The following is a 288,358-nucleotide window of genomic DNA, read 5'->3' on the forward strand; positions in this document are numbered from 1 at the left end:
GCCCGTGCCACAGATCGGATTTAAAGAGGTGACCATCAAAATCGGTAGAGTCGAACTGGCAGCACAGGGACTGATCATTGTAGATATTGACAAACATGAGAGTCACCCAAAAATAACTCTAGGAACTAATGTAATTGAAAATTGTCTTGCAGAGGTGATTTTCCTTTTACAGCAGGTTGCCAAAAACGCCAGCTCCGGCGAGCAGCGGGTGCTCCAGAAAGAGATCCGGGCACTGATGCGACGGCAACAGGTGGAACTCTCCGGCGGTGAGATTGGTAGCGTAAGAATGTGTGACCCTTTTCCTATTGCCATGACCCCAAAAAGTGAAATGATGATTTGGTGCCGGGCAGCTATTGGTCTGAGAGGTAGAGATTACCAGGCAATGGTAGAACCAGTTTACTCAGACAGTAGGCCCACCATCTTGACAGCACGGGGGGTGGTTAATGTACGCCATGGGAGGGTGACCGTTCGCATAATCAATATCGGGAAGAGGGAAGTGTACCTGCCCCGGTATGCCACGCTAGCCAAATTATATACCATTAACCAAAATGCTATACAATCTGTGGAACCCTTGCCTCCATCTCACCCGGAAGAAGGTAACGGCTCTAAGAAAACAATGGAGGACTGGTGTCAGCAACTACATTTGGGTACTGACTCCACTCCCTCACATCAGAAACAGGGAGTCTATCGGGTGGTTCAAGAGTACGAGAGAGTGTTTAGTAAACACCCGTTAGACTTCGGGCGGGTCAAGGGGGTAGAACACCACATCCCCATGGGAGACCATCCTCCCATAAAAGAGAGGTATCGACCCGTACCCCCTGCACACTACCAACACGCCAAGGGGATGCTTAGAGACATGAAGGAGGCTGGGGTGATCAGGGATAGCTGTAGCCCCTGGGCAGCTCCACTAGTCTTAGTCAGAAAAAAAGACAACACCATGAGGATGTGTGTAGATTACCGGAAAATCAACCGTATCACACACAAGGATGCGTACCCCTTACCAAGGATAGAGGAGTCATTGGCTGCTTTAAGATCTGCTAACTTCTTCTCTACCTTGGATCTCACTAGCGGGTACTGGCAGGTTCCTGTAGCAGAGGCGGACCGGGAGAAGACCGCATTCACCACCCCGATGGGACTTAGCGAGTTCACCTGCATGCCGTTCGGACTCTGCAACGCACCAGGAACCTTCCAACGACTAATGGAGTGTTGTCTGGGCCACAGAAACTTCGAGACGGTCCTGTTGTACCTGGACGATGTCATCGTATATTCCAAGACGTATGAGGACCACCTGAAACACCTGGCGGAAGTGTTCGAAGCTCTGGCGAGTTACGGCCTAAAGGTGAAACCCTCCAAGTGTCACCTCCTGAAACCAAAGGTGCAGTACCTGGGACACGTGGTGAGCGCTGACGGAGTGGCTCCCGACCCTGATAAGATCACCGCAATTAAGGAATGGCCAAGCCCCTCCAGCGTAAAAGAAGTGCGGCAGTTCCTCGGGTTGGTAGGCTACTACCGAAGGTTTACTCCCGGTTTCACCAAAAAGGCAGCACCTATGCAGGACCTCCTGATAGGCCAGTCCCGGAAGGCCAAGAACCAGAAGCCGCCCTTCAAATGGGAGGAGCTGGAAGAAGAGTCCTTCCGCCAGCTGAAGATGGCCCTCACGGGGGACGAAATCCTGGCGTACCCGGATTATAGCCAGCCCTTTATCCTCTACACCGACGCCAGTAACATCGGGCTAGGAGCCGTACTGTCCCAGATCCAGCAGGGGAAGGAACGAGTAATCGCCTACGCCAGCCGAAAGCTGCGACCCACCGAAAGGAACCCCGAGAATTACAGCTCATTTAAGCTAGAGTTCCTGGCCGTAGTATGGGCAGTCACCGAGCGCTTTAAGCATTACCTCGCTTCTTCCCGGTTCACCGTGTACACGGATAACAACCCGTTGACACACCTGGACACGGCAAGACTCGGTGCCCTGGAGCAGAGGTGGATGGCCCGTCTGTCCAACTACGAGTTCACAATCAAATACCGGGCCGGACGCTCCAATACCAACGCGGACGCCCTGTCCAGGATGCCCAACCTGCCGGACGAAGGAGAAGATCCGGAGGGACTGGAAGAAGTTGAACTCCCTGCGTTCCACCGTCATGGGACTATCCAGTACTCCCACCGGGTAAGGAGTAAGCAGGCTGCTACGTTGAACCCCTTACCTCACTACAACTGGGCGGAAACGCAAGACAGCGACCCTGCCGTCCGACTGGTGAAGGAGATGCTGACTCGCCCGGAGGCTTGCCTTGAACCAGACGCTCCGGAGGAAGCCAAACAACTATGGGCAGAGAGGAGTCGACTGTTCCTTTACAAGGGGAAGTTGTGCCGCAGAATGGTTAACTCCCGGACGCATGAACTACTCTGGCAAGTAGTGGTGCCACGAAGAGACGCAGCCATGGTGATGGAGGCATACCACGACGGAGCTGGACACTTCGGGTGGAAGAAGCTGGAGTTCCTGCTGCGCGAGCGATTCCACTGGGTAGGCATGAGGGGAACCATTGAGAAGTGGTGCAGAGACTGTGGCCCGTGCAACCTAAGAAGGAAGGACCGTGCCAGCCAGAAGACTCCCCTGCAGTCCATCGTCACCCGGCAGCCGATGGAACTGGTAGCCTTGGATCATGTAAAACTGACCCCAAGCAGAAGTGGCTACGTCTACGCACTAACCATCGTGGATCACTACTCCCGGTTCTTGGTTGTCGTTCCCGTCAAGGACTTAACAGCTCGAACAGCAGCGAGAGCCTTCCAGCAGCATTTCTGCCGTCCACACGGGTACCCGGACCAAGTGTTGACAGACCAGGGACCTGCCTTTGAAGCGGAGGTCTTCCAAGAATTCTGCACTCTGTATGGCTGCCGGAAGATAAGGACGACACCCTATCATCCGCAAACTAATGGACTTTGTGAGAAAATGAACCAGGTGGTAATGGATCTTCTGAAAACGTTGCCCCTGGAAGAACGCAGTCTGTGGCCTGAGAAGCTGCCCGATCTGGTGGACCTATATAACCACATCCCGGTAGGTTCCACCAACTGTACCCCGGCTTACCTAATGAGGGCAAGACCTGGTAAGTTACCTGTTGACCTGGAAATGGGAGTCCTGACACCCGAGGACACTTCACCAGAAGCAGACTGGGACACAGAGAGGCAGCAGCAGTACCGGAGAGTACAGGAGAGCGTGGAGCGAAGTCTCTGTCAGGCTAGGGAAAGACAAGAGAAAACTTACAACCAGTATGCTCCCGCTGTTCCCCTGGTACCCGGAGAGCAGGTCTTGAAGAGGAAGAGACGGCTCCACAAGTTGGACGACCAGTGGGAGAAGGACCCGTACACCGTACTGCCCTCAAGCCACGAGAACCCGAAGGTTTGTACCATCAGTAAAGACGGAGGGGAAACTACAGCCATTGTATCCCGGGACCACCTGAAGAAGTGTCCCGAACAACTGAGGAACCCTGAAGAGGAACAAGAAGACCATCGACCCGTAGAGGAAAGGGAAGATATGGTTAGTACTGTGCTCGGGGACTTCCCTCGGTCTTGGACTCAAGTCAATGGTGCAGTTGTGGTACCCGTACTCACCTTCCTCCAACCAGCATCCCAAGCACCTACGGAGCAACAGGTAGAGCTGGAAGAACAGCCGGTCCAGGAGGCAGAAGACCCCACACCCGCAGACCAGGAGGATCAACCCTCTGCTTGCAGTGAGCCTGCCATATCCCTAGTGAGCCAAAGAGCCGGTAGACAGCTGCCCAGTTTACCCTTGACAGCTCCTACACCCTGTAGTTCAGGGCTAGACAGTCAGCTTCGTAGGTCCACTAGGGCCACTAGAGGCCAGTTACCCGCACGCTGGAGGATTTAAAGTGTATAAATTGTTTTATTTATGTTTACCTGTGTATTGTTGCTTGTGTATAATTTTGTGTTTCTAGTTATTTTTAGGAATCCTTGGTGGATCTACCGGGAATCCTTGTACAATTAGTTGGAGCGTAACCCAGGATGGACTAGAGACTGTTAAGGACTCGGGGTAGGACAGACCCCTACCTGGTTACGTCTCCCTGTTTTGGTGAAATGGACACCTTTGTTTCTTCAAAGACTGCACCCGGTTGCGGACATGCCGTGACCACCTTTATGTGTTTCTTTATTGTATTGTTATTGTTATATCTTGTTATGTTTTTCTAAAATATGTTTAGTCCCGGAGTACTAAATTTCACTAGGGGGGAATGTGGCACCCCAGGGGTCTGGTTTCCACAGTAACAAGCAATGTTATGTCTGAGAGCAGGTGGGAGGTCTCTTGGCCAGGGATCCTGTGCATGCCACACCTCCTGCCCAGTCTTGGGAGGGGAAGACCTTCCCCTATATAAACCCGGGGCTGAAGCAGGGTTAGTCAGTCAAGGAGAGTAGAGACAAGAAACAGTCACAGGAAGAAACAGCAGAAGCTCAGTGGGAGCAATACTACTACAAGTCAGGGGCTGGCAGCTGCAGAGCTCGCCCTGACTGAGAAGCTTTCTTACCGGACCCGGCGTCCGAGGCTGTGGGGACTAACTCTTACCCAGCAGCAGAAGCCGACCGGCAGGGGATTTCAGGTCCTCAGGCCCAGAAACCCGAAGGCACGGTCACACGCGTGGGACCAGCGCCGCCATCGTGGAGCGGAAGCCATTAGAAGGCCCCGAGTCACCGGCCATACGGGTGAGCACCACACGGTACACTCAGGGACGTGGGCTACTTATATCCGCTTCTAGCAAGGTAGCCAGAAGAGTACAGTCAGTTTGGGAGGCCTACAACTCCGCCTGGCCAGGGGAGATCCCATCTGCTCAAGGACTGACCAGGCCCCGTTCGCTAGCAAGTACTCCGGGAGGGTCTATCGTTGTTACCAGTAAAGACCCTGAATTACACCGCACCGTCTCTGAGTGGTTCCTGCTACCCTCATCTTCCACGTCGGCTGCCCTGAGGCCATACCCCTCCCGTTGGGGGTTATACTATCACGCTGCACAATTCTACACCGGCCTCAGCGGTCTGCCCTGCAGCGGCAGCTCCATAGCTGCAAATCAACGGGTGGCGTAGTCGACACTCAAATAACATCTATCAAGACTGTCACACACTGAGTTGACTCCCTGGGCACGGACCGGGTCCCCGCCACTCGGAGACTACAACCCTCATCTGATCCGGTTCCGGGTAAGCCCCCGTGCGCGAGACGCTGCGCGACACAGCAGGCCCAGGGGCGCGTCAGATGCAACTTTATTAACAATGCACTCGTGTTTCAAGGCCGAACCAACTTCCTCCTCAGGCACATGCATATCAACTAAATAGTACAAGGGGGAAATGTAAACATAAAATAGCACCAAAGACACATAAGAGCTGTAGTTAGACGGGTTGTAAGAACAAGGAATTGTAACATCTAGGAGGCTCCTGAAATAATTAGGAAGACTTAACGGATTTCTGGAAAAGTTGGCGGATTTCCTGGCTGTGCCGAAGCACCCTCAAACTTCCTGGAAATAAGTGCTTCTGGACAGTTTCTTGTGCATGATGCGTAGATGCCCCATTATCAGATGTAACCTTGGTGTCCAATCACACACATAAGGGAAAGGAAACAGGGCATAGAGAATGTGTGACCTATAATTATTGTCATTGCCTCAGAAATCGCCATATATGTCCTCTCTAAAGGGTACTTAGGGTCTGGAGTTGAGGAACATTGCTCCATAACATGCAATATACTCTGAATGGCCACTTAATTATGGACACCTGTCTTTCACAATTGGAGCTTCCCTTTATGAAAACTAAACACCGGTGTGTTACATAAAAAGAAGGGAGTCTGCGTTGTGCCAGAAACGTGTCAGGTTTTATACGGTTTCCTTGGATCCTTGTTTTTAATGGCTTGTGAATAAACTGGATTTTAACGTTGGATGGTTATGCCGGATTCCTTTCTCCCTCCTCCTCCTCATGGCTGTGCCTCACCAGCAAAAGCGGCATCCTCCACGTATATCTCCATCCTGGACTTTGCAGCGTGGTGAGCACCATCCATTTTCTCCTTTTCTCTGATTGTTTCCATAGATCACTTTTTGTGTGAATCTACATTAGAATGGAAAAATCGCGTGATCTGAGTGGCTTTGAATAAGGCATGGTCATCGATGCTTGGCTAGCTGGTGCCTGTAAAGTCATAGATTGGTTCCACACAAGACAGCGAGTTTTCCTTTCTTCCTTGGCGTTAGCATTCTCCTTATCTAAAGGGGTTTTCCAGGTATAATTTTTCGTCTCCATTGACTTCTGTTAGGTTAAAGTTATAAGCTCAGGTGTTACTCAGCCTCCCCAGGTCTAGTGCTGCCTCACTGCCGCTGCTCTGGTCTTTGCTGACAACCTTTCAGTGGTAACATCATAACTACAGCACATTTGCCAGCAACAGTCGATCACTTGGCTCTGTGGTTGGTGACACCTACGTGGGCAGATCCCCTGAGCCCAGTGATTGGCTGCAGTGTTCATATGCACTGTAGTTGTGATGTCACCACTGCAGCCTGTCAGTAATGACCAGGGCAGCGGCAGACAGGCAGGGAAACACCTTTTATAGTTGAGCAACAAGCTTTGCAGGACCCTAGTCCAGTGGCCACGACGGTGGTCCGGAAATGTCGGCAAGTAGGAGGAGGCTTGCAGGGCTCTGTTCAGCAGCGGACTACCAACGTGGCTACTGGGCTATGGTCCTGCAAAGCTTTTCCCAGCTGTAGTGGGTTTATTATTTTAATGTAATGGAAACTCACGGAGATGAAAAACTTCCACCATGAAAAATGCTTCAGTCCTTAGTTGTCCTTATGAGATGGGGTATAAATATCTTTCTTATGGAAACTGAACTTGCAAAATTCTAAATCTCTTTATTTTCAATATATAATTGAGAATTGTAATATCATCTTATGAACATATATGAATTTACTTTAGCTAATAACAATGGTGATAGCAGAGGGGCCGAGCATTCATCAGCGAGGTCTATTGCAATAAGTGAGTGTGACTGCACCTGGGACATTAGCTGCGCCCCGGAACTGAACGCTTGTGCTCCTGCACCTGGGGGAACTTTATCCCGCACGGACGTTGCCGTGGTGACGCGGACACTCACTTCCGGAAGTAGAAAGTATGGTAGGGAAAATAAAACGTGTTCGGCAGAAGCTGCATGTGGCGGCTGTAAGGGTTAATTCTCCTGGAGAAAATGCCCCCATTGCTCCGGACTACAAGACCCCCGATGCCCCGGAGCTGTCTGTGCCGCTGTCCTGGAGCAAACCGGTGGGAGGAAAGGTGAGAAGACACATGGCTGCATGGGACGTGTATGGCTGCAGTGATGCTATTGTTACACCCACCATAGCCTTACATGCACTGCCATGTAAGAGGGCGCACCGAGCACTGCATCCAGCTATCTCCCTAGAGGTGCAGATCCGTAGAAAGAGGCGGCCATCTACTGATCACAGATGGGGACATCTACCCACTGCCATCATCATCTGGTCACTGATGGGAGGGAGGGCATCTACCCACTGCCATCATCATCTGGTCACTGATGGGGGGAGGGTGCATCTACCCACTGCCATCATCATCTGGTCACTGATGGGAGGGAGGGCATCTACCCACTGCCATCATCATCTGGTCAGTGATGGGGGGGGTGCATCTACCCACTGCCATCATCATCTGGTCACTGATGGGGGGAGGGTGCATCTACCCACTGCCATCATCATCTGGTCACTGATGGGAGGGAGGGCATCTACCCACTGCCATCATCATCTGGTCACTGATGGGGGGAGGGTGCATCTACCCACTGCCATCATCATCTGGTCACTGATGGGAGGGAGGGCATCTACCCACTGCCATCATCATCTGGTCAGTGATGGGGGGGTGCATCTACCCACTGCCATCATCATCTGGTCACTGATGGGGGGAGGGTGCATCTACCCACTGCCATCATCATCTGGTCACTGATGGGAGGGAGGGCATCTACCCACTGCCATCATCATCCGGTCACTGATGGGAGGGAGGGCATCTACCCACTGCCATCATCATCCGGTCACTGATGGGGGGAGGGTGCATCTACCCACTGCCATCATCATCCGGTCACTGATGGGGGGAGGGTGCATCTACCCACTGCCATCATCATCCGGTCACTGATGGGGGGAGGGTGCATCTACCCACTGCCATCATCATCCGGTCACTGATGGGGGGAGGGTGCATCTACCCACTGCCATCATCATCTGGTCACTGATGGGGGGGGGGTGCATCTACCCACTGCCATCATCATCTGGTCAGTGATGGGGGGGGGTGCATCTACCCACTGCCATCATCATCTGGTCAGTGATGGGGGGGGGTGCATCTACCCACTGCCATCATCATCTGGTCACTGAGGGGGAGGGCATCTACCCACTGCCATCATCATCTGGTCACTGACGGGGAGGGGGAGGGCATCTACCCACTGCCATCATCATCTGGTCAGTGATGGGGGGGGGGGCGGGGTGCATCTACCCACTGCCATCATCATCTGGTCAGTGATGGGGGGGGGTGCATCTACCCACTGCCATCATCATCTGGTCAGTGATGGGGGGGTGCATCTACCCACTGCCATCATCATCTGGTCAGTGATGGGGGGGTGCATCTACCCACTGCCATCATCATCTGGTCAGTGATGGGGGGGTGCATCTACCCACTGCCATCATCATCTGGTCAGTGATGGGGGGGTGCATCTACCCACTGCCATCATCATCTGGTCACTGATGGGGGGAGGGTGCATCTACCCACTGCCATCATCATCTGGTCACTGATGGGGGGAGGGTGCATCTACCCACTGCCATCATCATCTGGTCAGTGATGGGGGGGGGGTGCATCTACCCACTGCCATCATCATCTGGTCACTGACGGGGAGGGGGAGGGCATCTACCCACTGCCATCATCATCTGGTCACTGACGGGGAGGGGGAGGGCATCTACCCACTGCCATCATCATCTGGTCACTGACGGGGAGGGGGAGGGCATCTACCCACTGCCATCATCATCTGGTCAGTGATGGGGGGGGGGGGCGGGATGCATCTACCCACTGCCATCATCATCTGGTCAGTGATGGGGGGGGGGGGGGTGCATCTACCCACTGCCATCATCATCTGGTCAGTGATGGGGGGGTGCATCTACCCACTGCCATCATCATCTGGTCAGTGATGGGGGGGTGCATCTACCCACTGCCATCATCATCTGGTCAGTGATGGGGGGGTGCATCTACCCACTGCCATCATCATCTGGTCAGTGATGGGGGGGTGCATCTACCCACTGCCATCATCATCTGGTCAGTGATGGGGGGGTGCATCTACCCACTGCCATCATCATCTGGTCAGTGATGGGGGGGTGCATCTACCCACTGCCATCATCATCTGGTCAGTGATGGGGGGGTGCATCTACCCACTGCCATCATCATCTGGTCAGTGATTGGGGGGTGCATCTACCCACTGCCATCATCATCTGGTCAGTGATGGGGGGGTGCATCTACCCACTGCCATCATCATCTGGTCACTGACGGGGAGGGGGAGGGCATCTACCCACTGCCATCATGATCTGGTCACTGACGGGGGGGGGATGCATCTACCGACTGCCATCATCATCTGGTCACTGATGGGGGGGGGGGGATGCATCTACCCACTGCCATCATCATCTGGTCACTGATGGGGCGGGTGCATCTACCCACTGCCATCATCATCTGGTCAGTGATGGGGCGGGTGCATCTACCCACTGCCATCATGATCTGGTCACTGATGGGGAGGGGGAGGGCATCTACCCACTGCCATCATGATCTGGTCACTGATGGGGTGGGGGGGGGATGCATCTACCCACTGCCATCATGATCTGGTCACTGATGGGGTGGGGGGGGATGCATCTACCCACTGCCATCATGATCTGGTCACTGATGGGGGGGGGATGCATCTACCCACTGCCATCATGATCTGGTCACTGATGGGGGGGGTGCATCTACCCACTGCCATCATGATCTGGTCACTGATGGGGGGGATGCATCTACCCACTGCCATCATGATCTGGTCACTGATGGGGGGGGGGGGGGGGATGCATCTACCCACTGCCATCATCATCTGGTCACTGACGGGGGGGGGGGGGGATGCATCTACCCACTGCCATCATCATCTGGTCACTGACGGGGGGGGGGGGATGCATCTACCCACTGCCATCATCATCTGGTCACTGACGGGGGGGAGGGCATCTACCCACTGCCATCATGATCTGGTCACTGACGGGGGGGAGGGCATCTACCCACTGCCATCATGATCTGGTCACTGACGGGGGGGAGGGCATCTACCCACTGCCATCATGATCTGGTCACTGACGGGGGGGAGGGCATCTACCCACTGCCATCATGATCTGGTCACTGACGGGGGGGAGGGCATCTACCCACTGCCATCATGATCTGGTCACTGACGGGGGGGAGGGCATCTACCCACTGCCATCATGATCTGGTCACTGACGGGGGGGAGGGCATCTACCCACTGCCATCATGATCTGGTCACTGACGGGGGGGAGGGCATCTACCCACTGCCATCATGATCTGGTCACTGACGGGGGGGAGGGCATCTACCCACTGCCATCATGATCTGGTCACTGACGGGGGGGGATGGCATCTACCCACTGCCATCATGATCTGGTCACTGACGGGGGAGGGGTGGGAGGAAAGGTGAGAAGACACATGGCTGCATGGGACGTGTATGGCTGCAGTGATGCTATTGTTACACCCACCATAGCCTTACATGCGCTGCCATGTAAGAGGGCGCACCGAGCACTGCACCCAGCTATCTCCCTACAGGTGCAGATCCGTAGAAAGACGCGGCCATCTACTGATCACAGATGGGGGCATCTACCCACTGCCATCATCATCTGGCCACTGATGGGGGGAGGGTGCATCTACCCACTGCCATCATCATCTGGTCACTGACGGGGAGGGGGAAGGCATCTACCCACTGCCATCATGATCTGGTCACTGATGGGGGGGGGGGGGGGGGGGGATGCATCTACCCACTGCCATCATCATCTGGTCACTGATGGGGGGGGGGGGGGGGAGGGATGCATCTACCCACTGCCATCATCATGTGGTCAGTGATGGGGGGGTGCATCTACCCACTGCCATCATCATCTGGCCACTGATGGGGGGAGGGTGCATCTACCCACTGCCATCATGATCTGGTCAGTGACGGGAGGGGGGGGGGGATGCATCTACCCACTGCCATCATCATCTGGCCACTGATGGGGGGAGGGTGCATCTACCCACTGCCATCATCATCTGGTCACTGATGGGGGGGGGTGCATCTACCCACTGCCATCATCATCTGGTCACTGATGGGGGGGGGGGGGGTGCATCTACCCACTGCCATCATCATCTGGTCAGTGATGGGGGGGGGGGGCATCTACCCACTGCCATCATGATCTGGTCACTGACAGGGGGGGGGGGGCATCTACCCACTGCCATCTTCTCATCACAGATGGAGGAGATTGCAGTGGGTAGAGGCCCACGTCTGGGATTGGGAGATGGCAGCGGGCAGAGGCCCTCTGTTGTCGTCTGATCACTTGTCGGCATGGCTGCCATTAATGTCAGTTTGATCTCTAAACAATCACAGCATGCAGCACTGATCTTACCATGAAGCCATGTTGACACGTTTAACATTTGCTCAGTACTTTACCTCAGTATTTGTAATACAAACCCAGGAGTGGAACAATCAGAGGAAAAGTATAATAGAAACAAGTCACCACTTCTGGATTTATCACCCACTCCTGGTTTTAGCTTACAAATACTGATATAAAATTCTGACCAAATACTGAACATGTGAACATGGCCTTAAATTGATGAAAAACGTAAAGGACCCTGGTATAAGGGATTAATCAGTCAATAGATTGGGAATATATTTCATAAGTGCTGGTCACCCAAGTCCCAGCAATTACTTTTTTTTTTTTTTATTGCTGTTGCTGCAAAATAATGTGTCTTCAAGAACTATTTTATGCCGTATGATCTTCATCAGCCAATCGCTGGCCAGCGTGGTGACGTTATCTTAGAGGTAAAATTAGGTATGTTGTGAAGTTTATTTTGATTTCCTCTACCAATTGCCTTGTGTTTGACTTATGCTGACAGTGCTGATATTGAAATCAATAGTGACTGTGTGGTGTGAGAGGGTGCCAGGATCCAAGCTTACAGAATGCATCTCTTGTTATATTCCTATATAATCACATTAAAATTTCAAAAGATTTGTTGTCTCATCTTCATTAATGGGTAAAATTATAAAGTGCTTGCAAAAACAAGCAACTCTGCAATATACTTCTTATTAAAAATCCTCTTTTCTCGAAGAATTTTTAATTCTATTGATTACAGCTCATTGTCAAGGTTACAGGCCACCCTCCAGTATCAGAGTGGCCGGTTACCTAGGCGAGGATTGCACACTGCTTGCAGGCTCTAATGGTGTGAAGCTGGTCTGATCCCGCCATCTGCTGTGCCACTGTGCTTCTCCCATTCTGCAGATGCAAAACTGCCTTTGCTAGCAGCATGGGTGAGTATGAGTTTGTCATCTGATCACTGATGGGGGGCATCTACTCACTGCCATCATCAATCATTTGATCACTGATGGGGGGCATCTACCCACTGCCATCATCAGTCATCTGATCACTGATGTGGGGCATCTACCCACTGCCATCATCAGTCATCTGATCACTGATGTGGGGCATCTACCCACTGCCATCATCAGTCATCTGATCACTGATGTGGGGCATCTACCCACTGCCATCATCAGTCATCTGATCACTGATGTGGGGCATCTACCCACTGCCATCATCAGTCATCTGATCACTGATGTGGGGCATCTACCCACTGCCATCATCAGTCATCTGATCACTGATGGGGGGCATATACCCACTGCCATCATCAGTCATCTGATCACTGATGGGGGGCATCTACCCATTGCCATCATCAGTCATCTGATCACTGATGGGGGGCATCTACCCATTGCCATCATCAGTCATCTGATCACTGATGGGGGGGGGGGGATGCATCTACCCACTGCCATCATGATCTGGTCACTGATGGGGGGGGGGGGGGGGGGCATCTACCCACTGCCATCATCAGTCATCTGATCACTGATGGGGGGCATATACCCACTGCCATCATCAGTCATCTGATCACTGATGGGGGGCATCTACCCATTGCCATCATCAGTCATCTGATCACTGATGGGGGGCATCTACCCACTGCCATCATCAGTCATCTGATCACTGATGGGGGGGCATCTACCCACTGCCATCATCAGTCATCTGATCACTGATGGGGGGGCATCTACCCACTGCCATCATCAGTCATCTGATCACTGATGGGGGGGCATCTACCCACTGCCATCATCAGTCATCTGATCACTGATGCGGGGGGGGGGGGCATCTACCCACTGCCATCATCAGTCATCTGATCACTGATGGGGGACAATCAGCACCATCATACTGATGGTCTGAACTATTGATCTTTAGGAGCACACTGCCCCCCTAAGAAACCCAGAAGCAGAGGAGTGGTGTCTTCTGTGTGTTGGATGAGACTCGTCCATTCAACTCTGAGTGCATAAAAAAAATTGGATTCTATACGGAGCCACCCTTTAAACATCAGATTTTTACGGATACATTGCAGTTTTTAACATAGGAAACTGCATTTGATCTAGCTAAGTTTTAAACTGCTCATAAATAAAAATGTCATACAGAGAAAAGGATAGAAAAATGTTTCTGGATGAAAGTCGTATGATTTTATTATATGGACATGTGATCCTAAAGTCACCTGCAGAAATGCGCTAACAATATAAAGCCTGAAACAGATTTAACCACATCTTGCAGAGAGGCTGCTACGTGTGACCGTTTCCTCACTGCTGATAATATCTGTTTCATTTGTTACCTAATTGACAAGAACAATTCAAGAAATAGTAAAAAAAAACTTTTAAAAACTTTTCTTTTTTTTAGGACTGGGCATTATTGTCCCCGAATATCTTTGCATCAACTACAATTGAGCCTGAAAATTTAACTCAGAAGTTAGAAGTGGAAACAAAAAGTTTGGTGTCTGCCGAAAAAGGTATTTCATAATCTGATATGTTTAACACTTCATTCTCATAGGATGTATTGATAACTTTGCTCTTCCACAGTGATGGTTATATTATGGCTGAAGGGCAGGCTTATAAGGAACCAATAAGACACTTTTCACAGCAGTCTGGAAGTGTCATTTCTTGCATCCCATCCATTCATTCTGAATGCTTTCATTATGGGCAGTTGTGTCATGTAATGCCTGTCTGACCACCAGTGTAGTAAATGTTCTTCCTGTGAACTGCACGATGACATCCACATGGCGGCTCTCAGACCCTCCGTCTTTGCCAAGTTTTCCCCTCCTTGTTCATCTGTTTGTCCCTAATGCAGATTGTCATTTGTTTCCTTGTTAGAGAGCGATGATACAGTAATTTGCTTCAAAGTTATAAAACTCTGATTCCCATTGACTAATTATATTTGTACTGTATGCTGGTTCTCTATTGTATCAAATTCACAGCCTGTATAGGATTATAGGTACAGAAATCAGTCAGTATGCACCGCAAAACATGTACCATAAAAAGTAACTTTTATTATTAATATTTAAAATACATGATTATCTAACCAATCTTAGACATAAAATACTACCACCAAAATAAACCACATACCAAGGGGTCAATTAGGTCAGGGAAGAAGTTATATAAAATCACCCTATTATGTAGCTATCATGCCTTGCCTTGCCACGGAGGTTGGCACTCTAAATGCGCAATTGGCGCCATGGTTCACCAATGCCTGACCTTGATAAACCCTACTGGGTCCTAGCCAACCAAAATACCATTTACCAAATACCAATGTTACATGAAGATATTAATAAGCGACATAAATACATCAAACAATTAATGGTATAAAGTGCCAAGTGCACAGTACAAATTTGATCACCGACCTAGTACCAACATCAGTCAGATTACCAATAATAATAAACGTCATTGAAATCATAACCCACTTTGCCATTGATAGTATAAAGCTAAATATATGCCCCAGATTCTAAATATATGCCCCAGATTCTAATGGTGCAATGTATGGTATCAAGGTGGCTGATGCCTGTAGAAAATATCTATGCAGGTACTTGTGAAAGGAAATAGACAACATTACTTACAGTATAAGTCCGAGGATATACCCAACACTAATTATAGTGTTCAACTCAATATAAACGGAGGGATATATCCTATATTAATTCCAGTGTTAACTGGAGGCGTTTCCCCTATCAAAAGTTTCCTCAGGAGTGCTGAACTGGATAATGCGATATAAAAATATAAATGTAGCGATACTTAGCTGACTTTTGCTGTCATCGTTTCAGAAAAAATGATGCCAAACAATGAAGATTCATAGGACACACAGGGCATAGTACCCATAGATGGGATAGGAAGATCAGGCAAACAACCCAGCAATCGGATATTAACTAATACATGTATACTCAAGGCATATGCTACAGCCTCTACATTATTCTCTAATAATTTCCTAAAAGAAAGGTTGCTGGAGAGTGTAAATACAAAGATATACTGTACTTGCATGGACACTTGTATTTGTAGATTAGTCTATGTGGGGTCAGGACTCGGGCTCAGCTTTTGAAGAACCTCATGCACTCTGCAGATGAGCATTATTTCTGTTTTGATTGCTCAGTTGTCGCTCCCCCAATCACTATGGTCATATGCAGATTCCTTTCTTATTAAATGTGTACAGGAATGGCAGCTGCTGCTTTTGGTATGTTATTTCAGTGTCAACCGCTTATGTAAGACCTGCTGGATCAGCACCTGATACTTAATGCTGTCATCTGGCTGCAATATTATATCTACACTTAGAGTAATGATAAAACAGAGCTCATCCATCTAAAAAGTCTTACTTGTAATACTAAAAGGGTTCTAGACTAATGTTAATAAGTATCTGCCGATCAAGGTCTAATGCTTGTCTGAAAAATCATATAGCAGGGATCTGTTGTAAATGACTTCCATCATCAGCTCCTTGCTCCCTTTCTAACAGGTGGGTGAGGATGCCTTTGGGTTGAATTGCATGCAGTATTAGCTCTGATTTGGAGCTTTGGCTTCCAGCATTCATAGATTGCACAATAAGGTTATGTGCACACTTTGAGTATTTGCAGCAGATTTTTCTTCTGCAAAAAACAGTGTTGGCAGGAAAATGCTGCTTAAAATATTCACGTTTTTGCATACTTTTTTTGTGTTTTTTACTTGTTCCCGTCCCACCGATTTTCATTTGAAAGGATGAAAAATGCTGCAAAAACCGCTGAAAGACTTGTCATGCTGCAGATTTAAAAAACAAAACAAAAAACTTTGTAGGTTCAAATCTGCAAGGAAAAAATAAGTAAGCTTGTGCATGACATTTCAGAAATCTCATTCACTTTGCTGGTACTAGAAAAGACTGTTTTTTGTTTTTTTTTCTCTGCGGGAAAAAGAACGCAACAAATATGCTATGGATAGGCCATCAATGTAAAAGTAGTGGACAACCTCTTTAAGGGCTCTTTCACACGTCTGTATCTCCGGTACGAGTGCTGACCGTTTCCACACGTACCGTAAATGAAGTACCTTTTGAGCAAATACTTTTTTTATTCAGGCATCATTGACTGGCTATGAGTTTTATTATGCATGAAACATTGACCAAGAGCTTTCATATGGCAACGAAAATCCTGCCTTCCTCTTGCAGACATGTGGCGCACTATGCACATTTGCTAAAAGAGTGCTGCTGCCCATTTTGTCTGCCAAAGTAGAGTGCTGCTCTGGATGGAGCTGTGTGATCTAGAGTGCTATCCCCTCCTGCCTGTGATTTTTTTTTTTAACCTTTCAGAGTGCCATCCACTGCTGCCACCTTTCCATAGTGCCACCCACAGCCACTACTGCTTCCAGTGGTCCACCTTCCTGAGTACCTTCATGTCGCCTATGGATTGGTATTTCAGGATTCCACTCACACTCCTACTGCCTGCCTATGGTTTCGCCTTGCAGAGTGCCATCCACTCTTGCTGCCTGCTTATGGTTTTGCCTTGCAGAGTGCCACCAGCTGTTGCTGTTTTGAAGGTTTTTTTTATTATTTTTCTATCTTCAGGAGTGTACTGCTCTTCTGCCTCCCAGCTTTATGCTTGCTGGGGTAGTGCACTCCTGAAGATTGACACTTCGGGTTGGCGGCATGGCTGAGCACAAATTGTATACTTTCCCATCACTGCCATTCCCATGGGAGATGCGTCAGGACACTTAGGCTGGTCAACTCCAGCAATCCTGCCTGATTCAAAGCAGCAGTTGCAAGCTGTTTAATAAAGAGCTTGCAATGTGCGCTACTTGCCCAAGAAATTGGCCACATCCTAAGATAGTTGGGAACGTGAATTAAAAATCCCTCTGTTCTTGAGAATGAAGCAAATATTTCATAGGACGTAAATTGCAATGTTGCTTGTTTTTACTAGCACTTTTACAATGTCACCCATTCAGTACAAGATGAGGTAAACCATTTAATTTTTGATGCTTTCCACCATGCAGTCTTCAGTTATGGTTTCTGAGTGCAGTTTTCTTGTTTCAAGAAAAGTACGGTTTCATTTCACTTTTGATGTTGCCACAATTCTTTTCTTTTAAAGTCATCCTCCATAAATGGCAAGCTCCTAAAATTGTGTATGTATTACATATTTTTCATTTCTGCAAATTATGTATTTCTACTTACAGTGGTGTGAAAGTGTTTGCCCCCTTCCTGATTTCTTATTCTTTTGCATGTTTGTCACACTTAAAGAACACAAAACAAATTTAAATATTAGACAAAAATAACACAAGTAAGTACAAATTGCAGTTTTTAAATGAAGGTCTTTATTATTAAGGGAAAAAGAAATCCAAACCTACAGGGCCCTGTGTGAAAAAGTGATTGCCCCCTAAACCTAGTAACTGTTTGGGTCACCCTTAGCAGCAACAACTGCAATCAAGCGTTTGTGATAACTGGCAATGAGTATTTTACAACTTTCTGGAAAAATTTTGACCCATTCATATTTGCAAAATTGTTATAATTGTGCCACATTGGAGGGTTTCCAAGCATGAACCGCCTTTTTAAGGTCATGCCACAGCATCTCAATTGGATTAAGGTCAGGACTTTGACTAGGCCACTCCAGTGTCTTAATTTTGTTTTTTCTTAAGCCATTCAGAGGTGGACTTGCTGGTGTGTTTTGGATCATTGTCCTGCTGCATAACCCTAGTGCTCTTCAGCTTGAGATCACGAACAGATGGCCGGACTTTCGCCTTCAGGATTTTTTGATGGACAGCAGAATCCATGGTTCCATTTACCACAGCAAGTCTTCCAGGTCCTGAAGCAGCAAAACAGCCCCAGACCATCACACTACCACCACCATGTTTTACTGTTTGTATGATGTTCCTTTTCTGAAATGCTGTGTTACTTCTATGCCAGATGTAATGGGACATACACCTTCCAAAAAGTTCAACTTTTGTCTCGTCAGTTCACAGAGTATTCTCCCAAAAGTCTTGGCGATCATCAAGATGTTTTCTGGCAAAACTGAGACTAGCCGTTTATGTTCTTTTTGCTCACTAGTGGTTTTCGTCTTGGAACTCTGCCATGCATACCATTTTTGCCCAGTCTCATTCTTATGGTGAAGTCATGAACACCTTAACTGAGGCAAGTGAGGCCCGCAGTTCTTTTGATGTTATTGGAGGGGTCTTTTGTGACTCTTGGATGAGTCGTCGCTGTGCCCTTGTGGTAATTTTGGTCGGCCGGACATTCCTGGGAAGGTTCACCACTGTTCCATGTTTGCACCATTTGTGGATAATGGCTCTCACTGTGGTTCGCTGGGAGTCCCAAAGCTTTAGAAATGGCTTTATAACCTTTTCCAGACTGATCAACCTCAATTACTTTGTTTCTGATTTGTTTCTGAATTTCTTTGGATTGCAGCATGATATCTAGCTTTTGAGGATCTTTTGGTCTACTTCACTTTGTCAGGCAGTGATTTCTTGATTGAGAACATGTGTGGCTAGGGAAATTGAACTCAGCTTCCCAAAGATGTGATGAATTAAATGTGGTGTGGTAAGACTACTCTATCGGCTGTTTTCAGAAGTAGGCTCAGGAAGCTATTTCCTCTGCCGGTTTATTGTAACTGCATAAAGCACTGCAGGTGCATCAAAATAAACTCAGCCTTTCTGGCATAATGGCAAAACAAAAGATAAACAATAGCACAGTCCATATATGTGTGTGGGGTTTTGCCCGCACAAGTTATAGCACACCCTTCAGCTCCTCCTGAGCTATGACTTTCCAGTCTGTAGACCTTGCCTCCCCAAACACACAACCACAGAAAAAAAATAGTGACTGAGCATTTAACCTTGCTCGGCCAAACCCTGAGGTGGAGATATGGGAGGGAAGTCATTCACACAAAACCACTCCCTTTAGGTGATTTAACCCCCCCCAACATATAACCTGCTGGAGAAAATGTGTAGGTTCAGTTTGCTAAGGCGAGAAGCCATAGCGAAACATACCTCTTCTTACATATACCACCAGTGACTCTGTCACAGTGCTTTTTGTTTTAAGGAGGATGGGGATCACTTTTTCACACCTGACCCTGTAGGTTTGGATTTCTTTTTCCCTTAATAATAAAGACCTTCATTTAAAAACTGCATTTTGTGGTTACTTGTGTTATTTTTGTCTAATATTTAAATTTGTTTTGTGATCTGAAACATTTAAGTGTGACAAACATGCAAAAGAAAAAGAAATCATGAAGGGGGAAAACACTTTTTCACACCACTGTAGATAAAAATACACTTGTATAATTGCTTAAGGGAGTATTTTTACCCTGCTGTAAAATGTGTAGCGGGATCTCTTGCTGCAGCGATTGCTTTATGACTACAGTGTATGTGACTGCTGCAGCCAATCACTGGGCTCAGCAGTGATGCCGATGTAGTGCTGAGCTCCACTTTTCAAAAATGCTGTCACCTTGCACAATGCTTTGGACCAGAACATGGTCACTAATAAAGAAACATGTGGTCAAGCCTGTACAGCAGCGCATTGAAAAAGCATGCAGATGGCATTAGAAACTAGTGCATGCACATATTTATTCAATGGCCGTGTGCACAGACTTTTTGCAGAGGGTTTTTTTTAGAGGAAACAGCAGAAACTCAAAGTTTTTGAGAAGTTTGAGATCTGCAGGTGGATTTGGAGAGTTTCCTCTCAGTATCCACTTGAAAAGCCCTATGTGAACATAGCCAATGGAGGAGGCTACTGGACAGGTCTGGTCACATAGCCCCATGATCTGGAGCCGCTGAGCTCTGTATTATAAGATGATTAATCCGGGGCAGATTCCCAGTGGCTTTTCCCTGCCCTGCTCCTGTAGAGTGGCAGGTATCTCCGTGTCTGTGTGTGTGTGTGTGTTTGTGTCAGTCTAGGGGAGTGGGGCAGTTGGGGACCAGCCTCTTGGACTAGTCCCCAGCCGGGTTTTCAAAATTGTTTTTTTTTTTTTTAAATCCCGCTGTGTTTCAGAGATAAACAAACACGGCTGCAATAACTCAGCTGATAACTGTTCCCCTTTAAGAATATGTATACATGCAAAAAATATGAAGCACTGTCTATATAAAGCTACTTAACCTTTTCTTTACATGCAAAATATTGTTCCCGGGCGATTGTGCGGTTTCAGTGTTAAATGCGTTGCTGTTAAAAATAAATGTGAGTGTGCGCTTCCTGAATTGGTGTCTCTTCCCCTACTTGTGACAGCTCCGTTCTTTCTGCAGCAGAAGCAGTTGATGCCCGGCCTAAGTCTATAAGGATCTGATAACTGGAGGCTTTCTATATAAAGTCGCAGCTTTTGTACCTTTTCTCTTTATATAGCCGTGCAGATGGGCCGCTTGTACTAACATATCATTTCATCTTCAGTAGTATGCTGGGGAAAAAAAAGTTACCATCCAATCATTCTGGCAGGGCGGCTTCTCCCTGCCATTTAGTAGGACGTAATTATACACAATATTGTAAAGTCAACTTTCTAAGCTAAGTAATGATGTATATGGCCTCTTCTATAGTCAACGGTCTTATTTTGGTTCTCTCGACTCAACTTTGCATTGATTGAAGTATGTCTAATTATACCATCCTCTGGAACTGGAATCTCTTGGTGCCAAGAATCGGTCATTGATATATTTGCTTCCAGCAGGTTACAGCTGTGAATTATCCCTAGTATGGGGAGGTATACATTTAATGCTGCAGGCTAGCTGCCGTTTTTCATCTGATAGTATATAAGCATCTACGATGGGTAGGAACGGTCTTCTTCCTAACACAGTACCCTTCCTTTCTATGGGCTTTGCCTGGTATTTCTGGTAAGCTCATTCAAGTAGGTCACTCTCTTGAATAAAGCGATGTTGCAGTGTCTGATAAATCCCATGGACATGTATAAACAATGCAGCAGTGCTTTGTGTGTTTAAATAATCTTGTGTACCACAAAAGATAGCCTTACCTGATGATCAGACAATTGGATAATCAACATTGTGTGTTGTTTTTTATTTATTTTTCAATTTCCATGGGGTGTTCAATGAATTTTTAAAGAAAACTCAACAATGCAGGATGCTTAGTACATGCACACACGCCTCTTCTGTACATGCACACACGCCTCTTCTGTACATGCACACACGCCTCTTCTGTACATGCACACACGCCTCTTCTGTACATGCACACACGCCTCTGCTGTACATGCACACTCGCCTCTGCTGTACATGCACACTCGCCTCTGCTGTACATGCACACTCGCCTCTGCTGTACATGCACACTCGCCTCTGCTGTACATGCACACTCGCCTCTGCTGTACATGCACACACGCCTCTGCTGTACATGCACACACGCCTCTGCTGTACATGCACACACGCCTCTGCTGTACATGCACACACGCCTCTGCTGTACATGCACACACGCCTCTGCTGTACATGCACACACGCCTCTGCTGTACATGCACACTCGCCTCTGCTGTACATGCACACTCGCCTCTGCTGTACATGCACACTCGCCTCTGCTGTACATGCACACTCGCCTCTGCTGTACATGCACACTCGCCTCTGCTGTACATGCACACACGCCTCTTCTGTACATGCACACACGCCTCTTCTGTACATGCACACACGCCTCTTCTGTACATGCACACACGCCTCTTCTGTACATGCACACACGCCTCTGCTGTACATGCACACTCGCCTCTGCTGTACATGCACACTCGCCTCTGCTGTACATGCACACTCGCCTCTGCTGTACATGCACACTCGCCTCTGCTGTACATGCACACACGCCTCTGCTGTACATGCACACACGCCTCTGCTGTACATGCACACACGCCTCTGCTGTACATGCACACACGCCTCTGCTGTACATGCACACACGCCTCTGCTGTACATGCACACTCGCCTCTGCTGTACATGCACACTCGCCTCTGCTGTACATGCACACTCGCCTCTGCTGTACATGCACACTCGCCTCTGCTGTACATGCACACTCGCCTCTGCTGTACATGCACACTCGCCTCTGCTGTACATGCACACTCGGCTCTTATATAGACAAATACACAGCCCTGTTATATCAACACATACTTACCCACCTTGGTTTGTTGCAGCCTTCACACAACCACATTTAGAAGTTCCTTCCTTATATACAGTGGATATAAAAAATCTGCACACCCCTGTCACCCATAATCTGTACAAATCCATTGAGAAACAAACTGAAATAATTTTGAGGGGGAAGTAAAAACAAAACTAAAATAATGTGGTCGCATAAGTGTGAACAGTCTGTTAGCATTAGGGATGTGGTTGTGTTTAGTATTAGCCAATCACATTTACACTCCTGTAAAATAAGTCAGCACACAGCTGCCATCATTTACAGTGATTCTGATTAATCCCATATAAAGTTAGCTCTACTAGTAAGATTTTTCTTGCCGTCTCCTTAGTTGCCTTTTACAGCAAAAGCCATGGTCCGTAGACAGCTTACAACACAACAAAGGGATCACATTGTTGAAAGTTATCAGTCTGGCGAAGGGTGCACAAAGTTTTCAAAGGCGTTAGATATAGAATGGAAAACTGTAAAGATGGTCATGTGGCTTCAATTTTGCACAACAGTGACTACTTAAATTGGTAATACCTAGATTGGATATCCCTAAAAAATTGATGAAAAGACAAGAAAATGTAGTCCACGAGACTGCCAAGAGGCTTACTACAACATTACAGAAGCTGCAGGAATTTCTGGCAAGTACTGGTTGTATACTGCATATGACCACAATCTCCTCCTGTATTCTTCATATGTCTGGCCTGTGGGGTAGGGTGGCAAGATGGAAGCCTATTCTTGCAAAGAAAAACGTCTAAGCCCAGCTATGTTTTGCCAAAACCTACATCATGTCTGGAAAAATGTGTTATGGTCTGATGAAACTAAGCTTAAACTTTTTGTCCATAGTGCCAAAAGGTATGTTTGGCGCAAAGCCAACTCTATGCATCACCAAAAGAATAGCATGCCCACAGTAAAGCCTAGTGGAGTCAGCATTATGTTTTGATACTCTTTTCTTAGCAGCTGGAACTGGGACTTTAGTCAAAATGGAAGGAATTTTGAACTGTTCCAAATACAAGTCAATTTTATAAAAAAAAAACTTTCAGGCCTCTACTATAAAGCTGAAGATGTGTAGGAAGGTCAAATTCCTCTTCAACAACTACACTAATTTTTATTTAATGGCCTTCAGCTAGATCTCGACCAACGGTGACCTGATGGATTAACACTCTGTAGGAAGCTTGATCTTGTGCAAGCCTAGAGCTAGGTCCACCAGTATCTTCGCCGTGGTTATTTTGATTGTATCAAGCCATCAAGTTACCGGTCTTCCTTTTCGCCTTGTTTCTTCTATTCTTCCAACCATGATGGTTTTTCTCCAGTGATTGCTCTCTTCATATGATGTGTTCAAAGTAGGCAAGTCGTAGCTTGGTGATCCTTGTGTTGCTTGACATGTCTAATTTGATCTGTTCCAATATTGATTTGTATGTTCTTCTTGCCATCTATGTTGTTAATAACAACATCCTTCTCCTGCACCACATTTCAAAGACGTTGATTCTTCTGTCTTGTTTCTTTATTGTTCAGGTTTCGCATCCATATGTTTTTATAGAATGACCAGACTATGTACGAGCCGTGTCTTCGTCGCTAGTAAAAGGTTACTCGATTTAAAGACCTTGTCCAGTGACTTCATGGTTGATCTCTAAATCAACAAAAGAATGGCTTCTCTAGAAGAACATCAAAGTTTTGGAATGGCCTATCCAGGGCCCAGACCTAAATCCAATTGACAGTCTGAGTTAACATGAAGAGGGTGCTGTACACAGGAGATGCCCTTGCAATCCAACAGATTTGGAGCGTAAATGCAAAGAATAGGTTGCCGTCTCTAGATGTACTATGTTGAAAAACTCCTACCCCAAAAGACTGACTGCTGTCATAAATTCAAAGGGTACTTAAACAAAGTATTAGTTTAAGGGTGTGGATATATATGCAACAATGTTATTTTAGTTCTTTATCTTTCTTTTTCCACCTGAAAAGATTTCAGGTTATTTTCCAATTGAATTGTACAGATTGTATAACATTAACCCCTTTCTGATGTGGTCAGTAATAGTATTTTCCTGGGCCTTATGAACCAGGCATTGCGGGCGCGATCACCGCCGGGTGTCATTTGATTCTAACAGCTGACACCCGGCACTGAGTGCCAGGAGTGGTGCCCGCGCTGCTCCTGGCACTTTAACCCCCTAAATGCTGCAATCGCAGCATTTAGCGAGTGAGCAGGGAGACAGATGCCCCCCTGCTCATGACGACATCCGGGTCACCAGACCCCCGCAAGTTACTTTGATCATGGGCAGTGCATGATCAAAGTAACTTGTGTCTGCAGCACTGACAGATTATCATGTATAGCAGTGATCCTGCACTTCTATACATTATAACTTCGATCAGACTGCAGAAAGTCAAAGTCCCATAGTGGGACTTAGTAAATTTGGTATCGCCACTTCCGAAACGACCTGACCTATAAAACTGTCCCACTGGTGCCTTTATCATACCGCCGAACAAAATGTGATCAAAAAGACGAATGTAGATTAAAATGGTAACGGTGAAAATGTCACCTTGTCCCGCAAAAAACAAGCCGCCATACAGCTCCATCAGCTGAAAAATGCATAGCTCTCAGAATAAAGTGATGCAGACATTTTTTTTTTCTTTTAATAACCCCCCATGAAAACACACCGGAGGATGTAACTCCACCCTAATAGGGACAGGAAATATCAAGAGGTTTAAATAGCCTCTCCCACATCCTCCCTCCAGTGCTATTTCCTGTCCCTATCAGGGATGAAGAGGTCATCCCCGTTGTGCTGGGCCGGCGACAGTCACTGGGGAGAAAACTGCAAGCCGGGCAGTGGAGGATCGAGACATTTACCTCTCCTCCTCACATGCGCTGCTCCCTTTTCCTCTGGATTCGGGACCCCATCCTCCAGTCCACACCTTCGGGCAAAATCTTCAGGATGTTCTGGCCGGAGGCCTCTCTGAGCTCTCCGGCCAATCTCCTCCTCTTCCTCTCCCCCGCTGAATGCACGGGCGATGCCGGTCTCCGGGATGTGAAGCGCACACCGCTGCGCCCGAAGTGACGTAGGACACCGGGCGGTGGATGATGACATCACTTCCGGCAGTTATGCGTTCCATGGTGGAACGCGGCAGGCTCAGTGGGGGGGATAAGCGGCGATGCCACTGGTGATCACACCTGTCTTCACCTGGACACCGGGGGAGGAGCTCTCTTATCAGAGGGAGGCGCTAGTCCAGTCTCCCATAAAGGAGCTCTGGACAGGAAGACCTCTGCAGGTAGGCCAAAACCATGTCTGTTGAAGGGTCTTCTCGCTCTGCATCTGTAGAGCCCAGCTATGTTTCATATACACCGTATATACAGTATTAGGGACTTAGTCTTTAGAGGAATGGGAGTGTCCAGAAAAGAGGTTAAATACCTCTACGGAGTTAAAGGATAGGTTTCTTGTAGACAGCGAGACAGCAGAATGCTGGTCCGAAGTCCCAAGAGTGGATATCCAGATTGCACGAGTGGCAAAGAAGACCACATTGCCCTTTGAAGATTCCTCTCAGCTAAATGACCCCTTGGAACGCAAGATGGAGGGACTACTCAGGAATTCCTGGGAGACCTCGGCAGCGCTATTAAGCACCAACGCAGTCTCTACGGGTGTAGCTCGATCAATGGCTCGTTGGATAGATCAACTGGAGGAACACCTAGTCTCGGGCACCCTCAGAGAAGACATCTTAGCAGCCCTACCGCTTCTCCAGAAAGCTACGGGGTTTTTAGCAGATGCTTCTGCAGAATCGGTGAGAATGGCGGCAAGAGCATCTGGGTTATCAAACTCCGTGAGACGAGCCCTGTGGTTAAAATTCTGGAGCGGTGATGTGGCATCAAAGATGAAATTGTGTTCCATCCCCTTTAAAGAGAAATAAATGTTCGGGCCAGCCCTAGATCTTCTCGAGAAAGCTTCAGACAAGAAGGCCCTCCCAGAACCTAGAAATGTAAGGAAAAGACCCTTTCATCCTTCCCAGGAGCAGACCCCTCAATATAGGGGTAAAGGGAAAACAGGTTGATGGAGCTACCCAAAAGGAAGAGGCGGCAAAAATCTTTTTCTCTCCCAAAATCAACATCAGAACAAACAATGACGTCAGGACAGTTGGGGGCCGCATCTCGAACTTTCTCCCTCAGTGGAGAGAAATCTGCTCAGACCCATGGGTCTTGAGGGCAGTAGAGTTTGGAGTAAAAATAAAATTCTCCCCCTATCCTCCACAGAGAGTAAAGTTAACGCGGCTCTCTTCTCAAAGCCTGCAGGCCACCCTGATATCAGGTCTAACAGAACTATTATCATCAGGGGTGATATCGCTGTTCCCTACAGGGGAGATAAGCTGAAGACATTATTCCAATCTCTTCCTATTAAAAAAAAACACTGCATCAGTATATCCACTACCAGAGATTCAAGATGGAGTCCATCAGAACGACGGTCCCTCTAAAAGGACAGGACCATGTCATGGCCACAATCGATCTCCAGGATGCATACTACCACATCTCCATACATCATACTACCACATCCCCATACATCCACTTTACAGGAAGTTCTTAAGATTCGCAGTGGCTCAGGGGGAACAGATAGTCCACTACCAGTTCAATGTTCTCCCATTCGGGATATCATCAGCCCCACGAATATTTACAAAGATCATGGCAGAACTCATGGCTTATATCAGAGGTCAGAATGTTTCGATAGTACCATACCTCGAGGACCTTAATCGGCCCCATAGTACCATTGCTCCAAGAGCATATACAGTTGACCACTCAGATCCTGTCTTCTCTGGGCTGGTTAGTGAACCACAAAAAAATTGGATATGGTTCCCTCCATGACAAAAAACGTTTCTAGGAGTACTATTGCATTCCCACAGCCAGATGTCATTTCTACCCAAACAAAAACAGGTCATGCTGAAAGCCAAGATCAATGTCCTAAGAAGGAGGAGATGGGTATTGAGAAATGCCATGTCGGTCCTTGGATCTATGACATCCTGTATCCAGATGGTGGCCTGGGCTCAGGCATATACCCGAACATTACAGACCCACATCTTTATGAATTGGGACAGATCTCCACGGTCTCTGAACAGGAGAATCCCTATACCACCACGGTTAAAAACCTCTCTATTCTGGTGGCTGAGCATGAAGAATCTAAACAGAGGAGTACCATGGATACAGAATCCTCTAGTAACCATAACAGTGGATGCCAGCGGAAAGGGATGGGGAGCCATAGTCTCCCAGGAGCTATTCCAGGGTATATGGTCCAAGGAGGTGAGCCAGTGCTCATCAAATTTCAGAGAATTAAACGCCGTAGAGGAAGTCCTCAGAGCAGCAGTGCCTCTGGTCCTGAAAACCCACATACAGATATTTTCAGACAATATCACCACAGTAGCCCAACTTCGACATCAGGGGGGCACAAGGCTCGAAAGCTAAAAAGAAGTCTCTGCGAGAATATTTTCCTGGGCCAAAGAACGTCTTCTATCCCTGTCGGCTCTTCATATCAAAGGTTCAGTCAACGTCCAGGCCGATTTCTTAAGCAGAAGCCAGGAGAGTGGAGTCTAAAACCAGATGTCTTCCAGATGTTAGTCGAGAGATGGGGCTATCCAGAGGTAGATCTCGCCGGACACCAGAATGCAAAGGTACCTCAATATTTCCCCCTGGATCTAAACGACCCTTGCATGGGCGTCGACGCATTCGCTTACCAATGGGAATTCAATCTAGCATATGCCCCGCTTCCTATCCTTTCAAAAACTTTGCAAAAGATAAGGACCGAAGGAACCAGAGTAATCCTAGTGGCTCCTCTCTGGCCAAAAAGAAGTTGGTTTGGAACGTTAACCAGTCTGTGTGGAGAGCCCTCTAATCCTTTCTCCCATCAGAGATCTTATTCTCCAGGGACCGATTCACCATCCAGACCCCGAGAGACCTGGCTGCATGGCTTCTGAATTCCTGATATTAAAGACAAGAAGCCTCTCAGATAAAGTCATCGAGACTCTCCAGAAGAGCAGGAAACCTGTAACGAACACCATTTACCATATGATCTGGAAGACCTTCTTAAAGTGGTGTGCGCCCACTCACCCAGACCCTCATAGAGCTGATGTAGCACACATTCTGGATTTCCTACAAGGTCTGGACATAGGCCTCAGACCTAGTACCCTTAAGGTCCAGGTAGCAGCACTAAACTCGTACTTTGATCAAAGCCTAGCTGAACATCAGTGGGTGAAGAGATTTATGACAGCAGCCACTCGCATCTGCCCTAGAGTAACAGACTTGATTCCCCCCTGGGACCTTAACATTGTCCTGAAGGGGTTACCCCTTCCACCCTTTGAGCCTTTATCAGCCATAAGACTTGACAGGCTGGCCTGGAAAACTGCTTTCCTGGTTGTAGTAACTACAGCCAGGAGAGTGTGTGAACTATAGGCCATTTCTGTCAACGAACCCTACCTGAGAATCCTGGAAGATTGCCTAATTTTCCGACTTGACCCTTCATTTTTACCTAAAGTGCTCTCGAATTTCCACAGATCTCAGGAAATAATTCTTCCATCGTTTTGTGAGAACCCAAAAAAATGAGAAAGAAATGGAGTTCCACACTCTGGATGTTCGGAGAATAGTACTGCACTATCTTCAGGAAACAGAAGAAGAAAGGAAAGACAAGAACCTATTTGTCCATACACAAGGTTCAAACAGAGGAAAGAGAGCAGCAAAATCCACAGTAGCCAACTGGATAAAGGGGGCAGTTACGGAGGCTTACCAAATCCCAGATCTGCCTCCTCTGGAAAGGCTCAAGGCCCATTCTACAAGGACGATATCTGTCTCCTGGGCTGAGAAAGCCAGCGCATCCATCGAACAGATTTGCAGAGCTGCTACATGGTCCTCGATTCATACTTCCTCCAAACACTACAGACTAGATCTAATGTCCGTTGGAGATTTAGCCTTCGGAAGGAAGGTCCTTCAGGCTGTTGTCCCTCCCTAGTATATCTTTGGTATACCTCCGGTGTGCTGTCGTGGGGGGTTATTAGAGAAAATAGAATTAGACTTACCGGTAATTCGGTTTCTAATAACCCACCACGACAGCACGGGTAATTCCCTCCCCTTTGCTTATTGTTTCTACAACAGTCGGATCAGTAGAAATAAAAATTAATTTGATGCATCTATACTCTTATGGTCCTTTGTAATAACACTGGAGGGAGGATGTGGCAGGGGCTATTTAATCCTCTTGATATTTCCTGTCCCTATTAGGGTGGAGTTACATCCTCCGGTGTGCTGTCGTGGTGAGTTATTAGAAACCGAATTACCGGTAAGTCTAATTCTATTTTTTTCTATTGTGTAAAAGTGCCAACACCTAAAAAAAACCTGCGTGAATGTAGTATCACTGTAATCGTACTGACCCGAAGAATAACGCTCCCTTATCAATTTTACCACATGCGGAACGGCGTAAACCCTCCCCCAAAAAAACAATTCCTGAATTGTTTGTTTTTATTTATTCTGCCTCCCAAATATCTGAATAGAAAGCGATCAAAAAATGTCAAATGTCCGCAAATGGTACCAATAAAAAACGTCAACTTGTCCCGCAAAAAACAAGCTCTCACATGACTGTCGGCTGAAATATGGAAAAATTATAGTTCTCAAAATATGGCGATGCAAAAAAAAGCGTCTTTTAGTGTGTGACCCAATATAAATCTGGTATCGCATGTCACTTGAGTACCCGATGCAAACTCAAGTAGCGAGCACTTGTGCTCAAGACTAATGACCACTTTTTCAATATGATGACCTAATGTTATCAAATTCTGTGTCGTACTTCTGGGTTCAAAATGTTCACTGTACCCCTTGATAAAATTATTGAGGGGTCTAGTTTCCAAAATCGTTTCACTTGTGGGGGGTTTCCACTGTTTAGGCACATCAGGGGCTCTCCAAACGCGACATCTCATCCGCTAATTAAGCAAATTTTACATTCAAAAAGTCAAATGGCGCTCCTTCCCTTCTGAGCCATGCCGTGCGCCCAAACAGTGGTTTTCCCCCACTTATGGGGTATCTGCATACTCAGGAGAAATTGCACAACAAATTTAGGCATCAATTTTTTCCTTTTACCCTTGCGGAAATTAAAACAAAAAACAAAAAAAATTTGGGGTCTAACTTAATATTTTGTAAAAAAATTTAAATGTTTATTTTTGTCTTCCACATTCCAAAAATTCCTGTGAAGCACGTGAAGGGTTAATAAACTTCTTGAATGTGGTTTTGAGCACCTTGAGGGGTGCAGTTTTTAGAATGGTGTCACTTCTGGGTATTTTCTGCCATAAAGGCCCTTCAAAGTCACTTCAAATGTGATGTGGTCCCTTTAAAAAAAAAAAAAAATAAAAAAAAAAAATGGTTTTGTAAATTTTGTTGGAAAAATGAGAAATCACTGGTCAACTTTTAACCCTTATAGCTTCCTAACAAAAGAACAATTTGGTTCCAAAATTGTGCTGATGTAAAGTAGACATGTGACAAGTGTTATTTATTAACTATTTTGTGTGACATATTTCTCTGATTTTAAGGGCATGAAAATTCAAAGTTGGAAAATTGCAAAATTTTCTCAATTTGTGTTTTTTTTTCACAAATAAATGCCAGTCATATCAAATATACAACTATCATGAAGTACAATATGTCACAAAAAAAAAAACAGTCTCAGAATCAGGGGGATCCGTTGAAGCTTTCCAGAGTAATTACCTCATAAAGTGACAGTGGTCAGAATTGTGAAAATTGGCCTGGTCATTAACGTGCAAACCACCCTCTGGGGTAAAGGAGTTAAAGGAAGAAAATGTACTGAAATGATTCTGCTTTGTGACAATAACTTGGCATTTTAACAGGGGTGTGTAGATTTTTATATCCCCTTGATGTGTATATACACTGGATGTGAATATACAATGGGGAGGATACTGGTGCTTAAATTCTAAGTGCCAATGTTCTTACTGCTTGAGTCTTGTGTAACTGAATGACGATTGAGCACCAGCATTGTTATGTACAGCAGGTGAAATAAGTATTGAGCACGTTACCAATTTTCTAAGTAAATATATTTCTAAAGGTGCTATTGACATGAAATTCACCCCAGATGTCGCTGTGTGTTTGGGATCATTGCAGGCCTGGCTTCAGCACCCAGGCAAGTGCCGGGACCCTGAGCAGGCAGGGGGACCCACTCGCCGTTGGGCACCCCAGCGCGCTATAAGGCCTGTGAGAAGTGAAGTCCGGTGCCAACGCCCATGAGTGCCCCCCCCCCACCCCCGCTTGCTCAGGGCCCCGGCCGGCACAATACTTATCTCTTCCCATTCCCCGCAGCTCTGGCCTCTTCCGCATCTCCTGACTGACGTCTCAGGTCAGAGGGCGCGATGACGTCTTTCCAGCGCGCCATCTGCTCAGCAGTCACATCGCAGAGAGTGGGAATACAGCAACTGAGAGGAGAGGAGAGTACTTTTATGTATGTGAGTGACGTCACTGCTTTCTGGGTCTTCTGTCCTTGGATTACGATATCGGAGAGAATGAGACACAGGACAGGATGTATATGTCAAACAAGCTCTAACTTTATTACAAAGCATAGGGTTTATATACACCCTGAAGGCAGGAAACGGATTTACCATATATGGTCCGATTATACAATTTAGCACACAAAGACTGGTTTCTGTTCTCGTGATGTCTATGCTTGTGTTGACACATTTAATTAGACACATTTAATCAGATACATTCTGATGACTAGCAAGGACACGTTAGTCTCTATTGATACAAGGAAGGAACATTTAGCTGTTGTTTTGACCTAAAGTAACTGTCAGACTTATAGCATAGATGGGGCCTTTAAACTTGAGGGACCTCATCTTCTGCTATAACAGGAGCATGGAGCAATATATGTGGCCCATACAGCCTGCAGCATTATATGAGGTCCATTATTCTGCATGGAGCATTATATGGGGTCCATTCTGTATGGAGCAATATATGGGTCCCATAATACTGTATGGAGGACTATACTGTCCGGTCTGCGCTGTGAGGATTCGCTGGTTTCTGAGATGTTGTAGAATTTACAAAGATATCGCTCATGTAATGTAAGTGAAATCTTTGACCTTGTACTATATATATATATAATATAATATAATATAATATTTCTCTGCCGTATCTGTTCATCATGAATTGTGGTATGTGTTAAAGGGCCCACGAAAACCTGGAGCCGACCCTGGATCATTGTCTTGCTGAAATGTCCACCCTTGTTTTCATCTTCATCATCCTGGTAGATGGCAGCAGGTTTTTTTTCAAGAATGTCTCGGTACATTTGTCTTTTCATCCTTCCTTCAATTATATAAATTTTGCCAGTGTCATATGCTGAAAAACAACCCAACAACCTGATACTCCCACCTCCAAATGTCACTGTTGGTATGGTGTTTTTGGGTAATATGCAGTTGATTTTAGCCTCCAAACATGGTGTGTATTATGGCATCTAAACAGTTCTATTTTGGTCTCATCTGACCAGACTATATTCTCCCAGTGTTTCACAGGCTTGTCTAAAAGTTGGGGAGCAAACTTTAAACGTGCTTGAACATGCTTTTTGTTCAGAAATTGAGTCTTGCGTGGTGAGCATGCACACAGGCCATGGAGGATGAGTGCTTTACTTAGTTTTCTTTGAAACAATTGTACCGGCTGATTACAGGTCTTTCTGTAGATCTACAGGTGGTCCCTGGTTCTTGGACAATTCCTCTGATAATTCTCTTCACTCTTCTGTCTGAAATCTTGATAGAGGGAAAACCTGGTCATGGCTGATTTATGATGATATGATGTTCTTTACACTTCCGGATAATGGCCACAACAGTGCTCACTGGAAGCTTCAGTAGTTTAGAAATTCTCCTGTAACCAATGCCATCATTATGTTTTGCAACAATAAGGTTGTGAAGGACATGAGATGTTTCTTGTGTGGCACTATGGTAATAAGACACATTTTTATAGGCCATCAGTTGTACCAGATGATGATATTATTTTTCACTAATTGGCAGGATTGCTTTCTAAATACTTCTAGATTTTAGATGGTCCCATGACTTTCCATGGCTCTTCGCACTACTTTCTTCATGTGTTCAATACTTTTTTCCCTGTGTCATTTATCATTATTACACATAACTAAATTTATGGTCATCTATGTTTTGATTTCTTTGCCTGTGTGGATTGGATGGGTTGTCACCGACATCTGGTGAGAATTTCAGGTCAGTAGCACCTTTAGAAATCTATTTACTAGTGTTGAGCGAGTATGTTCTATTAACCCTTTCGGCGAGTATGCTCGGGCCGAGCTCCGAGTATTTACAGCTGCTCGGTGATCAGGTTAAATCGCTCCAGTGTGCATGATTTGCAACTGTTTGACAGCTTTATTGCATGTAAGGAATGTCTATTTCTTACACATTCCTCACATGTAATAAAGCTGTCAAACAGTTGCAAATCATGCACACGGGAGCGATTTAACCATATCACCGAGCAGCTATAAATACTCTGAGCTCGGCCCGAGCATACTCGGACAGAACATACTCGCTCAACCCTACTATTTACTTAGAAAATTGGTGACATGTTAAATACTCATTTATCCGGCTGTCTATAATTGCACCCCCACCCCAAGGTCCGACAATTAGTGCAGAACTAAGCTTCGGGAAAGTTAGAGTACTGCCGGTAATCGTTGCTTTCCTATTAATGAGATCTGTTCTATTTTATATCACTACTATACTATGTGAAAATCTTTCCATAGAAGCTTTTTATAATGAGAAAAAAAGATTTTGAAAGATATTTGTTAAGACATCTTTTCAGATCCTATAGAATGTAAGGGTTTGAGAACTGTCTTGGCTGCGTTCACACATCCATGATTGTAACAATCAGAGAGAAAAAGAATGATTTTATTTTCAGGTGTGATCCTCGTTGTCTCCTTTTTTATCACTTAAGTGTGCTTGCTTCCCAGCCAATAAAAAGGTTGTTATTCAAATTGATCACTAAGCAAAGATCCATGCGATCGGTAAGACTTCAGATTTGCTTCTGTGTCTCACAGATTCCCATAGACTTTGTCACGCCAGGTGTGAGAAAGACTTAGTGCAACACAGAGGGAAAGGGGGGGTGGAGACCTACTAGACTGGTCTAGTTTCACCCTGTCTCAACTACCGTCCCTATATTGGCTCTTCACCAATCGCCGCACTCGTGCCTCGCCCTGACTTTCCCTGGCGTATGGCTAGGGAAGGGAGGAGATGAGCACTAGTCGATCTCCACTAAACTCTATAGATAACAAGGGTAGACAAACAGGGGGGAATGCTTAGCTTTAGATGACTCCAGACAAATGCGCACATGGCCTCAAGCTCCATAGAGGATCAAGTACTGCTCTTTCTAAAACCTGACAAGTAGTAATGAATATCGCTGGCACCTCCTTCTCAGACACACCAGGTATTTATACACCCAGGCCAGGGAGCTGATTAGCCAGAGGGAGGTAGCTGATGAGTCCTAGAGACATCCGGCCTCTAAGAAGATGTCTGTAATGCCAACGTAGAGATCTCCTGCAACCAACTGCAGGGCGACTGTCTGTCACCTCTGACACACCCGTGACACTTTAATGGCTGAGTCTGATCCACAAAATCGGATCAGAATAAAATAAGCTCCGAGTGACACGGATCTCCCTCTTGGATCTGTGATTTTAACAGATATGTGAATACATCCTTTCTACTCTGTGTCAAAGTGATTCCGGTAAAAATTTGGACAGAACTCAGAGGTTTAGTATGTGTGAATGCAGACTTAAAGGGGTATTCTCAAGTTGTCTCTTGAGCGGCTAAGAGCAATGCAGTTTCCTTACTTTTTGGTTTCTACCAGGGTGGGCTTTTTTCCTTGAGTTGCAGATATGGTGATGTTTAAAACTATATTATTAGGGTATGTGCAAGTGCGCTGCGTGCAATCCGCAGTGACAAGATGTTACAGCATAGTGGATGGGATTTATACAAATCCCATGCCCACTATGCGTCTGCGGCACACCTGCGGAAACTGACATGCGGCGCGTCTTTCCAGATCGCAGCATGTCAATTTCTCCTGTGGGTCCGGCTGCGGGCTTTCCCCATAGACCTAACCTCTATGGGGAAAGCCCGCTTGTGAGAGGAAAAAAAAACAAACGACCAACACTCATTTGCATAATGAGCGGAAACCTGAGGCTGCTCGGCCGCAGTCAGCTCCGGATCGTGTGGACGTAGCCTAAGTAGAACTATAAAGCTCCGCACATATTCTGCTCCTACATATTCAGCCATCAATGGTTTGTTTTAAGATTAACCTTACACATTGGATGTCTCTCGGTCGTACGATGCTTTGGCCAACAATTTGGCTGTCAACCATCTCATGCGACTCTCCCATACACAGTAGCACTCCTGTGTTCTTTATAAGAAAGCCACTGACTGGCAGGGTGAACAATGCGATCTTCATTCCGAAATCAGACATGCCCAACTGACATCTCTCTCCCGGCCATTAGTAGGCCCGCACCCTATACACACTTGACTGTTGTCTAAAGTTGCTGATATTGGCATGTTCAACCGTCATTAGTCTAATGTGCATGTGGGCCTTAAGTCTACACTTCTATCACTTTGTTCACACATAGGCTGTGTGCCCACGATGCGTTTTTGGTGCGGATTTGCAGCGCGGAAATGCTCCAGAAACGCATTGCATACCTTATCCCATGACTTCCTGACTTCCTATGACATTCTGCAAGTTCTGTGCACATGGTCAGGATTTTTTCTGTGCGGATTTTACTCGCAGAAAAAATCCGGACATGACCAATTCTTGTGCGCTTCTGCATGCGTATTTGCCTATACAATGCATTGGAAAAAACGCATGGCAAATCCGCATGCAAAAAACGGGTCAAAAACGCATGCGTTTTTCTGCCAAGGAGATGCAGAAATGCTCAGGAAAATTTCTGCATCGTGGGCACTAAGCCATAGACAAAAGTGCATTTGAAGAAGCACACAGCTCTAGACAGAGAGCCCTGATTAGACTTGCTCTGAAAGCTATGGTCTGGTGATGTTTCAAGAGGGGATCTGGGAGAGGAGGGAGAGAGGTGATCAGATAACTGCTGCTGTTTAGAAATAAGTGGACTTGAGAGAAATGGCTGGGATGTTAAGAGTTCACCTCTCCTGGAATGTAGCTTCTGCACATACTTGGCCTTGCTCTAGTGGCCAAGCTCTTTGGAAACGAGCTCTGCACTATAAAAGACAATGGCTTTTATTGCAGGAGAATGACTGCAGGTAGAAAAGCAAGACAATTGCATACTTGCTTATTTTCATATTTCCAGGGAGATGCGTTTTTTTAAGCATTTTTACATGTGTTTATGCATGCGTTTTTTTCAAGCGTTTTTCCAAGCAATTTTGAGCATCACTTGGAAAAGGGCTTGACAAGTTGGTCACACAATATAAATCCATGCAACTGGAGGAGCAGACCGAGGAGGAGAGAGGATCGTTGCCTGGAGGAGACCGGGGACCGCCGGAGAGGTGTGTATGAATATTTTTTTTTTTTTTACTTTAAAAATTATTTTTTAACTTGCTGGTACCTCTTCTCCAGACCCGGGTACCATCTGCGCATTGAACCGCATGTATACATGTGGATGTTATGCGGTTCAATGCAAGTCAATGGCAGCGATTTCGCCGCGAAATCGCACAATAATTGGTAGTGCTGCAAACTTTTCCGCAATGATAATCCGCAGCGGAAATTTCTGCAGCATGTACGGCATGCACATGCGGATTATCATTGGGGAACATGGCAGACATCTTAACAAGCGATTTTAATGCGCTTCCGCGGCGGCATTAAATCCGCATCGTGGGCACACAGCCTTAAAGGGAAACTCACCAGTTTTTTACCACATAATCTGAGAGCAGCATAGTGTATATTTAGAGACCCTGTATCCAGTGATGTGTCACTTCCTGGGCTGCTTGTGGGCATTTTGATAATGTCCTGTTGATGAAACAATGATTTTTTTCACTAGAGGACTAGTAAACCTGCTGTCATATAGTACTTTATAGTTATGAGCTCTGTATAATCCTGCCTACACCACTGATTGGCAGCTTTCTTCATATGCACAGTGTATACAGAAAGCAGCCAATCAGTGGAGTGGGCGGGGTTATACAGAGTTTCGTATTCTGAGAACTGGTAGATCTGCAGCAGATAAAACTGATTTTATCAAAACTGCAGGAAGCAGCCCAGTAAGTGATAGATCGCTGGAATCGGGGTCTCTGCCCCTCCGATGGAGTAGCAAATCCTGGTGACGGACTCCCTTAAAGAGTATGTGCAAACTGTGTCTTATCGACTGCCGGCGTTCCCGCATTGTTTTTGCTATAAGAAGACTCTTCAGGAAAACACTAGCTTTCCCAGAAGTGTTTCCTGTGAAGCCATCTGCACCGTTTTTCTCGGCATCATCTTGCTGAACTAGAGAATCATGTCATCTTTACTGTAAAGTGAATGCCTTGAAAATAAAACTTAAACAGTTGCAGAATTGCGGGGGGTGGTTTCACCATTTCATCGCACTTAGAATGTTTTTTTTGTTGCCATTTTCACTTACTCTAAATGGTAAAATGAATGGCTTAATTTAAAAATGACATCTTGTCCTGCAAAACCACAAGCTCTCATGGCTATATCAGTGCAAAAATAAAAAAAATATATAAATATTTCAAAAGGGAGAGGAAAAAATATAAACTGTCTGAGTAAAGGGGTTATTTTGAATATTCTAATTTAAATAAATGTTTGTTTTTGCATTTAACAGTAAATTTTCATCTTTTTTTATAGGATCATCCCATTAATTTACAATTGATTTGGTAAAATAAGCATAAAAAAAAATATCATTTGGATTGTGTATGTAGATAAAGCACGTTCTCAAGAAATTTGACCTGCACAACAAAGGACTTGTCTTTTAAGCCATTAAAATCTCCTTTATTGCTATAATTCAATCTAGGCTGGTAGTCTGGAGATTGGGATATGCTTTCCTCTCCTGGGATTCGCAGGGCAGCAAGGTTGTGTTACGTGTTCTCTGTGTACACAATATAGATATGTGAGATTGCTCTGCTCCTCGGGGAAAGGGAAGCGGAGATCTGTATCTTTCCCTGTGCTGCAATAAGTGTAATTTCTCATTTTCCACCGTAACGCTGCATTCATTGTTCGGCTCACTGTCTGAGGTCTGGTATATTGCATTAACCTGAGCTGGTGTTACTTGTGACTGCAGAATCTGCTTCTTCCATTATGTGCTACTATTCTGTAATTACATAAAGTCTCTTTAACCCTCCTCCTTCCTCCTGGAAATATATAATTTCCTATTGCAGAAATTGGCACCGTGGTATGTTACAGGCAGTCACACTTCTTGAACTAGAACACAAGAGAAAGTGAGTGTGGAAAATGTATTAATGACTATAGATGTCTAAATCGAGCCAGACCATTTCTGCTTGTAACTAGCTGACTAATCAGAATGTATGTAGGGTGCATCCAGACGGGTTGCGCACGCAGTGGATTTTCTGTTTTCCTGGTGGACAAAAGTATTGTGACGCTGACACATTACACCTACAGGAGCTTTTATGCCCTTACATTTTAAATCCATAGGCATTAGTATGCAGTTGGTTCCCCTTTGCAGCTTTAACACCTTCGACTCCTCTGGGAAGGCTTCATACAAGATTTTTGAACCAATGGGAATCTTTAGCATGAATGGCAAAGAGCGTTTTTAAAGTCAGACACTGATGTTGGTCAAGAGAGCTTGCCTGGAAACATTCATTTTAGTTCATCCCAAACATGTTGGATGGGGCCTGTGCCGTTTGTGCGGCCAGTGAAGTTCTTCCCCTCCAAGCTACCCTAAATATGGCTTTGTGGACATTTTGGGGCAGAGTCTTGCTGGAGAAGAAACAGGCCTTTCCCAAACTGCTCCTACAAAGTTGGAAGCATACAATTGTCACATATGTCTTAGTGTTCTAAGGCATTAGGATTTCTCTACAATGGAACTAGGAGTCCTTGGCCATTCCCTGAAACTCATCCCCATAGCATTACTCCTCCAGCACCAACTTTACATGGCATAATACAGCCAGGCAAGTTACGTTTTCCTTGCATTCACCAAATCCAGACTCGTCTACCATAAGGGGACGCGTGATTCATCACTCCACAGAACACGTTCCTACTGCAGCAGAGTCCAGGGGGGTGGCTTTACATCACTTTGACTCTTCACATTGTCCTTGGTGATGTAAGGCTTGCATGACTTCTTCCACAGAAACCCATGCCGTGAAGCTCATCTCACACACCTTTTGTGCTTATGTTCATGCCAGAGGAGGTTTGGACCCTGCAGTTATTGAGTCTGAAAAGCATCATTGACTTTTTTTGTATTATTTTACTCGGCATTTACTAAGCAGGTGACCCCGCTCTGTAACTGCACGTCGTCTGCCACTTTGTGGCTGATTTGCTGCGGTTCCTAGGCGCTCTCATTGATACCCTGGCCCTCACATTGTCATGCTTTCCTGGTCCCCCAATTGTCTTTATTTCCTGGTATTATCTCTACACATTGGTAATATTAGGAAAGGCTCGCTTAGTGCATTACTAGCCATGAATGTGATTACTGCAGCAAGTCCTCTGCCGCAGCAGTAATGTGCTCGGCCTTACTGGTGCCATTGCTGCTGGAAGTACCGTAACTTACTGATGAAATCAAATGTTGGAACTCTTGACCCATTGAGTAAATATTTTTTAATTATTTTAATTGCAAATTGTGTCTTCAGAGAGGAAGAGGACTAGAACTCTAGCGCCACCTACAGGAAGTAGCAATCCTAAAAGTCCATATCGACTCTCTAACGAGCCTTCTCACATGACTTGAGATTCTGGTTCTGGCCTTTATCCTAATTTGCAGACGCTGTGTTTCTGGGTACTGCCCCTCGTCAGTGCAAAGTGTGAGATCTGGGTTGGCTGGGTGAGCGGCATCTGGATCTGTATTCAAAGGGTAACTGCTCTGACTTTTATCCTAAGTCATGTGACTTAGGATAGAGTCTCCTCTTAGAGTCTCGTTAGAGAGTCGATATTGACTTTTAGGATTGCTACTTTCTATAGGTGGCACTAGAGTTCTAGTCCTCTTCCTCTCTGAAGAGGCAATTTGCATATTTCCCAGAGGAGCGTTGTGGCTTAAAAGTCTCCTCACCGTGACATGCTCAACATGTCACTCGCCGCAGGGAGAAATGTTACCCCTTGGATATTCATTATTTTAGCAAATATACAGTCTTTTTTTTTTTTTCATCTGGGAACCCCTTTAAATTAAAATGTCTAACTTTTTTTTTCCACCTAGTCCGTGACTTTATATCATGTGCCTCATGTACATGCTATAGAGATTGATGAGTGCTCCTTACTGACACTATTTGCTTAGTGTCTTAGGCTGCATTGCTTATCCTGGCAGATTTTCTGTCTAGTGAAGTACGTGAAAATGCTTTTATAGTGTGTGTGTATATACCATCTGGATAAAGGAGATGTCTAGATTAATCATTCCTGCTAGGAGTACTGATAGATGCTATACTCTATGTAAGAGGCGGCCACTGAAATCCGCACTTGGGTCCTGCTTTGTAGCCAGTACTAGAACCCCTGGCAAAAATTATGGAATCACCGGGCTCGGAGGATGTTCATTCAGTTGTTTAATGTTGTTGAAAAAAGCAGATCACAGACATGGCACAAAACTGAAGTCATTTCAAATGGCAACTTTAGGGCTTTAAGAAACACTAAAAGAAATCAAGAAAAAAAATGTGGTACTCAGTAAGGGTAATTTTTTTTCAAATTATGGAATCACCCTGTAAATTTTCATTTCCAAAACTAACACCTGCATCAAATTAGATCTGCTCGTTAGTCTGCATCTAAAAAGGAGTGATCACACCTTGGAGAGCTGTTGCACCAAGTGGAGTGACATGAATCATGGCTCCAACACGAGAGATGTCAATTGAAACAAAGGAGAGGATTATCAAGCTCTTAAAAGAAGGTAAATCATCACGCGATGTTGCAAAAGATGTTGGTTGTTCAGTCAGCTATGTCTAAAATCTGGACCAAATACAAACCACATGGGAAGGTTGTTAAAGGCAAACATGCTGGTAGAACAAGGAAGACCTCAAAGCGTCAAGACCGGAAACTTAAAGCAATATGTCTCCAAAACAGGAAATACACAACAAAACAAATGAGGAATGAATGGGAGGAAACTGGAGTCAATGTCTGTGACCAAACTGTAAGAAACCGCCTAAAGGAAATGGGATTTACATACAGAAAAGCTAAACAAAAGCCATCATTAACACCTAAACAGAAAAAAAACAAGGTTACAAGGGGCTAAGGAAAAGCAATCGTGGACTGTGGATGACTGGATGAAAGTCATATTCAGTGATGAATCGCGAATCTGCATTGGGCAAGGTGATGATGCTGGAACTTTTGTTTGGTGCCGTTCCAATGACATTTATAAAGATGACTGCATGAAGAGAACATGCAAATTTCCACAGTCATTGATGATATGGGGCTGCATGTCAGGTATGGGCACTGGGGAGATGGCTGTCATTATATCTTCCATAAATGCCCAAGTTTACGCTGATATTTTGGACAGTTTTCTTATCCCATCAATTGAAAGGATGTTTGGGGATGATGACATCATTTTTCAAGATGATAATGCATCCTGCCATAGAGCAAAAACTGTGAAAACATTCCTTGAAAGAAGACACATAAGGTCAATGTCATGGCCTGCAAATAGTCCGGATCTCAATCCAATTGAAAATCTTTGGTGGAAGTTGAAGAAAATAGTCCATGACAAGGCTCCAACCTGCAAAGCTGATCTGGCAACAGCAATCAGAGAAAGTTGGAGCCAGATTGATGAAGAGTACTGTTTGTCACTCATTAAGTCCATGCCTCAGAGACTGCAAGCTGTTATTAAAGCCAGAGGTGGTGCAACAAAATACTAGTGATGTATTGGTGTGTTCTTTTGTGTGTTTGTTTTTCATGATTCCATAATTTTTTCCCTCTGCTTGGTCTGAAAAAAAATTACCCTTACTGAGTACCACATTTTTTATCTTGATTTCTTTTAGTGTTTCTTAAAGCCCTAAAGTTGCCATTTGAAATGACTTTAGTTTTGTGCCATGTCTGTGATCTGCTTTTTTCAACAACATTAAACAACTGAATGAACATCCTCCAAGCCCGGTGATTCCATAATTTTTGCCAGGGGTTGTATATGGAGAAGTGATTGGATAAATTGATTCTCTCGCCTTCTGCAAAGTACAGATAAATCAGATTGAAGCCAGGCAGCTTTCTAATATACTGTCAAGCCTGCACCATTTCAAAATGTCTGCTTTCCTCGTTAATGGGGTTGCCTAACCTGAAAAAATACTTATTTAAAGTTTTATAATTTTTTTTAACTTGGTACCATACTTTTATAATCAGCCCCGGTGTCCTGTTATTACTGCATGTGGGGATGCACTTCTTGTTGATTTCCACACGTAAAGGGATTATCCCCTCCCTGTGTGTCGAAACGTGACTAGTGATGGGTGTGTAAGTGTCTGACCGTCCAGTTCATTTTATTTGCTAAGTCAACCTCAGTCTCCACCTTGGCAGGTAAAGAGACAGAGAAGGGGGCAGGGCTTGGCTTTTGATATGAACAGTCAGCCAGTCCCCTTCATATACTTTATAAGCCACAAACTAACACAGAATATTGGGGTAAGCTTCATTTGTGTTACAGTGACTCTTGAAGTGCAGTGTGACCGGCCCTGAAATTGGGAAACTTGGACTGAAGTCATTATAAAAATAGCAAATTGTGGTGTTTTAGGTCAGCAGTTTCAACAGATCTTATTTTTATTTGACTGTAAAGCCCCCTTTAGAAGTAGGGGTCTGAAAATATGCTGTCCACATTTGTCTGAGCTTCACCAAAGTGAGAATCTGTGCTGTCAGCTTTCTGATCTGCCCATAAAGGAGGATTCCTAGCAGGGGTCTCCCTTCCATGACATCCATGTACACTGTGGTAAATCAACCCACTCAGCTGCACATAGAGGTAGACACAGGTACGCTCTCTTTAAAATTTCTGGTTGGTTTATTAAAACACTGAGTCCAATAAAGAAAGCACAGCCTGTTGGGCAAAACAGGAGAACAAAGCAAAATGGTAACACAAAAGCACAGTCTTTGTGGTAGCAGGGATCCACCTGCTGAGAGTTCAGCAACTCCACATGGTTCAGGAAAAACAAACACAAGCTCCTCTCTGGAGCTAGTTTCTCCAGACACTGAGCACTCAATGCCTCAGCTGGCCAAAAATGTCACCTCCCTCCCTGCCCCCTCCCAGACCACACCCTGGGGTGGAGATATGGAGAACAACCTCCCGCCCGCTGTATGGTTGTTCTTATAAAAAACACTCCCTTTACAAATGGAGACTAAAACCCTCCTTGCACATAACATGCTGGAGGAAACTTAACAGTTTTAATTCACTGAAGCTAATAGCCTCATGGAAACATATCTCCCCTCCAGCACTTTACCAGTGACTTGGTGTTGTGACAAAGTGTAACTTGTGCACTAAATGGGAACCTGTCAGCTGATCCATGCTGCCCGAACCAGGGGCAATGAGAGACCATTTCTTTGCATTATAAACATCTATGTTTTACACTGAAACTCTGCTGAGCAAATAGTGCAGCCAGGGACAAGATGACTAGACCAAGACACAGGCCTTGCTGGCCTCTCTGCGCTTTTTCAAGTAGATTGACTGACAGGTTCCTCCCCATGTGTCTAGCTGATCAGATGTGGTCTTTGCCCTAGTTTTTGCTATGCTTTTCTCTGAAGCCCCACAGAGTAAATCCTAGATGTTTAGAATACAAGAGCTGGTGTCTAATTTGCATCATCCTTGGTTCGGGAAGCCGGAATCGACTGACGTCTTCCCATTAATGCCCAAAAAAATCTGACATTCCTCATCACAATTTATTGTTCTCTTAAAAATTGCCAAGCTCCTGATCTTACCTGAATACAACGATGTAGGAATATCTAATATATGTGACCCCCTGATTTCTATTGCTCATGTTGTCTCTATATACTTTTCTCTATGTTGTCAAAGTGCTGAATTGTTCTTTCACTGCAGAATCAGATTGTTCTTTGCTGAAGAACCTCCAAGAAAGACTTGTGCTGTAACTACAGGAAAGTCGTTACTTGATCCTTGTATTTCCTTTATAGCTTGCAGAATACTCTATTAGCTTGTACGGTGGTAAATCTAAATGATAGAAATCGGATCCTTATTCTGAATTTGATACCTTTTTAAAGAAAACAATCAATGTTTGAAGGTCAATCGCTGCGACGAAAAGTCAACCTTCCATGATTTGGAATCAATGCTATAAATTACATTAGGTTAATGGGGCAAAACCATTTATTAATTATTCATGTGCTCTGCAGCTCATATTTTCACATGGGAAGTTCAGAATGACGGGTCAGGTATGTGAGGGTTAAAGAATTTCTTCATGTATAGTAATGACTAACGTAAGATATGTTAAAGGGAAATTGGTATGGCGTGGCTTCTCTATATGTGATGAGTAGTAGTCTCCACGCAATCCGTCATCTGGGATATTGGTCAATGCTCGATTTTAAGCTGGCCATGAGCTAGCTGACTCTTCGCGGTCTGGCATTTCATCAGCTTTGGGTTTTATGTTTTCATTTGACCATAGGTGAGGGTGGTCAGGTGAGATGAGAAGAAGCAAGCCTCACTGGAGACTGCTTACAAATTGATCTTACATAGAGTATAATCTGAGTTCTCAATATATTTAGTCTATTGACAAATTGTTTTCAGACTTACTGGATAGTTGTTTCTTTTCTTTTTTTTTTTTTTTTTTCTGTAATTTTTGAGTTTAAATCGGTAAAGTCAAAAAATTACAAAAAAAAGTAACAGTATAAAAAATGAGTCATTTAGGCAAACGATGAAACAATAAAAGGTGATAGACAAGTACACCTAAACAGCCAATGTAACATCTTAGATGAACTAAGGGGTGTTGTGCCAGTATGGCTTAATTAGTTAACCTTTAATTAGTCACGTGGGGTCCAATCAAGTTGGTTTTCGTCATTTTTCTGCCGGTATGGAAGTTGGGTAATTTTCCGTTTTGGTAGCTTCCTAGCTTGTGCATCCTAGTTCGTTCATACAGTTCAACACAGGCCAGCAGGACATTTTTTTTCTAACCATACATTTTCTAAGCTTTTTCTGGGGTCACTTTTACGCCTGCGTCTGTGTAATGAAGTTTTCCCTGGAGCTTCACAGGCGGCCTTATCCTCACACGCTGTCCCATTTGGCTTTTGTTCTCTGTTCCAGTGCTGGGTTTTTAAATACATATATATATATATATATTTTTTTTTTTTTCTGGATGTCATTAACGGCAAAATCAATATGGAATTGATTTATTTAGCCCCTGGCAGCATTAGACAAAAAATATTGTAGCTTCCCATTTAAGCATGTCCTCTCATGACCCCCCATGTGTCCTGTACACCAGAAGTATTTGAATATTCATACACATACTAAGTCTAACAAGCCTGGTGGCCAGCGTGCCTTGAAATTGGCAGTCTCTTTATTTTGAAGCAACATTGACCACTCATATCCTCTTCGGGCGGTCTTTGCTGATTCGTCCGAACGATTAGTGCTTCGTTCATCAGTATTCTTCCCGTAAAGTGAAGGAAAACACATGGGCAAGTGGTAGACCCTGTTATAATCCAGTCGGGGGCTGTCTGACACTAATTCCAAAAACCACAACTGTACGGGACCAAAGGATAAAAGCCATAGTGGCAATTTTCTGTGCGGATGTGCAAGTGTTAAGTCTATAGCTAAAAATCCCCTATAGACGTTGTGGGCATTTTCCACAATTGAACCATGGCATAATCTGTGGATGCCAATTATTTCTGCAGATTTTCATTGCTGTGGATTTTACCTATTAGAAAAGATGCAAAGTGCTGCAGCGCTTCAGAGAGAAACATGGTAGTAAGCGTTGCCGATGATGAGATGACTAGCCCAAGAGGCATAATGTAAGGAGAGACCTATGTTTTCCTCTGCTCGCTTCAGAGTGTGTGTGTGTGTGTGTGTATATGTGTATGTATATGTGTGTGTGTGTATATATATATATATATATATATATATATATATATATATATATATATATATATATATATTACAGACCAAAAGTTTGGATACACCTTCTCATTTAAAGATTTTTCTGTATTTTCATGACTATGAAAATTGTACATTCACACTGAAGGCATCAAGGCTATGAATTAACACATGTTTAATTATATACTTAGCAAAAAAGTGTGAAACAACTGAAAATATGTCTTATATTCTAGGTTCTTCAAAGTAGCCACCTTTTGCTTTGATGACTGCTTTGCACACTCTTGGCATTCTCTTGATGAGCTTCAAGAGGTAGTCACCGGAAATGGTTTTCACTTCACAGGTGTGCCCTGTCAGGTTTAATAAGTGGGATTTCTTGCCTTATAAATGGTGTTGGGACCATCAGTTGTGTTGTGCAGAAGTCTGGTGCATACACAGCTGATAGTCCTACTGAATAGACTGTTAGAATTTGTATTATGGCAAGAAAAAAGCAGCTAAGTAAAGAAAAACGAGTGGCCATCATTACTTTAAGAAATGAAGGTCAGTCAGTCTGAAAAATTGGGAAAACTTTGAAAGTGTCCCCAAGTGCGGTTGCAAAAACCATCAAACGCTACAAAGAAACTGGCTCACATGAGGACCGCCCCAGGAAAGGAAGACCAAGAGTCACCTCTGCTTCTGAGGATAAGTTTATCCGAGTCACCAGCCTCAGAAATCGCAGGTTAACAGCAGCTCAGATTAGAGACCAGGTGAATGCCACACAGAGTTCTAGCCGCAGACACATCTCTAGAACAACTGTTAAGAGGAGACTTTGTGCAGCAGGCCTTCATGGTAAAATAGCTGCTAGGAAACCACTGCTAACAAAAGGGAACAAGCAGAGGAGACTTGTTTGGGCTAGAGAACACAAGGAATGGACATTAGACCAGTGGAAATCTGTGCTTTGGTCTGATGAGTCCAAATTTGAGATCTTTGGTTCCAACCACCGTGTCTTTGTGCGACACAGAAAAGGTGAACGGATGGACTCTACATGCCTGGTTCCCACCGTGAAGCATGGAGGAGGAGGTGTGATGGTGTGGGGGTGCTTTGCTGGTGACACTGTTGGGGATTTATTCAAAATTGAAGGCATACTGAACCAGCATGGCTACCACAGCATCTTGCAGCGGCATGCTATTCCATCCGGTTTGCGTTTAGTTGGACCATCATTTATTTTTCAACAGGACAATGACCCCAAACACACCTCCAGGCTGTGTAAGGGCTATTTGACCAAGCAGGAGAGTGATGGGGTGCTACGCCAGATGACCTGGCCTCCACAGTCACCAGACCTGAACCCAATCGAGATGGTTTGGGGTGAGCTGGACCGCAGAGTGAAGGCAAAAGGGCCAACAAGTGCTATGCATCTCTGGGAACTCCTTCAAGATTGTTGGAAGACCATTTCCGGTGACTACCTCTTGAAACTCATCAAGAGAATGCCAAGAGTGTGCAAAGCAGTCATCAAAGCAAAAGGTGGCTACTTTGAAGAACCTAGAATATAAGACATATTTTCAGTTGTTTCACACTTTTTTGTTAAGTATATAATTCCACATGTGTTAATTCATAGTTTTGATGCCTTCAGTGTGAATGTGCAATTTTCAGAGTCATGAAAATACAGAAAAACTTTAAATGAGAAGGTGTGTCCAAACTTTTGGTCTGTACTGTGTATGTGTATGTATGTATATATGTATATATATATATATATATATATATATATATATATATATATATATATATATATATATATATATATATATATATATATATATATTGTAATGCAGCGACTTGCTGGCATTACGGTAATGGTCCAGGATGTGTTTTACCTGACCATGTACCTGCCCCCTCAGGTGACTGGTCACATGACTGTGACATAGTACAGGTCCTGCGCGCACAGAATGTCTGTCTGATCACATGACTGTGACATCAGCAAGGTCCTGTCAGAGTGTGTGTATGTGTGTGCACGGGATGCATATATAAACCCTGCTTGATGGGGGACAGGTGTGTTCTGAGAGAGGCGTAACGCCTGTTCCCCGTGTGTGTGGGACACCGACCGTGTGAGGCCTAGTGAGGCCGAGTGAAGCCTGGCAACCTGAAAGGTTGAGACTGGATCCTGTGAGTGGATGCTAGTGGCCTTGGAAGGCAGAGGCTTGATGAAGAGTCCTGAAAGGCAAAGCCTGGATCCTGTGTGGATGTCAGTGGCCTTTGAGGGAACGACTGGCTGGAGACCCCTACCTGGGAAGCCGCAAAGCCACAGTGGTGGCAAGCCTAATGGACTGCAGCAGCTAAACCCGGCAAAGGTAATACACTTTGTTATATGGACATTGCTATTTTATTACCTTGCTGAAGGCTGTAACTTGGGCCAATTGGGCCTGTCTGCTACTTGAGAGAGACTCCCGGATGTTAAGTGTGTAAACATGCCCGTGATAAACTAAGAAGGACTGTGTGATAGGCTGTTTATGATAATATAATAAACTGATATATTGAGAAAATACCGGAAGGGCATTGCACGTGTGCTTAATTTACCTGTTGCAGCGAGTATTCCCCATTATGATCACTAGTGCTGTCTTACTATATGTATGTATGTATGTATGTATGTATGTATGTATGTATGTATATATATTTATATATATATATGTGTATATATATATATGTATGTATATATATATATATATATATATGTATGTATGTATGTATGTATGTATATGTATATAATTATGAGATTTATGAGCTAACATTCTAATGACGGGTGATATACTTTTCTTGTATGTAAAACCTATAAGAATAGGTATTGCAACTATATATATATATATTAATATTCAAAAGGAGAATCGTATCTCAAATTTTACAAAAATATAAAAGAACAATAAAGTGTGAACCAGGCATCTTAGAGACTATTGGTAGATCTGCACCTACCTATGGTTTGGTTCCTTTTCTTTTTTGGACATTTGTAGAGGAGCCATTTTTGATGTGTATTTCCTCTTTGATAGATGTTTCTATCCTTTTTGAAGAAATCGTTACGCAACTGTACTCCAGATACAACATTCTGTGCCTTTCATCAGATTTGTCTTTCTCCTACGCAAACAAATATAGAATGTATTGATGAGTAGACAAGCTACTTGGAGGAACTTATGATTCAGAGTCTTACTGATGTGTTGATATAAAAGTCATGCTATGAGTAATTAAAGGTCTCTTTTCTTCAAGGTTTTGGTTGTTCCTGTATTTAGAATTTCCATTACATAAATACTCAACTGTATGTCCACATGCATCAGAATATTTTTCACTGCAAATCTACAGCAAAATCAAGTGTTACCTGCAGATTTTGCCATGGATTATGCTGCAAAGTTGTCATGGATTTCACCACTGATATATTTAAATTGACTAATAGTCCCTTTACACTTGACGGCGGCACTAAACATCCGCTGATCTACTTTTTACTGATCGGTGGTCCTCTTAGTATAGCAAGCTCAGGCAAATCACTGCTGTCAATCACCACTGAGGGAGGCAGGAACATGCAGAACAGTGCACCAAGCGTCCTAGCCAGACAGAAGGAGCACCGAGCACACTAATAAGCGTATCTGAGTAAACTTCTAATCACGGTCTCTGTTCTACAGAAACTGAATTGGAGATGGTGTTAATCGATTTGCAGGACCCGGTCCAGCAGCCACATTATTAGTCTGCGAACCCCCTCCTACATGACAGTATCCCCCGCTCTTCTTTTGATTCGCTGACCTAGAGCGACATCATGGCTGCAGTGTGACATACATGTGACATTGTGCCAGGCCAGTTAATCTAAAGAAGAGCTATGGATGCTGGTAGGTAGGCGGCAGTTGGCATGGCTCCCGTGCGATCACCATCGATTACTGACATGGCCGTTGGACTGGGTACTTCAAATCAATTCACACCATTTTAATTAGGACACTAAAGGTGTGATTTTTCATTCACTTATTTAATGTTTGTATATACAGGTGCATCTCACTAAATTAGAATGTTATCAAAAAGTTAATTTATTTCAGTTCTTCAATACAAAAAGTGAAACTCATATATTATATAGAGTCATTACAAACAGAGTGATCTATTTCAAGTGTTTATTTCTGGTAATGTTGATGATTATGGCTTACAGCCAATGAAAACACAAACGTCATTATCTCAGTAAATTAGAATACTTTATAACAGTTTGAAAAATGATTTTAAAATGTGACATGTTGTCCTACTGAAATGTATGTTCAGTAAATGCACTCAGTACTTGGTCGGGGCTTCTTTTGCATCAATGCGACGTAGCATGGAGGCGATCAGCCTGTGGCACTGCTGAGGTGTTATGGAAGCCCAGGTTGCTTTGATAGCAGCCTTCAGCTCGTCTGCATTGTTGGGTCTGGTGTCTCTCATCTTCCTCTTGACAATACCCCATAGATTCTCTATGGGATTTAGGACAGGCGAGTTTGCTGGCCAATCAAGCACAGTGATACTGTTGTTTGTAAACCAGGTATTGGTACTTTTGGCAGTGTGGACAGGTGCCAAGTCCTGCTGGAGAATGACATTTCCATCTCCAAAAAGCTTGTCGGCAGAGGGAAGCATGAAGTGCTCTAAAATTTCCTGGTAGACGGCTGCGCTGACTTTGGTCTTGATAAAACACAGTGGACCTACACTAGCAGATGACATGGCTCCCCAAACCATCACTGATTGTGGAAACTTCACACTAGACCTCAAGCAGCTTGGATTGTGGCCTCTCCACTCTTCCTCCGGACTCTGGGATCTTGATTTCCAAATGAAAATTGGATCTCTGAGACCTTGTGGAGTGTGTCAGTGACTGCCTTCTGGACATCTGTCAAGTCAGCAGTCTTCCCCATGATTGTGGAGCCTACTAAAACAGACTAAGGGACCTTTTTAAACGCTTAGGAAGCCTTTGCAGATTTTTTTTTTGTTAATTATTCTAATTTACTGAGATAATGTGTTTTCATTGGCTGTAAGCCATAATCATCAACATTCACAGAAATAAACACTTGAAATAGATCACTGTTTGTAATGACTCTATCAGGGGTCCTCAAACTTTTTAAACAGGGGGCCAGTTCACGGTCCCTCAGACCATTGGAGGGCCGGAATATAGTTTTTTAAAAAAAACTATTAACAAATTCCTATGCACACTGCACATATCTTATTTTGAAGTAAAAAAAAACAATACAGGAACAAATACAATATTTAAAATGAAGAACAAGTAAAGTTAAATCAACCGGTATTTCAATAGGTAGGTAACTGTACCCAATAGGCAGCATAGGTCCCCAATAGGCAGGTAAATGTCCCTAATAGGCAGCATAGGTCCTCAATGGGCAGGTAAATGTTCTCAATAGATAGGCTGTTTCCCCCTTATAATGCCACTAGATGATGGCCCGATTCTAATGCATCGGGTATTCTAGAATAGGTATGCGGCCGACGGGGCGCAATTAGCAAAGCGGTGTTTAAATTTGGCAGCAATATTGGTGATTGGTCGCGGGCGGCAGCCGCGACCAATCAGGGAACAGTGTTAGTGAGGACTGGAGAGCGTGTTTAAATTTGGCGCCAATACTGCTGACTGGTCGAGGCCGCCGGCCGCGACCAATCAGCGATTTTGGCGCAAAATTTAAACAACGCTCTGCTGATTGGTCGCGGTTGTCAGCCGCGACTAATCAGCGACTTTGGGGCCAAATTTAAACCCCGCTCTGCATCGCTCTGCTGATTGGTCGCGGCCGGCGATTGCGACCAATCAGCAGAGCGGTGTTTAAATTTGGCGCCAAAATCGCTGATTAGTCGTGGCCAGCGACCGCGACCAATCAGCAGAGTGGGGTTTAAATTTGGCGCCAATCTCGCTGATTGGACGCGTCTGGCGTCCGCGACCAATGAGCAGAGCGTTGTTTAAATTAGGCACCAAGCTCGCTGATTGGTCGCGGCTGGCGTCCGCGACCAATTAGCACAGCAGTGTTTAAATGTCGCGGCAAGATCGGTGATTGGTTGCGGCCGCTATTTAAATGTGGCGCCCAAATCGGTGATTGGTCACGGTCAGCGTCCGTGACCGATCAGCACAGCAGTGTTTAAATGTGGCGCTAAGATCTGTGATTGGTCGCGGCCGCTTTTTAAATGTGGCGCCCAAATCGATGATTGGTCGCGGCCGCTGCCCGCGACCAATCAGCAGAGCGGTGTTTAACTTTAGCGCCAAGATCACTGATTGGTCGCGCTCTCCGCACGAGACCAATCAGCGAATCGTATTGGTGAGGAGCGGGGAGTGGAATCGTATTACTGAGGACCGGGGAGCGCCGCTGCCTGTGCGGATACTTCCACTCCGAGAAGCCGGGAGATGAGCGACTGCTCGCAGCAGATGTATCCCGACCCGCAGCGCCGCTCCCCGGTCCTCCCTTCACACCCTAGCCGCTGATGTCTCCACAGTATCCGCATAGTGTTACAAAGGTCCGGACATTTGTGTGAAAAATCGCTGATTGCTGCCCGCGACCAATCACCGATTTGGGTGCCAAATTTAAATATCGGCCGTGACCAATCACCGATCTTGGCTCCACATTTAAACACCGCTGTGCTCATTGGTCGCGGCCGATATTTAAATTTGGCGCCTAAATAGGTGATTGGTCGCGGGCAGCGCCAGCGACCAATCAGCGATTTTTAACACAAATGTCCGGACCTTTGTAACACCATGCGGATACTGTGGGGACATCAGCGGCTAGGGTGTCAAGGGAGGACCGGGGAGCGGCGCTGCGGGTCGGGATACTTCTGCTGCGAGCTCCCGCTCATGTACCTGGTTCTTGCAGCGGAAGTATCCGGACAGGCAGCGGCGCTGACATCCAATTGGTCGCGGACGCTATTTAAAATTGCCGCACAAATCGGTGATTGGTCGCTGTCTTGGCCCGCGACCAATGACTGATCTTGGCGCCAAAGTTAAACACTATTGTGCTGATTGGTCGCAGACGCTGACCGCGACCAATCACCGATTTGGGCGCCAAATTAAAATATCGGCCGCGACCAATCACCGATCTTGGCTCCACATTTAAACACCGCTGTGGTGATTGGTCGCGGCCGATAATTAAATTTAGTGCCCAAATCGGTGATTGGTCGCGGGCAGCGTCGGCGACCAATCAGCACAATAGTGTTTAAGTTTTGCGCTAAGATCAGTGATTGGTCTGGTCGCGGTCTTCGGACCCATCATCGAATCGTCTTGGTGAGGACCGGGGAGCGGCGCTGCCTGTGCGGATACTTCCGCTGCGAGAACCCGGGACATAGCGGGCGCTCGCAGCAGAAGTATCCCGACCCGCAGCACCGCTCCCCGGTCCTCCCTTCCGCATGGAGGTCAGCTGCGCCGGCGGTCCTTCCGCTGCGAGAACTCGGGACATAGCGGGCTCTCGCAGCAGAAGTATCCCGACCCGCAGCGCCGCTCCCCGGTTCTCCCTTCCGCATGGAGGTCAGCGGCGCTGGCGGTCCTTCCGCTGCTACCGGCCGGGAGATGAGCGCCTCGCGCCGCTCATCTCCCGGCTGCATCTCCGTCCCGCAGATGGGTCCGGCGGTCGGGTTCCTTCTGCTGTTGCCGGCCGGGAGATGAGCGCCTCGCGCCGGTCATCTCCCAGCTGCATCGCCGCTCAGCTCCGTCCCGCAGATGAGCCGCTAACAGCCGCCATATTTTTTTTAGAAATCCCCCGGCGCTGATTGGCCGCTGCCGGACCAATGAGCGACGCGGGATTTCCTGGACAGACAGACAGACGGGATAAGACGATTATATATAGATATGCAGGCTGTTCCCCCCCCCCCCCTTATAATGCCCCATGCAGGCTGTTCCCCCCCCCCCCCTTATAATGCCCCATGCAGCATGTCACCCCCCCCATATAATGCAACATGTCACCCCCCCATATAATGCCCCATGCAGGATGTCACCCCCCCATATAATGCCCCATGCAGGATGTCACCCCCCCCATATAATGCCCCATGCAGCATGTCACCCCCCATATAATGCCCCATGCAGGATGTCACCCCCCCCCATATAATGCCACATGCAGCGTGTCACCCCCCCATATAATGCCACATGCAGCATGTCACCCCCCCATATAATGCCACATGCAGCATGTCACCCTCCCATATAATGCCACATGCAGCATGTCACCCCCCATATAATGGCACATGCAGCATGTCACCCCCCATATAATGCCCCATGCAGCATGTCACCCGCCCATATAATGCCCCATGCAGCATGTCACCCCCCATATAATGCCCCATGCAGCATGTCACCCCCCCATATAATGCCCCATGCAGCATGTCACCCCCCCCATATAATGCAGCATGTCACCCCCCCCATATAATGCAGCATGTCACCCCCCATATAATGCCCCATGCAGAATGTCACCCCCCCTTATAATGCCCCATGCAGGATGTCACCCCCCTTATAGTGCCCCATGCAGGATGTCACCCCCCATATAATGCCCCATGCAGCATGTCACCCCCCTGTCTTTATAATGCGCCATGCAGCATGTCACCCCCCCATATAATGCCACATGCAGGATGTCACCCCCCATATAATGCCCCATGCAGCATGTCACCCCCCCATATAATGCCCCATGCAGGATGTCACCCCCCCATATAATGCCCCATGTAGGATGTCACCCCCCATATAATGCCCCATGCAGGATGTCACCCCTCCCATATAATGCCCCATGCAGGATGTCACCCCTCCCATATAATGCCCCATGCAGCATGTCACCCCCCATATAATGCCCCATGCAGCATGTCACCCCCCATATAATGCCCCATGCAGCATGTCACCCCGCCATATAATGCCCCATGCAGCATGTCACCCCGCCATATAATGCCCCATGCAGCATGTCACCCCGCCATATAATGCCCCATGCAGCATGTCACCCCGCCATATAATGCCCCATGCAGCATGTCCCCCCCCCCCCATATAATGCCCCATGCAGCATGTCACCCCCCCATATAATGCCACATGCAGGATGTCACCCCCCATATAATGCCCCATGCAGCATGTCACCCCCCCATATAATGCCCCATGCAGGATGTCACCCCCCCATATAATGCCCCATGTAGGATGTCACCCCCCATATAATGCCCCATGCAGGATGTCACCCCTCCCATATAATGCCCCATGCAGGATGTCACCCCTCCCATATAATGCCCCATGCAGCATGTCACCCCTCCCATATAATGCCCCATGCAGCATGTCACCCCCCATATAATGCCCCATGCAGCATGTCACCCCCCATATAATGCCCCATGCAGCATGTCACCCCGCCATATAATGCCCCATGCAGCATGTCACCCCGCCATATAATGCCCCATGCAGCATGTCACCCCGCCATATAATGCCCCATGCAGCATGTCACCCCGCCATATAATGCCCCATGCAGCATGTCCCCCCCCCCCCCATATAATGCCCCATGCAGCATGTCACCCCCCCATATAATGCCCCATGCAGCATGTCACCCCCTCCCATATAATGCCCCATGCAGCATGTCACCCCCCCCATATAATGCCCCATGCAGCATGTCACCCCCCCATATAATGCCCCATGCAGCATGTCACCCCCCCCCCATATAATGCCCCATTCAGCATGTCACCCCCCCATATAATTCCTGATCTAAGGGTCTAGACTTTTAGCGGAGATGAATCTGTGCTACAGTAAATTTATCACTTAATTTATCACGCACGCACGCACACACACACACACACACACACACACACACACTACCGAGTTGTGTAGGCACTAGTGATGAGCGAGTATGTTTTGTTAACCCTTTCGCCGAGTATGCTCGGGCGAGCACCGAGTATTTACAGCTGCTCGGTGATGTGTTTGAATCACCCCCGTGTGCATGATTTGTGACTGTTTGACAGCTTTATTACATGTGAGGAATGTGTAAGAAATAGACATTCCTCACATGTATTAAAGCTGTCAAACAGTCGCAAATCATGCACACGGGAGTGATTCAAACATAACACCGAGCAGCTGTAACTACTCGATGCTCGCCTGAGCATACTCGGCGAAAGGGTTAACAAAACAAACTCGCTCATCACTAGTAGGCACGACTCCTGTGTAAGCTCAGTAATGATTGCTGCTGCCTGTGGCTGGGGATAAGCTCCACCAGGGTTCTTGAAGGTAAAGACAATTCATGGTTTGGGCTGCGCTAACCGAAACAAAGATCCTTGATCCACGCCGTACTAGCATCTTAAGTGTAAAAACCAACTGCACAGTGCACAAAGTAGCAAGAGGGGTCAAACCAGCCTGGAATGGCTGCCATATAGAGAAAAAACTAAAGAAGCACCCACAAAGGATTTGAAATTGTTGGAGGGGGAAGGTCTGGTCAAAGGGAGGGGAGAAGTTCAAGAATAATAAATATAGGTGTGGTGAGAGTTGTAGTCAAAAAGTATAAAGGCAAGTATAGAAAACTTCAGTTATGTGAAATGATGAATAAGTGGTTAAATCAGGAGAGAAAAGAAAATCCCAAGATACAAGTGGGGCTAAAACACTGTTGTAGAAATGAAGGAGAAGACCAGGAAAGTGTTGTATCCCATGTGTATGGGGGTGAAATCCTGCTAAAAGGCTATTGTCAGAACTTTGGCCGATGCTTTGCATAGCTCATGGTAACTACACGTTGTAATTCCTGCCCCAGACATCGGACACCATAAACAGAAGGACGATATCACTACTAAGAAGGACGTGTGAAATCTCAGTATGTGTAGCTGCTCTCCCATGATATAGCAAAATCATGATGTTCCCAACGACCATGATTTTCTGCAGCGTCTCTTCTAACAGCATTTTGTAACTGGAGAAAATGCTGCAACCAGAAAAAGAGATTTTTCTCCACTATTGTTGATCCCATTTGGTAAGCTCCTGCTGCACTGCTCCAAAGGCATTAAATTGACAAACTGACCTGTCTGAAAGGTCTCATCCATTGCCTGTCTTGTATTAAAATTCTCTGACTGATATCTGCAAATCTTCAGAATCCCTCTGCTGGGTGTCACAAGTATATTAATCAAGGACAGTAGTCAGTTCTCAGATGCTGTAAGGTTTTATTTCAGATTATCTTTATTAGGCCTAGTGCAAAATAAACTGCATGTATGGCGTCTCACAGATTCTCTACATGTGTTCTCAATAGATCTGATGGAATATGGTATATGGGCTTACCAACAAACGTACTTCAAAGTTGGTCTCCCTATATCAAGACAATTCACAGTTTGGGCTGCGCTAATCGAAATGAAGATCTACCTGAATATGAAAACAGCATATTTTGAGATAATGTAACTTACTACTTTTCAATGTAATCTCTCTTGACTTTGACACACTTATTCCACTTTGTTTCCCGCAGGGCTGTGGAGTCGGTAAGCAAAACCTCCAACTCCTCAATTTCCTTGACTCCCGACTCCACAGCCCGGCCTCACTACTGAGCGGGTACATAAGGTGCAGCACAGATTCATCTCAACTAAAAGCCGAGATCCTTAGATCAGGAACAGAACTGACATTTATAGGACATTTCATAACTTTCCCAAATTCTTCTGAAGAAATTTACAGCACCTCCTGCATTGTACTACTGTACTCAATGTATTATATATTTTGGGAGTCTCCATCTCCACCATAATGGACTCCAACTCCACAGTTCTGGTTTCCAGTGATCGGATGCCCTCAGTATAGAAGACTTCTTGCTGCTGTTTGTACCCTGGTACTGCCTCTGATTGCATTATCAGATAATCATTGCCCACGCAAAAAAATTCTTTGGGTTCCAAATTAAAAAGTAATCACTGGGAGCCAGGTCTGGACTATAGGGTGAATGTTAAGCACCATGAAGCTGGATTCCCTGATAGGTTGTGATTTCTGAGACTTGTGAGCTGGCGCATTGTCATGAAGTAGCAACTCACCTGCTAACATCTTCCCACGGCGTTTCTTTTTGATTGCCTCACGTAATACCTTCATCGTTGAAGCATAGCGGTCTCCAGTAATTGTCTTTTGTGGCATGAATTCTAGTAAGAAAACACCTTCTGTATCCCAAAACACTGTTGCCTTTTTTATATTTCCAGCTGACTTCTGGACATGAAACTTTTTTTGGAGTGGGTGATCCTTTGTGTTTCCATTGCATGGACTCTTGTTTGGTCAGGATCATGGTGGTGGACCCATGATTCATCACCCTTAATAGTTGGAGAATAGAAGTCTTCTGAATTCTCTAAGCACCCGCAAAATTATTTGTATGCACATGTAACTCTTTCAAAGCCATGTCCAGCAATACCTTTACATGGCCAGTCCATTCCTTTTGATATTGATAAATCAACATTTGAATTGATATGCAAAATGAGGCTGAAGAGCTATTTGTTTATCAGAAGTCTTGGCAAAGGGGAGTGTCCCAATACAGTCAGTCCTGATTGGAGAGTGACCTTGTGTCCCTGCACTGACTGGCAACACCTAGTTGTCAATTTTTTTTTATAACCATATAGTAGGATTAACAGAGGAATCGTGAAATACAGATGTGTAAAAACCTCCAGAATTTATATGTATTGAGTCTCCTTATTTTCTGAAGCAGTCCTGTCTGAAAAGTGTGCAGGTCTGGTTTAATGTGTGTATTTGCTGACTATCTTAGCGTGGTGGTCAGCAGGATAATCATAGATTGTGCGTAGAGTCACGGTGCCCGGAGAGTGTTTTGAAGCTTATCTGCATAGACAGGAATGCACACGGCTGGGGCAACACGACCTACTAATCAAAAGACCTTTGTGAGGGTGCAACCTACTGGAAGAGATTCGTTGTTTCACTTTTTATATCATACAGATGTGAGTTTGTACTTATCTGCACTTGGTATCCAGGATGTGAAACATTTTGGAGCATCAGACCCTATAAAATGAGTTAGGGTATCTATCCAGCATTTTTGTGGAACCATTTTGATAATTAGAAATTGCTAAACTCAAAGCTCCCCTACAAAATGTTATTGAGGGAATGACTTTCTTTATAAGGATAAATTTTACACTTCCTACCATTTGCTTTGTAGAGCCGTCAGTGGAGAAAAAAAAAACTTTAATATGGAAGTATCGGATATATTTTACCGGGAAACTAAGAAGTTGTCATGTGCTATAATAACTGATAATAATCTGATGATGAGATCAAATGGCCATTCTCCATTATGTATTAATCACTGTGCATATTGTCACTTATAATTGTTTCTCAAGCCGGTTACTTAATGCTACCTATCTTTACACAAAGCAAAAAACTTGGAAAACACCTGTCATGCAGGTACGAGGGGTGTTCAAGAAGTTATCTACCCCACCATGTTTTGTCAGTGTTATAGAGCTGAGCTTTTCTGTGCATGTTGCAATAGAATGAGGAATCTGGTGATTCAAAACCCGCCCTGCCAAGTAACCAAAGTACGATCATAGACAGAGATGTGGTATGATTGCAGTTTATTGCGTCAACACGTTCCAAGGTTTACAGACCTTTTCACCAGGACAAAATCACAGTCAACACTTGATTTGCTATATACAGGAGTTGTGCCCAGGCTGTGGAATCGGAGTCGGTGTCCATTTTGGTGGAGTCGGAGTTGGAATCTGAGTCGGTATAAAATGGACTGACTCCAACTCCTAAAATATATAGTAAATTGGGTACAGTAGTTCAATGCAGTTTGTGGGGAATATTTTTTCATAAGATTTTGGAAAGTTATGAAATGTCCTATAAATGTCTGTCCTATTCTTGATCCAAGCGTCTAGACTTTTAGCTGAGATCAATCTGTGCTACAGTAAATTTATCACTTAAACATGAGCCATGTATGAGGGAGTCTGAGTTGGAGTCATGGAAATTGAGGAGTCGGAGGTTTGGCTTACCGACTCAACAGCCCTGGTTGTGACTGTCATAACCCTATCAGGTGAGCGGATTTCTTGGCATCCTACATCCTTTTTCCGCCAGATAAGGCCCTATCTTGCGGTTTTTATTTTCTGTTCATGTTGAGATATGTCTGGACTTGCAGCAGACATTGATGTTCAGTCTGAAGAAAGCACTTGAAGTGAGAGGATGGCAAGTATAGTACAGTCCAGCCCTACAAAGAAAGTGAGGGATTAGGAGATTTGTTCTGTGATTAAATTCCTTACAAAGGAAGAAAAGAAGCCTAAAGAAATCCATGTAAGAATAATTGCTGTACATGGTGATGATGCATCTTCCTACTTACCTCATAGAGTTTTGGGCCAAGCAGATTGAATGGTGTAGAATCAACTGAAGTTGACCCCCCGTTCAGGGCGCCCTTTCAAAGCATCTTCAGAAGAATTTTGACGAAAAGTGGAGACCATGATTTTGAAGATCGTCGGGTCAAAGTCACTGTTATAAGCTCATGTATTGGACTTTTTAGTTGGCACGGTTTCCAGTATCAGTCATAAGGTTCTTATTTGGTGCCACAAATGTTGACACCTGAGCAAAAAGCATGTTGCCAGCAATTTGGCCATGAGAATTTTAGACATGCGTAGAGAAAATTCAGGAGACTTCTATTCTCAAATAATTACTGGTGATGAAACATGGGTCCACCACCATGATCCTGAGACCAAACAGGAGTCCAAGCAATGGAAGCACAAGGGGTCACCAACTCCACAGAAGGTTCATGCCCAACAGTCAGTTGGAAATATAAAGGCAACAGCTTTATTTATTTTATTTTGGCTACAGAGGTGTTTTGTTACTAGAGCTCATGCCACACAAGACAACAATTACTGGAGACCACTATGCTATAATAATGAAGGCGTTACTTGAGGCAATTAAAGAGAAATGCAGTGGGAAGTTGTCAGCAGGTGAGTTGCTGCTTCATGACAATTTGCCAGCTGACAGGTCTCACACGTCACAAGCTGCTATCAGGGAATTCAGCTTCATGGAGCTTAACATTCACCCTACAGTCCAGACCTGGCTCCCCGTGATTTACTTTCTATTTTGGTACCCGAAGAAATGTTTTGCATGGGCAATGATTTCCTGATAATGCAATCAAAGAGGCAGCAGCAAGAAGTCTTCTATTCTGAGGGCATCCAATCAATGGGAACAAAGTGGAATAAGTGTGTTGAAGTCGAGAGATTACATTGAAAAGTAGTTAACTAAATTTTCTGAAAAAAAATTTAACTTTCATATTCAGGTAGATAAATTATTGAACACCCCTCTTATAACATGTCTGCCAGAAACGGGGCCTGCAGGTCGGCAGATGAGTATTTGATTGTCCAGATAACTCATGTCTGTAATGACATGAGATTATGGTATTCTTTTTTCAGTCCATTTGGGGTATGTACCCAGGGAGTTATTTTCAGGCGGATTCTACTATGAAAATGCCTGAAAAAGCATTAATTGAATGCTCAAAAGAACATAAAGCAGGTGAAATAAGTATTGAAATCGTCACAAATTTTCTAAGTAAATATATTTCTAAATGAGCTATTGACATGAAATTCTCACCAGATGTTGCCAACAACCCATCCAATCCACACAGGCAAAGAAATCAAACAATAGATGTACATAAATTATGTGTAATAATGAGAAATGATACAGGGAAAAAGTATTGAACACATGAAGATAGGTGCAAAAGCAGTAATTAGAAAGCAATCCTGCCAGTTAGTGAAAAATATCAACTGGTTCAACTGATGGCCCATAAAAAGGTGTCTCCTTACACAAGAAACATCTTATGATGGGTGAAATAAGTGGGTAAAACTAGTCTCAACACCTTTGCAACCTTATTGTTGCTAAACATACTGATTGCATTTGTGAGCATTCATACAAATCACTTGGTGACACAGATTGCCTTTAACCGCTTAAGGTTTAATAAAGATGCCAAGCAGTTAAAAGTGAACAGACCATTCTTCTGATATTTTCTATGCTGAAAATGCTCTATACTTTATAAAGAAATCCAGTGGGAAGGCTCAAAAGTCAACCGGTTGTCCTTTTGAGCGTTTTCTCAGCCATTTTGCTTGAAAAACAGCTAGCTATTTCTTCATTGCTAAATGAAGTTTAAGAGAAAAAAAAAAACCTGCCAGTGGTTAAAAAAAAAAAAAAAAAAAAAAAAGTTGAAATGACAAAAAAATACTAAAAAAGACACTTCAGGAAGTGTTTTGAAAAACTTGTGGGTTCGCCTGCCTGAAAAAGACATTGTGTGCACATACCCCTTATGTGGGTCCTGATTGTTCTAAAACATGCAGAGATTTAACATGTTGCTGTGGCGCCCCTGAGGGTTCAGTCGCCACAGGGGTACTGCACCTCAGACCGAGGTGTGGTATCCCCTCTCCGAGGTAAGGAAGGAGCACCTCTCAGGGCTCAGCCATCCATCCAACACTACACCTCTCCCACCTGAGGGGGGCTTATATGCACCAGGGTGCTGCCCCAGCCGTGATAGAGGAGATGGGAGGGAACCAAAAGATAGGGGGAACCATGTAGTGGGTGAGGGTGAAGGACGCACTTTAGGTTACACCACAAAATTCATATTTAATAAACGGCCATCTTGGGCTTATGGTCTTTGATTGTGATATTCATCACTGAACGTGGCTTTCTGTGTGAACCTGCAGCTGATTGAAGATACACGGTCCTCGTCCTCTGGCCTTGAGGCAAGGAGCGGGCTAGAGTTAACGGCTGTCTCTACCCGGTCAAGGTCCCTACCTAAGAAGGCCTGGAGGGGAGCAGAGGAGACAAGCTACGCAGGCAAAAGGATCCCAGGGGGATGCAGATGGAGCGGCATACGCCACCTGTCCTCACTATTCTGGCCTAGTCAGAGGGATTCCTGCTGCAAAAGGGGTACTGGCCCCCGATATCTGGCTTTGCTACTTCATGTCCGGAGGCTCGGAGGATTCTATCGGGTAATGGACGGAGCAGAGTCGCCACCCGTACCCTTGTTCTGTGTATAGCCAGAGGGAGACCCAGCCTTGTAAGACTTACCACATACAGACAGGAGAGGACCTAGTGGGAAAGTCTAGGAACACTCTGGTGCAGGGGTCCTGATTGATGCACCCGAACTACCCGGAGTGTGCTGAACCCCTTCCTGGTGGCCGCAGCGCGCCGTGAGGAGCAAGGAGAAGCCTTGCAGCTGGCACCTAACAACGTGAGTAAAGCTTGGAAGACTGCATCCATTGCCTCCGGTCCCTTATTTCAGCGCGACACCACACCGCACCACCCACTACAACTCCCCTGGTCCGTCTTCTCTGCCCTGAGGCCCTGCTCCGCCTGTGGGGAGTAGTACCATCTTCTGCTGCCACGGCATCCCGCCTCAGAGGACTGCCGCAGCGCTGGTGGCGAATCACCAGGCACCACAGGTGGCGTAGTCATTTAATCCACTCGATTACCACCGTCCCTCCTGGCCCTTATTTTTACTGTGACGACCCTAGGCACGAGCCGGACCTAGGCCACGACTGCATCCACCGAATACCAAGAGGCCCGATTCCGAGTACCTCCATCTCTCAGGGTAGGGCCAGCGAGCGGGAGCGAGGCGTCACACTGCTTATTTGGGGTCCTGACAAAAATAACTCTTGATGAGCAAATAAACTTTAGTCCCATGTACATTAATGTAAGGAAGTCACAGATGGTGCCATTCCTAATTTACCCTTGTGAGTTCTTCTCATCAGTCCCTGCTGGTTCTGAACTGTATCTGATTTTTGCACAGATACAGCAGGCCGCTGTATTGCCTGTATATGTGCATGCACTGGTTAATATTCAACATCGGCAATGAAGCAGATTGCAGCTAGGGCCTGCAAGAATAAAGCATGCACTCTGATACATTACATGACTTATGCCATTTTATGTCCTATGTGTTGGAGTATGCAACAGCTGCAGGCTTATGCCACAGGGACTGTGTTGAGCAGACAGCACAGTCTTAATTGTTAATGTTTAATACTGTACTGTGTGACCTCTTTGGTTTATGTCAGTTTTCCTGTAATGTTGTGATGAATCCGTTATTGGTTGCTGTATGTCCCTGCTATAATGTCTCATACTTCCACAATGTCTGTGATGAATGATTCTGCTGAAAGCTGAAATCTACAACACTACACTGTGTGCAGAATTATTAGGCAAATGAGTATTTTGATCACTTTGATACTTGTTATACATGTTGTCCTACTCCAAGCTGCATAGGCTTGAGAGCCAACTACCAATTAAGTCAATCTGGTGATGTGCATCTCTGTAATGAGCAGGGGTGTTGACTAATGACATCAACACCCTATATAAGGTGTGCTTAATTATTAGGCAACTTCCTTTCCTTTGGCAAAATGGGTCAGAAAAGAGATTTGACGGGCTCTGAAACGTCCAAAATTGTGAGATGTCTTGCAGAGGGATGCAGCAGTCTTGAAATTTCCAAACTTTTGAAGCGTGATCACCGAACAATCAAGCGTTTCATGGCAAATAGCCAACAGGGTCGCAAGAAGCATGTTGGCCAAAAAAGGCGCAAAATAACTGCCCATGAATTGAGGAAAATCAAGCGTGAAGCTGCCAGGATGCCATTCGCCACCAGTTTTGCCATATTTCAGAGCTGCAACGTTACTGGAGTCTCAAAAAGCACAAGGTGAGCGATACTCAGGGACATGGCCAAGGTAAGGAAGTCTAAAAAACGACCACCTTTGATCAAGAAACAAAAGATAAAATGTCAAGAATGGGCCAAGAAATATCTTAAGACTGATTTTTCAAAGGTTTTATGGACTGATGAAATGAGAGTGACTCTTGATGGGAGAGATGGATGGGCCAGAGGCTGGATCAGTAAAGGGCAGAGAGCTCCACTCCGACTCAGACGCCAGCAAGGTGGAGGTGGGGTACTGGTATGGGCTGGTATCATCAAAGATGAACTTGTGGGACCTTTTCGGGTTGAGGATGGAGTGAAGCTCAACTCCCAGACCTACTGCCAGTTTCTGGAAGACCACTTCTTCAAGCAGTGGTACTGGAAGAAGTCGGTATCGTTCAAGAAAAAGATGATTTTCATGCTGGACAATGCTCCATCACATGCATCCAACTACTCCACAGCGTGGCTGGCCAGTAAAGGTCTAAAAGAAGAAAAAATAATGACATGGCCCCCTTGTTCACCTGATCTGAACCCCATAGAGAACTTGTGGTCCATCATAAAATGTGAGATGTACAGGGAGGGAAAACAGTACACCTCTCGGAACAGTGTCTGGAAGTCTGTGGTGGCTGCTGCACGCAATGTTGATCGAAAACAGATCAAGCAACTGACAGAATCTATGGATGGAAGGCTGTTGAGTGTCATCATAAAGAAAGGTGGCTATATTGATCACTAATTTTTTTGTTTTTGCATGTCAGAAATGTTTATTTCTAAATTTTGTGCACTGATATTGGTTTACCTGGTGAAAATAAACAAGTGAGATGGGATTATATTTGGTTTTTATTAAGTTGCCTAATAATTCTGCACAGTAATAGTTACCTGCATAAACAGATATCATCCTCCTAAGATAGCCAAATCTAAAAAAAAAACACTCCAACTTCCAAAAATATTAAGCTTGGATATTTGAGTCTTTTGGGTTGATTGAGAACATAGTTGTTGGTCAATAATAAAAATAATCCTCTAAAATACAACTTGCCTAATAATTCTGCACACAGTGTATGTCTATGGAGACCGCCACTCTCTGTTTACATGGCTCGTACATGGGCAGAGGAGGCCTTGACCTGAACAGCGGATTTATGTGCCACAACTTTGCCTTAATATTTCCTAAAAGGCCATAGACTGTGAATTTCCAGCCCCTCTAAAAAAAATTACAGATGTTATGCAAACTGTATGTGATGGTGACCTGATGGACCCTGTTGGAGTCAGTGGGATTTGTGGGGCACGGTTTGTGTCTGTCATTACCGATCTGTTCCTGGATGATTTCTATTTTTCCTTGCCTGTAAAGAAACTGAAAACAGGAGTTCCTAAAGCAGATGTGATTATACCCTGTAAACTAAAACTAGAGCTCAATCCAGAAATGACTGTATTTATGGGATATTTACCCGTCACAGCTCTTCTCTTTCATAAGCTATGCTATATAATCTGTATCTAACATTAAAGACCGCATGTCACTGTAGGATTCCTCGTGGAAGCGTTTCTGCAGTATTTTGCAGGAGTGTGGATGAATTCGGTGACCTTGCCTATCTGCACAATTCCACCTTGAGGGCAGTTTCCCTTTGAGTGATGTCATTGACTGAATGTAGCAATTAGTTATAACTTTCGCCAAATCCCACTGGGACAGAAGTGACAGACTGAATGAGACGAGGGATTTAACAAGATGTTTTGGGCGTTCAAAGGCTCAGGCATGGTTCAGGAGGTATGTAGTGTACTGGGTGTAGTGTAGGAGTGTGACTCGCTGTTCTCTGGGGGGTCTTCGGTTCTCAGGTTTCTATAGCAACCTTTAAATATCATAGGAATGTAGGCTTTCCACACTTTGCTGCTCAGTGGTCCTCACTTCCCACCGCCACATCCTTCTTATTTTATTCCCCCATCTGAAATGAATCTACAGTGCTGCAGACAAATGGCAATCAATTACTGTCCGACAGCTGATCAGCGGCTCTTGGTGAGCGAGCCGGGAAGGGCCGACGTCTGTTTTATATTATACATGTACTGGACACGGCTCCACCATCTGCTATTTCTAAGCATCACTGCAGATGTGAAATATCATTGCTAATCTAAAATAAGTTCCTAGTTATTAACAGACATGTCAGGATATTTTGAAAAAAATAATAAAAGTTTTCTGGCATATGGAATATTCTATGCATGCACAATTCTTCTGTACAACACAATGTCACTTACACAGGGAAAGAGAGAATCCAAGAATGCCCACAACGTACTTATCCTGTCTGGGAAGGAACGCCGTGTGCAGCACCACTTTAACAACCTCCAGGAGGCTAGCTTTTGGTTTTGGGGGGTTTGCACTTTGATAGCAAGTGAAGATAGAAAAAAAACAACCCATGTGCTCTAATGCTATGTGCACACTTTTAGTATTTGCATCAGATTTTTCTGCTGTAAAAAACAGAGCATGGCAGGAAAAATACTGCTTGAAATCCGTGCAGTTTTTGTTCGATTTTTACTTGTTCATTTGAATGGGTGAAAGGCACTGAAAGAATATACATTCTGCAGATTTGATAAAAATGCTTCGAAGGGTCAAATCGGCAAGGAAAAATAAAGCAGCATGTGCTTGAGGTTTCAGCACCTTTGCTGGTAATGTAAAACGCTGCGTTTAAAACGAAACGTGTGAACAAGTCCTAAGATGGTCAATTTCTGCTGATTTTTATCTTTTTTTTTTTCCTTAATGTGGAGTTACCCCATTTGCGATGCAAAAGGTGGAACGTGCTACAGATCAGTGGAGAATTGTGCTGAAGATAAGACCCGTGTATCCAAACCCATAAAATGCTGAAGAACAGAAATTTGTCTGTTGCAATGATTCTGCATCGGTATGGTAATTTGTGATCATTCCACTCATTAAATGGCACAAAGGTAATATAAAATTATAATATTCCATATTTTGTCAACCTCTAGTCTTTTCGCAGATTTTTAAGGTTATCTGTTGGTTGATGGTTGACTATAGTTATGACGTCTAGGCTTACATTCAAATTAATCTACAGCAGACTGAAGGTAACAGTGTTGGTGCAAATCCGGTCACAGGACTCTGTCCCATGGCATATCCGTAATCTTTAGCCTCTGGACAAGAATCCTGAGAACTGCCCCCTACCTGACAGCATCCACGACTATTCTCTTGATTAACCTACCCGGTGCGATATCACATGTACGTCACGACACAACAATGTCACACTAGGCCGACTAATCGAAAGAGGAGCAGCAGGTGCCATCGGGTAAGAGGCGTTTCGCAGACCTACCGTCCTGCGGCCATAGATTACTAATGTGTCCGATGGGTCGGGTCCTGCAAATTCGATTAGCAACAACTCTTCTTAGATGCCTAAAACCTTTTAATTTATTTTCTGTAATTTATATATTGTTTAAGGGGTAACCAGTTACACTGTAACTGGAAAAAATCAAGGTTACCAAAAATAAGGGTATATTTCAACAAGATACAGTACAGACCAAAAGTTTGGACACACCTTCTCATTTAAAGATTTTTCTGTATTTTCATGACTCTGAAAATTGCACATTTCACACTGAAGGCATCAAAACTATGAATTAACACATGTGGAATTATATACTTAACAAAAAAGTGTGAAACAACTGAAAATATGTCTTATATTCTAGGTTCTTCAAAGTAGCCACCTTTTGCTTTGATGACTGCTTTGCACACTCTTGGCATTCTCTTGGTGAGTTTCAAGAGGTAGTCACCGGAAATGGTTTTCACTTCACAGGTGTGCCCTGTCAGGTTTAATAAGTGGGATTTCTTGCTTTATAAATGGGGTTGGGACCATCAGTTGTGTTGTGCAAAAGTCTGGTGGATACACAGCTGATAGTCCTGCTGAATAGACTGTTAGCTGCTTTTTTCTTGCCATAATACAAATTCTAAGTAAAGAAAAACGAGTGGCCATCATTACTTTAAGAAATGAAGGTCAGTCAGTCCGAAAAATTGGGAAAACTTTGAAAGTGTCCCCAAGTGCAGTTCCAAAAACCATCAAGCGCTACAAAGAAGCTGGCTCACATGAGGAATGCCCCAGAAAAGGAAGACCAAGAGTCACCTCTGCTTCTGAGGATAAGTTTATCCGAGTCACCAGCCTCAGAAATCGCAGGTTAACCGCAGCTCAGATTAGAGACCAGGTCAATGCCACACAGAGTTCTAGCAGCAGACACATCTCTACAACAACTGTTAAGAGGAGACTTTGTGCAACAGGCCTTCATGGTAAAATAGCTGCTAGGAAACCACTGCTAAGGACAGGCAACAAGCAGAAGAGACTTGTTTGGGCTAAAGAACACAAGGAATGGACATTAGACCAGTGGAAATCTGTGCTTTGGTCTGATGAGTCCAAATTTGAGATCTTTGGTTCCAACCATCGTGTCTTTGTGCGACACAGAAAAGGTGAACGGATTGACTCTACATGCCTGGTTCCCACCGTGAAGCATGGAGGAGGAGGTGTGATGGTGTGGGGGTGCTTCGCTGGTGACACTGTTGGGAATTTATTCAAAATTGAAGGCATACTGAACCAGCATGGCTACCACAGCATCTTGCAGCGGCATGCTATTCCATCCGGTTTGTGTTTAGTTGGACCATCATTTATTTTTCAACAGGACAATGACCCCAAGCACACCTCCAGGCTGTGTAAGGGCTATCTGACCAAGAAGGAGAGTGATGGGGTGCTACGCCAGATGACCTGGCCTCCACAGTCACCAGACCGGAACCCAATCGAGATGATTTGGGGTGAGCTGGACCGCAGAGTGAAGGCAAAAGGGCCAACAAGTGCTAAGCATCTCTGGGAACTCCTTCAAGATTGTTGGAAGACCATTTCCGGTGACTACCTCTTGAAGCTCATCAAGAGAATGCCAAGAGTGTGCAAAGCAGTCATCAAAGCAAAAGGTGGCTACTTTGAAGAACCTAGAATATAAGACATATTTTCAGTTGTTTCACACTTTTTTATTAAGTATATAATTCCACATGTGTTAATTCATAGTTTTGATGCATTCAGTGTGGATGTACAATTTTCATAGTCATGAAAAAACAGAAAAATCTTTAAATGAGGTGTGTCCAAACTTTTGGTCTGTACTGTATGTCCCAACGTGCGATCAATAGAGAAATCTGTAGAGACAAAAAATGGCATTGCAAAGGATGGAAACCGTAGCATAAATTAATATGGCATGGCATTATTCTGCAGTGTGTGTATACGATGTTGTGAAATCATATTGCCATTGCTGCTATGGTAATAGGCATTCGTGGCGAGCAGTTTTTGCATCGATCTCCGTTGCTCTTTTTTTTGATTGACAGCTCTGGCTTTACAGGAGCTAGAGAGGGTGGAGATTTTGTGGGAAAACTAGTAGGTGGGAGGGAGCACTAAACTGCTTTATAACACTAAAGGTGCACCTTGTGCCTGTGCTTGGTTTGAACAGTCATTGTATTTCTTGAAACTGCACCATGTGATGCAGTCTCTGCTATTGCTGCTGAGCCCTATACAATTGAATGGGGCTGAACTGCTATACCCGGCTCTACTCATTTACAGACTATGGGGGAAAATAAAGCAGACGCTATTCATTTAAAGAGTTTTCAGCAGTATTAACTAATCTGACATCTTGCCATGTGTGCAGGACTTTAATTCATATTTTAAATTCTATAAAGTCCTGTAGACCAATGCCTGATGAAGTGGTTGCCATTGGTCCAGCACTAAGAATTGTTAGATTGGTGTTTAGACTTCCCAGTCTACTTACATGGTTAGAATTCTGCTACTTCCAAGCTGTGATTGGCAGGCATACGCTCACCTAATATGTGTTTCAGTAAAGACAAATCTATAAAAGCACATTCTAGCATCCTTGAATAATCGTTTTCCAGAGGCAGACCGGTGTTACTTAATCTCTGTTTTTCTTTTATAATCAGTGGGATTTGCCTAATAAAGGTATTGCATAACCTCAATCTTTTGGAATGTGTTCTAGTTAGAACAACATAGTGAGGTCAGCCTTGTTTTACTTGTGTAATCTCGCTTGTTCTTTTAGTTGTCCATCCAAGTATGGTGGTAATTGTAAAAGTCTGATAATTGCTCTTAATCACGCAGTCCACAATTTAACCTTCTCAATTTTCCCTCCCCCTGTGCTTACCACGGATTGAAAGAGGCCATTATCACGAAATTGTGCACTCAAGCACTGTTATTCTCAATCTACAGTACTCGGCATCAAAAGTACTCCCCAACAGATTTGTCAAAAACCCCTTAGTTTCTTTTCAGAATCAACATTTTCCATGGGATACCATACTACAAAACTTTTACACAAATGTGAGCCATTGATTGTATACAAGATTTATTATTTTGCACACCCAAAAATGTGATTTTCCTAGCAAATTAGTTCAAGACCGTATTGCAAAAAATAGTACACCCCAATAAGTCTAAAGAGCAAAGCTTTATTTTAGATTACAAAATTCTAATTAATGAGAAATGAACCACAGGCAAGTCTAATTATTCATTAAACAGGTATCCAGCAGACAGTTGATTATAAAAAGGTGCTACATAACAAGGAAAACCCCTTCCCATTTCATGATGACAGTAATGGCACCACATGGAAGAGAAATGTCACAACATCTAAGAAAGAAAATAATTTATTTATACAAGAAAGGTGAAGGCTGCAAGAAAATCAGCATAGTTTTACTTATCAGTCAGAATACTGAAGCAAAAGTGATACAAAAATTTAACAAAGATGGAACTGCAACCAAATAGCATTCAGGAGTATAAAGCTCTAAATAAGAAATGTAAAAAAGAAATCAAGCTAGCAAAGTTAGCTACAGAAAAACAAATTGCCAGCGACATTAAAATAAATCCCAATATTTTTTATAAATATATCAGTGGCAAAAAGAAAAAAAACAGAAGGTATCGGCCCCTGAAAAGACAATAATAACAAGATAATTATAGAGGACAAAGAAAAGGCTGATATATTAAACAGGTACTTTTCATCCATGTTCACTAACGAACCGTCTGTTCTAAGGATCTTTTCAACAAGGCAAAAATAAAAGTTCCTCACCCGAAATAACTAGTTTAATACAAAAAGAAGTACGCCTGCATCTGATCAAATTAAACATTGACAAATCTCCCGGCCCAGATGGCATTCATCCACGGATACTGAGGGAATTGAGCTCAGTAATTGACACAGACCGCTGTATCTCATATTCTTAGACTCTCTGGTAACAGGGGTGGTGCCACAGGATTGGAGGATGGGCTGATGTGGTACTGATATTTAAGAAAGGTAAAAAGGTGGATCCAGGCAACTACCATCCGGTAAGCCTGAGATCAGTAGTGTGCCAAGTTTTTGAGGGCATCATAAGAGATGACCTGCAGAGTTATATAGCAGAGAATAATATAATAAATGATAATCAGCATGGATTCATAAAAGATAAGTCGTGTCTAACCAACATGTTTGGGTTCTATGAGGAGGTAAGTACAAATCTGGATGTTGTAATGCGGCTGATGTGATTTATCTGGACTTTTCAGAGGCATTTGATACTGTGCCACATAGCCGCCTTATACTGAAGCTACAGAAGCAAGGACTTGGGGAAACTATATGCAGATGGGTAAGGAATTGCCTAAATGACAAGAAACAAAGAGTCGCCATAAATGGTACGCTCTCTAAATGGGATATAGTCAGCAGTGGGTCCACAGGGATCTGTGCTAGGACCGATTCTTTTTAACCTCTTTATTAATGACCTTGTGGATGGGATTGAGAGTAAAGTGTCAGCTTTTGCTGACAACACCAAACTATGTAGGATACTAAAATCTGATCTTGACTTTACGATATTGCAAAACAATCTGGATAAGATGTCTGAATGGGCAAACACTTGGCAAATTAGATTTAATGTTGTTAAATGTAGAGTAATGCACCTAGGACTGAGTAATTCTATTGCTGCAAATACATTAAATGGGAGTATACTCGGGACTACAGAAGAGGAAAAGGACTTGGGTATTCTGGTTACAAGTAAGCGGAGCAGCAGTACTCAATGTCAAGCAGCAGCCTCAAAAGCTAACAAGATTTTAGGATGTCTAAAGAGAGAAAGAAAATCCTGCGATCCCATTGTATTGTTACCCCTTTATAAATCACTGGGGAGGCCACATGTAGAATATGGGATCCTGTGTTTGGCCCATATTTTAAAAATGATGTTCAGAAGTTAGAGTCCGTTCAAAGGCGAGCAACTAGATTATTACAAGGGATGGAAGGCCTCTCATATGATCAGAGGTTGGAAAAGTCATCGTGTCCAACTCCCATGCTCAATGTAGGATTCACTAAGCCATCTCAGATGTCTGTCCAGCCTCTGTCTAAAGACTTCCATTGAAGGAGAACTCACCACCTCTCGTGGCAGCGTCTTACCCTCATTAATCACCCTCACTGTCCAAAGTTTTTCTCTAATATCTAATCTGTATCGTCTCCCTTAGTTCCTTTCCATTGCTTCTCGTGTTTCCATGTGCAAATGAGAATAATGATGATTCCTCTACACTGTGACATCCCTTCAGATATTTTTAGACCGCTATTAAGTCTCCTCTTAGCCTTCTTTTTTTTGGAAGCTAAACATTCCCAGATCCTCGTAGGACATAGTTTGCAGTCCGCTCACCATCCTGGTAGCTCTTGTGGAATCTTGCATTTCTCCCTGTTAAATACCATTCTATTAGTCGCTGACCATTGTTCAAGATTATCCAGATCCTTCTGAATCCTTTCTCTGTCCTGCATTAGAAGATGCTATGATTATCTTTTTTTATTCTGTTGCATTTATACGGAATTCCACAGTGAAAGCCTCTGGAAATTGAGCCTTATTATGGCTTATACAAAATCGTGCCTTGTTAGGGCTGTTTGCCTGAGGCCAAAGTCTTTGGTGGAGGTGAGGAGAGCACTTGCTACTTAATACAGTTGTTTTTATGAGTTGAACATTTTGGGCTGATGTTCCTATCTTATCTCTTGATGCTACATCACTTTACCAAAGCATGTAATCTATTGCATACCATCATACAAATCCCCCATTTCCAGGTAGAATATTTGTCTTTAAGACCCTGGCGCCCATTGCCTTTATAGTAAAATCCTGTCTGTCGTCTATATCTGAGACCTGGTTTAATGACATAGCAGAAATTAAGGTTTCAGAAAAGATCCGCTTTCAGTGTTTGCTCATCTGCTTAACGTTACTGACGTGCAGGACCAGTCTGTGTGTTCTTTCCTGTACTGCAGTGGTGGTGCATTTTATATAACGTCCTAGTTTTTGATGTGAACGCACTGATTTTTTGTGATAATTTTTATATATTTGAGCATGATGACTTGAGAGAATTGTAGGCAAGGGCCTATTTCAGAGGCTAGTAGTGACCCACCGCCATTGGCACCATGGTTTTTGCAGCAAAAAAAGCGTCACACTGAGCTGTTTTGCTGCCATCAGCTTTCATATCCCTACAAAGTGACTACAGTATGTATTTTGCGTTGACATCCATGAAAAAAACTTGGTAAACTCTCATTGAATTCTGTGGTTTTACATATCAGGACATATATATATAAATAAATAAATAAATAAAAAAAGGTTTTGCTACAGTGTTATCAAGTTCAAGAAAGATTGATTGTTCTCAATGGGAGAAACAGAATAATAATCTTGTAGGTATGATACCTTTTAATGGCTAACAAAAAGAAATTAAGCATGCAGATGTTACAAAGCAAGCTTTCAAGACTACTACCATGCCTGATGTAGAGACCTAAGTAGTCTCGAAAGCTTGCTTTGTTATATCACTTATTTTATTTTTGTTAGCCATTGAAAGGTTTATTATTATTTTGTTTTTCCCACTGAGAACAATTGGCATAATGAAAGAAGCATCTGGTCCGTAAAAGGTCTTAAAATTAGATGAATACAAGCTCAGATGAACAACACATTCGCACAGTGTCCTTTTTTAATTAACAAAAACTAGGGCAAAATCCTGAAATGGTCTGTGAACAATTAAGTACACCCCATGAGTCAACAGTTGTAGAACCAGTTTTATAGCAGCAATGATTCAAAGTAATCATTTTCTGGTTGACTTTGTCATTGCCTAAGTTCATTGAGGTTTGTGGGCATTTTGTTTATGTACAGCTCTCTTATAGGGAGCCTGCCAGCTTCCTTAGGCCCCCAAACCACCCCCTTGTCTTTATTCAACCCTGAATATACTTTCAAATACGCCCCTGTTGGCCGCTTATTTCTTTGTCTATCACGATGCAATAGTTTTAATAACTTTACCTGTGATTTGTTAATTCGTGTTTGACTAGTCGTGGGAGCATGGCTTTCTCTGACTAATTGTCCCACTAACCATGTTGTTAGGCCCCTGTGGGCGTGAAAGACCTGATTTGCAGTAGCCACGTTACCACCGGCTCCATGCAGATCTCTGTAGACATGTGTACGCACTCATCAGTTCACTGAGCATACTCGGGGATCTTGCCAGCCGTTACTGCAGTCTTCGCAAATCTCGCGGCTGGCTGTGCCCTATGTCACTGATGGTTCCATGACCATGCACAATGCGCTGAGGAAGCCAGGGTGCAATATGCCACCAAAAGGAGCTTTGTTGAAAGTATATTAAGAGTTCTAAAAAAGACCAGTGGGCACTTTAGGGGACCTGAGGAAGCTGACTCCTTGACTTTTTTCTTGTTGAGCCATTCTGGTTAGATTTTCTGGTGCACTTGGGATCATTGTCCAGATGTATGACCCATTTTTGGACATGCTTTAGCTTTCGGATAGATGACATCACTTTTACTCTAGAATACTGTGGTATATCTAAGAGTACATGGTTAATTCAGTGACTGCAAGGTGCCCTACTCCTGTGCCTGCAAAACAAGCCCAAATCATCACCTATCTCAATTGTGTTTGGCAGTGGGTATGAGGTGTTTGCAGTGTTTGGATATCAACTTTGCTTTCGCCTGTCCAAATGACGTTGTTCAGATGACACATTGGAAACTGTACCTGTGCGGTCATCTTCTTTCATAGAAACAAGAGCCTTTCTCCTTACAACCCTTCAAAAGGAAGCCATACTTGTTCAAGTTCATGACACTACAATTAGTGACCTATAGTGTCTGAGCTGTGGCTGTTGCCTTTTTGCAATTTTTCTGACTGTCTGGCTTTGGGATGAATTTGCTCGTATGTTGACTCCTGGGAAGACTGTTACCTAATGTTTTCCACTTGTGAATCGCTTTTTCTCACTGTAGAACACACTTGTCAAACTCTGGCCCTTGGGCCAAATCTGGCCCGCATGGTGATTATATTTGGCCCACGACACCAGAACCGCCACCCCTATGTTGGACCCATTATTCTGCATGGAGGACTATATGTGGGGCTCATTATTCGGCATGGAGGACTATGTTGGGCCCATTATTCTGCATGGAGGACTATATGTGGGGCTCATTATTCGGCATGGAGGACTATGTGGGGCCCATTATCCTGCATGGAGGACTATGTGGGGCCCATTATACTGTATACTGGTTGGCCCACGACTTTGTCAAAGTTTTTCATTTTGGCCCTCTGTGTGTTTGAGTTTGACATCCCTGCTGTAGAATGATGGTCACCGAATTGTTTGGAAATGGCTTTATAATAACCCTTCTCTGCTTCATGGGCAGCAACAATTGCTTCTCTAAAATCATTGCTCAACTCTTGCCTCCTTGGCATTAGGCACACCTAAACTATCCAGACCAGCAAAACTGTCAAAACTTCTGCTTTTATCGATATGGTCACATTTCCTGAAGAATTAATGAAGCATATTTAATCATCAGCACTTGGCTGCTACGTATTCTCTTAATTCCTATGGAAACAGTAAAGATGTATTTTTCACACACTGATTCTGCATTTTATCCTAGTTTTTATTAACAAATTACAGTTTCATTATTTATGTCTTTTTGTTCATTCCAGGCTATATTTACCTCATTTTAAGATCCTCTAAAGACCAAAGAGGATGTACTTAGTTTTTCCCATGACTGTCCAGTCACTGTCCTTGCTGACCTCCTTCTCTGCCACTGTCCTTCCATTCCACTTCAGTCCATCATGGCCAGCGCAGCAGTGCTAAGTCTATACCACATGTACCCTATCTTTCAAATGATGAAGGATGGACACAGCGCCAACGTCATCAGGACATGTCCAGTGCGCCGGCCATGTTGAATTAAAGCTGACTGGAATGCCAGAAGCCGAGGCGGAGAAGAACTGAGGTCAGTAAGGAAAGCAACTACACGTGACCGCATTTTTGATCTCCCAGCTCACACAGCGTCTTCTGTGTAGACCGGAGCTTACTTTCTCAATGGAAGTCTACAAGGCTCAGAACGAGGGAAATTACAAAAAAAGGAAAAACACTAGAGTTGTCTTTTTATGTGAAATGCTTTGTGTTCTGGAATTACCATTACTTCAGGTAACCTAACTGTGATATCATGCTGTCTGATCTGTATAACTCTCCATCTGGGTTTTGTAGATCTTTTACTTCAAAGTACTATCAGGAAGGACTCATGCACGTTAGCCACATTGACTTGAGGCAATCTTTGTGCAGCCCCTAACCGATCATATTGTAAATCCACCGAAGGCTAAGCTTTGTATTCCGCTGCAAATTTTACTGCAATTACAAAACCTAAAATTCCTGCTTATTAACGTTAATTTGACATTGCATACAAAGTCTAAATGTTCCAATTTATTTGCTACCTAATATCCACAAGGACGCCCTCAACCCAACGGGGCGTCCGATCGTGTCCGTTTTGTGTTTATGTGGACCAATCTGCCAGTACATTGACAGTCACCTTAGACCTCTAGTGGTCACACTACCATCCTATATTAAAGACACGACGGACGTCCTTACACGGATTGATGGCGTCCTTGCGGATAATGATACTCTCATGGTCACGGCTGATGTTAAGAGCCTATATACATGTATCAGCCATGATCTGGGCCTGTCTGTGGTCCGACTCTTCCTCGGGACGTCCAACCTGGACGGCCCCTCGCGTGAATTTATCCTCGAGCTCCTTCGCTTTGCCGTTTCACATAATTATTTTTTGTTTAAGGATGTTGTGTACCTGCAGAGACGCGGCACGGCCATGGAGGAGGCCTGCGCGGCCTCCTACGCCAACCTCTTCCTGGGTGCGTGGGAGAGGGAGGTGTTTGGTGATGGGGGCGTGCGGGGCGCCACGCAGGTCGTGTTGTGGCTCAAGTACAGTAATGATATTTTATTTTTTTGGCATGGGACGGTGAGGGAGCTTGAGGAATTTATGCTGCAGCTCAATTCTAACACCTGGGGCATTAAACTGTCATATGTGTACCATCATAGACGTATTGAGTTTCTGGACGTCGTGTTGGAGGTAGACTCATCTTTGTCTCTCCAGACCGTCGTCTTTAGAAAGCCAACGGCGGTTAATGCCCTTTTACACGCAAAGTCTGCACATAATATTTCCGCGATTCGGGCCGTCCCGGTCGGCCAATTTCTCAGGATGAGGCGCATCTGCTCTACAGAGTCATCTTTTGAGAGACAGGCCACAGATCTGGCTGAACACTTTAGGAATCTGGGCTACAGTAATAGATCCATCAGTCATGGCTATGAGAGAGCGAGGAGGACTCCTCGTGACAGTCTTCTCTATTCCACCTCTCCCAAAGGTAGGGAGAAGCCTGAGAGGGTTCGCTATATATCCACCTTTAATCATCAATGGAGTGAGATGCGAAAATTTTTCTCAAAACATTGGGGATTCTTGGCACGGAACCCTCCCTGCGTGACTCTCTTGGGGATTATCCCCTCATGACGGCTCGACGAGCTAAGAATTTGGGGGATTTGCTGGTGTCCAGTCACTATATCCCCCCTTTGACCAATTTCTTTGGCTCCCGCGGACCCACGGTAGGGTGCTTTCCATGCGGTCACTGTGCTGCCTGCCCGAATGTCCTGTGCTCTGCTTCCTTTTCTTCCTCTGATGGCTCCTGTGAGTTTAAAATCTTGAAATATATTTCATGTAGTTCTACTCACGTTATTTATTATGCTACTTGTGGTTGTCAACTAATTTATGTTGGTTTGACCACTAGGGAGCTCAGGGTGAAAGTTCGGGAGCACGTGCGGGACATTCGTACGGCCAGCACAGTGACTGACCCTCAGGAGCGGAGGACACTGCCGCGTCACTTCCTCAAGGCGCATAATTGTGACCCAAGCTCCTTGAGGGTGCGTGGCATTGATATCCTACATTTGGGCTCTTGGGGAGGTAATGGGAAACAAATTCTGCCCCAGAAAGAGGCCAGATGGATCGTGACCCTTGATACCTTGGCTCCGCGGGGTCTGAATGAGAGTCTGGCCTTTCCATCATTTTTGTAATTGCGTCTGCTTTGAATGCTCCCCCGTATCTTCCGTTCTCCCTTATGGACTATTTGGGATGGTGGGAATTTTTAATTGTTGTTAAATTTTTTTACTTTTCTAAATATTCTGTTTTCCTCTTATATGATTGTATTTAACAGGATTACCTTTTGATGCACCTCATCTTCCATCCACTGCAGTTCTCCTGGGCTCTTCCTATTAAATATCGACATTCGTCTTTTCCTATTGGATGCCATTTAGAATTTTATCGGACTGCTTTGGAAACATGTCTGTTGGATTGTCTTTAGATATAAATATTTATATATATATGTATTATCTTGCGGGTGCGTTACATGTTATGCTTCTACATGGCTTTTTTTGCAATTTTGTGTATTTCATGCACTGTACTACTTACTGTATACACCAGTTGAGGTAGTAGTTGTTGGTGACATATGTTTGATTTTCGGTGATTGCATGCACCATTACGGGCCGATGTGTGCCTGCGCCGCTGCCCCCCGATTTCCGCGCATGGATTTGGCTATCTTTATCCCCTGTGTGTGGTCTCCGGATGCATGACGCTCGTGCTGGGGACTCATACAGGGGGCGTGACGGCCATTATCCATGGGGCTGAACGGGTTTGGTGCTGCCGTGCATGCGCCGCTTGAGGCCTTTCATTGATCCTGAGTTGCATGATGACGCCCAGTATTCATGGGGCGGAGCGGGTTTAAGATCCTCATTTATCTTGTGTTTCAATCACATGACGCACCATGTGACCAATTGTGGGTGTATTTCTAAAGATCCTGTTCACTCTCTTTCACTTACTTGTCTCTTGATAAAGCTTTTTGAAAGCGAAACGTGCGTCGAGACACCTTTGCCACCTGTCCTCTTCGTCCCCCTGGACACCATATACAATTGTGATAAGCATCTGGTGAACCTGGCTTTGGTTTAAACATTTTTATGTGCTCCACTTGGAATATATAGCCTCATTCTGTCCAGTATATCTCTGGAAAGATACCACACTATGTATATGGACTCTATCTTTTTAGCTTGGGTATGATATGCCCTTGCAGGTGGGACTGCGTTTTTCTTCCAGCACATTGCACTTTCTTGTCATGCATCATATTTATATTATGGATATATTAATGTAAGTTATTTACAGATTGACTAAATAAAACTTTACCTTTTTATGTTATTTTGTACTCATGTTTTTTGTGTTCTAAATGCTATATGAGTAGGCTATTCTGGCTGACCCTGGATTTACCGGGGATGCAGCCATTGTTTCTTTAAGATATGTTGGTCGTTGTTTGTACTTTGTATATAAATGTTCCAATAGTAGCATTAACCACAGTGGATAAATCCCGGTGTGTGGGCTTCGCCTCTACAACAAATGAATCTTCACCAGTAAGGAATAAGGTTATTTATTTAAAAAAAAAAAATAAAAAAATACCGTAATAAAACCTTATTCCTTGCTGGCGAAGATTTCTTTGTTCTAGAAGCGCCAGCAACACACCATGATTTACCCACGATGGTTAAGTATCTCCAGGAGGATCTCTGCCGCCCCAGCCAAGCCCTGGAGCAGCGGCAGCTGGCATTGAAGGTTTCATAGGAGTAAGTTGTGCCTCTCACAACAATCTTGGGTGGGCGCAATCAAAATACATGTATATTCTACCCCATAAGGGTATCCTCCTGTTTTTGTGCGGTCCCCTTCTGGTTTACCATTAATAATAATAGCATCGTGTTACCAATGCAAGTATAAGCTATACTACGGGTTGTGGAGCTTTGTACGATGTATGGCGACGACAACTGCTTAGTTAATCTGAAGGTGCGAAATCAGTTTGCTAAATCTCTTTTGTGTTATTTCCTCTGAAATCTATCATGAAAGATCTGGTGTACTTCTGATGTTTCAGTGGCGATGTCAGCAGTCTCTCCGGAGAGTTTGAGCTGAATAGCTGATGATGAGGGTAACCCAATATTTCCAAATATCCATTCAGCAACTAAATGATTTCAAATCAGCAAGTATTTCTAGTGTACTGGCACTTCTGTGCTCACTGTATGTTAATCAGTATTATTATTTTGACGACGTGTGTGTGCGTGAGAGACTTTTTTTTAAATATAGTTTTCTAGAGAAACCATTCACCACATAGACACTAGTCACCAAGGTGGCTCATGTATTTGTGGAATAGTTTGTTTTCTTTGCATATTATTTGGCTATACTAAGAGTATTTAAGGAGAGAAACCCCTATAAATACTTGTTTTTATTGATGACTAAGGCTACATTCCTACAACCAGGCTATAGCAGCGCTTTGGACGGCAGCATATTTTCGCTGCTTTCAAAACGCTGCGTTCTAATTGCGCAGGTAAATCCGCATGTGTTCATTGAACACATGCAGCGTTACCGCACCCTATACATTCTATTGTAAAAATGTATGTTGCGGAGACCAACTAATAGAAGCACAGTGGGCATGGGATTTCTGTAAATCCATCCACTACGCTTCTACTGTACAATGTATTCGTTTATACGAGGGCAGGTGAACTGTGTCCAAAACACTATTTTGGATCATGGGCACATAGCCTTAGGGTACGTGCCCACGATCAGTAATGGCAGAAATCCCATGCCCACTGTGCTTCTATTTGACGCTGTGTAAACTCACTGGCGGTGCGGCTCTACGAGCTGCAGCATTTCAATTTCTGTTGCGGAGACGCTAGTCTCCACAACAGAAATTTCCACAATAGAATGTATAGGGTGCTGTAACTCCGCTTTGTTCAATGAACACATGTGGATTTACCTGCATGATTAGAACACAACACTTTGGACGCAGCAAAAATACACTGCGTCCAAAGTGCTGCTGATTTCTGATCGTTGGAACGTAGCCTAAAGGTTGATGGGATTTGTGTGCACTCAGTTAGGATGTAATGTACTTTAAAACAATCATACTTTTGTAAAAGTAACCAATGGAAATGAATGACTCCTGGCCCAGTGGTCACCTCAGTTTTCCATGGCCACGGGACAGGATCCATATGAACTGCCTCCTACCTGCATCATCCCCCAGCACCTCTTTTTGATAAGTCGACCTGGTGCAATGTCGAGTAACAAATGATGTTGTGCCGGGTCAACAAATCAAACAAGGCGTAGATCTCTGCAGGTAGGAGGCAGTTCATACATGGAATACTGATGTGGCTGCTGGACAAGGAAGGCCCTTCCCGTCTAAGGCTATGTGCCCACAATGCAGAAATGCTCCAGATTTTTTCCTGAGTGTTTCTGCATCTCCCTGGCAGAAAAAACGCATGCGGATTGTACATGCGTTTTTCCTGCCAGGGACAAGCGGAAGTGAAGCGTTCTTCACATGCATTTCCGCATGCGGGTTGACAAGCGCTTTCCAAGCAATTTTAGCATCACTTGGAAAGTGCTTGACAACTTGGTCACACTATATATAAATCCATGCAACCAGCATGGATTTATATAGTGTGACCGTAAAGAATGTTTAAAAATAAAAAAATAAATCTATACTTACCTTCCGATGGCCCCCAGTGTCATGCTTCCCTCCGTTCTCCCTTGTCGGCAGATCGCGGTACACTGAAGGCATGGATTTATATAGTGTGACTGAAAGAATGGTAAAAAATAAAAAAAAAAATATTATACTTACCCTCTGATGGCCCCCGGAGTCCTTGTCTCTGCTTGCCGGCAGCTCGCGGTAGATTTAAGGACCTGCCGACGTCGGCGGTCGCGTGCCCGTCACATGACTAAATGACGTCAGAGCAGGTCCTTTAGTCTACTCCGATCTGCCGGCAAGATGAGATAAGGACACCGGGGGCCATCAGAGGGTAAGTATAATGTATATTTTATCGGTCGACCATGAAAGCACCACGAGAGAGGGAATCCGCCCACCAAGGACAGGAAACCTACAGGCTTAAAAGGGGGCGGCCCTCCCTCTCGCCTCAGTTTGGTTTCCTGTCCTTGATGGAGGAAGCCCATCGCAGGCTTGGAGTACGTGGATGGCGACGGCTGTCGAAGCTGCGCCCCTGTCTGGGGTCGGCAGCTCCAGCATTTGGCCTATGCTCGTGCGCCCCTATATGGGAGAGGCACAGCATCCTAATGCACTGGGGGCTTATCTGCAGAGGTACTGCGCCCCTGTCTTGGGTGGCAGCCCTTTTTTTTCTGCCTCAGCCAGGTGCACCTCCCGTGGGAGTGTGCCCTGGTTAAGACCCAAAGTGCGGTGGGGACTGCGCTCCTGGTGGGGGTGACAGCCCACCATCACCCTACGTGAGTATGGGGAAGGGGGGCACGGGGGCCAAGGTGATTGTGTCCCCTCGCCCCGTCCTGGGAGAATGCAGCGCGGAGTATCGCTAAAGCGCGGCTTACCTGTAGCGCTAACAGCGTGCGTCCTCGCGCGGCGTGTACTTCCGGGTTCCAGAAGTCGCGGCCCGAGGACGTCACCGCGACTCAGCAATCATGTGACCGGAGCCTGGAAAGCGCGGGAAAATTAAAAAAAAAAAAAAAGGGCTGGAAAACGGAGGTGGTGCGCTGCTGAGGGGAAGGGGCCAAAACCTGTTTAACCAGTCAGGTAACATGGCTCAGAGCTTCCCAAAGCTTCATTCTCTAGTTATGGAGTCTGAAGGCGTTCAGTTGCAGCAGCAGCATGTGGAGCAGCCGCCATCTTCACCATCTCAGGGGCTGTTTGGGGAGCCCCAAAAAACGCATCACGCATGTGGTTCTGGTAGCCGGTCCTTGGGAAAATGGAGTTCGGTGTCCAGGTCCGGTCACCACACCTCTGGCAGAACGGACGAATCTGCAGCCTCCAGGGATGATCCCCCGGCTGAGAAGGGTCCTTCCTCCAAACCGGTACCAGCCGTTTTTTCTTCTTGAGCCGCCTGGGTAAGTGATCTTCGAGAAAGTTCACTTAGTAATAACGGTATCCCTTCTCCCCTTCTAAATTTTAACAAGGGAAGAAATGTACCTCCAAGGCAAGGCATATACAGTGTGCGTTATGCAAGTCCCTTCTTCCTGACGGATACCCTAAAAAAGTTATGTCAGTCATGCATAAGCCAGACACTGGCAATAGAGGGCCCTACTCTAACATCAGGTTTAAAACCCCTAGTTAAGACTGAGATTCACAAGATCCTCTCCAAAAGAGCTAAAGGGAGAGCGGACTCGGACTGTGAAATCCCTCTAGTCCCGGATGAACCCCTGAGTCGGATTCGGATGATGCAGTATCTTCCTCTGCCTCCTCCTCAGATAGTGGTGTGGGGCAGAATTGCTTTCCCCTTGGTGAGGTCGACGGGTTAATTAAAATGGTTCAGTCTACTATGGGTATCACAGAGGCCAGACAGGAGAAGTCGGTCCAGGACGTTATGTTCAGGGGGCTGGGACAAAGGAAGAGAAGGAGCTTTCCCTTGAATGAAAAGATTCGGGACTTGATCCATAGTGAGTGGAAGAGACCGGAAAGAAAGGGTACTCTACCTCCATTCTTCGAAAGGAAGTACCCCTTTGATGAATCGGCTTCTTCCTCCTGGGAAAAATCCCCCAGGATAGACGTGGCTATTTCTAAAGCGTCCAAGAGTTCCTCCCTTCCTTTTGACGATATGGGCGCTCTTAAAGACCCCTTGGACAGTAAGGCTGATGCTTTCCTCAGGGGGACCTGGGAGACTTCTGCGGGAGCCTTAAAACCCACGGTGGCAGCTACATGTACCGCCAGGTCCCTAATGATCTGGCTGGACCAGCTTGAAGCCCATCTTAAGAACAATACCCCCAGGAAGGAAATCTTAACTTAACTTGACTTCTTAAGCCGTCATTCTTTAAGACAGGGCGAATGGGAGCTAAAACAAGACATTTTTTCCCTAATAGTCCGAAAGTGGGGTCTCCCTGTGGTGGATCTCTTCGCCACAAAGCGGAATCGGAAGACAAAGGTCTTTTGCTCCCTAGATCTGAGAGAAGGGCCCCTGACAGTGGACACTCTCCAGATCACTTGGAACTTCAGTCTGGCCTACGCCTTCCCACCGTTAAATCTTCTTCCTACCGTTAAATCTTCTTCCTATGGTTCTAAGGAAGATCAGGGAGGACAAAGCGAGGGTCCTCTTGATCGCCCCTTTTTGGCCTAAAAGACCCTGGTTCTCATGCCTGAGGAACATGTCCATCTCAGATCCTTGGGTCCTACCCGAAGTTTCGGATCTCCTCAGCCAGGGTCCGGTACTCCATCCTCAAGCTCCTGGCCTCCACTTGACGGCGTGGAATTTGAGAGGTCCCTGTTAGAACAAAAAGGATTCTCCCAAAGTCTAGTATCTACTCTATTGCGTAGTAGAAAACCTGTCACCACCAGGATTTATGCTAGAATTTGGAAAAAATTTCTATCTTCCTCTTAGTCTACAGTGGGTGAGGGAGCACCAGTTGGGAAAATTTTAGAGTTCTTACAGAAGGGCTTCGAGCTGGGGTTGGCAACAAGCACCCTTAAGGTCCAAATATCGGCGTTAGGCGCTCTCTATAACTGTGACCTGGCAGGAAATTATTGGATTTCTCGCTTTATAAAAGCGGTAGGTAGATCCAGGCCGGTTACCAAAACTAATTTTGTTCCCTGGGACCTAAACCTGGTTCTAAAAGCATTATCTGGGTCACCCTTTGAGCCGATAGATTCAGCGTCCCTTAAATCTATTTCCCTCAAAACAGCGCTTCTAGTAGCCCTAACTTCAGCTAGGAGGATTGGTGATATTCAGGCTCTGTCCACGAGCCCTCCCTTCACTCAGGTCCTGGACGACAGAATAATTCTTAGAGCGGATCCAGCATACCTACCTAAGGTAGCTTCCCGTTTTCACAGACTCCAGGAAGTAACGTTACCCTCATTTTGCCCGAATCCTAGTAATCAAAGAGAAGCAGAGTTCCATACTTTAGATGTGAGAAGATGTATGATTAGGTATCTTTCAGTCACCCAGCCTTTCAGGAGAGATAGTTCCTTGTTCATTTCCTGTCAGGGGGTTAGGAAAGGGCTCAAGGTCTCTAAATCCACCATAGCTAGATGGATTAGGGAGGCCATTACGCTAGCCTATGTATCCAGTGGAGAGGAAGAGCCGCAGGGCTTGAAAGCTCACTCTACCCGGGCGGTGGCAACCTCATGGGCGGAGAAGTCTGGCGTCTCGATGGAGGATATATGTAAGGCAGCTACCTGGTCTTCTCCATCTACCTTCTATAGGCACTATAGATTGGATTTGGGTGCTTCGTCTGACCTCACATTTGGGAGAAGGGTGCTCCAGGCGGTGGTCCATCCCTAGAATCTTCATCTCTGCAATTCTCTCGTGGTGCTGTCATGGTCAACCGATAAAGTCATAAGTTACTTACCGGTAACGGGATTTCTCGGAGACCATGACAGCACCCTTATATTCCCTCCCTTCACCTTTCTGGGAGCACTTCTCATCTATTTATTCTCGCATACCGGTGTTGTAAGAAACTGTATATACTGTTTTTTTCATGATTATGTTGCTATGTCTACTAACCGGGCGGTCCTCTCAATGCTCTGTAATCCAAACTGAGGCGAGGGGGAGGGCCGCCCCCTCTTAAGCCTGTACGTTTCCTGTCCTTGGTGGGCGGATTCCCTGTCTCGTGGTGCTGTCCTGGTCTCCGAGAAATCCCGTTACCGGTAAGTAACTTATGACTTTTTATTTTATTCTTTTTTTTACAGGTACTATTGTACCTGGGTCCGGAGGAGAGTCTCCTCTCCTCCACACCCGGGTACCATCCGCACATTGAAACGCTTGGATTCCGCATGTACAGATGCAGTGATGCGGAATCCATGCGTTCCAATGCAAGTCAATGACGGCGAAAACGCAGCGCTCCCGCAAAATAATTAGTAGTGCTGCGTATTTTTCCGCAATGATAATCCGCAGCAGAAATTTCTGCAGCATGTACCCTGCACATGGGGATTATCATTGGGGAACATAGCAGACCTTCTACCAAGCGTTTTTTAAGCGTTTCTGCAGCGGAATTGCTGCTGTGGAAACACTTAAAAATGCATAGTGAGCACACAGCCTAAGCCAGTTTTGTATTTTACGTTGACACATCCTTGTCACATCCTGAGATATGTAACTGTTTTGTTTTGTTTTATTTTAGGACTTTTCTTTTGCAGTTCAGTCATCTGAGGATGTGTTCTTTATTATTTTCAGGATGAGTTGTATTTGTCATATTGTGGCACATATAACTTAACAGACTTGTCAACTCTTTTGGGGAGGAATATAAACCAACGCATCTGCCACTGTTTTTTTTTTGTCTTTTCACTTTTACACTCTTTACGGCACAAATAGCAGGGGCAGACCTACCGCCCGTGCAGCCGGGTCATTGAACGGGGGACCCTGAGAGAGAGGGGGCCCCTCCAGCCTCCAGCAGGGCCGCCATCAGGGCATGACTGTCCTGACTCCAGCATGGGGCCCGGCCGGTCGGGGCCCCCTCGGAGCCCCGTTGGGGCCCCCCTCTTGGGCTTCTCCTAATGGGGCCCCCCCGCAGGACCCCCCGCCGTCACATGACCGGAGATGTCCCTGCACTCAGCATGGGCCCCCAGCCCCATGCTGAGCGCAGGGACATCTCCGGTCATGTGACGGCATCGGCACAATACTTACCCCTCCCCGTGCCTCCGCAGCGTCTTCCGCGTCCTCTAACTGTGACGTCTAAGGTCAGAGGGCGGTGATGTCTTTACTCTGCGCGCGATCTCTCCTGAGCGGTCACAGCACAGAGAGGGAAGACGCGGGCGATGCTGGAGTCCGGATCAGCATTAGGTGAGAAGTGAGGTGAGTATTTGATTTTTTTTTTTTTATGTATGGGGCCATGGGGCATTATATGGGGGGGGGGTGACATCCTGCATGGGGCATTATATGGGGGAGGGGGGGGTGGTGTGACATCCTGCATGGGGCATTATATGGGGGGGTGACATCCTGCATGGGGCATTATACAGTGGTGGCCAAAAGTATTGGCACCCCTGCAATTCTGTCAAATAATACTCAGTTTCTTCCTGAAAATGATTGCAATCACAAATTCTTTGGTATTATTACCTTCATTTAATTTGCTTGCAAGGAAAAAACACAAAAGAGAATGAAGCAAAAATCAATTCATTGATCATTTCACACAAAACTCCAAAAATGGGCCAGACAAAAGTATTGGCACCCTCAGCCTAATACTTGGTTGCACAACCTTTAGCCAAAATAACTGCGAACAACCGCTTCCGGTAACCATCAATGAGTTTCTTACAATGCTCTGCTGGAATTGTAGACCATTCTTCTTTGGCAAACTGCTCCAGGTCCCTGATATTTGAAGGGTGCCTTCTCCAAACTGCCATTTTGAGATCTCTCCACAGGTGTTCTATGGGATTCAGGTCTGGACTCATTGCTGGCCACCTTAGAAGTCTCCAGTGCTTTCTCTCAAACCATTTTATAGTGCTTTTGGAAGTGCGTTTTGGGTCATTGTCCTGCTGGAAGACCCATGACCTCTGAGGGAGACCCAGCTTTCTCACACTGGGCCCTACATTATGCTGCAAAATTTGTTGGTAGTCTTCAGATTTCATAATGCCATGCACACGGTCAAGCAGTCCAGTGCCAGAGGCAGCAAAACAACCCCAAAACATCAGGAACCTCCGCCATGTTTGACTGTAGGGACCGTGTTCTTTTCTTTGAATGCCTCTTTTTTTTCCTGTACATTCTATGTTGATGCTTTTTCCCAAAAAGCTCTACTTTTGTCTCATCTGACCAGAGAACATTCTTCCAAAATGTTTTAGGCTTTCTCAGGTAAGTTTTGGCAAACTCCAGCCTGGCCTTTTTTATGTCTCGGGGTAAGAAGTGGGGTCTTCCTGGGTATCCTACCATACAGTCCCTTTTCATTCATACGCCGACGGATAGTACGGGTTGACACTGTTGCACCCTCAGACTGCAGGGCAGCTTGAACTTGTTTGGATGTTAGTCGAGGTTCTTTATCCACCATCCGCACAATCTTGCGTTGAAATCTCTCGTCAATTTTTCTTTTCCATCCACATCTAGGGAGGTTAGCCACAGTGCCATGGGCTTTAAACTTCTTGATGACACTGCGCACGGAAGACACAGGAACATTCAGGTCTTTGGAGATGGACTTGTAGCCTTGAGATTGCTCATGCTTCCTCACAATTTGGTTTCTAAAGTCCTCAGACAGTTCTTTGGTCTTCTTTCTTTTCTCCATGCTCAATGTGGTACACACAAGGACACAGGACAGAGGTTGAGTCAACTTTAATCCATGTTAACTGGCTGCAAGTGTGATTTAGTTATTGCCAACACCTGTTAGGTGCCACAGGTAAGTTACAGGTGCTGTTAATTACACGAATTAGAGAAGCATCGCATGATTTTTCAAACAGTGCCAATACTTTTGTCCACCCCCTTTTTTAGGTTTGGTGTGGAATTATATCCAATTTGGCTTTAGGACAATTCTTTTTGTGTTTTTTCATTGAAGACAAATTAAATGAAGATAATAATACCAAAGAATTTGTGATTGCAATCATTTTCAGGAAGAAACTGAGTATTATCTGACAGAATTGCAGGGGTGCCAATACTTTTGGCCACCACTGTATGGGGGGAGAGGTGACATCCTGCATGGGGCATTATAAGGGGGGGGGGGTGACATCCTGCATGGGACATTATATGGGAGGGGGGTGACATACTGCATGGGGCATTATATGGGAGGGGGGTGACATACTGCATGGGGCATTATATGGGAGGGGGGTGACATACTGCATGGGGCATTATATGGGGGGTGTGTGACATACTGCATGGGGCATTATAAGAGGGGAAGGGAGGAAGTGACTTCCTGCATGGGGCATTATAAGGGAGGGGGTGTGACATCCTGCATGGGGCATTATAAGGAGGGTGGGTGTGTGACATACTGCATGGGACATTATAAGGGGGGGGTGACCTCCTGCATGGGGCATTATAAGGGGGGGGGGTGACCTCCTGCATGGGGAAGAGACATCCTGCAAGGGGCATTATATGGGGGGGAGAGGTGACATCCTGCATGGGGCATTTTATGGGGGGTAGAGGTGACATCCTGCATAGGGTATTAAAAGGGGGGTGTCATCCTACATGGGGCATTATAAGGGGGGAACAGCCAGCATGGAGCGTTACATGGGGGCCAATATTCTGTATGGAGTGTTATATGGGGGTCAGTATTCTGTATGGAGCGTTATATGGGGGACAGTATTCTGTATGGAGTGTTATATGGGGGTCAGTATTTTGTATGGAGCATTTTATGGGGGCCAGTATTCTGTATGCAGTGTTATATGGGGACCAGTATCCTGTATGGAGCGTTATATGGGGACCAGTATCCTGTATGGAGCATTATAAGGGGGTCAGTATCCTGTATGGAGCATTATATGGTGCCCATAATACTGTATGGAGGACTATACTGTCTGGTCTGCACTGTGTGCTGTGAGGATTCGCCAGTTTCTGAGCTATTGTAGAATTTACAATAGATATCGCTCGTGTAATGGGGCATTATAAGGGGGGAACAGCCTGCATGGAGCGTTATGTGGGAGCCAATATTCTGTATGGAGCGTTATATGGGGGTCAGCATTCTGTATGGAGCGTTATATGGGGGACAGTATTCTGTATGGAGTGTTATATGGGGGTCAGTATTCTGTATGGAGCGTTATATGGGGGACAGTATTCTGTATGGAGTGTTATATGGGGGTCAGTATTTTGTATGGAGCATTTTATGGGGGCCAGTATTCTGTATGCAGTGTTATATGGGGACCAGTATCCTGTATGGAGCGTTATATGGGGACCAGTATCCTGTATGGAGCATTATAAGGGGGTCAGTATCCTGTATGGAGCATTATATGGTGCCCATAATACTGTATGGAGGACTATACTGTCTGGTCTGCACTGTGTGCTGTGAGGATTCGCCAGTTTCTGAGCTATTGTAGAATTTACAATAGATATCGCTCGTGTAATGGGGCATTATAAGGGGGGAACAGCCTGCATGGAGCGTTATGTGGGAGCCAATATTCTGTATGGAGCGTTATATGGGGGTCAGCATTCTGTATGGAGCGTTATATGGGGGACAGTATTCTGTATGGAGCGTTATATGGGGGACAGTATCCTTTATGGAGCGTTATATGGGGCCCAGTATCCTGTATGGAGCATTATAAGGGGGTCAGTATCCTGTATGGAGCATTATATGGTGCCCATAATACTGTATCGAGGACTATACTGTCAGGTCTAAAATGATAACTTTTTACTCCCCCCAGGACACGCACTGTGTGCTGTGAGGATTCGCCGGTTTCTGAGCTATTGTAGAATTTACAATAGATATCACTCATGTAATGTAGTAAGTGAAATCCTTGGCCTTGTACTATATATATATATATATATTTCTTTGCTGTATCTGTGCATCATGAATCGTAGTATGTATTAAAGGGGCCCACTGAGACTGTCGCCCAGGGCCAAACAAAAACCTGGAGCCAACCCTGGGGGTAAGTATAACAAGTTTTATTTTTTTTAAATACAATTAATTAACTAGGAGTGGGGGGAATCAGAGATGCACGGGGGGATGAGAGATGCACAGGGGGGGTGGGGGCCTTCATGCCCCCTATGAAGGGCGGGGGGGGCCCCAAAAAAATTGTTGCACAGGGGCCCACTACAGTCTGTGTCTGCCCCTGACAAATAGTGTTAACTCCATTCTGTAGATCTGTACAATTATATAAATTTTCCTCTGTCCTAAGTCTTCCCATACTGCTGACCCTATTGGCTACTGATGTGAGGGTGTGAGGGGTTATGGTGCTGGGATAGGAGCGAGCTTTGGTCCCAGCACATGTAGCAGGAGCTTGGGTATAAATGACAGCCGCTCCCGCAGTGGATGCCACCAACATGACTTGTTACGTAATTCTACATCTTTTATTCCATATGATACGGCCATCATTGGATGTACAGTCTTGCATACCTTCTATAGGCAGTTCTCTTGTCTTTCATCCATCTCTAGAAGATGCAATGGTATCTTCTCTTTCCGTCCCTGTACTTGTACATCTTACTGCTGTAAAATACTTGCCATCTGAATGTACAGTTACATCCTTTTTCAGGAAGCGGTTAAAGATTAATATCTACCTAAAACGTAAAAATGGCCATTTTTAGTAGTTAGAGAGGATTATCTGTCACAGGGAAAGGACCCTAATGAGTCAATAGCCGATCTAGAATGTCATATCTACATGTGCAACTGAACTGTATAGGGTCTGTACTAAACAGATTTCAGACCTGATGAGGATGGTGTACTTACTTTGAAAATTCATGATAGAATGGCTGCGTAATCCTGATCTTTAATGAGCATTTCAGGAGCCTGAGCTGCACTCATAACATGCCCTTTTTAATATTAGGAAGGGAGATGGGGCACTGAAACTCCATGTAATAGTGGCTGAATAACCTGCTATTGATGCAAGATTAAAATATTTTTGCATATTGTGTTTCCACTATATATTTTTTTCATTGAAAATGTTTGTTTCTTATCCGTTTTTTTTCTATCTATCTTTCTTTTTTTTTTTTTCTTCCTGTAAAGAATTTCTAAAAGGACGAAGGCGTTGTTTTCAGATCTGCTGTCGGGGTGCCAAGCTGCATACACAATGGGGTTTGAAGCAAGGTGCTGAGCAGGTCTCCTCAGTTTTGACAGCAGGAAGTATGGTAAATGAAGCGAAAGGAGGCATTTCTCAAGCAGAGCGAGTCCTTCCCTGTCCTTCACTCGTTTTAGCTGCTTGGGCCCGACCCAGCTGCTGCGGCTAGCTATTCTCACTCAAGGTGCCCTGAATGTCAATTATAATTCAGAGCTAAAGCTACTACACGTCTCTCTATTAGGGCTTGATTTTAGCTGTGATTGCCATTATGGCTGAACTGCTGATCAACATTCCTAAAAAGAAAAATAGCATAGCATCTTAAAGGGATACAGCCCCAATATTATTATTAATTGGACTTCACAATGGTGTATTTTACTTTTAGACTAAGATAAAGTTGCTACAAGCTGATCCATTTATGCCAATTTATTTTTGGCTTCTTTGCGCACAACAAACTATACAATGGCTTGCGAGAATATCCACCCTTCTTGGCTTTTTACCTATTTTATTACATTACCTGTGTTTTAAATATTTTTGTAATCCAATTTGTGTGTGGTGCATCAGCACTAAATAGTCTAATTTTTGCCTATATTTTTCTCACTCCACTTCACCAATTTAAATCTATGAGATAAATAAAAATTGACATGTGCATATGTATTCACCACTTTTGCTATGAAGCCCCTAAAAAATTTTTACGCAAGCAATTACGGTCATAAGTCACATGCTTAGTAAAAGGAAGTCCCCCTGTGTGCAATCTAAGTGTCACATGGTTTGTCAGTATACAGTATAATCTTTACCTTTTCTGAAATGCCACAGAGGCTGCAACACCATTAAGTAAGAGTCACCACTAACCAAACACCATGAAGACCAAGGAGATCTCCAAACAAGTCAGGGACAAAGTTGTTGAGCAGTACAGGGTGGGGATTTAAAAATATATATATATCTCTGATGATCCCCTGGAGCACCATCAAATCCATTATCAAATGGAAAGAACAGGATACCACAACAAACCTGCAAAGAGAGGGCCGCCCACCAAAACTCTCAGCATGGGCAAGGTGGGTATTAATCAGAGAGGCAGCACAGAGACCAAACCCTGAAGAAGCTGCAGAGATCCCAAGCAGAGACTAGACTATCTGTCTGTATGACCAAAAAAAGCTGTACACTCCATCACCCCAAGAAAACCGTCCCCACAGTGAAACATGGTGGTGGTAGCATCATGCTCTGGGAATGTTTTATGGCACTAGGGGCATGGAAAATTGTCTGAGTCTAGGGGAAGATGGATGGTGCGAAATACAGGGATATTCTTGAGCAAAACCTGTGTCAGTCTGAGACTGGGTCGGAGGTTCACCTTCCAACAAGACAATGACACAAAGCATACTCCTAAACAACACTCGAGTGATTTAATGGGAAATGTGTAAATGTTTTTGAGTGACCTAGTCAAAGCTCAGACCTTAATCCAATTGAGAATCTGTGGTCAGACTTGAAGATTGCTGTCCACAAGAGGAAACCATCTAGCTTGAAGGAGCTGGAGCAGTTTAGCATTGAGGAATGGGCAATAATCCAAGTGCCAAGATGTGGAAAGCTCAGACACTTATCCAAAGAGATTTGCAGCTGTAATTGCTGCAAAATGAGGCTCTACAAAGTACTGACTTTAGGGGGGGTGCATAATTATGCACACTGAAGTTTTCAGTTATTTTGTCCTATTTGTTGTTTCCTTCACAGTAAAAAGAAAACCAAATGTTCACAGTTGTAGGCATGTTCTTTACATGAACTGATGCAAACCCTCAAAAAAAAGACACTGAAATTCCAGGTTGTGATGTAGCCAAACATGAAAAATGCCAAGGGGGATTTCGCAAGCCACTGTGTGTGTGTGTGTGTGTGTGTGTGTGTGTGTGTGTGTGTGTGTGTATAGTGCATGGACCAATTTTAGCCTATATATCCGTGTACATGGGTGATTTTCAGCACAGACTTCAGATCCGAGTGGAACAAAAATCACAGCCTGCTCAAGTGTGATCTGATTTATGGACCAGACTAGTGGATGTTAATCGTAGGCACCTTCTGCACCATGTGAGAACACTGAGCTGTACACAGAGCCAGTCTCGTCTCCATTTTAACGCCGCAGTAAGCAGGCTTTGATTAGTAGCCATAACTAGGGGTGTATCAAAAGACAGAAAAAGAGCAAATCTTTTCATTATACTTATTCTCTGTTTATACTCCACTTTAGCTTCCAAATTCTCATGCAAAATACTCTGTGGAGTGGCCTAAATGACACATCGGTGGAATTGGGCTCTCGGCCCCTACATCATGTTGCTCTCCGATTACATTGCATAAATCTGCGGACAGTTTCTCTTTAATAAAGCACTATTCTACCGTATCCAAACCATGCTGGGAGCTTCGTTTTCGGTGCCTCACAAGCTTGATTCTCTATATATAATCCCTTTTTGTGGTATTTGGGCATATTTATACCTAAGTGCATTCACTGACTGCAGCTGCTGGCAATGATGCAGCTTGTACTATAAAGTCTACTAAATATTGATTTTTATTCTTGTGCTGCCTAACAACTATTTTAGTGCAATTTATTTCTACCTGTTTTGCTGACAATGAAATGAACAGTGACCTTGGAGCAAAACGTCGACCTGAAATAAGAATCTGGGCACGCAAGCAAATAGATGCATACAATCCCTGAAAACACTGCCCGAGGCCCCGTTAATTAAATTTAGTGTGTTAGCGGTTCTATTTGGAGGTCTACAGGGCAAGATGCCTGTGTAAATCCCTCCTGATGAGGACCATCTAATCTCCTGAGTTTCTTATTTCTGCATTATCTGAACTATGTTTGAGTGTTATTATTCATCTTTCATTATTAAGGATTTTCCCCTGTAGGTTATTTTTGATCGATAGCTGTGACTATCCGTGGTAGGGCTTATTTCTGGGTTTAATCAGCGCCATCACAACGGACAAATTTCATGGAAAGAAAAGAACAGCCTGTAACATGTAAAACTAAATGTTTGATTCCCAGTACATCGCGTGTCTGGCACCAGGCGCATAGGTCTTCCATGAAAACGGAGACGATCGGCATCAATAGCAGCTGTCCGACGAGATTGCGAGCCAGTGTGAGAAGAGACGAGGGAGACGGTTATAAATTATGCAGAGCTGTCTGTCTCCTTCTGCTAATGTCCAGTCTACTTAACGTTGACAAGCATTGTATGTTATCAGGATGCCTGGAACCTGCGCCCGGTGTTATCTGTAGCACCAATGAGCTGATGGCTTGGGCTTTGTTAGTGTATTGGACATTATATATTTATAGACGTATACATTACTTGGTCATTTCTTACCTTTACATATGAGCAACATTTTGAGGGTCTCCTATTGACAAAACCATAATTTCTGTTCCGTTTTTGATAAACGGGGTGATTTAAAAAGGATGCTACAAAATTATAGCCTCGGTATTCATAACCGAGAGAACATGACACACATTTATTAACCCAAAAAGACACTATCCAAATGTTATCTTTATACTATAAATGTTCATAATGATCTCCATTGGTGGCAGAGGTTTATGTGTTAGTCTAGTTCTGTGCCAGCGTATCCTCGGATATGGACTCCACCGTTTCAGTGATGCATTGTCTCTGGTCGTTCAGATCCTGCGGCTGGGGGCAGATACACAGAGTGTCTGGTGTAGTCCCACAGAAAAAAGCCGCAGGGTGTTAGATCTGGCGATTGTGAAGGCCAGAGCACCATTTGTGAATGAACCTTAGACAATGCTTCACTGGGTCCTGTGACAGAGTCATTAGTGTTATCTATGAGGGGAGGTACGTGTCACTCCGGCTGTTAGCCTGTCTGAACTGAAACCTACAAACTTTCTGCCAGCATGTTATATGCTGGGGGTTAACTCTTAAAGGGTGTGTTTTTTTGTGAATGGCAAAGACTGTGGGAAGCCATTCACACTACCTCCCCTCAGGGTGTGGCTGAGCAAGTTTAAATGCTCGGTCACTTTTTTTTTTTTTGTAGTGTGTGGTCTGGAGAGAAGTCTCTAGGGTGTGTTTAGTGAAGCCAGAGAGCAACACCGGAGGGCTGGTGTTGGTGAGACTTGACTGGGTTACCTGGAGCTGGCAAAGCCTCGCTTCCTAATGTACTCTGTTATACTTTATCTTTTGTTTTTCCGTTAACCCGAGAGGGCCTGTTTATTTCTATGGGACTCTGCTGGAGTTTATGCCACACCATAAACCAGCAGGAAGTTAACCCAAACCGTGTGTCCTGTGTCTGCCTCTGGAGACCTGAGCAAGTCTCTTTACCACAGTCTATATTCAAGCATATGCTGGAACTCACCTGGACAGTTCTAGACTATCTCCTAGACCTCTGCTGAGTCACCAGTGGAAATCACTTTAAACATTTGTAGTGTATAGTGTGGGGGATTCACGCTGTCAGGTAGGCATTAGGTAGCATTCACACAGGCAATGCATTTTGGTCCAAATGTGCAGATTCCAAAACCAAAACAGCCTCTTCTAAGCACAACGGTATAACCTCAAATAAACCGTTCATTCAGCAGGCACATATGTCAGTGCAGGCTCACCCAAACAGATTGCAGTCCTTTCTTGCAAACTTTATACACAGAAGAGGTACGGTCCTACCAGTCACGATACCCTCGTCAGCCTGAGCTCCAGCAGCCTCCAGCGCCAAACAGAAGTATTCATCTCCGTACACAGTTCACACAGAACAGGCTGCATCTTCCATACGTTACTCTACAGCTCCAACACAGACTGCTCAACTTTCCTAGCTGACCCGTGCAGTCTCCATTCAGAGAGAGAGAGAGCCTGGCTTGTCTCTCTCCCAGATACAAGTCCCATTTTGGCTGGTCACTCACCAGCTTCAACATACCTGAGTTTGGTCAACTAGCAGGCTGACACAAGGTTAACCCATTTCCTGGTTCTTAGTCAAAGGTAGTCAGGGGCGTCTAGTTAAGACCGGCAGTGCTAGGATTTAACACAGTCCTACCTGGCTTTGCTACAATAGATAAAACTTGCATTACATAGTCTGTCTTCTCATGGCAATATATTTGTGTAATGTTCTGGCGAGGATGAATACTGAGGCTATACATTTTGCACCATCTTTTTTTAATTACATTGTATATTTCAATAAACAGAATTCCACAAGGACAAATAAAACCCTTTCTAAGGATGCAAGGACTAAATCTGAGATGAAATGAAAAGAAAATACATTGAAACCTCCCATCTCATCATAAAATGCCAGTGTGACAATATCAGATGTATTTCTTAAAGATGACCTCGGGGTCAAAAGTGGCCAGTTGTTGCTCTTATTTTATTCCCACTGCTGTCCTGAGTATTTGTCTATTTTTTTGTTTTTTTTAAATCTAGCATACGGTTCCAGAGATGGTTCTAAATTCAAGTAATAATGCAGAGCAGCCTAAAGACAATCCCATCCCTCCCCCAGAGAATCCTGCAAGACAAGCCCCCTTGTAATGTCCATGAAAAAAAAAAAACTCCGGGGGGGGGAGATAAGAGCTAAAACTGGCCACTTTCCACTTGGTGATAGGGCCTCTCAACATTTTCTGCATGAGTTACAGCACTGCCCTGCTTTATGGCTTTCCGCTTGCTGGGGGCCTGTGCCTTACTCCATATTTGACAATTAAAGGGGTTGTCCAGTCTAAAATGAAAAGTCTGCAGCCCCTCTGTGTGACTGCAGACTTTTGAATCCCCCTAGCGCAGGCACTGTGCTCTGCAAGGATTCTCTGGTTTCTGTGCAGGGAACTTCAGTGATATATGCGTTATACGTACTCCCTGGCAGAAGACTTCTAGTGGGCGTGGCCTCACTCCATACAAGTATATTGATCAGGCTTTTCATTTTAGACTGGACAACCCCTTTAAGATCAACAGCATCATGGCCTGAAATGTGCACTCTCCAATGCTGATGTGTTAACTTTGACTTTGCAACATTGGAGGAGTGCAATGTAACTGAAACTGGTTAGATCCAGCGATCCATCCCGCTTCAGAGCAGTGCTTACAAGCTTTATAGCAAAGAGCTTGGAAGCGCTGCACTTTCTGCCTAGGAGCCCGGCCACTGCTCATAGACTGTAGTGGTCGCCAGGAACCTAGTCGATCTATAAATAATAAGATTAAAAATCCTTCTATTCTTGAGAATGGAGAGAATATTTAATAGCCAGTAAATTTGCAAAGTTGCTTGTTAATTAGAAGTACTTTGCAATTTTAATTATGAGGACAAAACCCCTTCAACGGTCTTTCTTTTTTTTACCCCACTGCTCAAAACTTGTCTTGTATGCCTAGGGAAATAGAGCTGGTGCCTTTAAAAAAATGAGAACAAATAACTTGGCAATGTCAAGGTAAGGTATATATCTTGTGCCAGGAGTCACAGTTAAAATTAGTTTACTTTTCTGCCAAGTCATTGAGATATGGGTTCTTCAGGAGACACTATACTGTTTGCAGCAATAAAATGAATATTAGGGGATGATTAGATTTGTGTGTCAACTGACATTTTGGAACATTAAATGGCAATATAATCAGTTATTTAAAAACATTTTTCCTATAAATGAAGACCTTAAGGACCCAGTTTATTGTTTGCACTTTTTTTTTGTCACTTTATATTTTTGTTTTGTGGTTTTTGTTGATGTTTTCACACCCAATTCTTCAAAATAGTGCACACGATTTATGAATTTTGCGCAAAATAAACCAAATGTTTTTTATTTTAGCTTTTTGCCTTTCTTTTGTGCTTTTAGAGCAAAAAGTCTGTGAGATAGAGGATAACTTGCTGATCGTTCAGACTCCCAGCGATCTCTGGATCAGGGCTGTAAAATCCCGAGAACCAGGCTCTGTACCCCCCCCCATCCTGAATGGACTGGAGTTGTGCATGCGTCCGTTCTCCTTTCCATTTATTTGCCGAGTGCTGCGCTGTTTGTATATTCTAGAGCCAGGAGAGGTAGCTGTCATTAGACTGACATCTATCCAAAGTGTATGAACACCATAATTGACTTCGAGGGAGTCTTGTCAGCCCATACTGACAGTATATATTAATGGGTTTATCCAATACCTGTACAACCCTTTTTAAATGAAGTAGTCCACTTTGTAACATATTTACACCATATACCCACCGGCACTGGTGCTGCTCCAGCAGTGTCCGCTCCGGTGCTCATGTGACATTGTTATGCCAAGTGAGCCCTGCAGCCAGTCAGTAACCGCTATTGGACTGCTGTTCTCTTACTGCTTTCACCTGTCTGAGGTTCGCTCAAAGGCGTGAACCTCAGACAAATGGAAAAAGTGAGAGCGCAGCAGCCAAATTGCGGTCTTTGATTGGCTGCAGGCCTCACTTGGCATAACAATGTCATGGGACACCTGAAGACTACATAGCTGAAGCAGTGCCAGTGCAGGAGGTGAGTGTATTATTTTTTTTTAACAAGGGGACTACGTAATGTATAAAAGGGTTGTCCAGTTAGTAGACAGCCCCCTTTAAGCTCATAGCTCCTCTTTGGTGTGGCCAAGAGACTCTGTTCACAATTTTGCCCACCGATTTTGCTTGCTTCCACCTCCCTCTCTGCTTGATTGATTGGTGCTGGTTTGCTTGAGCTTTTTTTTTATACAAAAGGTAAACTAACTAACCAATAGAGGAATGAAACCATTCACATATATTGCTGGAGGCAAAAAAAGATCTATTCAAGGACTGTTTAATAAAACTTAACTCTTAATTTACTCTATTAATATTCAGAAGTCATTACTATTTAAAATTGCAAGTGCAGTTTTTGCTCTCAAACATGTTTCTCATTACTGGTGTCATCAGGGGGTGGGGTGATTATAGCCTCCATCCCCTGATGACACTGGTTAGGTGAAACATGTTGGAGAGGCTATGGGCTATTGGTTTTAACAGCAAATGTGGTTGTGTGATATATTATCTGCATATATGTTGTTACATCAGATATCTTGTCACGGATTGCAGCTGTCGCAATGTTCTCAATATGAGCAATATACCTACAGTGGTGGCCAAAAGTATTGGCACCCCTGCAATTCTGTCAGATAATACTCAGTTTCTTCCTGAAAATGATTGCAATCACAAATTCTTTGGTATTATTATCTTCATTTAATTTGCTTGCAAGGAAAAAACACAAGAGAGAATGAAGCAAAAGTCAAATCATTGATCATTTCACACAAAACTCCAAAAATGGGCCAGACAAAAGTATTGGCACCCTCAGCCTAATACTTGGTTGCACAACCTTTAGCCAAAATAACCGCGAACAACCGCTTCCGGTAACCATCAATGAGTTTCTTACAATGCTCTGCTGGAATTGTAGACCATTCTTCTTTGGCAAACTGCTCCAGGTCCCTGATATTTGAAGGGTGCCTTCTCCAAACTGCCATTTTGAGATCTCTCCACAGGTGTTCTATGGGATTCAGGTCTGGACTTATTGCTGGCCACCTTAGAAGTCTCCAGTGCTTACTCTCAAACCATTTTCTAGTGCTTTTGGAAGTGTGTTTTGGGTCATTTTCCTGCTGGAAGACCCATGACCTCTGAGGGAGACCCAGCTTTCTCACACTGGGCCCTACATTATGCTGCAAAATTTGTTGGTAGTCTTCAGACTTCATAATGCCATGCACACGGTCAAGCAGTCCAGTGCCAGAGGCAGCAAAGCAACCCCAAAACATCAGGGAACCTCCGCCATGTTTGACTGTAGGGACCGTGTTCTTTTCTTTGAATGCCTCTTTTTTTTTTTCCTGTACACTCTGTTGATGCTTTTTCCCAAAAAGCTCTACTTTTGTCTCATCTGACCAGACAACATTCTTCCAAAATGTTTTAGGCTTTCTCAGGTAAGTTTTGGCAAACTCCAGCCTGGCTTTTTTATGTCTAGGGGTAAGAAGTGGGGTCTTCCTGGGTATCCTACCATACAGTCCCTTTTCATTCAGACACCGACGGATAGTACGGGTTGACACTGTTGTACCCTCGGACTGCAGGGCAGCTTGAACTTGTTTGGATGTTAGTCGAGGTTCTTTATCCACCATCTGCACAATCTTGCGTTGAATTCTCTTGTCAATTTTTCTTTTCCGTCCACATTTAGGGAGGTTAGCCACAGGGCCATGGGCTTTAAACTTCTTGATGACACTGCGCACGGAAGACACAGGAACATTCAGGTCTTTGGAGATGGACTTGTAGCCTTGAGATTGCTCATGCTTCCTCACAATTTGGTTTCTAAAGTCCTCAGACAGTTCTTTGGTCTTCTTTCTTTTCTCCATGCTCAATGTGGTACACACAAGGACACAGGACAGAGGTTGAGTCAACTTTAATCCATGTTAACTGGCTGCAAGTGTGATTTAGTTATTGCCAACACCTGTTAGGTGCCACAGGTAAGTTACAGGTGCTGTTAATTACACGAATTAGAGAAGCATCACATGATTTTTCAAACAGTGCCAATACTTTTGTCCACCCCCTTTTTTAGGTTTGGTGTGGAATTGCATCCAAGTTGGCTTTAGGACAATTCTTTTTGTGTTTTTTTCATTGAAGACAAATTAAATGAAGATAATAATACCAAAGAATTTGTGATTGTAATCATTTTCAGGAAGAAACTGCGTATTATCTGACAGAATTGCAGGGGTGCCAATACTTTTGGCCACCACTGTACACTTGCAAATACTGTATATAGCTAGTTTATCAATAGATCTTTAGGAAGTTACCTTTATTCTAGTGTAGTTTAGGATCAGAAATTGTACCTGCGATTTTAAATAGTTCTCTACAGACAATGCTCACTCTAGGCAAGCCAGCTGTGTCAATGACAAGTGAGGGCGGAGGGGGCATGCAAAAACAGCTTGTGAAATAGTTTACTAAGACTCATTCTGCACATGTTCGCTCTGTCTGCACTATTGTAGTCTATGGTGCTGTCGGTGCTTGTGCCCAAATCGCTTTTTGCAAGAGGGGTGGAGGGGGTTTCGGATGCAAGCCCTGACTGGGCCAATGAACGGGTGCCTGAATGCAATGTGAAGCCACCCTTTAACCTTGTTTTGCAACTGTTTAGCTTAAAAAGTCACACATTTTGGACAAATGACTCCAAAAATGAGCAAAAAAATTCTGGAATCTATAAAATCACTCCAGTCCATAGTGACAGAAAAAATACTGCACTCACCAATCTCTTAAAAAGTTTTTTTTTTTTGAAAAAAGTGCAAAGTGTCTGAACGTAGTTGCCTCTTTTATCTTTTCATGCACACCTACCCGCTCCATTGAATATGCACTTTATTTTACTATGGACTTTTGCTTTCCTTATATTTAATTACTGAGCATCACCCTAAGGGCTTGCACTCATCTGCATTTAAAACCTCGTTCCGATGTTGATGCAGAAAAGTAGGATGAGTGTCATGTGAGTACAATGCGATTTTTCTCACGTTGCATCCGTATGACATGCATACACAATGCGTTTTTTTTTTCTCTGCAACTATTATTCTACAATCATTTACAGGATCATTTACAGTGTCCTATGCTACAGAATGGTAATGTATCCATAAAAATCGGACGGCATACAGATGGTCCGTGTGCTGTCCGTTTTTTTTTCTCGCACCCATTGACTTGCATTCTTGAGTCTCGTCCGATATACGCAGTCACTCACAGCATGCTGCAATTTTTTTTTATTCTCATCCAGATGCCAGCTGAGAAAAAAAAATCACAGATGAGCACTAAATCAGTGAATAACATTAGTCAGAGTGCAATATGATTATTTTATCGGATTTCCCTCATCCGATATATCCATAGGATAGGGCATCAATGTATGATCAGCCAGGGTCCCACTCGCGGCACCCCCCGCCGATCAGCTGTCATCGGCGGCCGCCGGCCCGTAGTGCTCACCTGCGGGGCTCCGCCGTCAAGTGGTAGTGGCTGCCGCGGTGTACTGCACATCCGCCTCCTATTCAATTGAATGGGAGGCGGATGTGCAGTACACCGCGGTGGCCACTACCCACTTGACGGCGGAGCCCCGCAGGTGAGCACTTCCGGCCGGGGGGTGCTGCATGCGGGACCCCGGCCGATCATACATTGATGTCCTACCCTACGGATAGGGCATCAATGTGAAAGAAGTGGACAACGTCTTTAAGAGAAAAATTAGGCGCGAATGATAAAAGGCAAACAGCACTATCAGTTTAATTGAACACAGCTGGACTCCAATGAAGGAGTAGAACCATCTTAAGGAGGATCACAAGGAAATGGACAGCATGTGACTTAAATATGAGTGTCTGAGCAAAGGGTCTGGATACTTATGACCATGTGATATTTCAGCTTTTCTTTTTTAATAAATTTGCAAAAATTTCTACATTTCTGGGGGGTTTTTTCAGTCAAGATGGGGTGCAGAGTGTACTTTAATGAGAAAAAAATGACCTTTTTAGAATTTACCAAATGGCTGCAATGAAACAAAGAGTGAAAAATTTAAAGGGGCCTGAATACTTTCCGTACCCAGTGTATGTGTGTATGTAGATTTCTGTTAGAGGCGCAGATCACACGATTCCTAATTAAGTGGTGTGCACTTTTTCATGAATTAGGAGCATCTTACTCCAGTGGCCACGCTCATTAGGACTGACCTGCACAATCCAAGTCTTAATGAATCAGGGCCATTGTTCTCGTTAGCACATCGCCCGGTGTAAACAGAAGCGCTGCCGATAACATGATATGTATGGGGACAGAATGATCTATTAGTGATTGTTCTAACCCCATCGTTCTTCGTCACCATATGTAAAGAGTAGATTGTTGTACATAGAAAAAGGAAACATTTCTCAAGAAATTCATGATAGAATTCAGGGTTTGGAGAGTTTATGATGATGTTCCAGAATGTGATGACCTGATTATACTTGAATAAATGTTGATTTTTTTTTTTTTTTGTGAAAGAATAAATGTGGATTATTGTTCATGGGGGAAAAAAAATAAGCCCTAACCCATTTTTAGGAGCAAAAAATAATATAAGACCCTGTCTCTTATTTTTGGAGAAACACGGTAGCTAGCAGTTAATGCATATGCTCGCCTTTCAACAGTTTATGTACAGGATATCTAAATATTACATGTTAATAAAGTTGTATGTGTTTTTATTGTATGCATGTAATGTCTCACCTGGTGAGAGAGCCCTTGCACCAGTTGAGCAATTGCAATGCAGCACAGTAAGATAATGTTGATGCAGCAAGGCCGTCCAATTGTATCAATGGAGTATACAGAGACTAGGAGCTAACTGGCGGAGCGGAGTTGTAATCCCCTAGGAAATCAGAGATTCAGTGTAGGGAGAACGTTGCGTCAGAGTAGATTTAGTGATGAGGCAGAGTATGTCTTGGAGTCCATTGCGAAACTATAGTATTGCTGAGTTTCTTAGGTTAGGAGAATCACTGTGTCAGTACAGCAGTATCGAGTTTGTAACTGGGTTCTGTATAGCATAGATGGGCCAGCGGTACAGTAGGGTACACAGCAGTATAGCAGAGCTGAGTTTGTCAAGTGGCCAATATAGAGCCAGCGCAGGGATATCAGTCCACAGCAGTGGCATGGACGCCAGCTACCTGAATACTCAGGCGGCGATCTGCTGCCTGAGCCCCAGCCTGTTATGCCACAGAGGATGATGTCAGTAGTGTGACCCATCAAAGAGCAGAAAGGGGGAAGCAGCGCGCCGCACTCACCCCGGGGGATGGGGGCTGAGTGACAATATCATGCGCCGTTCCTGATTCCTTTTATACTCCAATACATTCCAAATTATCCTTATTACTATTGTAAATGGTTGATAATTTAAAAAAACAAAAAAACGTCCACCAAAATAGTTCACACACCCCAAAATATAAAGAATTTTTTTAAATATGTAAATAGACTTTATTTTACACATACATAAATTGTGACATGCAGTTGAAACTAATTAAAAGTAGAAATGACACCCAGCAGCACCTGACTAGAGCCGTGCGAACGTCCTCCTACCTGCCATCAGTCCTGCCTGGTGCAACGTCATGATTGCGTCACTCCGCAACATTAACAGCGCTATGAAATTAATGCCGCTAAATATAAGGAGTAAAATAAATTACATTACAATAAATATATGCTTTGTATATTATCAGAGCTTTTCAGTTTCAATATAGAACAACTGGAGCAAGAATACCGAAGATTGTGTAATGAATATTCTTCAGCAAACCCCTCGCTTTAGTTACAGCATCTAATGAACTGAAGGTAGCCCAAAGCCATCCCCCTCCTAAAAGCCATGGCTGTCTGCATCAGATAATTGCCTGTGATCACGGCTATAGCCTGAATAAATGAACAAATCCCATTATTATTTTCTTTAATTAACTGTATGTTTTAATATTTCCCGTTCTGTATCCGAATGTTTTGTATTTTTTTTTCTGTCCGATAACAGCTCTGAATCTTACAAGATTGGACTTGTAAATTCTGCTATATAAAGATACTGTAAAAATAATTTCATAGCAATTATAACATCCCTGTTTACTGGCATGTTTTAGTCTTCTCTTTCTATAAGTAGTTATAAAACATTACAATTGTCCTACGTTATCCTGGATATATTGATGTGAAATGGAACCGGTCAGTGACATAGCAGTGACACCTGCAGGTGACAAAATGGTGACTATAACAGATGAAAATAAAAAAACAAGGGGAATCTACTCTGCTCAATTTTACTTAAACATCTCATTCACCCAAGCATGAGCCTATCTCTAGTTATTTAGATTGAAACACAATTGAGCACTCTAAGTAGCATTAGCCCATTCTGTGTCATCAACTTTTAAATGCTAAATGTAGTACGCAGTGGCGTAGGTGGAATCCGTTAGGCACCAGGGCAAGATTTGGACCGGAATTCCACCTTCCAATCCTATATACCGTGGTATGAAAAAGTGTTTGCCCCCTTCCTGATTTTCTTATTCTTTTGCATGTTTGTCAGACTTAAATGTTTCAGATCACAAAACAAATTAAAATATTAGACAAAGATAATTACTAGTAAACACAAAATGTAGTTTATAAATGAAGGTCTTTATTATTAAGGGAAAAAGAAAGCCAAACCTACAGGGCCCTGTGTGAAAAAGTGATTGCCGCCCCCCCCCCCCCATCCACCCTTAATTTATGTTTTAATTGCGGTTTATCACATCTTTGGGAAGCTGAGTTCAATTTCCCTAGCCACACAGAAGCCTGATTACTGCTACACCTGTTCTCAATCAAGAAATCACTTAAATAGGACCTGCCTGACAAAGTGAAGCAAATAAAAAAAAAAATACCTCAAAAGCTAGATGACATGCTGTGATCCAAAGAAATTCAGGAACAAATCATAAACAAAGTAATTGAGATCTATCAGTCTGGAAAAGGTTATAAAGCCATTTATAAAGCTTTGGGACTCCAGCGAACCACAGTGAGAGCCATGATCCACAAATGGTGAAAACATGGGACAGTGGTGAACCTGGCCGACCAAAATTACCCCAAAAGCACGGAGACGACTCATCCAAGATGTCACAAAAGACCCCATAACAACATAAAAAGAACTGCAGGCCTCACTTGCCTCAGTTAAGGTCTGTGTTCATGACTCCACCATAAGAAAGAGACTGGGCAAAAATGGCATGCATGGCAGAGTTCCAAGACGAACACCACTGCTAAGATAAAAGAACATAAAGGCTTGTCTCAGTTTTGCCAGAAAACATCTTGAGGATCGCTAAGACTTTTGGGAGAATACTCTGCAGACTGACAAAACATAAGTTTAACTATTTGGAAAGGTGTATGGTCCATTACAACTGGAGTAGAAGTAACACAGCATTTCAGAAAAGGAACATCATACCAACAGTAAAATGTGGTGGTAGTGTGATGGTCTGGGCTGTTTTGCTGCTTCAGGACCTGGAAGACTTGCTGTGGTAAACGGAACCATGAATTCTGCTGTCTACCAAAAAATCCTGAAGGAGAATGTCTGGCCATATAAGAAATCAGGAAGGGGGCAAACACTTTCTCAAACCACTGTATATGTCCCTCATCCTGGTCTATATGTTCCTTATCCTGGTTATATGTCCCTCTTCCTGGGCCACATCCTAATATTTATATCCCCCATCCTGGTAATTTGTTCCTTATCCTGGGCCCTATCCTGGTATATATATACCCCATCCTGGTGTATGTCCTCCGTTCTGCCGATGTCCTTTAATGCATAGAAAAAAATAAACAATTATACTCCCCTTCCATCTGCTCCCCCCCCGCCGCGTGGCATCCTCTTCTGAAGCCAGCAGCTGACTTCAGTCACTGCCATGCGCCCCCAGTCATGTGCACGACGACGTCATCTGCTGGCCACTGATTGGCCAGCAGATTGTATTGCGGTGCACGGGCCCAACAGGTCTGTGCTCTGCAATACACTTTAGCTGGATGAAGTTTCTGCTGGCATTGGCGGACTACTCACCTGCACAAGCCCAGTCGCAGTCGTGACCTCTGCATTACGCCCCTGGTAGTACGTCCACCCAAGAAACTACCATTCACAATATGATAATAAATATTTAACAATACTCAACAGGGTCATGTTGAGTCCTCCAGAACAGAATGTGCACTTTTGTAGCATTTCTCAAATCTGGCAAATGGGGAAAAGGTTCCCAAGTGCAGGACGATATTGACATTCATGTGTTTTTTTGAGAATTATGAGCTAGGATTCAGTACCATTCATCATAGCCATAATTCCTGACTAGAATGGCTCTTGGGTGCTCACTGGAGCTCAGGATTATACATAGTCCATTTTGAAATTCTAATTACCCCATATAACTATTTTGTCCATAAATACCCATGACAGGGGTGGTGTTTTGGTGACGCTACCCGTACTACCTAATCCACCAGGTGCCCCCTCATATTTATATCGTTCTTTCTCGTTCTCGCACGCTCTGTCTCGCTCTACCTCTCACCCCATCTGCCTCTACACTTCTCTCTCTCCTCTATCCCTCTCACACCTCTTTTTCTCTCTCACCAACTTTTTCTTTCTACCTTTCTCCCCTTCTCTCTACCTCTGTCTCCCATTTTCTCTTACTCACCCTTACTTTGCCTCACCCCTACTTTGCCTCACCTCTACTTTGCCTCACCCCTACTTTGCCTCACCCCTACTTTGCCTCGCCCTTACTTTGCCTCGCCCTTACTTTGCCTCGCCCTTACTTTGCCTCGCCCTTACTTTGCCTCGCCCTTACTTTGCCTCGCCCTTACTTTGCCTCGCCCTTACTTTGCCTCGCCCTTACTTTGCCTCGCCCTTACTTTGCCTCGCCCTTACTTTGCCTCGCCCCTACTTTGTCTCGCCCCCCTCCACTTTGTCTCGCCCCCCTCCACTTTGTCTCGCCCCCCTCCACTTTGTCTCGCCCCCCTCCACTTTGTCTCGCCCCCCTCCACTTTGTCTCGCCCCCCTCCACTTTGTCTCGCCCCCCTCCACTTTGTCTCGCCCCCTCCACTTTGTCTCGCCCCCCTCCACTTTGTCTCGCCCCCCTCCACTTTGTCTCGCCCCCCTCCACTTTGTCTCGCCCCCCTCCACTCACTCGCTCTTACATCTCTCACCCCGCCCCCACTTTCACGCTCTCGCTTACATCTCTCACCCCTCCCTCTCACCCTTTTTCTCTGCCCCCTCTCACTCCCCCTCCACTTTCTCTCACTCCCCCTCCACTTTCTCTCACTCCCCCTCCACTTTCTCTCACCCCCCCACTTTCTCTCACTCCCCCCCACTTTCTCTCACTCCCCCCCACTTTCTCTCACTCCCCCCCCACTTTCTCTCACTCCCCCCCCACTTTCTCTCACTCCCCCCCACTTTCTCTCACTCCCCCCCCCACTTTCTCTCACTCCCCCTCCACTTTCTCTCACTCCCCCTCCACTTTCTCTCACTCCCCCTCCACTTTCTCTCACTCCCCCTCCACTTTCTCTCACTCCCCCCCACTTTCTCTCACTCCCCCCCACTTTCTCTCACCCCCCCCACTTTCTCTCACCCCCCCCACTTTCTCTCACCCCCCCCACTTTCTCTCACCCCCCACTTTCTCTCACCCCCCCCCACTTTCTCTCACCCCCCCACTTTCTCTCACCCCCCCCACTTTCTCTCACCCCTCCCCCACTCTCTCACCCCTCCCCCACTCTCTCACCCCTCCCCCACTTTCTCTCACCCCTCCCCCACTTTCTCTCACCCCCCACTTTCTCTCACCCCCCCACTCTCGCTCTTACATCTCTCACCCCGCCCCCACTTTCACTCAACCCCCCACTCTCTCGCTCTCGCTTACATCTCTCACCCCTCCCTCTCTCACCCTTTTTCTCTGCCCCCTCTCACTCCCCCTCCATTTTCTCTCACTCCCCCCCACTTTCTCTCACTCCCCCCCACTTTCTCTCACCCCACCCCCCCACTTTCTCTCACTCCCCTCCACTTTCTCTCACCCCCCCACTTTCTCTCACCCCCCCACTTTCTCTCACCCCCCCACTTTCTCTCACCCCACCACTTTCTCTCACCCCACCACTTTCTCTCACCCCACCACTTTCTCTCACCCCACCCCCCCACTTTCTCTCACCCCCCCTCTTTCTCTCACCCCCCCACTTTCTCTCACTCCCCCTCCACTTTCTCTCACTCCCCCTCCACTTTCTCTCACTCCCCCTCCACTTTCTCTCACTCCCCCCACTTTCTCTCACTCCCCCTCCACTTTCTCTCACTCCCCTCCACTTTCTCTCGCTCTCTCTTACATGTCTCACCCCTCCCTCTCTCACCCTTTTTCTCTGCCCCCTCTCACTCACACTCTTGACCACTCTCTCCTGTCTTTATCTCTCCTTATCTCTCTCATTTCTTTATTACACTGCATCCAGTGCAGATGAGATGGAGCCACTTGAAGCATTTCTACTGCTCATGAAGCACACAGCTTTTTCCAGCTCCTGGGTTATCTTGTGGTTTTCCTCCCTTCCATAGTTATTTACCCGTGCAGCTCAGCCGCCTCTGCCAGCAGTCTACATCTCTGCTCGGCTTTGCCAAATTTCCTCTTCATATTTCACAGCTTATATGAACTGTGTGCTTTTCATTAACCCGGCATCGGAGGTTTTTCCTATCTCTTCCGGCACAGGCTGCAGCTGCTGGGGCTGGACCATCTGAACCGCGCACAATCATTGCTGAAAGATCCCAGATGCCTGCGGTTTCCCTTGGGTCACCATATGTTTTGAGCAATGCTGGTGATATATCCCATATATTACGGTATCAGCAGGTGACTCGGTGGATTCCAGCTCTTTGATAAATTATGCTACTGAAATAAATAGTGCAAACAGACTATGGGTCATTTTCCATCTTGCTTTAGTCATTCGCTGTTACAAAGTCTTAACTGAGAAGACTGATTAAAGGAAACTTCTTAAGAAATATTTCTGCATTCATATTGGTGAAATTGGCCATAACTTCTGCTTTCCTACAATTTTATCTTTGTCAATTGAGAGGAAATGAGAGACGTGGGGTTTTTTTGGGTTTTTTTTTATTGGTGTTTAGTTAATATTTTACCTATTTTTTTTACTCGGGTTCCCTCTGTTTTGAAAATAATTCACAAATGAGTATTAAAAGTTAAATCGTTTATGCCATGGAAATGAACTCTTTATGCTCTGGCATCCCAAAGGACTTGTGCATATACAGAACATCATATGAGAATAAGCAAGGCTGCAGTGTAAAACATGGTGGAAGAATAGAGCCGCAGACTGAATCAGAAATGCGATGTGCAGTGTGTTTCACAGTTGGTTCACTCGTTTCGTCTATGTTGCATTTTTTTCGCAGCAGGTTTGAAAAACTGGAGACTGTACAGCAGGGTGTATGGGGTTTATGGCAGTGAATGGGCAACAATCCTTTCATGAAAAGATAATATTGGTGTAAACTGTGCACTTGCATTATTAAAGGAAATCTGTCCCCAAGACTTTTGCTATGTAATCTGAGAGCGGCATGATGCAAAGACTGAGACCCTGATTCCAGTGATGTTACTTGTCTGCGTGCTGTCATTTGGATACAATCCCTGTTTTCTTTGCTGCAGATCTAGCAGTGCTCAGAATGCTGAGCCCTGTATAACCCCGCCCACAGCAGTGATTAGCAGCTTTCTGTCAATATACCGTGTACACAAAAAGCTGCTAATCAGTGATGGGGACGGGGTTACATAGAGCAGTTGACTAGTAGGCACAAGACACCTAGTCCTGTAGTGATCATCTCCTACTGATAAAACACTGATGTTATTGAACCTGCAAAACGCAACCTATTAAGTGATACATTTCTATAATCAGACTCTTGGCCCCTACATTATGCTGCTCTCATATTACATAACAAAACCTGCTGACATATTCCCTTTGAGAGGATGATGGGAGTTGTACTTCACGCAAGACTACGATGTAAGACACAGATGAAGTTATTCTTCCCTTATCTGGACATTTGGACTGACGCCCAGAAACTAGATTGTAACTTGTTTTTAGCTGTCTCAGCAACCTTCTACTAATTATCACTTTTCTGTTTATGAAACTTTCTTATCAACATTCCACTGTTATGAATCATCACTTCACTGCTTGTGAAACAAAGGCATTTTACTGCGCATGTCTGACAAAAAAAAAAAAAAAAAAAATGAATGAAATGATTATTAATATAAATAAAGGGACTGCACCTATAGAGGCAGACGCGCTCAGGGGCTTCCCAGTACTTGATTATACACTACGTGTCTGTGTATTTCTTGTTACGGGGATACCCCGACTCCAACAAGGACCCTCCATGGCTGAATGATCCTAACAATTCCTGGCGCCCGAAACAGGGACCCGAGGTCTGCGTATTCCTTCAAGTTCATCGACCGGCACGAGTAACCGCTGAGATTGGGACATCGGAACAGCAGATGACAAACCTGGCCAGGTAAGAGACACTGTTAGTTCTCTTACATCTGCTCTGCGATAGTCCGTAAATTTCATGCATATCTTGTGTTGGGATTGAGGAACTAGTAGAGAAGGATACCTATAGCTCGGGTCATTCATGTATATACTGTAGGATCTGCCGAAGGAGAGGTCAGAGAAGGTTATGAAACGGATGGTATGAAAGAGATGTGGATGTCGGGAATAGCCTCATAAGCCGCACTAAGGTAGATGACATAAGTATTACGGAGATTGCCTAACTGAGTCATAAGGTTGTGTCCTTTCGGGGAAACCTTCGCTCACGCTTAACTCCCGAACCTTTGTCCTCCTTTTTGACGGATAAGAGATTGACAGAATGAGCCCATGGAAGTAATGATAATACTCCAGGGACACGATATATAATGGAGACTGTATGGTTCATTTTATGTATTGTTGGTCTTGCCCTTGTTGCCATATATATGTGTGTTAGAATTACTCTACACTTCAGACAAAACGGTCCAGAGAAACCGTTTCAGATACTGGCTCCTTAGGACAGAATAGGTAACGAGGAAAGGTAGAATATAGAATATATTTTATCTAACCCAAAAAGCCTCCTAAGGTAGGAATAGTCAGGAAAAATGGGCAACAAGATACTGGCTCCTTAGGACAGAATAGGTAATGAGGAAAGGTAAAATATAGAATATATTTTATCTAACCCAAAAAGCCTCCTAAGGTAAGAATAGTCAGGAAAAATGGGCAACAAACAGACTAAGACCACAAATGATGAACAAGATGTCTATACAATCGTGAAAGAAAGGTGTGGTGTAGAAGCAACTAAGAATTTAGGGAAAGTTTGCAAAACTTTTCAGGTAGCAAGGCATGACAGGTTTAACAGGAAACTATGGGAGGACATTCGGGCTAGAAAAGCAGGAGTGGTAAGAGACAAAGGATGGTAGAGTCCAAATTTTGGTGCCTGATGACCAAGAGTCTCTAGAAAACATTGTAAAAGTCCAAGCCTTAGAGGATGAGAAAGATCCTGCCCCTACCCAAATTATTTTAGATCTTTCTGAGGTACCAGAAAAATTATGGGCACAACATGACACCGATGTAGGACTAATGCCAATAGCTCCTGTAAAAGTCACTCCTGTTCCAGGTGTGACACTACCCCAATTGAGACAGTATCCTATTAGTGCCCAACAAGAACACGCCATAGGAGAACAGATAAAAGATTATCTAAAAACTGGAGTACTGATAGAAGTAAAGTCACCAGCCAATACACCGTTGTACCCCGTAAAAAAAGAAATCTACTGAGGGGTCAGCTGCTAGATACCGGATGGTACATGATTTAAGAGAGATAAATAAAATTTTGGAACCTATTACTCCTGTTGTGCCAAATCCACACACGTTGCTATCACAGATCCCAGCAACAGCACGAGTATTTTCTGTCATAGACTTATCAAATGCATTTTTTTCAGTACCATTACACCCAGACTGTTACAAACTGTTTGCATTTACATTTAAGAATAGACAATTAGCATGGACAAGATTACCGCAGGGTATGATACATTCACCTACCTTGTACTCAGAAGCTATGAGATCAGTTCTTCAAAATTTCAAACCTACGGATGAGGTTGTAATTCTTCAATATGTTGATGACCTATTGTTATGTGCCCCTGCTCAAGAGTCCGCAAACAGCAACACAATAAGGTTGTTAATATTTCTAGCAGACATGGGCTGTAAAGTTAACAAGAAAAAAGTACAACTTTGTATGACTACGGTAGTATTTCTAGGACACTGCATTTCACAAGGTATTCGGCACCTCACCGCCGACAGACTAAAAATCATTAGAGATCTTGTTCCTCCCAAGAACTACAAAACATTAAGAGCATTTTTGGGAATAGTATCACACTGCAGACAATGGGTTATACATGCTAGTCAGCTTATGCAACCTCTATATGATTGTTTAAAAATCGAGCCTTTTCAGTTAACTGAATCAGCGCTCATAGCCTTTCAAGACCTCAAGAAAGGTCTCATGTCAGCCCCGGCCTTGGGAATCCCAGACTACGCCAAACCATTCCAATTAATGGCTGCGGAAATGTCTAATCATGCTACAGGAGTACTAACACAGAAACATGAAAATAAACAAAGACCTGTCGCATACTATTCTGCTCAATTAGATAATGTTACCAAAGCTGCACCATCATGTGTCAGAGTAGTAGCAGCTGTCTCTCTTTTGGTAGAAAAAGCCTCAGAAATAGTACTAGACCATGCCCTAATAGTACAAACTACACATGATGTACATGGCATACTGAATCAGGTATTGCCAAAACACATTTCAATGGCTAGACATCTTAGATTACAATGCTCCTTACTAATGCCACCAAACCTCACTTTTCGCCGCATATTGTCTCTAAATTTAGCCACTCTGTTACCACTAGAGACAAAGGGGGGAGTGGAAGGAGGTCAGGAAGACGAAGATGAAAATTTTTTACAATACCACGAACAAGACAATATAATACATGATTGCTTACAGTGTATAGAACAAGAAACACAAGGGCTACCTAATGTACAGGACACCCCTCTTGACAATCCAGACCTACATATGTATATAGATGGTAGTAGGTATGCAGATGAAACTGGTAACTTTCACACAGGTTATGCCATTGTATCAGATCATGATGTTATTGAAGCTGAGCCAATGCAGGCCAGCTGTTCAGCCCAGGAAGCTGAACTATTAGCTCTAATACGAGCATTACAGTTAGCAAAAGAAAAAAACGCTAATATTTTTACTGATATGCATATGGTATTGTACATGATTTTGGATGTATATGGAGAGCTAGAGGTTACATGACAGCTTCAGGTCAACCAGTAAAACATGGACAAATGATTAGACAAATCCTAGAATCAGCTGCCTCAACCAAACAAGTAGCAGTAATAAAAGTACCTGCACATGTAAGACTCAACACCGAGATAGCTAGGGGTAATGACCGAGCCGACAAGGCTGCTAAGCGAGCTGCAGTAAAACCTCTGACAACTGACCACACTATTAGTGCAGTATCAGAATTTGACTTAATTACACGGCTCAAAGAAGCCCACCAGCAGGTGAGTAGAGAAGAAAAAGAAGAGTGGCAGAAACAGGGGGCAGAAGAAAAAGAAGGACTATGGAAAAAAGGAGATGAGCTTTGTCTCCCCCGAGCGTGGTACCCTGTTGTGGTCAGTGAAGCCCACGGACCTACACATGTGTCTGCAAACGGTATGATACAGAGGGTCAGACAGAAGTGGTTAGCCCCAGGGTTCGGCCAGGTAGCTCGAGCAAAATGTGGTTCTTGTGAAATCTGTTTAGCCCACAATCCAGGACAGACTGTTAAGACCCCCCAGAAGCACCATGTAAGACCACTATATCCGTTCCAGAGACTTCAGATCGATTACATCCAGATGCCTAAGCATGGACACTATGAGTATGTACTGGTATGTGTGGACATGTTTTCGGGGTGGCCAGAGGCTTATCCAGTTCATACAGCCACGGCTAAAGTCACTGCAGTAAAAATAGCACATGAACTGGTACCCCGTTATGGTATCCCAGAAGTGATCGAGTCGGATAGAGGTACACATTTTACTGGAGAGATCTTTCAGAATGTAATGAAAATGTTGTGTATAAAAAGTGAACTACACACCCCTTACCACCCACAGAGTTCTGGTAAGGTTGAGAGAATGAATGGAACACTTAAGTTAAAAATACAGAAAGCCATGGCAGAAACACAGAAACCATGGACTGAGTGTCTCCCAATAGCATTGTATTCAGTCAGAAACACCCCCCAGGGAAAGAGCAAACTCACCCCCCATGAAATATTGTTTGGTAGAGTTGCCAATACAGGATTGTATTTCCCACAGACTTTAATGTTAGAAACTGAAAGCTTAACTGCTTATGTACAAAATTTATGTAAGCATGTGTCTAAAATACACTCTTTAGTGTTCTCTTCCATTCCAGATCCAGATTCCATTGAGGGAACGCACAAGCTGCAACCAGGAGACGAAGTCTACGTAAAAAGACATAACAGAAGAACGCTAGAACCCAGATTTGAGGGTCCATATCAGGTGTTATTGACAACTCCAACTGCAGTAAAATTGGAAGGAAAATCAGCATGGGTACATGCAAGCCATTGCAAAAAGAAATAGTGGTGATTGTACTTGTGTTAGCTATAACGATAGATCAGGGAGACCTGTGGGATAAACTAAGTTCCCCAAAACCTGCAGGTAATAAATTTATAAAACATCATGAGACATTGGTAAACGGGCTGCTCGATGGCGGACAGAAAATAGCAGACTGTTGGATTTGTACGCATTCTCCAATATCAGCCACGAGCATACCCTTCCTGGCCGTACCCATGACCCCTGAGGAAGTGTTTACATGGACTAATTGCTCAGACAAATTAGCAAATAACCAAACCGTTAATTCTAGATTATGGAACACCACTGTTGCCATCCCAGTTGTGGGGTGGGTGGGATTTCCCTGGTGGCAAGGTAATATGACCGGAAAAATAAACAACTTACAATATTTAGCGTTTAAAGGAGGTGTATGGGTTCCTAGAAATAAGACGGGACTAACAGACTTAGGGTTAATTCCTACAGAAAATATACAACTCAGTTTTAGTAGCACAGTATCTTTTTCTCAACCTTTTAAACCTGATATAGTAGAAAAATACATACACAATAATGGTTGGAAATATTCACAATTATTCCCCGATGGAAACAATGATACATGTTCAAAAATACCAGGTAATATATTATGTAATGAGTCAAGTGCATATGACCCAGGTACACCGACTTGTGAAAATCCAGATGCAGGATACTGTAGTCCATTAGGTCAAAAACCCCCTTGGTGTATACTTCAGAATGTATCTAAATTTTTAGATTTGGTACATAGGTTGGTGCTCCAACACTCTGCAATATGGGATCTGCCTGAAGGAACCTTCTGGATTTGTGGAAATGGAGCATACAAATGGCTCCCAGTAGGAATAAAAGGTGCATGTACTCTAGGACGCTTAACACCGGCCACATTTATAGTTCAGAATCAGCAGGTAGATATGCAAGCAGTACCTAAACACACACTATACAAAAGAGCAGCCGACAACTCGCCTAGACCTTCAGGTAGGCCACATGTGGTCCAAATGGGAATTCCTAATAAAATATTCAGCACTTTCTTTGTGTATCCAATGTTGATGCAGATGTGGGATGAATATGACAGACACAATGACCAAAATAAAGATAGCTGGTGGTCAGACACCTTCTCCTTTCTCAACCCAAAGAACTGGTTTAAGGGTATTGGAGGTTGGGTGGCTGGAATTCTGCAAGGTATATTACAGATTGTGCTAATTATAGTAGTCATATATGTAGTGTTTAAAATAGGATTAAAAATTATTTTAATATGCATAAATAAGCTTTGTAACACGGACTCAAGAATATGAAAGAAAAGAACTCCCGGACCAGGTCTTCTACCAAAAGTCCATAAGGAAGAATCAAAGGGGGGACTGAGAGGATGATGGGAGTTGTACTTCACGCAAGACTACGATGTAAGACACAGATGAAGTTATTCTTCCCTTATCTGGACATTTGGACTGACGCCCAGAAACTAGATTGTAACTTGTTTTTAGCTGTCTCAGCAACCTTCTACTAATTATCACTTTTCTGTTTATGAAACTTTCTTATCAACATTCCACTGTTATGAATCATCACTTCACTGCTTGTGAAACAAAGGCATTTTACTGCGCATGTCTGACAAAAAAAAAAAAAAATGAATGAAATGATTATTAATATAAATAAAGGGACTGCACCTATAGAGGCAGACGCGCTCAGGGGCTTCCCAGTACTTGATTATACACTACGTGTCTGTGTATTTCTTGTTACGGGGATACCCCGACTCCAACAAGGACCCTCCATGGCTGAATGATCCTAACACCTTTAAGTGGATATTCTAATGAAAACCTATTCAGTTTTATGATTCATTGCAACAGACTAATAGTCTGCAGATAGTAATTGAGTAGAACATCTTTCCCAGATAATAGTGATGGAGATTAATCCAGAGCCTTATCTGTTTGTATATTGGTTAATATTGCTGCCCTGTCTTATCTAGGCATTCAACTGTACAATAGAGCTGTTATATAATCCTCTGCTAACCTTGTCCCGGTATACGCTGCAAAGCTGAAAGTGAGCAGTAGGAATCATTAGTATGCGGTGTGTAAGGAGATCATATTGCCAGCCTAATAGTGCAACATACAGTATGTAAGGACAACATATTGCAGGGACAGGACAGTACTTCTAGTAGCCAAGACGGCACATACAATCCTCTGCTTAACCTGTCCCAGTATACACAGCCAAGCCGAAAGTGATGAGTAGGAAACATTAGTGTGCGGTGTGTAAGGAGATCATATTGCCAGACTAATATGTTGCACTATGATTTCTTTTGTCATGAACATGTTATCCGCAGGGATGTCTGTCCTCTAACCACAATGTTTGTTAGACCAAAGGAGACTCCTCAAAGTATTGTACTGTCTGGTCTTCTGCAACTGAAAATTTATAGACCTCCAAGTCTGTAGTCCCAATATGGTTGAAAATGCGTGTGCACGTTTGTGACAGAGTCACTGGTATTATATGCGAGGGGACCTATGTGTTACGCAGGTTGCTGGCATGTGTGGATTGAAACCAACAGATTTTCTGCCAGCATATTATATGCTGGGGGTTACCTCTTTAAAAGGGTGTGGTTTTATGGGAATGGCGTAGAAATGGGAGGGAAGTCATTCCCCATACCCCCCTTTAGGGTGTGGCTGAACAGGGTAGAAGTGTTCAGTCAGTTTGTGTTCCTGGGTGGAGTGTGTGGTCTGGAGATTAAGGTCTCCAGGCTGTGTGTAGCTGACACCAGAGAGCAACACCGGAGGACTGGTGTTGCGGAAACTTCACAGGACTATCTACAGCTTGCAAAGGCCTTGCTGGCTAGAGGACTCTGTTATATTTCATCTTTTGTTTTCCCGTTAACCCCAAGAGGGACTGTTTTTATTTTATTGGGATGCTCCTGGAGTTTATGCCGCACAATAAACCCGCAGGAAGTTTACCCAAACCGCGTGTCCTGTGTCTGCCTCCAGAGAGCCGAGGGAGTCGTCTTGCCACAACATGCAGATAAAATCTTCCAATCCCAATGGGACTGAATGCAGTCTCTTTGGCGTAATAGGAAATCCTGAGCATAGATTTGGAGATCTAAAAATCTTTAGGTCATAAGTTGTGGGAGCACAACACTTTACACTTAAAGGTGAATCTGCTCTTCTAAACACTTCACTAAAGTGATCTCTGTTTAATCAATGAATTAATTAAATGTCACGTTTCCAATGGAGTGCAAGTATTCCGAAAAACAATATTTGAAAAGGCCAAATTAGTAATCCTTCATCATCTTTTGCTAGACAAATGCTTTGACTATTTATTTTACTCACTTATATAGCGCCATTAATTCTGCAGCGCTCTGCAGACCTCATAATCACTGTCCCCATTGGGGCTTATAATCTAAATTCCCTATCAGTATGTCTTTGGAGTGTGGGAGGAAACCTGAGAACCCGGAGGGAACTTGCGCAAAGACTAGGAGAACATGTAAACTCCTTGCAGATGTTGTCCTTGGTGGGATTTAACCCCAGTGATGCAAGGCTGCAGTGCTAACCACTGAGCCACCGTGCCATGCCCTCTTTTGCCCCCTTCTCGCATATACTCACTATTGGCTTGGTGGTGTAGCACCCTGGGCTTGACATTAAGCTTCCCATGTGTAGTCTATCAATTGCTACTTTCAGATTATATAGTTCACGTGATGCGCTGTACACACAGAAAGAGTAGTCTACAGACAAGAACTATCTGTGTTCTTTTCAGCAATTAGCCCCAACAGTTTGGGTCAACATGGAGCTTGGATGGAGTCTCTGTCACTAGGGTTTATTTTATAGTCATGGCAAACTGGATTTAACTAACCTTGGCATAAATTTTTAGATGTGCCTCAACATGTGTTTTAATCATATTGTGTGAGCCCACCTGCCACAAGAAGGCCACCTCATTCAGATGGGTGGTCCAACTCCCCTCTTCAGCTTAGACATACAACATGAACTTGCAATAAGTAGGAACCAGCTTTTTCTATACCATGACCAGTGCATGACGGGGATGAAAGTAGTCCTCACTCGTACATGTACAATGCCCAAAAAAAAACAAAGTCAGCACCTCCTAAAAAAAAAAAAGTCTAGCGGGCAGTTACAAATCTATTGGGACTGCAATGCAAAAGCATGCAGAAACATCTATACTTAACCCACATTTTGGTCAAACTGTTTGGGTCCACCTGCCATGGCAAGGCGTTGTTGAGTTGATTTTGTAGGTTTAGGATTGAGTGAGAAGAAAGCCTTTTGGTTGCTCGGGTGCACTCTTTACACTAGGGACACATCTGAGACTGATCATCTTCTGTTGCGGTGACTTTGTCAGAGTTCAGGGACATAACCCTTCAGCAATGATTATGGGAAGACCCAGTGATCTGCCGATTTGTAAAATTTCAGGAAAAATAACAGTAGAACCGCACAACACAGAAAACAGCCAGGCAATCCCCAGAAAATACCGATTCTGGATGAAGAAGTTAGTAAAACAGACCTGTCAGGAGAAGCCATTCTGCTGTAGGATCCTATACTCCTTTCCAGTAGAATAGGAATTATACACCCAGTAGTAGATGGTCCGCAAACATCCAAACTAGAATTGTCTCGTATTATTACTACACTAAAAGATCTGTCATTGGGAGGATTAAAGGAATTCTAGGAAATGCTAGAGAAAGTGCTCCTGTTCTCAGGGTAAAGACCTTTATCCACCATGTAATACTTCATATTTGACTTTCAGCAGAAAGGTTAAATAAAATCTATCATTAGCACATTGATAAAGCTGAGTGTACCGCTACTCCAATCTCCCAGGAGTTCCCATGAATACATCAGAACCCCCGCCATGGCCTGGGGTGTGAGCCTTGGTCTGAATGTGTGTGATGGTTGCTGATTGATACAGGACATTTTGTTTGTTCGGTGCACATACAGCACAAAGACTTGGAATGCATTGTAAGAGGACTTTGCAGTAACATGTCAGCATGAAGATATGCATGTGAAAGATTGGACTCTTAAGTGTGTTTATAAACCCTACGATTGATGCCGGGCCCAGCTGAGTTAATAAAGTCATTATTTGGCAGGTAACTTCTCTAATAACCTGTATGCATTGGAGTTTGTTTCTAATTTTAAAGCACATTTATTGTCTCTCGGTGAACTGTGCTGAACAGTTTATATAAATCTGGCACCGAACTTGTCTCTTGAAACCATCTACATTCCACTTCCTAACTTAGTTCGCCATTGTCATAGGCTCTTATCTGGACGGCCATTATTCTTTGTTTCTGACATTGGAAGTAGTGCAGTGTATTCCTCTGTACAGGGGTGAAGACTTAGGCTGTGTGTCCACGATGCTTTTTTTAAGCGTTTTTGGAGCTGCAATTCCACTGCAGAAATGCTTAAACGCTTAGTAGAAGGCCTGCCATGTTCCCCAATGATAATCCGCATGTGCTGTGCACATGCTGCGGAAATTTACGCTTTGGATTATCATTGCGGAAAAAAACACAGCATTACCAATTATTTTGCGGAAACGCTGCTTTTTCGCCGCCATTGACTTTCATTGGACCACATGACATCCGCATCACTGCATCTGTACATGCGGAATCCAAGCGTTTCAATGTGCGGATGGTACCCGGGTGTGGAGGACAAGAGACTCTCCTCCAGACTCTGGTACCATAGAACCTGTGAAAAAAAGAATAAAATAAAAAATAAATATTATACTTACCTTCTGATGGCCCCCGGTGTGCTTGTCTCGGCTTGCCAGCAGATCGCGGTGGACTGAAGGACCTGCACTGACGTCATTTAGTCATGTGATGGGTCACGCGACCACTGACGTCGGCAGGTCCTTCAGTGTACCACGAGCTGCTGGCAAGCCAGGACGGAGCGAATCAAGACTGCGGTGGCCATCGGAAGGTAAGTATATAGATTTATTTTTTATTTTTACCACTCTCTCGGGTCACACTCTATAAATCCATGCCGTTTGCATGGATTTATATAGTGTGACCAAGTTGTCAAGCACTTTCCAAGTGATGCTAAAATCGCTTGGAAAGCGCTTGTCAACCCGCATGCGGAAATGCATGTGAAGAACGCTTCACATCCGCTTGTCCCTGGCAGGAAAAACGCATGTACAATCCGCATGTACAATCCGCATGTACAGTCCGCATGTACGATCCGCATGCGTTTTTTCTGCCAGGGAGATGCAGAAATGCTCAGGAAAAAATCCTGAGCATTTCTGCATCGTGGGCACATAGTCTTAAAGGGGTTATCCAGGACTGTTTAATTTTTTCATCATGGGCCTAATAACTAACAGGTAGGTAGTTGCTAACTACCGATATGCCTGTTGTGCCCGGTGCTGATCTCTGCCAACACAGAGCGGTCATAGACTGCTCCTGACGCCTATTCAGCAGCTTCTGCTGATGTCATATTGACAGAGCAGCAACTTCTCTTCCGCTCTGTCTCGTGACTGCTGACATCATCCTGATTGAAGCCGGCTCTCTGCTACCTAACTGCGGGGAGCCGGTTGTCAGTCAGCATGATGTTGGCAGTCACGCCCAATTGACGGAGCAGCACAGAAGAAAAGAGCTGCTCTGTTGATATGGAACAGCTGAATCACCGGCAGGAACAGTCAGTGACCGCTCTGAATCGGTGCCGCGTAGAACAGGCAGGTACTTGCCTCTGTTGGCACATAACTGCCTGTTTAGTTTTTAGGCTCGTAGTAAAAAAAATAAAGTGGTCCTGGACAACCCTTTAACAGAAGGTCCCTGGTGCAAGAACAGTAATGGGACCCCTTGGTATAAAATAGCTGATCATAGTTCGCAATCACTGGTGGATTTTTAGAGCTATGTGAGTTGCTCCACAATATTGTCTGTCTCCTTATATACAATCTGAGAGACTGTAGATCGCTGGCACCTGCTTCTAAATTGACAGCGGACAGCCACTTCCTACTAGGCACCTATAGTATGTCCATCCATTACTGTATATGACTTAATGATTGGGTGCGGTTCATGAAATGACCTATTGCAGTTGTGTGTTGGCTAACCTGAAAATATACTATCTAAATCACTAGTTTTCTATTCTGTCCAGACTATGCTGTGTGCACACTGTAGGAAAATGTCTGTATCTGATAGTGATAAAGGTGTATACACACACAAGGAAGTGATGGTACATAGCCACAATAGGTCCTCACTGTCTGATTCAGGCCACTGTGATATTAAGGCTATGTGCCCACGTTGCATTTATGAAGCAGAAAATTTCTGCTGCATAAATGCAAGTCCTCTCCCGGAAAAACGCATGCGGAATTCCGCACGCGTTTATCGCGCATTTTTCGCGCGTTTATCACGCGTTTTCCACATGCGGAATTGCCTTGCGTTTTTTATGCATTGGACAAAGGCAATTCTGCTTGCGGAAACGCAAAATTAAATGACATGCTGCGGATTTTTGAACGCAGCATAAACGCTGCGGAAAAATCCGCAGCATGTGCATAGAACTTGCGGAATCCCATTGGGGACCATGGGGTGCGGATATACATGCGTTTTTCAAGCGTTTACGCTGCGGAAATTCCACAGCATATACGCTTGAAAAATGCTACGTGGGCACACAGCCTTAATAGTCTGTCAGCACAAAATGACTGTTCAAACCAAGCACAGTTGCTCGGTGCAGCTTTGACTTGACCAAACAGTTCAGTGAATCTTAGCACCTTCTTGTTTTTTGCCATCTATCTCCTTACTTTGGTTCCTGTAAATTCAAAGTTGCCAATCAAGAGGAGGAAGGGTGGAGATAAAGGCAAAGCAAGCAGGTGCGAAGGTGCAGCAAACTCTTTGGCCATACAAAGAGTGTAACAAGCGCCTGTGCTTTGTTTGAGCAGTCACTTTGTCTCAGCAGACTCCAATAAGGAATAAATGGATCTTGTGTTAAAACCACTCCATTAAAGTGAATGAGATCTTAATTCTCCGTCTCAAATGTTCAGACCTGTGATCATCAGGTTATGGCATATCCTCGTACTGCCATGCGAACTAACATAACAATATGGGAATTCCACTTTAAAGTGAACCTGTCACCAGATTTTTCCAGTATGAAGCAGGGCCAGCACCTATACGCCCTCATATACAGCATTCTAGAATGCTGCACAAGTACATAACACAAACAATAGCTTTTATTATACTCGTCTACGGTGCGGCCCGGTCTGATGGGCGTCACTAGTCTTGATCTAGCTCTTCCTCTCTTCTTGCGATCGCTGTCCTCCTTCTTGCATCGTGTAGATGACACGTCCTACGTCATCCACACAGTGTCCTCCATTGTACTCCTGCACAGGCATATTTCTCTCTGCATTGCTGAGGGCAGAACAAAGTACTGTAATGCGCATGTGCCTGCGCTCTCTGAGATTATCACTGGAGGACTAGAAAACTTGCAGTCCTGTAGTCCTCCTTATTCATGATCACTGTATAATTGTGCCTTACCACTGATTGGAAGCTTTCTGCCTATGCACAGTGCACACAGAAAGCTGCCAGTTCGGTGGTGTGGGAGGGGTTATACAGAGCTCCACATTCAGAGAACTGGGAGATCTACAGCAGATAAAACTGTGATTTTATAAAAATTGCAGCTTATTAGGTAATACATCACTGGAATCAGTACCTGTGCCCCTATGTCATGCTGCTGTCAGAGTATCACAAATGTGATGATACCCTTTAAAGGGGTTTTCTTAGTTTAAAACAAAAAAGTGATTTCTGGTTTTGGTGGAAGTAATATAATAACATTGCAGCTGTATTTTTACTTTATTTTCTTGGTTCACTACTTTAGGATAATGTGACTGTTGCTATTGCTTTAGATTAGTGAGCAGGGAATTGAAATGCATAACATAGCCGTACAGGTAAGCCAAAGATACTAAAAGCTACAGTACAGACCAAAAGTTTGCACACTCTTGGCATTCTCTTGATGAGCTTCAAGAGGTAGTCACCGGAAATGGTCTTCCAACAATCTTGAAGTAGTTCCCAGAGATGCTTAGCACTTGATGGCCCTTTTGCCTTCACTCTGCGGTCCAGCTCACCCCAAACCATCTCGATTGGGTTCAGGTCTGGTGACTGTGGAGGCCAGGTCATCTGGCGTAGCACCCCATCACTCTCCTTCTTGGTCAAATAGCCCTTACACAGCCTGGAGGTGTGTTTGGGGTCATTGTCTTCTGCACAACACAACTGATGGTCCCAACCCCATTTATAAAGCAAGAAATCCCACTTATTAAACCTGACGGGGCACACCTGTGAAGTGAAAACCATTTCCGGTGACTACCTCTTGAAGCTCATCAAGAGAATGCCAAGAGTGTGCAAAGCAGTCATCAAAGCAAAAGGTGGATACTTTGAAGAACCTAGAATATAAGACATATTTTCAGTTGTTTCACACTTTTTTGTTAAGTATATAATTCCACATGTGTTAATTCATAGTTTTGATGCGTTCAGTGTGAATGTACAATTTTCAAAGTCATGAAAATACAGAAATTTCTTTAAATGAGAAGGTGTGTCCAAACTTTTGGTCTGTACTGTATATGGAAATGATGTACTTGGTGTTGTAGAACCGTGTGATTTAATTCTGCTCAGCCATATGTAGGACATATACACTTGTGTTATATACACAATTTCACCTTTTTTTCATCTGTTACAGAAGAAAAGATAATCCTGTCAAAGAAGGAAAAAACGAAACAAAAGCGAGATCGATGGTTACAGAGTAAGTTTGACTTTCTTATTTTTTGTATTTGTATATGGTGTTTGAATAAAAAATCTGATTGTATTGCTGATATGAATCGACTTCTGCGGCTCTGACATGGGACAGAAAAGCAAGCCGAAATAGGTGGAGCAGATTGGTTTGCATGACACGGTTACTTGGCCATATTCATCAACTGTGCCAACTCCAGTATCTCCAGTTATTAACTTCTATGATCACAATCTGCAGTCTAATACATGTTCCATTAGCTGAGCCCAGGCATGGAAATATCTCCAATATGCATGATTTTATAATAGAAACGCATTCTGTTGTACTTATTATCGTCTAAAGGCACGGGTAATGTTGCAGCTACACTTGCATTTTGCTAAATTGCTATCCTTTTGGTTGTATTGTGGGTCGGTAGAAAGTGATAATGAAGCTTTGCTGTTCATTGACACCATAAACTATGTAAAGGGTTGTCCAGGATTAGAATATTGATGACCGGTCTTTAAAGGGATGATCCAAAACTAAAATTTATTTTAATCCTAAATCCCTGTCTAATCTCTTTTCTAATACACTTTAATTAAAAAGTCCTGATTTGTTCCCTCACTACTATATATAACTGCTTTATTTATTTATTTTTTACCAACTTCCTGTGTAATGACTCTTCATTATACAATCCCACTGATGACACTACATTTCAGGGGCAGGGCTAGTCCCTGCTCTGAGTATGCACCAGTTGTCAATTCCTACTTATCCTCAGTAGGATCTCGTGACTGTGTGCACTATTCTTGTCAGTGCACAGTGACAGTGCACTCCTTCTCCTGGGCTTTTGTGAAAAGCGACAGTCAGTGAGCATTGTAAGGAGAGAACAATCAAGAAGAGACCAGTCCGCACCCACAAGTGACGTCTCTGGTGATTTTCTGTCTTGGACTTATTAGCAGCACTTCAGACTTGGAGGTTGTCCCTTCAGGTCTAGCCCACCCCCTCATACACATTGGATCAGAGGTAGCCAACCTGTGGCTCAGGAGCCATATGTGGTTCTTGGGCTAGTGAGGTTTGGCTCATGGCTGCCTGACAGCTTGGTGCTTTAGCACCAAGTCTAGCAAACAGCTATGAAGAGCAAGTCTCCAGATGGTGACTTTTGTGAATAGCCCCACACAGAAGATCAGATCTGAATGGGGATAGGGTAGGAACCCCTGGGTCTTGGTATACTGCCTCAGTGTAATTTCTGTGTTAAAACATTACGTATCATTATACCAGTAATGGAGGCTCTGGGGATTCACTACTTTGAGGGCGGGAGCTGGCTGTGGCCCACAACCCTTTCTGAGCTGAATGTGGCTCTCAAGGTCAGAAAGGCTGGGGACCAGTGCATTAGATTATAGTCTGCTAAACCCGCCGACCATCCAATACTTATAGGAACATCCCGACCTTACTTTGACACATATCATCAGGGAAGATGAGGATCGGCGGTTTGAATTCATCCTGTTCTCCAGGCAAATAAACCGCTGCCGGATGAGTTTGTCAGAGTCTTGCTCTGCTCTCCACATACAGTACGAATGGCTCCTTGGCTGATTTGAGGGTTCATGTGTATGGGGAAGTCAGGAGAGTGGGTCATCTCATTTGTCCGACAGTTCTCCAAAGTTTTTGGGCACTTTAGAGCTGGATTCATGGTCCAAAACCAACCGGCCATGGGTCTCCTGACCCGAACTCCACATGCTTATAAATGTTTGCGATTGTTGAGTTCTGGACATCATGGTCCCTACTCTGAACATGAAAGTCGAATGCGTGGAATTGGCTTAACTGCGGTAATCTAAAATGAACTCCTGTTTTGTTATGAACAGGCATTTTATGGTGACCACCTACAACTCCGTTTCTGCCTTCTTTCTATTCCCAACTCCACCATTACTCTCCTCACGAGAATTTTACCCGAATGTCTGTTACAAAGTGTTAGCTCTTTAGATTTTTTTTTTCAATCAGATCATTTTTTATTGTGAAAGATACTAAGATACATTCACATTTTAATATTTTTTTTTAGAAGCAATCAAAACTAAATAAAAGAAACACACAAATAAAAAAAACATAAGTTAACCAAATACAAACCGATTCCTATTAACGGTCATCGTAGGTATTATCATTAGTTTACCACAAATTACATATATGAATACAAATATAAATGAATACCATCTGATTGCTTGTGTAATGCATTAAAATACAGAGAATCACAGCATTTAGATGTAATTATTTTTGATACTTTTTTTTTTCCAAGATCTAACACTTTGGGTATGTAAGTTATGGACTTGACAGGAGTTAGGAGATTTTACAGGTTCATGACAAGGAGATGTACAGACGGTCTATCATCGTGTTTCTGAGAAGGCTTTCCGATGCAATCCGCGGAGTAGTTAACCATTGTTCCCATATTTTTATCAATTTTTTTTAAGGGCGTTCCTTTTAATATACACACGTGGTCAAAATTGTTGGTAACCCTTGTTTAATGAAAGAAAAAACCCCAATGGTCACAGAAATAGCTTGAATCTGACAAAAGTAATAATAAATTAAAAATCTTTGAAAATGAACAAATGAAAGTCAGACATTGCTTTTCAACCCTGCTTCCACAAAATTTTTAAAAAAATTAAGCTCATGAAGTAGGCCTGAACAGAAATGATGGTACTCTTCTTAACTTAATATTTTGTTGAACAACCTTTTGAGACAATCACTGCAATCAAACGATTCCTGTAACTGTCAATGAGACTTCTGCACCTCTCGACAGGTATTTTGGCCCACTCCTCATGAGAAAACTGCTCCAGTTGTCTCGTGTTTGAAGGTTGTCTTTTCCAGACGTCCTGTTTCAGCTCTTTCCAAAGATGCTTAATAGGATTTAGGTCAGGGCTCATAGAAGGCCACTTCAGAATAGTCCAATGTTTTCCTCTTAGCCATTCTTGGGTATTTTAGCTGTGTGTTTTGGGTCATTATTAGTGATGAGCGAGCATGCTCGCCACTGCTCGGTACTCGCCCGAGCATCTCAGTACTCGAGATGCTCTGAGCTCTCCGAGTACTTGCGCGATGCTCGGGCGGGAGCTCAGGTCCCCGTCCTGTATGTTTGGTGCTATTTAGAGCACCAATCATGCAGGGATTGTCTGCCACTCACTGTAATGTCACAGCCATGGTGATTGTGGCATTACAGTGATTGCCCAAATCGATGGGAACAGTGCTCACAGTGAAACATGAAAAGGCAATTCATCAGCTGCATACACCGGTACCCGACAATTTAGAACAGAAAGAATAGAGCATCACACATAGATTAGATCCAGCCTGTCATCTCAATGCCATCCCAGCGTGGGAGAATTCTCCTGCTGAAGCACTGAGCGCAGGAGATTTCTCCCACGCTGTCAGTGACGTGCATGAGGTGAGCTGAGTTCATTAGACATGAACTTGGCTCATCTGGATGCCGCCACAGCCAGACACTGAGGAGCGCAAGCATGCCTGCGCTTCAGTGTCTGCGGCATGGCAAGCTGGATGGCAGCTTTCTGCTGTGATCCAGCCTGTCATCTGAATGTAGCAGAGCTGAAGCTGTCCTGGGAACCATGGAAAGGTAAGGATGAGATTGCTTTATTATTTTACTTTTATTGCAGAAGACATTGGCTTCAGCTGGAATGGGCGTGATGGTAAGTATGGTTTAATTTAGAACATTAAAGAATTGTGTGTTTATTTCAATTAAAGGACTTTATTCTGGGTGTTGTGTTTTTTTAAAATACTTTACTAGAAATTCATGGCGGTCATGTCTAATATTGGCGTGACCCCATGAATTTCGGGCTTAGGGCCAGCTGATAATACCAAGCTGGCCCTAACCCCTTTATTACCCAGTGAGCCACCGCACCAGGGCCCTGGATGAGTTGGGTACAGCGCCAGAAGATGGCGCTTCTATGAACGCGCCATTTTCTGGGGTGGCTGCGGACTGCAATTTGCAGCAGGCGGGGGGCAGAAAGCTTGGGCCTCCCTGTGCTGCAGATTCCAGCCGCCAGCTGCCTGCTGTACCTGGCTGGACACAAAAATAGGGCGAAATTCATGAAATAATAATAATAAAAAAAAAAAGGACTTCCTTATATTGTTGTGTCCGGCCAGGTACAAATAGGCAGTTGGTGGTTGGGGGCAGCCCGTTCCTGCCTGCTTTACCTGGCTGGACGCAAAAATTGGGCGAAGCCCCACGTCAATTTTTTTTTAAAATTATTTCATGAAATTCATAAAATAATTTTTAAAAAATTGACGGGGGCTTTGCCCTATTTTTGTGTCCAGCCAGGTACGACTAGGCAGCTGGGGGCTGGAATCCGCAGCGCAGGGAGGCCCAAGCTTTCTGGGCCCCACCCGCTGCAAATTGCAGTCCACAGCCACCCCAGAAATTGACGCGTTCATAGAAGCGCCATCTTCTGGCGCTGTACCCAACTCATCCAGGGCCCTGGTGCGGTGGCTCACTGGGTAATAAAGGGGTTAGGGCCAGCTTGGTATTATCAGCTGGCCCTGAGCCCGAAATTCATGGGGTCACACCAATATTAGACATGACTGCCATGAATTTCTAGTAAAGTATTTAAAAAACCACAACACCCAGAATAAAGTCCTTTAATTGAAATAAACACACAATTTTTTAATGTTCTAAATGAAACCATACTTACCATCACGCCCATTCCAGCTGAAGCCAATGTCTTCTGCAATAAAAGTAAAATAATAAAGCAACCTCATCCTTACCTTTCCATGGTTCCCAGGACAGCTTCAGCTCTGCTACATTCACATGACAGCGTGGGAGAATTCTCCTGCTCATGCTGTGAGCGTGAGAGAATTCTCCCACGCTGGGATGGCATTGAGAGGACAGGCTGGATCGCAGCTGAGCGCTGCCATCCAGCTTGTCATCCTTCAGAGACACTGCAGAGCGCAAGCATGCCTGCGCTCTGCAGTGTCTATGAAGCATGACATGCTGGATGGCAGCGCTCAGCTGCGATCCAGCCTGTCATCTCAATGCCATCCCAGCATGGGAGAATTCTCTCATCACCGCATGCGCAGGAGAATTCTCCCACGCTGTCAGTAACGTGCATGAGGTGAGCTGAGTTCATTGGACATGAACTCGGCTCATCTGGATGCCGTCACAGCCAGACACTGAGGAGCGCAAGCATGCCTGCTCTTCTCAGTGTCTGCGGCATGGCAAGCTGGATGGCAGCTTTCGGCTGTGATCCAGCCTGTCATGTGAATGTAGCAGAGCTGGAGCCGTCCTGGGAACCATGGAAAGGTAAGAATGATGTTGGTTTATTATTTTATTTTTATTGCAGGAAATCGTTGGCTTCAGCTGGAATGGGCGTGATCGTAAGTATGGTTTAATTTAGAACATTAAAGAATTGTGTGTTTATTTCAATTAAAGGACTTTATTCTGGGTGTTTGTGTTTTTTTTTTTTTTTAACTTTGACTATGGGGGGTTAGTAATGGGGGTGTCTTGTAGACGCCTCTCCATTACTAACCTGGGCTTGATGTCAGCTGGCATTATAAGCTGACATCAACCCCAACCCTATTACCCCACTGCCACCGCTACAGGGCAGTGGGAAGAGCGAGGCTAAGTGCCAGAATTGGCGCATCCTATGGATGCGCCATTTCTGGGGCGGCTGACGGCTGGTGTTTCTAGCCTGGGAGGGGGCCAATATTCATGGCACCCTTCCTGGGCTATGAAAATAGGGGGGACCTCACGTCATTTTTTTGGGGGGGTCCCCCATTTTAATAGCTGGTAAAGGCTAGGTATTCAGCTGGGGGCTGATATTAGTAGCCTGGGAAGCTCCGTGGGTATTACCCCCTTCCCAGGCTTCAAACATCTGCCCCAGCCGTCTGCTTACCCTCCGCTAAAGACTAAAATTGCAGGGAACCTCACGCCAATGTTTTTTTCAATAAATCCTTTATTTTAACACTAAATGACAAGTACAGTAATCAACACTATCACTGTACTTATTATATATGTGACTGACATGTTTCTATCTATCTAATCTATGTGTAATGCTCTATTCTTTCTGTTCTAAATTGTCGGGTACCGGTGTATGCCGCTGATGAATTGCCGGCCTTCTTCTTTAAAGAGATGGGTGCATGAAAATCGTAGGGCACTAGTGTGTTCCAAGTGCCCTGCAATGTTTTTCATGCACCCTCCTATATACCCTGCCTGCCTGTCTGCCTATATATTCTGCCTGCCTGACGTTTAATTGAGCACCGTTCCCATCGATTTGGGCAATTTTTGACCTTCTACAGACTGCCGGGGGGGGGGACCACCAGAAAAATGCTCGAGTTTCCCATAGACTTACATTGGGCTCGTTGCTCGGGTCGAGCACCCGAGTATTCCAATGTGCTTGACCCGAGCTTCGAGCACCCGAGCATTTTAGTGCTCGCTCATCACTAGTCATTATCCTGTTGCAAGACCCATGACCTGCGACTGAGACCAAGCTTTCTGACACTGGGCAGCACATTTCTCTCTAGAATCCCTTGATAGTCTTGAGATTTCATTGTACCCTGCACAGATTCAAGACACCCTGTGCCAGATGCAGCAAAGCAGCCCCAGAACATAACAGAGCCTCCACCATGTTTCACAGAAGGGACAGTGTTCTTTTCTTGATATGCTTCATTTTTCTGTCTGTGAACATAGAGCTGATGAGCCTTACCTAAAACTTCCATTTTTGTCTCATCTGTCCATAGGACATTCTCCCATAAGCTTTGTGGCTTGTCAACATGTAGTTTGGCAAATTCCAGTCTGGCTTTTTTATGATTTTTTTTCAACAATGGTGTTCTCCTTGGTCATCTCCCATGAAGTCCACTTTGGATCAAACAACAACGGATGGTGCGATCTGACACTGATGTTCCTTGAGCTTGAAGTTCACCTTTAATCTCTTTAGAAGTTTTCCTGGGCTCTTTTGTTACCATTCGTATTATCCGTCTGTTTGATTTGTCATCAATTTTCCTCCTGCGGCCACGTCCAGGGAGGTTGGCTACAGTCCCATGGATCTTAAATTTCTGAATAATATGTGCAACTGTAGTCACAGGAACATCAAGCTGCTTGGAGAAGGTCTTATAACCTTTACCTTTAACATGCTTGTCTATAATTTTCTTTTGCTAATCTCCTGAGACAACTCTTTCCTTTGCTTCCTCTGGTCCATGTTGAGTGTGGTATGCACCATGTCCCCAAACTGCACAGTGAGTATCTGTAGCCCTATATACAGGCCCACTGACTGATCACAATATTGTAGACACCAGTGATGCTAATTAGTGGACACAACTTGATTTAACATGTCCCTTTTGTCACATTATTTTCAGGGGTACCATCATTTCTGTCCAGGCCTATTTCATGAGTTTAATTTTTTTTTAAATTCTGTGGAAGCAGAAAAGCAATGTCTGACTTTCATTTGTTCATTTTCATAGATTTTTTATTTATTATTACTTTTGTCAGATTCAAGTTATTTCTGTGACCATTGTGGGTTTTTCTTTCATTAAATGAGGAGTACCAGCAATTTTGACCACATGTGTATGTTCCCATTTCCATACATAAGACATTGTTTAGTTTGAATTTCAATTCTTCTATCGTTGTGGGGTATTTTTCTATCCAATGTAGTGCTAAAAGTTTTGTAGCTTGAAATAGTACTCGGGAGATAGCTATAGGGGAACCCGAATCCAGGCCCTCCTCCACCAGACCCAAACACAGATTTTATTAAGTCAATTACCCCCTTCCAATAGTTCCCAATGTTTACACACTCCCACATCTTGTGCATTAAATGAGCGTAGTTTTTTCCGCATCTTGGATACAGGTTGTCCACTCGTATACCAATTTTAAATAGGACACTCGGGGTCTTATATACTCTATGAATAAGAAAGATTTGGGACAGTCTTTGTGATTTAGACCAGGATAAAATCGGAATTAGATCCAGCACCTCTTCCCATTGTTCCTGAGATAGGGGACCCAAATCTTTTTCCCCCTTTACTCTGGCTGTGATGGAATACTTTTCTACATGCACAGCAATAAGCTGCTTTATATATATGGGAAATTAAACCCTTCGAGTCTATCGCAGAAGCAATTGTATCAATTATAGAGTGTTTATTTATAATAATGTCATTTGCTCTGAGTTGTGCATTATACGCATGACGTATTTGCAAAAATTGATAAAATATTTTGTGAGTAAGATTGTAGCCTGCTCTTATTTGTTCGAAGTTTTTAAATATTCCCTCATTTAGGAGTTGTGACAAAAAAAAAATGCCCCTATCTTCCCAATTGTTGAAGCCTTTTAGCTTGTATACCTCTGGCATGTTGTAGTTATACCATAGAGGTGTGTAGTTTGTGAATTTCCCAATTCCTAACATATTTTTGCCTCAATCCCATACTTTATATATCAGGTTCAGTGTGGGACTGTTTGGGACATTCTCTCGAGGGGGACGCATGTCTGATACTGACATTAGCAGTTTCCATTTAGTTCCTTTTCTAACTGGTTGACCTGATATTCCGCAGTGTTCGTTTGTTCCCCAACCGTGAAACTGTTGCATTTGTGAGGCCAAGAAGTAGATCCAGGCATTTGTAATAGCTAATCCACCATTATCTTTTCCTCTCTGCAGGGTCTCTAGTTTAATAGCTCCTTAGATTTAGCCCAATGAGATTTCGTGTACACCTCTCCTACCCATGGCAGTGCTGGGTGCCTATTATTTGTAAGGGATGTAACATCTTAGGGTTGGTTAGTCTTCTTCTCTAACACTTAGGGCTTGTTCACACTTTTGCAGAAAAATCAGCTGCACATAGCCTTATACTAGTCTTTACCCGTTGTTTTCTGGTTTCTTTTCCAATATTTATGGTATATATTATTTTTCTATTGTCTGTCTGTCACTATATATACAGTCTTAGGGAAACTGTCCTTTATGTACAGCATGTAGTCAGCCACGTCCACAAGAATGAATAACTTGGAGATTCGTAAAAAGCCCAACTCTCAATCTGCCGTTTCGTTCCTGATTTAACCATCTGTTCTGTCAATGTTGTGATGTTGTGTGGAGACAGATTAAAGGGGTATTCCCATCTCCAAGATCCTATCCCAATATGTAGTAGGTGTAATAATAATAATATTAGCAAATACCTACAATTAGAAATGTAGTATAGTATTTTTGATTCCCTATGCCACTTACCTCCTGTGCAAGCAATACAGGAGCTTGGGTATCCATGATTACGACCACTGATAAAGTGACAGTTAGTTAGTTAGCTGCTAGTGGTCGTAACCGTGGATACCTAAGGTCCTGCAATGCCTGCACATGAGGTAAGAGAGATAGCGAATCAAAAATACCTCCAATTAGAAATGTAGTATAGTATTTGCTAATATTATTATTATTACACCTCTTACATATTGGGATAGGATCTTGGAGATGGGAATACCCCTTTAAACTGAATTATACACAGCATCTATCGGTTTGTCTTTCTAGTCTGAATCTTGTTTTATTCAAAAGTGTGCTCGCTTACTTTAAGGGTGTTGTGGAAAAAAAAAAAAATTAATAAAAAAGTGTGTACTATACACTCACCCTTCTGATCATTTTTCTTTCCGTCCAGCCACTACACTGATGCCTCCACCTTGCGCCAGTCAATGCAAAGGTTACCCCTCTGCTACAGGGTACAATATAAACTTATCTCTCTAACCTACAAAGCTCTTTACAGTTCTGCACCAATATACACCACGATCCATCATCTGTTTATCACCCTACCCAGGCTCTCCGTTCTGCAACTGATGGTAACTGCACTTAGACAGATCCTGGCTGATGACCGGATCATGCAGCTTTATATCATAGCCCTATTTATTGTAATGATGGCTGGACCATACATATCAAGCACGTTCTACCTATTGTGTCCTCCCCATTTCCTTATAGATTGCAGCTTGCGAGCAGGACCCTCACTCCTCCTGTAACTGGTGAACTACAGGTGCATCTCACTAAATTAGAATATCATCAAAAAGTAATTTATTTCAGTTCTTCAATACAAAAAGTGAAACTCGTATATTATATAGAGTCATTACAAACAGAGTGATCTATTTCAAGTGTTTATTTCTGGTAATGTTAATGATTATGGCTTACAGCCAATGAGAGCGCAAAAGTCATTATCTCAGTAAATTAGAATACTTTATAACAACAGCTTGAAAAATGTTTTTAAAATCCAAAATGTATGTTCAGTAAATGCACTCAATACTTGGTCAGGTCTTCTTTTGCATCAATTACTGCATCAATGCGGCGTGGCATGGAGGCGATCAGCCTGTGGCACTGCTGAGGTGTTATGGAAGCCCAGGTTGCTTTGATAGCAGCCTTCAGCTCGTCTGCATTGTTGGGTCTGGTGTCTCATCTTCCTCTTGACAATACCCCATAGATTCTCTATGGGGTTAAGGTCAGGCGAGTTTGCTGGCCAATCAAGCACAGTGATACTGTTGTTTGTAAACCAGGTATTGGTACTTTTGGCAGTCTGGACAGGTGCCAAGTCCTGCTGGAGAATGACATTTCAATCTTCAAAAAGCTTGTCGGCAGAGGGAAGCATGAAGTGCTCTAAAATTTCCTGGTAGACGGCTGCGCTGACTTTGGTCTTGATAAAACACAGTGGACCTACACCAGCAGATGACATGGCTCCCCAAACCATCACTGATTGTGGAAACTTCACACTAGACCTCAAGCAGCTTGGATTGTGGCCTCTCCACTCTTCCTCCAGACTCTGGGATCTTGATTTCCACATGAAAATTGGATCTCTGAGACCTTGTGGAGTGTGTCAATGACTGCCTTCTGGACATCTGTCAAGTCAGCAGTCTTCCCCATGGTTGTGGAGCCTACTGAAACAGACTAAAGGACCTTTTTAAACGCTTAGTAATCCTTTGCAGGTGTTTTTTGTTAATTATTTTAATTTACTGAGATAATGACTTTTGTGTTCTCATTGGCTGCAAGCCATAATCGTCAACATTAACAGAAATAAACACTTGAAATAGATCACTGTAATGACTCTATACAATATGAGTTTCACTTTTTGTATTGAAGAACTGAAATAAATTAACTTTTTGATGATATTCTAATTTAGTGAGATGCACCTGTGTGTTACTCTTACGTCTTTATTGCCTATGTCCTCACTCTATTGTAAAGTGCTGCGGAATATGTTGGCGCTATGTCAATAAAATGAATGTTATTTATTATTCATCTACTATTGGATGCTTTGTCCTGGGTAACATCACTTTGGTCACCCCTACTACCTTTTTTTTTCTTCTTTTTTTTAATTGTCTGTGAAATGGTGAAAGTCTGACTGCTGAAGATGGAGGGAGCGTCTGCTTGGGAAGTGACAAGAACTATCCTTTAAACATAGCTGACAACTCCCACGCCCGTTACAAGAATGGTAGCTGATGGCCTTATGAGAGCACAAACATTTAGTCCTGGGAATATACAGATGTGTTGTGCAGTTACCATTTCTAGCATTCAGCTTCCTTCCCTAGTTTAACAGTGAAAAATAAGTACATGTTGTGGCCTCCTGGGTGTAAAAGGGTTAAAAAGGGCTTTTTCATATATTCAATGTTGTCTACACATTGTCCCCAAAAGCAACAGACGGTTTCATTTTTTTTTTTTTTTATAACTCCGTGCTTGTTTTAGAGCAGCCTAGTTTAGCGTCAGAGCCCACGTAAGCATACACAAGAAAGCAAATCATGGAAGCCAGCCATGGCAGCTGTTCCAGCGCATAGTGATAGCTGGGGTGGATAATTTACTGTGTGTCAGCAGCATGTTTCTATTGCACCTCCACATCTGGCTTTAATTGCACTTTGTGCCTGGCTTCCCTCCACTTCAATTTAAGCTGACCCCTTCTTATTTCGCCTGTAAAGCCTTGCACTGTTAACCACTGTGCAATCTATGTCCAAGACATTCTCTTTAAAGAGATGGCCAGAAACAAACGGTTATTCTTTCTAATTCTTTAATTTTTTTCAAGGCTATGGATACCTTTTGACATGGGGAAAAATGATTTTTACATGTCAGTGGTTGCCATTAGTTAAAGGGTAACCATACTTTCAAGTAACCTTTTAAAGAAGCACTCCTTCCATCAAAGATTTTATCCTCTTAATATATTGCTATCATCTTATTATATAGCACTGTGTACTCACAATTGCTCATTTTGCCTTTCTACCCAGCTAATTCTTCTCTTTTCAGGAAAGATAATACATCAATAGTGATCAATCTAGCTATGACTCCAACTCTGGCTTGAGAAAGACTTGTTAGAAAGCACAGAACAATCTTTCTGTGTCTCTTTTCATCTGCTTCATCTCTCTGCAACTCTCTTCCTCCCATCTCTCCTCTCTATGGGGTATTTTGGGGGGTATCTGGCAGTCTGTCTTGCTGAGAGATTGTTTTGAGTTGTTTTTTTCAGGGTGGATGGTGAGTTCAGGAGGCAGGGGAGAGAAGAAGTTGTGTCTTATAAGTGGGGAAGGAAGCAGATCTCTGAGGTATATTACAAAGTTACTTATATTCATCTATACCATCGATTTATTTAAAGTTTGTTGAAATTTGTTCCCATTTAATAATGTTGGCGTAAGTTTTAGTCTGCAATCGTCATTCATTTTCAGACCTCCTGATATGCTTTTTGCTGCCTGTACAAAGTTTCAGATTTTTCTCTTAAGAGAGTGTCTCTTCCAGTAAGATAGGCTGGATGTGAGATCTGTGTGTATCCAGGGTGCTGCCGTCTTCACTTTCTTTTATGTATCCGCTTCTACTCTGCACTTATTTTTTCTTCATCTGCTTTCCTTCTTTTCTAGAAAAAAGAAAAATCTGAGTTCTAAGCTTAAAAAGTGCAAGATTATTAATACAAAATGTATAAACTATGCATGAAATTCATAAAGGCGAACAAGACAGTACATAGATAACCAAGCAGTTTGAGCACATTAGCAACAATCAATAAAGAAATATGAATGCATCAGCAAGTATAACAGACACAATAGTCATATGTATGAATGCAGACCTAAAGATCAAGATTGTGGGTATATAGTAAACAAACTCCTTCCCCTGGTAATGACGCCAACTGCAAGGTTTCCACAATAAAAGCAGTCCCCAATGCGCGTTTCGCACTGTCTACTATGATGCTTCCTCAGGGGGTCGGTATAAAAGTATAACTAACAGGACCTCAGGTATTTTTAATGACAATCATATGATTTGAGTGACAGCCAATGAGATTGAGATAGGCAGCGCATGCACACCCCGTCACTCGCATCCACCAATCATCACCCGTACCTTCAAGGTAGTACCACACGTGCACGGGAGTGTGGACGCATCACCATGCGCGGACACCATTTCCTTCTTTCTATAGTCTGTTTTCTCTGGCCTCCCTGAGACTGTACATGCTTTCTCTCTTGTTCTTATTGTGAAAATCTCATGTACAACTCATTCCACCTCCCTGCTGTTTTCTCTGACAATGAGAGTAGTGAGGACAGATGGTCTTCAGAACTGAGAGCTAAACTTTGAAGGATTTGTAACATTTTTGTAAAGCCTCTAAGCTAGATAAAAAAACATATAGGCATTCTGCAGCCGCATACTGGTAGAAAGTTCTGAGCAAAGACTGTTTACAAACTTGCTTAACTTTAAATTTAGTAAGAAAATTAACAATTAAAAATAAATTCTGCAAAGGTGTACATAGCCTTTAAGGGGATTGTTGCTTTTTCATCTGCAATTAATGAGGCTTTGGCATCTTATTGTGAAATATAAGTAAATGTGGTTACACCCATGAGTGTTACAACATTGAATTGGATCTAAATCAATCAATCTGAAGTACCTGATCTTCAAACAACACTGGGGAGAAATGCTCCGAATATATGTTTTAGAAATTCGGGCATAATCTGTAGTTTTTGCAAACATGAATGTATTTGAATGCCCATATTTATTATATTGATGGCTGGACTGAACGCGGCAAGCACTTCTTCACTTTTCGTGTCCCCCCTACTTCCTCATAGATTGCAGCTATTGAGCAGGGCCCTCGCTCCTCTTATAGTTCAATGCATGTGTTACTCTGTAATGTCTTATCTTGTTTGTACAAGTTCCCTCCGAATTGTAAAGCGCTGCTGAATATGTTGGTGCTATAGAAATAATAAATTCTTAGTATGTTAATATCATTTTTATACATACATGCACACACTTATGTCAACTTTTAAAAGGTTACTGAAAACATCTCTTCTCTGGGAAATAGTTACTTTGGCTATTGTCATTCTGAAGACACAGGCTGGGATTTTAATTATTACTAGACTGGGGTCACACAGCCGTCGATTCTCTCATGCGAGACAATGTGCTAATGTCTCTCAGATCAAACTGTCAGAGATTGAGCCGAGTGTCACCTTACTCTGATCTGATGCTCTCGCATGAGAGAATCGCAGTGCAGGTACAGAGTAGATGGAGAATTTAATGTCTCCATCTTCTCCATTGTTTATGTGAGCGTACATCTGACTGCTCTCAGATGACATCCGAGTGCAGTCTGATGTTTTACACGCACCCATAGACTTGTATGGGTGCGCGTGATCCGATTATCGGATGCAGTCTCTGCATGCTGCGACTGTTTTCTCATGAGAATCGGCATGAGAAAATAATCGCTAGTCGGCACTGCCCAATGGGGCCGAGTGCTATCCGATAAAACACGTGTTATACAGTTGTGTGAGCGAGCCCTTAAAGGAGTTTTCTGAGACTGGAATTAATATTCTGTCCTTGGGATAGGCTATCAATATTGGATGAATAGGGGTCAGATTCATTGTGCTGCCACAAAACTTTGGCTAAAAGGACTGCAGCTCTCCAGCAAACACCACATTTCCCTCCTTGTTCACCAGGAGAAACTGCAGCGTACAAGTGAATGGTAATGAGCTGCAGTACTACGAACAGCCACTGCAGCACTATGCCAGGATGATAATGAAGGGTCCCAGAAAACCCCTTTAGTGTATTATTTATTTTATTACAGCAGCCAACAATATACTGTACATGTAATGCCTTGGATGACTGAATGGCTATCCAATTAGAAAGGTGAACAGTTGCTTTAGTGACCTGTACACTAAGGAGGCTACGGGTATTAATCATTCAGCCAACTTCTGGTGAAATGGTTTTCGCACCTTTAGTCCTGCTAGATCTTAACCAACTTTGCTTTTTGACTTTGTATTTACTTTTTCTCTTTTTCAAATTCTGTTTGTTTGTTTTTTCCTCTTGGAATTTGAAATAAATCTACTTAAGTAACAAAACATTCTTTCCTTCAGAAATCGATTCCCTGAAACTGGCTCAGCTGGCAAGAAAGGCTCAGGCCAAGAGAAAAGCTACCCCAGTGGTTGGGGACATGCAGCCGCTCATGGATGCCTTACCTGAGCTGTCAGCATTGACCTCTGCTAGTAAACCCAGAGCACGTCGGAAGCAGCCGAAAGAGTAAGTTGTGTTATTTCTTATTTGCTACATTGCTCAAAAAAAAAAAAAAAAATACCCCTGCAGATTTTGTCTGGTGAGACACATCACCACCTCTATAAGATGATTTCTCACATTTATCAGCCACATCCTACTTCCGTTGGGCACAATGAGATCACCTCTGTCCCTGGATGCGATGGCCGTGCTTGACAATTTTTGTTAGCACCATAAACTTTAAATGAAGCGGCAGGAGGGTGCATGCTTGTCCACCAGTCAATTCAAAATCTGCGTACAGGGTAAAGGTTCCCCTGATTTTGTAATTATCAGAGTCCCATTGGTTGAATCCACACTAATCTAGAATTCATATCTAATTCTGAGCAAGTGCTAAGTGTTTTTGGTTGGAATATCCCATTAAACTTGTAATCCACACAATAAGCCGATAAAGGGGAGAAAAGTGAAACACAGACACACCAATTCCCACAAGCAAACGTCAGGCCGGTTTCACACATCCTTTTTAGGTGGTCCAAGTACGGACCATGATTCATGGACTGGCTGCAGATCTCTTGACCTGAATTTTATAGTCTCATAGTCAACAATGGAGACTTTCAAGTTCGGGTCAGGGGACATACAGCCATTCTGTAAATCACAGTCTGTACTCGGATCACCAAACACGAACGTGTGAAACCGGCCTTCTTCTTTCAGTCAGGGATAGATGTATGAATCCAATATGCAAAGAGCAAGATAATCAATACTACTGCCATACAATGACCATATGAGGTGCAGATACCAGGTCTGTGCAGGAGTTCTGAAAACAAGGAGTTTGTATGTTCTCCCCGTGTTTGCGTAGGTTTCCTCCAGGGTCTCCGATTTCCTTCCACACTTCAAAGACCTACTGATAGGGAATTTAGATTGTGAGCCCCGATGGGGACAGTGATGATGCCTGTGAAGCGCTGTGGAAATTAATGCCATTGTATAAGTGAGTAAAATAAATGAATAAGTTAAAATATAGAAAATCAATCATTAATGTAAAGGCAATGCCCTGCCTTATGTACAAGTGGGGTGAGTTTACATAATAGTAAATGAGGCGTTAACATTTTCTGTAGTGCAGAATAAGCGACATCCATAAAATCCCGGGTTCCTTCTGCAGCACATTACTCTATGACCTTGCCAGTGATGGATAGTGGACAGATGTGGTGCTGTGAGAACAGAAGATTAAATGACCCTGTGACGTGTAAAGGATCTAGTTTCTATCCGTTTGGCATACTACGGGATTAGGAGATTTATTTTATCATTGTTTTATTAATTTAGTGTTTTTCGCTTTTATATTTACTCATGTGGCACGGCGTGGTGCAATACGTTTGTGATTTTTAAGATAATTGCGGTACTATTTATACAGCGCTTGCATATTCTGAATGAAATACAATGTAATTACTTACATTTTTGTTTTATTCTCCCTGAATTATTATATTAAATTGTAGAAATTTTAGATTTTTAGGAAAACAAAATATGTAGGTTTTGTGAGGCTAAATTTGTCAAACTATGTTTTCATAGACCTTACTTTGTGTACATGTCATGCTGGAACAGGAACAGGCTTTACCCAAACTGTTGCCACAAAGTTGGAAGCATACAATTGTCTACATTTTGTGTGACATTATCTTACATGTTACAGGAAGTAAGGGGCCTTACCCCAATCTTTAAAGAAGCCCTCCTCCTCCCATCAAAGTATTTATCCTTTTAATATATTACGATCATCATATTATGCAGCACTGTGTACTTACAATGGCTCATTTTGCCTTTCTACCCATTTACTTATTCTGTTTTCTAAGCTCGATGTAGAAACAGGAAGTCTCTTGTCCCTGTATTTATTATCCCCCTCTTCAACTCCTGACTCAGCTGCTCCCCCCCCCCCCTGCCATTGACTTTTGCAGTTACGCATGCCTCATACAGGGGAAATTGACCTCCTGTTTCTACATAGAGCTTAGAAGGATTCAGATTTCAGTTTTTAATCATGTGATGTCATAGACCTAATGGAAAAAGAGAAGAATTACCTGGGTAGAAAGGCAAAATGAGCAATTGTAAGTACACAGTGCTTTATAATATGATGATTACCATATATTAAGGGGTCAAAAATTTTGATGGGAGAAGACTTCTTTAAAGGGAAACTGTCATCAGGTTTTTGCTACGTCGTCTGAGAGAAGCATAATGTGGGAAAAGAGACCCTGATTCCAGCGATGTATCACTTAGTTTACTGGGTGCAGCAGTTGTGATATAATCAGAGGTTTTACATGTCTGATCCACTTTAAGTATTATTACACAGGAACCTCCAAACACTTAAAGGAGTTGTCAGCTACTTTCACATTGATGCCCTATCCGTAGGATAGGGCATCAATGTATGATCGGCCGGAGTCCCGCACGCGGCACCCCCGCCAATCAGCTGTTATCGGCATCGGTGCCGGCGGCGGCTGGAAGTTCTTACCTGTGGTGCTTGGTCGTCAAGTTGCAGTGGCCGGTGCTTGTTACTGCACATCCACCTCCTATTCAGTTGAATGGGAGGCGGATGTTCAGTACCCCACGGCGGCCACTACAGATGGACGGCCAAGCACCGCAGATAAGGACTTCCGACTGCCGCCAGAACCGATAACAGCTGATCAGCGGGGGTGCCGGGTGTCTGCATGCTCAGTGTAGTAACTTGCCTGAACTCTTAATCACCCCTTTGACCCCTTTCCAGTCATTTTACAATTGTGTCATTTTACTTTATATTGAACTGTCCTCTGCTGAAGTGTATTGTTTAAATCTATAAAAACGCAAAATCATTAACATAAGAGTTTAGTGGATATTCAAAGCAATAGGAATCTACTAAAAATGAATAGCCACTCAACAGTGGCGTAACTAGAGTTCGATGGGTCCCGGTTCAAGATTTTGGCCCCCACTTTGGTGTGTGTTTCCTGGCCCCATCCTGGTATATATGTCCCTTATCCTGGTATATCCCCATCCTGGTATATATGTCCCTTATCCTGGGCCCCATCCTGGCATATATATCTCTTATCCTGGGCCCCATCCTGGCATATATATCGCTTATCCTGGGCCCCATCCTGGCATATATATCCCTTGTCCTGGGCCCCATCCTGGTATATATATCCCTTGTCCTGGGCCCCATCCTGGCATATACATCCCTTGTCCTGGGCCCCATCCTGGCATATACATCCCTTGTCCTGGGCCCCATCCTGGCATATACATCCCTTGTCCTGGGCCCCATCCTGGCATATATATCCCTTATCCTGGGCCCCATCCTGGCATATATATCCCTTGTCCTGGGCCCCATCCTGGCATATATATCCCTTGTCCTGGGCCCCATCCTGGCATATACATCCCTTGTCCTGGGCCCCATCCTGGCATATATATCCCTTATCCTGGGCCCCATCCTGGTATATATATCCCTTGTCCTGGGCCCCATCCTGGCATATACATCCCTTGTCCTGGGCCCCATCCTGGCATATACATCCCTTGTCCTGGGCCCCATCCTGGCATATACATCCCTTGTCCTGGGCCCCATCCTGGCATATATATCCCTTATCCTGGGCCCCATCCTGGCATATATATCCCTTGTCCTGGGCCCCATCCTGGCATATATATCCCTTGTCCTGGGCCCCATCCTGGCATATACATCCCTTGTCCTGGGCCCCATCCTGGCATATATATCCCTTATCCTGGGCCCCATCCTGGCATATATATCCCTTGTCCTGGGCCCCATCCTGGCATATATATCCCTTGTCCTGGGCCCCATCCTGGCATATACATCCCTTGTCCTGGGCCCCATCCTGGCATATATATCCCTTATCCTGGGCCCCATCCTGGCATATATATCCCTTGTCCTGGGCCCCATCCTGGCATATATATCCCTTGTCCTGGGCCCCATCCTGGCATATACATCCCTTGTCCTGGGCCCCATCCTGGCATATATATCCCTTGTCCTGGGCCCCATCCTGGCATATACATCCCTTGTCCTGGGCCCCATCCTGGCATATACATCCCTTGTCCTGGGCCCCATCCTGGCATATACATCCCTTGTCCTGGGCCCCATCCTGGCATATACATCCCTTGTCCTGGGCCCCATCCTGGCATATATATCCCTTGTCCTGGGCCCCATCCTGGCATATACATCCCTTGTCCTGGGCCCCATCCTGGCATATACATCCCTTGTCCTGGGCCCCATCCTGGCATATACATCCCTTGTCCTGGGCCCCATCCTGGCATATACATCCCTTGTCCTGGGCCCCATCCTGGCATATATATCCCTTGTCCTGGGCCCCATCCTGGCATGTATATCCCCCATCCTGGTATATGTCCCCTATTCTGCTGCGATTCTTAAAGGCCTATAAAAAAAATAAACAATTATACTCGGATCCAATTTTCTGCAGCATTTCTGCATCTCCCTGGCAGAAAAAACGCATGCAGATTGTGCATGCGTTTTTCCTGCAGAATACATGCGGATTCACATGCGTTTCCGCATGCAGATTGACAAGCGCTTTCCAGGCGATAGCATCACTTGGAAAGTGCTTGACAACGGCATGGATTTATACAGTGTGAACCGTAAAAATTAAAACAAATAAAGCTATACTCACCCCCGAGGCCCCGGCGTGGCTGCAGCGCTGCTTCCTGGCTGGTTCCCGGCTGCCGGCATATCGCGAGACAGAGCGGTGAAGGGCCTGCGGTCACATGACTGTGACGTCACCGAAGGTCCTTCAGCACTGCTGGCATTCAGAGAGAAGCCTTCGGAAAGGTGAATATAAACTTTATTTGTTATTTTATTCTTTTTTTACAGGTACAATGGTACCCAGGTCTGGATGAGAGTCTCCTCTCCTCCAGAACTGGGTACCATCCGCACATAGAGACGCATAGAAGCCGCTTGTAAAAATGTACAGTCGCGGTTTCTATGCGTCTCAATGCAAGTCAATGGCGGGAGTTCCGCTGCGCTTCCGCAAAATTAAATGACATGCTGCGGATTTTTGTACGCAGCATAAACGCTGCGGAAAAATCCGCAGCATGTGCATAGAACATGCGGAATCCCCTTGGGGACCATGGGGAGCGGATTACCTAGCGTTTCACAAGCGTTTACGCTGCGGAAATTCCGCAGCAAAAACGCTTGTAATCCGCAACGTGGGCACCCAGCCTAAAGGAAAAGAAAACCTTTCGAAAATGACGAGGGTTCAGAAAATGCTATTTTTTTGGAGGAATTTTTCTTTTCCTGAAACTGTTGTAAACACCTCAAAGAAAACTGTGTGAACATAGCCCTACATGGCCCTTCAGCCATAAGGTCCTCTTTACACAGACACAATTGGACGATCAGCAGCCAGTGTTAAAGAGCTTAAAATGTGCCAGGCCAGGACTAATATTTGTCTGGCTCTGTAGCCTGCTGAATCATAATGGTGTGTAATATACACACAGTTAGACTATGTTCAATGCTGCTTTTTTTATGTTTTTTTTTCTGCAGCCAAAACCTGATGTTTTGGCAGTAAAAAAAAAGCTGCAGACAAAAAGCATGTTTTGCTGGCTTTCTTGCTGCTTTTCTTGCTGTGTTTTTTTGCTTCAATTTTCAGGATCCCAGAGTTCAGCTTTTCTTCCACCACTCAAGCTTGAACAATGCAAGGCTACCAATGCAAGACATATGTGACACCATAAAACATTTTTGAAAAAAAAGGCAATTTGATCAAATTATTTAATGGAAAAGGTTTATGTCTGAAGAATTAGTGACTATTCTGAACAAAAAGGTTCAGATGAGGTCATGAAAAGCGAGGAGGTGGTTAAATTGGTCAGGCATAGTTTACCTAAGACATTGAGTTGGTAGACATTGGAAGAGCAGCTATGGGAATCTTGTCCTATCTTGTCACTGCAGTAGTAAATCGTGGCGTTTGTTTTTTGAGATGTATCAAGCCTTCTCTGCTGTGTTGATAATTCCGTATTTCCCTCATTAGTGTTGAATACATGCATAAGTAAGAGTGGTATTTTAATTTCAACTCCATAGCAACATGCAAGGTGTGGTGGGCGTCACAACCTGCTTAATACTGGCATTCATTTACAATAATTATGTCATCCACTGCACTTATCTGCTTAGAAGCCCCAGAGAATAGGACCAGCTCCGTCTTGTCTGCTGTCAAAACTCTGTTCCCGTCACGATTTTTCTGATATTTGATTCCTTCTGGGTTTAGTTCTACATCCGACTAACTACCTGTCTATGCAATCGCGCTCATTTCATAGTGAAGACACAATGTTTTCTGATGTAGATCTGTCAAGATTTCTTCACCATATGCTTTTCAAGCAAGACACATTGAGACTTTATCTCACAAAGACAAAAAAAAATTATTCTTTTTTTCATCCCCATGACACCAGTTTCCCTAGAGATCGGTTAGTTATACAGCAACAATTCTTTTTTTCAGATCCTCAGACTTCTTTGCCATGTTGAACTTCAGTGACCAGTATGAGAGAGTGTGAGAGCGATTAACACATACATGCCAAACTCTGGCCCACAGGGTGGTTTTATTTGGCCCACACCAGAACCACCACCCCTATGTGCGGCCCATTATTCTGTATGGAGCATTATGTGGGGCCATTATACTGTATTGAGGACCATTTGTGGCCAATTATTCTGTATGGAGGATTATGTGGGGCCATTATACTGTATTGAGGACCATTTGTGGCCAATTATTCTGTATGGAGGATTATGTGGGGCCTATAATACTGTATTGAGGACTATATGAGGCCTATTATTCTGTATGGAGGACTATATGAGGCCTATTATTCTGTATGGAGGACTATATGAGGCCTATTATTCTGTATGAAGGACTATGTGGGGCCTATAATACTGTATTGAGGACTATATGAGGCCTATTCTGTATGGAGGACTACGTGAGGCCATTATTCTGTATGGAGCACTATGCGGGGCCATTATACTGTATGGAGGACCATGTGTGGCCAATTCTGTATGGAGCACTATGTGGGGCCATTATACTGTATTGAGGACCATTTGTGGCCAATTATTCTGTATGGAGGACTATGTGGGGTCTATAATACTGTATTGAGGACTATATGAGGCCTATTATTCTGTATGGAGGACTATATGAGGCCTATTATTCTGTATGGAGGACTATGGGGCCTATAATACTGTATTGAGGACTATATGAGGCCTATTATTCTGTATGGAGGACTATATGAGGCCTATTATTCTGTATGGAGGACTATGTGGGGCCTATAATACTGTATTGAGGACTATATGAGGCCTATTATTCTGTATGGAGGACTATATGAGGCCTATTATTCTGTATGGAGGACTATGTGGGGCCTATAATACTGTATTGAGGACTATATGAGGCCTATTATTCTGTATGGAGGACTATATGAGGCCTATTATTCTGTATGGAGGACTATGTGGGGCCTATAATACTGTATGGAGGACTTTATGAGGCCTATTCTGTATGGAGGACTATGTGGGACCATTATTCTGTATGGAGAACTATGTGGGGCCCATTATTCTGTATGGAGGATTATGTGGGGACCATTACACTGTATACTGGTTGACCTGTGACTTTGTCCAATTTTTTCATTTTGACTCTGTGTGTGTTTGAGTTTGACATCCCTGGTTTAACACCAAATTTAACACACGTACTCCCCATTCACACCTGAGACCGTGTAAAACTAATGAGTCACGACACCAGGGAGGGAAAATGGTTACTTGGCCACAATTTGGCCATTTTCACTTAGGGGTGTACTCCCTTTTGTTGCCAGCGGATTAGACATTAATAGCTGTGTGTTGAGTTATTTAGAGGGCACACCAAATTTACACTGTTATACAAGCTGTACACTGACTACTTCACATTGTATCAAAGTGTCAGATCTTCAGTGTTGTCCCATGAAGAGATGTAATTAAATATTTATAATAGTGTGAGGGGTGTACTCACTTTCGTGATACACACACACACACACACACACACACACACACACACACACACACATACATACACACACACACACTACTTTTTTTTATGGGAATCTGTGACCAGGTTTTGCTACTCTACAGCAGCATGATGTAGGGCAGAGACCCTGATTCTATCAATATATCACATACTGGGCTGCTTGCTGCAGTTTTGATAAAATCACAGTTTTATCTGTTACATATTTACCAGTTCTCTGAATGCTGAGCTCTGTATAACCCCGCCCACACCACAGATTGGCAGCTTTCTGTGTACACTGTGCATAGGCAGAAAGCTGCCACTCCCATTGGGGACTGAGTTATACTGAGCTCATGAATATGGATGAGTACATGGTAGCAGGTTTACTAGTCCTCTAATGATCCTGTCTTGCTGATAAAATGGTGATTTTGTCAAAACTACAGCACGCAGCCCAGTAAGTGTATGTTCCATTCATATTAGGTGGCAAGAACCTGGTGACCGATTCCCTTTAAATTGTTTCTAGTGATGCCATTTTTGCAACACTGTATCATAGAAACATAGATAAATGTGTAAATTGGCAAAATGTCAAGAGACTACCACAGAAATATGAGAAATGAATCCAGTCCTAGGAACTAAAAGTCCTATTGATCTGTACATTTTCACTTTACCTTGTGTGGTTACATGCAAACAAACTGCTTACCCTTCAAGTATCATCTTCCAAGAATATGCTGGCTCGAATGAAGTGGCTGCAGAATAAATAATGCACTTGAGGCATTATGCCTGAAACATAAAAACAAAGCTAACTTGTAGATCAGCTCATATCACATATGAGGGTTAGAGAAAAGTACCATTCAGAGTCAGGCTGGTTTCGCACCTTGTTGGAGCCCCCTTTCTTGCCTTTGTCTGTCTGAAGCTAAAAAACAAAACAAAACGGGGCTTAGGGTATGTGCCCACGATGCAGAAATGCTCGGCAAATTTCTGCTTTGAGGCTGTGTGCCCACGTAGCATTTTTCAAGCGTATATGCTGCGGAATTTCCGCAGCGTAAACGCTTGAAAAACGCATGTATATCTGCACCCCATGGTCCCCAATGGGATTCCGCAAGTTCTATGCACATGCTGCGGATTTTTCCGCAGCGTTTATGCCGCGTTCAAAAATCCGCAGCATGTCATTTAATTTTGCGTTTCCGCAAGCGGAATTGCCTTTGTCCAATGCATAAAAAACGCAAGGCAATTCCGCATGTGGAAAACGCGTGATAAACGCGCGAAAAATGCGCGATAAACGCGTGCGGAATTCCGCATGCGTTTTTCCGGGAGAGGACTTGCATTTATGCAGCAGAAATTTTCTGCTTCATAAATGCAACGTGGGCACATAGCCTAAATCTGCATCTCCTTGGCAGAAAAAACGCATGCGGATTTTACATGTGTTTTTTCAGCGTTTTCGCATGCGTTTTTTCAAGTTCTTTTCCAAGCGATTTTGAGCATCACTTGGAAAAGGGCTTGACAAGTTGATCACACAATATAAATCCGTGCAACTGGCATGGGTTTATATAGTGTGACCAACTTAGAGGAAATTTCTAATATCAAATGCTGCATCTAAAGTAAAAAAAAAAAAAAAAAAGAATTAAAAAGTAAAAAGAAATAAAAAACCTTATACACACCTCTCCGGTGGCCCCCCGGTCTCCTCCCGGCGGCGTCCTCTCTCCTCGATGTCCTGCGGTGTACTGGATGGACCTGCGGTGACGTCATTTAGTCAGCTGATGGCCACACGACCATCACCTGATCGCTGATGTCGGCTTTCGCGTGGCCATCAGCTGACTAAATGATGTCACCGCAGGTCCTGCCAGTACGCCGCCAGGTGGACCTGCGCCGGAGAGGTGAGTATGAATAATTTTTTTTATTTTTTACTTTATAATTCTCTTTCTACTTGCAGGTACCATGGTAGCTGGGTTGGAGGAGAGTCTCCTCTTCTCCCAACCTGGATACCATCTGCACATTGAACTGCATAATATCCACATGTATACATGTTTACATGCGGATATTATGCGGTTCAATGCAAGTCAATGGGTGCGATTTCGCAGTGAAATCGCGCCCAAATTGGTTGTGCTGTGGATTTTTCCGCAATGATGATCCGCAGTGGAAATTTCCGCAGCATGTGCATAGCACATGCGGATTATCATTGGGATACATCCCAAACCTCTTAACAAGCGATTTTAATGCATTTCCGCGGCAGAAATGCCGCCGCGGAAACGCATTAAATCCTTATCGTGGGCACTCAGCCTTAGACAGAATGCACAGGGAGCCATAGACTTTGATTATGCTAACAGTCCATAACATGGATTTTTGTCTCCGTTTCGCCCTTTTTCAGGCGGTGTCCACCTTTTAAGCCACATGTAGTCTACTGCCCTATTGTGTTTTATTTAAAAGACGAATATTACCAAAAAAGAGGCCAAACAGAATCCAGAGTTGCATAATTTGTGTTGTTTGCCTCATTTTACTCAATAACTCAAACAGAGTTTCCATCAGAATCTCGTGTTTTGGGGCTTCAGACGGAAGAATCCGATGGATTCAGGAAAGGGGCTCAAACATGGTGTGAAAGTAGCCATACTATGATGCCACAGACATTTAAAGAAAGTGGAGAAAAGCATAATTCATCTATTGTACATGAATGAGGTTTGGGGGGGGAAGGGGGGAGGGGACTTTTTTGATTTACTTTTTTTTTTTTTTAAGTACCGCTGATCGTTTGTACTAGAATTGAGCGAATAAATTCAGAGGACCCCTGTCCAGTGGTCAGATAAATATTCCATGGTCTCTAGACAGGAGCCCTGAGATCTGCCTCTTGATGGCATCTGCAGTTCCTTTTTTGATAAGTTTTTTGAGCAACATCATGTGTGCGTCACGCTGCAACGATGCGGTCACGCCAAGCCAGCTCCAGATACTCAATAGAGGAGCCTCGGAAGCCGTTGGGTAGGATGTGGGTTGCAGGGCTACGGTCTTGAGTCCATTCACTTATATCTACTTTGAGCTATGTAATGAAATACTTAAGTATTGCAGAATATAGTATCATTTATTTTCACCTGTGAAGCCCAGTCACGTACAAGTCCTCCTGGGCTATGTTCACATGTTGCTTTTTTTGCTGCGTTTTATTTCAAGGAAATTAAAAACTGTGTTTTACAGTAACAGTAAAAGCTATACGATTTCAGAAATCTCATGCCACACACATTGTTTTTTTTTCTTGACTGAATTGGAAAACTGCTGCTTTTTTTGAAAACTGCAGCATGTCACTTCTTTCAGCTTTTTTGCAGCGTTTTTTAACGCATAGGAAGCAATGAGTAAGTGCAAAAAAAGCAGCAAAAACCATTGCTATCAGTTTTTGCTGCATTTTTTGTGAAAAAAAAGCAGGTACTTCAGGATGTGAAACATTTATTTTTGTGATTTTCCCAAGTTTAAACTATAATGTCCTGGTCTCCTCTCACCTGAGAATGGTAGTTTAGGATTAGTACAGTTTAATTAAATTAGTGATCTGTGAGACAGAACAATACCTGTGGCCAACCAAGGAGTGAAATTGAACAATGCCTGACCAACTCAAGGACTGACCAAAGTGTAAAAGTAAACAGTGTCCTACAAACTCCATGCTCTGCCAATGTCTTAGGTAAACTATTCCCGATGAATTGACCTCCCCTTGTGTTACATTTGTAATAGTGTATTTTTTCATTAACTCATATGAACTTTTTTATTCAGAATAGTCACTATTTTTTCAGACATAAAAATCTTTTGCCACTAAATAATTTGATCAAGTTGCCCTTTTTTCCCAAATTTTTTTTATGGTTTCACATATTTCTTGCATCGGTGACCTAACACCTTACATTGTTCATGCTTCGTGGTGGAAGCAAAGTTGAAATGTGGGATCCTGAAAAACGCAGCAAAAACTTAAAAAAACAAAACCTGCTTTTTGTAAGCAGCTTCTTCACTGCCAAGAGAGCAGGTTTTGCCTGCAGAAAAAAATGCAAGATGTGAACATAGCCTAAGAGTACAATGATGGCAGCACTTGAGCCTTCAGTGGGCCACTAGCTACCCATCGACAGCCCGCGATCTAACAATACAGTGCTGTAAGGAAATGATCTAGTACAGTAGGACAAGCTGGAGGACGACCAGTTATGTTATGATTAAGTAAATCATGAGAGTAATTTTAATTTCCAGATTGTTTTTCCCGATTATACGGATTCCTAAACTGGCCACCTGAATGTTTATTTTAATAACTGCCTTTAAAACCATAATTAATTTCCTGAGCTACAAGATTGACCAAAATATACAATCCCTGCACTCGCCCAGATTGTTTGCTGATACAGTTTCGGGGGATTACAGTTTTAATTGCTCTTTGACAATAGCGCTTTTTCTCCAGCAGCTTATATCTGATGTTGATAATCTACAGAAGCGTTTATTTGAGGAGATTAGAATTGTTGTGTGGAAGGACATAAAATCCTTGAGCCATTTGTAAGGGTTATTAATAAAAGATTAGTCTCTGCGGGAAGCCCAGGCCCCCCACCCACTCTGATAAAACCCACTTTGTTGGGTTGGATGGAACGTGTATACAGATGGGATTTCTAATATGTGATGACAGTGCAGGGTAATTGGGTAAGGGCTCATATTGTGTATAGAGACAAAGGCAAGGCATGCACCCAACTGCGCCCCATCTCGGATCGGAAGAGTAAAACAAAAGATCCACTTCTGTACAGCCAGCCAAGATGTACTGGGCAAAGCCTTCCGAGAGCACCAGTGCCAGCAGCTTCATCTCTCCTCCTCTTGTTTCCCTCTCCTTGTATCTTGTCTATTAGAACAGCTGAGGCCGTAGTTATCACTGTTGAATTATAAAAACAAAATTTATGATAACTATAATATACAAAAGATCCGTTGCCTGGTTTTCGAGACCATACTAGGTAATAAAAAGTGGTACATACACTTTTAGAGATACTTCTATTGAACCCAGACATAAAATAATCACATTGGCAGACATGGGCAATGATGAGGTTATAATGAACATATTGGACCACAGACAATAAGACGTAGAGCCAAGTCTTGGTTTACTTTGTCACAGGCAAAAATTCATCTGTCTGTCCCACAAAGGAACTTTAAGACATGATTCATGTACTCAGCCAGACACCATCCATTTTCTATTTGCTGCCAAAATATGTAATGAATGAAACCCCGGCATCATCTCCACATTCTGTGTCTGTGCTACAGATCATCAGAAGACGGGCTTGAAGGTTTTCATAGAAAGAACGTCCAACTGATCTGCAATTTCTCTCACCCATCATTAAGGAGATGCCTTCTCCTAGTGACCTTGTGTAATGTCATACTTGTTACATTTCAGGTGACTTTTCAGAATAAGCTGTCCTGTGTTTTTACATAAAGAATTACACAATTTCTGGTTATTATATGACTTGTATCCTGAAGTTTTCCCAGATGCTCTCCTATGTCTCTTTAGCACACTCTTAGCAGGAGCAGCATGGAGAACAACATACAGCAGTACTGAACTGTGTAGCTGTGAATCCATCAATGCTGTGAGGTACATACACACCCATTCAGCTAGTGTTTATCTGTGCCTCTCTTTTTCACTTTTCTTCTGACATTGCTCTTTCCCTTCCATTCTCCTTCAGTAGGCCGGTGTAAGATTATCCCTGAGTGTGCTGGCAATACTTCTTGTTTTGATGGTGTTTTCAGAATGATTGATTCATTTTGGAGGAGGGGGTATGAAAAGAAATGGCTGATAAGTAGAAGCATGTTTGATATTCAAGATATTCACTTGTAGAATTGATTTCTTGGTATGATGGTGCATTTGGCTGCACTGCTGATGCACGGCCAGCCTATGCTACATTGTAGCTGTATCCTGGTGAATATGGCCTCGTTGCCACCCTCCAGGTACTGCAAGTGTGAAAAGCAAAATTGCAAAACATCCAAATTTTTACAACTTTCTTGACACGGATGTGGTAGCTTGCAGGATGCAGTGCAACCCTATTTACCAGGATCACACTGCAATGTAGCATTGGCATAGAGCATTTTTTAGCCGTGTGATCTGTGTTGCTGCCAAAATCTCCACAGAGCCCCAGCTTTAAAGAAATTGAACCAAAACAGTTGGTGAATGTGAGCAGTAGTTTAACTGGTATATTGGATCTAATCAGCCTGTTCTCCTTACTAGTAATATCCCATGATTAGAAGAAAAATATCTGAAATCAGGGCAGTCGTTTGCTGCTGTTTATGAAACCACACAAATGACCTGCTTACCCCCAAAAATTAATCCTGTATTGCAGGGCTGAGGTACCAAGAATTAATCTTGGAGCATGTGGGAGTCATTTATATTGATCTCATGGGCGTCCTTCTGGATTCTTTGAAGGGCTTTGCAATGTAGAAGTCAGTCGCTACCTTGTACACTTTCTATCATCCCATCTATTTTTTAGTCCTTGACTTTCGTTTAGATTCACTGTACTATCATCTGTTCACATTGTCTGATATAAATTATGGGTAATGTGTGCGACTAGCATTTTATGCCAGGAATTAGTGGATGAATATATCAGAATATTTCATCTGTGGTAGATGGTGGTCTATCTATTTATGTGCTCAGGTTTGCCGCCTGCTTCTGGTCCTTCCTGCTTCTCTCACTCTCCTCCGCAAAATTTCATGCACGTGCCATCATTGGCTGTGCATATGCGGTATGGTCTCAATGATATAGCCTGACAATTGATCTGCGCATGCACCGCCACCTCGAAGTAGATGATCCCAGGCCCTGGTGGCTCTTACGCAAAATTTTGGGCAAGGGAGGCAGGTCACTGAGACAATACTGATTCCTGAATGGATAACACACCTAACCACGGAAGTTGACAACCTATGTACGATAAACGAGATATGGCGCTCCTCATTGTCTTTTTCTACTAACCCTAGGTTTCCTATATTACGTGAAAATATAAGCAATTTTTCAATATACTCCTTATTAACATTTTCAGCCATTCTTGAGATATTAACACTTGTTTCCAGCTCGATGCTTTGCAGAACGACAATTGGTGTTAGACTTCCCAACGAGCGCAGTGTTTACGAGTTTTGAAGCCGACCAGGATCACCGAAGAGTGTGGTTTCCTACTCCTACCCAGCTACAGCACGGTGCTTAACATGCAGACACCGCGGTGGTTGGTCTTGGCATCAAACTGTAACAAGTATTGATATTGCTAGAATGGCTGCAAATTTTAAGAAGAAATAAGACGTAAACTGCAAATGTGCTTGTTTTTACAAGGACTATCTGACAATATCAATAACTGAAGATGGGAATTACTGTTTTTTCCAATACATTCATCGGTGATCTACAAGATAGGTGATAAAGTTATAATTGATGGGCGTCCAACAGCTGGTACCTCCACCATTTAGTGATGAGGTGCCAAAAACCTCTCCCGTGTGTGAATAGAATAGTAGTGCACATGTGTGACCAGCGCTTCTTTCACTGTCTATAACCTCCACCCTGGTTGCACTTGCACACTACCATGCCATTTACGCAGAAATTTTGGGCCTTCATGCTTGTGGACAGAGGTAGTCCCAGTGGTCAGACACCCGCCTCACCAGGCCATCATACATTTATCACCTATCCTGTAGGTAGGTCAATTTCTGTCAACAAACTGATGTTGAAGGATCATTATTTATCTCACTGTTTTCACATTCAGAAAATGCAACATCGCACATTACATTCATTGGTGCCTTCATGAAATTTGTAACAAAGCTTTGTATATTGTAGAAAAAAAAATTGCATAAAAATGTATGCTTGAGGCTAAAAAGCCGAGCCTGAGATGCACAACAGCCCTGGGATCACTGGAACCTGTACTAGGGGAGATATGACACCACCAGGCCATGATCTTTCCTCCTGATGTCTTGCAGACTCATCCCTCCCGACACTCCCTTATAGATGTATCAAACCAAGGAGCAGAATTTTTCAGATCATTGCTCACGTGGTCTCCAGACCAATCTCTGCCTATCATTACTTCCCAGACAAAAACTAAGGAGAATAGACCTCAATTCTAGCCTCCATTTCTGTCTTGTTCTGCACCATGGTAGCCTTTGAGAGCTGTGGTGTGATGTCAATGGAGCACCTGTAGCTGGATGCGTGGTTTGTAGCCCAATGTTTTGGAAACGCCTTCTGAAGGTTTGTGTAGACACTGTTTGAAGCTTTAGGCTTAATATGTGACGTCCAATTTCACTTATGTACAGAATGGATCAATCCTGGAACCAGTGGTGCAGCCATTTCTCCAAAGTGTTTCAGGACCCATTTTTCAACATTATCCAGTAAGAGCAAAGCTACCACTCTGTCCTTCTTGAGAAACTCTGTGTTTATTGTAACTTTATGCTATACGTGTTAAAACCACTGGACACTGATCCTCAAATATCTGACGTGTTTCGGAAGTAAATGTTCTTATTCATAGCTGTTTGAAAAAAATCGCAAGTATGAGGATCCTTGACACGGGTTGTGAACTTACGGAATATCAACCAATTCCTCATGTATTTTATACATCAGTTTTCATCTTTTTATTAAAAGCAGTAAGTCTGGTACGGCCGTTATATTGATGACATCATGAGGATATGGTCTGGAGATGTGGCGGCCCTACCAGATATGTGGCAGTACTTCAATAGGAATAGCATTAATTTGCAATTTACTATGGAAACATATAATACAAATTTGGGATTTATATATAATGGCAGATGAAATCACTGGGGATATTACCACCATAACATGTAGAAGAACCGGTATCTGGTAATACCGTGCATCATCATGAAACCTAAAATCAGCTGTACCTATGGATGAGATCACTAGAACAAAAACCAACTGTTCGTATCCCAGATATTGTAATAATGATTGCAGCAGGGTGTGTATGAAGCTTAAAGAATGAGGATATCCTAATTGGGCTATTGATAAAGCAACTAGAAGAGTGGAACAGAAAAAATAGATTAGATATAGTGCAATCGGGAGGAAAAAAGAACCGTTGCAATTCTGATCAAAATTATTACAATCTAATCTTTTCAACTACTTATAGTTTGGAATTTAATGAAATATAAAAATATTTTACAAATGCTTGCCCATTTTGAAGCAGGCTGCAATCTTTTCGGATTGCTAAAGGAATTACAGTAATCCCCCAAAAAAGCTCCTAATCTATCACGAAAATTATCCCCCAGTTTGATTCGTAGTCAAGAACGGAAAAACAATTCCTGGTTTAATGTAAAAGGTTGTTATATGTGTAGCCATCATATCTGCAAACTTTGCAAATACGGTATCTTATTGACGTGAATTCTTTTGAAACTGAGGAAGAGCGTTATATATCCTATAAAAATGTAAGTCAATTGCTATAGTAATTTTGTGGTTTATCTAGTGAGTTGTATTTTGTTTTTGTTTTTTTACAATCTGTAGGTTGCACCACTGGTCCTTTGAAAATTAGGACACAGCGATATATTTATGACTAATAAAAGAATGGAAGGGTATGTTTGTGATATCGAGACATTCACACAGTTCACGCAAGCTGTGAGCTATTGGCATAGAATAGATTAATGCAGGTGTAGGATGAGGATCGTAAGAGATTACTCCTTAGCAGTTAAGCCCTTAGAATTTTTGTATTGCAGGTAATACAATTTTTGGTTTTAATTCTTATGTTGGATTTTTCAACATGACACCACCAGGCTACATGTTGTGCGTGCTACTGTGAGCAGCCAGTGTGGCCTAAATGTCCTACCGTGGTCTGTAGCGTCTCCGGACTTGTCTCCTATCGAACGCAACTGGAACGTTATTGGGCAGCAATTACAAAAGGAGCTGCCAGCAGCGGATCATGATGCCCAAGTGCATTCAGCGTGGCAGAGCATTCCTCCGATAACCATCTGTATAACTTTTCATTATACAATGGTTACACTTTTATTTTTTTTAAACTGCCATATCCCTTTTAAGAAGCTTTGTACTGTACAAGTGGGCAGTAAGTCCCCCTGCCCTCCCGAAAGTTCTCCCTCCAGTGTTTCAGTTCTCATTTAGGCTCCTATCTTCTGTGTTTTCTATTTTGCAGGCTTGGAAGAGATCTGCTCCTCAGGCCACTCATATAGATGTAGTATAGAATTACATGGTCATTTCATGAAAACTCTTTATTCTTTCTCTTATTTCAGAGCGTTAAAGAAGAAGAAGCCAGAGCCAACTGACTACAGCAAAATGAGGCCTGTACAGAAACGTAAAATAATGTAAGTACCGAAAATTGGAATTTTTAAAGGGGTTCTCCAAGATCAGTGGGGGTCTTACATACAGGATCCCTACTAAACTGTGGTTTTCAGATCTGGCGGCAGATGGATGTAAACAGTGAACTGAGACTAAAACAGCACAGCTCGATTCACTGTGTAGTGGCATCAGCAGCTCAACAATGTGCCTGGTCATGAACGCGGTCAGATGTCTCAATCATGAATCAGTTAAAGGGGTTTTCCATGTTATTTTAATGGAACCTGACCGCTGATTCATGCTGCCAAACCATGGGCTGCATCAATCAAACAGTGGCTCTGTCAATTCAGCCAGGTACGTGTTACCTATACACACAGATAGGGAGAGACCTGTCACTTACAGTGATCTGGGTAGGGAGAAGCCTCCGGGAACCGGTGTCTTGGACTTGTCACCTGAGCCGCGTGATCCTAAACTGGCTTTTACATTTTATGACTTTTCTGAAAAGCGTTTCAGAGTGAATCATACCTGGTTGAAATTATTGAATTGGAATCGGGTTCCCTTTAAAAACTTGGCCACAGCTACCAATGATATCATTACAAAATAAAATGAGTACTCACCTCTTTAACCCCGCCATTCTAGCACCATAAGGCATCACCGGCCCCTGTAGGGCTTCTGCTCACTCAGCTGCAGTGATGATGTTTCATATACCTCACATGGTAGCTGCAGGCAATTGCTGGCCTGAGCAATCTCATGCCCCATACTACTGAGGTGTCATTGGCTGCCGCTGTCACATGGAGTACAGTGGGTACGGAAAGTATTCAGACCCCTTTAAATTTTTCACTCTTTGTTTCATTGCAGCCATTTGGTAAATTCTAAAAAGTTCATTTTTTTCTCATTAAAGTACACTCTGCACCCCATCTTGACTGAAAAAAAACAGAAATATAGAAATTTTTGCAAATTTATTAAAAAAGAAAAACTGAAATATCACATGGTCATAAGTATTCAGACCCTTTGCTCAGACACTAATATTTAAGTCACATGCTGTCCATTTCCTTGTGATCCTCCTTGAGATGGTTCTACTCCTTCATTGGAGTCCAGCTGTGTTTAATTAAACTGATGGGACTTGATTTGTAAAGGCATACACCTGTCTATATAAGACCTCACAGCTCACAGTGCATGTCAGACCAAATGAGAATCATGAGCTTAAAGGAACTGCCCAAGGAGCTCAGAGACAGAATTGTGGCAAGGCACAGATCTGGCCAAGGTTACTAAAGAATTTCTGCATTACTCAAGGTTCCTAAGAGCACAGTTGCCTCCATAATCCTTAAATGGAAGAAGTTTGGGACCACCAGAAGTCTTCCTAGACCTGGCCGTCCAGCCAAACTGAGCAATTGTGGGAGAAGAGCCTTGGTGAGAGAGGTAAAGAAGAACCCTAAGATCACTGTGGCTGAGCTCCAGAGATGCAGTAGGGAGATGGGAGAAAGTTCCACAAAGTCAACGATCACTGCAGCCCTCCACCAGTCGGACCTTTATGGCAGAGTGGCCCCGATGGAAGCCTCTCCTCAGTGCAAGACATATGAAAGCCCACATAGAGTTTGCTCAAAAACACATGAAGGACTGGTGATAATTCTAAGCTTTATGTGTGGAGAAAACCAGGTACTGCTCATCACCTGCCCAATACAATCCCAACAGTGAAACATGGTGGCAGCAGCATCATGCTATGGGGGTGTTTTTCAGCTGCCGGGACAAGATGACTGGTTGCAATTGAAGGAAACATGAATGCGGCCAAGCACAGAGATTTCCTGGATGAAAACCTCTTCCAGAGTGCTCTGGACATCAGACTTGGCTGAAGGTTTACCTTCCAACAAGACAATGACCCTAAGAACACAGCTAAAATAACAAAGGAGTGGCTTCAGAACAACTCTGTGACCATTCTTGACTGGCCCAGCCAGAGCCCTGACCTAAACCCAATTGAGCATCTCTGGAGAGACCTGAAAATGGCTGTCCACCAACATTCACCATCCAACCTGAGGGAACTGGAGAGGATCTGCAAGAAAGAATGGCAGAGGATCCCCAAATCCAGGTGTGAAAAACTTGTTGCATCATTCCCAAGAAGACTTATGGCTGTACTAACTCAAAAGGGTGCTTCTACTCAATACTGAGCAAAGGGTCTGAATACTTATGACCATGTGATATTTCAGTTTTTCTTTTTTAATAAATGTGCAAAAAATTGTACATTTCTGTTTTTTTTCAGTCAAGATTGGGGTGCAGAGTGTACTTTAATGAGAAAAAAAATGAAGTTTTTTAGAATTTACCAAATGGCTGCAATGAAACAAAGTGTAAAAAATTAAAGGGGTCTGAATACTTTCTGTGCCCACTGTATACAACCTTTCACAAAGGCAATGAGACTATAACATGCTTTAAAAAAAAATTCCCATCTCACCTGTCTCATGCAGCGCCTTAGTTTTGTTACCCTATCTACAGCGTTGTTATTCGGTATTCCTGTGTGTTGCTCTGACTGCACTCGCGTCACTCAGACTGTGTCATTCTGTGCGTGCGCACGTCGCTCTGACTGTGCGTATGTGCACGACTTTGTGTGTGTGCTTCTCTGACTGTGCGTATGTGCACGCCTTTCTGTGTGGGCGCGCCTGCGTGTCGCTCTGACTGTGTGGGCGCGCCTGCGTGTCGCTCTGACTGTGTGGGCGCGCCTGCGTGTCGCTCTGACTGTGTGGGCGCGCCTGCGTGTCGCTCTGACTGTGTGGGCGCGCCTGCGTGTCGCTCTGACTGTGTGGGCGCGCCTGCGTGTCGCTCTGACTGTGTGGGCGCGCCTGCGTGTCGCTCTGACTGTGTGGGCGCGCCTGCGTGTCGCTCTGACTGTGTGGGCGCGCCTGCGTGTCGCTCTGACTGTGTGGGCGCGCCTGCGTGTCGCTCTGACTGTGTGGGCGCGCCTGCGTGTCGCTCTGACTGTGTGGGCGCGCCTGCGTGTCGCTCTGACTGTGTGGGCGCGCCTGCGTGTCGCTCTGACTGTGTGGGCGCGCCTGCGTGTCGCTCTGACTGTGTGGGCGCGCCTGCGTGTCGCTCTGACTGTGTGTTTGTTGCTCTCATTCACCACTTATTTTATCCCATTGGAGGTACACAAGAGCGGGATCAGCTGTTCGCCACTAGCAGTCAGCCGTCTGACGTGCTTCAGGATTTATTGCCGGCCTGGAAACCTCCTTAATAACTAATGGGAAACCAGTGGACGTAGCCAGACATACAGAGAATATTATTCTACTAATATGTCATGTTTCAGGGCTGGAGAATACCAAATATGGCTACATTTGTTCTTTCTCCTAAGTCTGCCCAGAATGTCTGCTCTACTAATCTTGTATTTATTGGGTTTCTTATATAGTAGAAGGTGTAGAGTCGTGGCCATAAAAGTATAATATGTAACCTGTACATTCAGTCCAGGTGCGCTGTCATATACAAAACTTAGACTGTTCTATTCAGCAGCACATCAAGGAAAATTAAATTTAGACAGAAGGTGAAAAACGGCACAAAGGAGAAAGTATAATGTCTTACTGCAATTTATATCAGATGATTTACAATCCTTAGAAAGGTCCCACCTCCCCCCTAAAATAATGACAGTATGTTGGTGCTATGCCCTCACTTTTTTATGGGGATCCAACTACAGGAGCCCTACTCATCCTGAAAAATGAATGGTTTTGCGGAGCTGGTTGGTGTTAGCTTTTCTGGATTTCCTTGCTAAGTGGGTAGTAGGCAGCCTTGCTTTACTGGAAAAACATTAACCCATAAACAACCGGGCCTTTCTGCTACTGTTCATTTTAGTGTTTTGTTTTCTTTTGGGTGTATTTTGTGTGTGTTTTTTTGGGGTTTATTTATGCGGATTACCGTGCAGTAAAAATAACAAGTAGAGAGAGCCGAGCGAATCCGTTCAAGGTGACTTGAACTGAACTGAAATTTTGCAAAAACAGTGGATTCTCATGAATCTTAATTTCTTGTGCTTCATTTGCTGCAAATTCATGCAACATCGCGCATGAGCTCAATGATTAGCTGTAGCAGTGACGCGCGCTTTTTATGTTGCGTCACCACTGCAGCCAAAACACTGAGACCAAAGCAGGGAGCAGGCGCTGGACTCGGGGAGGGTGAGAACCTGCTCCGCTTATTTCAAGTATGTGACAGATCTTGGGACCCGCTTTCCTGAAAGTGGACAACCCCTTTAAAGTCACATGATGGATGTGACTCAAAAAAACAAACAAAAAACAACTTTTTTTCCTCGACACAAACGAGAATCGTTGTATTCAATGCCGGTGCCAAAAAAAAAATATTTCATAGATATATCTCCCCTATTCTCTGCTTTAAAAGCCCTTCCTATATACCCTATACATGACATGTTTAGGTACAATTCCCAACTCTGGAACTGGTTGTAATTTACTGTAGTATCCAACTCCGATGTCGGCACAACCCTAAAATCGCACGTGGGGTACAAGCCACTCTGCTCACTGAATTGTTGCCTCATTAAACTCGTATTCTACCTGAAGTATAATTGTGTCTCTGATTCTACGGCCAATTACCTAGGAATCGGTGCTTTATCCTGTCCCATTACCTAGGAATCTGTGCTTTATCCTGTCCCATTATCTAGGAATTGGTGCTTTATCCTGACCCATTACCTAGGAATTGGTGCTTTATCTCCGCCAGTTAGCTAGGAATCGGTGCTTTATCCTGTCCCATTACCTAGAAATCTGTGCTTTATCCTGTCCCATTACCTAGGAATCGGTGCTTTATCCTGTCCCATTACCTAGGAATCGGTGCTTTATCCTGTCCCATTACCTAAGAATCTGTGCTTTATCCTGTCCCATTACCTAGGAATCTGTGCTTTATCCTGTCCCATTACCTAGGAATCTGTGCTTTATCCTGTCCCATTACCTAGGAATTTGTGCTTTATCCTGACCCATTACCTAGGAATTGGTGCTTTATCCCCGCCAGTTAGCTAGGAATCGGTGCTTTATCCTGTCCCATTACCTAGGAATCTGTGCTTTATCCTGTCCCATTACCTAGGAATCTGTGCTTTATCCTGTCCCATTACCTAGGAATCTGTGCTTTATCCTGTCCCATTACCTAGGAATCTGTGCTTTATCCTGTCCCATTACCTAGGAATCAGTGCTTTATCCTGCCCATTACCTAGGAATCAGTGCTTTATCCTGCCCATTACCTAGGAATCTGCTTTATCCTGTCCCATTACCTAGAAATCTGTGCTTTATCATGTCCCATTACCTAGGAATCTGTGCTTTATCCTGTCCCATTACCTAGGAATCTGTGCTTTATCCTGTCCCATTACCTAGGAATTGGTGCTTTATGCTGACCCATTACCTAGGAATTGGTGCTTTATCCCCGCCAGTTAGCTAGGAATCGGTGCTTTATCCCCACCAGTTACCTAGGAATCTGTGCTTTATCCCCACCAGTTACCTAGGAATCGGTGCTTTATCCTGTCCCATTACCTAGGAATCTGTGCTTTATCCTGTCCCATTACCTAGGAATCTGTGCTTTATCCTGTCCCATTACCTAGGAATCTGTGCTTTATCCTGTCCCATTACCTAGGAATCTGTGCTTTATCCTGTCCCATTACCTAGGAATCTGTGCTTTATCCTGTCCCATTACCTAAGAATCGGTGCTTTATCCTGTCCCATTACCTAGGAATCTGTGCTTTATCCTGTCCCATTACCTAGGAATCTGTGCTTTATCCTGTCCCATTACCTAGGAATTGGTGCTTTATCCCCGCCAGTTAGCTAGGAATCGGTGCTTTATCCTGACCCATTACCTAAGAATCTGTGCTTTATCCTGTCCCATTACCTAGGAATCGGTGCTTTATCCTGTCCCATTACCTAAGAATCTGTGCTTTATCCTGTCCCATTACCTAGGAATCGGCGCTTTATCCTGTCCCATTACCTAGGAATCGGTGCTTTATCCTGTCCCATTACCTAAGAATCTGTGCTTTATCCTGTCCCATTACCTAGGAATCGGCGCTTTATCCTGTCCCATTACCTAGGAATCGGTGCTTTATCCTGTCCCATTACCTAAGAATCTGTGCTCTGTCCTGACTCCTTACCTAGGAATCTGTGCTTTAACACAACCCATTATCTAGGAATCTGTGCTTTATCCCCACCCGTTACCTAGGAATCTGTGCTTTATCCCCACCCGTTACCTAAGAATCTGTGCTCTGTCCTGACTCCTTACCTAGGAATCTGTGCTTTAACACAACCCATTATCTAGGAATCTGTGCTTTATCCCCACCCGTTACCTAGGAATCTGTGCTTTATCCCCACCCGTTACCTAGGAATCTGTGCTTTAACACAACCCATTATCTAGGAATCGGTGCTTTATCCCAAGTGTTGTGGCTGGTTTTGTTGTTTTTGTTTTATTTCTCTCTCGTTTTATTCTAGTTTCCTCCTCCATTTCCTATTCCCTTTTATAGTTGGCCACTAACCTTGCAGCCTGGTAATTCCTCCGTATAATTTCTACATATTTAGTTTTACGAACATCGGTATATAAAACATACCACGATTCATATCCGCGCTATTTCTGTGCTGCTAACTTTGGACTATACATCATTTGCTTTGGCTGTCGGCCTCCGATTTCTACTAACGTTTTGTTTCCAGACCCTGGGGAGCTATATCCACTTCTCAGACATAACAGTTGATGTGCAGAGAGAGCTGGCGCAGCTGCTAAGAGGGGGGAACTGATGTACCAAATCTCCGATCTGTGAATGATTAACTCTCTGTGTACCTCGGGGAGAAGGGCCTCTCACCAGGGCTGCTCCTATTACATTGCTAGTTAAATCCGAGTAGCCAAGAGGTGATTGAGACATATTGAAGAGCATGGCAGTCCTCTAAAACAAGTGTGTATAGGGTTAATACTCACCATGGGTTTAGACCTCATTCAGACGTCCAGTTTCCACGCACGGGTCATATCTGTTTTTTTCACAGACAGAACACATACATATAAACTATGAGGCTGTTCTCATGTTCATATTTTTTTGCTGATAGCGTGTCCACAAAAATCGAGTCATTTTTTTTTGAAGTTGCGGACTGGTCATAAATAAGTTGAGAGGAGAGGAAATTATTCCTGGATACGAGGAAAAATATTAATTTACACAATAATTACCATAGCCCACCAGGAAAAGAAAATAATTAACTTTTAATCAACTCTAGAACCCCAGGATCATTCAGTATTAACCCTTAAACCACCCAGAGCCACCATATTAGATACTAATCCCATAACCATGTTATACTACCAGAAATTATCATTAGCTCCTCTATATAATTACAGTTCACTGCTAAATTAGCCTAGAGTATTAAAAAACTCTACTTGGGTACCAAATAGGACAACTAGTCGGTGTAGGTGATCTTCCCTTTTCCTACATATACAGATACATTTGCCAAGTGTCTGCGGGTGTGGATGACTACAATTTCTAGGTATCACCTGAATGTGACATTCATGATATTACAAAAGGAGGAAAACCTTAAAAAAAAATGAAAAAATGTCATACAGTAGTGTTCAAAATAATAATAGCCGTGTGTTCAAAAACATGAGTTAAGCACAAAATCTTTATACTAGTTTTTATTTCCATGCATTGGGAACATTGCACACGGTTTTCTAATTCAAAACATGAACATGAAATGTATATACTTTTTAATTACTTTACAGAAAATAACAAAAAATTAAAATTGGGCTGTTCTAAAAAAAATAACAGTGTCTGCATTTTATTTACAAACTCACAATATGTATTTTTTTTTTGAGGATTTAGCATTCCTGTGAATCACTAACCTAATATTTAGTTGTATACTCTGTTTTTTTAGAACTGCTTCACATCTATGTTGCATAGAGTCCATCAACTTCTGGCACCTGTCACCTGTTATTCCAGCCCAGGATGCTTTGACTACATCCCACTTTTTTTTAGCATTTGTTGGCTTTGCCTCAGTGTTCTATTGGATTAAGGTGCGGGTGATTGGGCTGGCCACTCCATAACCTAAATTTTGTTGGACTGGAACCAAGATTTTGCTTGTTTACTTGTTTTCTTGTTGAAACACCCATTTCAAGGACATATCCTCTTCAGCGTAAGGCAGCATGACCTCTTCAAGTATTTTAATATATGAAAACTGGTCCATGATCCCTGTTATGCTGCAAATAGGTTCGGCACCATAGTAAGAGAAACCTGCCCATACCATGATGCTTGCACCACCATGCTTCACGGTCTTCAGAGTGTACTGTGGCTTGAATGCAGAGTTTGGGAGACGTCTGATGAACTGTCTGCAGCCCTTGGACCCAGAAAGAACAATTTTACTTTCATCAGTCCACAAAATGTTTCTCCACATCTCTTTAGGCCAGTTGATGCGTTCTTTGGCAAATTGTATCCGCTTCAGTACATGTCTTTTTTTTAACAGTGGGACTTTGTGGGGACTTCTTTCTAAGAGATTAGCTTCACACAGGCGTCTTTTATCACAGTACTCACAGGTAACTTGAGACTGTCTTTGATCATCCTGGAGCTGATCATTGGCTGAGCCTTTGCCATTCTGGCTATTCTTCGATCCATTCGAATGATAGTCTTCTGTTTTCTTCCACGTCTCTCTGATTTTGCTTTCCATTTTAAAGCATTGGAGATCACTTTAACTGAACAGCCTATAATAATAATAATAATATTTTTTTATTTTTATAGCGCCAACATATTCTGCAGCACTTTACAATTTTAGGGGGGACTTATACAGACAATACAGAATAAGCATATCTCAAATCAAAATGAGTGAGGGCCCTGCTCGCAAGCTTACAGTCTATGAGGAAATGGGGGAGACACAAAAGGTAAAGTGTACATATATTGTATAATGCAGCCTTGATATACTAAATAGGATAAATAATAATACATGGACTGGTCGCCAGCCAGTATGTGTACAGTCCTGACCGAGGCTATTAAGTACATGGATGGTATGAACCTGAAATTGAAGAAGATTTTAATATGGGGGAAAACTGGGACGGACAGATAGTGTGTTTAGGCGATACGCCAGTCTAAAGAAATGGGTTTTTAGGGTCCGCTTGAAACTGTGGGTATTGGGAATTAATCGAACTGTCCTGGGTAGTGCATTCCAGAGAATTGGCGCAGCACGTGAGAAATCTTGGAGACGGGAGTGGGAAGTTCGGATTATGGAGGATTTTAGTTTTAAGTCATTGGCAGAACGGAGGGCACGTGTAGGGTGGTAGACTGAGATAAGTGAGGAGATGTAGGGGGGTACTGAAGCATGGAGCGCTTTGTGGGTAAGCGTGATAAGTTTAAATTGAACTCGATATTGGATGGGTAACCAATGCAATGACTGGCACAGGGAAGAGGCATCGGTGTAGCGGTTGGCGAGGAATATGATCCTTGCTGCTGCGTTAAGGACGGATTGGAGAGGGGAGAGTTTAGTAAGAGGGAGACCGATTAGTAGAGAGTTGCAATAGTCGAGACGAGAATGAATAAGAGCTACAGTAAGAGTTTTTGCCGAGTCAAAGGTGAGAAATGTCCTGATTCTTGAGATGTTTTTGAGGTGTAGATGACCTGAACGAGCGAGTGATTTGACGTGAGGAGTGAAGGAAAGATCTGAATCAAAAATGACCCCAAGACAGCGGGCTTGTTGCTGGGGAGTAATGGTTGAGCCACAAACGGAAATGGCAATATCGGGCATAGGTAGGTTAGTGGAGGGAGGAAATACGAGTAGTTCAGTTTTTGACAGATTCAGTTTTAGACAGAGGGAGGACATAATGTTAGACACAGCAGAAAGACAATCACTGGTCTTTTGTAGTAATGCAGGGGTGATGTCCGGAGCAGAGGTGTATAATTGGGTGTCATCAGAATAGAGATGATACTGAAAACCGAATCTACTGATTGTTTGTCCAATAGGAGCGGTGTATAAGGAGAAAAGAAGGGGGCCTAGGACTGATCCTTGAGGAACCCCGACAGTAAGGGGAAGGAGAGAGGAGGAGGAGCCGGCAAAAGACACAAAGAAGGAGCGGTCAGAGATAGGAGGAGAACCAGGAGAGAACAGTGTCCTTGAGGCCAATAGTGCGGAGCATAGTGAGGAGGAGCTGGTGATCCACAGTGTCGAATGCTGCAGAGAGATCCAGGAGAATCAGCAGGGAGTAGTGACCATTAGATTTAGCTGTTAGTAGATCATTAGAGACTTTAGTGAGGGCAGTTTCAGTAGAATGTAAAGAGCGGAAACCAGATTGTAGAGGGTCAAGAAGAGAGTTGTCTGAGAAATAGAGGATTAGACGTGAATGGACCAGGCGTTCTTGGAGTTTAGAGATAAATGGAAGATTGGAAACTGGTCTGTAGTTGGCCGTGCAGTTCTGGTCAAGGGATGGTTTTTTAAGTAATGGATGTATGCTGGCATGTTTAAAAGAAGAGGGAAAGATACCAGATGAGAGGGAGAGGTTGAAAATTTTAGTTAGGTGAGTGGTGACAGCTGGAGAAAGGGACTGAAGGAGATGTGAGGGAATAGGGTCACTGGTGCAGGTAGTAGGGTGAGAAGATGCCAGGAGCCTGATCACTTCATCTTCCGTGACTGGTTCGAAGTCAGAAAGTGAGCAAGATACAATGTGGCGGGGGAGAGCATGCATAACATTTGTGGATTGGGAAAAAATTTCCTGTCGGATAAGGTCAATTTTTTCTTTGAAATAATTGGCCAGATCGTCAGCGCTGAGGTCGGTGGTCGGGGCCTGTGCTGTTTGATTGAGGAGAGAATGAAATGTGTCAAAGAGGCTTTTAGGATTATTGGAAAGTGAGATGATGAGATTGTTAAAGTAGGTTTGTTTGGAGAGGTGAAGGGCAGAGTTATATGTTTTCAGCATAAATTTATAATGGAGGAAATCTTCGGGCAGATTAGATTTTCTCCACAGCCGTTCAGCGCACCTGGAGCACCTCTGGAGAAGACGTGTTTGAGGCGTGTGCCAGGGTTGTCGCCGTCTATGCCGAATTGTTCTTTGTGTAGGAGATGTGGCTTTATCCAGGGCGTATAGCAATATTTCGTTATAATGCTTCATTGCCTGCACTTCTTTGTAAGTTTTACCCTCTCCAATCAACTTTTTAATCAAAGTACGCTGTTCTTCTGAACAATGCTTTGCCGACCCATATTTCTCAGGCTTTCAAGGAGAAATGCATGTACAACATGTGCTGGCTTCACCCTTAAATAAGGGCCATCTGATTCACACCTGTTTCTTCACAGAATGATTGACCTCACTAATTCAACTCCACACTGCTATTACTTTGAACACACCCCCTTTCAATTTAATTATTCAAATGCACAGACTCAAAATCATGCAGATCATGAATGCTGAGTCTGTTGGTTTTCTTAGAATCTACTGCACCAACTGGTAAATTGTTTGACATGTGGTAATATAATTTATACCAAAAACAGTGATTAATCTGGTTAGTCATATTGACTGCTATTATTTTGAATACTACTGTAAATGTAAAACTTTTTTTTTTGTATTTGTTTGTAATAGGGAAGAAGAAATTTCTCGCTTTCAGGAACTGGTCAAAAGCCCATCTTACAAGAACAACCCTCTCTCTGCTGTAACCGAGCACCTTATAAAACGCATGAAGGCAGAGCAGGAGGATCCTAGCTAATGTCCTGCATACCTGACCCAGACCTGGTATCTGACTGAATCATCTGAAGATGTCCCAGATTGCGTTTCTAAGTGATGAACAATATGACAGCTCGTACTGAAAGACCGACGAAATTGAGTGAAACCTCTAATCAAGTGCACTGGAATTTTAGTCATGTGTATTGTCAAAAACATCTGGCCTTTTTTAACAAGTATTGCCTTATGCTAAATCTAGTAAAATATGTATGACATGAACTATGTCCATGTGCTTTATATTTAGGAATTGGATCAAGGTGGAAATGAGTACATTCGATACAGCTTCCAACAATTGTTCTTGGTTTCAGTACAAAGAAACCCTTTTGGCCAATGTATGTAAGACCTAATTGTATTGGGTTTGACTATTTCTATTATAAAATAAATCTTAAAACTGCACATTTTGCTTGATGTTCATATGGGAAACAATCTAAACCAAATACATGTAAGAAGTCGTGTTTTATACTTGAAAATGGCCCCGATTAATCATTGTTGTTTCTCCACTTTTCTGCAGTAATTTGCTCCATTTTATTGGCTTTAGTATATGTGCCTAATTCTCTCTACCAGGAGTGCACAACATTTATTTATTTTTTTGGTCCAAAGTCCACATTGTCAAGCTGAACCAATCCCAAGGGCTACAAAAGAATTCAAGGGGGCAGTTATATAAATACATCACCAGAATCACAATCAGTACATGCATAGATCATTAGAATAACGTTTTTAGATTATGAAGAGGATTTTGAGAGTTTCTGGTACAAAAACTCATTGTGAACACACTCTAACTTTCACTGAGTTTTTGGAGCAGAAACTGCAAAAACTCTTCAAATCTTCCTCATAATATCATAACTCCAAATTTTGAGTTCCCATATAGCCATGTAGCACATCATCTCACCAGTTACAGACTGCTACGTGTGTATGAGATCAGAACTACCATCAGTACATGAATGCAATAATATAAAAGTAATATTTTTTTATTTCTGTAGCACCAACATATTCCACAACAATTCAGGGGAAATTTGTACAAACAGGATAAGTAGCATATAGTTAAACACATACCAAAAAGAGTGAGGCCCTGCTGGCAATCTATGAATTCAACACCAGGAACACAATCACTACATGAATACATCACCAGACCCATCATCCGTATAATATTTTGCCACGCTTAATACAGTGATCAATTGCAATATCAGGTCAGCCCTAAACCACAACTGAATTGCATGAACCTACAATTCCCATTATTACCTTAACAATGGTAAAGAGATACTGGATGTTGTTGCTACCAGCCAAAATCAGACTGTGGCCATTACAGGGACCACAGTACTGATGAGATGTAGTCGGTGTCACAAATAAAGATTTACATCCAGGTACCTTATAGGTGACATCTTCTCTGATTGAAGTAGTTCTCATCTCTTTTGTTTCCATGTAATACTGATGCCATGATAAGATTTCACATCCACAGCTCATCTCTGCAGTCTTCCCCCTTTTCCAATCTTTTGCAGCACATCCTGACATGCCCTTAACCCCTTCACGCCCGGCGGTTTTCACCTTCCTGACCAGGCCAAATTTTACAATTCTGGCCAGTGTCACCTTGAGGTAAGAACTCTGGAACACTTCAACGTATCCCAGTGGTTCTGATTATATTTTTTCATGACACATTGTACTATATAATAGTGGTAAATTTATGTTTATATTTTTTGCGTTCATTTGTGAAAATATCGGCGAAAATTTTGCAATTTTCTGACTTTTAATTTTTATACCCTTAAATCAGAGAGTTATATCGCACAAAACGGTTAATAATAAAATTTCCCACATGTCTACTTTACATCAGCATCATTTTTTAAACATATTTTTTTTGTTAGAAAGTTAGAAGGGTTAAAAGTTTCTCATTTATCTAACAAAATTTACAAAACCAATTTTTTAGGGACTACATCACATTTGAAGCGACTTTGAGGGGCCTATATGACAGAAAATACCCAAACGTGACACCATGTTAAAAACTGCACCCCTCAAAGTCCTCAAAACCACATTCAATGTGCTTCACAGGAATTAAAGCAATGTGTAAGAAAAAAAGAAAATTCTTTACTTTTTCCCACAAAATGTTGCTTTAGCCCCCAATTTGGCATTTTCAAAAGGAGAAAATGGACCGTACAGTTTGTTGTACAATTTCTGAGTACTCTGATACCCCATATGTGGTGGAAAACTACTGTTTTGGCGCACGGCAGGCCTCGGAAGGGAAGGAGCACTGTTTTGACTTTTGGAGCGCAAAATTGGCTGCAATAGGTAGCGTACTCAATGTCACATTTGCAGAGCCCCTGATGTGCCTCAACAGTGGAAACACCCCCCCCCCCCCCACACACACAAGTGACCCCATTTTGAAACTACACTCCTCAAGGAACTTATCTAGAGGTGTGGTGAGCACCTTAAATCCAGATGGGCATCACAGAATTTCATAATTAAGCTATGAAAATGAAAAAATAAATTTTTCCTGCAAAAATGTTGCTTTAGCCCCATAATTTTCATTTTCACAAGGGTAACAGAAGAAAATAAACTATACAATTTTTTTGCAATTTCTCCCAAGTACACAGGTACCCCATATGTGGAGTAAAACAACATGCATTTGGAAGGGAAGGAGCGCCAATTGAATTCTGGAGCGCAATTTTGGCTGATTTACAGTGTACTAAAAACTGACAAACAGAGGAATTTCTACGAATTACATAAAAAAAACTTTGAAGAAGGGTTCCTTGTTTGGTAAGCAAATGGTGGATGATACCATGTTAGGGACTCAAAAGGCATTATCACCTGTAACGAAAGGATCACATGACACTATAATTAATTTGGACATCTCTGCACCTCATACACGGCTATTGGCTCCGGTAATATTGCCTGACCCACCAGTCCACATTGAGACGGAATTTATTGTTCCACGTATTCCCCCCCACTTTAGATTTTGGTTTAGACCTTTCACGACCACTAGTCTCCAAACAAGGTAATATGGATTCCCTTAATTTATCCCTATTAACTACACACGAAGTAACTTATGCCCAAAAAACCCACTGTCCCTTTCTCCACTTGATGAAACGATTTACCAAATCCTACCTGAACCTTTGCCAGAACCTCCCGCTATACCAGTACCTCCAGCTGTACCAGCTATAACAGATTATATATTCCCAATAACTGGTATAATAGATAATATATCCCCAAAAACTGCATCGTGTTTGAATCCTCAACAGGACTCCATGCCTTTACATCCATCTGAAATTATTATTGAGGATTCATCTAATAAAATAAACGTTGAGATAGTAAGCAATGAATCAAGGGGTAATGAGATTGACCCAATCTACTATATAATCGGCTTATCCCATCTGTCTGTCCGTCCAGGAAATCCCGCGTCGCTGATTGGTCCGGCCGCGGCCAATCAACGACGCGGGATTTCAGAACAAGTCGGGAGATAGCAGGCATGACTCCGCCCATGTGGTCATGTGACTCACCAACTGCCCATGACGTACTGAACATGTTTTGTCAGTCACGGTGTGTGATGTACTTCTGTCACGTTTAATGAATACGTTCTGTCAGTCACAGTGTGACATAGTTCAGTCACGTTTACTAAACACGATCAGTCAGAGTGTGATGTACTTCTGTCACGTTTCATTCACCGTGGTACGTGGAACAGGAGACCCCGGCTGCAGCCGCAAATAGTCATGATGTAAGCGGAAGCAAGAGCCGGCTGCAGCCGGGGGAATAACGTGCTGGCTGTGCGTGGTCAGCGATGTTGTCACAAGCAGTATTGACAACATGACGTAATTACAAAATTCATTAGGGACCCCGGGGGGGATACATTGGGGGGTTAATTTAAAGTAGTGCACAATCCATTAAAACACTACTTCGCTGATTAGTTGCGCCCGGTCAGCCGCATGCATATTCTAGAATACCCAATGCGTTAGAATCGGGCCACCATCTAGTCCTCAATAAACCTCCACCTAGGTTGAGCTTTTCCTCATCACTGGATCTTGTTGTACCTTTACAAGAAGTAGTGGTTAATGATTCCTTGTTGCCATCTGTTGAATTAGTAAGGAAATCTCCTTCTGTTATGACTCTCAAGAATACAAAAATTACACAGTTTTTTCGGTTGACTCCAGGGCGCCACCCGAAAAGAAAAAGAGGAGGCGTGGATGCAGAGGTAGTGGGCAAAGCATCCGCCGAGCTGTTGATGGCGACAGATCTCACATTGAAAAGGAAGAAAATCAATTAAAACCCCTTTCTGACTGTTCCTCTGAGTGTATGTGGATTTTTAATACCTCCGATATTATTCTCACGGAGGAACAAGTGTCACTACTTAAAAGGGGCCTTTCATTTTGCCCAAACTCACTGGCTAATCCCTTACCTTGTATCTTGATTTTAATGAGTACATGAGAAAACTAACTGTTCAATGCCATTTTATTATAGAAAGGCAGCACAAAAAATCTGGTCCAATAGATACGATGAGTGCCCCTAATGAAACTCTTACAGATGGGTTCAAACATGTGAACCCAAAAAGTACCAGTAAATGTTTCCCTTTACATCATAGGGGCCCCCACTTGGAAACCTTCCAACATTTAGCCTTAAAAGAAATCCGGTCCTTTGCGAACATCAGAAAAAGAGATACTCTTACTCCGGGGGAAAGGCAGGCTATTAATACTCTAAGAGAAAATAGGGAGATTGTCATAAAGCATGCGGATAAGGGGGGGGGCATAGTGGTAACGAATCGCGTTTGGTATCTGAGTGAAGGTAAACGAATTCTCGACGACGTAAATTACTATGAGAGACTTGGTAATGATTAGTGTTGAGCGAACATGCTCGCCGCTACTCGGGATGTTCGGCGAGCACCGAGCATTTCTGGGTTACTCGGGCAGGAGCTCGGGTCTCCACCCTGCATGTTTGGCGCTCTTTACAGAGCCAATGAACATGCAGGGATTGCCAGCCAGTCACTGTAATGCCGCAGCCATGTTGGTTGTGGGCATTACAGTGATTGGCTGGCCGCACAGCGTCACCTCGAGTATTTAAAACCGGGCGCCGCCATCTTGAACACAGTCGCTCCGGATCAGCTAGTGTAAGGAAAGCGTTGCTGAGCTAGGGAGAGATTTATACTGCGAAATAGTTAATGTAGGGTCTGTAAAGGCTGCCAAATTAAACAAACAGTCCTTATCAGGACTAATATCCATCCCAAATAGCAGGCAGGCAGGCAGGCTGTATAGGAGACGCAGTGGTTATACCAGCAAACGCTGCATTACAGTCCTGTGTGCTCCTGTTTCTGAAATTTCTGGACTTAGCTCCAGGTCCTGGGGAGCCAGGAAAAATCCTTTTTTTTTCATCTAAATCCTTTTTTTTTTTTTTCCTCCTTCACACTGTACAAATACCCGTCTTATTAACCTTTTGGTGTCCCCCCCCCCAAAAAAAAAAGTGTGTCTGTGACAGTTCAGACACAAATATATCTGTTTAAAATAGTCTGTTTAAAAACAGTTTGAGTGTGTCGCTCACTGTTCAGCTGCAAATATATATATTGAAAAAAGTCTGGTATACACCAGTAAATTATAACTGTGGTTTTGCAGTTCCACGGGTCAAATCTCTGTATTATCCTGCTTTTGCCATTTTTTACCGTAAAGAAAAACAGTAATAGTGTCTCCTGATTGTTCAGACACCAATATATCTGTTTAAAAGAGTCTGGAATACACCAGTAAATTATAACTGTGGTTTTGCCGTTCCACGTTAAAAAATCTCTCTTATCCAGCTTTTGGTATTTTTGCCGTAAAGAAAAACAGTAATAGTGTCTCCTGATTGTTCAGACACAAATATATCTGTTGAAAATAGTCTGGTGAAGGCCAGAGAAATGGAAGTGTGGTTTTGCAGTTCCACGGTTCAAACCTCTGTATTATCCACTTTTGGGCCATTTTTACCTTAAAAAAAAAAAACAGTTTGAGTGTGTCGCTCACTGTTCAGCCGCAAATATATCTATTTAAAATTGTCTGGTATACCCCAGTAAACAATAACTGTGGTTTTGCCATTCCGCGGTAAAAAATCTCTATTATTCAGCTTTTGGTATTTTTTCCGTAAAGAAAAACAGTAATAGTTTCTCCCTGATTGTTCAGATTGTTTAAAAAGTCGGGTGTAGGCCAGAGAAATAGAACTGTGGTTTTCCTCTTCCACGGTTCTAATCTACTTTTTATTACCCTTTTTCCATTGATAGTGCGAGTGTAAGCTATTTTACTTCCTTTACAATGGGCAAGAGACGTGGAACTGGACGTTCTGGTGATGGTGCGTGCAGAGGACGGGGCCGTGGCCAAGGTGAAAATGTGCCACAACCAACAGCCACATCTTCTCGCTCCCACTTCTTGACCGAATTACTAGGGAAGCACAGAACAACACCAGTATTGCAAACTGATCAGTGTGAACAGGTTATTAATTGGATAGCAGATAATATTTCCAGTTACCTGGGCACCACCACCTCCGGCCTGTCTTCCACACGGTCGACTCTTAGTAGCATGAGTCTCGACCGCATACTCCTCCTCACCCTGCTGCTCCTTCCTCCCACCATGCCGAGTGTCGTCAGACAGCAACTGATCCCACACTTGGACACTCTGAAGAGCTGTTCACTGGTCCATTTCCAGATTTGTGCCCCTCGCCTGCTCCGCTTGAAGTGGTGGAAGAGGACATCCCATGTAGCGATGCCCAAATATTTGAACAGCCACGGCCACAGGAAGTCGACGCTGGCAATTTGTCACAAGAGGTGGACGATGATGAGACACAATTGTCCGGAAAAAAGGAGGAGGATCGTGGTGTGCAAGTGGAAGAGGAGGAGGTGGTGGATGATCTAGTAACTGACCCAACGTGGCAGGAGGACATGCAGAGTGAGGCCAGCAGCACACAGGGTGAGGGAGGCAGAGTACCCCAACAGGCAGGAAGAAGCAGTGTGGTGGCCGCTCACAGAATGCAGGCAACAGTTCCCCGTAACACCAACACGAGGGACGTTGCCAGTACAACCTGTAGGTCTTCCAGAGTCTGGAATTTTTTTAAAGACTCTGCTGATAACCCCAAAAAGGCCATTTGTACCACCTGCCATGCCAGCATCAGCAGGGGTGACAAAACTACCAGCCTGACCACCACCAGCATGATCAGGCACATGGCAGCAAAGCACCCGACTTTGTGGGGCGAACCCCAGGGTCCACGACCAGTGTCAGCGGGTGTCACCACTGCTTCTTCCGCTGTTGTGCGTGCAATAGAACCCCCCTGTTGTGTGTGCAAGGCAATCCCCTGTCCATACTGCATGCAAAGACATCTCATGCAAAGAAACAGCATCAATGTCCACGACCACGTCCCACCGCTGCATTCAATTGTCCATATCCCAGACCTTTGAACGAAAGTGGAAATTCGCAGCTAACGCCCCACAGGCCACAGTCCTAAATTCGCACATTTCATGACTGCTTGCGTTGGAAATGCTGCCCTTTAGGCTGGTGGAGACGGTATCCTTCCGCAACCTTATGGCGGTGGCCGTCCCTCGGTACTTGGCCGACACTATTTTGCCCGGTGTGCCATCCCCACACTACACAAGCACGTGTCCCAAAACATCTGCCGTGCCCTCAACAACGCAGTTACTGGGAGAGTCCACCTGACAACGGACACGTGGACAAGTGCTTGTGGCCAGGGATGGTGCATCTCCCTGATGGCACACTGGGTAAACATAGTGGAAGCCGGGACCCAGTCGGACCTTGGGACGGCACACATCCTCCCCACACCGAGGATTGCGGGCCCTATGTCAGTCAGAGTTGCCCCCACAGTTTAGAGCTCCTGCGCATCATCATCCTCCTCCTCCTCCTCATGTTCAGCCTCCATCTCAGATATCACCACTTCAGTTACAAGCGGGAAGCACTGCAGTACTGCCTCCGCCAAGCGGCAACAGGCTGTGCTGAAACTCATAAGCTTAGGTGAGAAACCTCACACTGCTTGTGAGTTGTGGACAGCTGTGAAAGAGCAGGCAGATCTGTGGCTGACACCGCTGAACCTACATCCAGGCATGGTCGTGTGTGACAATGGCCATAACCTGGTGGCGGCTATGAGGCGAGGCGAGATCACACACGTACCATGCCTGGCTCATGTGCTTAACCTCGTGGTTCAGTGGTTTCTTAAATCGTACCCCGAGTTGCCAGATCTGCTCGTCAAAGTACGCCGCCTGTCAGCTCATTTTCGCAAGTAGGCTACTGCTTCCGCCGCCCTTGCTGTGTTGCAACAGCGTTTGCAGCTTCCGTCACACCGACTGGTGTGTGATGTCCCCACACGTTGGAACTCTACCCTCCACATGTTGCAAAGGATTTGTGAGCAGAAGAGAGCAGTTGTGGACTACCAGCTGCAACAAGGCCGTCGATATTCAGGTCAGACTCCACACATAAGACCTCAGGAGTGGACCTGGATGTCTGACATCTGTACCATCTTGACAAACTTTGATGAGTCCACCCAGATGGTGAGTGGCGATGATGCCATCATTAGCGACAGCATTCCACTTGTCTGTCTTTTGCAACGCTCTCTGCAGAGAATTGAAGAGGAGACATTGCAGCCAGAGTATTATGAGATGGATCAAGAAGCCATAGCGGTCGATTGCACACAGCCCAGCCTCATCTTATCCCAATGTGCATTGGGGGACAATGAGGGAGAGGAGGAGGAGGAGGAATTACAGGAGCTTGTATCATGCGCTGTAGACGGTAGTACCTGTACAACTGTCATACCGTCGGTTCAGCGTGGGTGGCCTGAGGACAGGGGGTAGGAGGAGGAGGAGGAGAGCATGGTCAGTCGTCATCTTGGTGAGGACACGGAAGTCTTGCCCGTTACCAGTCTGGCACGCATGGCTGACTTTATGTTACGCTGCCTTAACCGTGACCCTCGCGTTGTCAAAATGTTGGGTGACAGTCATTGCTGGTTGGTGACACTTTTAGACCCCCGCTACAAGGAGAACTTTCACTCTCTTATTCCTGAGGTGGAGAGGTCTACAAAAATGGGGCAGTACCAGAAGGCCCTTGCTGCAGAACTGTTAAAAAAAATTCCCATCTGAACACGCTCGCGGCAGAGGTCACAGTTCGTTGCCCAACCAAGGCGTACATGCAAGAGAGACGCAACTCCAATCCAGCAGAGGCAGGAGAACACTGTCAACGTTCTGGGACCGTTTTCTCAGACCCTCCCCTCGGACAGACCCTGATGCGCGGGGTACTCTCACAAGGAGTGGAAAGTTTCAAAAGATGGTGAGGGAGTACCTTGCCGACCGTACCAGCATCCTCCGTGATTCCTCTGTGCCTTTTAATTATTGGGTATCCAAGCTAGACACTTGGAATGAACTCGCTCTGTATGCCTTGGAGGTCCTGGCCTGCCCTGCCACTAGCGCGTTATCGGAGCATGTTTTTAGTGCCGCTGGGGGAATTATAACTGATAAGCGCACTCGCCTGTCAACTGACAATGCTGACAAGCTGACCCTTATCAAAATGAGCAAGGGCTGGATTGGGCCAGACTTCTCATCACCATCAAATGACAGCAGAGTAACATAAAGTCAAATCCACTGTGTTATTTCGGGAGGTGTATTCACATGCACCGCTTCACACCCACACATGGGTATACGCTTCCTCATTTCGGCTGTTTTATGTTCTTCTCCTTATCCTCAGCCTCCACCACCACTATACCACCAGGGTGACCGTGGTCCGTGTTGCCATTATTGAAAGTTCCTCCGTCCTTATTTTTGTCAGCTTTTGCTTGGAAGGCATAAGCAAAGACTGTGGGAGACCCACTCCCCAATAATGGGAATAATATTATTAAGATGCTATACTGTATGGCTCTTGTAAGGGGCATTAAAACCGTCTTAAGCTACTGCAACCTCCACGTCTCTTCGGAGGGGCATTAAAACCGTCTTGTTAAGCTACTGTGACCTCCACCACTTTTCCAAGGGGCATTAAAACCGTCTTGTTAAGCTACTGCGACCTCCACGTCTCTTCCGAGGGGCATTAAAACCGTCTTGTTAAGCTACTGTGACCTCCATGTCTCTTCCGAGGGGCATTAAAACCGTCTTGTTAAGCTACTGTGACCTCCACCACTTTTCCAAGGGGCATTAAAACCGTCTTGTTAAGCTACTGTGACCTCCACCACTTTTCCAAGCGGCATTAAAACCGTCTTGTTAAGCTACTGCGACCTCCACGTCTCTTCCGAGGGGCATTAAAACCGTCTTGTTAAGCTACTGCGACCTCCACCACTTTTCCAAGGGGCATTAAAAATGTCTTGTTAAGCTACTGTGACCTCCACCACTTTTCCAAGGGGCATTAAAACTGTCTTGTTAAGCTACTGTGACCTCCACCACTCTTCCAAGGGGCATTAAAACCGTATGGTTAAGCTTCTGCGACCTCAACGTCTCTTCCGAGGGGCATTAAAACCGTCTTGTTAAGCTACTGTGACCTCCACCACTTTTCCAAGGGGCATTAAAACCGTCTTGTTAAGCTACTGCGACCTCCACGTCTCTTCCGAGGGCCATTAAAACCGTCTTGTTAAGCTACTATGACCTCCATGTCTCTTCCGAGGGGCATTAAAACCGTCTTGTTAAGCTACTGTGACCGCCACGTCTCTTCCGAGGGGCATTAAAACCATCTTGTTAAGCTACTGTGACCTCCATGTCTCTTCCGAGGGGCATTAAAACTGTCTTGTTAAGCTACTGTGACCTCCACCACTTTTCCAAGGGGCATTAAAAATGTCTTGTTAAGCTACTGTGACCTCCACCACTTTTCCAAGCGGCATTAAAACTGTCTTGTTAAGCTACTGTGACCTCCACCACTCTTCCAAGGGGCATTAAAACCGTATGGTTAAGCTTCTGTAACCTCCACCACTTTTCCAAGGGGCATTAAAACCGTCTTGTTAAGCTACTGCGACCTCGACGTCTCTTCCGAGGGGCATTAAAACCATCTTGTTAGGCTACTGGGACCTCGACGTCTCTTCCGAGGGGCATTAAAACCGTGTTGTTAAGCTACTGGGACCTCGACGCCTCTTCCCAGGGGCATTAAGGCATTAAAACCGTCTTGTTAAGCTACTGTGACCTCCACCACTTTGCCAAGGGGCATTAAAACCGTCTTGTTAAGCTACTGCGACCTCTACATCTCTTCCGAGGGGCATTAAAACCGTCTTGTTAAGCTACTGGGACCTCCATGTCTCTTCCGAGGGGCATTAAAACCGTCTTGTTAAGCTACTGTGACCTCCACCACTTTGCCAAGGGGCATTAAAACCTTCTTGTTAAGCTACTGCAACCTCCACATCTCTTCCGAGGGGCATTAAAACCGGCTTATTAAGCTACTGCGACCTCCACGTCTCTTCCGAGGGGCATTAAAACTATCTTGTTAAGCTACTGCGACCTCCACATCTCTACCGAGGGGCATTAAAACCGTTTTGTTAAGCTACTGTGATCTCCACCACTATTCCAAGGGGCATTAAAACCGTCTTGTTAAGCTACTGTGACCTCCACCACTTTTCCAAGGGGCATTAAAACCATCTTGTTAAGCTACTGCGACCTCCACCACTTTACCAAGGGGCATTAAAACCGTCTTGTTAAGCTACTGTGACCTCCACGACTCTTCCGAGGGGCATTAAAACCGTCTTGTTAAGCTACTGTGACCTCCACCACTTTTCCAAGTGGCATTAAAACCGTCTTGTTAAGCTACTGTGACCTCCACCACTTTTCCAAGTGGCATTAAAACCGTCTTGTTAAGCTACTGTGACCTCCACCACTTTTCCAAGGGGCATTAAAACCGTCTTGTTAAGCTACTGCGACCTCCACGTCTCTTCCGAGGGGCATTAAAACCGTCTTGTTAAGCTACTGTGACCACCACCACTTTTCCAAGGGGCATTAAAACTGTCTTGTTAAGCTACTGCCACCTCTTCGTCTCTTCCCAGGGGCATTAAAACCGTCTTGTTAAGCTACTGCGACCTCCATGTCTCTTCTAAGGGGCATTAAAACCATCTTGTCAAGCTACTGCGACCTCCACGACTCTTCCAACGGGCATTGCATTTCCTCCTAATTTTAGTCAGCTTTTGCTTTTCAATGCATTGGCGAACACTAAGGGAGACCCACTCCCCAATAATGGGTAGAAGGTTTTTAGTACGCTGTAATCCACGTCTGTTTCAAGGGGCATTGCAGTTCTTCATAATTTTTGGAAAGCCTTCCATTCACTGCTTAGGCCAACAGTGCACAGGAGACCCAGTTGCTATAAATGGAAAAAATGGTTTAGTTAAGCCCATCTGACCTCCATGTCACTTCCAAGGGGCATTGCAGTGCCTCTAAATTTTTGGTAGGCATTGCACTCACTGTATGCCCTATAACTGTGTAGCCGAACCGCTCCTTTTGGTACAGAAACATATCCTACAAGACATGTGTGGTTGTCTGGCTTGATATTGATGTGAATGGTCCCTGTTTCTCCTGCTCTTTCTCCTTTGCCACCACCTCATCCATCATTTATCACCAGAAGCTTTGTTTTAATGGGAGTCATAGAACTGGGATAGTAGCAGGAAAACATCCAGCAATCCTCGGAGGAGATAGGATATGCGCCAAAACGCTGACCACCTCAGGCCTAGCCGCTACTACATACATGCGCTTGCATTCCAAGAAAACAAAGCAGATGCTAACTTCTATCATCATCATGCTCCTCACCTTGGCACTCTCAACTCCCCTGATGGAGAAGCCAGGGCCCACCGGAGGAGTCTGGTTCTCTGGTGGGCTCGTCCAATGCTGCCCTAAAGCAGGCCAGGCTACGAAAAGTGTGTGGGAAGGTAACAGGAGAAATAGGGGCGGCTGGGGACCGTTTATGGACACCCGGCTGCCCCCAGGCGGCTGGGGACAGTGTGTGGACACCCGGCCGCGGGGCGGCTGGGGACCGAGTATGGACACTTGGCCGCCGGGGGGCTGGGGACTGAGTAGGGATACCTCGCTGCCGAAGCAGCCATGAGGTAGTGGCCAGCTTCGGCCTCCTCCAATCTAAAAGGCCCCATTTCAAGTGAAAGTAGCAGTATGGTATTGCAGCCTGCGGGTGGGTGGGTGGTTGGTTGGCTGCATATTTGCGCTTGCATTGCAAGGAATGGGGGAGGTACAATTGAACACTGCCCTGGGACAAGGACTTGCACGGGGATAGTTGCAAGTCTGCATCTTCTGATGCGGCTAGGAACACTTCTGATGGGCACACTTTTAGGCAGTGACCTGGGTGTCAGAGATGCTTCCAGGGGTCTTCCCTATGCTGTTCCCATGTCTTTTCAGCACTGTATGCATGTGTCATACAGCGCATGGCCAGATAAGATTGTAAAATGTTAAAATTACATTTCCTGGTGAATGCATTTGTCACGGTTGAAAGCAATACAAAAGTGCAAAAACGCATAAAAAATGCTACTTGTGAACATAGCCCAAGTTGTGGAGGAGTATTTTTTTGGGGGGTTATTTATTTTACCTTATACACAAGTCTTTACCGTGGAAAGGAACTTCCTTAACATATTTCACAGGAAAGCAGTTTCAGTTTCGTTTTTGAACGTTTTATTGTGAGCCCTTAAAAGTGGCTTAATACCTCTGACCACGTTGTTGACAGCAGTGACCTGGGGGTCAGAAATGCTTCCTGGGGCGGTCCTCATGCTGTCCCCATGTCATTTGAGCACTGTCACTATCGTTTTGGGCACTTGTTAGGCTTTCTACAGACTACCGGGGGTGCCGCCGCAAAAATGCTCGGGTCTCCCATAGACTAAAATTGGGCTCGTTGCTCGGGTCGAGCAACCGAGTATCACGGTGAGCTCGGCCCGAGCTTTGAGCACCCGAGCATTTTAGTGCTCGCTCAACACTAATAATGATCCTTCCATCTCTATTTTTCTAAATTACAATAAGCTTATTAAGAATGCCTACATTCGAGGCATTTTAAATAAGAAAGAGATGAAATTTTTAAACATCTCGAGGTATCAGACCCTTTTTTCTATTTTTTGCCCAAAGTCCACAAGGATGCCAAAAACCCTCCTGGCCGCCCCATAATTTCAGGGGTAGGTTCTATTATTTGCAACTTATCGCTTTATAAAAACTTTTTTTTTTTTACAAAAGTTTGTTCTTAAGTTAGAGTCCTATCTGAAGGATTCATCCCAATTGATCGGACACCTTAGAGATGTTCCTTCAGTGCCAGGTTGTTTGCTGATGACTTTAGACGTCACAGCCCTTTATTCCAATATTCCTCACGAGCTAGGTATATCTGCGGTAGATCATTTTCTGTCCTTGGATGATACTATCTTTGTTTGTTTGTTCTTAAGTTAGAGTCCTATCTGAAGGATTCATCCCAATTGATCGGACACCTTAGAGATGTTCCTTCAGTGCCAGGTTGTTTGCTGATGACTTTAGACGTCACAGCCCTTTATTCCAATATTCCTCGCGAGCTAGGTATATCTGCGGCAGATCATTTTCTGTCCTTGGATGATACTATCTTGGAGGACCAGAAGGAATTTCTTAAAATGGGGATCCTATTCATTTTGAACAACAATGTATTCACTTTTGGGACATCTGTGTACAGGCAGTTGAGGGGCTGCGCGATGGGGACGAGTTTCGCCCCCAGCTACGCTAACTTGTTTATGGGAGTGTTTGAGTCCATCTTCATCACGCAGTCCCCCTCTGCAGCTGGGCATGTTCTCCTCTACAAGCGTTTCATTGATGATCTCTTCTTTCTGTGGTCAGGGACTAAAGAGAAGGCATCTATGTTTGTGGAAAAATTAAATTTGAATACATGGGGTCTTACCTTTACAGCAACTGTGTCAGAAACAGCCCTCTATTATTTGGACCTTTTGGTGCGGGTTGACCCATCGGGGAGGTTGTCCACATCCACCCATTTTAAACAGGTTGATGTTAACAGCTACCTTTGCTTTGACAGTGGACACCTCCCTAGATGGGTCAGAAACGTACCATATGGCCAATACTGGAGGATTAGAAAAAACTGTACCAATGATTCTGATTTTGCCCTGGAGGCCAAAATCCTCAACAAACGGTTCAGGCAAAAAGGATATCCACGGAAACTACTGAGTGATGCCTTTCAGAAATGTAGAACATTATCTCAAGAGTCCTGTATCAAAAAACTCCAGCTCCGTTCCCAAGACAGTATTGTTAAGAGTACGACTTCGGCCAGTGATAATACCCCTGATGACGCTACTGAGTTGAGTGACTGGAGCCTGGTGACTACTTATAACCAGTCTCACAGGAACATCCATAAGTTACTAGATAAATTCTGGTTCATCCTTAAGAGCGATCCGGTCCTCTCTAGGCACCTTTCTGAAAAACCAAGGGTGGTGTTCAGAAGGGGTAAGAAGCTCCGCAATATGGTGGCTCCTAGCAACATGTTATGTGAATCCTCTCCAACCAAACCTATCTGTATGGGCAATTTGATCAGTGGTTGTTTCTCTTGTGGGTCCCCAAAATGCATGTGTTGCCAGAGCATCTTGAGTGATTCAAAGACTTTCTCCTTGAACACCACTGGCAAAACATATACCATTAGACAATTTTTAAACTGTCACTCCATGTTCGTGGTATATCTTCTTGAATGTACGTGCGGCCTACAATACGTGGGCCGTACGATACAGGCCATGCATGCACGGATGAATAAGCATAGGTCTAACATTCGTAGTGGTTTCCTTCTACATAGTGTTTCTAAACATTTTTCTGTGGCGCATAATAAGGATCCTACTGACTTAAGGCTTAAAATTATTGATCAGATTGCTGAAACCACGATGGACCGCTTGGGTCGTTAAATTAATCGTGAGAGTTATTGGATTTTTAGATTGGGCACTCTGTCCCCTGAGGGCCTTAATTTAACGACTGAGAATGCGATTCATGGGCCCTAGTTCTCTTTTGGTTCTTATTCACGCATTACTAGTTTTTATTAATTTTATATTTTATTTATAATCCCTGCTTTTAGTACATCATGACATTATTGGGTATATTGTGGCATCTTTTATCCTCTCTTTTAATCTTTTGATCTAATGTAGTTTTTATATTTATATTCATATTTATACGATATTCATTTCCTTTTTTTTTATTTACTTCCTGTTTTGTATTTTCTGTGTTGTCATAATTGATAGTGTCTTTTAATTGTTAGTGTCTTTTGATTGGTGCACCTACCCTATATAATGGTTGATCTTTCATTTACTCTCTAATCTACCTGAGGAAGATAGCTTCTGCTATCGAAATGCGTCGTGGTGTTAGAGAGCGTATTAAACAATAAAAGGGTTGTGCTTTATAACCTTAATTCCCTGTCTAGTTGTTCTAGCTCTTCCCTAACACCGCACAATTCTTTCCTTCTTGATTGCCAATCTCCCTTGTGGAGAGCGGTGGAAGCTGCTCTGTTTACAACTAGATTACTACAGGACCTGCCGTGATGTCATTGTGGAAAGCCCACTTCGGTCACACAGTCCCGGTCATGTGTCCCCTGAAGCAGAAAGAAACTCCTTACAGCAGTCCCTGTTAATCTGCGGTCATCATACAGACTCCCACCTGGAAGCGTTTTCCCTTGTTGTGCGGTGCTCCTTGGCACAACAGGGCCAGATGAGTGGTCACAACAGCTCCCCCTTCTCCCCCCCCCCCCCAAACCTCAGGCTCTTCACCATTGGCGCTCCAACTGTTTTTGTTCCAACTCCAAAGTAGTGACAGATTCCCTTTAAAATGATGGACACCGCCGGATCACAGGCCAGACAGCATCCATGGTGCCTCCATCTGCCTCATTATAGGGAATCTTCCGCCGGGGGTTCCATCTGAATGACTGACTTCAGAGATTTACATGGAAACCCTGGTGTAAGCGCTCAGCGTAGAGCGAAGGATAAATGTGAGCCGAGCCTTACTGCGGTCTTTGGGAGGCAGAATGAACAAATCAGCAGCAGGTGAAGAATTTGAGCAGGGGCTCAGCTATCATGTAAGCTGAGGTTCTGTGCTGCACACTATCGCTATGACATACCTATAAGTCATTGGTCGGGAACCCCTATCCGACCATGACATATAGGTATGTCAAATGTCGTGAAGTGGTTAAGATTGTAAGTATCACAATGCCCCATGGATAATTGCCCCTGACTGAGCTTCCTGCACAAAATATGACCCCCACACTGTCTCCCTTATGATACATTGCCTCCACAATGTCCCCCCCCTTAACAATTAGAACCATCACATGGTGCTCCCTTACAAACTATAACTGCCATGTTGTCATTCCTTATGAACTATGACTTCCACACTGTCCTCTTTCATGCTGTCCCCATCTTCAATGTCCCCTCACTCTCTCACCTCTCCATTCTGTCCGGTCTTGCTTCCACCTGTCCATACTATCCCCCCATGCTGCCACCTCTCCATACTGTCCCTCTACAGGACTGGAAAGCACCCAGCTGTTTTAGTGCACATTTGCAACAAAGAAAAATAGGTAGATGAAGGTCCTCAAAAATAATTTCAACGGCTTAGATCAAGGACCTAAAATATAGTATATTGTGTTCTACTCCAGGTGTCATTTCAGAGAGGCAGTAGGATATTTGTAGAGGTAGAAAAGTAGCTCAAGAGCTGTTGTAGGAATGAGGAAATTGGGTTCTAAGAGAATGGAGAGAACTTTTCTGTGGTAGAGATGGACTGCACGTTAATAGGGAGGTTTCATCTATGCATAAGGAAAAGATGGCTAGAAGGATGGATGAGGTACGACTACACATCTAGGTGGAGAGATACTATAGAGACCTGAAACTTATTACTGAAATGGAGGGAGATGTTAAAATCTCTAATAAGAATAAGTTAAAAACAGAAAATTACCAAAATACTCTGGCTAATGCAATTAGCTTGCCAAATAAAATTGATAAAGTACAGTAGAATGTTTACTGTCTGAGGAAAAATATGACTTACAGTAAAGGGAACTTGTCAGCAAGTTTTTAGACCCCGAAGTAACATTGAGGCACCCCTGCGGGGAATTACCACAGGATCCATAGGTGTAGGGAGAGATGTACACTTGGGCACACACAACACCTTCCACCCCAGGTCTGATGGGAGGAGTCAGTTTCCAGGGAGACAGCAAAGCGGCAGTTGGTCTTGTGAGGGATGAAGGAGGAGGGAGAGATAGAGAGAGCTGTTGGTGGGACCAGTTAAGCCCTGAACTAGGAAACAGGTCTGTGTTGTGAAGTGCCCTAGAGAGAGGGACGGAGGCTAGAAGGAGAAAGAAAGAGATAAAACTATTATCCCTTTAGCTCACCCGGACACTGGAGTCCGAGATTGCTATTAATTCAGGAATAGCATAGAAAACCCGGAGAGATCAGGAGGATCTACTCTCCCTGAAGAAGAAGGGGAAAAAGTTGCCAAACTTGACCAAGTATAGGACCAGGGGCCCAGAAAGAGAATTGGTAGCCCCAAGGAAAGGTCCTCATTGTCAGTTGTGGAGAAGGACCCCAAAGAAAGTGAAGGTGGCACGTTCAGCTTAAGGCAGGACTGATCCCAAACAACGCACACAGTGTTAGAGGAGGCCTCACAAATCTCCAGAGTGAATATCTCTACCTGCACCGAAAACCTGATTACCCTCCTGAACTGTACCTGTTACCGGACATCAGTAAAAGAAAGGTACTGAAACAAAGACTTAATGTGTGTGTGTGCCTACTTTGACATTACTGCCTACAGCATTCGTACAAGCCGTATGCCGATCAACTCAGCAACCATATACAGCGCTGGTAACCGATTTTACCAGTTACCACAGGAGGCGTCAGGACACAATACTCCCATCATCCTCACCCCCATTCCTTTACTGACGGTCCAGGGCACGGAACCGGGAACCAACCAACCATGATCCCCACAGAAGTAGCCCATCCATCCCGTTATCCGAGTACCCCTACCCCTGTCGACCGAATCAACATCATAATGGTAATTTACCTGTAATGATTACTTCCATACCTCTACAGTTAGGTCCATATATATTTGGACAGAGACAACATTTTTCTAATTTTGGTTCTAGACATTACAACAATGAATTTTAAACAAAACAATTCAGATGCAGTTGAAGTTCAGACTTTCAGCTTTCATTTGAGGGTATCCACATTAAAATTGGATGAAGGGTTTAGGAATTTCAGCTCCTTAACATGTGCCAACCTGTTTTTAAAGGGACCAAAAGTAATTGGACAGATTAAATAATTGTAAATAAAATGTTCATTTCTAGTACTTGGTTGAAAACCCTTTGTTGGCAATGACTGCCTGAAGTCTTGAACTCATGGACATCACCAGACGCAGTGTTTCCTCCTTTTTGATGCTCTGCCAGGCCTTCACGGCGGTGGTTTTCAGTTGCTGTTTGTTTGTGGGCCTTTCTGTCTGAAGTTTAGTCTTTAACAAGTGAAATGCATGCTCAATTGGGTTGAGATCAGGTGACTGACTTGGCCATTCAAGAATATTCCACTTCTTTGCTTTAATAAACTCCTGGGTTGATTTGAATACATCAAAATTCATTCGGCTGCTTCTCTCCTGTGTCACATCATCAATAAACACTAGTGACCCAGTGCCACTGGCAGCCATGCATGCCCAAGCCATCACACTGCCTCCGGCGTGTTTTACAGATGATGTGGTATGCTTTGCATCATGAGCTGTACCACGCCTTCACCATACTTTTCTCTTTCCATCATTCTGGTATAGGTTGATCTTGGTTTCATCTGTCCAAAGTATGTTCTTCCAGAACTGTGCTGGATTTTTTAGATGTTTTTTTTAGCAAAGTCCAGTCTAGCCTTTTTATTCTTGATGCTTATGAGTGGCTTGCACCGTGCAGTGAACCCTCTGTATTTACTTTCATGCAGTCTTCTCTTTATGGTAGATTTGGATATTGATACGCCTACCTCCTGGAGAGTGTTGTTCACTTGGTTGGCTGTTGTGAAGGGGTTTCTCTTCACCATGGAGATTATTCTGTGATCATCCACCACTGTTGTCTTCCGTGGGCGCCCAGGTCTTTTTGCATTGATGAGTTCTCCAGTGCTTTCTTTCTTTCTTTCTCAGGATGTACCAAACTGTAGATTTTGCCACTCCTAATATTGTAGCAATTTCTCGGATGTTTTTTTTTCTGTTTTTGCAGCTTAAGGATGGCTTGTTTCACCTGCATGGAGAGTTCTTTTGACCGCATGTTTACTTCACAGCAAAACCTTCCAAATGCAAGCACCACACCTCAAATCAACTCCAGGCCTTTTATCTGCTTAATTAAGAATGACATAACAAAGGGATTGCCCACACCTGTCCATGAAATAGCCTTGGAGTCAAGTGTCCAATTACTTTTGGTCCCTTTAAAAACAGGGTGGCACATGTTAAGGGGCTGAAACTCCTAAACCCTTCATGCAATTGTAATGTGGATACCCTCAAATGAAAGCTGAAAGTCTGAACTTCAACTGCATCTGAATTGTTTTGTTTAAAATTCATTGTGGTAATGTCTAGAACCAAAATGAGAAAAATGGTGTCTCTGTCCAAATATATATGGACCTAACTGTATATTGCAAATCCATGTATCGGTTGTCTTGTAATATATCGACAAATTCTTATTCAAATGGGCTCACAAGTGCAGAGGCTTGGTCTGCACTTGCAGCTCTCCAGCCTCTTTCTCCTCCCGGCGCTGGCCTCCTGCCAGTAATTGAAGGGTCACTTTTCTCTGTGACCATCTTCCCCAGCCAATATCTTGTGCAGGCGCCGTCCATCCAAGGACGGCACATGCACAATAAAGTCCTGATGATGTTGCGAGAGCCGGGTTATCCATCTACACATGCGCCGTCCATGGGAATTGACAGTGCCAGCAAGAGATCTCAGGGAAGGGAGCAGCTCTCAGAGATCGACATCACTGCAAGTGACGCGCCCCTGGGCCTACTTGGTGTAGCGTTGCGCACGCGGGGACTACCCGGAGCCGGGCCTGTTGGGGGTAGTAGTCTCGTGGCGGTGACCCGGTCCGTGCCCAGGGAGTCAAACTGTGTGGCTGAGTAGTAGTAGCAGTAGATGTTGGACGACTACGCCACCCGTTGAATGCAGCTATGGAGCTGCCGCTGCAGGGCAGACCGCTGAGGCCGGTGGAAGGATTGTGCAGCGTGGATGGTATAACCCCCAACGGGAGGGGTATGGCCTCAGGGCAGCCGACGTGGATGATGGGGGTAGCAGGAACCACTCAGAGACGATGCGGTGTAGTTCAGGGTCTTTACTGGTGATAAAGATAGACCCTCCCGGAGTACTGGCTAGCGATCGGGGCCTGGTCAGTCTTTGAGCAGATGGGATTTCCCCTGGCCAGGCGGAGTTGTAGGCCTCCCCAATTAATTGTACTCTTCTGGCTACCTTGCTAGAGGCGGGTAAAAGTAGCCCACGTCCCTGAGTGTACCGTGTGGTGCTCACCCGTATGGCCGGTGACTCGGGGCCTTCTAGTGGCTTCCGCTCCACGACGGCGGTGCTGGTCCCACGCGTGTGACCGTGCCTTCGGGTTTCTTGGCCAGAGGACCTGAAATCCCCTGCCGGTCGGTTTCTGCTGCTGGGTAAGGATTAGTCCCCACAGCCTCGGACTCCGGGTCCGGTGGTAACTCTTCAATCAGGGCGAGCTCTACAGCTGCCAGCCCCTGATTCCTTTTAGCACGACTTCCCCAGAGCTCATGATCTCTCTTTCCTATAGCTGCTTCTCCTCTTCTCTCTGTACTCTTTTCTCACTAACCCTGCCTCAGTCCCAGTTTTATATAGGGGAAGTTCTTCCCCTCCCAGGACTGGGCAGGAGGTGTGGCATGCATAGGATTCCTGACCAAGAGACCTCCCACCTGCTCTCAGACGTAATATCTCTATTACTGTGGCAACCAGACCCCTGGGGTGTCACATTCCCCCCTAGTGAAATTTAGTACTCCGGGACTAAACATATTTTTGTAACATAACAAATTACAAACAGAAACAACGCAATAAAGAAAAACATTAGGATGGTCACGGCATGTCCGCAACCGGGTGCAGTCTTTGGAGAAAACAAAGGTGTCCATTTCACCAACACAGGGAGACGTAACCAGGTAGGGGTCTGTCCTGCCCAGAGTCCTTATCAGTCTTTAGTCCGTCCTGGGTTACGCTCCAACTATATGCACAAAGGATTCCCGGTAAATCCACCAAAGACTCCTACAAATAACTAGAAACACATAATTATACACAAGCAACAATAAACGGGTAAACATTAATAAAAATAGCTTGAACATTTAGATCCTCCACCGTATGGGCAACTGGCCTCTAGTGACCCTAGTGGACCTACGGAGCTGGCTGACTGGTCCTGAGCTACAGGGTATAGGAGCTGTCAAGGGTAAACTGGGCAGCCGTCTACGGACTCTTTGGCTCACTAGAGGTATGGCAGGCTCACTATAAGCAGAGGGTTGATTCTCCTGGTCTGCTTGTGTGGGGTCTTCTGCCTCCTGGACCGGCTGTTCTTCCAGCTCTACCTGTGTCTCCGTAGGCACTTGGGATGCTGGTTGGAGGAACGTGAGGACGGGTACCACAACAGCACCATTGACTTGAGTCCAAGACCGAGGGAAGTCTCCGAGCACAGTACTAACCATATCTTCCCTTTCCTCTACGGGTCGAGGGTCTTCTTGTTCCTCTTCAGGGTTCCGTAGCTGTTCGGGACACTTCTTCAGGTGATCCCGGGATACAATGGCTGTGGTTTCCCCTCTGTCTTTACTGATTGTACAGATCTTTGGGTTGTCGTGGCTTGAGGGCAGTACGGTGTACGGGTCCTTCTCCCACTGGTCGTCCAACTTGTGGAGCCGTCTTTTCCTCTTCAAGACCTGCTCTCCGGGCACCAGGGGAACAGCTGGAGCATACTGGTTGTAAGTTTTCTCTTGTCTTTCCCTAGCTTGACAGAGACTTCGCTCCACGCTCTCCTGTACTTTCCGGTACTGCTGCTGCCTCTCTGTGTCCCAGTCTGCTTCTGGTGAAGTGTCCTCGGGTGTCAGGACTCCCATCTCCAGATCAACAGGAAGCTTACCAGGTCTTGCCCTCATTAGGTAAGCCGGGGTACAGTTGGTGGAACCTACAGGGATGTGGTTGTATAGGTCCACCAGGTCGGGCAGCTTTTCAGGCCACAGACTACGTTCTTCCAGGGGCAATGTTTTCAGAAGATCTATCACCACCTGGTTCATTTTTTCACAAAGTCCATTAGTTTGCGGGTGATAGGGAGTTGTTCTTATCTTCCGGCAGCCATACAGGGTGCAGAACTCCTGGAAGACTTCCGCTTCAAAGGCAGGCCCCTGGTCCGTCAGCACCTGCTCCGGGTATCCGTGCGGACGGCAGAAGTGCTGCTGGAAGGCTCTAGCTGCTGTTTGAGCCGTTAAGTCCTTGACGGGGACGACAACCAAGAACCGGGAGTAGTGATCCACGATGGTTAACGCGTAGACGTAGCCACTTCTGCTTGGGGTCAGTTTTACATGATCCAAGGCTACCAGTTCCAACGGCTGTCTGGTGATGATGGACTGCAGGGGAGTCTTCTGGCTGGCACGGTCCCTCCTTCTTAGGTTGCATGGGCCACAGTCTCTGCACCACCTCTCGATGGTTCCTCTCATGCCTACCCAATGGAACCGCCCGCGCAGCAGGAACTCCAGCTTCTTCCATCCGAAGTGCCCAGCTCCGTCGTGGTATGCCTCCATCACCATAGCTGCATCTCTTCTTGGCACCACTACTTGCCAGATTAGTTCATGCGTCCGGGAGTTAACCATTCTGCGGCACAACTTCCCCTTGTAAAGGAACAGTCGACTCTTCTCAGCCCACAGTTGCTTGGCTTCCTCCGGAGCGTCTGGGTCAAGGCGTGCATCTGGTCGAGTCAGCATCTCCTTTACCAGTCGGACGGCAGGGTCACTGTCTTGCGTCTCCGCCCAGTTGTAATGAGGTAATGGGTTGAACGTAGCGGATTGCTTACTCCTTACACGGTGGGAATACTGGATAGTCCCATGACGGTGGAACGCGGGGAGTTCAACTTCTTCCAGTTCCTCTGAATCTTCCCCTACGTCCGGTAGGTTCGGCATCCTGGACAGGGCGTCCGCGTTGGTATTGGAGCATCCTGCCCGGTATTTGATTGTAAACTCATAGTTGGACAAGCGGGCCATCCATCTCTGCTCTAGGGCACCGAGTCTTGCAGTGTCCAGGTGTGTCAACGGGTTGTTATCCGTGTACACGGTGAACCGGGAAGCAGCGAGGTAGTGCTTAAAGCGTTCGGTGACTGCCCACACCACTGCCAGGAACTCTAGCTTAAATGAGCTGTAATTCTCAGGGTTTCTTTCGGTGGGTCGCAGTTTTCGGCTGGCGTAAGCAATTACCCGTTCCTTCCCCTGCTGGATCTGGGACAGTACGGCTCCTAGCCCGATGTTACTGGCGTCGGTGTAGAGGATAAAGGGCTGGCTATAATCAGGGTACGCCAGGATTTCATCCCCCGTGAGGGCCATCTTCAGCTGGCGGAAGGACTCTTCTTCCAGCTTCTCCCATCTGAAGGGTGGCTTCTGGTTCTTGGCCTTCCTGGACTGGCCTATCAGGAGGTCCTGCATAGGAGCTGCCTTTTTGGTGAAACCGGGAATGAACCTTCGGTAGTAGCCTACCAACCCGAGGAACTGCCTCACTTCCTTTACGCTGGAGGGGCTTGGCCATTCCTTAATTGCGGTGATCTTATCAGGGTCGGGAGCCACTCCGTCAGCACTCACCACGTGTCCCAGGTACTGCACCTTTGGCTTCAGGAGGTGACACTTGGAGGGTTTCACCTTTAGGCCGTAACTTGCCAGAGCTTCGAACACTTCCGCCAGGTGTTTCAGGTGGTCCTCGTAGGTCTTGGAATAGACGATGACATCGTCCAGGTATAACAGGACCGTCTCAAAGTTTCGGTGTCTCAGACAGCATTCCATCAATCGCTGGAAGGTTCCTGGTGCGTTGCAGAGTCCGAACGGCATGCAGGTAAACTCGCTGAGTCCCATCGGGGTGGTGAATGCGGTCTTCTCCCGGTCCGCCTCTGCTACAGGAACCTGCCAGTACCCGCTAGTGAGATCCAAAGTGGAGAAGAAGTTAGCAGATTTTAAAGCGGCCAAAGACTCCTCTATCCTTGGTAAGGGGTACGCATCTTTGTGTGTGATACGGTTGATTTTCTGGTAATCTACACACATTCTCATGGTTTTGTCTTTCTTTTTAACCAAGACTAGTGGAGCTGCCCAGGGGCTACAGCTATCCCTGATTACCCCAGCCTCCTTCATGTCTCTAAGCATCCCCTTGGCGTGTTGGTAGTGTGCAGGGGGTACGGGTCGGTATCTCTCCTTTATGGGAGGATGGTCTCCCGTGGGGATGTGGTGTTCTACCCCCTTTACTCGCCCGAAGTCTAACGGGTGTTTACTAAACACTCTCTCGTACTCTTGAACCACCCGATAGACTCCTTGTTTCTGGTGTGAGGGAGTGGAGTCAGTACCCAGATGTAGTTGCTGACACCAGTCCTCCATTGGTTTCTTAGAGCCGTTACCTTCCTCTGGTTGAGATGGAGGCAAGGGTTCCACGGCCTGTACAGAATTCTGATTGATGGTATACAATTTGGCTAGCGTAGCATACCGGGGCAGGTACACTTCCCTCTTCCCGATATTTATTATGCGAACGGGCACCCTCCCATGGCGTACATCAACCACCCCCCGTGCTGTCAAAATGGTGGGCCTACTGTCTGAGTAGACGGGTTCTACCATTGCTTGGTAGTCTCTACCTCTTAGACCAATAGCTGCCCGACACCAAATCATCATTTCACTTTTTGGGGGCATGGCAATAGGGAAAGGGTCACACATTCTCACGCTTCCAATCTCACCACCGGAGAGTTCCACCTGTTGCCGTCGCATCAGTGCCCGGATCTCTTTCTGGAGCACTCGCTGCTGGCCGGAGCTGGCGTTCTTGGCAACCTGCTGTAAAATGAAAATCACCTCTGCAAGACAATTTTCAATCACATTAGTTCCTAGAGTTATCTTTGGGTGACTCTCGCGCTTGTCAATGTCTACAATGATCAGTCCCTGTGCTGCCAGTTCGACTCTACCGACTTTAATGGTCACCTCTTTAAATCCGATCTGTGGCACGGGCTGACCATTGCTGGCGATGATACTCAAGTCGTCGTCAGGGTAGCGGGTTATATCCGAGTCATTCCAGTACTGCTTGAAGAGCACGTACGGGATGGTGGTGACCTGTGACCCGGTGTCAAGTAGGGCACTCATAGGAATGCCATCCAGTACCACAGGCAAGACTGGACGTCCTCCCACGTATTTGTCACGCCAGTTTGATGGGCCTGGTGATCTTATTCCTGGGGGTTGGCCCTCTACCCCAGGTTGTGCCAGTTTAAAGGACAGTACCTTGCCATATGTCCGGGTTGATTGCAGCGGCGGCAGATGGGTTGTCCGTCCTCGTTGTATCGGTCGCTGGGTCTTCCTCTGGCCGGTGGGGTCCTCCTTGGTCGACGCCACGGGATGTCCTCCGGTCCGGATGCCAGCTGGATCTTCCCTGGACCAGCAACCTGTAAAGACTGCACAGTTCGGGTTAGCGCGGCAACGCTTTTAGCTAGCTCTTGGACCTGATGGTGCAGGTCTGGAGCCGGGTCATTGTTCAAAGCCTGCGCATCAACTCCCACAGGCCCTGCCGACAAGGGCGCCGCCTCCTGGTGGTAAGCGGTAGTAGGGCGCCTGTGGGTCACCACGCCACCCGGTGCCGGTTCTCGGAGCACCCGGATGGCTCTGTCCTTGAACTGTGCAAAGTCCAGATGAGGATCCTGTAAGGCCATTGCCCGCAACTGGGTTCGGTGGGCATTGCAATATAGTCCCTCTATAAATTGTTCGGTCAACAGCCTGTCCTCGTTTCCCACGCTGTCAGGGTCGGTCTGCTTAATGGCTCTCAGGGCCTCTTGTAGGTTTAGTGCATAGTCCCTTATACTCTCATGTGCTCGCTGCTTGCACCCGTAGAATCTAAGCTTAATCTCGGCTGAGGTGCGGGTATCAAAGGTGTCCTTCAGCCGGGTTAATATCCCTGCGACAGTCCTCCTGCCAGGTGGCCAGGACTTTACCTCCCTTTGGGCTGCCCCGGTTAGTTGGGCCACCAGGATGCTCACTTTTTGCTCTTCTGTGAGGGGGTACACCTGGAAGAGGCTATCCAGCTTTTCTCTAAAGTCATTCAGGGTATGTGACTCCCCTGAGTACTGGGGTAGCCAGGCTGCCCCCGGGATATAGGGCATGGTGAAAGGCATGACCGCAGCAGCGGTGGCGCTGGCGGTGGCTGCGGCAGTGAAGCTCTCCTCCGTATCCGACATCTTCCTCCCCCCTAGTGGACCGTGGCCTACCTTGCGATGATCCTCTTCCGTAGGCCGCGGCTCCACAGTGGATCGTCAGGGTTGAGGACCTTCCGCCGCGCTCCTGTGACGTCGGCGTCTGCTGGGCTCCTTCCAGGACCTTACGCAACGTCCGGACATGAGGCGGGGCTTCCGTTCTCGCGCGCTTTCGGAGTCCACGCCCCTCTTCTTCCCGCGCGGCGTCTTCAAGATGGCGTCCAACGGCGGGAAAACTCCACGGAAGGCGGGAAGAAGGCAGAAGATGGCGCCGGATGGCGGGAAAACTTCGCGGATGGCGGGAAGAAGGTAGAAGATGGCGCAGGATGGCGGGAAACCTCCACGGATGGCGGGAATCTTCACCACTGGTAAGTTTGAACAGTCTTTTTCAGGCACGCAGTACCCGGTGGTTGCGGGCACGAGATCCTGCCGACTGCGCCAAAATTGACGCGCCCCTGGGCCTACTTGGTGTAGCGTTGCGCACGCGAGGACTACCCGGAGCCGGGCCTGTTGGGGGTAGTAGTCTTGTGGCGGTGACCCGGTCCGTGCCCAGGGAGTCAAACTGTGTGGCTGAGTAGTAGTAGCAGTAGATGTTGGACGACTACGCCACCCGTTGAATGCAGCTATGGAGCTGCCGCTGCAGGGCAGACCGCTGAGGCCGGTGGAAGGATTGTGCAGCGTGGATGGTATAACCCCCAATGGGAGGGGTATGGCCTCAGGGCAGCCGGCGTGGATGATGGGGGTAGCAGGAACCACTCAGAGACGATGCGGTGTAGTTCAAGGTCTTTACTGGTGATAAAGATAGACCCTCCCGGAGTACTGGCTAGCGATCGGGGCCTGGTCAGTCTTTGAGCAGATGGGATTTCCCCTGGCCAGGCGGAGTTGTAGGCCTCCCCAACTAATTGTACTCTTCTGGCTACCTTGCTAGAGGCGGGTAAAAGTAGCCCACGTCCCTGAGTGTACCGTGTGGTGCTCACCCGTATGGCCGGTGACTCGGGGCCTTCTAGTGGCTTCCGCTCCACGACGGCGGTGCTGGTCCCACGCGTGTGACCGTGCCTTCGGGTTTCTTGGCCAGAGGACCTGAAATCCCCTGCCGGTCGGTTTCTGCTGCTGGGTAAGGATTAGTCCCCACAGCCTCGGACTCCGGGTCCGGTGGTAACTCTTCAATCAGGGCGAGCTCTACAGCTGCCAGCCCCTGATTCCTTTTAGCATGACTTCCCCAGAGCTCCTGATCTCTCTTTCCTATAGCTGCTTCTCCTCTTCTCTCTGTACTCTTTTCTCACTAACCCTGCCTCAGCCCCAGTTTTATATAGGGGAAGTTCTTCCCCTCCCAGGACTGGGCAGGAGGTGTGGCATGCATAGGATTCCTGACCAAGAAACCTCCCACCTGCTCTCAGACGTAATATCTCTATTACTGTGGCAACCAGACCCCTGGGGTGTCACACAAGCATCGTCATTCCTGGGGGCACCGCATGCGCACATAGACATTCTATCTCTCACGACGTCATCAGAACATTGCTGCGCAGTCATTGCGATCGGAATGACAGCGCTGACACAATATATTGACCAGGGAGTAGGTCACAGAGAAGAGTGACCTTTTGATTACTGGCAGGAGGCCGGCATCGGGAGGAGAAAGAGGCAGTAGAGCTCATTTGTATAAGAATTACAAAACTACGAAGACACGGATTTGTAATATAAAAATATTGAGGTAATCATCATTACAGGTACCTTACTATGATCACGTTACTTTAAGGTCTAAACACCTGCTGACAGGTTCCCTTTCAGGCACTTTTACACCTGCCAATGCGAGGCGTTAGATGACTGCCAATTGGCACAATTGCCAGTCAGCGGTTGTTTAATATCCTGTTTAGACAGACTGTGCATTAGATGTGTACTGAATGATCCGTAATAGATTGTTCAGTGCACATAGGCTGCCTGTGTTCTCAGCACTGCAGGACCTGTTCACAATGAACGATGCGCTGTCAAGAACGATGATCTTTTGGGCAATCCAATGAACCATTGTTATGCGTATTCATCAGGTGATTGGCAGCCTGTTTACACTGCACGAATATCAAGAACGAACTTGCTCCAGATAATCATGCAGTGTAAATGCAGTTTAACACCTTAACAACTGCCGATACACATTAAAACGTGTAGAACCCCGACGTAAGTGCTCAGCGTAAAACACAAGAATGTGATCCCAGCATTATACTGAAAATGATCAAAAAAGTTATGCACCCCAAAATGTTACCAATAAAATCCCTAACGTATCCCGCACAAAACTAGCCCCCACTTAGGTCTGTAACCAGTCACTGGAAATATAGGATGTTACCACTTTTCTGGTAAAACAAAGACTCTGGAAAAGTGACAAGGCTCCCACCCCTCAAATAAAATCCAATGAATTCTGCACTCCCAATTCCAAATACCCCCTCCCTTTGAGCTCCACAATGCCTGAACCGCAGTAAGCTGCCAGATGTTTGGCATTGTAGTGTGAAGAGTCCAATTAACAATTTACAGGGTGTGTGTCCCTAGAAGCACAAGTTGGGCACAGTGTATAGAGGCTCTACAATACAGTGGCTTGCGAATGTATTCGTCCCCCTTGGCATTTTAACTATTTTGTTACATTACAACCTGTTTAAATATTTTTGTAATCTAATTTGTGTGTGATACATCAGCATTAACTAGTCTTAAGTTAGTGAAGTGAGAAAAATATACGCATAAATTGAATTTAGTGGATCAAATAGCCAAAAATTGGCATGTGCATAAATATTCACCCCTTTTGTTATGAAGCCCCTAAAAATTTTTCCTTCATAAGTCACATGCTTAGTGAAAGGAAGTCTACCTGTGTTCAATCTAAGTGTCGCATGTCTGTCAGTATATACACTTTACCTTTTCTGAAAGGCCACAGAGGCTGCAACACCATTAAGCAAGAGGCACCACTAACCAAACACCACGAAGACCAAGGAGATCTCCAAACAAGTCAGGCACAAAGTTGTTGAGAAGTACAAGTCAGGGTTGGGTTATAAAAAAAAAATATCTCAATCTCTGATGATCCCCTGAGCATCATCAAACCCATTATCATAAATTGGAAAGAACATGGTACCACAACAATCCTGCCAAGAGAGGACCATCCACCAAATCTCTCAGCCCTGGCAAGGAGGGCATTAATCAGAGAAGTAGCACAGAGACCATACATAACCCTGAAGGAGCTGCAGAGTTCCCAAGTAGAGACTGGAGTATCTGTCCATACGACCAAAATAAACCGTACACTCCATAGAGGTGGCCTTTATGGAAGAGTGGGCAGAAAAAAACCTTTACTTACAAATAAAAATTGTAAGGCTTCTTTTCAGTTTGCCAAAAGTTGTGGAAGACTCCCCAAATGTATAAAGGAAGGTGCTGTTGTCAGATGACGCCAAAATTGAACTTTTTGGCCTCCAATGTAAGTGCTATGTCTGGCGCCAAACCAACACAGCTCATCACACCGAGAATAGCATCCCCACAGTGAAACGTGGTGGCAGCGTCATGCTGTGGGGACAGATAAAATGATCCGAGTCGAGGGGAAGATGGATGGAGTAAAATACAGAGATATTCTTGAGCAAAACCTGTTTCAGTCTGTCAGTGATTTGAGACTGGGTCGGAGGTTCACCTTCTAACAAGACAATGATCCAAAGTATACTACTAAACCAACACTTTTAAGGGGAAATGTGTAAATGTTTTGGAGTGGCCTAGTCAAAGCCCAGACCTTAATCCAATTGACAGTCTGTGGTCAGACTTAAAGATTGCTGTTCAAGGGAGGAAACCATCTAGCTTGAAGGAGCTGGATCAGTTTTACCTCGAGGAGTGGGCAAAGATCCCAGTGGCAAGATGTGGAAAGCTCATAGAGACTTATCCAAAGTGACTTGCAGCTGTAATTGCCGCAGAAGGAGGCTCTACAAATTACTGACTTTAGGGGGGTAAATAGTTATGTATACTGAAGTTTTCAAATATTTTGTCCTATTTGTTGTTTGCTTCACAATAAAAAGAAAACCAGTTCAAAGTTGTAGGATGTTATTTGCATGAATTGATGCAAACCAGGCTGTGAAGTAGCAAAACACGGTGGGTGAAAACTTTTGCAATTCACTGCATATGGGGGCTCCACACTGTATAGGGGCACAATTTGCAATACTCAAGAATAAAGCATGACATGGATGTTACAAAATAGTCACTGCAGCCGTAGATTAATTCATTGAGAGGTGCAATTTCTACAATGGGGTCACTTTGGGGGGTTTTCTGCTGTTCATGTACCTTAGGGGCTCTGTAAATGTTGCCTACAAACTAGTCTAGCAAAACCTGTGCTCCAAAAGCAAAAGAGCGCTCCTGCCTTCTCAGCCCTAACGTATGGCCTAATAATAGTTTCTGATGACAGATGAATTCTTTGAGGGTCTAATTTCCAAATTGGGGGTCACTTATGGGGGTTTATGCTGTTTTGGCATATCAGGGGCTCTGCAAATGTGACATGGCGTTAATAATCTATTCCAGACAAAAGCTCCAAATAGCACTCTTTCCTAGATCTGCCATGTGCTCAAACAGCAGTTTTTGACCACATATAGGATATCGCCTCGTTCAGAAGAAATTGCGTAGCAAATTATGAGCTCCACTTTTCCCATTATACATTGTAAAAATTACAAATTGGGGCTAAAACAACATTTTAGATGAAAAAAAAATGTAATTTTCGTTTTCACATCCACAGTTATGTGAAGTACCTACGGCTTCAACAAACTCAACAGAGTCCTAGATTAATTCATTCATGGATCTACTTTCCAGAATGGGATCACTTGTGGGGGTTTCTACTGTTTTGGTTCCACAAGGGGCTCTGCAAATGCAACATGGTGTATGCAATCTATTCCAGCCAAATTTTCATTTACATTCCAAATACCAAATGTTGCTTCTTCCTTTCCCTGCCCTGCTGTGTGTCCAAACAGAACTTTTTTTCTACATGTGGGGTATTGCTGCGCTTAGAAGAAAGTGAGTAATGAACTGTGAGTCCACGTTTTGGTGTTTCTTCTTACAAAAGTTAAAAATTTGGGGATAAAGCAACATTTTTGTGAAAAAAAATGAACATTTTCAATATGACAACCTAATGATTAGTGTTGAGCCACCCCCGTAGTGTTCGGGTTCGGTTCGGTTCGTCGAACACCGGGATGTTCGAGGAACTGTTCGTCGAACTGTTCGTCGAACACCTTAGAACACCGTCGAACACCGTTAAAACCAATGGCAGGCAAACAAAAACACATAGAAACACATAGAAAACACCTTCAAAGGTGTCCAAAAGCTGACAAACTGCTCAGAAGACGCTTTCTTTAAAAACGCCGGCCGGCAATTCAGCAGCGGCATACACCGGTACCCGACAATTTAGACAAGAAGGAATAGAGCCTCACACATAGATTAGATAGATAGAAACATGTCAGTCACATATATATGAAGTACAGTGACAGTGTTGCTTACTGTACTTGTCATTTAGTGTAAAGGATTTATTAAAAAATATAATAATGTTTTCATGCACTGTCTCTTTAAAAAAGCCGGCCGGCAATTCAGCATCTGTACCCGACAATTTATAACAGACAGAATAGAGCTTCACACATAGATTAGATAGATAGAAACATGTCAGTCACATATATATGAAGTACAGTGACAGTGTTGGTTACTGTACTTGTCATTTAGTGTTAAAATAAAGGATTTATTATTAAAAAAAATTGGCGTGGGGTTCCCCTTAATTTTAGTCTCTAGCGGAGGTTAAGCAGACAGCTGGGGCAGATGTTTGAAGCCTGGGAAGGGGGTAATACCCACGGAGCTTCCCAGGCTACTAATATGAGCCCCCAGCTGAATACATAGCCTTTACTAGCTATTAAAATGGGGGACCCCCCAAAAAAAATGACGTGGGGTCCCCCCTAATTTAATAGCTAGCAAAGGCTAGGCAGACAGCTGGGGGCTGATATTAATAGCCCAGGAAGGGAGCCATGAATATTGGCCCCCTCCCAGGCTAGAAACACCAGCCGTCAGCCGCCCCAGAAATGGCGCATTCATAGGATGCGCCAATTCTGGCACTTAGCCTCGCTCTTCCACGCTGCCCTGTAGCGGTGGCAGGGGGTAATAGGGCTGGGGTTGATGTCAGCTTATAATGCCAGCTGACATCAAGCCCAGGTTAGTAATGGAGAGGCGTCTATAAGACACCCCCATTACTAACCCCATAGTCAAAGTTAAAAGAAAACACAAACACCCAGAATAAAGTCCTTTAATTGAAATAAAGACACAATCCTTTATTGTTCTAAATTAAACCATACTTACCATCACGCCCATTCCAGCTGAAGCCAACGATCTCCTGCAATAAAAGAAAAATAATAAAGCAACATCATCCTTACCTTTCCATGGTTCCCACGACAGCTTCAGCTCTGCTACATCGAGATGACAGGCTGGACCGCAGCAGAACGCTGCCATCCAGCCTGTCATCCCGCAGACACTGAGAAGCGCAGGCATGCTTGCGCTCTGCAGTGTCTGGCTGTGACGGCATAAAGATGAGACGAGTTCATGTCCAATGAACTCGGCTCACCTCATGCACGTCACTGACAGCGTGGGAAAATTCTCACGCTGAAGCGCTGAGTGCAGGAGAATTCTCCCACGCTGTCAGTGACGTGCATAAGGTGAGCTCATGTCCAATGAACTCAGCTCACCTCCTGCACGTCACTGACAGCGTGGGAGAATTCTCCTGCACTCAGCGCTTCAGCGTGAGAATTCTCCCACGCTGAAGCGCTGAGTGCAGGAGAATTTTCCCACGCTGTCAGTGACGTGCATAAGGTGAGCTCATGTCCAATGAACTCAGCTCACCTCCTGCACGTCACTGACAGCGTGGGAGAATTCTCCTGCACTCAGCGCTTCAGTGTGAGAATTCTCCCACGCTGAAGCGCTGTCACGGGTGTGTCGCCACGAAGATCGTCACGATTACACAGCCTGACTTCTCGCAGCTGACTTTTTGGTGCTTTGTGTTTTTCAGCAGTGAGGGAGTTAATTCTCTCTCTCTCTGTGCTAGACGAGGTCCAGCCTCGCCCAGCTGCAATCAATGTTGCTCTAGTGAGTCTCCTTCATATGCCTGCTGGTCTGTTAGGGAAGTGTCGGTGAAAGCTTTTCATGCAGACTAACAGAGCGGATCGTGGCATTTGGAGTTTAAGAGATAAGTGTATTTGGAGAGTTTTTTCCCTTCCTCGCTTTATCATTTATCTCCTTTCCCGTTGGTGTTCCCTCTGTTGTAGTTGTGTAGTTTTTGTATGCAAGGTGATTTTGGTTTTTCCCTTGTACTGTCTCGTGCGTCTAAGTACTGTGTGTGGGCATATTATTACTTGTCCTCTTTTGTTGTGATCAGGGTCCTTCTCAGGACTAGATTACTTTGGTGCAGGGATCCTCAGGAGGTAGGGGTTACGCTGGCGGCCTGGACCTCTGTACCTTTAACAGTACCTCCAGGTTGAGGGATTAGTCAGGGCCCCAGCTTAGGGTCAGCTTAGGCCCCTACCTCCAGTATACAGAGACAGCGTGACATTTTCACCGACCCGCTTAGTTTTTCTCCAGCTACCATGGATCCAGTAGCCGGTCTAGCTCGGCAGTTGCAGAGCTTGTCCATGGAGCTGACGGACGTTAGGTCCAAGGTTTTGTATCCTCAGGAGCAAGCCGGACCAGAACCTAAAGTGGCTCTCCCTGACAGGTTCACTGGGGGGCGGGACAAGTTTTTTGTTTTCCGGGAGGCATGCAAGTTGTACTTTCGGCTGCGGCCTCGGTCATCGGGGAGTGAAGAACAAAGGGTGGGAATTGTCATCTCGCTCCTACAAGGGGACCCACAATCTTGGGCGTTCTCTCTTCCCCCGGGCTCCCCGGTTCTCCTGTCAGTGGATAGGTTTTTCGCTGCTCTGGGACTCGTATATGATGACCCAGATCGGATCTCCCTTGCTGAGTCTAAGTTACGTAGGATCCAGCAGGGAGATCGTCCGGCGGAGGAATTCTGTTCGGAGTTCCGCAGGTGGGCCACGGACACCCAGTGGAATGACCCGGCTCTTAGGAGCCAGTTTTGTCAAGGTTTATCCGACAAATTACAGGATGTGTTGGCACAGTATGACTCTCCCGCGTCACTGGAAGCCGCTATGGCCCTTGCTATTCGCGTTGACAGACGGCTTCGGGAGAGGTGTGGGATAACTCTACCCCCTGTGATGACTCCACCTCCTACAAGGTCCCCTCATATGGTTGTTCCCCTGGTCAGTCCAGAGGAGCCTATGCAATTAGGTGGGACATCATTTCGGGGGAGGGGACCGGTGGTGCGCCATAAGACAGGAAGGTGTTTCTTCTGCGGGAGAAAGGGACATTTTATTGGGGGGTGTCCATCCCGTCCCTTGCAGAGTGAAGAGTCGTCGGAAAACTGTTGATCCCAGGTTGTGTGGTGGACGGCAATCTGGGAGTAGGTATTTCGTCCCTAGGGTCATCTCAGTTTCTCGTACCGGCGGAGGTGGTGGTGGGTACGAGAACTGAGAGGATATCTGTTCTTCTGGATAGTGGGGCCGGGGCTAATCTGGTTGATGCTCGGTTTGCCCGGGTTCAAGGTATGCGATTGAGTGAGTTGGCTAAACCCATCCCCATATTTTCGATCGATGCCAGGCCTCTCGGTCAGGGAAGTTTTTTGCAAGCTGTGCATAATGTAAAACTTCAGGTGGGGGCAATACATAAAGAACTGTTGTCTTGCTACGTGTTGGAGGGTCTTCCCACTCCTATAGTGTTGGGCCTTCCTTGGTTAACTAAGCATAACCCGGTTATTAATTGGCAAACCAGAGAGATAAGCCAATGGAGTAAATTCTGTAATAAAAACTGCATGAACACGGTCATCGGTGCGGTTACTCCTTGGGTATTACCTCCATTTCTGGCGGACTTTGAGGATGTATTCTCGGAGAAAGGGTGTCAGGAACTACCTCCTCATCGCGAGTATGACTGTTCTGTAAAACTGCTCCCTGAGGCCAAGTTACCTAAAGCTAGGTTGTATAACCTTTCTGGTCCTGAGAGGCAGGCCATGAAGGATTATATTTCAGAAAGTCTGGCTAAGGGGCATATTAGACCTTCATCTTCACCGGTGGCTGCGGGGTTCTTCTTTGTTAAGAAGAAAGATGGAGGCCTACGCCCTTGCCTGGATTTCCGTGAACTGAATCGGATTACGGTCCGGGATCCGTATCCGCTCCCACTTATTCCCGATCTCTTTAATCAGATCGTGGGCGCCAAATGGTTCTCTAAGTTGGATCTCAGGGGGGCGTACAATCTGATTAGGATGAAGGAGGGGGATGAGTGGAAGACGGCGTTTAACACTCCGGAGGGGCATTATGAGAACCTTGTCATGCCATTCGGTCTGACTAATGCCCCGGCGGTGTTCCAACACTTTGTTAATGACATTTTTTGCCGCCTGGTGGGACAGTTTGTTGTCATATATCTGGATGATATCTTAATTTACTCGCCGGATCTGGTGTCTCATCAGGAGCACGTTAGGCAGGTGTTACAGATCCTGCGGGATAATAAACTGTATGCCAAATGGGAAAAGTGTGTGTTCGCCGTACAGGAACTCCAGTTTTTAGGCTTCCTGGTTTCAGCGTCCGGTTTTCGTATGGACCCTGGGAAAGTGCGGGCAGTTCTTGAGTGGGATCGGCCAGAGAATCTTAAGGCACTACAACGTTTCCTGGGGTTTGCGAATTATTACCGGAAGTTCATTCGTAATTTCTCGTCCATGGTTAAGCCTCTCACAGACATGACTAAAAAGGGGACGGATTTTTCTAGGTGGTCTGACAAGGCTTGTCAAGCATTCTCCTCCTTGAAAAAATGTTTTGCCTCGGCACCCATACTCATTCAACCTGATGCGTCACAGCCATTCATTGTAGAGGTAGACGCTTCCGAGGTAGGGGTGGGAGCAGTATTGTCACAAGGTTCGTCCCCTGGTAAGTGGCATCCGTGCGCCTTTTTCTCTAAAAAATTGTCGTCCGCTGAGAGGAATTACGATGTCGGCAATAGGGAACTCTTGGCCATTAAGTTAGCTTTTGAGGAGTGGCGCCATTTTTTGGAGGGGGCAGTCCATCCGGTCACCGTCATCACCGATCACAAGAACCTGCTATATCTGGAGTCCGCGAAACGTCTGAATCCCAGACAAGCTAGGTGGTCATTGTTTTTTACCAGGTTTAATTTTGTCGTTACATATCGTCCTGGGTCAAAAAATGTAAAGGCGGATGCCTTATCTCGTAGTTTCCCTGGGGCCGGGAATACGGACGACCCGATTCCTATCCTTCAGGAGGGGGTGGTGGTTTCGGCACTATGCTCTGAGCTGGAGGAGGAGGTATTGGAGGCTCAGGGGGACGCCCCTGTTGGACCTCCGGGGAGACTGTTTGTTCCAGATCAGTTGCGACAAAAGGTGATCGAGGCACACCATAACTCAGTTTTTGCAGGACACCCGGGGAGTAGAGCAACTGTGGATCTCCTCTCGCGTCGGTTTTGGTGGCCTAACTTACATAAGGAGGTGGTAACTTTTGTCGCGTCCTGTGGGGTTTGTGCGCGCTCTAAGACCTCACATACCCGTCCGTCTGGGGCCCTCTTACCTTTGAAGATCCCGGAGCGTCCTTGGACTCATCTGTCTATGGACTTTATTACGGACCTCCCTCCGTCTTCGGGTAAAACGGTCATACTCGTTGTAGTGGACAGGTTCAGCAAGATGGCACATTTTATCGCTCTTCCGGCTCTCCCTAATGCTAAAACTCTTGCGCAGGTGTTCATTGGGGAGATTGTGAGGCTTCACGGGGTACCCTCCGAGGTGGTGTCTGATCGGGGGTCTCAGTTTGTGTCCAAGTTCTGGAAGGCGTTTTGTGCACGGCGGGGGATGCATTTGTCGTTCTCATCGGCTTTTCATCCTCAGACCAATGGTCAGACGGAACGTATGAACCAGAGCTTGGAGACATATCTCCGGTGTTTTGTGTCAGAGAACCAGGAGGACTGGGCTTCTTTCTTACCTCTGGCAGAGTTTGCTCTTAATAATAGGCGGAGCGAGTCCACTGGTAAGTCCCCGTTTTTTGGGGCATATGGTTTTCACCCCCAGTTTTGTACTTTCAGTAGGGGGGGCTCTTCAGGGGTTCCTGAGGAGGAACGATTTTCCTCATCACTCGCTTCAGTATGGAGAGGGGTGCTGAAGAATCTGAATACTATGGGGAACCGATACAAACGTATGGCTGATAGGAGGAGAGTGTCTGGTCCGGACCTAAGTGTGAACGATCGGGTATGGTTGTCTACCAGGAATATAAAACTTAAGGTTCCCTCCTGGAAACTGGGTCCCAGGTTCATCGGGCCGTACAGGATCAGTTCTATTATTAATCCGGTGGCATTCCGTCTTGACCTCCCCCCTACGTTTAAAATTCACAACGTGTTCCACAGATCGTTGCTTAAGAGGTATGTGGCGCCGGTGGTACCGTCACCTTTACCTCCCCCTCCAGTGGTGGTCAATGGTAACTTGGAGTTCCAGGTATCGAGGGTCATCGATTCACGCTTTAATCGCCGGTCCCTTCAGTACCTGGTTCATTGGAAAGGGTATGGTCCTGAGGAGAGGATGTGGGTTCCTGCGTCGGATATTAACGCAGACCGATTAGTTCGGGCCTTCCACACGACTCACCCGGATAAACCTGGCCCTGAGGGTCCGGAGGCCCCTCGTAGAAGGGGGGGTACTGTCACGGGTGTGTCGCCACGAAGATCGTCACGATTACACAGCCTGACTTCTCGCAGCTGACTTTTTGGTGCTTTGTGTTTTTCAGCAGTGAGGGAGTTAATTCTCTCTCTCTCTGTGCTAGACGAGGTCCAGCCTCGCCCAGCTGCAATCAATGTTGCTCTAGTGAGTCTCCTTCATATGCCTGCTGGTCTGTTAGGGAAGTGTCGGTGAAAGCTTTTCATGCAGACTAACAGAGCGGATCGTGGCATTTGGAGTTTAAGAGATAAGTGTATTTGGAGAGTTTTTTCCCTTCCTCGCTTTATCATTTATCTCCTTTCCCGTTGGTGTTCCCTCTGTTGTAGTTGTGTAGTTTTTGTATGCAAGGTGATTTTGGTTTTTCCCTTGTACTGTCTCGTGCGTCTAAGTACTGTGTGTGGGCATATTATTACTTGTCCTCTTTTGTTGTGATCAGGGTCCTTCTCAGGACTAGATTACTTTGGTGCAGGGATCCTCAGGAGGTAGGGGTTACGCTGGCGGCCTGGACCTCTGTACCTTTAACAGTACCTCCAGGTTGAGGGATTAGTCAGGGCCCCAGCTTAGGGTCAGCTTAGGCCCCTACCTCCAGTATACAGAGACAGCGTGACAAGCGCTGAGTGCAGGAGAATTTTCCCACGCTGTCAGTGACGTGCATGAGGTGAGCCGAGTTCATTGGACATTAACTCGGCTCATCTGGATGCCCTCACAGAGAGACACTGTGGAGCGCAAGCAAGCCTGCGCTTCTCAGTGTCTGCGGGATGACAGGCTGGATGGCAGCGTTCTGCTGCGGTCCAGCCTGTCATCTCGATGTAGCAGAGCTGAAGCTGTCATGGGAACCATGGAAAGGTAAGGATGATGTTGCTTTATTATTTTTCCTTTATTTCAGGAGATCGTTGGCTTCAGCTGGAATGGGCGTGACGGTAAGTATGGTTTAATTTAGAACAATAAAGAATTGTGTGTTTATTTCAATTAAAGGACTTTTTTCTGGGTGTTGTGTTTTTTTTAAATACTTTACTAGAAATTCATGGTGGTCATGTCTAATATTGGCGTGACCCCATGAATTTTGGGCTTAGGGCCAGCTGATAATGCCAAGCTGGCCCTAACCCCTTTATTACCCAGTGAGCCACCGCATCAGGGCCCTGGATGAGTTGGGTACAGCGCCAGAAGATGGCGCTTCTATGAACGCGCCATTTTCCGGGGTGGCTGCGGACTGCAATTTGCAGCGGGGGTGGCCCAGAAAGCTTGGGCCTCCCTGCGCTGCGGATTCCAGCCCCCAGCTGCATAGTTGTACCTGGCTGGACACAAAAACAGGGCGAAGCCCCACGTCAATTTTCCTTAAATTATTTCATGAAATAATTAAGAAAAAAAGGGCTTCCCTATATTGTTGTGTCCGGCCAGGTACAAATAGGCAGCTGGTGGTTGGGGGCAGCCCGTTCCTGCCTGCTGTACCTGGCTGGACACAAATATAGTGCGAAGCCCCACGTCAATTTTTTTTAAATTATTTCATGAATTTCCTGAAATAATTAAAAAAAATTGAAGTGGGGCTTCGCACTATATTTGTGTCCAGCCAGGTACAGCAGGCAGGAACGGGCTGCCCCCAACCACCAGCTGACTATTTGTACCTGGCCGGACACAACAATATAGGGAAGGCCTTTTTTTCTTAATTATTTCATGAATTTCATGAAATAATTAAAAAAAAAATACGTGGGGCTTCGCCCTATTTTTGTGTCCAGCCAGGTACAACTAGGCAGCTGGGGGCTGGAATCTGCAGCGCAGGGAGGCCCAAGCTTTCTGGGGCCCCCCCCCGCTGCAAATTGCAGTCCGCAGCCACCCCGGAAAATGGCGCGTTCATAGAAGCGCCATCTTCTGGCGCTGTACCCAACTCATCCAGGGCCCTGGTGCGGTGGCTCACTGGGTAATAAAGGGGTTAGGGCCAGCTTGGTATTATCAGCTGGCCCCAAGCCCAAAATTCATGGGGTCACGCCAGTATTAGACATGACCGCCATGAATTTCTAGTAAAGTATTTAAAAAAAACACAACACCCAGAATAAAGTCCTTTAATTGAAATAAACACACAATTCTTTATTGTTCTAAATTAAACTATACTTACCATCACGCCCATTCCAGCTGAAGCCAACGATCTCCTGCAATAAAAGAAAAATAATAAACCAACCTCATCCTTACCTTTCCATGGTTCCCACGACAGCTTCAGCTCTGCTACATCAAGATGACAGGCTGGACCGCAGCAGAACGCTGCCATCCAGCCTGTCATGCCGCAGACACTGAGAAGAGCAGGCATGCTTGCGCTCCTCAGTGTCTCGCTGTGACGGCATCCAGATGAGCCGAGGTCATGTCCAATGAACTCGGCTCACCTCATGCACGTCACTGACAGCGTGGGAAAATTCTCCTGCACTCAGCGCTTCAGCGTGAGAATTCTCCCACGCTGTAAGTGACGTGCATGAGGTGAGCCGAGTTCATTGGACATGACCTCGGCTCATCTTTATGCCGTCACAGAGAGACAATGTGGAGCGCAAGCAAGCCTGCTCTTCTCAGTGTCTGCGGGATGACAGGCTGGATGGCGGCGTTCTGCTGCGGTCCAGCCTGTCATCTCGATGTAGCAGAGCTGAAGCTGTCGTGGGAACCATGGAAAGGTAAGGATGAGGTTGCTTTATTATTTTTCTTTTATTGCAGGAGATCGTTGGCTTCAGCTGGAATGGGCGTGATGGTAAGTATGGTTTAATTTAGAACAATAAAGGAATGTGTCTTTATTTCAATTAAAGGACTTTATTCTGGGTGTTTATGTTTTCTTTTAACTTTGACTATGGGGTTAGTAATGGGGGTGTCTCATAGACGCCTCTCCATTACTAACCTGGGCTTGATGTCAGCTGGCATTATAAGCTGACATCAACCCCAGCCCTATTACCCCCTGCCACCGCACCAGGGCAGCGTGGAAGAGCGAGGCTAAGTGCCAGAATTGGCGCATCCTATGAATGCGCCATTTCTGGGGCGGCTGACGGCTGGTGTTTCTAGCCTGGGAGGGGGCCAATATTCATGGCTCCCTTCCTGGGCTATTAATATCAGCCCCAGCTGTCTGCCTAGCCTTTGCTAGCTATTAAATTAGGGGGGACCCCACGTCATTTTTTTGGGGGGGTCCCCCATTTTAATAGCTAGTAAAGGCTATGTATTCAGCTGGGGGCTGATATTAGTAGCCTGGGAAGCTCCGTGGGTATTACCCCCTTCCCAGGCTTCAAACATCTGCCCCAGCTGTCTGCTTAACCTCCGCTAGAGCCTAAAATTAAGGGGAACCCCACGCCAATTTTTTTAATAATAAATCCTTTATTTTAATACTAAATGACAAGTACAGTAACCAACACTATCACTGTACTTCATATATATGTGACTGACATGTTTCTATCTATCTATCTAATCTATGTGTGAAGCTCTATTCTGTCTGTTATAAATTGTCGGGTACAGATGCTGAATTGCCGGCCGGCTTTCTTAAAGAGACGGTGCATGAAAACACTATTATTTTTTTTAATAAATCCTTTACACTAAATGACAAGTACAGTAAGCAACACTGTCACTGTACTTCATATATATGTGACTGACATGTTTCTATCTATCTAATCTATGTGTGATTCTCTATTCCTTCTATTCTAAATTGTCGGGTACCGCTGCTGAATTGCCGGCCGGCTTTTTTAAAGAGACGGTGCATGAAAACACTATTATTTTTTTTGATAAATCCTTTACGCTAAATGACAAGTACAGTAAGCAGCACTTTCACTGTACTTCGTATATATGTGGCTGACATGTTTATATCTATCTAATCTATGTGTGAAGCTCTATTCTTTCGGTTCTAAATTGTCGGGTACCGGTGTATGCCGCTGCTGAATTGCCGGCTTTTCATGTTTCACTGTTGGCACTGTTCCCATCGATTTGGGCAATCACTGTAATGCCACAACCACCATGGCTGTGGCATTACAGTGAGTGGCAGACAATCCCTGCATGATTGGTGCTCTAAATAGCACCAGACATGCAGGACACGCTTTTGGTGCACGAACAGTTATCGAACATAACCTCGAACAACCAAATTTTTTGCAAATCGTTCGGGTTCGTCGAACAACTCGAGCACCCCCCAAAACAGCTCGAATTTGAGATTGGCGAACAGTTCTAGTCGAACACCGCTCATCTCTACTAATGATATCACATTCTGTGTAGTACCTGTGGGTTCAAAATGGAATATCTGAATAAAATCATTGAGGAGTATAGTTTCCAAAATAGGGTCTCTTGTTGTGGGTTTCTGCTATTTAGGCATCTTAGGTGCCGTGCAAATGCGACACAGTGAGCACAATCTATTTAAGCCAAATTTGTGTTCCAAAATTCAAATGATGCTCCTTCCCTTCCGGGCCCTGCCGTTTGTCCAAATAGAGGTTTCTTACCACATGTGGGGTATCAGCGCGCTCATAAGAAACTAGGTAACAAATTATGGGTTCCAATTTCTTGTAAACATAAAAAAATTAGGGCTAAAGCACCATTTTTTAGGAAAAATTACAAGTTACAATTTTTTTTTGCATTCCACTGTTCATTAATTCATGTGTAGCACCCGAAGGGTTAAAACATTTCCTGACAATAGTTTTGAAGTATTTGCATTTTGTAAGGTGGTATCACTTTTGGGGAGTTTCTACTATATAGTCCCCACAATATCCATTTAAATCTGAATAGGTCCCTAAAGAAACAGGATTTGTAAAGTTCTTGAAAAAATTAGAAATTGCTGCTCAACTTTTAACCCTTATAGCATGCGAACAATATACATGGTTTAAGAATATAAAAATTGAAAGTTTGAAAATTGCAAATAAAGATATTTTCACAAATTAACGCAAAGCATATCAAACTAAATTTACCACTAAAATAAAGTACAATGTGTCAAAAAACCTGTCTCATAATCACTAGGATTCGTTGAAGCGTTCCAGAGTTATTGCCACATCAAGTGACAATGGTCAGATTTCAAAAATTTGGCCTGGTCATTAAGGTCAAAATTGCCTCAACAACCATTATATGTAAAATGTTTAAATGAAATGCTATTGTAGAGTATCTTAACATAAGTAAACTTATAACTTTGGGTTTGTGAGGGATCAGCTGTGTCCAACTAATCTTGTCAGTTTCAGTGATGATCTAATTTCCAAAATTCCAGACAGGATTGGAGTGGGTTGTTGGATATCATATATCTTGATTTTTCAAAAGCATATGCTTGGTACATTAACATGAGAATGCTTGAACTGTGAGGAGATGTGTTTAAAGCCCCCCATGCACATTAGACTAACGTCGACCTATACTGAGCGGTTTGGTGGATAGTCTAATTTGTATGGGGGCCCAGACAGATGATTGTCGGAGGAATTAAGGATCTGGCATGTCTGATTTTGGACTGCTTTCTCCGTGAGCTTGAGATAGCTGCCAGTCGAGCGATAAACTGAACCACCATTCGGTTGACAGCCATCTAAGATGTATGGGGGGTGTTATAAGGTAAGTAACTGGCTCAGTGATAGAAATCAAAGGGTGTTCACTTATAGTACGTACTCACCGAAGGTTTTAGGGAGTTTCCAGATGGTTAGTATTTGCCGCTGAATACATATTTATTATTGACCTTGTAAAGAGATTTCACAGTAAAGTACATTTTTTTGCAGATAATTAATTATGAAAAGTAAATATAATGTAAATACATCAGAAGAGATTATTATGTGATAAATAGGTCTGAAATCATTTTGAAGGATTGAGAATACAGTGCTGGTCACCATTATTGGCACCCCTTCATTTTTTTATAGACTGTACAATATCTTCAGAAATAAATGGAAATGTACTAAAGTTATATCCTCAGGATTTTATTAATTAGTGGTCCAAAATAATACAACAATAAAACATTGTTTTTCAACTTCCATGTTGCAATTTTAAAGAATAAACAGAATAACCAGCATGTGCAGTAATAAAGGCACCCCTAATTAATACTTGGTTGCACACCCTTTGGCATTGTTGACAGCCTCCAAATGTTTCTTGTAGCCATCTATAAGCTTCTTGCACTTCTCAGCTGGAATTTTCTCCCACTTTTCCTTTGCAGTTTGTTTAAGCTCTTGAATGTCTGCAGGGTTCTTTTTCCCAATGGCAGATTTCAGCTCAACCCAAAGATTTTCAATGGCACTGAGGTCAAGACTCATTGCTGGCCATTTTGAAACAGTCTATTTTTTCTTTTTCAACCATTCCTGTGTACTTTTGGATGTGTGCTTTGGGTCATTGTCTTGCTGGAGGACTCATGATCTTTGACTCAAACTAAGTTTTCTTACTCTGGGTATGATATGGGCTCTAAAATCTCTTGATAATTCTCTGATTTCATGATTCCTGTGATACGGTTAAGGCCTCCAGTAGCAGACTCAGCAAAGCAACCCCCCACAGCATTATGGATCCCTCACCATGCTTAACTGTTGTAAGGTGTTCTTTTCCTTATAAGCTCCATTAAGCCATCTGTAAACAAACTCTTGCTTTGCATTGCCAAAAAGCTCTATTTTTGTTTCCTCTGTCCACAGAACATTTTCCCAGAAGGATTGTGGTTTTCAGTGTACTCTTTTTCAAATATCATTAGTTTCTTTTTAATGTCTTTTCTTCAGCAATGGTTTCTGCATTGGCCTTCGCCCATAAAGATCTGCTTGGCTTAGTGTGCGGTGTATGGTACTTGTTGAAACCATGACCCCATACTATTCCAGGTTGGCCTTCAGGTCTTTGGATGTTTGTCGGGGTGTTTTTTTTTTTTTTAAATATATAGTTTTTATTAATATTTTCAAAAAGGAACATAACATAGCAAATCAAGGTGATAATCAAATACCTGTTCGCAGACAGGGTATAAAGTGATAATTCTCACTTGTTTGATTGGTAAAGCAAAACAATATAAACAATATAAAAACTTAATAACATTGTAACTTACATCAGTTTAATCAACATGCAATCCAGTTGATACTCTGATTTATTGAAGCCATTTTGTTAGATTAGACCACTTATATTACTATTATAGACCATTACCAAATGATCCCTCCATCCCACTCTCCCCCTCCCCTTAATTTAGGCATAGTGGTCCTAGGCTATCCTTAAGACCCTCCAGAATGTACCACGCTGTGGAAGTGAAGGGTTCTACCATTTTCCTTTTTTCATCTAACGAGCAGCAATTTACAATAAACTGCTTCCATTTCCGAAGAAATTCGCCAGCCTGCGTCTCCTTATTGCTAAGGGCGTCCTCTTGCTCTATTCCCATAAAATGTTTCATTTGAGCTGTCAGCTCTTCAATGGAAGGGGGGTGTGTTGGGTTCTAGCCAATATTTAAGTGATTGTTTTTTTGCCAGGATAAGTAGGGTGTGGAGCAATTTGGGAGGGATTCCCCTCAGGGCTCTCTGTGTTGTTCCAAAAATGTAACAAGGCTAGATAGGGGGAGAGAGTATACCCGGACCCCATATGGTGTTGCTAATAGCTAATACTTGTCTCCAATATGAAACTGAAGCCGGGCATGACCATAGGCCGTGCATGAGGTCGGAGACTGGAAGGTGGCATTTAGGGCAAGCTGTTATCCTGTTTGAAAGCAGATCTTTTTTAGGTATGTTAAATGGATAAATGGCGCCATGCATGATTTTATATTGCGTTTCTCTCCAAGCTTCGTTTATAATGTGTTTTCTTAGTAAATTCCAGCCTGTCCTGATCTTATCAGAGATCTCCACATCTCCAATATTTGAAGAAAGTATCTGGGTGAACTCCTAGTAGATTAGATCCCATTATAGAATAAAGGACAGATATTGAAGGGGTACCCATTGGAGACAACAGAATGACATCCAAGACATTTTGGGAGACCTCAAAGGTCACATCTTTTAAATTGGCCATAATGGATAGTTTGATTTGTTCATATTGAAAATAATGTTGGGGAGGTTGATTGTATCTGTCTAAACACTCAGTACATGTCATCCATCTCTGCTCACTTGATTGGAGAAGATGATATACGTTGTCTACACCTGCATGCCGCCATTTCATAAATAGTTTATTTTCATTACCCTGGGGGAATTCTGGGTTTTGCCAGAATATCGAAAGGTGCTTTGAAATCCTGAAAGAAAGACCGTATTTTTTTCTGACTACCTTCCATGCAGAAATAGTGTCCCTAAGGATTGTTGACTTTTTAACTACCAAGGGAAGGGAGGTGAATCAAAAGTGAAGGAGGGCAACCAGGTCAAGGGGGTATGCATAATCAGCTTCCAACGTGTAGTCAGAATATGTACGTCTCTTATGAAACCAGTCTATTATATACCGGAAAAGGCAAGCAAGATTGTAATTTCTGATGCTTGGGAAATTAATGCCTCCGTCGTCTTTGGAAGCCATAAGTTTGCTCATACTAATCCTGGGACGTTTTCCTTTCCAAATAAAGTGACTGAAGGCTCTATTGACTATAGTTACATCCGTGTGTTTCTGGAGTAATGGTAAGGTTTGTAGTTGATACATAATCATGGCTGTACTGATCATTTTTACCAGATGTGTCCTACCCATAAAAGATAGGGGCAAATCATGCCATGACTTTAATTGGTTGATGATTTTTTTTTAGAAGAGGAGGGTGGTTTAAGGTGTATATAGATGAAGGTAAACGGCCTATTTTAATTCCCAGGTAGGTGATACGTGAGGGTGCTAGGGATATAGACCCATCTGGGCAGAGTTTTATTCCCTTTTTCGGTTAATGGGAGTATTTCACATTTTTTTACATTGATTTAAAATCCTGAATAAGAGCCTAAATTTTTAAGTACGTCTAATGCTATAGCCTAATGTTGACATCGTTTGCAAAAAAAGCCGCCTGAATTGATTTCCTAGTAAACTGAATGCCTGTGAAAGTGCTTGGATCAGACAAGATGCGGACTAAGGGTTCAAAAGTTAAATTGAAGAAGAGGGGGGACAACGGACAGCCCTGCCTCGTTCCTTTCTCAAGGAGGAATGGAGTGGACAAGAAACCCGGGGTGTAAACCAGAGCCCTTGAAGATGAATATAGATTATGAATATAGTTAGAGAAGGCGTCTGCTAGTGACATTTTTGTTAAGACCATATATAGCCACTACCAATTTATATTATCAAAGGCTTTTTCCGCGTGCAAGGAAACAATCGCTGGGGAGCCCTTTAAATCTGGTGAGGAGTGAATTTTATCTAGTACCAGTAGTACTTTTCTGATATTTAGAGTGGCCGAGCGACCTTTTACAAAGCCTGCCTGGGCAGTAGAAATGAGATGGAGTAAGATGGAGGCCAGTCTGTCGGCCATTATTTTACACATGATTTTAATATCAGTATTAATGAGAGAAATTGATCTGTATGAGCTAGGCGATAGTGGGTCTTTATCTGGTTTAAGTAGTAATTTAATATATGCTGTGTTTGCTGAAGGAAAAATGGGGTTGCCTTGAGATATTTTATTAAAAATTGATTCCAATAATGAGGAAATTTCCTCCCTCAGAGATTTGAAAAATTCATTTGTGTAACCGTCTGGGCCGGGTGCTTTGTTCGGTTTTGGTATTCGTGACCTCTTCCAAAGAGATAGGTATGTTTAAAATAGATTTTTGTTCCTCTGAGAAGATGGGTAACTTAACTCTATCTAAAAGTGTAATTGAGGAGGTTTGTTTTGAATTTTTGTAGAGGTCTTTGTATACGTGTTGTTTTTTCCACCATTCGCACCAACCTTCACAGACAATTCTTGTCAATTTTCCTCTTTCCCCTACGTCCAGTGAGGTTCTTGAGAGTTCCATGCTTGGCAATCTTCTTAATAACATTGCGCACTGTTGAAACTGGGATAGCAAGGTCTTTGGATATGGCCTAATACCCTTTGGAAGTCTTGTGTTTGCTAATAATAGAAGTCCTCAGTCACCTCCTTTGTCTTCACCATTGTGACAAAGGAACAGGGCCTACCATGTGGCTTTTTAAAACACTGAAGTCATCATTCATTGGCTAATTCATGTCACATGGACACTGGCAATTAATCACAGGTGAAACTCTTTTGTAATTTACCACAGGCAAGTCAAAATGCGTTCTCATACTAGTAAAGGATACCAATACCAGTGACACAGCAGACTTTAGGTTTTTCTATTTTTCCCTCCCATTGTTTTTGGTTTTAAATCATTGCTTATCATTTCCTCTTTTGTATTCAACACGAGTGCTCTATACAAAAAACTTTCATTTGATTAATTTTTTTCAGGAGATATTCCACATTATGTACTTAAACTTCATGGACGCCAATAACGACGAGCAGGACTGTATGCTGAACTGGATGAACTTGAATTATTTTTAGCCTTACAAAATATTTTACGATAAGTGGTTCCATTCTACCTGCAAATGTTTTTTTTCATACCCTTGGTGAATCATGTCTAGTGTTAAAATACCGCACACATATGATTTTGTCAGGAGTGTGAGCACTGGAATCCATCCATTGTCTGTGTTGGTGTTTTCTCTGCATCTGTAACACATATTTTACAGTGTGTATTTTGCAGTGAGATTGACCTAGTGCTATTAATCAAACCTCTCACCACCTCTGTATGGAGGGAGTAATGTTGGCCATTGACACCACTACTTTACATGCTTCTGTCAGAGGGTTATAATGCAGCTGCATATTGCGAAAAATCAAATTCAAGTGCAAAAGATTTGAGATTATTTTTGTAAAACCTATATTTAAATAAGAAAAGCTGGACACAATACCTGCAGATTTTATACCTACATGTGATGATTGCCTACAGTCTGATAATTACGGCTTACACCAGATCTACATGCTGCCTTAATGGTAGACCTAGAATGAGAGGGTTTTTTTGTTGCGTGTAAAATTTTCCTCCTTGCTATTTTTCTGAAACTAATTAATACAAAATTTTGCGTAAATTTCTGAGCTCATGTAGGAAACAGCAATTTGTAGTATATTTGCAGCATTACAGCAAATTTAGAGTTTCTAGAAAAATTTCAGGAATGTTAAAAAGATTTATAATACTTTTTAAAAAGAGAAGCAGCACCTCCCTCGTCTCCATGCAGGCATAGCTCTAGTGCCACCTACTGGAGGCAGCTGCCTCCTACCCTATAGGTCTGTTGTCCCCAACCTTTCTCACCTTAAGAGCCACATTCAACTCTAAGAGATAGTCACAAGCCACTTCCAGTGCCCCCCATTACCGGTATAATGACTGACAAAGCTTACCCACAGAAAGCACACCAAGACCCTGAACCCCTAACCATATAGGAGGTATGCATACATACAAAGATTCACAGTTTAACCCCATTTGGTACTCTTGCATCAAGCACACTCACAACACTATTGCATTAACCTTGAATCACCCCTCTAACTTGCATGATCCAGTTTGCCATTTTTCCCCTCTGCCTGTATTTGTGCATCCAGATCTGCTCTTCTGTGCAGGGCTACTTACAAAAGTCACCATCTGGAGACCGATTCTTCAAATCATCTTGCTAGACCTGGAGCTAATGTATCAAACTGGCAGACAGCCACAAGCCGCACATCATGGACCCGTGAGCCACATGTGGCTCCCAAGCCACAGGTTAGGGATCCCTGCTAAAAGTCAATGGCAAGATATTTAACAAGCTTGACAGCACAACTATGGATATTAAGCAAAACCAATGTCTTCTCCAATAAGAAAAAGTCCCACCTGCTGACAACTGTTACGAGTCCGGCTTAATTACAGGGTAGCTGCCTCCAATTGGTGGCACTTGAGGAGCTGTATTTCTTCCTCCTAGAGTGGAGCTAATTTAAATAACTTTTTCTCAGGGTTACATTGCCTGGCCTACAATTTTCTTCACACCTGCTGGTGGTCTCAGAGTAAAAACAGCACTCTCCTAGACCTAAGTAGCTGAAGGCAAGGAAGAGTCATGTTACTGTCTGGAGACATGTTGTGAGGTGGGAAGTGGCAAGCTGCTGATTGATCAGGGCTCTCCAGCTCTACACCTGGAGGAGCATGCCTTCTCAGCACGGATACAAAATGCATCTATCGACATCATGTACTGGGAAAGAAAAATATAAAATATGTAAGCTATGCACATTAGATGTCTGCGTCATATACAGCTTCCCAAAGAGCGAGGTACATTGATTCCGTTTATTTACATGGTTTGTCGTCTTCAATCTCAGAATTCCTTAACTAAAGGCCACCATACACATTAGACTACTGTTGGCCAAACCAGCAGATATCGACGCATCAAGCCAACGGTCCCCCATAAAAGTCAGGGGACAGAAGGATCCAGAATGTCCAATTTTTGGACTGATGACCCTTTAGTTCTCTAAGAGATAAGCCACCACAACAGGAGTCTGCCAGTGGCTCTCTACCGGAGAACACAGTAGCTCAGGGCCAGCTGAGCACTCCTGTGTATGGGAGAGATGGCTGTCGGAACAGTAGTTTAGTCAACAGCTATCTAAAGGGAATGGAGGGCTTTACTGTTGCTGCTTGGAAAAGTCTGAGGAGCAGTTATGAGCTGCTAGCAAAACTTTACGGGAATTCCTATTTGCTGTGGCACATCACCATTTTTGCCCGTAAGAGTCAATTTTATGGTTTTTTATTTGTTGTTTGTTTTTTTTCTGTTGGGGGTAGGAGAGAGGGTATGCATACTGCTACAACCATTATTCCTCAGTGGGAGATTGCCAGGAGCCCCCACGCATGGGCCTTAATAAATAACTAATTAAATCCACAGTCAGATACATTTTCTTTCTTTCATTTTTATGACAAAAAGTCATTGTTTGCATAATTATTTTATGTTCTGTTTAATTACAAATACCAGGTACGGTAAGATTCGATCAGACTGAATGGCATTGCATGAGCTCGCTGGCGTCATTATCTCAGTGGTGCCTCAAATCCCTCAGTAAATAATTAACATGTAATTGCCACTTATAAGACTCATAACGAATAATCCATTCTGTGACAAAACCCCAATGTTATATTCACGACTGTGTTGTTGTAATAGAGTTTTGGGGTAATTTATTACAGGTGTTTGGTGTTCCACTGAAGCAAGGTCCTTTCCATTTATATGTTCTACTCATTCTTTTATTTTTCTTATTACCCTATGTGTTTTTCTTTCTTTCGTTTTTTCTCTTTAGTGCTATGAAACACTATATCAAGTAAATATACTGACCCAAATTAAAAGTAGCTGTACTGTGTAGGCCACCAGGCTATAAAACGCTCTACTGGGCTTTGACTTATTTAGTTCGTTAATAAATGTTATATAATAAGGAGCAGATGCTGAATAGACACAGAAAATAGAGCAGAGTTAAAGGAAATAGCTCGGGAAGAATGAAGGTGCTGGATTTACCATCGTCTGAAATGTACCGAAATTCCTTCCTGATCTGGTCAACAAATCATGATCAATTAGGAAACATTTTGGCGACTTCTAGGTAACAGTGATATGGGAAAGATATTCTCTCAGAGGTGTTTTTTAGGAGTCATACATTATGGCACAAGTTCTGGTAGTGAAGGGTAATAATTTAGTTTAGTGCGCGGTTAGCCAAGGTATATAGTGAGTTATATTGAAAGAGGATTTCTGGAATATTATTTTTTTTTATTCAACCCTGTGCACATCTTGAAAACCAATAATAACAGTTAGATGTTCCCAATCTCAACATAAGCACAATATAATGTTGTAATTTTACCGAAGCCTTAAATATCTGTTAGATATTCCATGGCAGTAAACTTAGAGTAATTCAGGATGCTTGGGATTGGCATGACGATAGATTGGTTAGTGTTGGTAAAATAAATATCTGTACCTTTTGACATGGAGAACAAGTTGAGATGATTTGTTCATATAATCAGGTGCAGTTGAAAATGGGAGAAGGGCGTATGAAGGTCTGGGCTAGATGCCCAGTTTGCACAGTAATTATTTGCTCAGGCTAATCATGGAGATTCCTTCAACCTACTTGGACAAGAAAACATCATCATACAATTTAAGCTTCCTTATAATACCCCAATAGATGCACAATCATCGACCCAAAAAACTAAAGGGGTACAGGCCAGTGTTGTTTACATTTTGTAAAAGAAGCTGCCAGCAACAGATCTTGATAATTTGATGCCCAAGTGTATTCAGCGTGGCAAAATATTCCTCAGACAACCATTAATAACCTCATTGATATTACCCGAGGTGTATAAGTACGTGTATTCCTGATCATATGTAGAACGAGCTAAAAAGCTTGTAACAGAACTTCAACATGACGTTTCAAGGATGGAGCGAGACTGCCATCTACTGGCCAGAGACAGTCAAGCGGAACCAAAATACACAAAGGAAGTTGCAGGCAGGGGAGATTCAGAGGCTGGACCCGATCAGGTGACTTCCAGGAAGGAGTTCAGAGAGATAAGAGGCCAGCGCGCCAAACCTGAGGGGTCTTTGGCGCCAAGCAGCAGAGAGGAGCAGACGTGCTCCCTGCGTCCTGAGAAACCCCGTGTGACAGGCCAAATCCAGAGGCCTGAGAGGTGCTCCAGCCGGGCACCGGTAAAAGAGCTCCAGATCCCTCACAGTTGTGACTCGAGTGCTGTGCCTGCTGAGGATACTAGGAACCTGATCGCTGTGCTGAGTGAGTTCGCGGAACCCGACGTCGGCCGCCGACAGACGAGGCCTGGACCCCCCTATCCAAGGCTCGAGAGACTGCCCCCAACAGCCAAGCAGAGAGGAGCTGCATACGTGAGCAGGGCCGTCACTTCCACTGCTCACCCACGGTACCGGGGACAATTGGGTTTAAGTACTCAGGTTGGGAGGGGGACGGTTGGGGCTAAAGTAGCACAACGTGATTTAATTGAATTCATCCGGAAAGAGACTCACGGCCTAGCGGGAATAACCGGTGACCCCCGCTAGGGCCAAATTCACGGTTAAAGAACTTGTGTGGTGCTTCTCATGCTTGAGGGCATCACCTTATTTTAAGAGACTGCGCCTTATTTTAAGAGACTGCGCCTTACTTTAAGAGACTGCGCCTTACTTTAAGAGACTGCGCCTTATTTTGAGAATTTTCGTATTTTTCTGATATTTCAAACCACTGTTCATTACCCTTGTTGCTAATCCCTTGTTTCAGTATACCTGTTGTATAAAACTGTTTACAAACATTTCTGACTGTTCTCGCCTTGTGTCTCTGTGCGTTGCATTCCGGCACCTGTATTACATTTGGCGTAGTTGGCAGGATGCAACATTCAGACGCAGAGATGGCGGATCAGTCTATGGCTGGGTCCAGCCGGAGCCATATACCCCTGGGGGCTATGCTCAGCCATCTTCCCAAGTTTACAGGGGATGGCATGTCACTTTGGGACTGGGCAGAAAGACTGAGAAGTATGCTACGTATGTATCCCCTTGACCCTCTAGCCCAGGCGGAGTTGGCCCTCCTAACCCTTGATGGAGAGGCCCGACAGACTGTGATGTACCGCCCACCTGGGGACCGTGACACCGTGGATAAAGTGATAAAAATTCTAGAGGACATGCACGGTGACACTACAGATTTGGGACACTTGCGCTTACGGTTGTTTCAGCGGGTCCAAGGGGAAAATGAGACAGTAAATCAGTATGTTAATGCATTACAGGAAGTGACGGCCCATATCACTAAGAAAACTCGAGATGGGAACCGAGGACTGGGACCATTGGATGAGGTGTTGCGTGACCAACTGATTGCTGGCTTGAAAGACCCTTCCCTGAGGCAGATCCTGAAGGAGCGGCTGCGACTGAGCCCTGATATGGGCTTCCTGGAGGTAGGGGCTGAAGCTAGAGTCCTGGAGAGAGAAGTTCCTGTTCTCAAAGCCACAGTTAGAAGTCATGAGGCAATTGCTCCTGGATTCACCAACCAAGAGCCTGATTGGGTACGGGAAATACGTCAGGAAATTCGAGACATTCGGGGTGAGCTGAATTCTATTAGGAAGACTCCTACTGCCCCCTTGCCGACGGACCGTACTGCTCAACGCGGACGGAGACCAGAACGAGAAAGACGTTCCTATCCGGCCCCAGCACGACATGTACCCGACCTATCGGCAGAACGAGGACCGGAGTGCTGGACCTGCGGAGGTAGGGGGCATATCTCCAAAGACTGTCCCAACCGAGAAAGGAGGAGGAGGGGACAGCCGTTAAACTAAAATGCCCCACGGTTGTGGAGCATACCGTGGGGTCTCGAGCTTCAGAGAGTAGAAGAGGGAGCTCTGAAGACATTGTCTCCGAGAGGCCCATTATCTGGGCTGAATTCAATGGGCAGCGGATCCGTTGTTTGATGGACACCGGGTCTCAAGTGACCACTATGCCTGAGACGTACAGTACAGACCAAAAGTTTGGACACACCTTCTCATTTAAAGATTTTTCTGTATTTTCATGATTATGAAAATTGTACATTCACACTGAAGGCATCAAAACTATGAATTAACACATGTGGAATTATATACTTAACAAAAAAGTGTGAAACCACTGAAGATATGTCTTATATTCTAGGTTCTTCAAAGTAGCCACCTTTTGCTTTGATGACTGCTTTGCACACTCTTGGCATTCTCTTGATGAGCTTCAAGAGGTAGTCACCGGAAATGGTTTTCACTTCACAGGTGTGCCCTGTCAGGTTTAATAAGTGGGATTTCTTGCCTTATAAATGGGGTTGGGACCATCAGTTGTGTTGTGCAGAAGTCTGGTGGATACACAGCTGATAGTCCTACTGAATAAACTGTTAGAATTTGTATTATGGCAAGAAAAAAGCAGCTAAGTAAAGAAAAACGAGTGGCCATCATTACTTTAAGAAATGAAGGTCAGTCAGTCCGAAAAATTGGGAAAACTTTGAAAGTGTCCCCAAGTGCAGTTGCAAAAACCATCAAGCGCTACAAAGAAACTGGCTCACATGAGGACCGCCCCAGGAAAGGAAGACCAAGAGTCACCTCTGCTTCTGAGGATAAGTTTATCCGAGTCACCAGCCTCAGAAATCGCAGGTTAACAGCAGCTCAGATTAGAGACCAGGTCAATGCCACACAGAGTTCTAGCAGCAGACACATCTCTACAACAACTGTTAAGAGGAGACTTTGTGCAGCAGGCCTTCATGGTAAAATAGCTGTTAGGAAACCACTGCTAAGGACAGGCAACAAGGAGAAGAGACTTGTTTGGGCTAAAGAACACAAGGAATGGACATTAGACCAGTGGAAATCTGTGCTTTGGTTTGATCAGTCCAAATTTGAGATCTTTGGTTCCAACCACCGTGTCTTTGTGCGACGCAGAAAAGGTGAACGGATGGACTCTACATGCCTGGTTCCCACCGTGAAGCATGAAGGAGGAGGTGTAATGGTGTGGAGGTGTTTTGCTGGTGACACGGTTGGGGATTTATTCAAAATTGAAGGCATACTGAACCAGCATGGCTAACACAGCATCTTGCAGCGGCATGCTATTCCATCCGGTTTGTGTTTAGTTGGACCATCATTTATTTTTCAACTGGACAATGACCCCAAACACACCTCCAGGCAGTGTAAGGGCTATTTGACCAAGAAGGAAAGTGATGGGGTGCTACGCCAGATGACCTGGCCTCCACAGTCACCAGACCTGAACCCAATCGAGATGGTTTGGGGTGAGCTGGACCGCAGAGTGAAGGCAAAAGGGCCAACAAGTGCTAAGCTGGAAGACCATTTCCGGTGACTACCTCTTGAAGCTCATCAAGAGAATGCCAAGAGTGTGCAAAGCAGTCATCAAAGCAAAAGGTGGCTACTTTGAAGAACCTAGAATATAAGACATATTTTCAGTTGTTTCACACTTTTTTGTTAAGTATATAATTCCACATGTGTTAATTCATAGTTTTGATGCCTTCAGTGTGAATGTACAATTTTCATAGTCAAGAAAATACAGAAAAATCTTTAAATGAGAAGCTGTGTCCAAACTTTTGGTCTGTACTGTACTTCCAAAGTCACTTTCCTGAAGTCGCTCGTTCCTGCCGGGAACCCACTGTCAAACTGGTGGCGGCTAATCAACTACCTATCCCAGTAGCGGGAGTAGTATGGATGTCTGTGCGGGCATGTGGAAAGGACCTCGGTCGAAAAGGGATTGTACTGACCACCGGGCCCGGAGGCGATGGGCCCATTGTAACCCTGGGTATGAATGTGCTGAAAGAAGTCGGACAGTTCCTGGCTGAGGGCTGTAGCAAAAACAACTGGACCCGCGCCACTCGAGACCCAGCTAACAAGAGAGTGTTCCAGCACCTCGTGCGGGTCAGTCAGATTCAAAAGTTTCCCACTACCTCCCAGTACCTTGGTAAGGTATCGATACCGCCCGAAGCCACAATAACACTGCCAGTGGGACAGACTGTACTCACTTTGCCGGTGCTGGCACATGTGTCCTTAGAGGGCGTGGACATTCAAGTTGAACCAATGGAGGGAGAAGAAGCGCCCTCTGGACTCCTGATTGCTCGAACTCTGGCCACCGTGCGGCACGGTCGAGTACCCGTGCGCTGCATCAATTTAAGTGGCACCAGTTTACAGTTGTTGCCCCGACAAGAGGTGGCGCGAGTGTGCGTAATGCCGGAGTCCCTTACTAGAGCTGACGCTATAGGGCTGGCACCTGTGGAAGGAAAACCATGGACCCTAGAGGTGTCCCTCAATAGCCAGGAACATGGAAGAGAACCGTTGGCTGGACGCCACCTCCTGGAAGAAATGGAAGCTAACCTGACTGAGTTTTCTGCTGGACAAGTGAGGCAGATCGAACAACTTCTACAGCGATATCAGGGAGTGTTTGCACAGCATGAAGATGATTTCGGGTGCACTCGGGACATTCAGCACGAAATACCCACCGGAAATACTGCTCCCATCCGAGAGAGATATCGGCAGATCCCGCCTCAAATGTACCAGGAGGTGAAAGAGCTATTGGCCCACATGTTGCGGAACGGTGTGATCCGTGAAAGCCAGAGCCCCTGGGTGGCTCCGATCGTGCTGGTCCGAAAGAAGGACGGTACCCTGAGATTCTGCGTAGACTATCGGAAGCTGAATGCCTGTACAGTACGGGACTCCTATCCACTCCCCCGAATCGAAGAGTCTCTATCTGCACTAGGGAGCGCCAAATTCTTCTCCTCCCTCGACCTGGCCAGTGGCTATTGGCAGGTCCCAGTAGCTGAGAAGGATCGTCCGAAGACAGCTTTTGTTCTCCCTATGGGCCTGTTTGAGTTCAATCGAATGCCGTTCGGACTAACAAATGCGCCAGGAACCTTCCAACGGCTGATGGAGAGATGCTTGGGGGACCTCAACTTTGAAGCCACTTTAATATATCTGGACGATATAATTATCTATTCCGCAACGTTTGAGGATCATCTCCGCCGATTGGAACAAGTGTTAGAACGGCTACAAACGCACGGCCTGAAAATTAAGCCTCGTAAGTGTCGTCTCTTCAAACGAGAAATTGAATATCTGGGGCACACTGTGTCCAGTGCAGGGGTGCACCCCACTGCGGAGAAAGTAGCTGCCGTGCAGAAGTGGCCCACGCCCGCCAATCTAAGGGAACTAAGGGCATTCCTGGGGCTCGCTGGATACTACCGCAGATTCATTAAAGACTTCGCTAAGATTGCGAACCCGCTCAATGAATTGCTGAGAGGAACAGCCGGGGGAGCCAAGCGGCAGCCCATTCAGTGGGGCCCACGACAAGAAGAGGCATTCCGAGCATTGAAAATGGCGCTAACAGATGCCCTGATTCTGGCCTACGCTGATTTTTCGCAGCCGTTCATGTTGTACACTGATGGAAGCTTGCATGGGCTGGGAGCAGTGCTGGCTCAAGTACAAGGAGGGAAAGAGCGAGTGATCGCGTATGCCAGCAGGTCACTCCGAGATACGGAGAAGAATCCGGACAACTACAGTTCGTTTAAGCTGGAGCTACTAGCACTGGTGTGGGCCATGACCGAGAAGTTTGCTGAGTACCTGTCAGGGTCAGAAGTGCAAGTGCGGACAGATAACAACCCTTTGGCCCACTTGGAGAACGCCAAACTGGGCGCGTTAGAACAGCGGTGGGTCGCAAGGATGTCCAAATTCCAGTATAAAATCGCGTATCGGTCCAAGGCCCTGAACACACATGCAGATGCCCTGTCCCGGGTCACTCAGGCGGGGCCGAAGAAGGACAGAGATGAGGAGCTCGAAGGCGACGAGATCCCGGATTTCAGCCAGTTCGCCGCTGCTGTGGTCGACGCCCAAGAGACCAGAGGGGAGCCGAGGCCCACTCAGATTCTGGGACGTTCAAGAGACGAATGAATACATCTGCAGCAATCCGACCCGGAGCTAGCAAAGTTGAGAGAATGGGTCGCCCTTAATCAGAGACCCGACCAGGAAACCAGAGCCGCTTCACTTCCAACTACCCTACAAATCCTAGGCCAGTGGGAGAGGCTCCTCCTGAAGGATGGCTTGCTATGCCGAAGAATCCAGCTGCCTCGAGAGTTTGATGTTACCTGGCAAGTGGTAGTTCCAGGAGCACTAGTAACATAGCTAGCCCAAGAAGCTCATAGAAGAGGTGCTCACTTCAGAGTAGAAAAGACCTTCCGGTGGTTGCAACGGCTGGTGTATTGGCCTCAACTGCGACAAGAAGTCGAGGGGGTCTGCCGAACATGTCGCCAGTGTGAGTTGAACAAGCCCCCGGAGCAAAGAGCTCCCATTCAGACCATCCGAACTTCTGCCCCCTTGGAAGTCTTGATGATTGACTACTTGATGGTAGGAACTTCATACAACGGTTATGGACACTGTTTAGTCATGACTGATCACTTCACCAAGTTTGCAGTAGTGACGCCCACTAAAGATCAGACGGCAGAAGCCGCAGCCAAGGCCATCTGTCAAGATTTCATCCGGATTTATGGGTGCCCGAAGCGAATACATTCTGACCAGGGGGCCTGCTTCCAAGGACGAGTGATGGATGAGCTATACCGCATCTATGGGATCGACCGTTCCCGGACAACGCCCTACCACCCGCAAGGGAACGGGGCTTGCGAGCGCTTTAACCGAACCCTGTTGCAAATGTTGCGAACACTGGAAGCGGACAAAAAGATGAAGTGGCCCGAATTCGTGTCCGAGCTGGTGTGGGTGTATAATAATCGAGTTCATGCAACCACCGGCTACACCCCCTACATGTTGCTGTTTGGAAGAAGTGGCCGAGAAATCACCGAACTGGAGCTAGACTCAGAAGACCCCGGTCCGGGCAGTAGCCCAAGTACCTGGATTCGAGAACACCAGCGTCGACTCCATACCGTGAGAAGACTGGTTGCTCAGAAGTTTCAGGAAGTAGAGCATGCAGTTCGGCCCCCGACCACAGGTGGATCGCTTCAGCCAGGAGACCGAGTGCTGGTGAGGGCTAAACGATTTGGGAGTAAGCTGGACCATCGTTGGGAGGCAATACCATATCGGGTGGTGAAGAAGGTTCACCCAGACAACCCCGTCTACGAGGTTAGGCCCAAAGGGGATGACACCGCGACATCCAGGGTGTTGCACCGTAATATGTTGCGACCTTGCTCCTCTGAAGCAGAAGTCTGTAACAGGGCTGGGCCCTCAGACGTGTTGGCTGAAGTGCCACATACAGGAACTTTGGGGGATGAAGAAGGGTGGGCCACAATGCAGTTGGGCCCGTCAGAACCGTTGGTGCCACTCCCGAGTGGAAGTCAGAATGAGTCAGGAAATGATTTGCAATCCCCAGTAGTTGATTCCTCGGATCTCCCGGAGTCTCCTCCGCAAGAAGAGCCCCGCAGAACTGAGCGGGCTAATGCCGGAATTCCTCCTAACCGGTATGCTCAGGAAGAGTTTATCTGGTCTCGAATCCAACAGAAAACGCAGGAGTGTGCCCAACTCCTGTCTGAGCTTGCACTGCCTGGAAGGAGACATCAATTCTGCGAGGAGTCCACTCGCCCGAGGACTGGCGAGCAAAAAGGAGGGAGGAATGTAGAACGAGCTAAAAAGCTTGTAACAGAACTTCAACATGACGTTTCAAGGATGGAGCGAGACTGCCATCTACTGGCCAGAGACAGTCAAGCGGAACCAAAATACACAAAGGAAGTTGCAGGCAGGGGAGATTCAGAGGCTGGACCCGATCAGGTGACTTCCAGGAAGGAGTTCAGAGAGATAAGAGGCCAGCGCGCCAAACCTGAGGGGTCTTTGGCGCCAAGCAGCAGAGAGGAGCAGACGTGCTCCCTGCGTCCTGAGAAACCCCGTGTGACAGGCCAAATCCAGAGGCCTGAGAGGTGCTCCAGCCGGGCACCGGTAAAAGAGCTCCGGATCCCTCACAGTTGTGACTCGAGTGCTGTGCCTGCTGAGGATACTAGGAACCTGATCGCTGTGCTGAGTGAGTTCGCGGAACCCGACGTCGGCCGCCGACAGACGAGGCCTGGACCCCCCTATCCAAGGCTCGAGAGACTGCCCCCAACAGCCAAGCAGAGAGGAGCTGCATACGTGAGCAGGGCCGTCACTTCCACTGCTCACCCACGGTACCGGGGACAATTGGGTTTAAGTACTCAGGTTGGGAGGGGGACGGTTGGGGCTAAAGTAGCACAACGTGATTTAATTTAATTCATCCGGAAAGAGACTCACGGCCTAGCGGGAATAACCGGTGACCCCCGCTAGGGCCAAATTCACGGTTAAAGAACTTGTGTGGTGCTTCTCATGCTTGAGGGCATCACCTTACTTTAAGAGACTGCACCTTATTTTGAGAAATTTCGTATTTTTCTGATATTTCAAACCACTGTTCATTACCCTTGTTGCTAATCCCTTGTTTCAGTATACCTGTTGTATAAAACTGTTTACAAACATTTCTGACTGTTTTCGCCTTGTGTCTCTGTGCGTTGCATTCCGGCACCTGCATTACACATACTCCATACTGAATAAATCAATATGTTTTGAAAATGTTGTTTCCATTTTTTCATAATTTGCATATCAGCAACATATCTATTAATCCTGTGATCTCCATAATTACACAACGTTTACTTCTTGGTGTTCCAACTTCAGTGTTGAGGAATGTGCAGAGTCTCAGACACTCACCTAGTAACGAGCTCATTACTTGGGGAAACACACATAAAATAGGCACTGGAAGCAGCGGATTGACACGTCATGCTGCCACTTTATAAAAACCCAAGTCCAGAAATAAACCCTTATTAAAGACATGGCAAACTTGAGCTTCGCTGAGCAAACCCAACTTTACTTTTTTATCTCACCCCATCTAGAAATCTAGGTGAGATATTCACACTTTTTCAAGTTTTTTCCCTGCTGCGGGCACACTGTGTATACATACAGACCTCAGCTGCAATTTAATCACATGTATATCACATACTGAAACTTGGTAGATCTATGCCGCTTGTGACAGCCATACACCTATAAACATGTAACAGGGTAGTAGCTCTGACATATGGTACAATGCAATACAGTATCATCATGTAGTGCTGCACATGTGCACTTCACAGCAATTCACAGCATTTTTGTGCAATGTGACAAAGCATAGGTAAATATTCTCTTAAAGATGTGCCCAGAGTAATCAGCTCATGTCCCACTCCTGGTTCCCCCAATTAATAGCTGGTTTTGATTGCAGAAGCCAAGAGCGGCCAGGCATTAGGAAAATGTAGTATTGTATGTCAGCTTATCGAATGTGCAAATCGCCTCTTCAAAGAGGATGAGGACAGGAATCCTAATACAACCTATTGGAAGTATCAACCCTAAAAGCCAATATCGCACCTTCAAAAGGCCTTGCCACAAGCCTTAGGGTAAGAAGCCAAACCAGAAACTCCATTTTGGGGGTATGTCAAAAGTAAAAGAAAAGTCAAAGATGCTATAGGATTTTTACAGGATGAAAATGGAGAAATGGTAAGAGAGGATGTTGAGAAGGCCGAACTTTTTAATTCCTATTTTGCATCTGTTTTCTCTCAGAAAGAAAATGTAACATCAACTGATCTTCACTGTCCTTTTAAAGGAATAGAGGAATCCAAGTTATCTGTAAACAGAAAGATTGTGAGGGAATATTTAGCTAACATAAATGAGTTCAAGTCTCCAGGTCCAGATGAATTACACCCCAGAGTACTGAAGGAGATCGTAGAAGAAATTTTAGAACCACTCTCCATAATCTTTGAAAATTCTTGGAGAACAGGAGAAGTCCCAGAAGACTGGAGAAGAGCAAATGTTGTTCCTATCTTCAAAAAGGGGAAGAAGGTGGACCCAGGGAACTATAGGCCGGTGAGTCTGACTTCTATACCAGGAAAGATCTTTGAAAAAATTATTAAACAACATGTATGTAAGTACATGGATAAGAATGAAGTGATTAACCAGAGTCAGCATGGGTTTGTAACTAACAAGTCATGTCAGACTAACTTAATTTCCTTCTATGACAGAATCACTGACTGGGTGGATCAGGGAAATGCTGTAGATATAGTATATCTTGACTTCAGCAAAGCATTTGACAAAGTATCTCACACCATCCTTATTGAAAAAATGACCAAGTATGCAATGGACCAGGCAACTGTTAGGTGGATTCATAACTGGCTTAGTGATCGGACTCAAAGGGTGGTTGTAAATGGCTTCACATCCAGCTGGATGAATGTCTCAAGTGGGGTACCACAGGGCTCCGTCCTGGGACCTGTATTGTTCAACATCTTTATCAATGATTTAGATGAAGGAATTGAGGGTAAACTGATTAAATTTGCTGATGACACAAAGCTAGGAGGGATAGCTAATACTAGAGAAGAGAGAGAGAGGATTCAAAAAGACCTAAATAAACTGGAGCAGTGGGCAGCAACCAACAGAATGGTTTTTAACAGGGAAAAATGCAAAGTACTACATCTGGGCAATAAAAATGAAAAAAGCATATACAGAATGGGAGGAATAGAGCTAAGCAACAGTACATGTGAAAAAGACTTAGGTATACTATTAGATCATAGACTGAACATGAGTCAACAGTGTGATGCAGCAGCAAAAAAGGCAAATACAATTCTGGGATGTATTAACAGAAGCATACAGTCTAGATCACGTGAAGTCATTATCGGTCTTTACTCCTCTTTGGTCAGACCTCATCTGAAATACTGTGTACAGTTTTGGGCACCACATTTTAAAAAAGACATAGACAAACTGGAGCAAGTTCAGAGAAGAGCGACCAGAATGGTGACTGGTCTGCAAACCATGTCCTATGAGGAACGGTTGCAGGATTTGGGAATGTTTAGCTTGCAAAAAAGAAGACTGAGAGGAGACTTAATAGCTGTCTACAAATATGTCAAGGGCTGTCACATTGTAGAAGGATCATCTTTATTCTCATTTGCACAAGGAAAGACTAGAAGCAATGGGATGAAACTAAATGGGAGGAGACACAGATTAGATATTAGAAAAAACTTTTTGACAGTTAGGGTGATTAATGAGTGGAACAGGCTGCCACAAGAGGTGGTGAGTTCCCCTTCAATGGACGTCTTCAAACAGAGGCTGGACAGACATCTGTCTGAGATGATCTAGTGAATCCTGCTTTGAGCAGGGGGTTGGACCAGATGACCCAGGAGGTCCCTTCCAACTCTACCATTCTATGATTCTATGATTCTATGATTCTATGATTTGCAGACGTGTTTTGGGTTGCTTGCCCCTCATCAGTGCAAAGCAGGGGAATTGATTTGACTGGGTAAGAGGCCTCTAAGAGGTAGTTTATTCTTGTGGGGAGCACCGTGTCGGCAGAGGGAAACTTTTAGGACATACATTGATCCCTTGGGTATTTAAATATGCACATAACCTCTTATGAGAGGAAGAGGACAGGAACTCTAGTGCCACCTATCAGAAGCAGCAATCCTAAAAGTCAATACTGACCCTTTAAAGGGCCTTGCCACATGACAGAATAAAAATGGTAAGTCTTCTCTTTTATTACTATTTGGCAGGTTAGATGATGTATGCTCATTTGTGGCCATATGCCTCTGAATGCAGCACCGCAGTACAATTGGAACGTAGAGTGTCAGGTCCTGAACAAACATTACAGGGTTTATTGCTTTGAGGCCCAATTCAGCACCAATGTTGATCACACTGAAAGATTCTGTTCCCCATTGTACTCCCGATGGGGAGGCTAAGTGGTCACCAAATACACCACTGTGGCTGAATCCTCCCCTTCTTCATCTCAGAAATATATCAGAAATTGAATTCTAGAGAGCATGCAGAATTTTTTTTTCTACCTGAGTGGATATATAGGGGATATGCTCCACACATCCAGCAGTCACAGCTGGCTTATAACCGTCCTGACTGTTCACTGCTCAGATACTATCAATCGTGCATACATTCAGAGCACAGTTTGGGGGGCAGGCGATATCTCTTAATCTCACAATTTTAGAGGCTGTAGCTCAAGCAACAGCCCAACTAATCCACTATCCAGCTTTTATAATCATTTAGCTATACATTTTTGCCAGAGGAAAGAAAAAAACCTACAGCGATGGAGGGAAGATATACCTGATGATGTAGATGAAGATGACTGCAGTTGTATCCTTGATAGCTCCCGTTTCCCTGCTTGTTAGTGCTTGGGATAAAATGATAGGTTCCTCAATAGGATCTTACAGTTGTATATAATGGGCACGCTGGGATCTGCAGAATGTCCAAAATGTCTAATGGGTGATGGAACAGTAATGAGTATGTTCTGGGAGAGTCCAACATTATCATTGAGATGTTCTAGAATTTATGGAGACCCAAGTAGATGCTCCATGAATCATGCATCCTATGGTCTGGCTGTTTGATTTGGTGGATCAGCTACTTTTTTCGCATTGCTGCTCACATCCTGCATAAAATATTATGCTAAAAAAGTTATATTATTAAATTGGGAACATCCTAAAAGACCTTCAAGAGAAGTGAATAGCGCACGTATCATGTATAAGCTCACGTATTCAGCAAGAGGATACCCGGATAAAAGATCCAAGGATGATGGCTAGATGCCCCTGCCACAAACTCAGGTGTAGATGACTCTTAATGCAGATTATTGATTGTAGGAAAGGTATTAATGGGAATCTGTCAGCAGGTTTTTGCTACCTCATATGAGAGCAGAGTAATGTAGGAAAAGAGACCCTGATTCCAACGATGTATCACATAGATTACTGGGTGCAGTAGTTGTGACACAATCAGAGTATTTAGATGTAGCATGAAGCAGAGCTGAGAAAGCTAACCCCACCCACACTACAGCTTTCTGTGTACTTTGTCTATTGATAATAAGTTGCTTATCAGAGGAGGGGGCATGGTCTTATCGCTTGGCACAAGGTAGTGAGTCTGGGCTATGATAATCTCCTGGCGATAAAACATTATCTGTATGAAAACAACAGAACACAGCCTAATAAGTGACACATCCCTGAAATCCGTGTCTGCTACTTCATGCTACCCTCAAATTACATAGCAAAAACCTAAAAACCTAATGACAGATTCCCTTTAGTGTGCTCACCACATGTATAATCCTACTTCTGAACACCATATGGTCGCCCCCTCTTTCTCCCTGTTGCATTTTGTTGATTCCGGCAGGGATAGTTAAATAAAACTGTTGTAAATACATAGCATTCTATATTATATTATTATCTATATGAGATAATGCTTTTATTATACCTCTGTTTATATACTATGTATATTATTATCTTATTTATCTACTATATAATTGTCTCATCCCGTCTGTCTGTCTGTCTGTCTGTCTGTCTGCCTGTCCTGGAAATCCCGCGTCGCTCATTGGTCCGGCAGCGGCCAATCAGCGCCGCGGGATTTCAGAAAAAAGATGACGGCCGTTAGCGGCTCATCTGCGGGATGGAGCTCAGCGGCGATGCAGCCGGGAGGCGCTCATCTCCCCGCCGGTAACAGCAGTAGGACCTCGACCGCCGGACCCATCTGCGGGACGGAGATGCAGCCGGGAGATGACCGGCGTGAGGCGCTCATCTCCCGGCCGGTAGAAGTTGAAGGACCGCGTCGCTGACCTCCATGAGGAAGGGAGGACCGGGGAGCGGCGCTGCGGGTCGGGATACTTCTGCTGCGAGCGCCCGCTCATGTCCCGGGTTCTCGCTGCGGAAGTACCCGCACAGGCAGCGCTGCTCCCCGGTCCTCACCAAGACGATTCGATGATTGGTCGCGGTCTTCGGACCCGACCAATCACTGATCTTACCGCAAAAGTTAAACACTACTGTGCTGATTGGTCGCGGACGCTGGGCGCGACCAATCACCGATTTTGGCGCCACATTTAAATAGCGTCCGCGACCAATCAGCACAGTGGTGTTTAAATGTGGAGCCAAGATCAGTGATTGGTCGCGGCCGATATTTAAATTTGGCGCCCAAATCGGTGATTGGTCGCGGGCAGCGTCCGCGACCAATCAGCACAGTAGTGTTTAACTTTTGCGGCAAGATCAGTGATTGGTCGCGGTCTTGGCCCGCGACCAATCACCGATTTGTCGGGCACATTTAAATAGCGGCCGCGACCAATTGGATGTCAGCGCCGCTCCCCGGTCCTCCCTTCACACCCTAGCCGCATGGATGTCAGCGCCGCTCCCCGGTCCTCCCTTGACACCCTAGCCGCTGATGTCCCCACAGTATCCGCATGGTGTTACAAAGGTCCAGACATTTGTGTTAAAAATCACTGATTGGTCACCGACGCTATTTAAATGTGGCGCCAAAATCAGTGATTGGTCACGCCCAGCATCGGCGACCAATCAGCGATTTTTAACACAAATTTCCAGACCTTTGTAACACCATGCGGATACTGTGGGGACATCAGCGACTAGGGTGTCAAGGGAGGACCGGGGAGCGGCGCTGACATCCATGCGGCTAGGGTGTGAAGGGAGGATCGGGGAGCGGCGCAGCGGGGCGGGATTCTTCTGCTGCGAGCGCTCGCTCATGTCCCGGGTTCTCGCAGTGGAAGTATCCGCACAGGCAGCGGCGCTGACATCCATGCGGCTAGGGTGTGAAGGGAGGACCGGGGAGCGGCGCTGCGGGTCGGGATACTTCTGCTGCGAGTGCCCGCTCATGTCCCGGGTTCTCGCAGCAGAAGTATCCGTACAGGCAGCGCCGCTGACATCCATTGGGCTAGGGTGTGAAGGGAGGACCGGGGTGCGGCGCTGACATCCGATTGGTCGCGGCCGCTATTTAACTGGGCCGCACAAATCGGTGATTGGTCGTGGTCTTGGCCCGCGACCAATCACTGATCTTGCCGCAAAAGTTAAACACTACTGTGCTGATTGGTCGCGGACCCTGCCCGTGACCAATCAGCGATTTTGGCGCCAAATTTAAACCCCGCTCTGCTAATTGGTCGTGGATGCCGGACGCGACTAATCAGCATTATTGGCGCCAAATTTAAACACCGCTCTGCATATTGATCGCGGTCGCCGTCCGCGACCAATCAGCAATATTGGCGCAAAATTTAAACACCGCTCTGCTGATTGGTCGCGGTCGCTGTCCGCGACCAATCAGCAGTATTGGCGCCAAATTTAAACCCCGCTCTGCTGATTGGTCACAGCCGGCAAACGCGACCAATCAGCAGTATTGGCGCCAAATTTAAACCCCGCTCTGCTGATTGGTCGCGGTTGCCGGCCGCGACCAATCAGTGATTTTGGCGCCAAATTTAAACACCGCTCTGCTGATTGGTCGCGGCCGGCGATTGCGACCAATCAGCATTATTGGCACCAAATTTAAACCCCGCTCTGCTGATTGGTTGCGACCGCCGGCCGCCACCAATCAGCGATTTTGGCGCCAAATTTAAACCCCGCTCTGCTGATTGGTGGCGGTTTCCGGCCGCGACTAATCAGCATTGTTGGCGCCAAATTGCCGGCCGCGACTAATCAGCATTATTGCCGCCAAATTTAAACACCGCTCTGCTGAATGGTCGCGGCCGTGACCAATCACCATTATTGGCGCCAAATTTAAACACCGCTTTGCTGATTGGTCGCGACCGCCGGCCGCAACTAATCAGCTTTATTGGTGCAAAATTTATACCCCGCTCTGCTGATCGGTCACGTTCGCTGGTCGCGACCAATCAGCATTATTGGCGCAAAATTTAAACCCCGCTCTGCTGATTAGTCGCGCCCGCCGGCCGTGACCAATCAGTGATATAGTCGCCAAATTTCAACACCGCTTTGCTGATTGGTCGCAGTTGCCGGCCGCGACCAATCAGCGATTTTGGCGCCAAATTTAAACACCGCTCTGCTGATTGCGCCCGGTCTGCCGCATACATATTCTAGAATACCCGATGCGTTAGAATCGGGCCACCATCTAGTATAAGATAATGCTTTTATTATGACACTATTTATATACTCCACTCCCGGACACGCGCCGACGTCATGACGGGTGGGACGCTTGCGGAGAGGTGCTGATACTCACGGCGCATGCGCCAGGGTTATCGGCTGATGAGCGTCCATCTTGGCCGATCACATGATCACACATGTGATCGTTTTGGGGGCGTACATAAGAGGTCCTTGCAGCTCTATCACATATGCCTCTTGAAAAAGATAAATCCATTGGCGAAACGTACGTCGAGGTTCTAATTTGGCCACTGTCCTGTCTCTGCACTGTTCCCCCCTGAGCTGGACCCCCGCCTATTGGGTGAGTGACTAGGTTCTTTCATGGAATAGACTATGATAGTCTATTATAACTACCATTGAGTGATTGGTTCCTCCTGTGCCTTTCCATTATTGTGCACTGTCTACTGGGGTCCTGTGGGGAAATACTTCTTTCTTTCCCCTGTTTTTCGGTTTTAGCTCAATAAGTGAATATAACCCATATATCCGCATGTTTACACTTTGATAATACTATTTACAATTGAGGTATTACTTTTTAATGAATCATATATTAATAAAGTCTTTTTATGCCATTATACTCGAGGGTTCTCCTGTGTTTATATGTTTTTGAGTAGGCACAAATATGCGGTGATGGGGGATGAGTTAATTTTCCAGACCCCCTACCCGCAAGGATTATGATGTGGGCCTGTTTGTCTGTTAATTTATTTCTGTGTTTTCACAATTTCTTATAGGCCTGAAATGGATTTCCGAGCTCGGGACCACACCTGGCTCACCCAACTTAATGAAATATCCGGTGACAATGCGGATAGTAGTCTGGGGACAGACCAGGGCCTACAGGAGAACATTAATAAATTTAAAATGCTTCTGAAACGCAGAACTCGCACCTGGTGGAACTGGGCATTTCTGATGAAATATATTGAGAAGACCCTCATTCCCAGAGGGTTGCGGGTTCAAATCTTTCCTTCCTTCCCAGTTGAGGATGATGCCTTTAAGAACAAGTGGGAGGAACTGGCAGATACCTGCTCTCTGGGATTCCTCAAATTATTAAAGGAACTGAATGAGACATCTCTCAATGAGATGGAGACTGAAATTGAACAATTACAAGTTCAGTTCAAGAAGGAAATGGATACCGCCAAATTGAGGCATTTGAACGATGAGGTCGATCTGGAATGTCAGAAATGGGTTAAAGAAATACATGCTAATAAATTAAAAAAGTTCCAACGGGACTTATATGACAAACAATCCCGGAGTGTCTATAGATGGCATATGCCTCCTGACAGATCACGCCCCAGATCCCGTAACAACCCGTTTTCACGTTCTAGATCGACATCGGTCGCCTCAACGGCCTCAAATGGGGATCCCGTATCTTTGGAGAACCCGAGTGCCCGTTCTGGATCAGAGGATCAATTGTTGCCGAGAATTCAAACAAGACCCAACAATAGGAGAAAACGTACCACCCCTTACCAGGTTAGTGATCCCCAGGGAGGGCTCCGTATCGTGAACTTATCTACCCATGTATTGACCAAAGCACAGACGGAGGTCCTTGGCTTGGGTTTATCTTTTGCACCTACCAATGCCTTTAATTATTTTACTGCCCTAAAGGATCTCCATCTGTTCGCACGGAAACTTATCCTTAAAAAATTATATTCTAGGTCACATGGTGAGGGTGACCCTGTGACTGCGGCGGAGAGAGAGGCCTTGAAGAACTTGGAGGACCTCCTGTTGGAGCAGGAACAACCCCCCACAACAGGTGGGTTACCACAGCCACGGTATCCTAGATCTACGCTATTCCCTCCCTTGTCACTAAGCCCTGCAATTGAGATCTTTGTATGTATAGTGACTGAAGATCTCAGACGTCTCCCTACACAGAGACGATATGATAATCTTACTTATTCGCAACGCACGGCGATACATCAATGTGGCGCCCCTGAGGGTTCGACCGCCACAGGGATGCTGCACTTCTCTAATGGAGTGTGGTGTTCCTCCCCTGAGGTAAGAACAGTGTGATGATCAGGACTCCACCTCCACATCCAACACAACATTTCTCCACCCGAGGGGGCTAGAATGCACTAGGTGCTGCCCTCCTGGTTACAGGGAGACTGGGGAACCAAGAGCTAGGGGAACCATTTAGTGGGTGAGGGTGGAGGACTCACATTTTAGTGACACTTTAAATTTCATATTTAATAAAAAGCCATTTTTGGTTGCGGGTCTTTGACTGACTTCATATTGTAATCTCCCACCCTGAGCGTGGATCCTGTGTGGACCTGCAGCGGATGGAGACACAGCCCTCGTACCTTGGCCTTGGGTCGAGGGGCAGGTTGTAGACAAGGAATGTCTCAACCCGGTCAGGGACCATGACCAAGAAGGCCTGGAGCTTAGGAGTGTAGCTCCACAGCAAATGCATCCCAGGGAGGATGCAGACGGAGCGGTATACGCCACCTGTCCTCGCCAACCTGATCTATTCAGAGGGAGTCCGACTGCAAGAGGGGTACCGGCCTCCGACACCTGACCTTGCTACTCCACGTCCTTGTCAGGAAAGTCTGGTAGGCCCTGAGGATCCCACCAGGTATCGGAAGGAGCGGAGCTGCCACCCGTGCCCTTTTTCTGAGAGGAGTTCAGAGGGAGACCCGGCCTATCTACACACACGGACGGGAAAGCACTTGGTCTGTAGTTTAGGAACACTCTGGTGCGGGGTCCTGATTGAACGCTGGACTTACTCGGAGGTTGTCGGACCCGCGTCTCTGGTGAGCGCAGAACTCCGCGAGGAGCAGGGAGTCGCCTTCCTTCTGCCATCTTTTATGTGAGTAAAGCCTTGGAAGTTCACCCCTATGGCCTCCGGACTCTTTATTCTGCGCTACACCGCACTACGCAGACTTTCTAGACTACTACCCCCGTCTTCCTGGCCCTCTGCCCTGAGGCCCTGCTCCGCCTGTGGGGAGTAGTAACATCGCTGGCTGCCCTAACACCAGGCCTCAGTGGACTGCAGCAGCGCTGGTAGCCTTCACCAGGTGCCACATGTGGCGTAGTCGTAATCAGCCACTCAACCCGGATAAGCCCATACCATCCTTTCTTTAATGTGACGGCCCTGGGCACGGAGCGGGTCCGGGCCACAGCTGCACCCCATCTCTCCATCACAGGACCCGACTCCGAGTCCCCCATCTCCCAGGGTAAATGAAAGGGCTTCCGAGAAGAGGCGTCACATCAACTACAATCATTGCAAGATATTGTTATAAAGCCAGCGGACAAGGGAGGGAATATCGTACTGTAGCCCTGCTCCAAATATGAGAGGGAGGCCTTACGCCAACTCAGGGATACTTACACATATTCTAGACTATCGTATAATCCCACGGCCTCCTTCTCTGCTGCACTCCAGGGGATCCTGGGCCGTGCTTGTGAACAGGGTATTATTGATAAGCGGACTGTTGAGGCTTTAACAGTTCGTTTTCCAAAAACTGCCACCTTCTATTTACTCCCTAAAATTCACAAGGACGCCCTCAACCCGCCAGAACGTCCGATCGTGTCAGGATTGGGCGGTCTTTGTGGCCCTATTTGTCAATATATTGACAGCCACCTCCGCCCTCTTGTTGAAACACTTCCATCATATATCAAGGACACGACAGATGTCCTTGTGACGGATGGTACTCTCCTAGTCACGGCCGATGTTGAGAGTCTTTATACCTGCATCAGCCACTATCTGGGCCTGTCTGCGGCCCGCCTCTTTCTGGGAACCTCCGACCTGGACGGCCCGTCAAGGGAATTCATCCTTGAGCTCCTCCAATTCGTCCTCTGCCACAACTACTTCTTATTTAAAGATACAGTGTATCTACAAAGGCGTGGCACGGCGATGGGGGCGGCCTGTGCCCCCTCGTACGCCAGTCTCTTCCTGGGTGCTTGGGAGAGAGAGATCTTTGGCGACAAGGGTGTACAGGGCGCGGACCGCGTCGTGTCATGGCTGAGATACATAGATGATGTTCTATTCTTTTGGCAGGGGACGGTGGAGGAGCTCGATGATTTTATGCTACGGCTTAATTCTAATAATCGTGCTATCAAGTTGACTTATATATTGATTTTCTGGACGTCACCCTTGAGGTAGATTCCGATTTTCGGATTCAGACTGACGTTTTCAGAAAACCTACCTCAGTCAACTCTTTGATACACTCTGCCTCTGCACATGATTCCCATATGATTCGGGCCGTCCCGGTCGGACAATTCCTCAGGATGAGGCGGATTTGCGCTACAGATTTTAACTTTGAAAAACAGGCCTCAGATCTTGCGGAGTGTTTTAGACAACGCGGTTATAGTAACTGCTGCATCGGCCGTGGTTATGCGAGGGCACGGGGTACTCCCCGGAACCATCTGATATACCCTTCCACAATACAAAAACGTGGGACACCGGAGAGGATCCGCTACATCTCCACATTCAGTCATGAGTGGGGGGCAATGCGGCGGATCCTCTCCCGTCATTGGAGTGTCCTCGATGCGGAGCCCTCCCTACGCGATTCCTTGGGAAAGTATCCACTAATGACACCTCGGCGGGCTAATAACCTGGGTGATTTGTTGGTTTCTAGTCATTACGTCCCCCCCCCTTCAAATCCTTTTGGGTCCCGCGGACCCACGGTGGGCACATTTTCGTGCAGCCACTGTGCCGCCTGCGCCAATGTCCTGCGGAGCACGCCTTTCACTGCCTCTGATGGCTCTCATCAATTCAATATCCGTAATTACATCTCCTGTGGCACCACTCATGTGGTGTATTACGCCACATGTGGGTGCCAATTGATCTATGTGGGACTTACTACAAAGGAGCTAAGAATCAGGGTCCGTGAACACGTGCGGGACATTGGTGCAGCTCAGTCTGTGTCCGATCCCCGGGAGCTCAAGACCCTGCCATGTCACTTCAGGGCAGTCCACAACTGTGACCCCCGAACACTGAAAGTGCGAGGCATGGATGTCATACACTTGGGTTCCTGGGGAGGGAATGCCAAGCGCCTTCTGGCCCAAAAAGAGGCCAGATGGATCGTCACTTTGGACACCGTGGCTCCGCTGGGCCTGAATGAGAATTTGGGGTTTTCGTCATTTCTCTGAAGCGGGATATTTACCTCCCTTTTGGAACAACATCTAAAATTTAATATGGTAATTATATATTGCAAAAAAATTATTTTCCTCTCCTGTTGGCCCTATGGGTATTTCTTTATATGGGACTTTACTATGGTCATATGTTTTTACTGGGTGACTTTATTCTTGTGATTGATTTTATTTATTATCTTTTCATAGTTAGTGATTTTGCCTTATGGACCCTCTACTTTGCTCTACTTCATCTGTGGTTGCTGACTCAAGCTTATGGATCCCCGTCAGTCTTATATAGAAATGGACTAGATGGAGGACGCCACCATATGAATACATTCCTCTTTCAAGTTGTTCCCCCCCCCCCTCTTTTTTTTTTGTGTGGCTGTGCCTTTATGGTTACTTGTATACATATGAGGACTATTTTTCCTCATTTGCATATATTTTTCCTTTGGGATGTATAGAATCAGAATTTGTGTATGTATTTGGAGATTTTTGACTCCCTATTAATGTTATTGAAGTCAGATGCATACATCCTGTTGTAAATAGACACCTTATTTTGTGGCCATATTCACTTTGGAGAAAAGCTCCATCCACTCCACATTATCTTCTTGGCTTTTCAGTCATCCTAAGATGCGGTGCGCATGCGCCGGGTTTCTTGCGCTCCGTGCCTGCGCCCGGCTGTCTCTATGCCCTCAGCTCGTCATCGGGATATGTGCACTCCCGCACTCCCGGACACGCGCCGACGTCATGACGGGTGGGACGCTTGCGGGGAGGCGCTGATAACCCTGGCGCATGCGCCGTGAGTATCGGCTGATGAGCGGCCATCTTGGCCGATCACATGATCACACATGTGATCGTTTTGGGGGCGTATATAAGAGGTCCTTGCAGCTCTATCACATATGCCTCTTGAAAAAGATAAATCCATTGGCGAAACGTACGTCGAGGTTCTAATTTGGCCACTGTCCTGTCTCTGCACTGTTCCCCCCTGAGCTGGACCCCCGCCTATTGGGTGAGTGACTTGGTCCTTTCATGGAATCGACTATGATAGTCTATTATAACTACCATTGAGTGATTGGTTCCTCCTGTGTCTTTCCATTATTGTGCACTGTCTACTGGGGCCCTGTGGGGAAATACTTCTTTCTTTCCCCTGTTTTTCAGTTTTAGCTCAGTAAGTGAATATGACCCATATATCCGCATGTTTACACTTTGATAATACTATTTACAATTGAGTTATTACTTTTTAATGAATCATATATTAATAAAGTATTTTTATGCCATTATACTCGTGGGTTCTCCTGTGTTTATATGTTTATATACTATGTATAACTCATTCTTCCATATGTAATATCTTTTATTCTAACCATTTGTTCTTTTTTCTCTCTCTTAGAGTGGGACCCTTATGCGACAACTCCTTTAAAGATCAAAATGCTCTGGTCATTAGAAGATTAACTTGTACAAATCACAAATGATTTATCATATCGCTGAAGTAGAATTGTCCTGGTTATCATCCTAGAGAATCTACACGTAAACGTGTGATAACAGCAGTACAAGTACAGCTATAAAGTGGATGGTGTCATATTGATCCCCAGCACACATCCACATGAAACATGAGCCTCCTGGGTTGTGATCATAGTTTTGATAAGGTGTTGTGGTAGCAAACTGCCTGCATCAAATCCCCAGTCACGCTTGACCTGCTCATGGAAGTCTTGCGTGCCTTGAAAAGAAAACATAAACCTTTCTCTTGTTTAATGTGGGTTGTACATTGTATGTACCTGTATCTGGAAATCTACACACCAGGGCAACAAAACACTAAATGCTTAGAAAGGTCAAACAAGCTTTAAACTATCTGTTTGCTGAAATAACAGGGTCACAGTCTTGCATCATTCCTGATTATTTGCTTTAATATAAATTTACTCCCATTAGACTTAAAGATACACTTTCCAGGTTTCAAGAATGCTGTTAGAATGACAGGTAATTTATCTGGGCAACCGGAGCAAAAATAAAAGGCTAACTCTTCAGATTATTATTATTATTTATTATTATAGCGCCATTTATTCCATGGCACTTTACATGTGAAAGGGGTATACATAGCACAAACAATTACAATCATTTTGAACAATACAAGTCAGCGACTGGTACAGGAGGAGAGAGGATCCTGCCCACAAGAGCTCACAATCTACAAGGGATGGGTGACGATACAGTAGGTGAGGGTAGAGCTGGTCGTGCAGCGGTGGTTACTGCAGGTTGTAGGCTTGTCGGAAGAGGTGGGTCTTCAGGTTCCTTTTGAAGGTTTGCACGGTAGGCAAGAGTTTGATGTGTTGTGGTAGAGAGTTCCAGAGTAGGGAGATGCACGGGAGAAATCTTGTATGAGATTGTGGGAAGAGGAGATAAGAGGGGAGTAGAGAAGGAGATCTTGTGAGGATCAGAGGTTGCGTGCAGGTAAGTACCGGGAGACTAGGTCACAGATGTATTGCGGAGACAAGTTGTGGATGGCTTTGTATGCCATGGTTAGGGTTTTGAACTGGATTCTCTGGGCAATAGGGAGCCAGGGAAGAGATTGACAGAGGGGAAAGGCTGGGGAATAGCAGGGGGACAGGTGGATTAGTAGGGCAGCAGAGTTTAGGATATATTGGAGGGGTGCGAGAGTGTTACAGGGGAGGCCACAGAGCAGGAGGTTGCAGTAGTCGAGGCGGGAGATAATGAGGGCATGCACTAGTGTTTTTGCAGATTCGTGGTTGAGGAATGTGCGGATCCGGGAGATATTTTTGAGTTGGAGTTGGCAGGAAGTGGAAAGTGTTAGAACTCTCCTGTTAGGTTTTTTCTATCTTGCTGGTCACATGACCTTTTTTGCCTATTTAATCCTGCTCCACCCTCCTGGCTTTGCTGGACTTCATTGTAATTTCTACTCTTAAGCTAGCCTGGTGCTTGTTACCTTTCTCAGTCAGTTTAGCTAGGTCTTCGGACCTTTATGTTCTATGTTGTGTGTTTGTCTTTTACTGCTACAATTTCTGCTAGGAGGTGTCCAACTTTATCCCAGTCCCTAGTTCTGGTAGGGATCCCTCCCTTGCATCTATAGGTCTTCGTACAGACTAGCCGAGGACTTTAGCGAGTCTGATCGCAGGATCATCTTCCTCGTAACATCGTAGGGATCTAGCTCAGTTCTATTGTAGGGACAGATCTCCTTTCTTTCCTTAGTGCTTGTAGCAGATCATAACAGTAAGTCCAGCCCAAAAATATCTCTAAGGAAAGACCTCCAGTTTCCATCATGGTGTCGGTTCAGGATTTGGCTCAACGCCTGCAGGGACTCTCTCTGGAGGTGGCCGAGCTCCAACAACACGTGAGTAGCTGTTCTGGAGCACATTTTGTGGAGCCAAAGGTACGTTTGCCTGATTTATTTTTTGGTGATCAACAAGAATTTTTTTCCTTTAAAAATGCTTGTTTGTTGTATTTTCGTTTGAGACCCAGATCCTCTGGTGATGAATCACAGCGCATAGGGTTCATAATGTCACTTTTGCGCAAAGAACCTCAGGGATGGGCCTTTTCTCTCCAACCTAGTGATTCATGCTTTAGATCAGTGGATAGTTATTTTTCTGCTTTGGGTTTGTTGTATGATGATCCTGATCGTGTCTCATCAGCTGAGACTGAATTGAGACGTTTGAGGCAGGGATCAGGTAATGTGGAAAAATATTGTTCTCACTTCCGTCGGTGGTCTGCCCAGGTGGGGTGGAACGATTCAGCTTTGAAAAGTTTGTTTCTTGCGGGGCTAGGTGAAAGGGTTAAGGATTTGCTGATTGCTTATCCCACACCTGGAAACTTGCAGGAGGCAATGCAATTAGCTATACGGGTGGACAGGAGACTGCGTGCAAGGGTTAATGAGAGTAAATCCTCTGCCATGTCAGCTCCGAGTCTTGAGAGGGTCTGTACTGACATTGGAGAGCCGATGGAGATTGGGGAGATGGCACCCCCCTCTCAGGAAAAAGACCGCAGGTCTTCTGAAGGTTTGTGCTTTTATTGCGGGAAATCTGACCATTTTATTAAGAACTGTGTGCTTCGTATGAACAAAGAAAAAAAAAAGGTCAGTCACGCCCGTATAGCCTGTTTAAATACTAAGGGGGTATTTCTTTCTGCTACTACTGCTGCTCAGGATGAATTAATTGAATTTCGGGTATTTGTGGATTGTGGTTCTACTCTGAATGTGATTGATGGGGGGGGGGATTCTTGGAAAAACTTAAATTAAAACCCAAACCTTTGTCATCCCCTGTTGCTGTGGTTTCTGTCGATGGCTCCCCCTTGAAGAGTGTTACTCACAAGGTCTGTGAATTTCCCCTCACTATTAATGGTATTCACCAAGAAAATTTGGATTTGGTAGTATTAAATAATTTGCCTTCTCCAGTAGTTTTGGGGTTACCCTGGTTAAAATTGCACAATCCTGTACTGGATTGGTCTACCAATGAAATTAAGTCCTGGAGCCCTAAGTGTTATGACAAGTGTTGTAACGGACGTATTGCTGCGGTGGAAAATGGGGAATTACCTGTACCTATTCAGGATTTTTGGAGAGTTTTTTCTGAGGAGGAGTCACAAATTTTGTCTCCCCATAGAGACTATGATTGTACCATTGAATTTGTCCCTGGAGCGACTCTTCCTAAAAGTCGTTTATTTAATCTTACTATTCCTGAGAGAAAGGCTTTGGAGGAATACATACAGACAAGCTTGGCCGCCGGTCACATTAGGCCTCCCAAGTCTCCTGTGGCTGTTGGATTTTTTTTTGTTAAAAAAAAGGACGGCGGTTTACGTCCTTGTCTGGATTTTCGTGAGATTAATAAAATTACTGTACGCAGTCCTTACCCACTGCCATTGATTCCTGATTTGCTTAACCAATTAGTGGGGTCCAAGTGGTTCTCTAAAATCTCCAGGGGACATACAATTTGTTGCGCATGAAGGAGGGTGTTGAATGGAAGACTGCTTTTAACACTCCTGTGGGTCATTTTGAGAATCTGGTTATGCCTTTTGGTCTTACCAATGCTCCAGCATTTTTTCAGAATCTTATTAATGACATCCTTAGACCTTTGATCGGCAAAAATGTGGTTGTGTATTTGGATGACATTTTGATTTATTCACCGGATCTGAAGTCTCATTGGCGGAGCGTACATGAGGTATTACAGTTATTAATTGACAATTCGCTTTTTGCTAAGCTGGAGAAATGTGAGTTCGCTGTACAGAGAATTAGTTTTTTGGGCTACATTATCTCCAGCGAGGGCTTTGAGATGGACCCCGTGAAAGTTCAAGCTGTGCAGGAATGGCCTAGGCCTATTGGTTTGAAATCGATACAGAGGTTTTTGGGTTTCGCCAATTATTACAGAAAATTCATTAAAAATTTTTCCATTATTGTCAAACCACTGACCGATCTCACCAGGAAAGGTGCTAATGCGGTTCAGTGGACTACTGAGGCCATTGAAGCTTTTGTGTTTCTAAAGGAGAGGTTCAGCTCTGCTCCCATCCTTATGCAGCCTGATGTGACTAAGCCATTTTTGGTTGAGGTTGATGCTTCTTCGGTGGGGGTCGGTGCGGTGTTGTCTCAGAAAAACAAGGATGGAGTACATCCCTGTGCTTTTTTTTCAAAAAAAATTTCTGAGACTGAACTTAATTACGATATTGGTAATCGGGAATTGCTGGCTATTAAACTCGCATTTGAACACTGGCGTCATCTCTTGGAAGGTGCTGAATTTCCCATTCAGGTTTTCACTGATTATAAAAATCTGATCTATCTTAATGCTGCCAAGCGCTTGAATGCCCGTCAGGCTAGGTGGGCACTTTTTTTCTCGCGGTTTAATTTTTCCGTTACTTACATCCCAGGTACCAAGAATGTTAAAGCTGATGCTTTGTCTCGCAGCTTTTCTCCCATTGTCGGTGCTGAGGAGGAGGGGAGCATTTTACAAGAAGGTGTTGTGATTGCTGCATTGGACTCCGTTTTGGAAGATGAGATTCTTAAAGCACAGGAGAATGCCCCATCTAACACTCCCCATGGGAGGTTGTTTGTGCCTAGGACCTTTAGGAGAGATTTGTTTGTTGAGTGTCATGAGTCTCGGTTGGCAGGTCATCCAGGAATTTCTGAGACCAAGAGACTTGTGGGTCGCAGTTTTTGGTGGCCTGGATGGCAGAAGGAAGTCATTAAGTGGGTGCGTCAATGTACGGTGTGTGCTAGATCTAAGTCTTCACATGCTCCTGCAGCGGGGTTGCTTTGCCCTCTGGAGGTTCCTAGTGCACCTTGGACACATCTGGCTATGGACTTTATTACTGACCTTCCCCCCTCTGAGGGTTTCACAGTCATCTGGGTGGTCGTTGACCGTTTTAGCAAGATGTGTCACTTGGTTCCTTTCATCATACTGCCCTGCGCTAAGACACTCGCTAAGGCCTTTGTCAAGGAAATTGTCAGACTACATGGCGTTCCTACTGACATTGTTTCGGATAGGGGACCTCAGTTCGTGGCTCGTTTTTGGCGTGCTTTTTGTGACAGGTTGGGAGTTCATTTGTCGTTTTCATCCGGATATCATCCTGAGTCTAATGGCCAGACAGAAAGGAAGAATAAGGATGTTGAGCAGTTCTTGCATTGTTTTGTGGCAGACAATCAGGAGGGGTGGTCTGAGTTTCTGCCACTTGCTGAGTTTGCTCTTAACAACCATACATCCTCTTCTGCTGGTTGTTCGCCTTTTTTGTTGTTGTTCTGGGAGACATCCGTCTTTTGGGTCATTCTCCAAATTGGTATCGGCTGTGTCTGAGGAGGAGAGTTTTTCCGGTGATTTGGAGAGAGTTTGGACGGATGTGCATCGTAATCTTCAGGAGGCTAACAAAAAATCTAAGAGGTACTTTGATAGGAAACGGCAAGAGGTTTTATTTGCTATTGGTGACATGGTTTGGTTGTCCTCTAAGATTCTGCGGTTGAGGATTCCTTCTAAAAAATTGGGTCCCAAGTTTGTAGGGCCCTTTAAGGTGCTTCAGGTAGTTAACCAATCTGCTGTTAGGTTGGAGGTTCCTACCTCCTGGAAGATTAATCCGGTGTTTCATGTTTCTCTGTTGAAAAGAGCTTATGTGTCGGATGGAGACGCCTCTGCCACTGTTCCTCCGGTGGTGGAGGATGGGGAATATCAAATTTCCCGCATCCTAAATTCTAGACGGTATAGAGGGAGTTTGCAGTATCTCGTCGCTTGGAAGGGCTTCGGACCCGAGGATAACTCATGGGTGAGGGCGGATGATGTTTCTGCTTCCAGACTTGTCAGAGCGTTTCACAAGAGGTTTCCTGATAAGCCTGGGCCTAGGGGATCCAGAGGATCCTCATAGAAGAGGGGGTACTGTTAGAACTCTCCTGTTAGTTTTTTTCTATCTTGCTGGTCACATGACCTTTTTTGCCTATTTAATCCTGCTCCACCCTCCTGGCTTTGCTGGACTTCATTGTAATTTCTACTCTTAAGCTAGCCTGGTGCTTGTTACCGTTCTCAGTCAGTTTAGCTAGGTCTTCGGACCTTTATGTTCTATGTTGTGTGTTTGTCTTTTACTGCTACAATTTCTGCTAGGAGGCGTCCAACTTTATCCCAGTCCCTAGTTCTTGTAGGGATCCCTCCCTCACATCTATAGGTCTTCGTACAGACTAGCCGAGGACTTTAGCGGGTCTCATCGCAGGATTAGGTTCCCCGTTACATCGTAGGGATCTAGCTTAATTCTATTGTAGGGACAGATCTCCATTCTTTCCTTAGTGCTTGTAGCAGATCATAACAGAAAGTGCATGAATATGTGGTTTGAAGGAGAGATTAGCATCCAGGGTTACCCTGAGGCAGCGAGCTTTCGGGACTGGGGAGAGTGAACAGCCATTGACTATGATGGAGAGGTCAGATGGGGGGGTTGAGTGAGACGGTGGAAAGATGATAAATTCAGTTTTATCCATGTTAAGTTTTAGAAATCTGTCAGAGAATAAGGATGAAATAGCGGACAGAAATTGCGGGATTCTGGTTAGTAAGGAGGTGATATCAAGTCCAGAGAGGGTGATCTGTGTGTCATCAGCAAAGAGGTGATACTGAAGGCCATTGGGACTCTATGAGCTGTTCCAGGCCGAAGTTGTCCTGTCTGTTAAGTATGAGGAGATTCAAGATAGGGCCAAGTCTTTGATGCCAAGAGATGAGAGAGTCTGTAGTAAGAGGGAATGGTTCATTGTGTCAAAGGCAAATGACAAGTCCAGGAGGAGGAGGACAGAGTAGTGTCGCTTGGATTTGGCAGTTAGTAGGTCGTTGGTGACATTAGTTAGGGTAGTTTCAGTGGAGTGATGCCGTCGGAAGCCAGATTGTAAGCGGTCAAAGAGGGAGCAGGAGGAGAGGTGGGAGGACAGTTCAAAATGGACGTGTTGTTCCAGTAGTTTTGAGGCATAGGGGAGAAGTGATATAGGGCGATAGCTGGACACAGAGGATGGGTCGAGGGAGGGCTTTTTGAGGATGGGTGTGATTGAGGCATGTTTGAAGCATGAGGGGAGGACACCAGTTGTTAGCTACAGGTTGAAAAGGTGTGTTGGGGTTGGGATGAAGACTGTGGCGAGCTTAGGCATGAGGTTGGAAGGGATTGGGTCATGTTCGCAGGTGGTGAGGTGTGATTTGAGAAGGGGCTGTGGGGACTTTAGACAAAAGCTGTAACATCCCTGGCGGTGTGCTTGCATGGCTTACCACCTCTCACCATGCAAGACCGCAATCTTACCTATCAGGCCAGGCTGCACACTTTGCTCCTTTACCTGCTGTTTGTATGTCTCTTGTCTGCTGGCTTAGGGCGGCGGCGCTGTTACTTCTTGATTCTCAAAGCTACAGTGTGCGCAGTCCTAATGCGTCCCCAGCCTATTGCTGTGAGTCACTGGATACTTAAACCCCCTCCACCCAGTAGGAGGTGCCTGAGCAACACTTTCCATCTGTGTGTTTCTTGCAACTTAGTTGCCAGGTCCTGTCCTGTATCTAGTCAGTTTCTGCCACCCTGCGGGCTGAGTTCCCAGGCTCGTTCCTGTATCTTGTTCCTGGTTCAGATCCTGTCTGAACAGTGTCCTAGTCCATTACCTGTTTGTCTCTATGTCTGTACCTTCCCCTTTTCCTGCAGTATCTGAACCTGCACCTAACTCCAACTCGTTGTCTCTGTACTTCTGTTTGTGAGTTTTGTGTCCACTCGCTACTTCATTGCAAGTACCTTGTGTGTATCTGGTTCTGCTCGTTCTGTTTCTCTGCCTCCGTATCTAACTCCTGTGTTCCAGCTATCTTCTTGTGTTTTCCAGTCTATTCCTTGTGAACAGAGCCCTGTCCTGTCTACCGCATCTGCGGGTTTTGCTTTGCTTGTTCACCGCACCTGCGGTTTTGCTCTGTTCTGCTTGTTCACCGCATCTGCGGGTTTTGCTCTGCTTTGCTTGTTCACCGCATCTGTGGGTTTTGCTCTGCTTTGCTTGTTCACCACATCTGAGGGTTTTGCTCTGCTTTGCTTGTTCACCGCATCTGCGGTTTTGCTTTGCTCTGCTTGTTCACCGCATCTGCAGTTTTGCTCTGCTCTGCTTGTTCACCGCATCTGCGGGTTTTGCTCTGCTTTGTTTGTTCATCGCATCTGTGGGTTTTGCTCTGCTTTGCTTGTTCACCGCATCTGTGGATTTTGCTCTGCTCTGCTTGTTCACCGCATCTGCGGGTTTTGCTCTGCTTTGCTTGTTCACCGCATCTGCGGGTTTTGCTTTGCTCTGCTTGTTTACTGCACCTGCGGTTTTGCTCGGCTCTGCTTGTTCACCGCATCTGCGGGTTTTGCTTTGCTCTGCTTGTTCACCACACCTGTGTTTTTGCTCTGCTCTGCTTGTTCACCGCATCTGTGGGTTTTGCTTTGCTCTGCTTGTTTACCACACCTGCGGCTTTGCTCTGCTCTGCTTGTTCACCGCACCTGAGGGTTTTGCTCTGCTCCGCTTGTCTACCGCATCTGCGGGTTTTGCTCTGCTTTGTTTGTTCACTGCATCTGTGGGTTTTGCTCTGCTTTGCTTGTTCACCGCATCTGTGGATTTTGCTCTGCTCTGCTTGTTCACCGCATCTGCGAGTTTTGCTCTGCTTTGCTTGTTCACGGCATCTGCGGGTTTTGCTTTGCTCTGCTTGTTTACCGCACCTGCGGTTTTGCTCGGCTCTGCTTGTTCACCGCATCTGCGGGTTTTGCTTTGCTCTGCTTGTTCACCACACCTGTGTTTTTGCTCTGCTCTGCTTGTTCACCGCATCTGTGGGTTTTGCTTTGCTCTGCTTGTTTACCACACCTGCGGCTTTGCTCTGCTCTGCTTGTTCACCGCACCTGAGGGTTTTGCTCTGCTCCGCTTGTCTACCGCACTTGCGGGCTTTGCTTTGCCCTACTTGTCTACCGCACCTGCGGGTTTTGCTCTGCTCTGCTTGTCTACCGCACCTGTGGCTCCGTTCCTGTATCCCAGTCTGTACTGGTCCCTATCCTGCCTACGTTCCTACCTGCCAGTACCCGCCTCTCTGCATGCCAGCCGTGCCGGCCAGTGCCCACCTGTCTGCATATTAGCCGTGCCTGCCAGTACCCACCTGTCAATATGCCAGTTTAACCTGCCTGTTCCTGCATTCCCCGGTGTGGGTCAACAGCTGTGACCGGGGTCTGACCTGGAGTAGCACCTGGTCCCTCTGCTCAGTTCCTCCCTGGTTCACGGAGTCGACTGAGCTGCCATCTGACCTTTTTCCGACCGGGTTGATACTTAGTTACGCCCCTCCAGGCACTCCTCGGTTCATGGCTCAGTGGGATCACTAATCACGCTCACGCCAGTCAGTCCGGGCGCGAGCGAAACAGTTTGCTCAGGCCATGGTTCCCGTTGAGCCCCACGGCCCTTCGCTCTCAGAGACATTTGAATCCTTGTCTGGCGAATACGTGCACCAAGAAAATTTTTTTTCTCAAGCTGAGGTCCAGGCGATTTACGCACTAGCCCAAATGGAGCTATCAGCACTTGTTCCTGCGGATCCACCACTGTACTATGGGGATCCAAAACAAAGCCGTGCGTTTGTGGAGCAATGTATGCTGCATTTCAAATTCTATGCTCACTATTTTCCCACTGATCGGGTGAAAGTAGCATTCATGATGTCCCATTTAGCGGGTGATGCCTTGAATTGGATCACCCCCCTATGGGAAGCATGGGATCCTATCGTCTCTGACCTGCAGCCCTTCCTGGTGGCCTTTCTAATGGTCTTTGATGACCCTAACCCTGAGGCTTCTGCTAAAGCTTCCCTTCCCAGTATCCTGGAGCAGCCCTGATGGGTAATGTGTGTAGGTAGCCTACCAGTTCTCCAGCCTGAAGAGACTGCTGCCCACACAGAATCCACACAGGATGACAATGCTCCACAGAATACTTTCCTTCCCAACCTCAAGAGGCAGTCCAGACGTGCAAGGCGTAGAGGTAAACCATCACGCCAGGTTCTGTCCTCCCAAAGACCTCCTGTTCCCCAGCCTGTAGAGGCAGCTTTCCGCACAGAATAGATGAAGGATGACTATGTTCGTCAGGCAAAGCAGAGGCCAGAACTCAGTCACAAAATCGGATTGCGGTCCCGCTGCGGTTGTTTGGGACCCCCTGACGGTCTTTGTCCAGCGAAGGTTGGAGAATCCCAAGACATTAGGCCTGTAGGAGAGGCTGCCCTTGGTGTTAGTGTTTCCTCTCCACAGTTGACCTTGACTGTCTCCGTGGCAAGTGAAGGCCTCGGATTAACCGGAAGTTTCGGGCTTAAAGCCTTGAAGCGTCGGTGTTTGATTCCCGTCCGACAACTCCAGAAGCCGGTTTGGGCATTGTCAGCGGAAGGACAAGCCCTACTCAGAAACAGTCAAAATATGTCCGTACAAATTAAGCTCCAGATTGGAGCATTACACATGAAGAAGTTCACATTCCAGGTGCTGTCTGGTTTACCCACAGGTCGTCCAGAGCCGAGAGATCTAGTGCTCGCTCAGGTCTGGAGACCCTGCATGGTGTTTCCTGGGGGACTGCTGAGGTGCAAGGGGTGTCCAGTCCCCATATCTTCAGGACAGTCAGCAGTTTCTTCTTCTTCACCAGATCTGCTAGTCGCTGACTCGCTGTGTGCTGAAGTCTCCGAAGGAAGGGAAGTGGAGGCATTGTCCCCACACGGTCTCGACGATTGTACCAATGATCTGGCTTTAGGCACCGCCCCGCCTCGCAGACGTGTCATCTCAGAGACCAGACTGAAGTTGGTCCCTAAGCAGGGATCCTCCATCTTTAACAAATCTGGCAATAAGTCCATCAAGGCGGTGGCTACCTTCAAGTCTCGGCACCCCTCCAACCAGGCGGAGGACCTCCAGTTGCCTCCTGAATCCTCTGAGGTGCTATCTGATAACAAATGGAAAGAGACTTTTCTGCACCCTGTACCTGGTACTTCGCCCACTTCATCCAGTAAGCTTGGCAAAGTGTACGTCAAAGCGGGAGTTAACCCCGAGTCTCTGCACCCCTCCAACCCGGTGGAGGACCTCCAGTTGTCCCGTGAATCCTTTGGGGTACTACCCGATGATAACAAATGGAAAGAGACTTCTGCACCCTGTACCTGGTACTTCGCCCACTTCATCCAGTAAGCTTGGCAAAGTGTACATCAAGACGGTGGTTACCCCCGAGTCTCTGCATCCCTCCAACCCAGTGGAGGACCTCCAGTTGCCTCCTGAATCCTTCGGGGTGCTACCTGATAACAAATGGAGAGAGACTTTTCTGCACCCTGTACCTGGTACTTCACTCACTTCATCTGTTGCTGAGGATGGCTCGATGGGAGGAAGCATCCTAGTCACCAAGATGGTGAGACTAGTTTCGCTCCCTCTAGTGGACAGAAGAGGTAATCTTCTTGAAGAAGAGGGGGCGTAAAGGGGGGGGGGTACTGTAACATCCCTGGCGGCGTGCTTGCATGGCTTACCACCTCTCACCATGCAAGACCGCAATCTTACCTATCAGGCCAGGCTGCACACTTTGCTCCAGTATCTGCTGTTTGTATGTCTCTTGTCTGCTGGCTTAGGGCGGCAGCGCTGTTACTTCTTGATTCTTAAAGCTACAGTGTGCGCAGTCCTAATGCGTCCCCAGCCTATTGATGTGAGTCACTGGATACTTAAACCCCCTCCACCCAGTAGGAGGTGCCTGAGCAACACTTTCCATCTGTGTGTTTCTTGCAACTTAGTTGCCAGGTCTTGTCCTGTATCTAGTCTGTTTCTGCCTCCCTGGGGGCTGTATACCCAGGCCTGTTACCTGTACCTGTGACTTTAGTCAGTTTCCGCCACCCTGGGGGCTGAGTTCCCAGGCTTGTTCCTGTATCTTGTTCCTGGTTCAGATCCTGTCCGAACAGTGTCCTAGTCCGTTACCTGTTTGTCTCCATGTCTGTACCTTCCCCTTTTCCTGCAGTATCTGAACCTGCACCTAACTCCAACTCGTTGTCTCGGTACTTCTGTTTGTGAGTTTTGTGTCTGCTCGCTACTTCATTGCAAGTACCTTGTGTGTATCTGGTTCTGCTCGTTCTGTTTCTCTGCCTCCGTATCTAACTCCTGTGTTCCAGATATCTTCTTGTGTTTTCCAGTCTGTTCCTTGTGAACAAAGCCCTGTCCTGTCTACCGCATCTGCGGGTTTTGCTTTGCTTGTTCACCGCACCTGCGGTTTTGCTCTGTTCTGCTTGTTCACCGCACCTGCGGTTTTGCTCGGCTCTGCTTGTTCACCGCATCGGCGGGTTTTGCTTTGCTCTGCTTGTTTACCACACCTGTGGGTTTTGCTCTGCTCTGCTTGTCTACCGCACTTGCGGGTTTTGTTTGCTCTGCTTGTCTACCGCACCTGCGGGTTTTGCTCCGCTCTGCTTGTCTACCGCACCTGCGGCTCCATTCCTGTATCCCAGTCTCTACTGGTCCCTATCCTGCCTACGTTCCTATCTGCCAGTACCCGCCTGTCTGCATGCCAGCCGTGCTGGCCAGTGCCCACCTGTCTGCATACCAGCTGTGCCTGTCAATATCCACCTGTCTGCATACCAGCCGTGCCTGCCAGTACCCACCTGTCAATATGCCAGTTTAACCTGCCTGTTCCTGCATTCCCCGGTGTGGGTCAACAGCTGTGACCGGGGTCTGACCTGGAGTAGCACCTGGTCGCTCTGCTCGGTTCCTCCCTGGTTCACGGAGTCGACTGAGCCGCCGTGCGACCTTGGTCGGACCGGGTTGATACTTAGTTACGCCCCTCCAGGCACTCCTCTGTTCATGGCTCAGTGGGATCACTAATCACGCTCACGCCAGTCAGTCCTGGCGCGAGCCAAACAAAAGCTTTGTCTGATGGTGTCAATCTTCTGCTTGAATAATGAGGCAAAGTCTTCGGCTAAGATGAGAGGAGAGGGAGGAGGCGCTGGGTGATGGATGAGAGAATTGAAAGTGTTGAATAGCTGTTTAGGGTTGTGAGACAGGGAGGATATGAGAGATGAGAAGTAGGTTTGTTTTGCTGCAGTAAGTGTGGACTTGAAAGAAGTAAGGGACTGTTTGAATGCGATGAAATGCTCGTTGAAGTGGGTCCTTTTCCATCTCCGCTCAGCAACCCTGGAGGCCCTTTGCAGTTCTTTAGTCAGGTTGCTGTGCCAGGGTTGCCTGTTGAGTGTGCAAGCTGTGATATGTGTGAGGGGGCGACCAAATTGAGAGCTGCAGCTGTTGTGGTGTTATATAAAGTGGCAGCAGCATCTGCGTCGTGTAACGAACTTATGTCTGTAAGAGGGCGAAGGCATTCTGAGAGTGAGTGTAGGTCAAGGTGCTTGAGATTTCTGCGAGGGTGTGCAAGTTTGTGGAGTGGGGATTGTGCATCCGGAGAGGAGAGGGAAGAGAATGTAAGTAGGTTGTGGTCAGATAGAGTGAGAGGAGAGTTAGAGAAGCTAGATAGGGAACAGTGGCGGGTGAAGATGAGGTCCATTGTGTGGCCATCTTTGTGAGTGGGGGACGAAGACCATTGAGCAAGGCTGAAGGAGGAAGTGAGGGATAGAAGCTTAGAGACAGAAGAGTGGGAAGTGTCAATGGGGATGTTGAAGTCACCCAAGATGATAGTGGGGATGTCAGCGGAAAGGAAATGAAGCAGCCAGGTGGTGAAGTGGTCGAAGAAGGTGGTGGCTGATCCCGGGGGGGGGGGGGGGTGGTAAATAACGGCTACAGTGTGGTTGGAGGGGGAATAGATGTGCACTGAAAGTACCTCAAAAGATGGGAGAGCAACGGAGGGTGGCAGTGGGATATGGGTGAAGGAGCAGTTGTCTGACAGGAGAAAACCTACTCCTCCACCATGCTAGCTGTTGAAGCGGGGTGTGTGGGAAAGGTTGAATCCACCATACGAAAGTGCAGCTGGAGAGGCTGTGTCAGAGGGGGGTGAGCCAGGTTTCAGTGATGGCGAGGAAGGAAAGTTTGAAAACATCATGGATGTAGGAAAGTTTATTGCAGACGGAGTGAGCATTCCATAGAGCTCCTATTAGTGGGACTGGTGAAGCTGGGGAAGGGCGGATAGGTATAAGGTTTTGAAAGGTTGCGAGAGTTTGTGACAGATCGTGGATAGAAGGCGGAAGTGACTATGGGGATGGGCCTGGATTTGAAAAGACATCGCCGGCAGTCAGAAAGAGCAGGGAAAGCAGGTGGGAGCAGGAGAGGGCATGAAGTGGCTGTCTGTGTTTGGAGACACAGGAGTGAATATTGAGGAATAATTCTGAGGAGGAGGTAATGTGGATGGGGTGGATGGAGGGAGAGATGAAGAGTTCATTACTAGATGTAGGGATTGGGGGGTTAGTATAAAGTGGAGGACTATAGGGGAGAGAGTGAAAACAAACAGAAACATTGTTTACTTTGTCCTGGGTATCCAGTTTCCTTTCATTCCCTTCAGGTTCAATTCAGGTCTAATTCTTTAGTATGTATTACTTGTATGATCCACACTTAGTGATACACACTGGCAGACTACGTCATCAGACTTAGTCTTCACAATATATATGCTAGCAAATACATTCAGGTGTTAAGGAGAGGGGAGAGGCCTCTTTATCAGATAATTACAAATTGGCCCAGATGCAGGATATAACACAAGCAAAGTAAAACAGGCTGGTCATAAAGAAAAGAAAAGTGTTGAACAAGGGTCATGGAGTGGTCAGCTTACAAACATACCGAGTTGTTATGAACACAGGAGAGGTAAAATGTATCACACACCTGGAAAGTTGGTTGCCGTATCGAGTTGTTAGTGAACACAGGAGAGGTAAGATGTATCACACTCCTGGAAAGTTGGGTGCCGTACCTGCAAGAAGAATAGACAGATGGACATGCTGATTAGAGTGCGATGATCATAGTATTAGATTCAGGTCTAATTCTTCAGTATGTATCACTTGTACACTGCTCAAAAAAATAAAGGGAACACTCAAATAACACATCCTAGATCTGAATGAATGAAATATTCTCATTGAATACTTTGTTCTGTACAAAGTTGAATGTGCTGACAACAAAATCACACAAAAATCATCAATGGAAATCAAATTTATTAACCAATGGAGGCCTGGATTTGGAGTCACCCCCAAAATTAAAGTGGAAAAACACACTACAGGCTGATCCAACTTTGATGTAATGTCCTTAAAACAAGTCAAAATGAGGCTCAGTATTGTGTGTGGCCTCCATGTGCCTGTATGACCTCCCTACAATGCCTGGGCATGCTCCTGATGAGGTTGCGGGTGGTCTCCTGTTGGATCTCCTCCCAGACCTGGACTAAAGCATTCGCCAACACCTGGACAGTCTGTGGTGCAACGTGACGTTGGTGGATGGAGCGAGACATGATGTCCCAGATGTGCTCAATCGGATTCAGGTCTGGGGAACGGGCAGGCCAGTCCATAGCTTCAATGTCTTCATCTTGCAGTAACTGCTGACACACTCTAGCCACATGAGGTCTGGCATTCTCCTGCATTAGAAGGAACCCAGGGCCAACCGCACCAGTATATGGTCTCACAAGGGGTCTGAGGATCTCATCTTGGTACCTAATGGCAGTCAGGCTACCTCTGGCGAGCACATGCCTCCAAAGAAATGCCACCCCACACCATTACTGACCCACTGCCAAACCGGTCATGCTGAAGGATGTTGCAGGCAGCAGATCGCTCTCCATGGCATCTCCAGACTCTGTCACGTCTGTCACATGTGCTCAGTGTGAACCTGCTTTCATCTGTAAAGGGCACAGGGCGCCAGTGGCGACTTTGCCAATCCTGGTGTTCTGTGGCAAATGCCAAGCATCCTGCACGGTGTTGGGCTGTGAGCACAACCTACATCTGTGGACGTCGGGCCCTCATACCACCCTCATGGAATCGGTTTCTAACCGTTTGTGCAGACACATGCACATTTGTGGCCTGCTGGAGGTCATTTTGCATGGCTCTGGCAGTGCTCTTCCTGTTCCGCCCTGCACAAAGGCAGAGGTAGCGGTCCTGATGCTGGGTTGTTGCCCTCCTACAGCCCCCTCCACGTCTCCTGGTGTGCTGGCCTGTCTCCTGGTAGTGTGGCGCCCTGCTGCGCATGGTGCCACAGAACCCAGAAGGGTGCATGAACGCATTTCTCCACAAGAGGCCCTCACTACCTGCAAACACCTCCACCTTCCACCTCATACCAGCAGAGGGAGCCCTGATAGGGATATAAAAAGGGAAGGTGGAGCCAGGCAGCTGAGTTATTAGTTTAGTGTTGCAGCGTGCTCAGAGTGAGAGCAGCACGCATGCTGCTGTGTGAGGCAAGCTAGGTCTCCAGCAGCCCTGAAGCCTAGTGAGGGCCCCGAGCGTGGCCGACGGCGAGGAGGAAAGGAGAGTGGAACTAAGGGGGCAGAGGAGCATACCAGGCTCACCCCAGTATATATACCGGACACCGGGTCCGAGCCTACAGGGACCCTTTACACCCAGTAGGGATAACCGGAATCCCAGGAGGACTACAAGTCCCTGGCAAACCTGAAGCTAGACACATACAGGACCAGGTACCACGAAGGCCCCGACGTCCAGAGAAAGTGGTTACCAACCAGAGGTCCTACTTTAGAGCAACAGGTGGAGTAGAAAAAGCAAGACACATAAGCTAGGCACAGTTGCAGGCTGGCCAGGAGCTTACACAGAGGCAGACACGGATCAGGAGGCCTTATACCCGCTCCCTGGGGAGAAGTCCAAAAGTACGCCCTTCACCTGGAGTACCCTGGACCGCATCTAACAGCTGTACCAGTAAAGGTAACGAAGCAAAACCCCCTGTCTCTGTCCGTTACTCCGGCTGCACCATCTACCTGCACCACAACGCCCAGCGCTCCCATCATCTATCTATCTACACTGCCCTAAGGCCCGCTCCACCTGTGGGGAGCTGTACCATCTTTAGCTGCCTTGACACCTGCCTCAGAGGACTGCTGCAGCGCTGGTGACCTTCACCAAACACCACAGGTGGCGTCACGAATTTTTCTGAACTTTTAGTATTAATTGCTACCCCTTTTGTGCACTGTCCGCCCTGGGCCAGCCACCGTGATATACTGCCCCAGACAGTAAGGCACCTGGGGGCGAGTCATCCCACCTGGCGTCACGAACAGGATTGCGTGCCCGTTGCCACCGGGTACTGTGCGCCTTAAAAGACTGTAAATCTACCGTGGTGAAGTTTTTCCCGCCAATTGCCGCTGTTTCCCGCCATTATCGGGTCGCCGCGCGGGAAGAAGAGGGGCGTAGCCGCTGGAAGCACGCGAAGTCGAGGACACGCCCCGCCCCTGACATCGTTCCAGGAAGCGTCAGGTCCTGGAAGGAGCCAGGGGACGCCCTGACGTCAGAAGCGAGCGACGCAAGGTCCTGAAAGAAGACCGTCGCCCGCGGAGCTGCGGCCTACCTAAAAGAAAAGTTCAGAAGGTAGGCTCCGGTTCACTAGGGGGGCGCAACGATGTCCGAAGCCCAGCAGAGCGCCGGAATACCGGTTAACGGCCCCGATGTCCCACTAGCGATCGGTGCTGAGCAGGCTGAAGCGGCCGCTCCACCAGCAGGGCCTGTAACCCCTGTCATACCTATGGCCCTGCCGTATATCCCGGGAGCGAAGTGGTTCCCCCAGTATAACGGCAAACCGGACACCCTGTTCGAATTCAAGAGGAAGATATGCGGCATACTGGACATGTACTCTATGACTGGCAAGCAGAGAGCCGCTGTAGTGTTAAGACAATTGACTGGTGCCGCTGAGCAAGAAGTTGAAACCTGGCCAGCCGCAGACCAGGAATCAGTGTCCACCATCTTTAAAAGACTGCAAAGCACTTTTGAAAACCGCACTGAGACAGATCTCCGGATGAGGTTCTACCAGTGTGTTCAGAGACCTGAGGACAGTATCCGGGACTATGCCTGGCGCTTACAGGAGGCCCTGCGGGCCCTGAAACAGGTTAGTCCAGCCAGCATCCATGATGAAAATAAAATGCTGACGGAACAGTTCATCCGGGGGTTAAAGTCCCAGGAGGAGAGCAGAACTGTACGGTGGTGGGCCTTAGACCATCCAGATGCCACCTTTGACACCCTTAAGGACATGGCTATAAAGGGCCTGCAGCCCCTGGAAACAACAGACACTGCTATTCAGCATTACCAGGGTGGGGCCACCCCCGTGCCTGCAGCACCCACCATTCCTTCACTAACAGCTGAAACAAGGATGCAAACAGTGCCCCCTAGTGAGCTGGACAGCCTACGCTCTGAGGTGCGCCAGCTAAGTAAAACCCTGGCCACTGTCATGAGCACCCTGCAGCTACAGACGGAGCCCGAGCCGGAAGGAAGGATCTTGCTAGTCGACAGCCCTGAGGATGTCCCCTGGATGAGAAGAAGAAGAAGGACGACGCCACCCCGTAGGAGGACAATGCCACCCCGGAGGGGGACAACGCCACCCCGTGGGAGGACCAACAACCAACGCCGCCCTCCAGAAGACTTCATCTGCTACCGCTGCCATAAAGCAGGTCACACCACGCGGAGGTGTCCTTTAAACGAGGAAACCCTGGGGCCAAGGGCCGACACCCAGGAGTAGACCATCCAGGCCCAACAAACTGGGAGGAAGACCTTTCCTGTCCATTGTGCTGGACGGCATTGCGACCCCTGTCCTGCTGGACACAGGATCTCGATCCCGATACCCAATGTGATCCCCCCCAATGAGTGAGATGCTGATTTGGTGTCAAGCAGCAATAGGTCTCAAAGGATGGAGCTACCAGGCGGTAGTAGAGCCCCTTAGCTCAGAGCATAGCCCTACACTCTTGACTGCCAGAGGGGTGGTGGATGTAAACAATGGGAGGGTGCCCGTACGCCTCCTAAACTATGGGGAGGACGAGATTAGATTACCACGCTACGCCACTGTTGCCAAACTGTACACAGTAGATAACAACTCCATACACACAGCGGAGTCCTTAACCTAACCAGACGAAGTGGAGGATAATGACCCGGGAACCCAGGTGGAGGATTGGTGTCAACAGCTCCATGTTGGGACAGACACCACTCCTGCCCATCAGAAGCAGGGTATACACCGGGTGGTTCAGGAATACGAGCAGGTATTCAGTAAACACCCACTTGACTTTGGGAGGATTAAAGGGGTACAACACCATATCCCCACAGGTGACCATCCACCCATCAAAGAACGTTACCGGCCTATACCACCAGCACACTACCAGAAGGCGAAAGAGATGTTGCACGACATGAAGAAGGCAGGGGTAGTAAGGGATAGTTGTAGTCCCTGGGCAGATCCCCTAGTTCTAGTCAGGAAAAAGGACAGAAGCATGAGAATGTGTGTAGATTACAGACAAGTAAATCGCATTACACATAAAGATGCATACCCTTTGCCACGCATAGAGGAATCCCTGGCTGCCTTAAAGTCTGCAAATTACTTCTCCACCCTTGACCTCACTAGTGGGTACTGGCAAGTAACTGTTGCTGAGGAGGATCGGGAGAAGACGGCCTTTGCTACCCCGATGGGACTCTGCGAGTTCAACGCTATGCCGTTTGGACTCTGCAACGCCCCCGGAACGTTCCAGAGATTGATGGAGTGCTGCCTGGGACACCGCAACTTCGAGACTGTACTACTATACCTGGACGACGTGATAGTGTACTCTAAAACATATGAGGACCACTTGAAGCACCTGGCAGAGGTATTTGAGTCGCTGTCCCGGTATGGGATGAAGCTGAAGCCCTCAAAGTGCCACCTGCTCAAGCGAAAGGTACAGTACCTGGGGCACATCGTTAGTCCAGAGGGAGTAGCACCAGACCCGGAGAAGGTCACTGCCATCCAGAAATGGCCGGAGCCGAAGAGCCTCAAGGAGGTACGTCGGTTCCTGGGACTAGTCGGGTATTACCGGAGGTTTGTGAAGGACTATACCAAGAAAGCGGCGCCTTTGCAAGATCTCCTGGTAGGACAGTCCGGGAGAGGCAGAAATCCCCCGTTCCAGTGGGGTAAGGAGCAAGCTGAATCCTTTGAGGTGATGAAGGGGATCCTGACCGGCGAAGAGATCCTAGCCTACCCTGACTACAGCCAACCGTTCCTGCTGTACACTGATGCCAGCAACGAGGGATTAGGAGCTGTGTTAAGTCAGAAGCAGAATGGCCAAGAAAAGGTGATCGCCTATGCAAGCAGGAAGCTCCGCCCGACTGAGAGGAACCCAGAGAACTATAGCAGCTTCAAGTTGGAGTTCCTGGCCCTGGTCTGGGCCATCACCGAGCGGTTCAAACACTACCTAGCCTCCAGTAAGTTCACTGCCTACACAAACAATAACCCCTTGACTCATCTGGAAACAGCCAAGTTAGGAGCCATGGACGAACGATGGATGGCTCGGCTGTCAAACTACCAGTTCACCATTAAATACCGGGCAGGCCGCAAGAATGCCAACGCCGATGACCTGACAGGTCAAGGCTCAGCCTTTAAAGCCGAATTGTTCAAGGAGTTCTGCCATCTGTACGGGTGTAAAAAGATCCAGACTACACCGTACCACCCCCAAACCAACGATCTCTGTGAAAAGATGAATAACATCGTCATCGACCTGCTGAAGACCTTACCATTAGAGGAGAGAAATCAGTGGCCAGACCTACTACCTGACCTGGTAGATCTGTACAACCACATACCTGTGAGTTCCACCAATTGTACTCCAGCATATCTCATGCGAGCAACACCCGGAAAGTTGCCCATGGACCTGGAGCTTGGTGTAGTAGAACCAGAAGCAGATATGTCCACTGAGGACTGGGACACAACCAGACAGGAGCAGTACAGAAGAGTACAGGCCTGTGTCGAAGACAGTCTCACTCGGGCAAGAGACAAGCAGGAAGCACACTACAATAAAAGTGCCCCCGCAGAACCCTTCACACCAGGAGAAGTGGTGTTAAAGAGGAAAAGGAGAAATCACAAACTTGATGACCAGTGGGAGAGGGAGCCCTACACTGTGTTAAAGTCAAGATTTGATAGCAGGAAGACCTGTCTAATTACCAAGGACGGAGGAAGAACGACTGCAATGGTATCAAGAGACCACCTGAAGTTGTGTCCAGGTCTGCTAAAGCCCCAGGAGGAAGCACCTCTCACCGTACCGGAGGAGCCTAAAGAAGCAGTAATACATACCGAATTAGGAGATTTCCCGGCAGATTGACCCCAAATAGGAGGAGCAGTGATAATACCTGTGATCCCCTTCTTCCAACAGCCAGAAGACCATCCCCAGCAAGAAGAACCTGTAAGTGCTCCAGAAGAGCCTGCTCAAGAAGAATCCCCGGAAGAAGGATCCCCGGTTGGAGCAGAGCAAGAGGGCCCAGCCAATGGTACACTTGCCAGTCCCATGGAGAGGTTAAGGCAGTTTTACAATTTACCCACACATAGAACTGACAGGGTAGCAAACACAGATACCATCCACACTCCCCTACTACGCAGATCAACACGTAGCACCAAAGGCCAGGCCCCTGTTAGGTTTAGTGAATGAACAGAAAAACCTACAGTATAAATAGTTGCCCCTGGGTTATGTTAGAATTGTAAAATTTTCATGTATGTGTATCTTGATGTGTTTTTGCCTTGCTAATGGACAATTTAAGTGACATGGACACTTTTCTATTGTATTTAGTTACCTGTAAGGGTATATATATAAAGACTCTGTGGCTGAGGACTGTGAGTAGCCCAAAAACTGTTCATGCACATAATTGCACTCCCTGGAGTGCCTTTGTTACTGACCATGCCGTGGTCCATCACCTGGATCACCTATGCCCTGCAGCCACGCCCAGGGCCTACGTGGAGGGTTTGCGGACGGGTCCCTCATGCTACCATGTACTTTTGGTGAAAAGGACACCAGGTTACGGGACTTGCTGTAACCATATTGTTATTATTGTAAATGTTAATGTTATTGTTTAACTTGTTTTTTGCAAAAATGCTTCAGTCCAGGAGTACTGTGTTTTACTAGGGGGGAATGTGGCACCCTGCTGCGCATGGTGCCACAGAACCCAGAAGGGTGCATGGACGCATTTCTCCACAAGAGGCCCTCACTACCTGCAAACACCTCCACCTTCCACCTCATACCAGCAGAGGGAGCCCTGATAGGGATATAAAAAGGGAAGGTGGAGCCAGGCAGCTGAGTGATTAGTTTAGTGTTGCAGCATGCTCAGAGTGAGAGCAGCACGCATGCTGCTGTGTGAGGCAAGCTAGGCCTCCAGCAGCCCTGAAGCCTAGTGAGGGCCCCGAGCGTGGCCGACGGCGAGGAGGAAAGGAGAGTGGAACTAAGGGGGCAGAGGAGCATACCAGGCTCACCCCAGTATATATACCGGACACAGGGTCCGAGCCTACAGGGACCCTTTACACCCAGTAGGGATAACCGGAATCCCAGGAGGACTACAAGTCCCTGGCAAACCTGAAGCTAGACACATACAGGACCAGGTACCACAAAGGCCCCGACGTCCAGGGAAAGTGGTTACCAACCGGAGGTCCTACTTCAGAGCAACAGGTGGAGTAGAAAATGCAAGACACATAAGCTAAGCACAGTTGCAGGCTGGCCAGGAGCTTACACAGAGGCAGACACGGATCAGGAGGCCTTATACCCGCTCCCTAGGGAGAAGTCCAAAAGTACGCCCTTCACCTGGAGTACCCTGGACTGTATCTAACAGCTGTACCAGTAAAGGTAACGAAGCAAAACCCCCTGTCTCTGTCCGTTACTCCGGCTGCACCATCTACCTGCACCACAATGCCCAGCGCTCCCATCATCTATCTATCTACACTGCCCTGAGGCCCGCTCCACCTGTGGAGAGCTGTACCATCTTTAGCTGCCTTGACACTTGCCTCAGAGGACTGCTGCTGCGCTGGTGACCTTCACCAGACACCACAGGTGGTGTCACGAATTTCTCTGAACTTTTAGTAGTAATTGCTACCCCTTTTGTGCACTGACCGCCCTGGGCCAGCCACCGTGATATACTGCCCCAGACAGTAAGGCTCCTGGGGGCGAGTCAGTAGCGCCTCCAGCCTCTGGACACTACGCTGACAGACACAGCAAACCTTCTTGCCACAGCTCGCATTGATGTGCCATCCTGGATGAGCTGCACTACCTGAGCAACTTATGTGGGTTGTAGAGTCCGTCTCATGCTACCACGAGTGTGAAAGCACAACCAACATTCAAAAGTGACCAAAAAATCAGCCAGAAAGCATTGGTACTGAGATGTGGTCTGTGGTCCCCACCTTCAGAACCACTCCTTTATTGAGGGTGTCTTGATAATTGCCAATAATTTCCATCTATTGTCTATTCCATTTGCACAACAGCATGAGAAATTGATTGTCAATCAGTGTTGCTTCCTAAGTGGACAGTTTTATTTCACAGAAGTTTGATTTACTTGGAGTTTTATTCTGTTGTTTAAGTGTTCCCTTTATTTTTTTGAGCAGTGTATGATACAACTTGGTGATACACACTGGCATATTAATAAAAGGCTTATGATCCAGTGATAACCTCCAAAATTATAATTATTTCAAGTCCAAACTGGGAGTTGTTTCTCCTCTCCTCGGCCCCTTGGAAGTTCAGCTAGCTTATCTGCCTGTATCTAACCCTGTACAATACGTAACTGTTACGCACCTGTCTGGGCTCTGCACCCTTCACTCTGGTCTGCTAAACTCTGTTGTGTTCCATGTCAGGCTTTGTAAGTAGTCTGGCATGCTCCCTTGTGATCATCTACTTAGATCACACATGTCAAACTCCGGCCCATGGGCCAAATCTGGCCCGCAGGGTGATTATATTTGGCTCGCGACACCAGAACCACCACCCCTATGTGGGGTACATTAGAGGACTATGTGGGTCCATTATTCTGTATGGAGGACTATGTGGGCCACATTATTCTGTATGGAGGACTATGTGGGGCACATTATACTGTATGGAGGTCTATGGGAGGCCCATTGTTCTGTATGGAAAGCTATGTGGAGCCTTTATACTTTTTGGAGGAATATGTGGGACCCATTATACTGTATGGAGTATTGTGTGGGGCCCATTATACTGTATACTGGTTGGCCTGCAACTGTGTCCATGATTTTCATTTTGGCCCCCTGTGTGTTTGAGTTTGACATCCCTAACCTAGATGATCACATGGGAGCACGCCTATCATCTATCATCTACCTAGGCCTATATAAAGCCTACCAAGACAAACACCTGTGTATTGGTATTAAGCCTCTTAGTTTCATCTGTGTCTGTCTGCCTGCGGCCTCCAGTGCTTCCAGTTTTTGCTCTCTATCCATACCTGCTTTCCGATGTCTAGTCAGCCTGCGGTCACCAGTGCTTTCAGTCCTTGTATCCCACATGCCTTACCTGCTGCACCGACGCAGTGGCCCATTGTCATGGCTTGGTTTCGGGATTCGATCGGGCGACCTTTTGCTGCGTGGTCGGTTTCCCTCTCTGCTACACTACAGTCCTTTTAATCTCTGTCTAAATGCTGATTATTTATTTTGTCTTGGTTTTTCTATTTTGATTGGCTTCCCTCCAGGTGTTTTAAATTTTCCCTTTTGGCTCTGTCCTATCACATATTGGGATGGGCTTTATATGTTCACCTTTCACTTATCTTACTAGCTGGCTATATTTCCATGTAGATTGGTGTTTGGTGTTCCAGCTCCTCAGCTAGGGGTTTACTTGTCTAGTAAACGCTAGTTGTTCTTCCTTCTGCAAATCTGTGAGTTTTCCTCCCCAGCATCTTTCCCTTCTCCATGTTTGGGGGTCTGGGAGGTTTCACTTGTTCTGTTTTTCTCTCTTTGGTAGTTATTTCCCTCTTCTGTTACCAGTGTCAGTGTGTGAGCACTATCATAACACTCGTGTGCTCACCTGGATCAGGGGCTTGGAGAATACACCTCAACAGGGGAGCTGAAGCAGTAACATAAGCAGGATCTTTTTAATTACAGATTGTGTTTCCTTTGGACACAAGGTTGAAGATGGAAGAAGAATTTTCTAGTAGGTGAATAAAATATTGCCTGGGAGAAGCAGAAACAGGACTTGCAGGACCTATAGCAAGTACCTCATTCATGCCGCATGATGACTGGCTGAAATTGGGTTAGCCAACCTGTAGTGTTCTAGCTGTTGCAAAGCTGCAACTCTCCGCATGCCAACCCTCTGCAGCTATCATAAATGCTGACTGTTATATTTGTGCAACAACCATGACAAAGCTCTGTATATGAATAAGGAAAAGACGTTAAGCTGGTCACTGCCTAATTGAGAGTTTTTTTCTGGGATATGTTTCAAGACAAAGACAGCATATAAAATTCTACTCAGCCATTCTTTGTAGTTGTATTGGGTATTATCTGAAGACTTCCCTAAAATATGACCACTTAAGGTACATTTACACTGAAAGATTATCGTTAAAGAGAGCTCGTTGCCTAATAGTCTATCAGTGTAAATTGGCTGCCGATGACCAAACAAAACACTCATTCATCCAGTAATAAATTTTAAGTAGACTTAAAAATCATCCTTCTTGGCAGCACATCGCCCTGTGTAACCTATCAAGGTGGTGAATCGCAGGCCCCTTTAGCAACACTCTGCTTACCATGCGGTTTTCTCCTCATGTCTGGCCATTCAACTGAGTCTGTGTAACGGGTCTGGGAGGTGGAACCTCTGTGCAACTATACAAGGGGGCAGTCCTTGTAAGGAAGCGGGTGGCTCCCAGGGAAGACGGGCAGGTAGTCACGGCAAGTGACAGGGACAGTCTCTGGGTAGAGGGGCAGGTAGTCACGGCAAGTGACAGGGACAGTCTCTGGGTAGAAGGGCAGCGGGCTGGTGGCTGGTGAATGCTCCCAGGTGAGCGGGCGAGAGTCTCTGGACAGGCAGGTGGTCACGGCAAGTGACGGCAGAGCCTCCTGGTAGGCTAGCAGGCAGGTAGCAGGTGAGCGCTCCCAGGTGAGCGGGCAAGAGTCTCTGGACAGGCAGGAGGTAACGGCAAGTGACGGCAGAGCCTCCAGGTAGGCTAGCAGGCAAGTAACAGGTGAGCGCTCCCAGGTGAGCGGGCAGGCTGGTCCATAGACAGACTGACAGGTGTCGGAGAGCAGACCGTCGGACCGCAGGCTTGCAAGCTGGTAAGCGGATATAAGGCAGGTATTAAGCAGGAATCTGGCAGATGACTGGCAGGTAACAGGCAGGAATCAGGCAGGTGACTGGCAGGTCACTGGCAACGGGACCTGAGGGCTGAAGCAGAGTGAAGGCTTTGCAACAACATTGCTCAGGCACCTCCATTTTGGAGGAGGTGCCTTATATATGGGAGGTCCTCCGGCAATTGGCCGGGGACTCCTTAGGACGGCGCGCGCGGTCCCTATAAGAGAGGGGGAGCGCGCGCGCGCGCCCTAAGCACACTGCCGAGGAAGGAGCGCGTGCCGGAAGCAGCGGGGAGAGAAGCGCTGGAGGACGCCGCGCCAGGAGCGGGGAGGTGAGAGGGACGGCGTCTCTGCCTAGTACGGGGCAGAGACGCCGATGCTACAGTCTGCATGCATGCTCCTGCACCTGTGTGGTGTGTTCATCCAGCCTTAGGGGGGCGTGGCCGGTCTCTGCAGGAATTTAACCCTGCTGTGTCCTGCAAAGATTTGGTTTTCCGGCCAATCAAGTGTCAGCAGGCTCTACTTCTGGCAGCTCCTCCCACCACTCCTTGTCCGAACGTTTGTCCCAGCCCGGTTAGTCCACTTATATACCTGCCTTCGTACTCTGCTCTTCATTAATGACACCGGTTAGTGTCCCATCCTGTCTGACCTCTCCACTCCTGACCCCAGCTATTCCTACTAACCCTGTGCTGCCTGCCCTGACTTCAGACAATCTGACTAACCCTTGTCTTTGCCCTCCTGTACTGCGCACCCGTGCCCCTGACCCTCCGGTCAGCTGCTGCACACCAGGGGACTGCCATGGGGAGGTACACGGTGTCTACCGGCAGCCCAGCCTATCCTCCCCACCAGAGGCTCTAGTGAAAACCAGGTAGTCGCTTAGTCACGCCCCTCCAGGGTAAGTCCGACCCATGCCGCAAATGGTTCTCACCCACAGTGTATCAACGTTACCTAACAAGGAGTAGCACTGACAAGGAAAATGGCTCCCGATGACTTATTACCGATTGTTCAGTATGCATCACTTAGTGCAGTCTGCCTGTGTAGACAAGCTTTTAAACGACCGCTGATAATACTTACCTATCAGTGGTCGTTTTGTGCCGCTGGTCGGTTCGTCTAACACACCGTTAACTAGAGATGTTCTAATCTAAACAGTTTGACAAACTCCTGTGCAAATTCTTGTCTCGATAGCTTCTTATATTAAAAAGTATATGCAGTTCGCACATAGAAGTAGTGATCTTGAGGTCTCCCGTGCATGAAATTTTTAACAATACCGTTCTTCCAGTTAGATAAGACTTACAAATACTCTTGTACTTAATATGTGGACACCTTTGGGGACATTTCTTTTTTATTTTTGGACTTGAAATCATTTTGCATTGGTTGGCTAATTAAAAATTTTGCATCGGTTGGCTTTTATAGGTTCTTTGTCACCTATCGGACGTGGCAGTCCTAAAAGTCAATACTGACGATGTGTGTTTCCCTGCACATTGCTGGCTGCTGAATGCGTTAACTGAGAATCAGTCAGTCAGCTTGTTCTCACAGGAGAGAGCTCTTTTATCTGTCTTTCACTGAGCTCCTCTAAGCTGATTTATGACTGTGTCATCCTGGTACCCATTCTACTACTGCTAAATGAGACAGTTGTAGTGTTGTATTAGATTTGTTCTATTGTGTGTACTGAGTTAGGGGATATAATACATTGCATTGTAAATTGTACTTTCCTGCCATCTGCTGGCCAATGTGTGTATATGAAGTAATGATGTATTCCCCTCACCACAAGTGGCCATAGCAATGGCTGAGAGGAGTCTCCCAGCTCAGGGCTCTCACTCTGACTAGAACGCTGGTACAAACCAATTGTAGGCAGTTCCTGCTGCCTCAGGAAGATTGAGGAGAAGCATTATTCTCTCAGAGAAGTGTTTTCAATGCCAGTCTATGCTGAGGGGACATTTTTCCTCACATAATCTCCTTCACAAAAAGAGTGAAGTGTCTTTTAGTCAGGAGAGAGAAAGCTGTACATGGACTCTCCTGCTCTCTGGTTGTCCTGATTGCTTCTAGCCAGGACCAGATCCACGTGGCAGCCACGCCACCGGCTTTGTTTAAGCCTACCCCCTGCAAGAGGGAACGGTGGGATAAAAGCTGTGAGTACATCCACACTTTAGTGTGTTTCCACACAGAGCCAATCTGTGAAGGTCCCTCCATCAGTGTAATATTTCCTGGACTGTGCATAGCATTTCCTGTACAAGCAAGTGAAGAGAACTCTGCTCCAGCCGCCCTGGACAATAACAATGCTTGTCTCATGAGGAGAAAACCATAACTTCCATATGTACAATATACTGTGAACTTTGCTTGTAAGAGAGACTGTACCCCGTTACCTCCTTCAGTAAAACTGCCAGTGAGACTACACACTCCAGCTGGCCCTTCTGCAACATGGAGCCTCCCCAGTTTCCCACCACATGACCACATCAATGTTTTGGTCATAAATCAGCTGACAGGAGCTCAGAAAAAGAAAGATGTACGTATAATGTCTCCCTTACGCATTACATAACTATTAAGCAAGTGATTGCTACATCTACTGGCTCAGCCATCCTAAGGAACGCTCAGCTGAGCGCGTCTGTGTTATCTGAGAGAGCCGTTGCCAGACTACCCTGGCAGCAGCTTATCTTAGCGCAGAACAACAGGTTCAGAAGTTGATTTCACATGTAAAGCGCCATGGAATAAATGTCGGTATTATAATTAATAATAATTCAAAGGGCCGAATCTTCTCTGCCTCCGTGACATCATTTATCTGGGAAAAATTTGGTGGCCCCCATGCATATTAAACTGACAGGCGATCTCGCCAATATTAGCGGGGTCAACCGACTTTAGTCCAATGTGTATGGGACCCTTTATAAACTCTTCTTCTAAAACAAGGTCATCGACAGATTCTTAGATAAGTTATTCTGCAGTGAGCAAAGGACAATGTAACACAGGAACTATAGAAGACAAACAGTACAAACGTTTTAAAGAAACCCAAATCGAAAAACAGATTTGCTTTTTCTGTGGCTGTAATTGCTGAACACTACATCTGCGATATAAGACACATAGGCTATGTTCACACATTGCGGTTTTGCTGCATTTTTTTCTGCAGGCAAAACCTGCTCTCTTGACAGTAAAAAATCTGCTTAAAAAAAAGGTGCTGCTGCTTTTTTTGTTCCTTTTTTGCAGCAGTGTTTGCTATGTTTTTCAGGTATTTGTCTCTTGTGCATGCTGATACAGTTTAGTGCGTGTTGTTCCTGAGTTTTCTGCACCAAAAACGCAGCAAAACCTGATACCAACATTTTTGCATTTACTCATTGCTTTCTATGGGTGAAAAAATGCTGCAAAAGCGCTGAAAGAAATGACATGCTGCTGTTTTAAAAAACACAGCAGTTTTCCAATTCAGTCAGGAACAAAAACAATGTGTGTGCATGAGATTTCTGAAATCTCATAGCTTTTGCTGGTAAAAAGCAGCTTTTAATTTTCATTTAAAAAATGCAGCAAAAACGCAACGTGTGAACATAGCCTTACTCATGGCCTGAATGGGCAATGACATCTTTGCACAGAAGACGTAGGTTGTTGCACGATGTTCATTGTGAATGTAATTCTTGTTACAGTTTCCTTACTGTAACACAATTCTTTTTCACAGGTGACAGCCAGAGAAGGGGTGGAGTAGAAGCTGCTCTCCATCTCATTTTTTGGTTCAATTGTCCATATACCTCCTTGGTGTCGCAAAGTGCATCTTCTTATAGTCACCACTGTACTTACGAGAGCTTCAATCAGCAAGATATCTTGAGTAAACAGTATTTACTTCATACTGGATAAACATGAGATACAATTCAGTGTCACACAGTCCGTGTGCTGCTTACATAACACATTCAGGAAAGAAAGGAAAACACAGGAAGTAAGAACAACCAACAATTGAGAGCTTTCCTCCCACAATACAGCAAGCATATAACTTTACACACTATCGCCATCTGCTGTCTGGTTAGTATAAAGTCCTCCTTTCACTTATAATAAGTCCTGATCTGTTGCATATGCCAACACTTGGCACAGAAATAGGACGCATTTCCATATTCTAGAGTTCAGCAAGACCTGGGAGTTTCCAATCTATGCAATATCCTGAATTATTAAACGATCTTGTGCAATTCAAATCTTGAAACAAAATGCTTGATCATCAAAGATTTGGATTATCGGCGGCCTGAAAAAAGGAATATTTTCTAAAAAGCCTGATTTGGGCCAGAATTATCACCATAGTTATCACTTTTGTTAAAGGGATTGTCTGGTCCAAATCAATAATTCTGCAGTCACTCTGTTGGAGTGACTATATGCATGGAGCGAGGCCGGGCCCACTGAGAGTATGTATAACGCATATATACCTTCTGGTCCTGGCTCAGAAACAGTGCGTGCGCTCGGGGAATTCATAAGTCTGCAGTCACACAGGGTGACTGCAGACTTATCGATTTAGATTGGACACCCCTTTAACGTTAGAATGTTTTTTGGGATCACAATACTGATGGCCTATCCTAAAGGCCCCATACACATTAATCTAGCGTAGGCTGAACTTGCCAGTATCTACAGGTTAGTTTGCACCGGCCAACTGATGGTCAGTAGAGATGTCGATCATGCATGTCCAATTTTTGACTTCCGATCGCATTGTTCTCCCTGAGATAACCCGCCAGCCAACATGCCAGTCGGTGGCTTTCTCATAGATAGCATGGATGGGAGTGTCAGCCAAAGCATTATTTGGCCAATAGCCATCTAATGTGTATGGCCTGCTTTAGGATTCACACAATAAAAGATCTGTAGAGATCCAATTCTTGACATCCTGCCTATCATCTGTTTGAAAGGATCACAGGATTCTGTGAAAGTTTGTGGTTTCTTTTTTACATTGTTCTTCCTACCTTCGTGTCATACACTTAGTAATGACTGTGCAGGGTTTTGCAGCATCCCATTCACCAAACTGGGTATTCTTAGAATTGAAAGTTATCACGTATCCATAAAATAGGGATAACTTACTGATTTCTGGGTGTCTGACCCTTGGAACCCTCAGGAATCTGGAGAACGGGGCTCGGCAGAGGTCCATTGTGAATGGAGCCGAGCTGCACTGGCTAATTGGTAGTGGTATGACCTCTGAGATTTCTATGATCTTGGGTTGTTTCTGTATTTTCCATTAACTAAAATTAATAGAGGCCACTTCTCTACTGAGACAGGGGAACCAGAGGTCACTACTTTTTGGATAGGTCAGGATTCGGGATGAGCGGACCCGTGGATGTTGGATTCGTTAAGTTTGACCGAACTTTAAACCAAAGCCTGGTTCTCCAACCAATCATTTGACAAATGAGAATGATTAATGAGTGGAACTGGCTGTCACGAGAGGTGAGTGAGTTCTCCTTCAATGAAGTCTTCGAACAAAGGCTGGACAGATATCTGTCTGAGAAATATTTTTATGTAGAGTTGGAAAATTTCCATACAAAACCTGCATACAATCTAATGTTGACATTAAGCCCTGTGGCCATACTATTTGTCACAATGTCCCCTAGACTGGTGAGCGTTCCCTCCTGCGCTGAATGCCTGTTGACAAAGAATAATCCATTGTACTGCATTACACGGCATATTTAGTTGATGATGTGTGAATTATCGGTACGTGAGCGTTTAGGCTAATGAATGACATGCTCTAAGACTGCCATGGCTCCCAATAGTGTAAACACTGTTATCTGTGGGTCAGTGATTGTATAATGTATGCTTTGTGTATGACGAGCACTGTAGTGATTAATGGCCTATTAAGCAGCACTCAATGAATGCAGTTGATCGGAATGTATGGGATGAGAATAAAGCATGGACTGAGAAATGAAGAGTATGCTAGCAGATAGACATTCAGGTGGCCTAAATTTACTGTAAGAACTATAATATATTCTTTACTTCTGAGCCTGGAAGACACCCTATGTGAGAATGGGTTGGAAGCACAAGCTGTTCTCCGGAGAGTAAATGTGTGAAGGTTTCTCCTTTCAGTGGCTTGGCCTCCTTTCTTTGCTTCTCAACATCTAAAAATAAACCGTGCCTTTACTTTCCCGTAGAGTTATCTATCATCTTAATGAGCATTCTGAGCTGACCCTTCCACGAGGAAAGATTTCATGTCACAGCTGCCGGGGACATTAAATATGCGCAATCAATGCACGCCACCTCTAAAATCACGTGATGGAGCGTTACAGGCCGGGCGGCTGTGCTGGAAACTCATCTGTAGGTATTTTCCAGAAGCAGCAGAGCTAAGTTTTTTTTTACTTATGTGGTTTTATATAGGACTGCAGGTGAACTTACTGCTGGACTTGATCGTACTTATATCCATTTTCAACGCGTTCTTTTTCTCTTTGCATGTCCACATTAGTTCCATTTTTGATCCCTACTACATGCGGATCCTATCTGTTTTTGCCTTCAATTTTTTAATAAGATATACATTTTTAAGATCTTATCCAATAAATGGATTAAAATTGCATAGGTTTTTTTAACCTCTTTTTTTTTTTCTTCAATGTTTTTTTTTTGTTTGTCAATTTTAGGCCAGAAATCAGAATTCGACATGCATGCTGTGTATTTTTTATAATCGGATATTGGCATAAGCAGACAGAAATCACATAAAAAAATTGATAATATATTCAATGAGCCCCAATATCGTTGTCATACAAGTCTAGTTTGGGAAGGTCCTGACACCGGTGGTGAACTGTTTTAATTGCTCTTCTAGCTGCCAAATACATTGGTTTTCTTCCAAAAAGAAAATACTGTCATTGCATTACTAAAAAAAAATCTAAAACAATGTTGATTCCTTGTGCCATGGAACAACAGTGATACTGCAAAAACTTGTATCACAAATTCAAGACAGCTACATACATATAAGGTTGGTGTGGTACTTCAAACTCATGTTATTGATGTCCACCAACAGAGCTGAAGAAGACAGGTCGGAATGATACATTGGACTATCATACATCTACCCTGGCCTGATTGGTTGGTGCATATTCTTGTCATTCTGGGCTCATTACTATTTTAATTTTCATAGACAATTTTGATCACATTATTCTGCAATTCCTAATTATTTTATTGAATTCAGTTGACTGTTCGTGTGCTGAAGCTGGCAGGTTTCCTAATAATCTCTGGGATCACTGCTGACATCGGTGCATTTATTGGAAAGTAAGCCATTCACTGTCTAGAATGGCTAGAATAAAGTTAGCGGTACATGAAAAGCAAAATAGAGAACATTTTTAATAATCACAATTTGCTAGGTCTGACAGTAAGTTAGGGTGATCATATACAAGGTGTGTAGAATTATTAGGCTAGTTAGTATTTTATCCATATCATCATGTTTATGCAGATTTTCCAACTCCGCGCTGTATAAACGTGAATGCTTATTAGATGAAGCTGTTCAGATGATGTGTATTTGTGTAATGAGGGAGGGTGAGGCCTAAGGATACAACACCCTTCTTCAAGGTGTGCAGAGATTTAACTGACTCTGAAAAGTCCAAAATTGTTTAGTCTTACAGAAGGATGCAGCACTCTTGAAATTGCTAAGATATTGCAGCGTGATTGTAAGAGAGTGTATAATGGAAGATGAGATTCCCCAGCGTTGTGCACCGCTCAAATGGAACCCTGCGGAACCAGAAAAAGAGGAAGTGTTGATGGAAGGATGGGTTCAAAAGGACCACCGGGTCAGGTGACATCTGTAATGCAGCTACCCAATATAAAAGACCGCAGTGACAAGGCAGGAAGCAGTTTGGCTCCAATAAATGAGACCAGCAGAACATGTGCTGAGAGGGACGCCACAGCCGAGTCACAAGTATGGGCCCGAGGCTTCACATTCCAGTTAACGGGACCCAGACGACGGTTAAGATTCGCGAGCCAGACTACGCCTGTCAAGACCTGAAGCCTAGCCCTGCGCTGGTCAAGATCCGTGAGCCAGACTACTCCTGTCAAGACCTGAGGCCCAACAGACGACCGTCGCGGGTCAAGCACCAAAGACCAAGTGAGGACTCCAATCCGAGAGTGGACTTACACTGCGGTGATCGGGAGGAGCGAGTGAGACAGGCTGTTGCTTCGAATGCTGACGTATGGTACAGAGTTCGTTCCGGGGGTAGTGCAGCAAATGGGACTGGGGCCGGCCAGTGTGAGGAAGGCTCAGAAAGATTTAATTGACTTTATTAGAAAAACCGGTAACCCTTGTTAGAGCCAGTAACTTGAGTAGAACCACGTTAATGACACCCTTATCCCTGTGAACGCTGCACTCATTAGGAATCAGCTACATAGGGAAGAGGAATTCTGCGTCTTTATCTGCGTGTTGCATCCCAGTAACCTGTTTGTATGATCACAAAACCATCAAAAGTTTTGTTGCAAATAGTTAACAGGGTTGCAAAAAATGAGTTGAGAAAAAAATATGCAAATTAAATTAATTAAAATTGAGAAGAATCAAACTTGAAGCGACCAGGAATCTATTATCTCCAGTGCTGTCATATTCCAGAACTGCAACCTCCCTGGAGCGCCCAAAAATTCAAGGTGTTGTTCAGTTCTCAGAGACATGACCGAGATAAGGAAGACTGAAACCAGACCACCACTGGACAAGACAAAGAAGTGAAAATGTCAAAGCTGCTGCAGGTGAATGACAGGTCGCTTCCTCACATGTACTGTAGTTTGGGAGAGACCTGTCAATTACCTGCAGTGACGCTGGGAAAAGCTGGTCAGGGGCGAGGAGGGACTACTTTGGTCTCTCTATATGGTCTCTGGATCATTAAAGTATATTTTCTCTCAAACATCAGGGTGTCTCAGAGAATAATATACCTCACTGCCATCTTGCCAAACTTTGTTTATTGCTGCCTATGGTTTGAGCAGCATGAATTGCCTGACAATTCACCTTAACGGCTCGTTCAGATGAGCGTATCATACAAATGTGTTGTCCGAATAAAAATAGAACAACACACTGACCAATGTAATTCAATAGGGCCCTACAGATGACAGTTATTTTATAAGGGCACAATGTCCGTGCGAATAAAATTGCAGCATGCACTATTCTCTTATGCGCATCGGTTGAGAATCACCCTAAGTCTATGGGTGCACAAAAAAATTGGATCCCATGTGGATAATCTGTGTAGCATCCAATTTGTATGGATACATTGCCATTAGTAATGTAGGAAACTGTATTTTAAAATATTGATGTATAAAAATTGATGTCACACTGATGTAAAAAATGGACATACTGATGACAATATGAATGAAAATTGGCCAAATTTTCTGGATGAAGCTCAAATGATTTTTAATATGCTCATTTGACCCTGGTCTTAAATTTTCTAGCATTTAGCTTTACACCATTGATACTATTGTTCTGATTGTATAACGTGCACATAGCCGACCGTTGCCAGTTTAGGATTCTTGAACTCCAAGGTCATTAGATTGGAGTCTAATGTATTGGCTTAAAGCAATGGCAATTATTATTGTAGTTCACTGGTATCCTCTGAATTGGTTTCCATTACTATACTGACTGACATATCCATCCCTCTTCTGTTCCAAAGAGTTGATAAATCTAATGTGAAACAAGACAATTCTAGCATGACAGATATTAGCAATAGATGTTTAAGTTTATTTACAGCCCATCCCTCGTAATAAAGTGTAATAATCAAAGAGGCTGCAGCGATCACACAAGTGCCGCAACACTTGGGCTGGTCGTGGAGCGGTATGGTGGAGCGATGGTTAATGTAGGTTGTAGGCTTGTCAGAAGAGGTGGGTCTTCAGGTTCCTTTTGAAGGTTTCCAGGGTCGGCGAGAGGCTGATGTGTTGGGGTAGAGAGTTTCAGAGTAGGGGGATGCACGGGAGAAATCTTGTACGCGATTGTGGGAGGAGGAGATAAGAGGGGAGTAGGGAAGGAGATCGGAGGTTGCGTGCGGGTATGTACCGGGAGACTAGGTCAGAGATATATAGAGGAGACAGGTTGTGAATGGCTTTGTATGCCATGGTTAGAGTTTTGAACTGGAGTCTCTGAGCAATGGGAAGCCAGTGAAGAGATTGACAGAGAGAAGTAGCCGGGGAATAGCGGGGGGACAGGTGGATTAGTCGGGCAGCAGAGTTTAGGATAGATTGGAGGGGTGCGAGAGTGTTGGAAAGGAGGCCACAGAGCAGGAGGTTGAAGTAGTCGAGACGGGAGATGATGAGGGCATGCACTAGTGTTTTTGCAGATTCATGGCTGAGGAATGTGCGGATCCGGGAGATATTTTTGAGTTGGAGTCGGCAGGAAGTGGAAAGGGCTTGGATATGTGGTTGGAAGGAGAGATCAGAGTCCAGGGTTACCCCAAGACAGCGAGCTTGAGGGACTTGGGAGAGTGAGCAGCCATTAACGTTGATAGATAGGTCAGGTGGGGGAGTTGAATGAGATGGCGGAAAGATGATGAATTCTGTTTTGTCCATGTTAAGTTTTAGAAATCTAGCGGAGAAGAAGGATGAAATAGCAGACAGACATTGTGGGATTTCTATATTCACTTTATGGCTTTACATTTATATATACTCCCTATTGCCTCCCATTCTCCCCGCACCCCCCCACCCCCCCCAAAAAAAAACTAAGCACAATACATGAAAAAAAAAATCAAACAAGCAGAATTTCTTATATCAGAGTGGATGAGTTTATGACTTCACTTCTAGCAATAGCAGAGATATCTGCAGGATATTATGTAAAGTCCTTATTCTGCGTGGTGCTGCTGACTAACCAGTTCTTCCCTAGGGTAAAATATACCTGACGAGAAGATCACACAGCGATTTTGTGGATTCACATAAGGGAAATTGATTAGAGAAGAAAAATTGTAGCAAGCTGACTGATAGACATGTCATGAATCTGACCCATTATAAATTAATCTGTAGGCAGAGTTAACAGTGCTTGCATTGTACTGATACTGGTTACTTAACAGCCAATTAATTAAAGCAATGTAAGTGAGATGGGAGATGAACAAAGCCTGGTACGGTTCCAGCTGGATATGGATGAGCGGCCCTCGTGAACTTTATGTCCAGTGTCCTGTCTTCCAGCGGAGGTCAGACAGAGGTTAGAATTCTGGGAAGGTTCTTCCAGCAGCCCGGGAATACAAGACAATATTGTTACTGGCACATATCGTATTGGATAAAACATCTACTGTTTGCTGGCAGGATAAGTGGGAACGCATATCTGTATACGTGTGTGTGCCCTGCTTTCTTCAAGTTTTTGCCAAATAAAATGCAAAATATTTTATTTTCCAAATTCCATTTAGGCTAAATACATGCATAGTTTTTTTTATGTACTGGGATAATCTAAAATGGAAATTTACACCATTGGGGGAAAAAATCTGCATTTCTGTAGTAAAGTAAGTTGTTCGTGCAAACATTTTCTGGATTTTGCAAGTAGAATTTTACCATGGAATTCAGTGCTATTTGAAATAGGAATCCTGACTTAAAGGGGCACTCTCATCTTATATATTTATCTGTGATATAAATGTGTGAGAGCTGGAGGTCCCACTTCTCAAATAATAATAATAATCTTTTTATTTATACAGCACCAACATAGTCCACAGTGCTTTACAATTCAGACAATACTGGCACTGTCCCCATTGGGGCTCACAAACTACATTCCCTATCAGTATGTCTTTGGAGTGTGGGAGGAAACCCATGCAAACATGGGGAGAACATACAAACTCCTCACAGATGTTGTTCTTGATGGGATTTGAACCCAGGACCCCAGTGCTGCAAGGCTGCAGTGCTAACCACTGAGCCACCATGCTGCCCAGCACCTATCTTGAAAATGTCTGTCTGATTGTGCACCTCCAGTAGGCGTATACCACCAAAAATGATGCACGCCAGAGCACACGCTCGCTCTGCCTGCGCCATTATAGTCTATGGCCTTGTTTGCACATACATCCGAATCCTGTTTTGAGGAGGTGTTCGGACGCAAGCCCCGACGGTACCCATGAACATGAAGTAAAGCGCAATGTGAAATCACCGTAACAAAAACATAGGATAAAAAAAAAATCCAACAAACAAAAGGCTAGTTTTTCTACATAAAAAAAGCAATGTTTCCTGAAACAGTTTCCACGACGTTTTTGCCTGCCTAAAAAAAAATGTGTGAACATCCCCCAATAATCTGACAGTAAATGATATCTGTGACTATATTTTGTGTGATGCCACTAATGTGAGTTATTGCATAGTTTGCTTGTGTGGTCTGAATTATATAGGAGGCACTGGTTGCAAATTAAAAAGATATTCTCCTGCCCGCCCAAGCATGTGTCCTGGAAAAACTGAGTAAAAAAAACTATGGAGTAGGAGCAAAGGACAATTTTGCACTGGACAAAATTCAGCCTCAAGCCATCCCTGGATAGAAGAAGCTGTTGCAATTTTATTTATTAATATCTTTTTTTTACACATGAGAAAATCATTGATGTTAAAAACAGACACAATGACCAAGCAGTGATGAAAATCTGATCTAGCGACTGATGAAAATTGATCCCTTTTTTCATGTGCAAGAAAAAACAAAGAAAAAAAAAGTGAAGGGCAGCTACAAAGAGCCTCTCTGTCTGAAACATCAGCCACCTCCATATATATGTATTCATATCAATGTGCTTTGTTGTGGTGGTGCTGCAGGGAACTGAACACTTGGTTCCGAGTTTCCCCATAGTAGTTGAACATCAGCAGGATAGATTGTAACCATATTTTTGGGGACCCTTTGAACAAAAAAATTTGGTCAAAGCTGTCACCCTAGACAAAGCTGGATTCATGTACACAGGGATTCTGTCAACCAATGGAAATCCTTTTCCTGCATTGATGAGTTGTGAAAATACCATGTATAGAATTACGTTTCAACTTAGATCACGTGTAGACTGAGCCCTTTTAACTTTGGTGAAACCTGATCAAGCACATATAATAAAATGAATATACTTGTTTAAACAGGTCTGAAGGATCCAGAACCAAGCATGTTCCTAACAAGCTGTCTGTAGAAAGCCCAGCTTCTCTGTGTCCTCCTTTTAAGGATAAGTCTTCCTTTAATCCATCTTTGTTCACCTGTGGAAGGAGCGGCACCACACCCTTGTCAGGAAGCCATTGCATCTATTTAAAAAAAAGGATTTTCTGTTCATTTCTAAGAGTATCTTCCCTGGGAGAGTAGAGCGACATGTATTGACTGGAATCATATTCTGCTAATGGTCTGGCAGATCAAAATGATTTAACTACGATAGTTATCCATCCATGGCTTGATCACCAGGCAACACATCTGTCTTATATTTATCTCGTAACTTCAAGTCCTGAACAGAAATGAGTTTTATTGCAGTTTACAGCCAAGGTTGGAACTTGTTTGTCAGAGATGACATCTTGGCTAACGCAACGTTTTCATTCCTTCTCTACAAGATAAAGTGGTCTCCTTAGAAAAGGGACAAGTATTTTTTTTTAGGTTTGGTTTAGAAAACACCCTATTGATCTGGAAATGTTCTAGGATACTTTTCTGCAATGGTTTTTGTCACATTTTTTTGTGTGAAAAAGATAGGAAGGAACTGAAAGGTCCAAATTGGAAAATGAAAATAAAGTAATTGATTAGGTTGAAAACATCAGAATAAGTGGTTGTAAGCAGCATGATGGAGATGATTAATGGGAGTTTCATGGCTGGAACTTTTTAGAGAACGTGCACATGACGTATTTTAGATATCGGCATCACCGCATTGTTTTTGAAGCAGAAGATGTCTGTTTGGATGTCTTTTGCAGAAGCTTTGCCACAAGAGGTTTTTTCTCAAATTCCATTTACAACGCAGTGGCAGCCTTTCAACGCTAGAAGTGGTTAAAAGAAGTTACAAAAAACAGAACATATGCACAAGTTTGACATTCATGTGCATATGTGGCGCCCCTGCGGGTTCAGTCGCCACAGAGGTACTGCATCTCACCCAGAGGTGTGGTATCTCACTCTCAGGTAAGAATGGAGTACTGCCCGGGATCCTAACACCTGCATCCAACACACCACTCCAGTCCAGCAGGAGGGGCAAGATGCATCTGGTTCTTGCTGAGCCCCTTTCCTGGATGGAGTGGGACCAAATGAGGGGGAACCATGTAGTGGGTGTGGGTGGAGGACGTAGTTCAGGGGAGCACTTCAGAAGCTGTATAAAGAGGGGAGCCATCTTAGAAGGACAAGCCAGTCAGAGGAGGAAAGTGAGGGAAGCAGAGGCTCTGCAGGAGCTCTGCTCCGGAGGCGGGCCTAGTGAGAGGCCCAGGACTGAGAGAGGAGAAGGAGAGTGAGAAGAGGAGAGGGAGCAGGAGAAAGGCTCCAGGAACAGAAGGGATCCCAGGGGTATGGGAAGTGCTGGAGGCCACCCGTATGCCCGAATCTGCCAGGCGGAGGAGGGATCAAGCCGCAGAGGGGACCGGCCCCTTAACTAGTGGAGAACTACAAGGCTCAGCTAGGAATCGGAG

The 288,358-nt window shown here is 45.1% G+C and overlaps 1 protein-coding gene across 1 annotated transcript; it reads left to right on the forward strand.

Moving 5' to 3' along the window:
• Positions 1–7,060: 7,060 nt before the first annotated feature.
• SLX9 (SLX9 ribosome biogenesis factor) lies at positions 7,061–172,419 on the forward strand. Its single transcript, XM_073646554.1, has 6 exons — positions 7,061–7,290; positions 14,001–14,109; positions 126,763–126,825; positions 142,062–142,224; positions 160,314–160,385; positions 171,886–172,419. The coding sequence occupies exons 1-6, from the start codon at positions 7,132–7,134 to the stop codon at positions 172,007–172,009; spliced, it is 690 nt and encodes a 229-aa protein (XP_073502655.1). The 5' UTR covers positions 7,061–7,131; the 3' UTR covers positions 172,010–172,419.
• The last annotated feature ends 115,939 nt before the right edge of the window (positions 172,420–288,358 follow it).

The sequence above is a fragment of the Phyllobates terribilis genome, unplaced genomic scaffold (assembly GCF_046119375.1).
Source record: "Phyllobates terribilis strain yellow unplaced genomic scaffold, ASM4611937v1 Scaffold_9__5_contigs__length_417890890, whole genome shotgun sequence".
In the NCBI taxonomy this organism is placed as follows: domain Eukaryota; kingdom Metazoa; phylum Chordata; class Amphibia; order Anura; family Dendrobatidae; genus Phyllobates; species Phyllobates terribilis.

What these genes read in the sequence shown, in the direction of transcription:
- SLX9 (XM_073646554.1), top strand. Translation starts at nt 7,132, where the DNA reads ATGGTAGGGAAAATAAAACGTGTTCGGCAGAAGCTGCATGTGGCGGCT. An exon ending in GCAAACCGGTGGGAGGAAAG is followed by an intron (nt 7,291 to 14,000) that starts GTGAGAAGACAC and finishes TCTTTTTTTTAG; the next exon opens with GACTGGGCATTATTGTCCCC. An exon ending in TTTGGTGTCTGCCGAAAAAG is followed by an intron (nt 14,110 to 126,762) that starts GTATTTCATAAT and finishes CATCTGTTACAG; the next exon opens with AAGAAAAGATAATCCTGTCA.